The sequence below is a fragment of the Cavia porcellus genome, unplaced genomic scaffold, assembly GCF_034190915.1.
Source record: "Cavia porcellus strain 051 isolate PalLab524CR breed Dunkin Hartley unplaced genomic scaffold, mCavPor4.1 scaffold_17, whole genome shotgun sequence".
Lineage (NCBI taxonomy): Eukaryota > Metazoa > Chordata > Mammalia > Rodentia > Caviidae > Cavia > Cavia porcellus.
The window spans coordinates 4,415,025-4,696,387 of record NW_026947500.1 but is presented as its reverse complement, the minus strand read 5'-3'; the positions used below and the strand labels follow the sequence as shown (position 1 = coordinate 4,696,387).

General features: G+C 38.3%; 1 protein-coding gene and 1 non-coding gene across 13 annotated transcripts; one reads left to right on the top strand and one right to left on the bottom strand.

Annotated features, from left to right (window-relative positions):
• The first annotated feature begins 46,729 nt into the window (after positions 1-46,729).
• On the top strand, positions 46,730-279,886 carry Pld1 (phospholipase D1). Of its 12 annotated transcripts, XM_063227165.1 has the most exons (31): positions 46,730-46,867; positions 53,632-53,795; positions 78,433-78,484; positions 79,873-79,969; positions 82,522-82,647; positions 140,360-140,550; positions 140,785-140,912; positions 142,694-142,839; positions 143,159-143,267; positions 144,586-144,651; positions 151,251-151,309; positions 152,324-152,416; positions 161,590-161,742; positions 164,402-164,551; positions 165,231-165,314; positions 175,464-175,545; positions 182,884-182,994; positions 186,176-186,376; positions 187,368-187,581; positions 188,143-188,256; positions 201,298-201,426; positions 202,108-202,226; positions 203,819-203,932; positions 212,957-213,067; positions 218,370-218,458; positions 230,247-230,360; positions 233,072-233,121; positions 243,373-243,507; positions 250,233-250,386; positions 273,032-273,149; positions 276,602-279,886. In XM_063227165.1, the coding sequence occupies exons 6-31, from the start codon at positions 140,391-140,393 to the stop codon at positions 276,824-276,826; spliced, it is 3,228 nt and encodes a 1,075-aa protein (XP_063083235.1). In that variant the 5' UTR covers positions 46,730-46,867; positions 53,632-53,795; positions 78,433-78,484; positions 79,873-79,969; positions 82,522-82,647; positions 140,360-140,390; the 3' UTR covers positions 276,827-279,886. The 12 variants fall into 12 exon arrangements, with proteins under 12 accessions (XP_063083235.1, XP_063083233.1, XP_063083234.1 ...); XM_063227163.1 differs by lacking the exon at positions 78,433-78,484; XM_063227164.1 differs by lacking the exon at positions 82,522-82,647.
• On the bottom strand, positions 176,596-176,702 carry LOC111755135 (U6 spliceosomal RNA). Its single transcript, XR_002789716.1, has one exon. It is a non-coding gene; the product is annotated as a U6 spliceosomal RNA (small nuclear RNA).
• Positions 279,887-281,363: the final 1,477 nt, after the last annotated feature.

Genomic DNA, 281,363 nt, shown 5'->3' with positions numbered 1-281,363 from the left:
GTGGGATAATTGATGCAAGCAAGAATAATTAATGAATGCTAAAACCACTGGATGAACACTTATCACCTTAACCAAATGATCAAACTTTACAGAATTAAATAACAGGAGAAACTGTGTCACTGTCTCCTGTATGATACAATGAGAGTGCACATCACGTGTAAGTTTTTGCAATGATGTTTAATTTTTGCCATCTAACAAAAAAAGAAATAATCACACAAACTCAGATGATAGACATTTTGCAAAGCAAGTGTGACTTTTAAAATCATCCAACTCATGAAAGATAACCAAATAGTTACTGGGACTATTGGTAATTTTAAGTATGGAATTTACATTAGATAATACTAGTGTGTCAATGTTACATATTTGGGAGCTCAAATGACATTATATGCACCTAAGAAAACGTCCTATTGATGAAACTAGGTGATGTTAGTGTTCTTTATGCTTCTTTCTGTTTTAATTTTGTTTTTGTTTTAAAACTTTCTAATTAAAAATTAAGAGAAGAGGAGTGGTAGAGTACCTGCCTTTCATGTGTGAGCCCTGGGTTTGATTCCTTAGCACTATGAAGAAGAAAAAGAAGAAGTAGAAGAAGAAGAAGAAGAAGAAGAAGAAGAAGAAGAAGAAGAAGAAGAAGAAGAAGAAGGGGAAGGGGAAGAGGAAGGAGGAAGAGGAAGAAGAGGAGGAGGAGGAAAAGGGAAAGAAGACAAAGAATAAGAAGAAATATTTATATTTAGATTTATAACAGCATAAAATTAAAGACCTGTGTTTACTTAGGAACATGGCCATGCTGTTTAAGTAACCCTTGATGATACTGCTGAGTGTGCATCTTGTTGTGGAGTATGAAAAAGTTCATCTTCTTCAGCACCAGACAGAACCAATCTTCCGAGAAAGTGAAAGATGAAGCAGGTGTACCAGGGTATAAAGGAAGCTGTGCCACACAAAGACACAATGCCATATATATAGTGTGTGTGTGTGTGTGTGTGTGTGTGTGTGTGTGTGTGTATACTGTATATATTGCCTGTGTCTATATTACAGTATCTTTCCAAATAGTTCAGTTTCTTAACTGCATCAAAGCCTTTCAAATGCTTATTCATAACTCACACTTCCCCTACTAGCTCCTGGACTTCAACTTTGAGTGAGCTCTGTCTTCTCATAATGGCTTACGGCTTCAGGAGAGCAAAGTTCAATTTTTATCATCCCTATGTGGAAATTGTCAGAGTTAAATCCTTCCAATCTATAAAATGTTTGGACCAAAACAGAGACTTGTGCATCAACTTGTACTTCCTAATTCAGATCGTATCTGGCTTTTGAATAGCCGTCCCTCAAGTGTGTTTGGAAGTCATCTGGAATTTATCAGAATTTCCCCATGTTTCCGGCAAACTCGAGCAGCACTGTCCAGGCTGTCCAGGCTGTCCAGGCCGGGCAGCTGTAGGGACCGGCTCTCACTGGCAGACTCGTCCACACCAGGCAGCCTCCTGCAGGCTGCTGTGGGGACTGCCTGCTGTCGGGAAAGGCCACTCCTGCCTTGTTTTGTTGCAGAGACTGAAGAGCCACGGATAGAACAGTGGTTGTGACGGCAGCTGTGACTGACTGGGGCTTTGGCTACCAAGGAGCAGGGAAGAAACTAAGCAAACAGGAAGGAAGAAACAGTAGGGCTGTCTGGGGAACGATGTAGAGAGAAGACGGACAACAGGACAGGACTCAGAACCGAGGGGACAATGGTCCAGAGCCAAAAACAGCTTCCAGCATCTCTCACAGATCCGAAGCCTGGATCTGCAGAGCTGACTCTGAGACAGAGGAGTGACAGAAGTTGTGGGTCGTCCATATACAGTTCACAGATTTTTTTGTAGGAGGACAAATGGGAGATAAATAGAGGAAAAGGGGGAAAACTAGAATGAGAAAGATCGAAGTATCTGGAAATGTTCTCGGATTACACTTGTTCTCAGAATTGCTCTAAGGATAAATCTGTAATACTTTTAAACAAAAAATGTCTCTTCTCTAATTCTTCCTCTTGGTATTTTTGAAAAAGCAAGAAGCCACATCGCTCTGTGTGCACTTTGGCACGCTTCTGGATCCAGCCATATCCGGGTAACAGGCAAAAGAAAGGGAAGTGGGCTGGGGAAGATGCTGCCCAAACCCTCAACAGCTGCCATGATTATTCTCACTTTACAGACGATAAAACCAAGGTTCTGGCATGTTAAATAATGAAGGTGACACAGTGAATGGTGTCAAACTTTGGTTTTTTGATTCTACAAATTAAAATTTACATTTTTTCTCTATTGAATCAGTTTGTAGGTATGTGTCTTTTTAAAATATGTATATCTGAAAATTTGACCTTGAAGCACACCAAAGCTCTCAGATCTATACTTACTTGAAGTACAAAATAGGAAAAGAGACATCTACTTCCAGTTATTTAAAGAAAAAGAAGAAAGACTCCTCGCTATTTATTTTTTAAAAAAATTAGACCAAAAGACAGTGCTAAAAGCAAAGTTTTGCTTCTTGGGAACAAAATAAGTAAATAAAAATCTTGGAACTTCTACCTAGAGCCCCACTGTGCAGAGCGTGCATCTTCCTGGCCTGGATGTGGGACTTGCGGTATGCAGGGCTCTGAAGTAAGGTGAGGGGAAGTCTGATGCAAGAGGAAAAGGGGGTGAGGTGACCAAGGGTAAGTTAAGACCACTGCTTACCGTGGTGTCCTTCTCAGCACAGTGTGGAGGCTCCACTGTATTAAGACTTTTTTTTTTGTCTCTAAGTTTCCATGAAATCCCAAATGAGCAAAATGCCTCTGTGGCCAGATTGCCTACTCTTAAGAAGCCTTATATATTAGATATGGTCTCTTCGAGGGCTGAGATCACATTACCAATGTCCTCCTCTATCACAGATGAGTAAAGAACGTATTATAAGCACTGTGCACACTGATTTGGCCATTTGAATCCATCTCTGCACGTGTGTGTGTGCATGTGTGTGTGTGTGTGTGTGTGTGTGTGTGTTTGTGTGTGTGTGTGTGTGGTATTGGAGATTAACTCCACGATCTTTGCACTCTGCTACATTTCCAACTCTAAAGAATTTAAAAGCAACTTTTCTTTTTCAATTTTGACAGAGGATTTCCCTAAATTGCTAAGTTGCCCAGGCTGGGCTTGAATTCGTGAACCTCCTGCATCAGCCTTCTAGAGTGCTAAGAGTACACGTGTGTGTTATCATGCTTGGCTAGTCAGTAGAATTCTTGCTTGAGAGATCGCACCCAGACTTCCACTAGGGAGGAGAACATGAAGTGAGACATGAAGTGTTACCCTAGTGGGACATGAAGATGAGAACTGGCAGTCAGCAGCTACCAGTTAAATAATTAACAGCCTTGGAAAATTGGTGCTCCCAGCCCAGCTCCTGTTGTCTGTGCCATAAACTAATTAACACTTGTTTAACAAACACAGCAGACACCCAGATGGTCAATGGATGAAATATCTTAAAATGGAATCCCTCCTCTTTCCCAGCTTGAAAAGGGCTTAGAAGCTTAGGAAAGAACGTGAGGTTGGTAGATCTGAAATTCATGGTATAGATGGATGGAGAGACGGGAATTCAGCAGACCACAGAGGGCAGGCTGCCCACAGATACATCCCCATTCCAAGGGCGAGACTCAGTAGGACAGACCTCTAGAAACCAGTTCTGACTGACCAGTAAACAAAATCCTGGTTCTGTATCAAAAATAATAGGGACTTCAATTTTCTAAGTAATCAATACCAATGGGAAAGCAATGTGAACGCAGGGTGGTGCAAAGCAGGGGCTCATTCCCTCGATGCTTGCTCCCTTCACGACGTCCTCCATATCTCTGCTTCCTCCTGGCAGACCTTGCCTCACACGCTCTCCATCCCCTGCCCGGCTCCACTCTTCCTCATGGCCTTATGGTTTTATTCACAGAGCTCCTGACTTCCTGTGTTTATTCTGTCTTTTCCCAAATGGAATGAAAAGTGCCAAAAAGGTAAGGACTTGGTTTGATTTATTTTTTATTCACCACTGCATCCCACAGCCCAAATCAATGTCTGGCCTGTAGTACATGCTTAGGAAGATCACTGAATGAACGAACTAATGAGTGAGTGAAAACATGAATCAAGGCTGTGACTTACCCCAGTCACCAGAGTCTGCAGACACTTTGCTGTGAAAGTTGGCTCCTCAGGCTTTCCCTGAAAGTCATGGGTCCCCTTCTAGTCCTCTTCTCCCTAAAAATCCACACCAAAACCCATGCGAGTTCTTTCTGGTTGGCTCACATGGCTGTACAATTAATTGCACTGAAATATATGTGCAGGGTATGGAGACATAGAGAGAGGTGCCCTAAAGTGACCCGTGCCTGGGATTATCTTGGCCTGCTGTATTGGCACATGACATACTGCCACATGACTCTGTCAAATAGAGGAAGACACAAGGTCACAAACTAACCTCCTGGGAGTGCTGCAAGAACTTCCGTCTCTGGCAGAAAAATCTGACATGCAACATTTTAATCCACTGGTAACGCTGACTTTTAAATCAGTTTAGCTCATGATCATCTAACTTTATGGGTTTCACTTGGCCTGTGGGGTTATGTATCTCTACACATCCAAGGAATTTATCTGCTTCATCTGAGTGCTTCCCATAGATGATAAGTTTTTTTCCCCTAATCTGTAGAAAAAGGAAATAACAAAGATAATACAATTTTTATTTAGGGGAATTTGGCTATGGAAACTCATGCTTCTATTGTATTTCTATACACATATTGTGATCTTTTTAAAATAGAAAAATTGATAAACACATTGCATTCTAATGAAGGAAGGAACTGGGGAACATGCTTTCAGCATCGTGTAAAAATGATAGCGAATTTATGTGTATACACAGGTTCACACTTCTTTCTCTTTTCAACAACCCAGAAATCCTGCCCTTTTTTCTTTTTTTAGAGAGAAGCATGATAGGAGAAAACAACATTTCTGCAACTTATATGTCATACTGCTCCAGTACAAAAGCCTTTCCATTTCCATTTCATCCCTACGATCCACACAAAGCTAACTGACATACAAGATAAAAGCTGGGCTCAACCAAGGCCACTTTGTAATGTACAAGTTCACTTAAAAAAAAAGAGTTGTGGGAAAGTAACAATGAAAAGCGCATACTGATAACTCAGCTGAAGGATCACAGACAGACAGAGTCAGAAAAGCTATTAAACATCAGCCAGTCTGTCATTTCACAGAATAATTCCGTAGTTAAAACACCAAGAGAAAAAGCCATCCAATTGCCACGTTGTGACATCCAGTCGCCTATTGTGACCGATTATCCCTCTGCTATATCTGGGTTTAGCACTAGGTGTTGCTATACTGCTATTTATAGACCAGCTTTTCTTTGATATGCTGCAGGAGCTTAACCTCCTAATTTGAGTTTCATTTTGCAAAAGCTGAGTTTCTTCATTCCCTGCTACTGTATTGTATGACACATTGAACCAGATTCCTTTAAATGGTACAGATATGAGACACTTAAGCCACTGAAACAGCAACCCTGGAAAGAAATAATCAATACATACTAGGAAAGGCTACTCCAAAGTTAAAATTTTCAAATTGCTCTAATTCAAATATTTACTTAAACTCTGTTTTTACATTATGTGCAATTCAAGGGGAATGACATTGTTGGTTGTGTGTTTCCTGGAACTGACTGTCTTCTACAAGGCCACAGATAAAGTTTGTTTATAGAAAAACAAAATATGAAAAAAAAAAAGTACTGTTCTATGTGGGGTTTAATACTCCCACACGTACTGAGTAGGAGAAAAGGACAACCTTCTAGAACTTTCCCCCCTGGTAGCAGAGGACAGAAATGCTTTTACCCCATCTAGTGACAGATGAATCATGACCTAGATTAGCTCAGCTGCTCGAAGTCTGAGTGATAATAACAAGGAGGAGCAACAGGCCATGAGTTAAGAAATGCAGAGTTTAGTTTTCAATTTACCTTTAAGTTTCTTTCCTTTTCTTTCCTTTTTTTTTGATGCTGGTAATTGAACTCAGCACCTCACACTTGCATTACTACTTGAACCCTTAAACTTAAATAAGCTTAGATAAATCTGGTATAAACTCAGTGTCGATATTCAAGTTCTACAAGTTGTAGATGCTATACACATGCAAGGCTCAGTTTAAAATCATTCTGATATATTTAACAAAAGAATGCCAAGTGTGTTGTTACTATTCAAGTTCTTTTCCCCATTTTGGTTACCTATCAGCAGTTGTTTATAAGAGCGTTAACTGGGTCATGAAACTAACCACAGTCCTCGGTTTTGTTGCTGTTGTTTCATTTTTGGTGGTGCTGGGGATTGAACCCAGGGCCTTGACACGTGCTCAGCACACAAAGGACTATTGAGCTATGGTTTCAGCTTCCACACATTTTGGTAGAAAGAAAAGTGGAGCGCTTTGATTAAAAAGAGATTAGAGGAAAGGGAAAAGCAGTTGTTGGTGTAGAGTTATCCACTAGATCCACAATGAAAACTCTTAAAGAGACAACTGGCTTAGGTTTCTTCTAATTTTTATAATTTTGGTTTCTGGGTGATAGGTTCGGATACATGGCTGAAATTTGACTTTTAAAGAAAGAGGTTTCCTTTTCTCCAGCTCTTTCCCTAGCAAAACCCCAATACCCTTTTTCTGAAGATTTCCTTTATACCTTTCAGTCATAAAACTATGCTTTGTAGTTTTTATACTATATGCACTTAGGATATGTAAAAACCGTGTGAACCTTGTATTTTCCACCAATTCTGTTTTTGAAGATACTCACTTTTCTCCACCCCTCAGCTTAATGATGATGTAAAGTAGTGTACAGTTTTGAAAAAAACACTTCTTTTGTTATGCCTCATATCAAAGATAGGTAATTTTTGAAAAGTGGTAATAGTTCATCATCTTAATTTCTGTTTTTCTAAACTTAAGGTACAAGATATTCATGTGTGCAGTGAATGATCTATTTTCTATAAGTGCAGGATGGGAAGTTTTTGAAAATAAATGCTTAATGAATAGCAAGGCGAGAAACAGAGCCAGAGGCATTGAGGAAGTTTATGCCATCTGTGGTAAAGCCACTTCCACAAGTATAAGTCTACGGGCATATGCAAAGGGATAAGGAATAACAAGAATTAGGAAATAGTACAATTCACACACACCCTACACACATTGCCAAATCCTACTTTTGTTTTTTTGATGGTAAATTGATGAAAGTCATCAGAAAGAACACTGCATAGGGATTTCTAATGTCATCTGTTAATCTCTTTCATCCCTCTCCATCTCTCGAGCACATTCCATTTATGTAATTCCAAAGAGATGAATTTAAGTCCTGCTTGTGCTTCAAACTTACTTCAAGTCTAGTTTAACATTTCCTATTTTTCAGGTTTGTTCCAAAACTGAGATAAAATAATCTCTAACAAAAGCAAAGTAAAAGCCAAATTCCTACACATTTGCCTCATTTTGTGTTCCATTATTCAATGATTCCTAATAACACACTTTGAAATTATTGAAATGGAAATGTATGTTGTGTGGCAGAGGTAAGGTGCCTCAGAGACAAGGCTATGCACATTTTAACAGAAGTTGCAAGTTACAGAAGACATCCATTCCAGGTCACTTGTGATTTACCTTTTTTTATACTTCTTCTTTGATATAAGACAAAAAAATCCTAGCAAGCATATATTAAACTATGTGTATTTGGGAGCAGATGACAAGCCATGGCTTTATTTGTTTGTTTGTGTATTGCAGTACTGGCATTGTACCCAGGGCTTCATGCACGCTTGGCAAGTGTTCTACTACTGACCTGTCTCTCTGGCCAAACTGTGGAACTTATGATACCCACAGCAGAGTCAGAGTGAGCCTGACCTGAGGTCTGGGGATCGTGTACAGACATCCAAGTATTATATTCACAAACCACACAATCCAGTGATGACTGCAAACCACCCGATTGTAAGGTTCTGGTAAAAAGTTTATTAATATCTAGTATTTATTAATATCTAGTATAATTAAAGTAATAAAAATGTTTAATGATCAATTAAGCACACTGTAAAGAATTTATTTTAGTGCTTTTCTATAATAACAATAGAGACAACAAAATTTCTCAAAAAGATTTGCTTGTTTTCTTTGTTTCTCTTTGTTAGAGAAGAAAATAGATTTTCTTTGTTTGTTATAGTACTGAGGCCTCAACCACTGATCTCATGCTCACCAGGAAAATGTTCTACTCCTGAGCTACATCTCCAGCCTGTCTAGTTTTTAAAGAAAAGATGTATAAGTTTGTCAAGTGAAAGAAGTATTTACAGTGAAGTTTCAATTATATCTATGGAAAACACGACTATTTCAGACAGGCAAACCTCACACTCTATTTCCTTAGAAGTGAGATTTACAATAGTTCTTGTGTGCTTGAGTGCCCAAAACCTTCTTTTATTTTTATTTTTTTTTCAAAGTTTTCTTTTAAATATTCACATTAAAGTCACTTTGGAGTAAGGAATCAGTAGGTTCCCTGTAATCAAAGTGGTGTTTGTAGTCAGCCATACTCCCAAGACACAGAAAAAAATACTATCTTTTGTCACATTTCCTCATGAGGAATGACACTGGAATGTTCCCTCTGGAGATATGCTAGTGTTCTCTTATGTTTCTGTTTCCTTTTTTTTTTTTTTCCAAAATATTTCAAAACACATGAGAATGCTGGTTCTGTGGGTTACACCATTTTTCTCTGATTTCACCTTGCCTGTGCAACCGTGGGACTCTGTCCTAACTTTAAGTTCCAGGGAAATGTCCTGTCCCCCTCCAAGAATCTGTTTTTCCACAACACAGGCTCCCACTTTTTCCCCAGCTGTCTCTGCACCTCTTGTGCCCTCTGCCTTCCTCCAGCGGCTGGGTACCTCCCCTAGCGCTGCTGGGCCTTGGCAGATGGTCACAGTGTGGTCTGGCCCATTATCTTTGGATCAAGGCCCTGGCCTTGGCTGTCCTTCCTTGGGAGGTCTCTGCCCCCAGGGGTCTCCTCAGTTTCTTAGGGATACAGCTGGTCCTGGAACCTCTTTAGACTGTCTGAATTTGCAACAGTTTAGACTGGCTTGGGACCCCCCAGTGCATCAACATTGGGACTGTTAACTGTCAGTAACCACCAAGTGCTTGCACTATTTGACAATACTACAGAAAAATAAAGAGGAGGAAGAAAGACAGAAGGGGCGGGGGAGAGACAGAGACAGAGACAGAAAGAAAGGAGAAAAGAAGGTAAGGAGCAAATAAAAGGACCGAGAATAAAAATCCTAAAAAGTACAGGTTTCCCATCTGTCAGAACTTTATTACTTATTTCATTATAATTACTTATGACTCTTTAAATTTCATAATGAGTTGACTGAGCCAGAGAGCGTATCTAGAGGCCACCTTCAAGACTTTTGGCAAACAATCAACCAACAGCCATTAATTTGGTCAGCAAACCTGTTTTTGTTTCTGTTTTTTTTTTTAATAGGCAATGTCACTGTAAGAAACATTTTCTCTTCTGAGGACCAAATCCAAGTTTATGGTTTTAGCAAATGAAAGTAGGAAGCGTCTTCTATGCATCAATCTCAAATTCAGTTGTGTCTTCGACTTTAGAAAAAAAGCACCGCTCTTTTTAAAGGCCTTATGTAATTTTTTTCACTAATAAACACCCTCACAAAAGAGGAAGTCACAAGTTAAGAAGTTATAAGTTAGTACAAGGTTTCTACTATTCAGCAGATCTAAGGACATAAATTATGAATGGCAAGGGTCCTCTCAGCCATAGCTTTGCTCCGCTGGCAAAGACCTCCAGAATCCTCTGGAATGGGGCACTTCCTCCGCTCATCCTCTCTCCACGCTCGGTTCAGTGGCACTAATACAGTTTATCATCCAATCAGAGAAGGCAGAAGTATCAGCGGCATTGTTCCGTGCACTGCTGTCTTATCATCACTGCTAACATCACAGTAGATGTGGCAGGCTGCTCACGCTCCTGGATGTCACTGAGTCTGCAGTGAACTGAAGTTCTCAGGTCTTTCATTGTAGCAGGTCTTGTTAGCCAGCATTTCCCATGTCATTCATATCAGTATATGAGGAACTCCCTTGTCAAACTTTATTCATTTTCTAGTGTTTAGTTTCTTGCTATATTTAACCTTCTTTTCAGTTCCATTCGATCACTGTGGACCTCATTTCTGATATTACCCAGTAGTTGCTCTCTGAAAACATAACAGGCAAAATTTTTTATTTCTAAGTGATCAGGTAGAGTTCTGTGGAAATTCACTAAAGTCCATATTTTCACATTCCATGAATACTTTTTAAATTTGCTTACATAGTTGGTTTGGTTCCACTCAATAAGATCATGAGAAATATCATGTATGTGTATCGTCCTTATTTACCAGCCCAATAGTTTAAGCCATCTGGCATATACATAACTAACTCTGGGGAACTTTTGCTGGCTCTTGGTGATTCTCCTTCATACTAGAAATATCGGAACACTCATAAGTAGCTTTTTCTGTAAAAGTCATAAGCACTTCTGTATGTACTTTTTTGGGGGTGAATAGGGTCTTGCTATATTGCCTAGGCTAACCCTGACCTCCTGAGCTCAAGTGATCCTCCTGCCTCAGTGTTCTGAATAGTTAGGACTGCAGGTATGCACTAACATCCATGGCTTTGTAAATAAAATTTTAGAATGAAAGATAAACAGAAAGTAAAAGCCACACAGAATTTCGCCACCTGGTGCTGTTCGTTTCCTTTAGCTTGCTTCCTCCACTGCTCCCTCCTTCCTCCTGCTCACCCCTCTAGAAATTCCTCAACTGTTTACTCGGTGCTTTCATTTCTGCAAGCTCAAACTCTGAGAGGACATATGCACAACAAAACTAGGAAAACTAGAAGAGAAAATTTGGGGTCCTAAGGTGCAAAATTGATTGTGAAATGGAAATGTTCTGCCTAGATTCCTGAGGAGTAACTTCATGAAACCAGGTTAGAGGAAGTCAAGGTGGGCTGGAGTGTGGACAGGGTTATCACAGCCAGGGCAGCCAAGATCCAGAGACGTGGCCTCAGCCAGCGGCCGCAGCAGCCATCACGGGGGACACGTGGATGCATCCAGGAGCCACGTGACACCAAGTCCATGTTAAGCTGTTCTTGTAGGTGTACCATGGATGCCACCGGATCACCTTCTGTGGCTAAGGCTTTCCACTGTTTGACACAGGCCCTCTTTCCAATGGTCCCACATGCATCTTAAGATAGAGTGTTACACACACACACACACACACACACACACACACTGGGGGAGGGCAGAGTCTTTTATGACTCTGCCAGCACAGCTGCTTGGTTTCTATGAATGCAGTTGCTGCCACAAATTCCAGAGGCAAAAATTCATGGAAGCCTTATTTAGCCACCCTGTTGAGACTCTTCCCAAAAGCCCAATCTCTCCCACTGCTTTGGGTTTTGATGTCTCCTATGCTTCTGGTGTCTAGTAGTTCAGTGTCTAAGGCTATGCTACAGATCAGAATATAAATCATGAATTAAAAATTAAGATTTAAAATATAAAGCTTAAAAGCAGTTTGAACTGTGTTCTCCAGCCATATATCGCCACCTCTAACATCATGTCTTTGTTGTCCTCAGTTGTAGAAAGTAGTTGAGATAAAAATACTTAGATCCCTGGAATCACTTACATGCTTTCTAGAAGTGGCTCACCCCCAAAACTATGCATCAGAAGTTTTCTTTTTCCTTTGCAGTTATGGATAGAACCTAGGACTTCATGCATGCCAGGCAGGTCTTCAAGTCTGAGCTACATCTCCAGCTCAGAATCCATATTTTAGCAGGACCCACAGTTGACTTGTATGCATATCAAATTTGAGAAGCAACAGTGCAGACAGTAATTAGAAGAAAACTGTGTTTCTCAAATAGTCGTTAGAAGTAGTACAAACATCTGCCTCCACATTAGAGATAATGTGGTTTGTTGAGAATTTTGCATATTAAGAGATAATCTATTTTATTACCATTTACATTATTTCTCCTTTATTTTTGTTAGTATATTGGATGCATTTTTTAAATTATGAATTAATTTAATTTCAAGATAAGGGGAATATCACAATAAAAATGGCATGTTGCTCTGATAAGACTAGCATATACCATATAAGATACACTGTATAGGACAGATGTACTGAAGGAGAAAAATACACTACAACATAGATGTCTCTAATAAAACAATGTTTTATGTAAAAACTGTGTCAGTGGAACCACTGACTGAACAGCTGCTTCGGTGGGAACAGAACTTGTACTCTGTAATAAGAACAGTTAAAACATTTTAACTGTTTTTATTTAAAACAAGAAGCTCTTTCAACAAAGAAGTTGAAGCTAGAAATGTATAAAATTGCAACAAGATTTCACTGATACGTGGTGATGATTAATTTTACGTGTCAGTTTGCATCGGGTAACGGGATACCAAGGTAGCTGAGAAAATAGCTTTTCTGGCTATGCTTGGAAGAGTGTTTCTTGAAGAGATTTGCCTTTGAATCTGCACACTGAGTAAAGATTGCTTTGGTTGGACACCATACAGTTCATCCAGAGGCTGTAAGAAAAACACACGGCAGGAAAAACAAATTTGTTCTTTTTTTTCTGGGAAATTCGTCTTCTCCTGTCCCTGGACCTAAGCAATCCTTATTCTGAACCAACTGAGATTTGAATTGGCACTTACACCATTGCTCCCCTGAACCATCAACCTTCAGGCTTGGGCCAGAACCACTTCTTGGGACTCCAGCTTGCAGATATAAGAACCTGAGACTTCTCAGTCCCAGTACCTACAGTAACTGCCTACATTCTTATATCTACGTCTATATCTAAATCTACATTTGCATCTGCATCTGCATCTGCATCTGCATCTGCATCTGTATCTGTATCTGCATCTGCATCTGCATCTGCATCTGCATCTGCATCTGTATCTGTATCTGTATCTGTATCTGTATCTGTATCCGTATCTATGTCTACCTATGTCTATCTATCTCCTGTCAATTCTGTCTCCTTGTGTTTAGGGTCTGTCAGTGGAATTTCTGACAGCCAGGAATACCCTGAATTCACTTTCCTGGGTCTGATAGATGCTGTTTTCTCATCTGGGATATGAAGGGTGTGTTGACTGCCTTACAAACCCGCCTAAGGCATGAGTTTGAAAGAACAACTTTCATGCACCAGATTGTACAAGTGTGAAAAACAATACCACCACCAGTTCAGTGTGTGTCCATAGGATGACCTTTCTACTTAAAAATGAAAAACGATTCAGGGAGATGAAAATGTTTTGTGATCCCTTTGGCTATTAGCAAATGTTTGCCAAGAAAACACTTCCATAATTCTCTGGAGTCTTAAATGATTACAGAGCATACGGGCGGGAATCCAAGGGGCTCTTACCCTGGGAAGTTTTACTATTATTACTATCATTAAAAAAATCTTTGTAACAAGTATCTCTATTCTGTTTTAATTAAAAACATTTGCTGATATGAAAAACATCATTTTGTTAATCTAAACTACTTAGGGAGTATAAAACTAAGCAAATGTTTGTGGAGCATTTTACATAGAAATGCAGAGTGTGCTAACATGTGCCAGAGGCTGAGGTAAGATGATTCTGAGATTCGAGGTATCGTAACTGCTTTCAACCTGACAGTTCCTGCTGTCAGGAACTAACCAGCGCGATTTGTTGTGTGTTCAGGTGAAGGCTGAGACACAACTTGATGGGACAGGAAGTGTGTCTTTAATTTTGACACGGGAATCTGTGTGGTACATGACCTGGTAGAACTGAGTTCCGTGGGGTGAAATTGGAAAACTCCAAATTTATATTTTCGTGAGTTAATAAAGTATCGTTTAGCTGAAGTTTAAAGATGCAATTGTGATGTAACAAATTGGGCCCTGCTAGTGCAGGGCCCAGTCCATCACTTCAACTTCATATTGCCAGGGTCTAACTAATGTCTTTATGAATAAGGTTGCCTTTCATGAATATTCTCACCCCAAAACATGGGGAATCTGATCCCTTTAGCACCTTATTCTTGTCACTTGAGTCCGTCCTTGTTTGGACCGTTACTTGGGTTTCGTACTTTCACGATTGCCCTGTATATTCAATTCTCCATAGCGCAGAAAACATGGTCCTTATAAATTCTAAAACAAAAGTTGGATGTTGGAAGTCTTGCCTAACGCTTGCTGTGCTAATTCATTTCGGCTTTGCACTCCCTAGCCGTGGGCGCCAGCTCCTGTCACACAGCCGTGCTGTCCTACACTGCTGGCCTTACGCACCCTGTCCGTGCACCCTTCCCTCCACCCTCCCTCAGAACGCCTGTGTGCCCTTGCACGTCCTCCCCCCACTGACGTGAAATTCTTCCCAGAGCCTCTTTTCTTCTGCTTCACTGTTGCTTTATCAAAGAAGCCTCCTCTGCAATCCCACATCCCCACCTGGAAGTCCTGTCTTGTACTCTACCTTGCCTTCTATTTGTTTGTTTGTTTGTTTGAAGGAAAACTGGCAGCTGACCATCTTATGGCTTTCCCACTTCCTAAAAGCTGTCATCTATTTTTTTTCATGGAATATCCTCAGGTACTAAGACAGTACATGCTACACAGTGGACTTTCATGAATATGAAACATACTTTATGTTAATTCTTGAGTTAATTGGTCGACTTTGAAAAATCGCTTGATTTTTCTTTATTTTGGATTCAGAGCCCTTACTATTTTGAGCCCATTTTTTCCACATAATTTGTTGCCTGGGAGGGGGTGCTAATTACACTTGCTTTTATAGTCACTTTAATACAATTGTTACAATCAATTCGCACATGACTATATTATTGGAAAAATATTTCATTTTACATGTCCTTTTTTGTGTTTAATAATAAGTACATTAGTTTATATTAAATGTATAAATCCATTAAAAAGTGTCTGAATTAAAACATATGAAGATAAGGAACAAAATGTCTCGCAAAATTTCCAAATTTGTTTTAACTTTTTTATTTTAAAGAGATTAAAACAAAAGAGGGCATAACGAACCAGAACAGAACAGAATAATTTAAGTAACAGTATTTTAACACAAGACAACCCGATATAACAGTACCTACCATAATGTCTCTTTCTTTGAAATAGTTGAGCATACCTTCACATACAATAGTTATCAAACATAACAAAATAGTATACAATCATTCAAGAGAATGAAAGTATTACAGGGAATTCAAAACCAGTTAACAGAAAATAAACAATGTCTACTATATTATTTCATTGTGCATAAAAATTTGTTTATACTATCGTACATAATAAAATCCAATAACATACTACATAATAGAACCAGTGAAACAGAAGAACAAAAGCATGGTAGGATTTCAGAGTAAGATGATATTAAATCAGCACTGGCTATTATAATGTCTTGTTTTCTTCAAAGTAGCAGTTTATAGTATCACAGATAATAAAATCAAACAACCTAGGATAAAACCATTTCAATTAATGAACGAAAACATTATAAGGCTTCAAAACAGTGTAATGGGGAATCATGATTACCATAAACTTCTTACACGAGGGAGACACTGCGGTATTTACACATGTGAGCTTGACTTATTTCGCTTATGAGTATGGTCTCAAGTTGCCTCCATTTATTTATAAGTATCTAAGTATGATCACTCTTTATAGCTGAGTAGTACTCCACTGCATAAAAACACCACAACGTTTTTATCCATTGCTCAGTTGATGGACACTTAGGTTGTTTCCAAGATCTGGATATTACAAATTGTGTTGCTATAAACATAGGTGCACATATATCACTGTGGTATGATGCTTTCAGTTCTTCTGGGAATATACCTAGAAGTGGGATAGCTAGAACAAATGGGACTTCCAATCCCAGCTTTTTGAGAAATCTCCAGACTGACCTCCACAAAGGCTGCACCAGTCTACACTCCCACCAACAGTGTAGGAGAGTTCTTTTTCCCCACAGCCTCTCCAGCATTTGTTGTTGGTAGTTTTCTTGATCCTGGCCATTCTTTTTGGAGTGAGATGATATCACAGTGTTGTTTTAATTTGCATTTTTCTAATGACTAATGATGTTAAACATTTTTTCATGTATTTATTTGCCATTTTTATTTCTTCATCTGAGAACTGTGTATTTATCTCAGATGCCCATTTTTAGACTGGGTCTTTGAATTTTGGGGGTCTGATTTTTTAAAATTCTTTATATGTTCTAGACAGAAGTCCTTTGTCTGAGGGACAGTTCACTAAGATTTTTTCCAGTTAGTGGGTTTTCTTTTCACTATGCTGGAGATTTCTTTTGACATGCAGAAACTTTTTAATAAGACATGATCCAGGTTATTGATTTTGGAAAGTATTTCCCGTGCAGTTTGATTCCTGTTCATGAATTCTCTACCTACTCCTATGTCTTCAAGATTTTTACCTAATTTGTCTTCCAACAGATTTAGTATTTGTGTTTAGTATTCACATCTTTGCTCCATTTAGATTTTAGCTTAGTACATGTTCATAGGCTTGGGTCTAGTTTTAATTTTGGGCATATGAAGAGCCAGTTTTCCTAGCACCATTTATTAAAGAGACTGTCATTCTTCCAGTGAAACTGCTTGGCTCCTTTATCAAAGATAAGGTTGGTTGAGTGTGTTGGTAGTTGTGGTTGTATCTTCTAATCTGTTCCATTGATCTTCAGATCTGTTTTTATTCCAGTACCATGTTGATTTTATTACAGTACTTTTGTAGTATAACTTCAAGTCAGGGATTGTGATGTCTCTGCCTTGCCTTTACTGCTTAGAATTGCCTTTTGTATTCTAGGTATTTTCTGGCTCCAGATGAATTTTAGGAGTGATTTCTCTAGATCTATGAGGTATGTTGATGGTATTTTCATTGGGATTACATTGAATCTCTATAACAGTTTTGGGAGAATGGCCATTTTCACAATATTTATTCTTCCTATCCATGAACAACAGATGTCTTTCCATTTTCTGAGATCCTCTTTGGTTTCTTTTTTTCAGAGTATTATAATTTTCCCTGTATAGATATTTTACTTCTTTTGTGAGATTAATTCCTAAGTATTTCACTTTTTTGGATGCTAGTGTGAAGGGTGTGACTTCTCTTAGTTCTCTCTCAGTGATTTTGTTGTTAGTGTATAGAAATGCTATTGATTTTTGAGTATTGATTTTGTATCCAGCTACATTGCTGAATTTATTTATTATATCTAGGAGTCTTTCAATACAGTTTGGGGGGGTCTTCTATGTAGAATATCATGTCATCTGCAAATAACGATAATTTAACTTTCTCTTTTCCTATCTTTACCCTTTTTATTTCTCTCTCTTCTCTAATTGCTCTGGCTAGCTTTCCAGTACTATGTTGAATAGGAGCAGTGATAAGGAATATCCTTGTCTTGTGCCTGATTTTCAGGTAAAGGCCTTCGGTTTTGGGCGTTTTAATATGATGCTGAGTGTTGGTTTGTCACAGATGGCCTTTGTCATATTGAGGTAAAGACCATCTATTCCAATTTTCTATAAGGTTCCTATCATGAATGAGTGTTGGATCTTATCAGAAGCTTTTTCTGGGGGCTGGGGATTTAGCTCAGTGGCATAAGCACTTGCCTTGCAAGCAGGCAGTCGTGAGTTCGATCCCCGGTACTGATAAAAAGACAAAAAAAAAAAAAAAAAAAAAAAAGAAGCTTTTTCTGCATCTATAGAAATGATCATGTGACTCTTACTTTTGGCTCTATTGATATGGTGGATTACATTTATTGATTTAGATATGGTGAACCATCCCTGCATGCTTTGGATGAATCCCACTTGGTTGTGGCGTACAATCTTCTTGATGATTTGCAGCATCCTGTTTGCCAATATTTTATTGAGGATTTTTGTATCTGTGTTCATTAGGGAGATTGCCCTCTAGTGCTCTTTCTTAGTTGGGTGTTTCTCAGGTTTTGGTACTAGAACAATATTTGCTTCCAGGGATGACTTAGGACTAATTGCTTCCCTTTCGATTTCATTGAAGAGTTTGAGGAGTGTCAGCATTAAGTCTTCTTTGAATTTCTTGTAGAATTCTGCAGTGAATCTATCTGGACCTGAGCTTTTTTTTTTTTTTTTTTTTTTTTTTTTTGTAGGACTTAATTACATTTTCAATTTCATTAATAGAAATTGGGTTATTTGGTAGATTTACATCTTCTTGACCCAGCTTTGGTACTTCATATGTTTCTAGGAATCTGTCCACTTCTTCTGTGTTATCGAACCTATGAGAGTACAGGTTTTTGAAAAGGTGTTGATGAGCTTCTGTATTTCCACAGGTGTTGATGATATGTATTTCCACAGTAATTTTGCCTTTTTCATTCCTTATTGCATTAATTTGAGCTTTTTCTTCCCTTTTTAAAATAAGGTTTTCTAGAGGCTTATCAATTTTATTTATTCTTTCAAAGAACCAACTCGTTGATTCATTGATTCTTTGAATTATTTTCTTAGTCTCTATTGCATTAATTTCTGCTCTGATTTTTATAATGCCTCCCTTCTTTTGGCTTTGAGTTTGACTTGCTCTTCTTTTTCTAGATGTTTGAGGTGTAGCATCAGGTTGTTTATTTGTATTCGTTCTGGTTTCCTGATGTGGAAACTCATTGAAATAAATTTTCCTCTGAGGATCACTTTCATTGGATCCCACAGATTCCAGTAAAGTGTATTTGTATTGTTTGCTTGTAGGTATTGTTTAATTTCTTCTTTAATTTCCTCTGTGACCCACTGATTGCTCAAGAGTGTATTATTCAATTTCCATGTGTTCATTGGGTTTTTGCAGTTTCTTTTATCATTAATTTCTAGTTTCATGGTGCTATGATCTGATAAAATGCATATGATAATTTCAGTTCTTTTGCCTTTACTTAAATATGTTCTGTGGCCTAGTATATGGTCTATTTCAGAGAATGTCCCATGTACTGCTGAGAAGAATGTGTATTCTGATGTTGGATGGAACACTCTGTATATGTCTGTCAAGTCCATTTGTTCACAGGTGTGATTCAGTTCTGTTACTTCTTTGCTGATTTTCTGGCTGGTTGATCTGTCTCTTGGTGTCAACAGTGTTTTAAGGTCTCTTGTTATAATTATGTTATTGCTTATTTGATTTTTCATTTCTGTTAATACCTGCTTTGTATAAGTGGGTGTTCTGGAATTTGGTGCATATATACTTACGATTGTTATCACTTCTTCTTAAAGTTTTCCCCTAACTAGTATGTAGTGACCTCCTTTATCTCTTAGGATCATTCTTGGTTTGAAGTTCACATTGTCTGCAAACAGAATAGCTACCCCTGCTTTTTTGGGGGTTCCTGTTGCATGAAGTATTGTTTTCCATCCTTTGACTTTCAGTCTGTGAGTTTCTTTTTGGGTTAGATGGTTTTCTTGTAGGCAGCATATGGTTGGATGTTGTTTCTTGATCCATTCTGCAGTCTGTTTCTTTTAATTGCTGCATTGAGACCATTTCCATTAATGGTTATAACTGTTATATATTGTTTTATTGTTGACATGTTACCTTTGTGCTGTTGCATCTTTATCTTCCCGTTTTGTTTAATTGTCTATCTTGATTAGTTACTTCTTCCTATGTGTATCTAGACTGTCTTTCAGTATTCTTTGCAGGGTTGGCTTGGTGCTCATGAAGGTCTTCAACTGTTCTTTGTCGTAGAAGTATCTTATTTCTCCATCCATTTTGATGGACAGTTTTTCAGGGTACATCAGTCTAGGTTGGAAATTCTTTTCCTTTAGGATCTGAAATACTTCATGCCATGCTCTTCTTGACTTCACTGTTTGTGTTGAGAAGTCTGATGTGATTCTGATAGGTTTTCCTTTATAGGTGATCTGTGTTTTGTCTCTAACAGCTTTTAACGTTCTATTCTTACGTTGGATTTCTGGGATGGTGATTATTATATATCTGGGTGTAATTTTATTTTGTTTATGGCTATTTGGAGTTCTGTATGCTTCACTAATCCCAATGTCAGTTTCCATTCTCATGTTTCGGACATTTTCATCTATTAATTCTGTAAATAGCCTCTTGATCTTGATATCATTTGTGTTGTCCCCTTGTTTTTCATTTATCCTATCAATATTATGTGGTTTTTCTTTGCATCATCTTGCAGCTTTTGAATTGTTATTTCCTGAATCTTTGTTATTTTTAAAAGATCTTTGCTTTCCTATTCACTAGCTGCAATCTTGTCTTCGAGGTCTGAAATTCTATCTTCACTTTCGTTGAGGCAATTATTACAACTTTCAATGGAATTTTTGATTTCCTGTATATATCTTTGTTTTTTAAATTTTATTTAAAGAAAAACTAAACAAAACATAAAATAGGTAGAAATAATACATATGTTCAAAGAACAAAATAAACAGTAAAAAATCACTAGTTGATGTTTACATATTGTCATTTTACAAATAGTTGTTCAAGATACAAAAATGGAACATGTAATGTGGGAATTCAAACAGCAAGACCACAAACAGTTCTGTTTAACTTTCCAACAAAAACTTATTAACATGGTTGTCAATCCTATACACTTAAACATACATGTAGTTATACATAGCTTCATTTATGTTTAGATTAAACAAACTAAAGTAGGTTAAAATCATTCTGAACGAAGAACAATACTATTGCTGGGTTTCACATTATGACACTCCAGAATCAGCACTGGGTATTTTAGTGTCTCTTTTTCTTTAAAGTATTTGTTCATTTCATCATGTGTCATAAGATCAGTTCTCATAAGCTGTTTATAGATTCTACACATGCATGAGTATTAACATGTATTTCTATCCTTTCTATATTAGAGGGAGAAACAAAACAAAGCAAGGCAAAACAAAACATATTCCTATAAACACATGAAACTAAATAGACATATAAGACCTTTGTACAAATTGTTCTACCATAGTTCCTGTGTTGTCTCTTGTTATCTCCAATAGAATAGGCTATATATATCATCAGACATAGTATAATTGAATATGTCAGTACATAACAGTATTAATAAAAACACAACCTTGTATATAGTATAGAACTTCAAAAACCAACAATTATCAAACCAGAATGTGTATCATTGAGTCTTGTCATCTTCAGTGTAGTTGCCTATACTCTCAGACTTGATATTATCAAGCATATCAGTTTTGAATAAAATCTTCTCTGCCTCATTTCTGTTATGCTCTTTTTTTGCCATCAGTTGTCTGCTTATCTTCTTCATTTTGTTTTCTGCTCCATTCATTGAGGTCTCTCTGCCACTGTTCTTTGAGTTCTTGTACTTTTCTCTCTCTCTAGAATGCTCTGGAGTATTCTCTGTAGAGTTGGGTTGGTGACTGCAAGTTTTCCAAGTTCCTCTTTTTCTTGGAAGCATCTTGTTTCTCCATTAATTTCTAGAGACAGTTTAGCAGGGTATATCAATCTGGGATGGAGGTTATTTTCTTTCAGGTCTTAGAATATTTTGCTCCAGGCTCCTCTTGACTTGATGGTTTGTGTTGAGAAGTCTGCCATTATTCTGATGAGCCTTCCTCTGTAGGTTATCTGTTTCTTGTCTCTAACAGCTTTTAATATCCTGTTCTTACATTGAATTTCTGGGATCTTGATTATTATATGCCTGGGTGTAGTTCTGTTTTGGTTGTAGGTGGCTAGAGTTCTGTATGCCTCATATATCAGATTATTATTTCCTTTTCCTATGTTTGAGAAGTTTTCCTTAATTATTTCTGTGAATAACCTTTGTAGTTCCTTTGTTTGTTTCCCAGCTTCTTCACTTACATTCTTTATTCTCAAGTTATAGATCCTTTTGTCATCTTCTAGCCTTTGTATTGTTATTGCTTGTTTCCTTGTTATTTTTAAAAAGTTTTCTCTTTCATACTTCCACATTGCAAAATTGTCCTCCAGTTTGGATAATCTACCCTTAGTTCCTTTCAACCTGATTTGCCATCTTTAAATAGAGTTTTTAATTTCCTGGTGATCTCTTTGAATCTGCTTCATGTATTCTATAATTTTTTTATATTCTTCACCAAATAGTTCTCTCCTGTGTTTGAGTTCCTCCCTTCTTCTGTCTGTGTCTGCTTGAAGGGTGCTTAGTATCTCTTTTATTAATCTTCTTATATCTTGCTTTATTTGGCAAAATGTCTCACTTTTGAACTCATCTATGAGGCCCCGAATATATCCCTTTATGTCCACTGGCACTGTGTCTGATATTGCATGTTTGCTGTTCTCATTCTCTTTTGTATTTACCTGTCCTGGGTCAATGTTCTCAGGGTTGGGGCCTGGAGACTGTTTGTTGTTGCTTCCTCTTCCCATCTTTTTTGCTTCTTCCAGTAGGCCCCAGTTTCTTTCTTTGTTGGTTCTGAATTCTTCTAAAGACAATTCTTCTGAAGCACGCTGGCTAGATGACCCTTCCTACTGCAGTGTGTTAGTGAATTGTACACAGGGACAGGGTATGCTGACCCCTCCCCTCCAAATCAGTCAAGCTGCTGTGGCCTACTTTGCACCGCCTTCCTCCGGACCAGCCAAACCTCCAAGGCCCACCTGGGCCAGTGTAGTTAGTGTATGCCACTGCTGCAGGGACTTGATCTCTGATAACCTCTTGGGTCTCAGCCAGGTCACGTGACCCAGGCCTAGGTAGCTCCACCAATCCTGTTTGGGAAGGGAACTGGTGACTGAAGTCACTGCTGTCTCTTGGACTTGCCAGTTCTGCCTGATCCCAGAATGTCATCCGCCGGAGCCCCTCTATTTATGGAATGGCTCCACTCTCATCACTCACCACAGGTTGATGTAGGCTCCCCCCAGTTCAGCTCTCCATTTGGCTCGTGACCCCTGAACTCAATGTAACTGCGCCTTCAGTGAGTTGAAGCGGTGGGACCTCAGATGGCAGGACCCCAGCAAGTCACAGTGGGACCCTGGCAAGTCACAACGTCAGCCAGTTGCAGCAGGACCTCAGATGGCCAGAAAGTCACCTTAATTTCTTCTTGGGATGAGAGAATTCATCTCCCTCTGTTTCGGGCTCCCCACTCTGTATTACGTTGAATTTTAAGTTGACTATCTCAGTGAGCTTCTGTAGTCAATTGTTATCTATCCACCATCTTTGCTCCTCCTCCAGTACAGTGTCACCTGTATATATCTTCAAATCTGCTTCATGTATTCTGTTTGTTTCTTATATTGTTCATCCAAGGATTCTATGTTTTTGTTTTGCTCCTCTAATTTTTTACCTGTGTCTTCTTTAGATGTGTTCAGCATCTCTTTCATTACTTTTATCATTTCTTCTTTTACTTGGGAGATTATTTCTAATTTGAATTCCTTTAAAGCTTCCTCGAGTTGCTTCTTTATTTTAGTTGCTATTATTCCAGGCATTTCAGGTGCATGGTATATATTTTCTTCCATGTACATGGTTCCTAGGCTTTCTTGGGATAGGCTGGAGGTTTGAGATTCCATTTTCATCTTTGATTTAGTCATTTTCCTATATTTACATGTTTCAAGTGATTTTCCAAAGCTTCCCCTGGGCATGTTGGAAATCATCTCCTATGCCCTCGGCTCCTGGGACTGAATGAAATGAGCATGAAATGAGCATGGTCCAGTCAGGCCCACAGGACCTCCTGTGTCACCTCCAGTTTTCCAGAAAGCTGGGCGGGCACCTATCCAAAATGGATGATGGTTCAAAGCTCTCCCTTGGCAAGCACCAATGCACTGGAACCCACTCCACATGCCTTCAACTCCCCTGATTGAAAAAGTTGCTGAGTGTGGTCTAGTCCAGCCACAAACCTCACAAGCCTAGTCTAGTGTGGCTGGAAGCTGGCAGGTTCTTAACCACTAAGAGCGATGATCTTGAACTCTCTTGGGACCCAGCTGGTAAGCAGGAACTCACCTCTGGCAGTCCAGTTCCCCGAATTGAAAGAAAGTCTTGGGCATGGTCCAGGCAGGCCAGAAACCTGCAGGGCCCAGTCTAGTGTGGCTGGAAGCTGGGCTGGTCAGTAATCCCTGGGATGGATGATCTTAAACTTTCCCAGGGCAAAACTGGTGAGCAGGAACTCACTTTTGGCCACCCAGTTCCCAGGATCGAAAGATGGTCACTGGGTGTGGCCCAGGCTGTCCCTATACCTGCAGGGCCCAGATAGCATAGTGGGTCCTTAACTACTGGGAGCAATGATTGAACTCTCCCCGAGGTGGAGCTGGTAAGCAGAGTTTCCAGAGTTTATCCAAGAGACATTGAGGTGGAGGAAATAAAAGTCACACAGAGGAATTAATTTAAAAGGAAACAAAAGTGATAAAAAGATTGGTAATGTGCTTGGTGAGTTAGAAGAAGATGTAACTAAATATATAATGACTTAACAAAATAATTAGTGAGTTTATAGAAGACACAAATAAAAACATATCTGAGCCAAATGATAATGCAAAACACACATACACATGACATGTTGAAAGTGAACTAGAATGCATGTAAAGATACCAAATAGAAATCTGGGAGATTAAAAATTCTACTGAATGTATAGGTAACATAAATATGCATGTGAGGACAGAGGGTCAGAATTAGAAAAGAGCTGCTGTCTGAGACCAATTATTCAGTGATATATTAAAAACAACAAGAAAACATATAAATAGATGCAACAGTTTCTACGTGATGCAAAGATGACCAAGATTAATTATAATTAGTGAAAAATTAGAAGATTGAACAATGGCATAAGAAAACCTATCTATCACGTCAATTCATCAGTCAAAAGAAAGATTGGCAGAATGGATTAAGAAATAAATTCCAACAATATTCTGTATACAAGAAACACATCTAACTAAAAAAGAAACTGATAGACTAAAAGTCAAGGAATGGAAAAAATATTCCATGTGACAGGAACCCAGAAAAAAAGCAGTGGTAGCTATTCTGTTTGCAGGCAATGTGAACTTTAACACAATTGTAATAAAGGACCTTAACACCTCATTATCACAAAGAGATCAACTAGACAGAAAGCTGGCAAAGAAATAATAGAACTGAATGAAGCCTGTGAACAAATGGACTTAGTAGCCATGTACAGAGTGTTCCACCCAACATGAAAATACACATCCTTCTTAGCTGCACATGGGATATTCTGTAAAATAGACCATACATTAGCCCATAGAACATGCTTACTAAATGCAAAGGAAGTGAAATAATCCCATGCATATTATTTGACTATAATGCATGAAATTGGAAACTAATGGCAAAAGAAACTTCACAAAACTACATAAACACATGTAAAGCAAATAATACACCCCTGAAAAACCAGTGGGTCATAGATGAAATTAAAGAAAAAATTGACCAATATCTGCAATTATATGACAATGCAGATACAACTTACTGGAACCTGTGGGATACAATGAAAGTGGTCTTAAGATTGAAATATATAGCAACAAACTCTCATATCAGGAAAACAGAAAAAGCACAAATAAACAACTTAATGTTGCACCTCAAACTTCTAGCAAAAAGAGAGCAAGTCAAGACCAAACTTCATAAGAGAGAGGAAACTATAAAGATCAGAGCAGAGGTGAACATGATTCAGATTAAAAAACAAAGAACTAATGAATCAAAGAGTTTGTTCTTTGAAAGAATAAACAAAATTGATAAGGTTGATAACCCATAGTCAACCTTATCAAGAAAAGGAAAGAAAAAACTCAAAATTCATGCAATGAGGAATGAAAAGGGTAAAATTACTACAGATCATGCAAAACTTCAGATGATCATCAATACATATTTAGAAAATCTTAACTCACATAAACTGGAAAACACAGAAGAAATGGACAGATTGCTAGAAATATGTGAATTGCCAAAGCTGAATCAAGAAAATATAAACATTTTGAATAACCCAGTATCAGTTATTGAAATTGAAAATGTTTTTTTTTTTTTTTTTGTCTTTTTCATTTTTATCGGTACCAGGGATTGAACTCATGACCGCCTGCTTGCAAGGCAGGTGCTTATGCCGCTGAGCTAAATCCCCAGCCCCTGAAATTGAAAATGTAATTAAAAATTTACCAAACAGAAGCCCAGTTCCTAATGGAATCACAGTTGAATTCTACAAGAAATTTAAAGAGCACTTAATGTCATTACTCCTCAAACTCTTTAATGAAAAGGGAAGTAATTTTCCCTAACTCATGCTTGCAGGCAAGTATTGCTATGATACCTATATTAGAGAAAGACCCAACCAAAAAGGAGAACTACTGGGTAATCTCCCTAATGAACACTGAAGTAAATATTTTCAATAAAATATCAGCAAAAGAAATGCAGCAAATCATCATGAAGATGATACACCATGACCAAATGCAATTCATTCCAGGAATACAGGAATGATTCAACATGCACAAATCAATACATGTAATATACCACATCAACAAAGCCAAAGATAAAAATCACATGATCATCTCAATAGATTGAGAAAAAGCTTTTCATAAAGCCCAACACTCATTCATGATAACCTTACAGAAAATTAGAATAGATGGTCTCTACCTTAATATGATAAAAATCATCTATGACAAACAACACAATACCAACAGACAATATAATACCAAGTGGACGAAAAAATGAAAGCTTTTACTCTAAAATCAAGAAGAACACGAGGATGTCTGCTGTCACCATTCCTATTCAATAGAGTTTCAGAAACTTTCACCAGAGAAATTAGACAAGAGAGAGAAATAAAATGAATAAAAATAGAAAAGGAAGAAGTTCATTATCATTATTGCAGATGACATGATACTCTATATAGCAGACCTCCAAAACTCCACCAAAAGACTGCTAAATCTGATAAGTAAATTCAGCAGTGTAGCTGGATAAAGTCAACATTCAAAAATCAATACGCAAACAACAAACTCACTGAGAGAAATTATGGAAATAACACCTTTCAAAAAAGCATCAAAAAATGAAATACTTAAGAGTCAATCTAGAAAAGGAGGTTAAAGACATGTACTGAAAACTATAGTACTCTGAAAAAGGAGAGTAAAAAGGATATCAGGATATAGAAAGATATCAGTTGTTCTTGGATAGGACAAACCAACCTTGTGAAAATGGTCATACTCCCAAAACTGTTAAACAGATTTAATGCAATCCCAACCAAAATACTATTAGCATACCTCACAGATCTAGAGAAAACATTCCTAAAATGTATTTAGAAACAGAAGAGGCCTACAATAGAGAAAGAAATCCTGGGAAACTAAGGCAAGGCACGAGATATCTCAATGCCTGACTTAAAATAATACTACAAAGCTACTGTGGAAAAATCAGTGTACTGGCAAAAAACAGATCTGAAGATCTGAGAAACAGATTAGAAGATACAGACATAATTATAAAGACATTTATCCACCTTATCTTTCACAAAGGGGCCAAACAAGTTCACTGGAAGAAACTTAGCTTCTTTAACAAGTGGTACTGGAAAAAGTGACTTTCCACATGCCGAAGACTAAAGCTAGACCCATGTCAGTCATCATGCATTAAACTAAAGTCAAAATTGATCAAAGATCTAAATATTGGCCTGCCGTCCCACCTTAGAGCCTGGCAGACATCCACCTCAGAGAGTGACTTCTCCGGTGACTGCCCCCCCCACCTCCTGGCCCTAGTACTGCTGTGGATATTTGGTTGCCCCTCCTCCTCCCAGAAACTTGGACTGCAGTGGGTTAACCTTGCTGGATTGATGGGAAACTCAGTTACTCCTCATACAAACAGAGGGCCTTAGCAGGTTCCATCAGTGTGGTGAATTTGCCCCTAAAATAGAGGACTTAAGTGGATAAACAGGAGCAGTGACAAAGTCCCCTCCAGCTGTAGGACCATGGTGAGCCCGGCCAGAGTGTGAGTGAGTCCTTCCTCCATACGGAAAAAATAAAGTGGGTTGAGGAGTGTGCTGATAAGGCCTCCCCCAACCAAGAGGAAATTAAAAGGGCTTATAAGACACCCAGTGACAGTAGGTTCCCAGCTGAGACACACACTATAGACAGGTAGATTTGGTGATGTGGAACAACCTAAATACATAGTAACAGCAGATACTAAGGGTTGAGTTATGTCAATACACCTAGGCTAGTCAGCTTAGGAAAAATGCAGGATTTTCCCCAATAGGCCCTGCAGGAGGAATTCAGGTGACTGGTCCTCCTCTTCATTGAGGTACTCAGTAATTGGACAAACACCAATTATACACTAGGACTCTAATATATGCACTACTAACAGTTGAGACTAGTGGGATTGAAATACCAAATATTAGCCCAAAAGGTTAAAGTGACAAGATAAAAAAGCAAAATATAATTTCAAACATCTAGGAGCAAAATGCAATCTCAAACATTAGGAGCAAGTATGGAGACATTGAAATAGAGGACTTTACAAATCATACACCTGAAATTTCTGAAAAGATAGCAAGTGAAATAAAGAAACAAATCCAAGAGGCTATAGAGGAAATCAAATTAGAAATGATTTCTCATGTAAAGACAGAAAGGACAACCTTAATGAAGGAGTTGCTCAGCATAGTTGAAGACATAGATAAAAAAGTACAGGAGCATGGGAAACTGATTGAAACCTTCAATGAACAATATAGAAAAAAAAGTAGAATGCAAGAAACAAATTCAAAAAGATATCTAAGAAATAAAAAATTCTACTGAAAGCTGGTGAAACCATTTAAATGAAGTTGGGGATAGAATGTTGAACCTTGAGGAGAGGATCACAGCAAATGATCATGAAAGAATAGAACTTTTAAAAATAACAAGGCAGCATGAAATGACAATTCAACAGCTTCAAGATGATGCCAAGAGAAATAATATAAGAGTAATAGGCATCAGTGAAGATACAAGATTCAACACAAGATTCACAGAATGGCACAAAATTTCTCAAACATGGGAGAAGAATCCAATATAAAGATAAGCGATGCATATAGAATGCCAAACATTCATAACCAAAATAAATCTACACCCAGACATATAATAATTAAGATCCCAGACACACAGCATAAAAACAAGTACTAAAAGCTGTTAGGGAAAAGACACAACTCACCTATCAAGAAAAGCCCATAGAATCATGGCAGACTTTTCAGCACAGACCCTCAAGTTAGGATGAGGTTGGAGTGAAGTATTTCAAGCTCTGAAAGAGAACAACTTTCAACACAGATTGATGTACCCTCCAAGACTTTCTTTGAAAATTAATGGATAAATAAGATACTTCCACGACAAAGAACAACTGAAGAAATTCATGTCCCCCTAACCAACCCTAGAAAGAGTATTGAAAGACATACTAGGTAGAGATAAAAATGACTACAGTTTGCAGAACAGCAACAGAAAGAAACAACTAGACAGGGCAAGCAATTAATCAATGGGGAAAAGCAGAAAACCATCAGCAGGAAAACAACATGACAATGTTGAGCCAGTACATATCAGTTATATTCATTAATGTAAATGGCCTCAATTCACCTATTAAAAGAAATAGATTAACAGAATGGATCAAGGAACACGCTCCCACAATAGGCTGTATATAAGAGACACATCTGACTCAAAAGGAAACTCACAGATTAAAAGTCAAAGGATGGGAAACAATATTCCATATGACAGGAGCCCAGAAAAAAGCAGGGATAGTGTATATGCACAAAATACAGGGGCACCCAGCTATATAAGACAAATACTAATAAATATGAAAAACCAAATAAACAACAACACAATTTTAACATGGGACCTTAATACCCTATTGTCACAAAGGAATAGATCAACTAGACAAAAAAGTTGGCAAAGAACTAACAGAATTGAATCAAAACTGTGAACAAATAGACTTAGTAGATGTTTACAGAGTGTTCCACCCAACCACATCAGAATACACATTCTTCTCAGCTGCACAGGGGAAATTTTCCAAAAGAGACCAAATATTAGCCCATAAAACATTCTTAAGAAAATGTAAATGGATTGAACTTATCCTATGAATTTAATCTGACCATAGTGCACTGAAATTGGAAATTTCAAAACTTGCATAAATACATGGAAATTAAATAATAACATCCTGAACAATCAATGGGTTACAGGTGAAATTTAAAAAGAAAAGCAATACGTACAATTAAATGAAAATGCAGATAAAACATACCAAAACTGAAACTAGAACCATGTCTATTACCATGCACACAACTAAAGTTAAAATAGATCAACCTGTGGGACATAATGAAAGCAGTCCTAAGAGGGAAATATACAGCAATAAATTGTCATATCAAGAAAACAGAATAAACACAAATAAACAACCTAATGCTACATCTCAAACTTCTAGAAAGCAAAGAGTAAATCAAACCCAAAGCTCATAGAAGAGAGGAAATTATAAACTTTAGAGCAGAAATTAATGCAATTGAAACTAAAAAACCATACAAAGAATTAATGAATCAAAGAGCTGGCTTTTTGAGAAGATAAACAAAATTAATAAACATCTAGCCAACCTTATCATTAAAAAGAAAAGAAAAATTCAAATTTATGCAATAAGGACTGAAAAAAGAGAAATTACTATAGATCCCATGGTAATTCTAAAGATCATGAATACCTGCCTTGAAAATCTTTACTCACATAAGGTAGAAAACACAAAGGAAATGGATAGATTTCTAGAAATGTATGAATTAACAAAGCTCCATCAAGAAGATATAACAATTTTGAATAACCCAATATCAGCTATTGAATGTGATTAAGAACTTACCTACCAAAAAAAGCCCAGGTCCGGATGGGATTCATGGCTAAATTCTTCGAAAAATTTAGAAAAGATTTAATGCTAATTCTCAAACTCTTCAAAGAAATTGAAAGGTAAGTAATCCTCCCTAACTCATTCTTGGAGACAAGTATATTCTGACCAAAACCAGAGAAAGATCCAACCAAAAAGAACTGTAGGCCAGACTCACTAATGAACATTGATGCAAAGATTCTGAATAAAATATTGGCAAATAGAATACAGCAAATCATCAAGAAGATTATACATCATGATCAAGTGGGATTTATCCCAGGAATGCATAGATGGTTTAACATATGAAAATCAGCAAATGTAACACACCACATCAATAGGGTCAAAAACCAAAATCACATGATCATCTCAATAGATGTAGAAAAAGCTTTTGATAAAGTACAACACTTGTTCATAATAAAAACCCTACAGAAACTTGGAATTGGTGGTATCTACCTTAATCTGATAAAAGCCATCTATGGAAAACTAACAGCCAATATTATACTAAGTGGACAAAACCTGAAAGCTTTTCCTCTAAAATCAGGAACAAGACAAGGATGTCCACTACAGTTCTGGAAATATTAGCCAGAGCAATCAGACAAGAGAGACAAATAAAAGGAATAAAAGATAGGAAAGAAGGAAGTTAAATTATCACTGTTTCCAGATGACTTAATACTCTACACAGAAGACCCCAAAAACTCCATTAAAAGACTACTAGAGTTTAAAAACAAATTCAGTAGTGTAGTTGGATACAAAGTCAACACTCAAAAATCAATAGTGTGACTATACACAAGCAAAAAACTCACTGAGAGAGAAAGTATAGAAAAATTTTCTTTCATAATAGCATCTAAAAAATGAAATAGTTAGAAATCAGCCTAACCAAGAATGTAAAAGGTCTATATGCTGAAAACTATACTAATCTAAAAAAGGAGATTGAAGAAAATATTAGAAAATGGAAGGATATTTCTTGGTCTTGGTTAGGAAGAACCAACATTGTGAAAATGGCTATATTCCCAAAAATGTTATATAGATTTAATGCAATCCAATCAAAATAACATTAGCGACCTTACAGATCTAGACAAAACATTCCAAAAATTTATTTGGAAACAGAAGAAACCTAGAATAGCAAAGACAATTCTGGGCAACAAAGGCAAGATAGGAAGCATCACAATCCCTGACTTGAAATTATACTACAAAGCTACATTGATAAAATCAGCATGGTACTGGCTAAGAAGCAGACTTGAGGGTCAATGGAAGACATTAGAAGATATACACACACAACTAAAAAGACACTCAGCCACCTTATATTTGCCAAAGGTGCTAAACATGTTCACTGGAAGAATGATAGTCTCTTTAATAAGTGACATTAGGAAAATTTGCCTTCCATGTGCTGAAAACTGAAACTAGAACCATGTCTATTACCATGCACACAACTAAAGTTAAAATAGATCAAAGATCTAAATAGTAAAACATAAAAGCTAAATCTTCTGGAAGACAAGGTAGGTAGAAATCTTGGAGACATGGGGTAGGCAAAGAGTTCATGAACAAAATGCAAACTGCACAGGAACTTCAAAGGAACTGCACAGTACTTCAAAGAATTAACAACTGGGTTCTCAGTTTTTGCACATTGAAAGAAATTACCAACAGAACGAAAAGAAAAGCCACAGAATGGGAAAAAATTTTGGAAAATTTTCCCTGACTGATATATATAATATATAAAGAACTGAAGAACATTGGCCCCCTAAATTCAAAGACTCAATCCAAAAATGAGGATTGGAGATTAATGCACACTTCTCAGATGAAGAAATACAAATGGCAAAACAAAAATATGTAGAAATGTTCAACATCACTGGTCATTCAAGAGATACAAATTAACACAACACTGAGATTCCATATCACTCCAGAAAGAATGGCAATCACTAAGAAATCAATCAATGACAAATGCTGGCAGGGCTGTGGGGAAAAAGAAACACTTCTCTACTGTTGATGAGAGTGTAAACTGGAACAATCACTGTGAAAGTCAGTGCTAAGGTTCCTAAAAAACAAACTAGGATTGCATGTCCCATTTGATCCAGCTATTCCCCTTCTAGGTGTTTTCTTAGAATTGAAAACATCATACCACAGCAATATATGTGCACCCATGTTTGTAGCAGCACAATTTTAATAGCTAAATCTTGACAACAACTCAAATGCCCATCAACTATTGAATGGATAAAAAAGTGGTCTTTTTATACAATACTTAGCTACAGTGAAGGATAAACTTGAGGCTTTTATAAGTAAATGGATAAAACTAGAGACCATACTCATAAGTGAAATAAATCAGTCTTGCCTGTGTAAATATTGTATTGTCTCCCTAATGAAATTTTTAAAAATTATAAATAAGACCCAAAATGTACAATTCACTGAGTGCAAATGAAAGGGAAAGGAAGTGTTCAAAAGGAAAGAACAACTAGGATAGTGGAAAGGAGAAAAGAAGGGGAAAACTTTAATATATATAGTGTATACATATATGTGTGAATATAAATAAACATGATAGATAATGGTTCATAAAAATAGAAGTTTGAATTTTCATTGTCTATTTGATCATTTTTCATGCCTGAATCTTATAATCTGAACAACTACTTTCAAGATAACAATAGGCAATATATTAACTATTGTTAACTTCCTATTACTTTTGAAATTCTGTATTGTTTATATCCCTCTTCTGTTTGTTTTTAAAATAAAAAATCTATTTTTAATAGCCAAAATTTTTCCAAATATGGGGAACAAATTTAGCATACAAATAGATAAGTTAGGGGCTGGAGGTTTAGCTCAGAGGCATAAGCACCTGTTTGGCAAGAGAGAGATCATGAGTTATATCCAGTACCAAAATAAAATAAATAAGTTAGGCATATAGCACCCTCACTAGCCATGATCAGACAGTAATCTCTCCACAATGCATCACAGTCAAAATTCCTAAAGTTCAATGCATGAATTGAACAGTATAAAGTGTTAGAAAAAAAAGCAACAAATCATTTATAAAGGTAGAAATCATTAGAATTACAGCATACTTCTCAACCCAAACCTTAAAGCCCAGAAGACATTTGAGTGAAGTGTTTCAGTCCTTAAATGAAAATAACTTCAAACTGACTGATATGTCCTGCAAAACTATCCTCCAAAGTTGATTAAAAAATAAGATATTTCTGTGACAGAGATATTAGGAAATTAATGACCACCAAACAAACACTCAAAAACAATTCTTGACAATATCCTCAAAAGAGATAATGAAACTAACAATGCCAAAATGTCTGATAGAATAAATATATCAGGCAGTGTGACCTCTTAAGCAGAAGGGGAAAAAAAGAGGAAATCAGCAACAAAAAAATAATATAATGTCAGGAATAGTAATCACTACTAACTCTCAAAGTGAATGGTATTGATTCCTCAAACGAAAGATACAGAATGATACAATGGATCAAGAAACAAAACCCAATGGTATGCTGTATAAACATTTAACCACATTTAACCAAAACATTTAACCACAAATAAATTTGTGGACTAAAAAAAAAAAAAACAAAAAAAACAAAAAAAACAAAAAAAAAACAAAGGATAGAAAACAATATTCCATGCAACAAGAACCCCCCCAAAAAAGTAAGAGTAGCTATCCTATTTTCAGACAAAATGGACTTCAAGCCAAAATTGACCAGAAGAGGCAAAGAAGATCATGACATTAGTTAAGGTAAAGAATAGACAGAAAGCGATAACAATTATAAACATATATGCACCAAACATTTGTGTACTAGTCTTTATAAAACAAACTACTGGACATAAAGATCAGGTAAACAACAGGACTCCAAAACTTTATGGTCATAATCAGGCAGACAAACTAGGTAAGAAATCAACAACAAAATTCCATAGTTGAACTAAACTTTCTAACAAATGGATTCAATAGCTATCTATAGAGTGTTCTACACAACAACAGGATACATATTCTTTTCAGAACCATATGGAGTTTTATCCAAAATAGACCACATACTAGCCAATAAAGCATGCTTAAGTAAATACAAAAGAATTGAAATTATCTGGTGCATATTATCAGATCATAGTGCAATGAAACTAGAAATGAATGGCAAAAAAACTATAAAAATTATGCAAACATATGTAAATCAGACAATACACTCTTGAATAATTAATGAATCAAGAAGAAACTGAGAAACAAGTTAGATAGTACTTAAAAGTAAATAATAAGGCCTACACAACATACCAGAATTTATGGCATACAGTGAAAACAGTCCTAAGAGGGAAATTTCTGGCTGTGAAAAACCAAATCAGAAAAACAGAATGAGCCCACATATGTAACTTAATGATGTACCCAGTGAAATTTCGGTTCTTGCCTCAGTAGAAATTATGGCGGTGGTCTAATGAGGCAGAAGGCCAAAGTTGGAACACTGACCACTTTCTGCTTCTTCCCCAGCTCCTGTTTGCGTTCAAAGAAAACTCCAATTGGCTGGTTGTGTATCAGCAATGCCCGCCCTAAGCGCCACGCCAGTCAGAAATTATATGTATATTCATGCCCCACATTTCCAGCAGAGAAAGCCAGGCTCCACTGGTCATGCAGTTTTCTCCACGTCCTTAGAATAAAGGCTATTTTTTACTTTATTTTCTCCCTTTCATCACACCGAAAACTCTTACAATGGTGCCCCTGTGACTGGGATAGCAGAGTGAGTGGCTCCTGGGAATCCCTCCCAGTTTGAGTCCCCCTGCCTAACAACCACCTTTTTCTCCTCTGGGACTGTTTACTTGCTGCTGCTAATCTGCATGCAACAGCGACCTCGCTCACTGAACACAGGTGAGCTGCCGTCAGTCCAGGGTTTTCTGTTTCTGTTCCTTAGCAAGCTTGCGGCAGAAAATCCATCCTGCCTCCCAAGCAGGGATACCGGTTTTCACGCTCCCTAGGCCATACAGCTTGAGGCAAGACTAACATTTTTGTTCCCTGGCACCCAGCCCCGGCAGAGGAGAATGGGTGTGGGGACTTTCTGTGTCACACTTTCAAAATAGGTGACAATCTCTTTTGTTAAGTGTGACCCAGCACAGCTTCCACATTCTTTGGCAAAGAGCTAAAGCTCTTATGTCCCAAGGCAAAGTTGTTCTCTCAGATCACTTATAATTTAGTCATGGGGACTACTTCCTGTCCCCCAAAAAAACACCTCTGGGGAACCTGGGTCGTAACCTTGGTGCTCTTAGCCTCTAGAAGGCTATAAAAACCAAAAAGCTGATCTTTTATTTATACTTTTGTCAGAATGGTGACAAGTTGGCAGAAACCCTTCATCTTTAGGCCTTTTTCACTTAAAGGATGTGTGTTCCTCTCACTGTCTTGTCTTTCTTCTATGATGGTCCAAATACTTCTGGCTCACTGCCCCTCCAACATCTCCACTGGACCTTTTAAATAACACAGCTCCTGTCTCTACAGCTCACCATACTTGGTCTCGGGCGTTCCAGTCTTCTGGCGGGCCATATGGTTGCCAGCAGCCATGTTGCTACAGCTTGCGTGAAGGACAACCACCATCTTGTGACCCTGCGCCAAGTGGCAGGGCACTGCCATCTTGCAACAGGTCTCAGGGTCAATGGCTGCCCCCTTGTGGCCCCTTGTGTGATCAGCAGCAGCTCTTCAGCTGTGGAACACATGATGACCAGCCACCATCTTGCGCCCCTCATTGTGTTACTGGCAGCAGCTAGGTTGCTATGGTCACACAGTGACCCCGCAAGCAGCTTGTGTTTCCTTGTCACATGGTGACAAGTGGCCATTTTATAGCCAATCATCTGATAATTGCCCACACACGCCTGCTGGACAGTTGGCTACTCAGTGACTGCAGCCTTCTCAGCCTCAATCTCTGCTCCTGCTTCAAAAACAGGCTGGCGTTGTTCCTGAGACATTAGATAATATTTATGTTCCTTTTCTCCTTTCTGAGCTATCTTAGATTAGTCATAAATTAGGTTCCTTTTCTGGTATTCTTATTTCAAGAGATCTCTATTAATTGATCTACAAAAAGTTCACACTAGTCTATTTGTTATAGTTCAAATTGGCCAAATACATTTGAGTGCACTCTAATTTTATAAGATGATCATCAATCTATATATCTGTTGTCTGTCCATTTGCCTGCTCTGTCTGTAAATAGCTGTTTCTTTTTATTTGAGCTCAATAATCTTTCCTTCCTCTTTTACATTTTCAGATCATTTAATCAAGGTTTATTTGGGTTATAGATTTAAAAAAACATGCTTCCACCTCAGTTTCCAGTTGGTTAAAATGATGCTAAAATTGGTTAAACAAAATCCCTGGGGTGAGGAGACATTGGACAGGACTCCAATTGATAAACAAGAAAGTGGCCACCTGGTAACTTTGACCAGCTCTTGTTCATTAGTTGAAGGCCCCAATAATCTCCATAGCCTTACGGGAGACACTTCAACTAAAGTTTATACGACTAAGACAATTCATTGTTGCTGATCTGATGGTATATTCATGCCTTCAAATATAAAATTAGGATTGTTTATAATGACAAGTATTTTCTTTCAGATCCAGACATCTGCCTTTTTCTTTTTTAAAATTTTATTTAAAAGGAAAAAGAGAAAAAACAAAACAAAACAAAGCATGTAAGGGTACAAGTAATACAGAACCACACACACACACACACAAAAAAAAAAAAAAAAAAAAAAAAAACAGTAAGAAATCACCAGGTAATAGATTACATATTATCATCTTAGAGATAGTTGCTCAAATCACAGTATCAAAGCATACAAAGTGGACATTCAAACAGGGAGACTGCAAACAGTTGTGTTCAATGATCCAACCAAAAACATTAATATGATCAGCTATTTAACACCCCTAAACACACTTGCTGTTGTATCCTTTAGAGCTCTTTTTTACCCTCTCTTTTTTACAACAAAATTTACACATTTTGGGTTTTATTACTCCTTACTTCTTATTACTTTGGGGGGGGGAGAGAATAAAGTCAAATATGGCAAAACAAAGCTGTCAGTCAAAACCAAGGATAGACATAGCACATGATGTAGAACAGAGTACAAGGTTATCAACAATGGTTATCGACAATGTCTCTTGTTTCCTTAAAAAGAATTGTCTATCTCATTAGATATTATAAAGTTGAACAAAACAGTAGAGAACAAGACCAATAAAACTTAAGCATTGTAAACATTACAGGACTTCCAAAGGAGACAATAGTCAAACCAGAATGGGCATCTTAGTGAATCTTATTGCCTTCAAAGTAGTTGCCTATACCCTCAAACTTGATACTATCATACAGAATGGAACAGAGTCTAATCAGTCAAAACAAGATAGTGGGAATATTACAGGACTTCAAAACAAGTTAATAGGAAATCAAAAAAAGTTACTATTATATATCCTGCTAATTTTTAAAATTTTTCCCCTTAGTTAAAAAAAACATAAAAAATAACTAAATAATTTTTTTAATGAATAAGGGAGAGATTGAGATAAAACAGGACATAACAATATAACAATAGAGGTCAAAGCATGACTGTTTCAGCAACCTAGTGCTTCACCACCAAATAACCCGACTTAATAGTAGTTACCATAGTGTCTGTCTTTTTCCTTGAAATATTTGAATAAAACTTCATATATTATAGCTTCAAATATTTCCATATCAAGAAGCCCAGAATAAAGCCTTTCCAATTAATAAGTGAAAACTTTATAAGGCTTCAAGGCCACATAATGGGGAATCATGATTACCACATATTTTTATATATTTGAATCATTACTTACATTAGGGAAACTATTCGGTATTCACACATGCCAGATTGATTTATTTCACTTATGAGTATGGTCTCAAGCTGCGCCCATTTATTGATAAATATCTCAATGTGATCCTTCTTTATAGCTGAATAATACTTCATTGTATAGAAATACCACAACTTTTTTTATCCATTCCTCAGTTGATGGACACTGGGGTTGTTTCCAAGATCTGGCAGTTACAAATTGTGCTGCTATAAACATGGGTGCACATATATCACTGTGGTATGATGCTTTCGGTTCTTCTGGGAATATGCCTAGAAGTGGAATAGCTGGAATAAATGGGACTTCCAATCCCAGCTTATTGAGAAATCTCCAGACTGACCTCCACAAAGGCTGCACAAGTCTACACTCCCACCAACAGTGTAGGAGAGTTCCTTTTTCCCCACAGCCTCTTCAGCATTTGTTGTTGTTGGTTTTCTTGATCCTGGCCATTCTTTCAGGAGTGAGATGGTATCTCAGTGTGGTTTTAATTTGTATTTCTCTAATGACCAATGATGATGAACATTTTTTCATGTATTTATTTGCCATTTGCATTTCTTCATCTGAGAAGTGCGTATTCATCTCAGGACATCTGCCTTTTTCTTGTGCTCCAGCCAGGAGATTCAGGTCAGACCAACACGAGGTCACCATTCAAATGATAATTTTTAAATAAAAATTTATGTAATATATATTTTATACTTAGAGATGCTTAAATCATGAGCAGCCCAAACAATGTCACAAATTTCTTCAGTGCACAAATGTTAAAACACTCATGGTTAATAGAAAATAATAGTTCCATTTAATGTTCTATGTTAAGCTTACTGCCTCTACTGTACTACACTGTTATCAATTTTCTGGATGTTCAACAACTAAAATTAAGAGATAATTATAAATTCTTTTTGGATTCCTTTTGGTGGGATCCACCAGATCTTTTCCCAAAAAAAGATTATATGATGCAAGGGGCAACAGAAAATGAGGCTGGCACTGGGGCCGAGGCTGGGGCAGGGGCCAGGTCTGAGCCTTTTCCAGCCTTTCCACCAGCCCTGGTTCAACCCTCTGCCAACCAGTGGTTGCTGGGCATATTGGGGCCATAATTAACTATACTCAACTGGTATTAAATGACACAATCGCTGATCTCTCTCCTAAATAAAAAGGCTAAACTTGGCCCTCAAACCCCACAGGGAGACCTTCTTAATATGGCTTTTCATGTTTTCAACAACAGAGATAAAAATCAAAAGGAAAAATAACAATCTGACCTTTTAATAGTGACACTTGGAGCTCTGAGACAGGTAAACTGACACAGGGTGGAGCTGTGAGCCCCTCACTGAGCCCCTCCTGGACCATGCTTCAAATACAACAAAGAAGGACACTGGGCAAGAGAGTGCTCCAACGCTGGCGTTCTTCTGGGGCCTTGCCCCTATTACAATCTCAAGGCCATTGAAAGAGTGACTGTCCTAGCTGCCAGAGAGTGGGTAAGCCATTCTTTAACTCCTTGCCCTCATAAGCGATTTCATCACCACCGGATTCATCACTGACTGATCTACTCAGACTTGATGCTGAAGATTGATGGGGCTTGGGGTCCACAGCCCCCCATTAAGGTGTCCTCAGAGCCCCAATTCCCACTGGAGGTCTCAGGTAAGACATTCTCTATACTTGTGGACATAGAGGCCGTATATAGTGTTCTTCCTGAGTTTTCAGGCTGTTGTATTAAGTCCTCAGTCTCTATAGTGGGTGTTGATGGCCAACCTATGCAGCTTTTACAGACAGGGCCTATTCCATGCAGGTTTCAGACTCCCTTCTTCTCTCGTCAATAGTTTGAGATATCTCCAATCCCACCTGCACTACCCATGCCATGTCTATTTTAATTCGTCTCAGAGATCCTTTAAATTTTCCTTGTGTTCCCCAATACCCCATACCTCCCAAACATTTACAGGGACTTATACCTATAATTAAGTACCTTTTAAACAATGGTTTTCTTAAACCTACCCATTCACCCTATAATACTCCCAATTCTCAGGCTACTCAAGCCTGATGGGTCTTCTAATGCAAGACCTTGCGATAATCAATAATGCCATTACTCCAATCCACCCAGCAGTGCCAAACCCTTATACCACGTACTCTCATATCCCTTCCTCCACCACTCACTTTATCCAGTTTGGTTTCTAATTCCTTATATTCTGTCAATTAATTGTCCTTTTTACAGCAGGACTCTTAACAGTCTTTCCTAAAGACTCTCACATCATGCATAAGATCATCTTCATGTTGTTCTACATGACAACTGTCTTAGTTCTCTCCACCCTCAGCTGTTTAGTCAAACGTGAGAACCCTGTGGGCCTAGGCTCTTAAGTGCCTTATACTGACACAGCCACCACCCTCCCCACCTCCCTTATTCTTTCCAGCTGGACCAGAGACAAGCCCTACCTACCTACACTTTTAACCGTTACCCTTTCAGATGGGGAATAACCATCTCTCATAAATTCACTTCTCCTAACCTCACACTTGTTTTTCAGAATTCTACCTGACCTTGGTCCTGATGGAACAGCAAATTTAAATCAAAGACAACTTTCTTTCTACCTCCCCTGGGCCCTTAAATATGATAGTGGCCTTCCTCCTCATAGCACCTTGTCTCTTTGTTTTTTCAGTCTAAAATGTGGGCACTCACCAATGATGAAACTGTCCTGGCTGAAACACCTGGTACCAGCTTCTGAATGGGCATCAACCATCATCCCATCAACCTTCCTAAACCCCAGCACTCCCTTTCAGCAGGAAGTAGTAAGAGAGAGACCGCTCTTTTCCTAACAATACAAAGACGGGAATGAAAGATTCTTGCCTCAGTTGAAATTATGGCAGTGGTCTAATGAGGTGGAAGGCCAAAGCTGGAATGCCAACCATTTCCTGTTTCTTTCCCAGCTCCTGTTTGCGCACAAAGAAAATTCCAATCAGCTGCTCGAGCATCAGCAATGCCCGCCCTAAGCGCCCCCCAGTCAGAAATTATATGTATATCCCATACCCCACATTTCCAGCAGAGAAAGCCAGGTCCTGGTGGTCATGGAGTTCTCTCCACATCTTTAGAATAAAGGTGTTTTTCCTTTATATTCTACTACATTAGTTTGATCCTGGGTAATGGGTAGATTCTTAGATACATATGATTTACCAAAACTGAACTAAGATTTTCTAAAAACCCTAAATAATATAGTCACAGGCAATAATGAAATCAAGGCAATAATAAAAACTGAGGAAAAACCCCAGTTCCAAAGGATTGTTTAATCCTCAAAACTGTTTAATGAAATCAAAAGGGAAGGAGTATTCCCAAAGTCATTCCTGGAAGCTAGCACTACTCTGATTCCAAACCGAAACAAGGATGCAACCAAGCAAGAGAGTTACAGGCCAAGCTCTTCTTAAACATACACAGAAAAATCCTCAGTAAGATACTGGTAAACAGAATGCAACAAACCATGAAAAAATCATACATCATGACTAAGCAGGCTTCATTCTAGAGATTCAAAGATAGTTTAATGTATACATATCAATAAATATAATTTATCCCATAAATAGAAGCCAAGATAAAAATCACACGATCATCCCAAACATGCAGAAAAAGCCTTTGAGAAAAATCTAGCAATTTTTGATAAAAACCCTGAAGAAGATAGGTATAGAAAAAGCTTATGTCAGACTGATTAAAGCGAATTATGACAAATCTACTGCCAACATTACACTAAATGGGGGAGAAATCTGAAGTCTTTTCCTCTTATATCAGGAATAAGACCAGTATGTTCACTCTCACCAGTATGTTCGGTACTGTACTTGAAAACTTAGCTAGAGCAATCAGGCAATAGAAAGAAATCAAAAGCATATGTATCAGAAATAAAAAAGTCAAATAATCTTTCTTTGTAGGCAACATGATTCTCTACATGAAACACCCAAAAAAGACTTATAGGAGACCAAAAGACTTCTATAATTAATAATCAAATTTAGCAATGTAGTGAGATACAAAATCAACACACAAAAATTAATAGTGTTCCTGTATACCAATAATAAATTTATTGAGAAATAATTTTTAAACATTTCCATTTATACAAATGTAAAAAGTTAAATACTTAGATATTAATCTAACCAGGCCAGTGAAAGACTTCAACAATAAAAAGTACAGTACTCCAAAAAAGAAGAGTGCAAAGAACATCAGAAAATGTAAAAATATCTCCTGTTCCTGGATCAACAAAAAGGGTACAGTCAAAAGGAACACATTTCCAGAATGTATATACTAATTTAACGCAATCTCAGGCAAAATACAAGCATCATTTCTCACAAAACTAGGTAAAACAATCTTAAAATGGCAGCAGAAGAAATCTAAAACAGCAAAAACAATCCTGAATAATAAAAGCGATGTAGGAGATATCAAATTCCCAGTTTTGAAATTAATTTAAAAAGTTACTGGCATAAAACAGTCACATGGGATAGAATAGAAAATGCAGAAACAACCCAAGCACATTCAGCTTTCTGATCTTTCATAAAAGGGCCAAAAACATTCACTAGAAAATAGCCTCTCTAACAAATGGTGTTGGGAAAATCATGCTGAAAATTGAAAGTAGACCTACCATGTACTAAAGTAAAATCAAAATGATCAACGATTTAAATGTTAAAACAGAAACATTTAGACATAGGCACAGGCAAGGCATTTCTGAACAGATCCCTGATGGCATAAGAAATAACATTAAGAATCAACAAATGGAATCATATCAAATTAGAAAGCTTCTGCTCAGCACCATAAACAACCAACAGAGTGAAGAAACAACCCTTTCTTTCTCCTTGTCTTCCTTGTATTGCTCTATTCCAGTGTCTGGACACCAATTCTTGGAGAGGCTCTTTCTCTGCTGCTCACCACACTACTCACTATCTTACCAGAAGTTGCTCCAAAAATAAAAATTAAAAAAGTATGCATGCATTAAAATCATATTTTTAAAAAATCATATTTAAATTAGTCATTCTACTTTCAATTTTCAGCATGATTTTCCCAACACCATTTGTTAGGTATATGGAATTTGATTACTTTGGGACTGTTGGATATGAAAAGAGTTTCACAGGGACTTGTTATATACGTGATTAAGAAGGCTGCTTGGTGTTGCAGTTGAGGTGGTAGGCATCATGTGTCACATGGTAGATGATCCAAAAACTGACTGTTAATGGGACAAATTATGAATCCATGAATGAAATCCAACAAGCAAAAAGGAGGATGTGGAAACATGATACCTCTATATTCCTTGGCAATATGTGCTCATTCTATTCCTCATTCTGTCTTGAGATTTTTTTTCCTGTTTTCCACTGTAAATTTATTTTCAAAAAAATTTGATCCTAAATACATTGTACTCATCTTACATTCTGTCACTGAGGCTAAAGTGATTTATGTCACAGGAAGATTTAGGATAAAATATCTTGTGTCTCTCCACTAACATGTGTGCAGTGATCACTTAATTTTATATCAGCTAGTAAATGTTTATAAATGAATGAATGACATTAATGGTTGTTAATCTGGCAGACTGAAAGATTCAAGGGTGACAAAAACTGTGTAAGTGAAGGTTTCAACACAAGCAATGAATACAGATTTTCAGTATCTGAAGGAAAAGGACTACCGTTGGCCTTTAGAATAGACAGGAAGTGGTGAACAGCAGGACCCAAGCAGGTTACCCACTAGCTGAATAAAACCAACAAGCCAGAAACAGCCTCTGACTGGTCACTAAAGCTACTGCTAAGGTCACTACTGCCTCTACTCAGTGGAGCCCAACCTCAAACACCCTTAGCTCCCTCATTCTTTGAAGTGGATCCACCGTTTCCATTGGGTTGCTGCCAGAAGCTGCTCTCCTGCCAGGACAATTCCCATGAATGGAGAGATAATTCTTAATAAGAAAAGGGAACTACCACAAAAGAGGATAGATGGCAGCATCCCAAAATTGAGCTAGGTGACCTGAATGCAAGATATAAAAGATACCTGGACAAAAAATCTGGAGGAGTAACACGTGGCATATAAATTTTATAGACCATATATATAAATTTTAGAGTGCCATTCTTACTGAAGACATTGTTAGAAATGAAGGAGAAAGAGGAGTATTCACCACGGGAAAAAGTAGGCAATGGATATGTACAGATCATTCTCTGTAAATGAAGCACAGAATCATTAGAATGAAAAATAGTGATTAACATTACTAACTGTCAAAGAAATGAAGATTACAACAAAATATGACTTGGATGCAATCATCCTTTCAAGTTATAAAAAGACAATACTTAGTTACGGTTACGGCAAGTAAGTTTGCAGCAACACAGAATCTCAAAACTGTTTATAAATACTGACCCACTTTTAAGAATCTATCCGAAGAATTAAGAGATTTCAACAAAAATGATAAATCCAGTGTTTACTCTTACATGATTTATAAACTGCAAAAAAGTTGAAAATATTCCAAAAGCTATCAATCCCAATAGATCAACAAATAGAAATGGTAATACACTATTCTTCAACCATTAAAAATTGCATTTTAATACAATTAAAATATAATTACATGCAGATCGTTAATGACAATTAAAAATACTCAATTTATAGATATCCAGTGAGACCAAATTTTAAATAAATCTTAAGTATAGAAAAATAATTAAAAAGAAATATACCAAAATGTTAGCAATGTGTATGTGAGGATCATGGATAACTTTCATTAACAAAAGATTTTTGTAACATATACATGTAAAAATTATAACAAATGCATATTCTTATAATTAGAAGAAAAGATAAGGATTTAGAATAACACTTGTCTGACATAAATGTTATGCATACTGAAGTAGATATATAATAGAATTTTTCTTGACAACTCTGGAAAAGAAAAAAAAATCACAAAATCTCTCAGGAACGTAGAAATAATTACCTACACAATTGCACTATTTTGAAAATTTATATTTGGCAGACCACATAGTTTATGTTCATTTTGAAGCCCCATTTGGCATTTTTATATTTTATTCCTCTTCCGTAGTGAGGCAGAAATTCAGCTATTTTGAGGGCATTTTCTTACATTTTAATTAGAATTAATAGAAAGACCTATTGTCATTCGTTAATAGCAGATGTTTTAGTGATGACCCTTAAGAAATTAGGGTGCAATTTTACAGCCTGCTGCTTCTCACCCAAAAGCACTGTACTTTCTAAAGGCAGGCTTTTAACAGTGCAGTCACTTGTGTGCATAATACTTATCAAATCATCTGTGACTAATAAAGCTTGAGAAAGAGGGGCGCAGGAGGGTAGTTTGGCTTTCAGTAACATGCTTGTGGTAACCTTGCCAAACTCCTTTTAGGCAATACTCTCCTTGCGCAGAGGGCCATGTGTTTAATTGTAAAAACCCACTAGTATCATAGGATTTAAAAGACATCAATTACTTCTGTCAACATGGAAAGAGTGATGGCTGTGTGACTCTCCCATCATTAAGAAAAGATGTGCTCAAGAGAAAAAAATGCACTCCAGGGAACCCGAGAACTATAGGTTACAAAAAAACTGAATTCCAGACTATAATTTCACCCCTTCTCCGATTTGGGGTTGAAATATTACATTTTTCATTTTATGTAGTGCCATGTGTGCAGTAAGACGTTATGTAAGTCGGCCAGTCTCGGCTGTGTAATAGCCACTCAAAGCTTTAAAGTGCACCACATTAAAAGTTGGGCGTATGGAGAGGTCCTCATTCCCTTTAGCTTTGGTGGGATGCGACATTGCGCAATGAGGTTAGAAATGGCTTAAATCCAAAACCCCATTCCAAAGGGCTGGGTATTCAAGCCACGTGACAACTCGTTCTCTTTTCCTGAAGTTTCTGTCCAACTTGGGTTAAAAATGGTCAAACTGGACGAGTGGAATGGGAACTTTTCCCATGTTTCAGTCCCAATTTATAGTTTTATGCTACGATTCTTTTAAGAGACATCAAGGCACAAATTGTCATCTCCTGCCATCTTAAGTGGGTGACTTTGGGTTGGTTACTTCAGTTTTCCGGCCAGTTTCTTCGTCTGGAGATTGGCGATAACAGTGGCACGCAGATAACATCATGGAGGCACCTACTTCAATGCGCCACCCGGGGCCACATATTTCCCCCGCAGATTCACCGTGTGCTCGCTTATGAAGGCGGCCAGTAGCGGCAACCAGCCCTCAGCGCGGAGCGTGGGCACCTCCTAAGAATAACAGCGCTAGGGCGCATTCCCTGGGTTGCGACGCTGGAGTTAGGAAACTTGGAGAGAAGTGAGACAAAGCAGCCGGCGGCACAGAGGCGCAGCCGCGCGCAGTCCCCTGCCGGCCGCCACCAGCCGGACCCGGGCGCCGCCTCGCCCCACCCCTGCGCAGCCGGGCGGCCAGTTCCGGGCGGCAGCGCAGGGCGCTCGGTCCCGCGGGCTTGTTCCCCGACTCCAGCGCCTGCAGCCCGGCCCGCGGCGACCTAGACGCCCGAGAGTCCGCCTCGACCGACCGTGCGGGTGACTGCGCCCCCTCGCCGGCAGGTAGGAGCCGCGAGGCCGTGCGCTCCCGCGGGGGCGCATTTCCGCCATGCCGGCCTCCGTCCCTCCTCCTTCCAGCCCCGCGCACCGGCCGCTCCCAGCCTAACTCCGACCGGATCTGAGCAGCTGCGTGGGCGGCGAGCCCCGTGCCGCCCCAGGGTTTCCTGCGCCCGCCTACGGGCTCGATTCCCGAGGAGTCCACGCCGGCCACTTCGGCGCGCGCTTTGGCAGAAGGGGCGGCGACTGCCTGGAGCTCAGAGCTGTGCTGGCTCCTGGCGGATGTTGGGGCGTGCACTGGCCCCAGTGAGCCCGTCTGTCTCCCGGTTGTCTAGCGCGCCTTGGGCTCGCGCGCGCTGTGGTGTGACAGGGTCGGCGGTCGCGATGGCACCAGCATCCCCGACCAACCAGGAAGTGCTGCCTTCCAAGGTTTACAGCCAGCCGGCCCTACGCTCGGTCCTGGGTGTGTGGCCACACAGCTGCTCGCTGCAGGGTCCCAGATGTGATGTGATGACTCAGAGGTGGGGTGAGGGTGGCTTGGCGCAAGGCCAGGGGGCCGAGGGCCAGAGGAAGCAGGACGTGTGTTAGGGGGCTTGTTCTCCCGACTGTAGAATGGCAGATGGCAGAGTGCTGTCTTCCAAGCGGATAGGATTTGGGGATGCCCACCATATCTAGGTCATGCCTATGTTTGCTTCTTCTAAACTTGGATTATGGTTGTCTTTATTTTCTTCATGAAGCACTAAATGCAAGTGAAATCTTCAGGAGCACAGGAGATTCTGCCTGTGATCTCTAGTCTACCCCCAGAATAGGGAGCTCTCTTCACTTGTCAGCCAGGCCTGCCATTTTCAGTTGCTAACCCTTAGTTGGCCACCCAGGCCCTGGAGACTAGGTACTCACATGTATGTTAAATGTGTGTGTTTAATGTCAGTGCAGGGAAAACATAGGGAAAGTAGGGAATCTACAGTTTGTGTTAACAGACACTGCATTTACATGTTGCCTATTTGAATAGGGATCTCTTTCAGGAGTCAGTGTTGTAATGCCATCTGCAAGCACATTTGTACACTGCCTCTCAGGGTTGCTTGGGGGTCCTTTAACTGATTGTATACTCTCTCACCCTGGCTTTTAAAGATCCAACACAACATTCCATGTAAAAAGTGTGGGTAGTGAAGGCTGTGAGGAAAATGTATCTTTCCCATGTTTGCCTCTGGTGTCAGAATATTTATACAATAAGTGCCAAATATTTACACTTTCATTTAGGTTTAGTGCTGCATTTATGACTAGGTAGAGAATTCTGTTCTTTGGAAGTTGTCTATGTAGTGTGTTTCCTAATTTAAAATTATAGTTAAAAATTAATTTACTTGAATTTCTGCAAGGTTTTAAACAGTTTATTTTCTGTTAAAATACAACATGAAGTTTACAATGCTAAACATTTTGAAGTGCATGCTCAGTAGCATTAAAGTGTATTGTTATGCTGTCACCCCTACCATTCATCCACAAAAGTCTCTTCATCTTTCTTACAAGGTTTTAATATTTTAATAATAAGTGTATGGGAGGCTATACTTTTTCTCACTAAATAAGGCTTGAGTCTCTTCTTGCTTCAGAGAAATGTACTTTTAGAGAGAGTAAAAAAGCCACAGCCAGGTGGTGTTTAGTAAATTTTATCTCCTCTAGAAAAAGTCTAATATATTACTATTTGATGGCCGGTTTGGGAGCTACTTAAATTCATTTGTAAGGTCATTATGAGGTTTAGCTATCAAGAAGTGGGAATAGGGAAAGGAATTATTGCTGTGAATAGTTCCTCCACTGAATAGCTAACAGCAACAACACTAGTAACAAATACAAGTTTTGTCTCCTTTAGCAGTGTAGTAGGACCTATTTAAATTATGACTGAGGGCAATTTGTGATGTCTCTTTAGTAAGTAAAACAAATTTTGATCAAGCCAGCTGTTGGACTTCACAGTTTCCTGTCCACCCCAGGTGTTTACTAAAGTCTGTGCTGGAGGATCCAGCACATAAGATATGGCTCCTTACACATGCAGTTAGGGTGAGTCATAGTGGTAAAGAGAAAAGCTGTAGCTGTGCAAGACCTGGTCTTGTGTTTACAATCCCTTTTAAGTTTTAACACCACAAATAAAATGTATTTGCAAGGGTGTGGCTAAAAATGACTACACAGTTAAAATGAGATATGTATGACTTTAGCTTTCTAGAAGCCTGTGACATTTGTGATTAGAAAAGGAATCATACAAATCACATTGTAGGCTTCAGTGGGAATGAATTCTAGTACATCAATTTTCTACATTTACAGCGCAGTATAAAGTCTGGATCCCAGATGTTTTAGTTGGGTTATTAAACAATAGTAAATGTTATGTAACTGCTTCATACTATCACAGGTCTTTTTTAAAATCCTTCTTGCTTAGGTTTTAAAACTTGCTTAATTTTAAAAAATTTATTGAATAAACATAGTGATGCACATGGTGCTTACTTTGTGACAGGCACTATTTGAACATTTTATAAAGGTGCATGGTTCATGCTCAAAGAAACTCTGTAACTTAGGTAATCTTATTAAATCCATTTTACAGGCAGTGTAGTTTGAGATAGTGTGGCTAGGTCATGGCAGAGTTGGGGTTCCATTGCAGGCAGCCTCATCAAAGGACGTTTCTTTCCTCTTTAGCAAAAACAGCCTACAGCTGAGTATGTGGCCTGTAATCTGGGAGGTCACGGCAGAAGGATTGAAAGTTTGAACCCAGCCTCTACATTTAACAAAACTTTCTCAAAATTAAAACTAATGATGATGATGATGATGATAAAGTCAGGAGACATAGCTCAGTGTGACAGCCCTGGGTTCAATCCCTAGTTCAAAGAAGGACAAAGGAGGGCAAGGGGAGGGGAGGGCAGGGGAGGGAGAAGGGGGGGGAAGTAGCCTGCGTTGGCACCTTTCTTAATGTTTTTCAGTTTCTGTTCCCATTTTGTGCTTGTCCTTAGGGATAAAAGTTTGACTTAACTTTAGTCATAGTACAGATCGGCCAAGGAAGTCATATTAGTGCACGGTTATGTTCAGGGGTGGGAAGTTAATGTCCAGCACTGGGACAGGACAGACTGGAAGACTCTTCCGCTAGACCAGGGTGTTACACTTGATTGTAACGAGGTTGGGGCAGGGATCCTGGGAAGGTCTGAGGAGACCAAGGCACTATTTGCCAATTAGGAACAAAACTCTTCAATATTTTAACAATTGCTGTGACCACACTGGGTTGAGTATGTTAAATGAGGGCCCAGGTTACATCAGAGGTGGGCAGCGCGGAAGCTGGAAGCTGATTCTGAGCCTGTAAGGGCTCCTGAACCCCAAGTTTCTGCTGCTGCTGCTGGCTTGTAATCCTGGACTGTTCTCTGGATGAGTCAAATGTCTTCTTTTATAGTCAGTGTTTTTTTTTTTTGCATTTTGGATCGGGAGTTCAGCCCCTTTTGAAAACCTGTGATGCACAAAAGAAAATCAGCCAAAAGTTGGCTCTTTGTGGGGGTGGTGGAGGTGGGAGACTTCTAAGGTCATCAGCTTACAAACTCTGTGCTAAAACCAGGAACCTAAACATGTGATTTCAACAGTGCTCTTTTTTTTTTTTTTTTTTTTTTGAGATAGGCTTTTATAGACAGCATATTTGGAAGAAGGAGAACCGGAGTAAGTATGGAGAGAAGGAAAGTGGTAAGAAGAGAGGGGAGAATCAGATGCAGAGGGTCATAGAGAACATCTGTGTGAATTCTCTCTGAAGAGCCTGGGGCTGAGTGTTGTTACCAAAGGCAATGCTGTGAAATATCAAAAGCAGTTGGAAGTGATGTTTCCTCTAGTTTATCTTGGAGTTGATCTTAATACTGTTTAAACGGTTGCTAATCAACAAAGTTTGGGGGAATTAAGATATAAGGGAGCTATTAGTGCCTGCCTGGGATCTTCTTAACAATCTCGTCTGGTTTATACTGCTTTTATCTGGGTGGATTTTGTATGTGTTATGAAGCTAGAGTCATTGGACTTGCAATGGTTTTGTTTATTGTCTGTCTTTCTGAGAGAATGAGGTCCTTGAGTTCTCAGACTCTGTGGGCATTTTTGTGTATAATAGGCAGGAGCTGAATGAAAGGGTGCCCTTAGTGGATGTAGGAAGATGATGTGATTAATTTTATTCATGGGTTAGAAGACTTTTGTGGTTAGTGATTCACTTGTTTCATTTGTACTATTTAACTACTCATTCTTTAATATACACACACCACACACACACACACACACACACACACACACACACGCACACACAGTTGACCGTCTGGCATCCTGTATCAGCGGCTCTCTCATTTCATTGGCTGTTTTATGCAGTGTTTTTTACTCATGTTCTGATACAGATGTCCTTCAGATAAGAAAAACAAGTAGGCAGGTTGGGATTGGGGGGCTGTTATGTAGGGCAGGAAAATAGCTTCAGATGTACGGGGCTGTGATGTTATGCAGAAGCAAAGTCAAAAAGGAGAAATTTGGTCAAAGGTCTAATAGTAGAAAAAAACACATAGAAAGTGAGCTTTAAATCCTGTCTTTCAAATGTCACTTTTTATTCCCACTTTGAAGTAAAACTATATAAACTAATGTTAAGTGTGGGTACAAGATACAGGAATGAACTCTATTTTTGGTCCTAACATTACAGTGATTGTCAAAAATATTTTTTAAAAGTGCAAGGGAAGCATGTTGGAAATACAGCCAGAATCCTGTTATTCTGCGGGGAGGGAACTACCTGTTAGGCTGTTGTAGGCAGTAAGTACCTTAAAGCTCGGCCCATGAATGGAGTGAAGCCTCTAACTCTCATCTCAGTCCCAGATTTGCAGAGATGCTGCTGAATCTTTGTTGCAGGGAAGAAGAGCGTAAGAGCTGGGTGGTGGAAAGCCAGCCAATTGTTTGTTTTTGATTTTTTTTAAAACAAAGTATTATTTATTAATCTTTCAGGCCCAACAGATCTGAGTGAAAACAGGAAAAATTCTAATATTTTGTGGCAGAATAGAATTGTTATAATAATTTTGGAAGGAAACTTGGCAATATATTTAATATAGACAAATTTTGATTAAGGTAATTTGTCCTCTGAGAATAATCCAAAAGAAATAAAAATTTGTAAAACCACATGTCCACATGTCTTTTGAAGCTTTTACAACTGATGTGGTAGAACTGAGTCATGTTGAGTTGACTTTTAAGTTTTCAGGAATTATATGAAGTAATTAAAATTAAAATTCCTGGTTGAGATTTTAAACTTACATTAGACTATATTCAAAATAAAACCAATAAATTCCACACCCTGTAATTTACTAATTGCTGTATTACTTTTATTTCTGTCTTTGCTCTTGAAGTTATTTATGTCTCTGATTTTTGTATAATGAAAATACTGTAATTACTACATACATCTTTCCAAACTGCAGGTACTAGTAATGTCATATTGGGATCTCAAAATTCCCCATGGTGGGAATATTTACACTACAGAAATCGGCAAACACTCCAGTTAGGGCTCACCCTCCCCCTCTGCTGGGTGTTAGGCCTTTGTCATTACATCACGCTGCTCATGTGGGACCCGAGCTTTTTTATTTCTTCCTCTCATTGTGAACCATGAGATTTGCCTGATTCTATTCTTTCAGCTGTCATCGTGGTTCTGAATTTGGGGATGTGGTTGGGAGGAAGGGAATATACATAGTTACACAATGTCTCTCTTTTCTGTTATTTTGTACAGTTAGTACTTTTTAGTACTTGTGTGACTCAGGTGAGTCCTTGATTCTGTTTTTTCATGAGGATAGGATTCTTTTGATGCCTGTCTTCCTCAGAAGGTCTTTCTCTCCATTCTTCTCCATCACAGTAGTTCTAAAAGTGTGGCTAAACAAAATAATTCGGGAATTTAGTAGACTATAGAGCCCTAGTCTCATGACATACCTACTAACTTGAGAATCTTGGGGGATGAGGTTCAAAATGGGATTTTGAAAGTTTCCTTGGAGTTTTGTTGACCATGTGTCTGCACAATGCCTCCTGTGGGTTCTTTCTGCCCAGTCTAGACGCCTATGTTCCTTGATCAGCATCAGGTCTGTTAGGCTGTTGGTCCCAGGCCACGTTGCATGGTAGCCTTGATGTTTTTCGGATGCAAATTCTAACGTGAAACTTGGTAATCAGAGTCTGCTCTTTGCCTCATTATGTGTCATTCACAGGCCTGATTCCTTGTGCTCTGATCTTGGAGCCTACCTAGGGAACTAGCTCCATGTTGTCAAGTATGTTGGGTTTTATGTCTTCTTCAACCTTTATGTGACCTCATTTGAATTTGGTCTTCCTTTTACTGAACACACCTACTATGGTTCCATCCTTGGCCTTTGCGTTGTGGCTTTTGTGGCTTTCGCCTTACCTGGAGCACCCTTCCCCACCTGGTTGGCTTTTAGTCATTTGAAAATGGTCAGATGTCACCTCCTTGGAGAGGATTTCCCTGGCTATTGAAGGCTTCTCCTTCTCTCAGTCTACATGGCTCTGTCTACCACCCCATCCCATTCTAGTCTTTCACCTCAGGCTGTTTCCTTTCTAGCACTTCTACTATCTGAAATACTTCAATGCTTTGTTTATTGGGTTTTCGTACGAGCTCCATGAACGTAGTGATGTGCCTGATTCATAGTAGGGGCCATTAACTACTAGCTAAATAAATGTCTTACATATTTGATATTGGTGTGAACCCTAGGTTCCTAAGCATTTTGTCTGTTTTTCTAATTTATTGTTTTTCTCTGGTTTCACAGATGTGACATGCCAGTGACCCACTGCTGTGATACTATTGCAGTTGGAAACAAATGCAGCTCTCAACTGATGAGAAAGAAACTCTGTAGCTTCCTATGTGAAAATCACCTTTCATTTCAGGGAGCTTGTGAGGACTTGATTCAGTTGCACCATATTTGTCCTGTGGGTGAGTAATCTGTGATGGAATGGATCAACCCACATGAGGATAATGTAATCTAAATGTGATTAGTTTTGGGAAACTCTTGCTAATATCCTTTTTTGAATTCTACCAGAAGTAGTGGTTAGTGAGGTAGTAGGAACAAGATGGCATGTATCACTCTGCGAGACACATGGAGGCCAGAAATGCATGTCGAGATGTTTGTCCTGTCTCGTCTCACCAGAAGACATGGGATGGCTTTGACTAATGATGAAGTAATTTCTGCAGATCCATTGCCAAGGAAGGTTGCTAAGTTGGTGGTGAAAGCCTTCATTCTGTATTTGCAGTGGTCCTTTCTCATGCTAGTGTTGGAGAATCTATCAGCCACAGAGTTTTTGATGGCCACGGAATGCTCAGCATTGGCTAGAGAGCCCAAGATGTAGTTCCACATGCACGGAGCTTGGTGGTTTAAAGCAATCATTTAAAGCAACTCTGAATTAAGTATCAGAATCCTACCAGGCCACTTGAAGTGAGCTGGTATTTTATTTTATTTTATTTTATTTTGTACTGGGGATTGAACTCGCAACCTTACACTTGTCAGGCAGGTGCTTATACCACTGAACCAAATCCCCAGCCCAAGCTGGTATTTTATAATGATAGTATGGCCCAGTTTTTCTGGATTTTCAAACTGCTCTTTTTTTCAGCAGCATTACTATGGTCTCAATATTTATGTGAATTCATATGTGAGGTCCTCATCCCCAGACTGAAGGTGTTAGAAGAAAGGGCCTTTGAAAAGTGGTTAAGTTATGAGGGCTTTGCTCACATGAATGTGAGTTGTGCCCGTACAAAGGGGGCCCGACTGAGCAGGACAATTACAAGTTTGAGATTAGCCTGGGCAACTTAGTGATTTATTGTGACTGTGTCTCTCAGTGGAAGCATTCTGGGCTCAATCCCTAGTACTGGGAAATATATATATAGAGAGAGAGACAGAGAGAGGGAGAGAGTGAGAGTCTCTAAAGATCCCTCAGTCCTTCTGCCATATGAAGTTACAATGAAAAAATGGCCCTCCACAGACACTGAAGCTACTGACACCTTGATCCTGGACTTCCTGGCATCCAGACTTGTTAGACATAAACTTCTGTTGTTTATATGCTACTCAGTCTGAGGTGTTATTGTCATAGCAGCCTAAACTGACTGAGGCAGGCAGTCTGGAACCCAAGTAGCTAATAAGGTAAGGAAAGCAGAATTCTGGAGCTTCTTTGAATTTCATATTCAATCACAGCATCTCATTAAAAAATATACTTTTACATATTATCTTTTTAAGAAATCATCTGTTTATTTTACGTTTATAGAAAAGTTGCATGTAGAAAATTCCCAAGGGATACCTGGTTTCCTCTATTACTAACATCTTACCTTGGTGTATGGTACATTTTGTTACAGTTTGTAGCCCACATTGATGCACTATTATATAACGTTTATACTTCATTCAGATTTCCTTAATTCTTCCCTAACATGCCTTTTCTACCTAAGCTTCCTATCCAAGATACCATATTGCATTGAATAGTCATCTTCTTTGGGGTTCTGTTGAATCTTGTGATTTTTCAGGCTGCTCTTGTTTTTGATGACCTTGACGGTTTTGAGAAGTACTGGTTAGATCTTTTGCAGAATGTTCCTCAGTTGGGGTTTTACATGTTTCTTATAATTAGGCTGGGATTATAGACTTGGGGAGGAAAACCACAGAGGTAAAATACCTTTCTCATTAGCTGATATCAAGGATGACTGTGATCCGCATGACTTATTAGGGTTGACTTTGGCTTTGGTCATCTGGCTGAGTAGTTTTTATAATGTTTCTTTAATGTCAAGTTGTTTTCCCCTTGTATCAACACTGTACTCTTTTGGGAAGAAATCGCATTTTTGAGATGGGGATTTATGCTCCACTTCCTAGTGAGGAGAGTAGTTACAAAAGTTGTTTGGAATTCTTCTGTGTAACAGACAGATATATTCATTCCATTTATTTATTCAAGGTATTTATTTCATATCATACGAACTCATATATTTATCTTATACTTTGCATTATATTTATTTAAATTTTCAATGATTTAAATTTTGTGTTTAAAGATATTAGAAAACTATTGTTCTATATATTTATATTCCCTCCTTTTCTCTTTAAGTATCTTTATTTATTTATTGGGAATGATAAAAAGCAAATTACTACTTAGGTGTTAACTCTGTTTTTCCTTATTTTTTATAAAAGTTATTAAAATATAACTTTTTTTTGGTGTGGCATTTAATACTTTAATCCTGAGATAGCCACTTGAGAGATTTATTGCCATCTACTTCTGCAAAATCCCTTGGAAGTTTAATAACAGATAAGAAGTGAAGAATAATTTTTGACTTTTATTTTCCTTTGAACTTATTTTAATTTTGAAAAGAATAAAACCAAGTGAGAATAAAAATTAAAAACAAAACGAAACAAAATGTGATCATCAGAACAAAAGGATGGACATAGTACATGATTTAAAACCACAATAAAAAGTGATCTACACTGGTTACCATGATGTCTCCTGTTATCTTCAATAGAATTCCCCCTATCATCAGGTACAATAAAATTGAACATAACAGTACAGAACAAAATCAATAAAAACAAAACATTGGAGACATTGTAGGACTTCAAAAGAGGGTAATAGTCAAATAGACAATAAGACAATAGTCTTATTGTCTTCAGAGTAGTTGCCTATACTCTCAGATTTGATCGAACATAAAAGATTCGAATAAAATCAGTCAATCAAGATGGTGATAGAACAAGACAGATTCAAATAAAATCAGTCAAAACAAGGCAGTGAAAGCAATATAGGGTTTCAGATTAATTTAATAGGAAATTAAAAATGGTTACCGTAGTATATCCTGCTATCTTTGGGATAGCTGTCCGTGCCCTCAAATCTAGTACAAGTAGACAAACTGGAACACAATATAGCCAAACTAAAGAGAGCGATGAAAACAATATGGGTTTCAAATTGTGATGCAAGATTAACAGTGTCCTCTGCCTTCCCCACTTAGACAATTCCTCCCCTTGTCACTTTCCCAGGGTTCACTGTACATTTTGTATCCCTCTAACTCCTTTAGTTTTTAGATTAGGGAGGCAACCCGCTGTTTACCTAAGTGATTCTGAACCTTTTTACCTCTGAGTTTGGTCTCAAAGTTGTATCCATTTTCCTTTGAATTTCATTAAATGGGAAACTTGGAGAGTTGGGAGCATAAATCAGTGGTATAGTGCTAACCCAGTATGTGGGAAGCTTTGGGTTTGACCCTTAGCATTGAACACAAAAAGGCAGAAACTGAAAATACTGCCCAGAATACTCTGCTTATTCTTACTGCTGGAAGGATGGTAGACCGGTTACAAGAGCTCCCAAGTCAACCTCCTGTCTTCTGTACAAAATAATTAAGCTTGTAATTTTTTTTTCTAGTGAAGGAAACAAATTCTGTATAAACTTTTATTTCACCTCGTTTTAAAGCATCTAAAAGTAAAACAGATAGTAGTATTGACCTGGCTTAACAGAAGGAAAATATTTGAAAACTAAATCACTCCTTTTACTACTCTTATAGATTTTCTTTTATATTTTGTTCTAAATTCCAGTAGTATTAGGAGTTCTTGTTCCTGTGCTTGTTTACAGACACACAAGCACTGCAAGGAATGGCTTTAGTTATAGGCAAATCTTTTATGACTTGTGGGTGGACAGTTACCTTCCAAGATCAGATTACTTGGCCAGATAGGTCAGAAAGATGCTCCTGAATTAGGTGCTGGCTGGTGACTTAGTATGTGATGGGCTGCCCATGCAGCCTTCATGCTCTGGTTCCTAGCGAGGGCTCAGTCCTCCTGTGAAGACTGTGCGGTCCATCCCAGCATGTCTGGCCCCATGAATGGTCCATGTAGGCATGTGTATGGTTTAGTTCCCAGTAGGTCAAGTAATGCGCCCAGAGTTCAGCCTTAGGACCTGATGACAGGCCTGGAGAGTTTGTTTTTGCAGTCAGATAACAAAGGCTGGAATTTAGCCCAGCAGTAGAGATTGTGCTTTGCATGCTTGAGATCCCTACGCCAAAACAACCACCGAACCAAACCAAACCAAACCAAACCAAACCAAACCAAACCAAGCCACATGGTTAATCTGTTTCAAGATGTTAGAACTGTTGCATAGTAATTAAGCACAGGGTAAGCATGAAGGATAAACACTTCACACAGCATTATTTTAATACACCAAAGCAAAGCAAAACATTCAAAGCTTTTCTTTATCTTTCTTGTGCCAAACCTGTGTTCACACTGACACTTTCCCCCGATTACACCCAGAATTTATCTCTCCTTATTTGCTTGTTTACTAAGTCATAGGCCCTTAACATGATGACTTCTGAACAGCAGAAACTTGTAGCTTGATTTCTGGGGCCAAGAACTCAGAGGATCTGTGAAAATCGGCCAAATTTTAAAATGATCTTGTGTTCAATTAGTAGAAATGACTACAGCTTTACTGTCATGACTCATAAGCCAAGTGATCTGGAACAAGAAGAGATAAGACATTATCATCATTTGGCCTTGTGGGCCCTGTGGCCACAGACTCAGAGCTGGGTGGGGAACAAGGGAGACAGCACAGCCTTACAAAAAGCAACTCTGTCTTGCTGGGATCTTTAGGCATCTGGTCCCTGTCCTCCTTAGAGGACAGGGCTGGCAGAAATCATTTTCCAAACAGAAGCTTTGATTTCTTAAAAATGCAGACATGCTGCTTACTGTTACAACATTGGATTTAGAGTCATTCAGCAGAGGGTGCTTAAGTGGCTGCTGTTCCCTGGGTACTTCCTTGTCATTTGGCTTTCTGTCTTATGCGGAAGCATTTTAACCTGTCTGCCTGTCTCTTGTCTTCACTGTCCTGTCCTGCTAATTCACGGGAGCTCAATCTGAAGTATTCCTGATTGTGATCTGGATTCACTGGCTTGGAGACTTTTTCATCCCTTTAAAGTTTCTTTAGGTTTCATATTTTGAGGGTTAATGATACTATTATTTCACACATAAGTTCAGGAGAAATGGAAAGTGGATTTGAAACTTGTCCATAATGACTGCCGTCATGAAACTCATAAGGAGAATTGTAATGGGGGAGTTATAAGCCTCCAAAAGATCTAAAAGATTGAAGGAAAAATAATAAACCCTCAAAGATTGGAGCCTACTTCAGTCAGTTTTAAATAGGAGCCCCAAAGTAAGTGAGAAATCTAAAAATCAGTACATGCCAGATTTTGCCCCCAATATTGTACATTGTAAAAATGTAGGCTCAAAAGAAAGGTATTCATAACATCTTATGTTAAAAAAAGACGATCCTCCAGGGTTGCCTCTAAAACCATTCTAGGAACATAATTCTCTCTCTCTCTGTCTCTCTCTCTCTGTCTTCTTTTTTTTTGTACCAAGGATCAACTCTAGGGCCTTACATGTGCTAGATGAACGCTGTACCACTCACCTACACCCTCACCCCCAGTTTACGTTTAAAGAGTGAATGCTGTATGAAGTTTTAGAATCACAAATTCACCGTCTGATTATTCTTCAGAATGTCTTTTTTTAGACAAGGCCATCACATGGTGAGACTCCTTGGGCAACTAAATTTATCCTTTTGAGTTATTGATGGAAAATTATCTGATTTTACAGTTTTTTTTAAATCTAGGAATTTACCTTTTTTTCCTCCACATTCATGTTTATGCATATATTCAAACGCCCCACATTCACTATTAGAAACTGAGGACATACTGGAAGGCGTGCTAGTTTGGTAGTCACGGTAACCAGAGTTCTGATTTTGGGTCTGCCACACGGTGTGATCCTGCTGAATCAGTGTTGGGAAATTTACCAGCTTTCTGTGTTTTATGCTCTCCTCTAGCGCTAGAGAAAAATTAACCTTTGCCTTGGCCACTGCCCTCCTGAGTTTACAGTCGGGTGCAGAGGTTTTCTCAGTCCTCTGTGTCCCTGAGTCTCCCGTAGGGCTCCAGGACCCAGACTGCTAGGTCTCTCCCTGCCTGTCTGATCCAGCAAGTCTGGGCTGGGCAGGAAATTTGCATTTCTAACAACTTCTCAGATGATGCTGATGCTGCTAGTTTCCAGACTACAGTTTGAGAAGCTCTGACCTAATGGCTTAGCTGACACATCAGTAACTGCAATTCAAAGATTAAATGCTGTGAAATAAGTACAAGTAACATGCAGTGGGAAGCAGGGAATGGAGAAGTGGGGTGAAAGATGACTGAAGAACTGGATTGCTGAGAAGCTTGAATGGAAGAGAGGCTAGGCAGGATGGGAAGAGTAAACTCAGCCTTGGCAGGTAAGAATGTTTTGGGAGATGGCAGCCCCTTGCTGGGAGGCAGAGTGGGGAATGTCTATGGGAGGGGGGATAGTCCTTGTTCAGGTGGAGTGTGCAGTTGATGTGGGGGATGAACAGCCTGGAAAAGATGGATTGAAGAATGAGAGCTGGAAATTTGTTTTTATTATTTTAAAGAAAAAATATCAAGAAGCAAACAATCAAAAAACAACAGAAGCAAAAAGACAACAACAACAATAAAGAACAATAGTGATATAAGATTTCAAAACAGGATGATAGGAATTTAACAATGGTTGTTCTATTGCATATTGTTATCTTCAGAATAGTTGCTCAGGTTACCAGACACAGGCACCCAAGATTGATCAAACAATCTAACTTCCCTTTGAGCAGTTTCTTTCCCTTGTACTGTATCATTTTTAAATTTTGGATCTTATTTACTCTTTCTTACACTAGCGGGACAATATGGTGTTTACACATGTAAATCTGATTTATTTTGCTTACAAGTATGGTTTCTAGTTGCGTCCATTTATCTCTAAAACCCTGGAGTTTATTGTTCTTTGCTGCTGAGTAGTTCCATTGTATAAAAATGTCACGTTTTTTAAATCCAGTCCTCTGTTGGTGGGCATTTGGGTTGTTTCCAAGATCTGACTATAACAAATTGTCAAAGAGCTGGAAATTTAGAGAAATTCTTGGATTTTAGGCTTTGGCAGCCAAGGAATAGCAGGATCAGAAAAAAGGCAGCTCTGGCATTGTGATGAATGGCTTGGAAGAGAAGGTGACTTCAGGAGAGCAGTTAGAAAGTATTGGGACTGTCCAGTCCAGACGTGGGAATGGGCTCAAGAGTCGCACGGTGGTGAGGATGCAGTGGGGTGAGGTATCTGCAGCAGCAGCCATAGATTCGGCAGTTATTCGTTCCCTGGGAGAAGAGAGAAGGGTGAAGGGAAGGCAGCTGAAGACTCCAAGGCTGGCTTTTCAGGGAAAGAGAGATGGTGGCATCTGGATCCCTCAGGGCAAATAAGTTGGATAAGAAAATGAATGTTCGGGGCCTTGGCTTCTTCAAGAGGGGACTGGGCTAGGTGCACTTAAGGTGTCTTTTGTGTGATTATCATCAGTAGTTTAAGGTTGTTGATTGTCTGAAATGACGGTGAAATGTTATAATTGAACACAAAACAAATGGCTTTTATCTAAAAGATACTCATGTATTGGATTGACTGATCCATATAAACCATTAGCTCTAAAATATTTACATCTGGAAATAACCTTTTTGAGCTGGTCTTTATTTTGTTTGTAATTTTCTTAGTATGTACTTGCTTTTCCTCCCATTTTGTATCCTATAAATTTTACCATTTTTTGAAACTATTCTATAAATTTTTTTATAAAAGTATAGCAGACATTAACATCTCTTTGGATGTTTCTTACATCTTAATAATCATACTGTGCATTGATATATTTTATACAATTATTTCTTTTCCACCGAATTATAAATATCTTTGTTTGTTTGTTTTGCATCATTTTGATTTTGACCCAGGTGTGGGGACCAGGGTCTTGCACATGCTAAGCATGTGCTCTACTGCTGAGCCCCAGCACCAGCCCCTATATATAAACTCCTTTTGAGAAAGAAACATATCTCAACTCACACGGGGCATGTCTTCCTAATTGCATTCATTGTAAATACTTAAAAAAGTGGCCAGCAAATATTTGAGCAATTATATTGAATCTCTTCCTTCCTGGTCTCTTCCTTAGAAAGAGACAAAATGTCTCAGACAATAAAGAATCACAAGGAAAATGGAATTCTATGCATCTTGGCAGGTAGAAAAGGTTACATGTTTAGTCCAGTGGACTCTCAGGACTAGATTAGAGATATGCATGGACATTTCTGGGGCCAGAAGCAGAAGCTGAAATACTGTTCAATTCTGACCTAAAGTAGCCACTGGAACCATTGGGCCAGGTCTTTCTGCTCTGGATCCTCCTTTGTAATATTCAGGTTGTAAAAAATCACAGAATTTTATAATTTCCACACATGGTTTTGGGAAGAATTCCAAGAAGAGGGAATAGCATGAGCAAAGCTTGAGACACGAATGGGTAAGAGTGTGTGTGTGTTCTCCATGATATCATCAGGTGAGACGTAGTAGGAAGTGAAGCAGGAGACAGGGTGAGGGCCTTGGGTGGAGCGCTTTTTCTGCAAGAGAAGGAACTTGTTGCTGTAGGTCGCTGGCTGCTTCATTCCACACTGGCTACTTGATTCTTCGGGCTCTTCCTAGAAGCTTTATGAAATGTGTCTCAGCACAGTTTTCCTGGAAAGGAGTGATAGGGACTTAAAAGTGGCCCTGCTTCTGGGTTGCACGTATGCGACTACCAGTGGGGATTCCCTAGTGACACATGAAGCAGCCACAGGAGAATCTGGAGGAGAGGCGTCCTGCCGGATGCACTTGTGGGAAAATGGGGGGCCTGGCTGCCATGTCGATGGCAGGAATGAGAGGTAAATTCTAGAGGATTTAAAGTCACGCATAAAGCAGGCCACTGCAGGGTACCACTGAGAAATTTTAAATGCAGGAACATCTAATCCTTTACTTAAGAGCACACACTCAGCTCTCCAGAAAACTGTTTGTGTGTGCACAAACTTGCATATTAGAAATGGTACTGACATGAAGGATGTATTGCATATAATTTACAAATCATAATAAAACATATAATACTCCATTGCAAAATCTATGTAACTAATTGCTTCAGGTATTTGTTGGTTTTTCTGAACTCTTGCATCCAAAGCCAGTCTGTGGTTAACGACTGATAAAAGAAGGCAGCTTGTTTCCTTTTCACTGAGGTATACGATGAAAGTGCGTCCACTGGATCGTATCCCAGAACTTCTCTCCCTTGGGAAGCATTTTTTTATCATTCAGTCATGCTTTCTAGAAGACTGTCTTCTCGGTTTTTTTGTTTATTCACAATATAACTACTATCAGCACTGCACATTTTATTACCTTTTTATCCTTCACTTTCTTGTGCCTAGACAACCAACAAAAGAAAAATCGATCTGTGGCTTACACTGTTTGCTAATATGTGTGTGAAAATCCTCTATCATGGCCAGTCAAGCTATGGGGAATTGGGAATTAATGAGCAGTAGCACAACATTGTATAATATTCCCATGAAGATGAAATAGATGTATGTGATCTTAACAGCATAGATATTTATAGAATGTAGTACACTAAAAAGGAAGTGACAGTCTTTGAGAATTTATTACCTTTGGGTTTAATATAACTTATTTCATGTAATTGTTAATTGTTGCTAACAATTGGGTTGCAGGAGCTATGAGCTAACCAAGAACAACACTAGTGTTTTTGTTCGTTTTGCTTTGTTTTTTGAGACAGAGTCTCGTTATGCAGTTCACCCTGGCCTTGAACTCGCTGTGTAGCTCAGGCTGGCCTCAGACTCACAGAAGTCCTCCTGACTCAGCCTCCCGAGTGCTGGGATTACAGATGTGCACCCCCATGCCTGACTGGTGTTGTAGTTTTAAAAGATCACTTTGGTAACACTGTGTAGAAATGTTTTGAAGGGAAGTAGTTTGTAGGTAGGAAAAAAGTTCTTAAACTAGCGCTATCATAGGAGTAGGAAGTGGGGTATTTAAGAATATCCTCAGACCTATCCAGCCTGAGGATTCAAATGAAGTCAGGTTAGTGGAGAGCATGCAGATTTCACTGGTTCATGTCCCCATGTCATTATGCAGTACTTAATGAGGTCTTCTCCATCTGTTCTTGATGTTACTGGATATGCCGGAGATGGCCTGCCTATGGTTTCAGAGCTCTACCCCCATTTACTTGCTGGCTTTTGACCATGGATCAAGGGGCTTTGTGGGTGAGGCCTTCAGCTGGGATTCATGCTCCAGCAGTCAGGTGTCAGGACTTGCCTTTGGAAGTTTGTGAATCTGGGCAAGGGCTCTAGAAAAGGTGCTAGAACCTGAGATTTATTCTGCAGAAATGTCTTTGGCTCCCTTGTCACTAGGGACTTGAAGTTGTTGGGTTTGTTTTCTGTGACTCACACAGAGAAGCAGAAGGCTAGCCCTTCCCACTTCTTCCTGTAGCTGCTTACTGCTTGGCCTCTGCAGGCTGGGGCTGGTAGATGGGGTACCAGCCCCTCTTCCTGTTCTGTAAGCGTAGAGGCTCTTGGGCTGAGACCCCATCTCCCTTTGTTGATCTGCTTGGGCAGATGGATACACGAGGACCTGGATTCCGCTACCTGACCCCAAGCGGCCTGTCCACATTCCCAGAGTGCAAACATATTATTCTGGCTCGTACTGGGAATGGATTACGGGAGGGTGACCCAAGTGTGGCTAGGCTCTGCATTCAGGAAGGAGGATGCCAGAGATGCAAAGTAGAGAAATTTAATGATGTTCAGTTTGTATCTTTGTGAGGTTTGTTTGTTTGTTTTTTGAGACATGATCTTGCTATGTAGTTCAAACTGTCCTTGAACTCAGTAGCCCATGAACTCATAGCGATCCCCCTGTCTCAGCCTCCCAAATTCTGGGATTACTGGCTTGAGCCACCACACTTGTTTTTCATATTGTTTGGAAGTTGATAAAATAATGCCAGTGGGACAGACAATTCAGAGGGTCCTAGATGTTCTGGAAAGAGATAAAAAAAAAATGATGGTGTTAGGAAAAGGAAAGTTGTAGGAAAATTTTTTAGTCCCTACTAGACTCCCCCCATGGAGATGTAGAGTGAGAAGAGACTTATGCGACACATAGATTTAGAGCCCAAAGACACTAGTATTTGAGGGAAGGCGTGAGGAACAGGACCTCAGAACCCACTAGACAAGATCATTGGGGGAGCTGTAAAAGCAAGGTGCCTAATGCAAGGGCCATGGCTCCTCCTGGGGCCTGACAGACCCGTGGCGTTCATGTGGATTGTTTCCCAACTTTATCTCTTCAGAGTTATGATTGTGATACCCTCACCTCCTTTCTGGGAAGAGGAATTATATTCTCTGCAGTGTCACAACTGCCTCAGGGTCAGGAAGACATCTGACGTATCGGTACAGTGGCAATACTTTGATCCAGCCTTTAATAGTCAGTGTGAAAACAAATTTACAGCTGAAGGTGTGGGAAGTGTCAACATTTTCCTGTTTGATGTTTCTTCTGTGTTTTCCATATTAATCACTTCATTTTCCTGTTGGTCATGGGCCTGATACTTTTCCTCCCACAGTTGTCAGCTGCCTGGTGTGTCAGGCAATGTTTTTTACTGTGATTTAGCAACACAGTAGATCAGGCTGGCAAGGTTGCTGCCCAAAGTGAAATGTCTGTCTTGGTGGTTCTTTTCATAAGCATACAGAGAGCCCAACGAGACAACAGAAGGATGGGCTCTGAAATGACTGGGATGTCTGCATTCAGCAAAAAATGTACCCCAGGCAAGTTAAGGGTTGTCGGTCTGGTGGAAATTAGGTGGCCTCCAACATGAAAAGACAGAGCCTGTTGAAGGAGACAGCCAGGCTAGTTTTCTACAGCACAAATCTGTCGAGTAAGTGGATTTGGATGTAACCCATAGGCTTGCTACATGAAATTCTATTCCATGGGAATTAAAGTTTGTGGCTTTGTGAAGTCACTTAGTGTAGACTGTAAAAACTGTTCTCATCATTTTTTGCCAAAGCATAGGTGCACGGAGAAGTAAGGATGGGCATTTACTGTGGCTGTTTGTCTGCTCTAATCCTCTTAAAATACTTAATGTGTCACCATGTGCATAGCAGTGAAGTGAAACACAGCCAGTTCTTTATAATGTAGCAACCTAGGTGGAGAAGTCTGTTGCTAAGGAAGGCTAAAGAAAACGAGTTTTCTGTCCTGTCAGGTAGGAATTGTGTTTTGCTTCAAGGATGTGACACCCACAGGTAGTGTTTCACTTCTCATGCAAAGGCAGTCGGGAAGGTAGCAGAGAGTGGAAAACAGATGGGTTGATGGGGATGGGCAGATGGGTTCTGGGCGTCACTGCCCTCTGCATGTCTCCACTCCGATGTCTTCAGATGTGGCCCTTGTCCCTGATGGATGCCAGTGTGTGCAGCCTCATGTTTATGCTGTGGCAGAGCCCGGAGGGAGAGGGGAAGCGAGCATGCCACCTCCTTTTTCCCAATTTCAGCGCTCCCACTTCCAAATACTGGTCAGAGTGTAGTTGCAGAAATCGCCTCGGCAGCTGCAGGTGTTGTGCATCACGCACTCTCCATCTCTAAATTATTGTAGATCTCAGTTATTTGAAAAGTTAGTTAACTCACAATCTTGTCTTCTCCTGGCCATTACTGCAAGAAGTTGAAAGCGGGGAGCCCTTGCAAGAACAAGAGTGTTTGGTATTTTTCTGGATGATTCCAAGCCAGGACATCTTTTTCTGTCCTCTCACAGGGTATACCTGGCCGGCCAGGGTTTACCAGGGAGGCAGAATTAGTCAAGTATATGTACTGAGGGCTTTATTATTGGGAATTTGCTAATTCACACAAGGGTCTGGCTAAGTAAAGTTGAATTTTGTAGCTGGGCAGGGAGGCAGGAAGGAAGAACAGCAGCGGCAGCCCAAGTGTGACGTCTCTTGAGTTGAGGGAGGCTTATACCCTCATTTCAAGGACTTCCAACTGATCTCTTTAGTCCTGCTGAGGATAATTTTTTTCTGATGAATACTGGCTGAACAGAAGCCTTATACCAACCCTGCAAAACCTCTACGTGGCAGCAGTGGATTTGTGTTTGCCCGAATAACCAGGTAAAGGTGTGTGAAGCACAGAATGCCTGCTGCCCGTTTCTTTGCTCTACCTCTGGGGAAAAAGAATCCCTTGTAGCTGACCTGGAATGGATAGGTAAGAAAGGTGTTCTAGGGGGTGTGGCAGCCACGGTGGACCATTACTTACTAGTATCTAGCTATTGACTTGTAGAGAGAGATACAGGGTTAAAACAAATCATTATTTATTTATTTCTGGTGTTTGCAGAAGGTAGGTGGGTAGTTATTGACTAAGAGGAGAACTTATACTAATTGTACATTTCACTGTTTTTTCTACTTTGATCTCCCTTTTTGTTTATCATAGATGATTAAGAATTTATTTTTGATGTTTTCATTAGGTGAGTAAAGAGTTTTGAGGTTCATCAGCTAGTGGGAACTCATCAAAGTTAATGGCACTTAAAGTTGTTTAGAAACAAATGGAAAGACATTTGAATTTTTAGCAGCATGAATTTTTCTCATTTGTATCTTTTTTGTATTCTATATACAGAGATATTAATGGTGTATTTTACTTTATTTATTTCTTTTTTTGGTACTAATGATTGAACTCACGACCTCGTGCTTGCCAGGCAGGCAGTTGTGCTGCTAAGCTGAACACTCAGCTTAATGGTATATTTTAAAGAAATCAAAACAATGATAGCTTCTCAACTTAAACAAAAATCAGCATTGCAAAACTCTTTTACTGGTAAGATTTGCATGCACAATAATCTTTTATTGAAAAAAAATTCTTCCCTTATTTTCTTTCCTGAATAATGGCTCTATTTTCATATAATTCACATAACATAAAGTATATGAATTATATACTTGTTAAGAGTATATAGGTCAGTGTTGTTTAGTACACTGTGCATTGACCTCTATATTGTTTTGTACTAAATTCAGATTGAGAGTCTCTTATCTGAAATGCTTGGGGCCAGAAATATTTGGAAATTTTGGAGTATTTGTGTATACACAGTGAGGTATCTTGGAGACCAGGCCCGAGTCTAAAAACAAAATTCATTTATGTTTCTTATGTACCTTAAACACATGGACTAAAGATAATTTTATACACTAGCTTTAGTGTGTCTGTGTTTTGATGCATGTGAGTTTGGCTGTGGGGTTTCTTACTTGTGACATCATGTCAGTGTTTAAAAGTTTTGGACATCAGGACATTTCAGATTTTGCATTTTGCCGTTTGGGATGTTCATCCAGTTATAGATGTGGGTATTTAAAAAAAGGAGTTTGTAAAACTCAATCTTGTTGTCTCAGGTTTAAATTCACTTGAAAACAGAAATCCATACCTTTTTATAACATAGAGTGGCAAAATGTTTGCCTCGAGTTTGTGAGAGCACATGTAAGACCTTTACTGTGGGATTCCTATCACATTTGAGTAAATTCTTCCTTAATACACAGTTTACAAGCAAAGGTTTCATTCATTCATTCAGCAATTACTTCTTGAACCTTTTTTTTGGTTTAAACTCAGGGTTAAGCACTGGCAGTCCAAGTCAAACGAGATTTCTCAGAAGCCTTGTGGTTCAGTGGGTGAGGAGACTGATAAAGGTATTCTGGTGTTCATGATACAGTCTGACTGTATGTCAGGAGGCGTGAGGCTATGGCATGCTCTGTGGCGAGGATTTCATATTCATGATTTGCAGGAGACAAGTGACCACATGTATAAAAAAAGATGCTAAGAATGTGTCTGCATATTCCTTGGGAGAGCCAAATCTTCTTGGGGTTGGTTGTATAGCAGATAAGGGAAATTGCTAAGCTTTTCTATGAAGTGGGTAAAGATTCTGAGAAGCACGGTGAATTGTTCCTTCTAGCAAGCTATGACCTAAAGGGTTCCCACAGCGGTGGACTTGCATTCTCACTTGCTTCATGTCTCTACTTTAATATCACTCATCAGAGATGCCTTCCTTGATCACATATCTAAGGTAGAATCCTGCATGGCCCTATCATTTGACTTTGCACTCTGTTTTTTTCTGGCTTTGACATGTAAGAGGTATGCGTTTTGTCATTGCTGCTCGTCTCTTCCCCACTTGAACTGTGTTAAAATGAAAGCTCCCATGAAAGCAGATATTTTGTTTATTGTGCTCTTTTTTATTGTGTCTGGAAGGCAGTAAGTCTAATAAAGATTTGTTGCATGCATGAATGAAGAATTTAAAAAAAAATATGTGAGCAATAGAATTTTGTCCACAAGACTCACTTTTGCAGGCAGGATTTTTTTCTTAATAAATTCTCTAGATCTTTAGGTACATATTTATTTGTGGAGGATGTGGGTGATTTCTCTTTGCAAAACAACAGATTGGATTTGTACCCTTTTTACCTTTCTGTTCCTGGACCTCATTATGAAACTAATGATAGTGTAAATGCTGCTAATCAACTCAATTTAAAATGGCAATTAGAATTCAGGTTTCCTAGGAGCAAGACTTTTCTGTGTAGTTTTGTGTTCTCAGAACCAGAACAATTCACATGACTCCATAAGCAGCAAGTAAACTTCTGCTCCTCTCTCTGTGACTGGCCTTGCTTCTCTTTTCTGCAGAAAGCCAAAACAACAATAACAATAAACAAATCAAAAACAAAACCACACACACACACACACACACACACACACACACACACACACACCACAGAAATGAACTCCTTTAACTCCCAAACACTATTTGTCCTGGTCTCTTATCTGTCCTAGACTTCTTGGAAGTTTTTCTCTGTGTGTTTTTCTTTCACGGGGCTTTCTGTAGAATCCTTCCGCTTTCAGATATGAAACCATTTAACCGTTAAATCTTTCCTTGCAGTGCAGAGAATGCCCTGATGTAGCACAGAACCTCCTCTTGGCTCAGCTTCCCCCTCAGTTGTCTTCCCTGTTGTGTTCCGAGTGTTTGAAAGAGGCTCTGCAGGCCGAGGCTTCTAGCTGCTGTTAGAGTTCTCCCCACTTCTCTAGTCTCCTGCAGCTTCCCTGGAAGATCACCCATGGCCCCTGATGGCCCAGCACGGTCTCAGGATGCAGCTGCCCCACTGTTTGATCCCCCACCATTCCCTTGAAGGGAGCTGTATGTGTCACACAGGTCTCACGCACCTGGCCAGTACCTGCTTGCTTGGGAACTGAGATCCCTTCTGCCTCCCTGTCCTCTTACTCCTCACCTGGTTACTGAATCTTTCCCCAGGACCCTTTTCCCATTCCCATTATGGACTCTGTTCAGCTGGGGTTTTATCTCATGGAATACTGCTCATTCTCTGCCTGAAGCCTTCCACGATGACCTTGCTGAAACCCAGATTAGATGATGTTATCCTGCAGTTTAGACTCTTCTATGCTGGCAGCAGTGATGGCCATACGAGGCTGAGGCGAGAGTGCCACCAATATCAACCAACCAATCAATTAATCAGTCAATCAGTTCACACTTGCCACCACCAAAAACTGGACCTAAAGCTCACTATCATGGCAATGAAGACCTTTTTCAAGACCAGGCATGATGGTGTATTCCTCTAATTCCAGTATTCTGGAAGGCTGAGGCAGGAGGATCATAAGTTCAACCTTAGCCTGGGCAGCCATGTTTCAAAATAAAAAAATTGAAAGGGCTGGGTACATAGCAAGGTTTGACGGCCCTAGATTCGCTTACCCCCAAGAAAGACCCTTCACAATGGGCTGTCACATGCTTCTGTGCATTTTTTTTTTTTTTTTTTTTTTTTTTTTTTTGTCTTTTTCCTTTTTATTGGTACCGGGGATCGAACTCACGACTGCTGCTTGCAAGGCAGGCGCTTATGCCACTGAGCTAAATCCCCAGCCCCTGTCACATGCTTCTTTAACCTAATTTCCGGTTGCCTGGATGTACATATCCCCTCCACCGCATCCAGTGACAGAACATACCATATGTTCTTCTGCTTTGGTGTCTTTGAATAGAATGCCCTTCCTCCCTCCTTGCTGATAGATAGAAGCATCATATACATCACGGAGTCTGCCCTGACCCCCTATTTTCCCTGCATGCTGAAGCATTTCGGCTCCGCTCTGGGTTTGCACAGCTGTTTGTGCCCAGGATACTTTTGTTGGTGGGGCCATGTAGACTACCCCTCCGTGAGTGTGCCAGCTGAGGACAATGCCTTCAAGTCATTCTTGAATCCTCAGTGCCTAGTCCATTGCACATTAGGTGCTGGGAGGTATTCAGGAGGTAAATGTTGAAGTAAAGGAAAAGCCCTCAAATACGCTGTCGTATTGAGAGATGCAAACCAACACCTCTAGTGGTGGCAGGGAATTTAAACTCAGATATAGACAGAGTAATGGTAAGTGGTCTTGTTTGCCTTACCCTGTCTTTAACAGTGATGCATTTTGTAAGCGTGGAGAACCACAGGCAAACGTGTCAAAGCTCCTTTGTCTAGGAATAAACTGTGTTCCATCATCATCTTAATAGAAATGTTGCAGAAAAACCAATATCAATCTGAATGGAAGACTTTTTGCACTGAGGGGTTAGAAGGCTACTGTTTATTATGCTAGTGAACTTTTGGGAATCAGTTCCAAATCCCTAGCCATGAGTCAGCCTGGAGTTCAGTTTAAATACAGCTTTCAAGCAAGAAGTCCAAGGCTGATGGCAGGTTATTACATGATTCTTTACATGAATTAAGTCATGTGTTGTCAAGCAAGCTAGTTCTCAGTAGATTCCTGGGAATAAAAGGAGAGGTTTTGAATGGAGCAAGTAGCGTTAAATGTGACCTTGACTGGGCCAGTGTGTTTCAAACATGAAGTCTCTGAAGCAAGTTGGGAACCATATATATTTTTGTAACTAAAGAAAAACACAAGCTGGACACAGTCAGGCTGACCCAGTGTATTACTGAAGAGAAGCAGCTGGCTGCAGGCAGTCAAGGCTGGCTAAGTACATGACAAGTAGCAGGAGTGTAGTCACAGACCACTAGTGGATTTTTCACTTTGTTATCAAATATCTGTAAGTTTGCTATTCTGTAGTTTTGCCCTTATAGTACTTGTTCAGAAGGAATGGATTTTTTGGGGTTTCATGGGTTTTTTTTTTATTGGTTCATGTGTGCAGTACCTGTATTTTATAATCACCTTGGGGGACAGGTACACAAACACAATACAGCTAACTTCCTCATCCCTTCCTTCTCCTCTGATTTCCCTTTCCCCACTTACATTCTTATTGATATTATTACTTTTAACTCATGCTTTTGACATTAATGTTTACATTTTAAAGGAAAGGGACCAAGACAAAAGGTTTTAAAAACAATTCCTGTAATATATAATAGAGGTTTGTTACATTGTTTTACATGTTGTCATATTGCCTTTTGGTTTTGTTTTTATTTGGGAAGCTGATAGATGGGCTGTTGGAAAACCAGTGGCTGGATTTATTGACATCCTAACTGAATGAGTTCAGTTGTATGATGAACCCAGGAATTTTACTCATTAAAGAAAAATTCATCTCTGCATCTCTACATCTCTACCTCTGGCCTGGTTTGTCTAGCAGCTGGTAACTGGATAACCCTGTTTCTCTCCCTATCATCCATCTCATTTGTTAAAAGGTCCACAGACTGTCTGTTCAGTCCTCACAAAAAAGAAATGCAAATGCACTCAAAATACAAAAGATCATTTTGTTCTTGAGGCTAACAGTCACAATAGCTTTTAAATTTTTTTCTTTTTTTAAAATGTCAAATTAATTCTTATATTGTCTAAGTTTTGTTAACTCAGGAAAAATGTTCCTTTTTCACCAGTGATAATCCAGGGATAATGAACTTGCTGTGTGAAGGAGACACTGATGAACTGGCTGGCCTGAGCCCTTCTTGTTTATACTCTTGCCTCCCCGACCCGACACCTGCCTTACTGTGAATGTTAACACTGGAAAGGTGGCCTTGATTGTCTTTGCTGGGAAGGGTGATACCTAAATGAGTTGTAGCATATTCAGATATATTTTATAGTCCTTTCTAGGTGCACAAATCCACACCGTTTTCTCTTAACATTATGGCCGTGGGTTCCTTGGGTGCTATATTTTGTACAGGCTCTTGCAGTGTAAGAGAAACATTCACCACTTGGGGGGCACATCTTGGTATTTATTTAATGAAAAAATGGAGGTATTGTCAAGAGACGATGATTTGCTCTCAAGGAGGAAGAGGGGAAAAACCTCAGTGTGGATAGTTCAATCTACTATTCTAATATAGCAAAACCAGGAAGGAAGCTGATGTTGAAGACTGTTACGGTTTATGTTTAAAACGTCCTACAAAGCCTTTTGTGCTCCTAAGTGGTGCTTTTGAAAGGTGCTTGGATTATGGGGGTTATAGCTAACTTGCTATTGGAAGGTAAAACTTGGCTGGGGGAGGTGGGCGCTGGGGGCATGGCCTAGAAATCTCCTTCCTTTCACCCCTGATTGCTCTCTGCTTCCTGTTGCCATGCCATGAGCGGTTTCTTCTTTGCTGTTCCCTCTGTTATGCTGCCCTGCCTTCAGCCAGTGAATTATTGACTGAAACCTCTAGTTTATAATCTATAAGCTAAAATAAACCTTTCTTTCTTTAATTTGCAGGCATTGGGTATTGTGTCTTAGTGACATAAAAATAACTAAGACAGACTTTGGTACCAGGAGTGATACCAGGAAATTTGGTACCATTGCTGTAATTCTACATTTCATGTGATTCAAAAGCTTTTGGACCTGGCTATGGGAGGAGTGAGAAAAGGTTTGGAGATGCCATTTGGAGAGGCAGCCCTAGAATGCTGCCAGCTGAGTTTGGTGGGAGATATTGACTGAAGCTCAGAAGACTAGAATACTAGCAAAGACTAGGCACAGCAGGTTTCAGTTAGGAGCAAGGACTGCATCGGCAGCTGGGACCTAGGCCATGTGTGTTATGTGGTGGCAAAAACAAATTTGTCTGCATTTTGCTGATGTCCTAAGACTTCAAAGGAGTCTGAAGTTAAGAGATGCAGACTAATTCATTTGGCAGAGGAAATTTCAAGGCATCTGATGTGAGAGCTGTGGCATAGATAGGTACTATGGGTAGCTTTTAGCCAATCTACTTTGAGAATCAAGAGCTAAAGTTACAGCTAAATGATTTTAAAAGTTTTTAGTTTGGCAAAAAAAAAAGCTTTAATAACTTGAGATCTACAAAGATTAAGCAGACTAAAACTTGGCAGATTAATATTTAAAAAAGCCAAATACTTTACAAAGGGCATAGACATAGGCAAAGACTTTCTGAACATAGCATCAACTGCATAAGACATAATATTGAGAACCAATAAATAGGATCCTATCAAATTAAAAAAAAAACTTCTTCACAGCTAAGGAAATAACCAACAGAGTTAAGAGACAACCTACAAAATGAGAAAAAAGTTTTTCAGCTCTATCTTGAACAGAGGATTAACATCTAGCATATATAAAGAACTAAAACAAATACTCCTTAAAATAAAAGGCCCCATTACAAAAATGGGCAACCCAAATGAGTAGACACTTCTCAGAAGATGAAGCACAAGTGGCCAGTAAGTACATGAAAAAGTGCTCAACATTGCTGGCCACTAGAAAAATGCAAATTAAAACAGCCTCAAGATACCATCTTACTCCAGAAAGTATGCCTGTCATCAAGAAATCAAATAACAGATGTTCCCAAGGCTGCAGGAGAATGAGGAACTCTTCTACTTTGTTGATGGATATGTAAAATAGCATAAGCACTATGGAGATTCTTCAAAAAAACTAAAAATAGAATATTTGCTTCAGCTAGTATCCTTTTAGGTATCTTCCCCAAACAGTTAAAGACAGCATATTATTGGAATATATAAAAAGCCATGTTTTTAGCAGTATAATTTATAATAGCTAAATCTTGGAAGCAGCTTATATGTCCATCAGCAGAATATATGAGCTGTTATAAAGAAAGGTAAACTCGAGGCATTCATAGGCATACACCTTGAACTATAATGCTACGTAAAATAAATCCGACATGTAAGTTTAAACACCACATGGTTTTTCTTATATGAGAACTCAAATTATAAATAAAGAGCAGAATGAAAGATAAAAATAGGAAGCAGGAAAAACGTTTTCAAATGGGAAGGGGGACCAGAGATGAAGGGATGAGGGAGGAAAGGGAAGGAAAGGGGTGGGAGAAAAAGTACAATCGAAGAAAAAGTGGAAATAGAGCTTTTGCAGGTGGGAAGGGACCAGGAATTGAAAGGAGCCGGGAGAGATGGGCGGGTGGGATGAAAAGGAGTTAAGATGTGTTGTGTACAGTTACCAACTCCTCATAGTAAATTAATCATTACGTTCTGCAAACATATACTAATAAAATTTTTTAAAAAACAGTTTTAAAAAAGGAAGGTAATGGCTGGTCAGAGGAGGTGGGTCGCTGCAGGTGTGGCCCACAAGTTATGTTTCTCTCCCCCCATTTGTGGTGGCTGTCTGCTTCCTGCTGCCATGCCCTGAGCTGTTTATCCTCTGCCAGGCTGCCTGCCTTGTAGCCAGTTAGCCGTAGATTAAAGCTTCCGTAAACTATGAGCCAAAACAACCTCTCCTCTTTGAACTTGTGGAGATGGAAGGGCTGAAAAAATCTGCTTCTGCTTTTTGGTACCTCTGAGACTCCTGTTTCCAGAGTGGTGTCCATTGACCACGTGTGACTTTGGAACAATTGAAATGTGCTCTAAGCGTAAAATACACTCAGAATTTAAGCATTTGTATAAAAGAAAGTAACACAGTCCATTGATAATTTTTATATGGATCACATGATTAAATTACATACCATTTCAGATTAAATAGGTTAAATAAAAATATCATTAAGGTTATTTTCAGTTCTGTTGACTTTTTAATGTGATTGGTAGAAAATTGAAAATTACATATGTGGTTCGTATTTGTGACTGACAATGTATTCTATTGGACAGCAGTCTAATAGAGGTAAGCTGTGTGCATAAATTGCTAAGATCTATGCTTTCCTCCAGCCTTATGATGGCACTTAAATTGGGATAAATTTTTTAAAGGTAATTTGGCAACATCTCAAATAATAAAATATGCATCTGTATGCAAGTTACCTTAATGACAGAAGGAGAATGCCAAGGTTAACTTAGGCATACTTACATTTCCTTTTAGCTTTTCCCTTATTTAGTTGGGTCATGGTATGTGTGCAGAAGAATGGCAAGGACCCGTCTTTTAATGGCAGAAGGCCAGCTGAGGGAATCTGAACTCGTTTCTGAGTACTTACATGCCATTGGAAACATGGTACTTTAAGATGGTTTCTTAACCTAGTGCGGTGGCGGTAGATCTTTTAGGGATGAGCGCCCAAACTGCTACCCAACACCCACTTTTCTACAGCTAAGTGACAACACTGCAGTCAAACCCGAATACTGAGGTTTTAGTTTAGGAGAAAACAACTCATATCTTAGTAACTGTTGTCTTACAAGGAAAACAAATACTGTGTATGTCATCTGTTTGCTACCGCTGATCTAGTGTGATGGTTTATAGTTAGATGTCCCCACAAAACCTCCTGGGCTTATAAGTAGGGTTTTGGGGAATTGATTGGATCACTGGGCATGATACTTACTAGTGAGATAGACTACTGACCAAGGAGTTTGTAGCTAAATATGATTTGAGAGGTGAAGCCTGGTTGGAGGAGGTGAGTCACTGGGGGCGTGGCCTGGAAGGGTGGATCTCTGTCTTTTTTCCCTTGATCCCTGTCTTTGCTTCCTGCCTGTCAGGCCATGAGCTGTTTCTCCTTTGCCATGCTGCCCTGCCTTGAAGCCAGCCAGCAATGAACTGAAACCTCTGAAAACTGTGAGCCTTCCGCTATTATCTTTTTTTTTTTTTTTTATCGGTACCGGGGATCGAACTCACATCCGCCTGCTTGCAAGGCAGGTGCTTATGCCGCTGAGCTAAGTCTCCAGCGCCTTAGCCTTCCTCTTTTAAATTGTGGGTGTGGGGTAATGGATCTCAGCAATGAGGAAATAACTAAGACACCAAGTTAGCAGTCCTTCTAAAAAATCTCATTGTCTAAGAGTGCTGGTGTCTTTCCTTATCCCTTGAGAGTGACTAACATGCATATTTATTTTTTAAAAGAAATTCTTTTGAAATAATTGCTTTGAGTTTAGATGGTTTTTAGATCTTCCAAATCTAAATTAGTGCTTATTTTGTTCCAGGTAGCAACAGGTTCTTTATAGGAATAGGAAAGATAAGGCCCAGAGATGGGCTGATGAGACAAGAGGGTAAATTTTTCTCTTGTAGCCAATTTGTTGAAATGTGTAAAACACTGTAGTCTTCTTTTGTGTTTCATATTTCCCATACCATGAAAAAAATGCTGCTGTGGGCATGTCTTTTTAAGGACACGAGGCTAGATAATGCCCTTGGGCCTTGGAAAGATCAAATTGGTACACAGATATTTTAGAGGCTGACGCACAGAGGCCAGTCCTGAAAATGCTGGTGTGTGGTGCAGCTGGGAGGCAGGCTCAGACCACAGCTGCCTTCAATCCTAGTTCCACCAGCCGCCAGCTTTCCTTCTGCATTCCAGTATCTCAAGATTAATAATTTTACCTCTAATCTTTTGACTTTGCTACTTTTTGCTTTTCCTTTATGGTCAGGTAGGCTAACTTTTCCTCTACTCACTATGTTCATGCTCTGTTGCATGAACTTCTTTTTCCCTACCTCTATTCTTACTCTCCTGCAAAACCCAACCCTTTTAAAATTAAGGTTATGAGGTGTAGGTGTGCTTCCCCCCAGTAGATGAGCATGCATGCAGCACACACACAGCAATTTAATGGTGACGTTAAATTGATCATCCTGCCCTCCACCCCTAGTAAATTCATTTTCTAACTCTCCAGAGTGAGACCTTTCCCACCTTTATCTCTGTCCTTAGGTCTACGATTTTTTTCTGTCTGTCAGCTAATGATCTTACTGAATATATATATATATTCCATATATATATACGAAACTAAAAGCAATTGGAAAAGACTTACCAAATCCTCCAGCATCCACCTATCATTCTGTTTCCCTGTCCCCTGTTCTTTACTGTGGATAGATTCTTAGTCCTCCTGGCTAAGATCCATCTCACCCTCATGCATCTGACTATAACATTCTATAATATCTTTCTTTTAAAAAGATACTTATTTACATTATGTTAAGTGAGATAAGTCAGGCACAGAAAGATAAATATAAGCATGTTCTCACCCATGTGTGCAAGCTAACATGTTGAGCTCATAGAAGAGTAGCATAATGGCTTTCTGAGCCTGGGAAGGGTGTGGGGGAGGAAGGATGGAGGAAGGATGTTTAGTAGGCACAGGGGACAGTTGGATAGGAGCTCTAATGTTCTGTAGCACGGAGGGGTAATAACTATGGCTGACAGTGATTAGTAGTGTAGTGTTTCAAAATAGCTGGGAAAGTGGATGTTGAGTGCTCTCAGTACAGACTAATGACAAAGGTTTGAGAAGTTGGCTATTTCAGTTATCCTGATTTGATCATTACACATTGCACACATGTGTTGAAATGTCACACTGCACTGCATATTTATAATTGCTGTGTATTAATTAATGATAAAATACTTTTAAAAATAACTCCTTTTCTTCTCAGTTCCCCTCTACTTTACCTCATGTCTCTGTTCCATCTTTAAAACAAAACTCTTTGAATAAATTACCTCTTCTTACTGTCTCCAATTCCTTATCCCACTCTTTCCCCCAGAATATCTTATCATGGACATTTCAACTGCATGAGAAAGCTGACAGATTTTAAAGTGAGTATTCACAGCCACTACCTTGGTTCTACAATGAATGTTTTGCTTGATTACTCTGGCACTCATTTTGTCATCCATTCCTCTTCCCTCTATCTTTTCATCAACATACTTTATGTTTTAGACACATTTTAAACTATCAGGCATCGTTCTCTATACCCATTCCCTGTACTTCAGTGTACATATTACTAATTTATATTCGGTATTTGTTTATAGTTCTCTCCTTTGTAGTAAAGTTTGTATCCACAGAAACGTACAACTCTTAAGTGTATCATTTGTAGTTTTGATGAGTGCATGCACCACCCTGCAGTCCAAGCTCTCCTGAAGTAAAGAACGTAGCCGTTGTGACAGAGAGGTTCCTCTGGGTCCTTCTCAATCAGTCCTCATACCGCCCTCCTATGTCCTTCCAGAGGCAACCACTGTTTTCAGAACTCTTTGCCATACGTTATTTTTTGCCTTTTTGGAAGATTATAAATTTACAGGTTGTCACCTGTAATCTCAGGTGTGAGACCAATCAAGGATTCTAAATTCGAGCCCAGCGTGGGCAATTTAGCAACATAGTGAGACCATTTGAATGAACAAATGAATGAATGATAGTAACATAGTGAGACTATTTGAATGAACAAATGAATGATAAACAAGCACAAAATAATTAGAGATGTAACTCAATATGAAGGCCCTGAATTCAGTCCTTAATACAAGGGAACAATAACAACAACAACAACAAAATACAGTATGTCCCCTTTTGTGCTAAGCTTCCTTCATTCAGCATAGTGTTTTGGAAATTCATGTCATGTGCATTAATAATTCATCCCTTTCTGGAGCTAATTATCATTCCATTGTTTAGCTATACAACAGTTTGTTTACTCCCTTTTCTACTGATGAATAGCTGAATTGTTTCCCCCTTTTGGCTATCATGAATAAATTTGCCATGAATAAATATAACTCTGTGGATGTATGTTTTCTTTTCTCTTGGGTAAATACTTAGGAATGAAATCACTGAATTGTAAGGTAGGTTTATGTTAGTTTTATGAGAATCTGTGAGAACTTTTCTAACATACTTGTGATTTTACACTTTGACCAAGTGTTTGAGAGTCCTCTGCCACATTGCCTCTGGTGGTCTGTTAGTGCTAACCTATTCGGAGAGGGATTGGAGCAGTATCGCACTGTGTTTCTTACTTGAATTTCCTAACGAATGTTAACATTGACCACTTTTTCCTGTGCTTATTGACTACTAGTTTATCTTCCTTTGTAAACTGTCTGATCAAACATTTTGCCCTTTTTTATTGAATTATAGGCATTCATGACTCTACATAGCAGTCTTGTCAGGTCTACAGTTTGCCTGTGTTTTCCACAGGTTATGGCTTACTTTTCCATTTTCTTTTTGGCAGTGCTGGGGATCAAACCCAGGGGCTTGTGCATGCTAGGCAAGCCCTCTACCACTGAGCTACGTCTTCAGCCTTTTTCATTTTCTTGACGTGTCTTTTGGTAAGTAGAAATGCTTAATTTTGTTAAAGTTTAACCTCTTACGAATGTTGCCTTTTGTGTTATATTTAAATGCTGTATAGTTTTAGCTTACATATTTAGGTCTACAGTCCATTTCAAATTAATGTTTGTGTATGATATCAGGGTTGAGATTTATTTGTTTTTGCCATATAGATACTAAGTTATTTTGGCATCATTTGTTGAAGGCCTTTTCCTTTTTTATATTCTGTGTAACTTTTGTGAAAATCATGATTTTTAAGTATGGGTCTGTTTGTAAGTTATCTTGTGTATTAACCTATTTGTTGATTCTATCTCACTACTGCACTACCTTGATTACTGTAGACTTACTATGAGATCTTGAACAAAGTATACTTTTTAATGATTAGTTTAGCTATTTTAAGTACTGTATACGTATTATTATACAGATGTACATGTATAAATCAGTGTGATTTTACAGTAGTCCCTTAGTTCATGAGTGCTTTTGCTTATGAACAATTTGGTTCACAAACTGAACCGTTTGGCAGAATTTTGTTTTTGTTTGTACACTCTGCATCGGGTGATGAACATGGCCATGTCATCCTTTCCAGAACTGGAGCAAATTAAGTTTGTGAACTGAGGTACCACTGCATTTGAGGTCAGCTTGTGGAGACCAGACAGGTGAACAATGTTTAGCCTTTTAATTCATGGATGTAGCATATCGACTTTAATTTCTCTCCATGGTGTCTTACAGTCACAGACTCATTTGAACTCAGTCTTTAGAATTTATGCCTACAGTTTCCCCGGAGCCACGCCATTTAGGCTGTCAGTGACCTCGTACCCAGCATTCAGTTCTCCATCTTCCTCTTTCTCCATTTCCTCAGCAAGCATTGAATAGTCGGTGGCTCAATCTTGAAAACATTCAGTCACCTCCTCCTTGTGTCAGTGTTCTTCTAGTTTACTTCCGTCTCGCCAGAAGGCCATTGTTGGTGTGCTTTACTGGATTCTTTCTTGCTGATGTTTAAATGTTAGAGACTCCTGAGCTTCCGTCCTCAGACAACTTTCTGTGGTCCACCTTTAGTCACAGTCTCCTGGTGAAAATTTTATTTAAGCCAGCCATCCTGTTTAAAGCCATCTGACTCTCAATTTTATATCTCAGTCCCGAGTCCCAGAATTATGGGTTCATCTTCCTCCTGATATTTATTTGGACTTCTGAAAGAGCGCTCAAACTTAACCTGTGCAAAACCACACTCTTGATGTGTCCGTAAACACGACTGCTCCTCCTTATCCCCCAGTCATAGCATTTTATCCCTGTTGTTCATTTGCCTATCTTGGAGTCTCCTGCACATCTCTCTTTTACTCTCTACATCACAGAAGAAAATTTTGTGGGACCTTTTTCTTCAGGTTTCTTGCACTTGAATACTGTCTTCCTCTGTCACCTGGAATACTTCAGTATTCCCCTAAGTAGTGGGCTTTCTCTATTCATTGCCTTCATCAGTTTGAGTAGTTAAAAAAAAAAAAAAATCACAGTGTTCCATACCCTTTTTAAAACCTTTCAGAGTCTTTCCATCATATTTGGGAAAACAGAACTGCAAAGCTGTTCAGGGTGCTCAGACCTTCCTGCTCCTTCTCTGACTCGGACCCCTTCTCTGCCCTTCTGTCACAGCACCCTGGCCCACAGGGCCCTTTTGGTTGCTCTTGAACAAGCCGAGTTTGTTTAGGCTTCAGGGCCTTTGCTGTCTGCTTCTTCTGCCTGGAACCTTTCCCCAGATACACGTAACCACGGGGCTTGTTGCTTCCATCCTTCAGTCCTCTGGTGAAAGCTGTGGTCCCCTACAGGCCTTTCCCGACCGCCCTGTCTCAGGAATGCGCCTTGCGCCTCCCCCATCCTGCTTCAGTGCCTTCCTCTGCTTTGGTTTGCTTAACAGCACCTAGCGGTATCTACTTCTATCTTTATTTGTTTAAAATGTTTATAGTCTCTGATGCACAAACAGCTCCTTGAAGATAGGGGCCATCTGTTTTTTGTCCAACAAAGCCTGCCACGCAGCAGGTATCCAGTGAACCTGTGTAGAATGAATAATGTTGGGTAGCTAACCTTTTGGCCCAATTTTCTTCCTCTGAGAAATAGAAAAAAAAATGGTATCTATCACAGGGTAGGTGTGAATGACAAATAAGACATTGGGTGTAGTAGATTGTTGCTGTTATGGAAATTAAATTTCTTACAATAAGTCAGGGCTGGGGATTTAGCTCAGTGGCATAAGCGCCTGCCTTGAAGCATGCGGTCGTGAGTTTGATCCCTGATACTGATAAAAAAAAAGATTGCTCATTTTTTAAAAGGTATTCTCCTCTGATGTGATATTGTTGTCATATTAATAAAAAATAATAAATCAACATGAATCCATATGTCATAGAATTTCTTTGTAATTTACTTTTTTGTATCGGTCGATTTCAGATAGTTACTGATTTCTTAGAGGAAGTAAATATAAGCATATTATAGTCTCTGATTCAAGAGTTTGACTTAAAATTTTTTGATTTTATGATGGTGTGAAAGCTTACCCATTTTACCTTTTCATTGGCAGGACAGTAGTAAATAAATTGCAGGAGAGAGTGAATACTTCTTTTTATAAAATATGTCTTTTGTTGCGTGATTTCACCAAGCTGTGGACTAATTTTACATGACCTGAACACCTTCAATGTAGGCTAGGGTAAGTTATGATGTTCAGTAATGCGATGTATTAAATGCATTTTTGATTTTTGATATTTTAATTTCTGTATAACAGCATGTAAGCCCATGGTAGGTCCTGGAGTATCTGTTATATGGAAAGTTAAATGTGATGGCATATTTAAGTAGCCAATTCAGGCAGCAACAGAGAAAACAGCATAATTAGTTGTCTAATGAATTGCTGCTGCTTACTGTTGTAGATATGAAGTGATTTTTAAAAACCTGGGAGCTCTGAGAAGATTTTGGGAGCTCATGGGTCTGGGCTACCCCTTGATGGGCTAATGAGGAAGGGACAGGATGTCCCCAGGTGGGACAGTGGCACAAACCTAAAGGAAAGGGAGAACCAAGTGGGCTGAAAAATAGAATTAATTGGTTGTTGAGTGTGTGGAGGATGGTTTGTGAGAGAATCAGGGAGAGCAGTGCTAAGAAAACTGGACAGGACTGGAGCAAGCTGCTTCAGGCAGGGGACCTCCTGGGGCAACAGGAAATGTCTCCTTACAGTGGGTAAGGAGGAAGGAAGGCATGGCTTCTGGGGGATCAGTAAATAAGGCAAACTGTCCTGAGGTCACTGCTACTAGTTCAGTTCCCTCAGCCAGCCCTGGGTGACAAGCTTGCTTTGTACAGTGGCCACGTTGGTGCAGAGCAGCAGCAGCTGGAGGACCCGGCCCACCTGTTCCTGAAGCCTAAAAAGAAACCAATTTTGAACTTTCTTTGTACGAGTATTACTCCTGTAAGGCTGAGGAGATAGCTCAGCAGCATAGCACCTAGGCAAGCATGAGGTTGTGAGTTTGATCCCCAGAACAAAAAAAATTATTTTAGCTTTTTAGATGACTTTGACTAAAGTAAGTGATGTTTTCACGGTGTCTCTTTATTAAAGAGAAAAGAGTAGAGAAAAACTTAGAAGTTAAGTCAGTGAGTAAATGTAACAGCTTACACTTTAGCGCACATGTTAACATATTAGCAAAGACTCTTCTTTGCTTTTTAGGAGAGCATATTGTGTCAGGTAAGTTACAGAAAGCTAACTTCTCATTATTATGTAAAAGGGAATCATGCAATATATGGGAAGGGGGCAAAGCACTCTGACCAAATTATTTTAAAAAACGTTAATCTGGTCAGTTTTGTGAAAAAATTTGCTTGACATCCCACTGTTTGAAGTTACAATTATCTAAAGGGAGTCAGAACATGCTTAAATGTTTTGTGATTACTAAATTTCAAGATGTTGTTACGTTTTAGAGGATTGGATTTCAAGGCAATTTGTAATAATTAAGGAAATAACTGTGCAAAGAAGAGAAGTAAAATAAAATATATAGACACAGGCCATGGCAGATGTTGCAGAATAGGGAGTGGATGGGAAGACAATAAATGCCATTGTCATTAACACAGCCCTAGCAGCATGTGTCACAGATTAAATAATGAGTGATAGTTGTTGGACACAGCGAGGAGAGAACAGAGAGCTGTTGTGACACAACCTCATTTAATTTCAAACTATTTGCTTAAATAAAGGCTCTGTTTTAGTTATAGATGATGAAAAATTGAAAAGTTGATATATTGTAAATCTTTGAATTCACCCTGAATTACCAATGAAAACTTAATAAAAGAGCTTTGAGTGAAGAATCTTGTTCAGTTGTGAACCTTGTCTGCAAAGAGAAGCCAAAGCCAAGGATGGTTCGGTCCTTTGGCTCTGGTTGAATGGTGCCTTCCTCTATGGGTGAGGGTCTAGCTGGTGTGGTCCCAGGGGCCGGCTTTTCCTTGCTCGTGTTAGAGTGGGTGACAGATGTTCTCATGTGCTGAGGCTGGCCCAGTGCTGTACTCTTATCGAATGCGTGCTGAGGACCAAGGGAGATTGGGGTGCCTGGCTTCTCCCACTCTGGGTCACCATGTATACTAATGAGCAAGTGCAGGAGTAACATTCGTTACACAAAAGAAGGGCTTACTGTTTTTATTATTTTAGGGTGTGCAGTCAGGGGTAGGAAAGAACACAGGTCAGAAGTCCTGGGTTTGAATCCCAGATCTGAATGCTGGTTTCATCTGGTACTAGGCCCCCTTCTCTGAATGCCATTTTAAACAGTCTTTTTGTTGCTTTTCTCTCCTACCCTTAAATCAGATATTCTACATGTCTTTGTGTAGTATGGGATCTCTTTGACATTCTAAGGACACTAATGCATTCCTTAAAAGAATAATAATATTTACTACAAAAAATTGAATAAGATTAAAATGCACAGGATCACAAAGAACAGTTATACTGGCATACAGTCATAAATACACTAAGCAGTAAATATGTAATACTGGACTACACCTCCTTTGTTAAAAGGTGTTACAAACCATGATCTAGTGGCAGTTCTAATAGCTACTATAATTTTGAAGTAATACTGAATGGAAATGATATTGAGATATTTGCAACAACTGTAATGAGATAGGATAATATTTTTGACTTCTGTTAGTGACAAATCACAGAAATAACCAATTTTGTTGCATGTGGCTGCCTTCATTTGAATAGAAGAAAATACTTAATTTTGGTTAGAGTTTAGTAAAAATAAAAATAAGCATTTCCTCACCTACATCCTGAATTCTAAGATTGTCAAAAAAACCCACTGCCTGAAAACCTTAACCTTTCCTTCTGTGTTGTGCATTCTCCAGGGTGAAGTCTGTACCCCCTGACACTCAGCTGTGCTGCCCCTCCCGAGCCTGTACTTCTGGTGTCCACCTCCCACGTCCAGGTGCAGGACTTGAGGCCCGCTAGACCCTCCCTCACTAGTTCACTGGGCCTCCAACCCAGCCTCTCAAAGCCAGAAGCCACCTCCAGCACAACTCCTCTCTTTGTGATCCTTGCTCTGAGAGGACATTAACAAGCACTGGGTGGTGGGTGTCGCAGGCCCCAACCTGGCTCACGGCAGAGCTAGAACAAGCTGCTCCAGAGTTACTGCCCTGGCCTCTTTGGTGCAGTGTGTGAGACAGTACAGCGGGCATTGTAACATATCACTGTGCCTGTTTTTCCCTTTATCTAGGATGTCTTATGAATTTCTTCTTATCTAACAAGCCCTAGATTCTCCTCCTCATCTTTTCAGCATGCTCCTCTGGTACTCTCAGAGTTAGAAGTTCTTGGTGATTTCTCTTTGCCTTCTTGATGTGACATTCCAGCATTCCTGCCTTCCTCAGGGCAGGTTCTTCTGGGGGCTCCCTGGCCTCACCACCTCTCTAAAGGCCATCCCTCCAATGCACACCGCATTTCCCCGTTTGTATACTGAGCACACACTTTGCCTTGGAACAGTTGTGCCAAGTCTGGGTTCTATGGCTGCTTTTCTGGGGAGCCTTTGTGGGGTCTATTCATAGGACAGTCCTAGTCTACATATCTCCTCCTTCCTTGGCAGGGACCTGTTAGGGCTCAGGAGAACAAGGTACTGACATTGCTGGGTGTTCAGAGACATTGGTTCCAGAATCTACTCCAGCACCAAGAGCTGTGGATACCAGGATCCATGGATACCCAAGTCCCTTATATAAAATGTGTAATGAAGTGAGCCAGGCATGGTGGCATACAACTGCAATCCCAGCACTTGGGGGACTGAGGCAGGAGGATCATTATGAGTTCAAGGCCAGCTGAGACTACACAGTAAGTTCAAGGCTACCCTGAACTACCTAGTGGGACCCTGTCTCAAAAAAAAAAAAAAAAAAAAAAGGGTGTAATATTTGTCCATGACCTACATACCTCCTCCCAAATACTTTACGTTATCTCTAGATTACTTATAATTCCTATACAATGTAAATACTTATTACATAGCATTTTCATTTTCATTTACCTTATAACAACAATTGTACAGTGTAATAGCAGTTATACTGTTAAACAGTAATTATTTGGGAGTAATGACAAGAAAAATTCTGTACAGATTAAGAACTGACATTTTTTTCTTCTAGTGTTTTCCATTGGAGTTTGGTTGACGCCACAGATACTGTACAGCAAACCAAAAGTGCTTGGTTTGGAGGAATGACTTGGGCTGTGTGGTTAGCTGTGTGGTCTTGGCAAGGTACTTTCCCTTCCTTAGACAACTTAGTTTTTCCTGTGTAAACCTGGCGTAACAATAGGGTGGTGAGGTTTAGATGAATCAGTACTTACAAAGCGCTGTAGAACCATTCCTGCCTTATAACAAGAGTATAAATAATACCTGGCCTTATTCTTTTTAGTTTCATTCTAGTTAAGTGGCTTGGACTTACTTGAAAGTCACATACTATTACCTTTGTATTTGTGCTAGGATTTTATTAAAGAGTATAGTATGATTTGGAGTCCAGTGCTTAATTGCTGCTCATCTTCATTCGGGTTGATATTAGATCTTGACTTTAGTAAATTTAATCAATGTGAGAAAAAGGGATTAATTTTGACATAAAGATAGAAATCCAGGGAACAGAGACTTACTGATATAGACACAGTCCCACTAATCTCTAGCTAAGTAAGAGATTTATCTGTATTTCTTCAATTCCAAAGATTGTGCTGACCTCACAGGAATATTTCTTGTAGTTGTTTTGACAAAAAAGAGACTAATATTACTTATCAAAGGATTTCGTTGGAAATGCAAATCCTCATATATGTTAGTAAACCACATCCACATAACAGAGGTAGTTTTGAATTTAATTACTTCTCATTTTCATGAACATTTTCATATCCTCTAGAAATATTCTACTTTTGTATGACAAACATTTTTCATAAGTTTTAACCACATACTGCTTGTGAGAGCTTAGTGTGTTCTTGTAATTTATTCACCTCTGTTTTTTCTTACAACATCAAGTAGTTAATATTTCTCTTGAGTTTTGTGCCAGTGTTCCAGCCTTCCCTGAGTTTTACCAGCAGGTGGGGTACTGGCTCCTTTTTAAGTCAGCCCATGAGGCTACTTGTCTCCCTGCTGTGATTGTCACCGCCCACCTCTACTCCAAGCTGTCCCTCTACACCTTTTTCTAAAGTGACTCTTTGAGACACTGTTGAGCCCTGACCTAGAGTTGGTCAGGAGGTGGGCAGGGTGGGTGTTACATGGAGATAGTCTCTGGAATTTTCATGACTAACATTGAGGTAATTTGCTAATGGTTTATGTTTCATAGGTTTTGAATAGCTTAAATTTTACCAGAAATGTATGCAAATCTATTTGATAACAAGTGAATAAGTTTTTTTCTTGACATATTTGGTCCAATTTTATGAGTTAGAAGAAATATTGAAGAAAGGAAACCTGAACTATTATATTAAAATAGATCTTACTTTAATAAAACAGAAAACATGGAAATAAGTCATTGAATAAGTCTGTTCTTAGAGCAGAAAAATTAGGTAAAATTGTATCTAATGTGAGCATATTATGATAAAGAGCCAAGCATGGATTTTTACTCAAGCATGAATTCTTATTCTTTCATAAGCAATATTCTGGAACTTATTGATTATGCTTTAGGATTTAATTGCCTGAAGTTTTTTTAGAAAGAAAATTATATTTCAATTCCTTAAATTGCAACCATAGTGTATAATATTTTAGGATGATATTATTTTAGAAGATCCTTTTGTTTTTTTTTTTGTACGGGAAATCGAACTTATGACCTCACACTAGCCAGGCAGGCACTTAAGCCACTGAGCTAAATCCCTGGCTCCTAGAAGATCCATTTTAAAATATGTTTGTAAGAATATCTTAGAAATGTCTCTTTACTGTAAGTGATGGACCAGAATTACGATTTTAAAGATTTACAGACACAAGTCAGGATTAGAAGTTAGAAGTTTCTTTCATCAAATTGCCATTTGAATTTATGTTAATTTTTCAATTTTAGTGATTAATGAGGTTTTAAGGCTGTTTAAAAGCCTGAAAGTAGTGGTAGTATGTGAGTTTAATTCTCAGAAACAATAACTTCCTATGTCTGCCTTATGCAGCGTGAAATTACACTGCTGTATGTTCCATGACCCCCCACCTCACTTGGGCAGCAATGTAAAAGTCGTTTCATGGCTGTAATAGAGGGCCGACTGTATTCCCCTTGTTTAAAATGAATCAGTCAGTTTAATAGTGTCTGCAGAGAGGAGGGAGTGAGAGCTCTCTTTGTTGAAGTTTGTGTTATGGTTTTCTTGAGAATCAAGTTCAAAAATGAAGCCCGATCTTTAGCTCTTCTGTGTGTGGATTTTATTTCTCTCTGCAGTCTGTCTATTTAACAAACGGGGAGTGGTTTCAGGTTCATTACTGAAGCTTATAGGCTGACGTTTTCTGTGGGCTTGGCTGACTGAAGTTGCCTTTGGGGAGGAGGCCAAAACTGAGCTTGGGAACAGGCTGGCCTCCCCAGTTTATGTGGATTCTTAGAGTAATCAGTCCCCTCCCCTCCCACCTGGACATCAGCTGCTGGGGAGAAGTGTCTCCTAGTGAGGATTCTTTCATTACCTCAATATGAAGGCACTGCTTTCACAGGGGCACGAGGTTAGTAAGTAACACTGTGAACTTTCTCTTGCATTTGTCAGATTTTCTTTCTGTGCTTATGACAGGCAGGAGAATGGTTGCTGCTGCCGTGTTCCTTTAGAAGACAGTGTGAGTTTATGGATCCTGCAGAGATGAGGGTTTGTGGTTCTCTCTGTAACGTGGACATTGTTTGACAGTAATGCAAGTGGGAGCCAAAAGGGAAGACAGACTCGTTGCTGTTGAATTTATAGTTGCAGAAGTTTGTGTGTGTTTGTAAGCATTTTCAGTTCCTGTTTTTGGAATTCCTTCCTTCGTGTCCTTCCATTAAACTTTCTGGGTGTGAGAACGATTTTATACCGACTGGCTTTATTTTCTTGGACATTAGGCAGCAGCGTGCTGCGCCGTGGTTGGCCCTGTTCTGTCTCACCAGCTTGGCTTACCGTCTGATGTGCGGGTGTCTCTTGGGCCTACTCCTTGTCCTTACAATGAATCAGCGTATCAGTTTAATCTCCTGGAAACTCTGGCACTTTTCTTGAATGTCTCATAAAATACCTACATAACAGTCCATTTGGGCAGAGTGTACAGGTGGGTTCAGCAGAAAGATATCCATTCTTCAGTATCATTATTTTTGTTCACAAGAGACTCCTCAGAATAGAGTATCCTGGAAGAAAAAAAAGAATGTAAAAACAGAGTGTGGCTTATAAAACATGAAAGCAGTGTGAAGAGTAATAAAGAAACTCCGTCCATAAAATTAAGTATCAAGAGAACTATCTTCTTCAATCACATTAACTTAAAGATTTAGAGAGCAATTTTGCCTTTGTTAATTTACCAACAAGATAATCACATGAAATTGTTCTATAAGAGTGGTTCAGTTTGATGAAGCCTTAAAGTTTGCAGCACTTTATAAAGTACAGCTCATGATTTTATGTTATGGAAAGCATGCTTTGGTTCAAGGGAATGGACTTGAGTTTTAAGATATGCTAATATGCTTGTGCTTTTGCTATTTTATTTTTTCTCATTTTTTTCCCATTGGAAAATAATACAATGTATCAGGAAGGGTTTTGTTCTTTTGTGATGTCCTTTTGTGGGGTAAAAATATCTCTTAAATATCTCTTAAAGTTTATGCCAAACTTTAAGGATCCTACTTTCTATCTGTGCTGATGCTGAAGTTGTAAAGTTATGGCTGCATGGCATTTCAGGATTGTAGAATTATATTGTGTACCCCAAAGGGAGCTATACAGTTATATCATCACTCCTACCTCTGCGGATGTCTTCTTTAATAGCACGTATGTTAGGCTAGTTTAGTTTTCTAGGAAATGCAAATATTGCTATATCTTTGCTATGTTTTAAATGTAATCTATATGCTATTACTGCATATATATGTGCTGTTATGTGATTATTAATTATTATATGCTATTAATTTAAATTTTAAGGAGGATACTTGTTAACTTGGTTGTAGCTGCCTGGTGATTTTAAAGAAAAATATTAAGACGATTACCTACTGATTATTAGTTAGTGCTTAAAGGGTATGGGCAAAATTTCAAATAGCTCACACAAAACTCATTTGTCCAGTAACTCTCAGTTTCTGTGTTCCTAGGAAATTCTTAGCTTTTTCATCTAGAGGTCATAATGAAGCAAAATACTACTGATAAAATCAGTGTGGCAAAAGTAGAATAAGAGGGAAATTCCCTAAAAAAACAGATGTTAGGGGTTTTCCCAGAGATATACACATTAAAGTTTTCTCTGAACACGAGGAGAAAATAGAAGGCTGAACAGAAGCATGTTTAAGATTTGTAAACTTAAGATAAAATGTTCCAAGGAAAGCTAGATTATTCCCAGTTGTAGCTTTGCAACACACTCAGCGGTTCTTGGTATCATCTTGCTGGTTTGGCATCATTACATCTTTGTGTTTTGGCTCAAATGAAGCAGAAATAGACATTTGCTTATTCTGTGTACCACTGAATTTCAAGCAGAGCTTCGAGCTTATTAACTTTCATCGTACAAGCTTTCTCACTGGCATTCAAAATGCTCTGCATGTTGCACATAGCTCAGATGGTTTATGAACCTAGCTCATATCCTTGAGGCATATGATGCCAATTTTCTTTTAAAATGAATCTCAGTTTCAAAGTTGGAGACAGATCCTTAGGCAAACTATCTCAACTTGAACTGGTCCACCCCAGAACCACTGGTACAACTGAATGGCAGTGCAAGTTAAGGACGCTCAGAAAAGAAATGAGTAACTGGGAGCAGTTGGGATATTAGGGGCAGGTTTTCTGACTGCTGAACCATGAAAAATCTGATCAGTGAGTTTCAGCCAAACCTCAGATCACTCCCATATCCATTGTCTTGGCGTTGTTGTAAGTTGTAGGTAGTCTGGAGGCGTGGGCTCTTGGTGGTCTTGCCAGCTTCATTCAGTGACTACAACAAGCCTGCCTTTTCTGTGCCCGACCCCGTGATTCCTTTCTTTACTCCTGCTCACTCAAGGTCTTATGTATCAGAAAGTGAGGGATAATATGAGGTCATCCACCCCAGAAGTGTGCTGTTTTAGAATGGATGTAAATATTAACTTCCCAACAGAATTGCAGAGGCTGAGGTCCTATTACACTCTTGGAACTCAGCTGACTGCACCCCCTTGGGTTCCTTGTTTCATTCTAAAGAACCCAGTGTAAATATGATCAGGAAGGGCTGGGAGTGGAAATGGTGGTCCTAGAAGGAGCAGTAATGCAATGGTAATAACAAGCGCTCAAAAGGCATTTCTCGGTGCAGCCACTGTTTTAAGCTCTTTGTCTGTATGAGAACACTAAGCAGTTGATTGCCTTGATTTTCCCTCTTTGCGGTTGAGGAGCTGTCCCAGAAAGGTTAAGCTGATCTATGTGAGGGCAGCTAGTACATTACCTAGATGGGTGCTGTGGTAAGGGAAAACCCAGTTTTGTTTTTCAAAGAAAATGTAATCTGATCTCTATTATTAATGAGAAGCAACCCTGTGAATACTGACATCTGCATTCTTAGCAAAGGTCCTTCTGTTAACCCTCACTCATCCAGTGAGGCGTGTCCTTGTGTCCTTTCTGCACTGGGATGGGGGCAGTGAACTTGTGTTCTGCTTTTCTGCCTGTTCTGTTGGTGAATAAAATGGTGACCATAGAGACTGGCAATAGCCACTAGATAAAACTGACCAGGTCACATGGAGAATACACCCACTGCATCAAATCCTGACTTCTATTTACCAAAGTTAGTCTTGGAAATTTTGAGGTTTTATTTAAGGTTAAAATTAATAAAATCACTAAAGCTAGTAGCTTTTGATTATTTAGTTTTTATGTTCTTGCATTCTTGCCCAGTATGACTTCCTGTGATAATCAAAGCTCTGTTTTGTCAGTCCTAAGGAGTTTTTGAAGCTCAACAGAACATGAGAAATGTATCTTTTCTAAAAACGTTAATGTGCATTTAAAAACTGGTGGGCAGTAACTTAACACTAGATTTTCTAACACTGAGACACTTATGTGACAAGTAAGTTTAGAACTTTTAACAATATAATGTAGCTCAGGCATATTAAAGAGCTATAGTAAAGAAAATAAGTTAAACATAAAAATTGTGATGGACAGGAAAGCACTTCGTCTTGTCCAGATCAGTAGAGGAAATCATAATAGGAAAGGGTTAATAGATGTGAATTTTCTAGGTAAGAGTATATAACAGAAAAATGTTCATTGAAGCATTATATTATTAAAAATTTGAAGATACAAATACCAGATTGTAGAAGAAAATGCATGATGTACTATTATACAAAAGGTGAGCAAAATATATGGTGAATGTTTAAATTGAAAATTTACTGCTACAGAAGACTTACTGCCATTAGTCCCCCTCAAAGTACTCCCCCTCATTTCAAGCACACTAATCCCATCACTCTTGCCACTTTGTGAAGCAGTCCTGGAATGGCTCTTTCATGAATGCCTGTGTAAGAGGTAACCAAAACTGTGGTGAAGGTGCTGCCGACCGCATCCAGGGGAAAGGCAGGCGTTTCCTCATCCACTTTCTTCACTGAATCTGGCATCATGTGACTCTACCGTGAAGTCAAAAAGATCATCAAGGTAGTTTTGATTCAGTTCAGGACATTGAGGAAACTAAGGTTACACAACTGAAGACACAAAAGCAGGCTTCCAGAACCGCTCCAGAGAATGACAAGAACAGTGGTGTAATTGGGTTCAGAGTGAGTAGGAATATTTTGAGGGGATTAATGGAAATGTGTGTCTCTGACTGAGCTGAGGTGGTGATGCTAGGTACTGATTAACATTAGCATAGACCCCTTTATTACAATATAATAACAATAGAAATAAAGGGCACAGTAAATGTAATGCACTTGAATTGTCCCAATACCATCCCCTCTTCAGGTTTCCATTTCATGGAATAATTGGCTTGTGCAAAACTGATTTCTGGTGCCAGGAAGATTGAGGACCACTGCCTTAAAATAATCTGGGTCAGTGGTTTATTTTGAAGGTGAATTTTCTGGTGGTTTATGTTTTCTTTATTTTTAAAAATAATTGTATGTTAGCAAAAAGCAAAAGAAATAATTTTACAGAGAAAAAACATGAGAACAAATTATACCCCAAATTAATAGACTAATAAAGCTCATAATGTTTGAGATAGTAGATCTAAGAATGCTTTTTAGTTTTCTTGATTTTTAAAAATAAATTTAAGATTTCCTTAATAATAGCTTATTATTTTCATAATAAAAATTAGAATAGATTAGGACTGATTGGCTAGAGTTAAGGCACAGCCAGTCTTTATAAAGGACAGAATAATTTTACTTGGGATAAGAATTATTTTGCTGTACTTATCTGTTATATTAGGAAACTGTGTTTTAGAAACATGAGGCTTAACATTTAGCCACATGTTATAGCTGATAGTTGGAAGGTGGACATTTGATTTCATAAGAGATATGCAGAGTAGCTCACTTAAATACTTGGAATATCTATCCAAGGAAAGACACTTGGGTGGATTTTTAGTATTTCCAGAAGTCTTAATAACACTTCTTGTTGGGTCTAAAAGGGATTGATGTATAAAAAGAACAAGTGAGCATACTAAGCCTATCTATAGGAGAGATGATTTGACTGCAACAATCAAGGTAGTAGAAACTTAGAATAGTTGACCTCTTTCTCTGCCCTCCTAGTGATGCCCAGTGTGACTGAGTCACTATTACCACAGGTTCTAATAGATTTTAGTAGAACCTTTTTGGGGTCCTTGGATACTCCATTGCGGCTCTTTATAACATTCCATTCTGCCCATTTAGCACATCTTAGTAACAATAAGTGAAATTAGGTTTCCTTTTTAGCCTAGGTTGGTGAATATCATAAGATGACACTGTTCACCACTTACCTAATGGTATTTGAGAAAGGGGTGGGGGGCTGATGACTTCTTCCAAGGAAAACCTCCCATTTCACAGCCATGGTCCTTATTCTCGCTATTGTTTCAAGATTTTATCCTTGGGTGCTGGATCATCTAACATACATCTGGATTCCCTGTTTATTCTGGAAGACAGCAGCACACAGAGTGACTAGAGAGCACTTGATACTGAATCTTGGCGATTGTTTTTTAGCATCTTTATTGACACTGTACAATTTACAGTTTACAAAGTTAACCTCTTTAAAGTATGTGATTAAGTAGTGTTTAGTGTGTTTACAGAGTTGTATAATCATTACATAATCCATATTGTAAATGTTTTCATTACTCTAGAAAGACGATTCCTTCTCCTTTCTTTTTTTCCCCCTAACCCTAGGCAGCCATTATTCCATTATTTCTGTCTCTCTATATCTTTTCATTCTGAATGTTTCATATGACTGGAATCTGTAAGTGAGAATCCTGCATATTTAAATTTGATGGCCTGGTTACTATGTGGGACTCTTCTCAATAGCGTCCTGAAGGGCAACATTAAGACTAAATAAACCATATTGCCATCTATTTTGTTGGTTGTCTTACTTTTTCTTCTAGCATTTCTAACGTTTTACCTATTCAAAATGTTTAATAAATGTAACCTGAGATGATTATAGGTTATGTTGCAAAATTTTTTGGTAGACTCTTGCTTATTAGTTGTGATCTTGAGTGAATTGTTTGACTTTTCTAAGGACCAATTTCCTTACGAAGGTGATGGAGGTGATAATAGTAGTACTTATTTTAGAGGATTCTTGTCAGAATAAAATAATATTCTACTAATAAAATAATATACTACTGCAATGTCTGATGCATTGTAAATGCTAAATGAATGAACATTAGTTATTACTTATTGAAAAATAAATGTTAAATTTTATTTTATTTCATTTTTATGAGTTTCTGTTCCAAGCTTTTGAGGTGGCTTGCAAGAATATTAGTGTACTATTACACACACACACACACACACACACACACACACGCATGCCCACAAACAAAGAAGTAAAACATTAAAACCAGAGAGCAGAGTTGATAGTGTTCATAGAAATAGAATATCAGAGGAGATGGCTTATATAGGAGGTTTTCAATGAACATTATTTCAGGGTCTCTCCTTGTGAGTGGAGGTAATAAACTCAAATCAGGGAGAGAGATACAAGCAAATAAGTGTCACAGCCTTGAAACGACTTCTGCTGATTTCTAGTCTACTCTTGCATTGTGACTGGAACTTGAAGTGTGAAGGTGACATCAACATCTCTCAGTATGTACAGCTACTATTTACTTATATTTGAGTACTTTCCGTGAGCTAACTAAATAAGAATGTAAACTATATTCAAAAGTCTGCTATTAAGATGGAGCGTGGCCAACACAAGGCCAGTTTCTTTCTTGATAGTTGTTGATTTTTATGAATATTCTCACACATACTAAACTGAAATGTATGCCTGTGTAGGTGCCTTTGCTTCTTGATTCTTACAGTAATTTCTACATAGAGAAACACATGCCTGACCTGATAGTCCCAGATACTTAAATTACCATGGTCCTTACGCTCCTTAGTTTTTTTTTCTTAAACATGCAAAGTTATGTTTATTGTTCTTTAGATTATATATTCCAGCCCACCATACCTGCTCCATTTTACTGGAGTCAGCCTTCCCATTCCAGTGTGCCCAGTGAACTCCTGAGTGGTCATCATGGTTCCTTTCCAACATGCCCTTTTAGGGGCAACCTTTCCCAACCTCCAGATTGCATACTTCCATCCCTGTGTTCTGCCAAATCTCTGTTTATACTCAGTTCACTGTCACCTCCTGTGGGCTCTTTGTGTTCAAAACTTATCTCAGCACCTGACACATGAGAACTGCCAAATGTAGTGGAAGAGAGAATACCAATTACGTATTCAGATACCAAGCTATATCTGATTTTAGAGAGGCATCAGGTATGAGACATGTTCGTGGATACAGAATATCTAAGCAACACTTGATTAAATGAAGCTGGAAGCAGATAACCAATAAGTAACTAACTAACTTACTAAACTAATAACTAAAATCTGTGAATTTCTCAGCCCCCAAAGCAGCATCTTCTGGTAAAGGAGACTATAAGGTCTTGCATTTGGTTACTGTACCATTCATCATCACTTGATCAAAGTGTATTACTAATTTTGAAATAAGCAAGGTGCCTAGACAAGCAACAGTTGGGTGTGGTTAATAATACCTACCTCCTTTGCTCAGAGACATTTAGATAAAGTGATTAAAGGATTTTACAGTGTGGCTGAATAACAAAGTTCACAGTAGATTCTTTACCAGTGTTTGAGTAAATGCTGATAAAAAAAAAAACAGAGTCCAAAGTTATGCATGTGTTTTAATCTCAGGCTGTAGCACTTTTTCAAGAAGTATGGAGAGAGCCTTTTCTTTAAAGCATGGATATAGGATTAATTTAAGAAAAATTATGTCACTGGGACAATAAAGGAGTTTGTCTATATCTAAAGGAAAGAATGTAGAGCCCACCAGTGTATTTTGTGCTTCATAAAATCTACTCCACATTTTAAATGGCCCAATTAAGGGCTCAGCTAGGAATCTGTAGATGGAATGAACCCAAGGACTGGTGGTGTTGTCTGGGAGTCTCAGGACTCAGGATGTGCCTACTCTAATTTGTTTTGGTACACTGTATGCCCAGGCTGGCCGCAGACTTGTGGCAGTCCTCCTGCTTGGATTGTGCCTACTCTTGAGCACTAGGTTTAGTATATGTCTGCTCTGTGGATCCTAGGGAATGTCACCGCTTGGCTCCTTGCCATGTGAGTTTGAATTTGTCTTCTCCATACCACTTGAATCTTTGCTCTTCATGCAGCACCTCAATAAATTGATCTTCTCCTTCCCCTTTTGCTGCTTTTGTTGTGGGGTCCCCAGATAACTGTTCTGGGACTGAAGGTAAAAGAGTCAGATGCAGAATTCTACAGCTGAAGTGGATGCAAGGATGCATGTTCTGAGCCCAAGAGGAAAGCTCCTTCGGAGAGCACCCACATAGAGCAACGTGGGTACTGCTGGGCACCTCCTGGCTTGGGGAACACTCCACTTCCTAAGGCCTTTTCATTGTTGGATGACTGTGTTGGAAAGTTCTCCTTTATGTTAAAATGATAAGGGTCGCAGAAACACACTACTGTGTTCTTGTTTTATTCCCTGGAATCTCAGAGGAAATATTTCTTATATTTGTCAGTCTTAGGGTGTTTGGCAGGCCTCTCATTTTTGTTCAGCCTAAAAACCCCTGATTTTTTCAACCATTTCTCCTGATGTCATGGTTTTCAGACTCCTTACTATCCTGGCCTGTATTCTCTGACTGTCTATAGTTTGCCGAGATAGTTGCTGTTCTGTGGACCTCTCACTGGACCGTGCTACAAGTGCAGCCTGACCTAGCAGGCCGGCACTGTCAGCTGCTTTACTCAGGGACTGCTTTCGTGTAGCAAGGCTGGTGTTACTATTGTGTTCCCTTGATTCAAAGACACCATTAATGGCAAGATACACCACCAACTAAAGCTTAGTGTTTTGGGGCAAAGAAAGCGCTCATGACATTTAATGTAGATATAATACTATAAAATGTAATAGTCCTGCCAATATTAGAAAACTTAAAATCTGTGTGGCCTGAAGGAAGGGGAGCGGAAAATCTCTTACAATTAAAAATTATATATATTCCCTATTTTCTAGATGAGGAAACCAAGATTTAAAGAGTTCAAGGAAGTTGCCACAGTCTGTAGAAGGCAGGGCTGCATTCAGACCCACCCTATCTGTGCCCTGTGATTCTGTCATTCCCACTCCCTCCCCAGTAGCACAATGCCCCGGGATCTCTCTCAAGGTCAGCAGCCAACAGGCCAACGCCTGCCCTTACTTGTGTGTTGATGGAAATGAAGATGTTTGCATTTATTCATTTCAGTTTGTTTCTTTTATTTGGCAGTGAACTTTGTGTGTGGTCCTTTCTCCGTATTTGAAAGTGTGATCATTATGCCAAAAAATACTAATGTTTTCTCGGAGTGATCTGTCTGTTAACAATGCCACTAGCAATGAGATTGGCTTAGTACAACTGTTACCAGTTTTTAATACAATTCAACTGGTGATCTAATTTGCACTGAGAACTTGGGTCTGTTGACATGTATGTAATTCGCTCCCCCAAAAGAAAAATTTTTAATTCGCTCTCCCAAAAGAAAAATTTGGGGGCCTGTGGGTTGCTGGGTCAGCACACCTTCCTTAGTTAATTTGTGCTTCTCAGCTGCAGTGCCCTCTGGACTTGGCTTCCAGTCAGCCAAGTTGGGGCCAGATTTCCCAGAACTTTTCTCTGCCTTCCACTTTAAGCATCCTTACCTCATTCATGTACGTTTATTGTGAAACTCCAGTCTATAGATAATCTTTAAATCCAGAGGGTGATTTGTGACAGTAACCATAACAGATTAAGAATGTTGAGAAATGAAAGCAGTTCTTATAGATGCGTGATACTTGAGGGAAGGTCATCTTGCAAACTTCTTAGGAGATACCTATGTGATTAATTAACCAACCCAGTCTAATTATTCTAGTTCTTTTTAGGTGAACACAAGAAAAGGGACAGTAGCTTTAGGCATTAGTTGGGAGCTTTAAGGAAAAAAAAAAACCACCTAGTAGATTTCAAATGAAAAATAGAAGTATGATACTGAGAAAGACAAGAATTTCCACTAGTATGGTATGTTATTCTCTTAGCTGCAAAAAGTAGATCTGTAACTAAGAAGGAATATAGTTTTTATTTTATTGTTCAAAATAGGAATTAAAAAAATGTCAAGTATACTTCTTACCTTCCATTAACATCCCTTTTATTTATGTACATGAAATTTATGGTGGAATTTTCAGGGTTTATGACAGTGCTTAAATGGTGTAAGAAATATTGAGCAAAACAACCTGCATCAGTTGCTTCCATGGTTCAGTGTGACCCAGATTTTTATGAATAAATTTTATTGGTACATTTTGGACATACATAATGATTACATGGAAATTTGTACCTACACTTAATATATCTTAACTCTTTATTTTTTCCCATTGCCCTCTCTTGCTTTTAATTCTTGCTCCCCTCTACCTTCACAAAACTTTGTTTCTATTGTTTTCTTTTCTTTTTATTTGATTTTAAAGAGCAAAGCAAAACAAATGAAACAGAATGAAGCCAATCAAAACAAAACAGTGAAAGTATTATAGGACTTCAAAACAAGATAATAGGAAATCAACAGTGGGTACCCTGCTTCTTGTTATCTTCATAATAGCTGCTCATATCATCAGACATAATAAAATTAAACAAATGAAAACAGAATAAATCAATCAGAACAAAACCATGAAAGTGATACAGGACTTCAATACTAGATAATAGGAAATCAACAATGGCTTCCATAATATATCTTGTTATTTTCAAAACAGCTGCTCATGCCGTCAAACATAAATATAATCAATCAAAACAAAACAGAATAAAACTTAACAGAACAAAATAATACACAGGACTTTAAAACAAAGTAAGAGGGAATTAACAATGGCTACCACCTTCTCGTTTTAGACATTTCTTCACCTTTCATTTCACAATATCTATTGTACATTTTGGCTCTCACTAACTTCTTTAGGTTTTTATACAAGGGAGGAAACACAATGTTCACCCACCTGAGTTCAAATCATTTCACCCATGAGCATGATGTCAGTTTCCATCCATTCACTTACAAGAGCCTCAGGATTGTCCTTCTTTATAGCTGAGTAGCTTTCCATTGTATAAAAATGCCATATCTTCCTTGTCTGTTCTGTGGTTGATAGGCAAGCTACCTATGCTTTTTTCTGGCTTCCTGTCACATGGAGCATCGTTTTCTATCCTTGGACTTTTAGTCTTTGAATTTCCCTTCAAGGTAAATGTGTTTCTTATATTCAGCATATTGATGGGTCTTCTTTCTTGATCCTGTCTGTCTTTGTTTGTTTTTATTTGTGAACTGAGGCCATCTACCTTAATGGTTATGACCAACATGCACTGGTTTGTCTCTGCCAGCTATTTTCCTGCCATTGGCTCCCTATTTTTTCCCTCCGTTCAGCTGCCTGCCCCTCTCAGTGATCCCCCTCTGCTGCTGTTCCTGGAACTGTGGTCATCATTATCTTTCTCTAGAATGTCCTTCAGTACTTTGTAGTGTTGGTTTGGTGGTCATGAATTCCTTCAGTTCTTTGTCACATATCTTATTTTGCCATTAATTTTGAAAGATAGTTTTTCAGGGTACATCAATCTGGGTTGGAAGTTGTTTTCTTTCAGGATTTGAAACACTTCACTCCAAGATCTTCCTGATTTAATGGTTTGTGTTGAGAAGTCTGTCGTAATTCTGATGGGTTTTACTTTATAGGTGATCTGTTTCTTTTCTCTAATAGCTTTTAATATTCTGTTTCTTGTGCTGACTTTCTGGAATCTTGATTATTATATGTCTGGATGTAGATTTATTTTGCTTATGGCTAATTGAAGTTCTATATGCCTCACTTATCTGTATGTCAGATCCTTTTTCCATGCTTGGGAAGTTCTCTGCTGTTTCTTTTGTAAATAGTCTTTTTATGCCATTTGGTTTGACTCTTGCTTTTTCACTGACACCTATCATTCTTAAATTCTTTTTCTTTCTGTCATCTTGCGGCCATTGAATTGTTGTTTCCTGGTTTCTTGTTATTTTAAAGAGATCTTTCTTTTTACAATTACTAGCTGCCATCGTGTCTTCAAGATCTGAAAGTCTATCTTAAGTTTCTTTCAAGTGGTTTTGCCATCTTTCAGCGGAGTTTTTAATTTCCTAGATATCTCTTTGAATCTGTTCCATGCATTCCAATTCTCCCCTATATTTCTTGTTTATGGTTTCCTGCATTTTCCTATGCTCCTTTTTTCATCTGTGTTTTCTTTAGATATGCTTAGCATTTCTTGCATTATTTTTGTCATTTGTTCTTTTACTTGAGATTTTATATCTGATCTGATTACTTTTAACAGCCCCATGAAGTTGTTTCTTTAGTTCTGTTGCCATCATCCCAGAAATTTCAGACATGCAACTTCTGATTTCCTGGGTTCCTGCAGATGAGTTGGTTCCATGGTGTTCCCACATTGGCTACCTGTTTGCAGTGTAGGGGAATGGACCAGGCATCTGGGTTTCTCTAAGCCCAGGTTCCTGGGGAGTTGGTGGGGCACAGAGCTGGCTTCTCCCGAAACACGTGTCTACTCTGAGGAGGCTTCCCCAGTGGCCAGTGGGCATGTGAGGGTTGGGTGGCTGCTGCTTCTCCCAGCCCACTCTGGTTACCTGCAGGGAGCACCTTCAATGGCTGGCAGATGTGCAGGGGCGGGTCTATTGTTTTTTAAATCTCTTATTTCCTTCCTTCCCTTTCCCTCCCCCCTCTCTTATTCTGCTTCCCACGTGAACACTTTCTTCCCACTTCCAAATATTTATCCTCTATTGTGGTTCTTGTTTACTTTCTGAGTTTCTCACATAAGAGACACAATGTGATATTTAATGTGTGTCTGATTTGTTTCACTTAAAATTATGTTCTCAGTTTTTTTTTTTTATGCTAGGCAGACAATACGATATTTACACATGGAAGTCTGATTTAGCTCACTTTTGAGTATAGTCACAAGTTGCATCCATTTATCTATAATAGCCTCAAATTTGTCTTTGTTTATCACTGAATAATACTACATTGTGTAAGTAAGTAAAGTCCAAAATGTAAAATAGGTATTTTGAAAATAAAAGGAAAAGAATGTGCTCAGAAGGAAAGCGCAACCTGGATAGGAGAAAAAAAAAAAAAAAGAAATAAGGGAAAAGATTATATGCATATATGTATACATATATATTTGTTTATATACATACATACACACACACACACACAAGATAGATAACTATACAACTAACCTCTGTTAGTTCATCAAGAACAGTTTGTGTTTTTATTGTTTGATCATTTTTCATGCCTAAATTTTGTAATCTGAACAACTGCTTTTAGGATTACAGTATGCAATATATTAACTAGTGTTAATTTTCTATTTTTTTTGAAATTTTGTATTTTTTTTAAAAAATGCTTTTTTTTGTTTTGTTTTTAAAAAATGCTTCCATTTCAAGGTGTTTCCATTTACCTAAAAGTGTCTCAAGTTTGTTCTTTATGGCAGACTAGTATCTCCACTGTGTATAAAAACCACGTTTTATTTATCTGCTCATCTGTTGGTTGGCATATGGGCTGTTTCTAAGATTTAGCTATTACAAATTGTGATGCTATAAATATGAACATGCATATATTGCTATAGTATGATGCTTTTAATTCCTTTGAGAAGATACTTAAAAGGGGAATAACTGTCAAATGGAACCTCTAGTTTACTTTTTTTTAGAAATCACCTACTGCTTTCTTTAGTCATTGTACCATTTTACAATCCCACCAGCAGTGGAGAAGGGTTCCTTTTTTCCCACCCCCTCACCAGCATTTGTTATTGGTCAGTAGTCATTCTTTCTGGAATGAAATGGATTCTCAAAGCTGTTTTCATTTGCATTTCTTGTGTGATCAGTGATGTCAAACATTTTTTCATATACTTATTTGCTATTTGTACTTCTTCATCTGAGAAGAGTCTGTTAATTTGAGATGCTCATTTTTGGATTGGGTCTTTAAATTTGGGGGTTTTTTATTTTTATTTTTTTTTTTTTCTTCTCTGAGACAGGATCTCACTATATAGATCAGGCTGGCGTTGAAATCACTATCTAACTCGATTGGCCTCAAACTTGTGGCTATCCTCCTGCTTCAGCCTCCTGAATGCTGGGATTACAGGGGTACATTACCTTGCCTGGCTGTTTGAGTTCTTTGTTTATTCTAGATATTAGTCATTTGTTTGAGGAATAGCTGGTAAATATTTTTTTCTATTCTTTGCACTGTCTCTTCACTCTTTTTGTTTTTCCTGTGCAAAGGCTTTTAGTGTGATGTGATCACAGTTGTTGAGTGTTCATGGTAGTTCCTGTGGAATCAGGATTTGTTCATGAAGTCTTTGCCTACACCTAAGCCTTCCAACAGTTCTGCCTATTCTCTCTTCTAGCAGATTAAGTGTTTCTGTTTTAATATTTAGGTCTTTTGATACATTTCAAGTTTTGTTTAGTAAATGGTGAGAAACATGGGCCTAGATTTTATCTTTGGCATGTGGAAAGCTAGTTTTTCCAGCACCATTTATAAAGGGGCTATCTTTCTTTCTGTGAAGATATTTGACCCCTTCGTTAAAGACGAGGTAGTCGAGTGTGTTGGGAATTGTTTCTGTGAGATTTATTTTGTTCCATAGATCCTTGGGTCTGTCTTTTTCCCAGTACCATGCTGTTTCTTTTTAATCTTGGTAGCTTTGTAGTACAATTTCAAGTTGGAGATAAAGAGGATACAGAGAATGGAAAGATATTCCTTGTTCTTGGGCAGAACCAATATAGTGAAAATGAACAGACTACCAAAACTGTTACATACAGTTAATGCAATTGCTATCAAAATACCAATAGTATATTCCACAGAACTACAGAAAACAAATCTTAAATTCATATGGAATCTAAATAGACCTAGACTAGCAAAAACAATTCTAAGCAAAAGTGAGGCAGATAAGTTTAGAATTACATGTTTGCTTTCATTGATTGGTATTGGTTTATTTAGAGTTTTTTTATATTCTCTTGATTCAGCTTTGGAAATTCATATGTATCTAGGAATGTCCATTTTTCTGCATTTTTCATCTTATTAGAATACCAGTTTTCAAAGTAGGTATAGATGATCTGGATTTCTGCAGGTTCTATTGTGATTTCACCCTTTTCAATCCTAATTGCATGGATTTGAGTCTTTTCTTTACTTTGTTTTGATAGTTGGATAAGGATTTGTTCATTTTATTTAATCTTTCAGGGAACAAATTCTTTGATTCATTAATTGTTCTTTGTATTTTTTTTAGTCTCAAATGCATTAATTTCTGCTCTGATGTTTATAATTTCCTGCCTTGAATAAGCTTTGGTTTAGCATGCATTTCTTTTTCTACAAATTTGAGATTCACCATTAAGTTGTTTATTTGTGTTTGCTATGTTTTCCTGATGTATTTACTGCTATAAATTTCCCTATTACAATTGTTTTCATCGTGTCCCATGAGTTCCGTATGTTGTATTGTTATCATTCAACTGTGAAAACTGTCTCCTTTCTTCTTTAATTTTGTCTATGACCCATTGTTTGTTCAGGAGGGTCCTATTTAATTCCCATGTATTTATGAAGTTCTTGTGGTTTCTTTTTGTCATTGATTTCCAGTTTCATTGCACTATGGTCTTATAATGTACATGTAAAAATTTCAAATCCTTTGCATTTACTTAAGCATGTTCTAGGAGCTAGTGTGTGGCCTATTTTGGAGAACATAGCTGAGAAGGAAGTGCATTCTGATATTGTGGGGTAGACATCTACTAAGTCCATTTGTTCAAAAGTTGGTTTAGTTTTAATATTTTATTATTAATTTTTTTGTCTAGTTGATTTGTCTTTTTATGACAATGGGGCGTTAAGGTCCCCCAATACAATTGTATTAGTGCTTATTTGCTTTTTAATGCTCATTAATATTTGTTTTAAATAGTTGGATGCACTGGTATTTGTTGAATATATATTTCTGATTTTTATCTCTTCCTTTGGATTGTTCCCTTTATAAGCATATGTTGGCCTTCTTTATCTCTTAGTTTGTCCTGGCTTGAAATTCAGTTTGTCTGAAAATAGAATAGCTAACCCCACTTTTTTCTGGGTTCCTGTTGCATGGAGTGTTGTTTTCCATCCTTTAACTTTCAGTCTGTGAATTTCTTTTTGAATTAAATGTGTTTTCTTGTATGCAGTTTTTTGTTGAAGCTTGCTTCCTGATCCATTCTGCCAGTCTGTGTCATTTGATTGATCAATTGAGACCATTAGCATTGATGGCTAAAACTAATATGTATTGACTTATCCTTGTCATGTTACTTTCCTGTTATTGGCTCTTCCTCATTTTCCCCCCTACCTCTCATTAATTATTTGCCTTGACTGGCAGATTCTATCTGTTGTGGTTTACAGTGCTATTGTCATTGTTTTCTGTTTCTAGAATGCCCTTGAAAACATTTTGGAGCACTGATGTGTTGATGATAAAATTTCCTCAGATATTCTTTGTCATAAAATTGTATTATTTCTCTGTGATTTTTTTTTTCTTTTTGCACTGAGGATTGAACTCATGACCTTGTGCTTACCAGGCTGGCACTTAAGCTACTGAGCTAAACCCCTGGTTCTCCATCAGTTTTGAAAGATAGTTTTGCAGGTTACATCAGTGTTGGATGAAGGTTATTTTCCTTCAGAACTTGAAATACTTCTTTCTAGGCTGTCTTTGACTGGAGGATTTATAGTGAGAAGTTAGCTGTGATTCTTTGTAAATGATTTGGGTTTTTTTCCCAGCAACTTTTAATATTCTACTCTTGTGTTGAATTTCTGGAATCTTGACTATGATAAACCTGGCTCTCTATTTTTTTTTTTTATGATGGCTAATTGGAGTTCTATATGCCTCACTTATATATATGTCAGATTTTTTTCTCTACCAGGGAAGTTTTCTGCCATAATGTGTGTGAACAGGTTTTTTTGGTATATAATTTGTGCTATTTTTGGTTTTTCATTGGCTCTAATTAATCTTCTTTGCCTCATCTAGCACTTGCTGGATTGATTTCTCATGGTCCATAGCTATTTTTAAATATTTCTTTTCATAATCACTAACTGCAAGCCTGCCTTGTATATCTGAGATCCTGTCTTCACGTTGGCTTAATCTGCTGTGAATACTTTAATGGAATTTTTATTGTCCTGGATATCTGCTTCAATCTGCCTTATGCCTCTGTTTGTTTCCTATGCTGAGCATTCATGGCTTCCATAATTTTCTTAAGCTCGTCTATTTTTTTGTTTGTATCTGCTCTAGAGTCAGTAAGCATGGTCTTCATTGTGGAGACCATCTCTGCAGTTATTTGAGAGATTATTTTTCATTTGATTTTTTTCCAGAGCCTCATTCAATTACTTTGTTGTTACCACTTCAGAGAGGCCAGGTGGGAGGCTTTTGAAGTGTCCCACCTCGGTGCTACCTGGGTTTACCATTGGATATTTAGGGTTGTATCTTGTTTAAGTATCCTCACTTTTTTTTTTTAATTCCTGGGGTGATGCTTGTAAATTGCCTATGATGGGTTGCTTTATTGCTAATATTTGGAATCCTTAAGGTGATGACTACTTCTTTAGCTTCCATGTGTAACTGGTTTTTGGGTTTTCATTCTGTTGGAAGATCCTGCCTCTTTGAGTTGTAGATGAGAAATTGCTGTTTGTTTGGCCTAGTCCCCAGTTCTTTGGCACTGTGTTTTCTTTGCCCCTTAGTCTCTGTCATGGAATACCAGGAAGAATAACTATTTAGAACAATTATGTCACTTTTGACTATAGTGGTACCATTAGCATCAAACACAGCCCAGACAATAACAAACTAAGCTAACCATTAATTTGCCACTTTTAACTGTATGAACTAGATTTGTGCTTATATAACAAAATCTACAACAAACTAGAAAATTATGTGCAGTATACAGGTCCTTAATGTGTCCATTTTGCCCTTAGTGGTTACAATTTCAAATGGAGTAAGGAGAAAATAGAGAAGTGGGAAAAGAGAAATAAATTAAAAGTAAGATTGGAGAACAAAGGAGAATCACTAACTTTGGGAACAGGTGCAGAAGACTGGAGGGAAAGAGAGAAGAAATAAAGTGAACAGAACACAACAACAAACATAAAGAGGCTAGAAACCATGTTCACACTCATATAAAAATGAGATCAAACAATGTAGGAGAAAAAAACAAAAAGCAAAAGACAAAACCACCATCACCACAACCAAAAAAAAAGAAAAAAAAAAAAAAACCGAGAGAGAGAGAGAGAGAGAGAGAGAGAGAGAGAGAGAGAGAGAGAGAGAGCGCGCGCGCGAGAGGGAGAGCACGAAAGGAAAACGTCACTTCCTGGTTGTCCCTGCTGTCACTGACAGTGTGTGGACACAGAGTCCCCATCCATACCAGTCTATCCCAGCAAGCCACCAGTAACTTTCTGATGGAACAATGGATAATCCCAGCAAGCCTACTTTCTGGCCGAGACCAGACTCACTTGACCTGTACCTGTCAGTGCACCTTTGGCAGGTCTGATCCCAGCTCGGAGCCACTAGATGGAGCCAGCAGCAGTTCCAAGTTCTGAGCTCGGTTGTCCCCTTTCCCTACTGGCTCCCATCCAGTCAGACTCTCATGTAGGAGACAGCAACTCAGTACTCAACACCAGCTAATGCAGCATTTCACATCTGCTCTTCCCCTCCACTGCCGCGTGGCTCTGTGTTGACCTCTGTGATCTCCAGCCTTCACTGTGTGTCCACAGGTTTGAACTGCTTCTCTTTTGCAGTGAGCACTGACTCAGGTATTTCTACCATTAGTTCCTTCCTCTTTGTTGAAGTTTCGCTTTTCATTCTCTTTGTGGAGGTCAGTTCATGCATCAGATTTTTCCTGGAACCCCCTTCACTCTTTCTTATCTTCCTCACTTTGTTACATTCCAGTGTCTGGATGGCAACTCTTAGAGAGGCTCTTTCTGTGTTGCTTAACACTCCACCATCTTAGTGCTCCTCTGTGCCCTCCTCTTGCACAGGCTCAGGATGTTTACTAGTGAGAACTCTGACCCCTTGCTGAGTCACTTAAACTTCTAATCTTCCTAAGTTGACACAATGAATCAACCATCACAGCATCCTGGAGTGTAAGCAGCTGCCATAGGGCATGTCCCCTATACCTCAGGATGTAGAACTGCTAAGTTTCTTTAGTTAAGCTTGTAAACTTCTGAAGTTGACACAGTGTAGCAACCATTTCAGAGACTAATTTCTTCTTTAATTTTGCCTGGACCTATTGGTTATTCAAGAAATTACTGTTTAATTTACATATGTTATATAATTTTTGTGATTTCCTTTGCAATTTAGTTCTAATTTCATTGCATTATGATCTGGTTATATGCATTGATTATTTCTACTCCTTTGCATTTACTTAAGCAAATTTAATAAGCTAGTATGTGATATATTTTGGAGAAAGTTCCATGTGCTGCTAAGAATAATGTGTTCTGTTGTGTGGCACACTATGTAAATGCCTATTATATTTATTTGTTCATAGGTTTGATTCAGCTTTGCTATTTCTTTGCTTTTTTTGGCTAGTTGATCTGTATATTTGTGACAGTGGGGTGTTGGGATCCACCATTACAATTTTATTAGTGTTTATGTGGTTTTTAATATCCATTAGGGTTCATGGTATAGTGTTTGGTGCATATATGTTTATGACAGTCATGTCATATTTTGTAGTCATGAATTTTTTTCAGTGTTCTTTATCATGAAGTATCTTATTTCTCTATCAATTTGGAGAGATAATTGTGCAGGATACAATAATCTGGATTGGAGATTGTTTTCTTTTAGGTCTTAAAATATTTTGCTTCAAGCTCTTGTTGACTTAATGGCATATTGAGATACCTGCTGTGATTCTGATGGGTTTTCCTTTACAGGTAATTTGTTTCTTTTTTCTTAACAGCTTTTAATATTCTGTTCTGGTGTTGAATTCCTAGAATCTATTATATGTCCTTTTTTCTGATCATGGCTAGTTGGAATTCTATAAGCATCACTTGTCTGAACACCAAATTCTTTTCCTGTGCTTGGAAAATTTTTTTGTGTTACTTCTGTGAACAGCTTTTTTATGTCCTTTGTGTTATTCTCTGATTTTTCATCGATTCCAATTGATATTATACTGCTCTTCTTTGAGATGTCTAGTAGTGTTGGATTGATTTATCATACTTCATTGCCATTTTTGAAAAGTCTTTCATTTGATCATTACCAACCACAAACCTGTCTTCTCAGTTTGATATTCTGTCTTCACATTGATTGAATCTGCTCCATATGCTTTAATCGCCTGGATGTTTATTCACATCTGTTTTATGGCATCCAGTTCTTTTCTATGTCAATTATGCATACTTTCCCTAAGGTCCTCTGTTTTTTAAAATCTGTATTTACTTTAAACTGACTAAACATTTCCCTCTTTATGGTCATCATTTTTTTAGTTACCTGTGTGATTATTTCTGGTTTTGTCTAGGGACTTAATCATCTGATTTGTTACTTCTGCTGCTACCATTTCATAACATTCAGTTAGGAGTCCATTGATTTCTTCCACCTCAGTGTCCTCTGGGCTTGCTTTGTGTGAACTGGGTGTGTTACGGTGCATCTCAATTCTGTGTTCTCATTTTCTGTTTTTTTGAATTTGGTTTCCATGTTGAGGCTTGCAAGTTGCTTATGGTAGATGGTTTTATTGCTAGTATCAAGACATTTTTAGGTAATGACTGTTTTTCAGAGTTGTCTTCTAGGAAAACCTGGCCTTTGGTCTTGAGTTCCCCAAGGATCATACCTCTTCTCTTTATTATGGATCAAACATTTCAGCCAGTTGGGCCTAGCATTTATTTCTTTGGGCAATAGTATTGTTTATAGCCCCCAGAAAATGAAACCGTTGCCATACAAGGGGGCTCAGTTGATCTCCACAGCATTGTCACCTTGGCTAATTTAGTACAATCAGTAAAAACTATAATATCAAAGACAAGCTGGAAAATGATCACCTGTACTAATACTTTGTCACTTTTAATGCCAAGTACAAGATTTATAATTATATAACAAGATCTAAGACATCATAAAATTATATCCCCTCAATAGAACAATTTACCTTATTCATCTATTGTAAAATATAGTTAGTTACCTGTGAATTCATATGGATAGGTAGTATGCTTGTGGGGATATGAAGCAAAAAGATCAAAAGATACAGATAATGAATAAAGCAACAGTAGATATGATGAATGTAGTAAGACTGATATAGAAGGTCCCACAAAGGAGTAAAGGAACATGGGAGGTATTAGATAACAGTGACAGAGATGACCAGCTAGGAGAAGGATGGAGAGTGGAAATTCACGTAGCTAACTTGTTTTTCCAATAGAGAATAAAAAACTTGCATCTTATTTCTTTCTAACAGTCATGCGGCACATACATGGGTGCCTTTCAGGAGTTGGCTATTTCTACTTTTCATCTACCTTTTATGCTTTTCTTTGGAAACTCTTATAGGGGAAATGATCCCTGACCCAGACTTTTTAAAAAAAAATCTGATTATGTTTTCGTTATTGAAACCCACATGCTTTTTCTAAATTTCACAATAATTCTCTTTGTGTTACATACTTTTGTAAAACTTTTGAAAGATACTGGCTTGGGGTGTAATTCACACATCATAAAAGGGCACTTAAAAAGTACAATTGAACAGCTTTTAATATATTGACGGTGTGACGTCTGCATATTTTTGCAAGCCCTTTTTTCACTTCTGTGATTGCTGTGAATGTGTTAAGTCCCCTGGTTACTCTGTGGCATTTGTTGACTTGGTATCAGTGCTACTTTAATGGTGAATCAGTAGTCTGTCATCTGTGTCCATGTTATTAAGCCTGTAATTTTAAAAATTACTCTTCCAATTCTATTCTTTCTTTCCCTGAAACCTCACAGTCTATACATACCACTTTAGCTTGTTTACATTAAATATTGCATTGTCTTTCAAATGTGACCAAACTAAACTCTGATTAAGGCATTACTTTACACAGCTGAAACTCACCTGGACATCATTGTTCTATGTATAATAACTTTGTAAGAAGAAAGAGCTGCTTTTTTTATTTAGCAGATAATCTTTTTATTTGTGTGAATGAACACCATTGTTCAGCTAAGTAATAAAAAAATAATCAATGGAAAGTGATGTTAGTTGTCCTACGTTTTAGGCAGCTCAAACTTATTTTTACTCAAAACATTTTAACTCTAGATTCCCAGCATCAAGAGTACCCTGAGGAGAAAAGCTATTAAGGGTGAAGTCTAAGTCCCTTAATACCACTTTCCTGTACCCTATACTCAGAAACACTACATTTTTTCCATTTCCTAAAACTTGCTGTGGTTATAGAGATATACTCTAGTGGTCACATAGAAGAGATATTTAGAATTTGGCAGGATTTACTAATTGATTGGAGACAGTTAGGGAAAGACTGTTACTAAGGACAAACCCAAAGATTATTTTTCTAATTTGAGAAGAAAACGTAGGAAGAGGAAATGTTTTACATTTAGAAGATGATGAAATGTCTTTTGAGCATATTGAGATCATCTATGGGATCACTCATTGGAAAAGTTCACAGGCAGTTGAGCATATGGGTCTGAAGCTCAGGGAAGAAAACAGAGTTGGAAACAGTGAAAGCCCAGTAGATACTACTAGGTAGCAGTGGGCCAGGGATTTAGCTCAGCGGCATAAACGCCTGCCTGGCAAGCTCAAGACCATGCGTTCAATCCCTGGTACCAAAAAAAAAAAAAAAAAAAAAAGAAAGTAGGTAGCAGTATATCAATGACTTCTGTTTCCAGGAAGCACCTAGTTTTCTAGGGGATACAGAGTTCAAGTGGAAAGAAATGTATTCAATATCTGAATCACCTGGGAACCATAATGCAGCAAGTAAGGAAACATTTTCACATGTTTCAGCCATACAGTAGAAGGGGTAACCCTGAGGAGTGCATAGAGTGAGAAGTGGTCCCAAGATCTGGAAGAATATTAGTATGTAAGTATTAAGACATGAATAATAGCTTCAAAGAAGACTCCATTTCTGTCCCCGGAGAAGGATGAGGAGTAGCCAAGGGAAGAGACTCTAAGAAGGGTAGAGCCAGAGCTTGTGCAGCAGAAGCTGACGCGAGAGAAGAACGAGGAGGAGATCTGTAGATGACTTTGCAGTACATGGGTGGATGTGGGTTTGGAGGGCAGGGATGCAGGCCAGTTATAAAGGGTTGAAGAATGAGATAGAAGTGATAAAGTAGAAAGATCAAATAGATATGTTTCATAGAAAGCTGACCTTACAAGGAATGAAAGAAACAAGCTGAAAGGTTCATGGATACCACATAGGGAACGCGCTTTTCCTCCAGCCACATGTAGAAGACTTGAGTAGGGACCAAGAAGGCAGCTCGTTAGACTGGGCCGGGCTGAATTTTTCTAGATGATTGCAGCAGAAAAAGAATGCAAATGGAGGTTTTGGGCAAGAGAGGAGTTAGAGTGTTAGACGGCATACTCTCAGCTGGGCGAACAGGGGTGTGAGGCCTGGGGGAGGCTGACAGGGAGTTAACAGCTTGTTAGAAATACAGCTGTTGCTGGGTATCAGCGTGCAGAATGTTCTAAAAATGTTGCCAGCACAGTTGCCCCACCAAATAGAACTGTGATTTTCAGGTTTTAATGAGTGAGCAATGGGGTAGACCTGTGGCCATTTGGTCGTAAGAACTGCACTTGAGATGTTTTTCAGGCCTGGGGAAGATACCACCTCACTAATATTCATGCTCATCCAGCACACCAGAGGAAGATGAAGCCAACACCTCTTGTTCTGACTGTAGTTTGTTCTTTTCTACTTTTTCTTCTTTGGTTAAAACTAACCAGTATGATTTATGCTCATTCTAATATATAGTTTTGTTAGACACCAGGCAAGAAGATTGGTTTCCAGATACTGGGTTTTGATGAAGAGGATTTATAGGTAATTGTACATAGAGGAGAACAGTTTACAGAGAATACAGAAGGCAGCACACACAAGAGGTTGCAATGGAAGGCGCAAGTCTGGTTAGTTACAGAGTTTCACCTTAGTCATTATTAGTCATTACTTCTTCAGATGAAAAGAGAGTTAAAATATATTGTTTGCTCTGTAGGGTTAGGAAACCTAAATTAGATGTATATGTAAAATGTGTTTTGTAATCTAGAAAGTGCTATGCTTAGGTTCTTTGCTGTGCCCAAATTGTCTGCTCCTCTATGTGTTATTAATATCTACTTATTCCTTGCTCTGGACACAGTGACTTATGGTCTTTCTAACCCTTGAAGTTGTCATGGGAGAGAGATGTGCCAAGAATATCCCAGAGCTCTAGGACCAGGTATAGGGGCACTGCTTCTTGAGCAAAGACAAAACTAGATCTTGACCAGAAAGCCGTCTTTCCACACCCTCTGATCTGGAGTCTGGCAGCAGCTTGGATCAAAGTGGTTTATCCTGCCCATCTGGTTGTTTTTCTAACACATTGTGGATGTGACTCAAAACTGCATTATAGGGAAAGAATCTGTCACGAAACAGACATGCATGGGCAAGCAGAATAGAGTGAGTCCTGAGCTCTAGATTTGTCTCTGCTTTCTCTGTGTGACTGTAGGCACCTGTCTTCACCATAAATTGAACAATTAGAATGAGTGACCAGGTCACCATGTCTGCTGGGTGCTACTACTGGCCAAAGGCGAGTCCACTGGTTATCTCAGTGTAAAGACTGTATTCTTAGTTCTTACCTGTGTCTATCACCAAGTGTGTGTGCCAGCACCCACTGATTGTATGATTCTCTTTCCTCATTTAATTCATTTCTTCTCAACAAAGGCAATAGACAGTAGGCAGACCAGACTTGGTTCCTTTCAGAGACAAAGAGCTTGAAGCCTGTGCAGTGTAGGTTGATAAGACCTGAGAGATTTGTCCAGGCTTAGAGAAGAAAACAAGCTGTGACCACCTGGCAACATCTGCATGGGGACATAACTAGGAAGTCTGGACACAAGTTCCACGCATTGTCATTCTGAGTTCCCAAGAAGCTCGCACCTCAGTAAGGCTGAAAAAGCTATGAATGAGCAATGTCAATTTAACAAAAAATGTTGGGTTGGTGTGAGATGTGCTGAGTTACTTTCCACTGCATGTTTGTCATTGAGTAAGCATATCCACCATCAAGGTGCTTTTTGTTTTTTGGTTTTTTTTGGCCTTTTTGAGACAGGGTCTCCTATGCAGTTCAGGCTGGCCTTGAGCTTGCTCTGTAGCCCAGGCTGGTCTCGAACTCATAATGAGCTTCCTGTCTCAGCCTCCTGAGTGCTGGGATTACAGACATGCGCCACAATGCTGGGCCCCACCAAGTGTTACTTTTTACTTTACTATTAAGGCTTGAGCACTGACATCTATTTCCCACTATTGTTACTAACAATTGACAGTGGCAATGCTGACTCTATGTTGAGATCTGACTTTGTGGCTAGTACTGAGTTAAGTAATTTATGTGTGATATTCCACCATCCTATGGGGTAGGATTATCCTAGATGAAATAATAGCCTCAGAGACATTAACTAATAGAAATAAAGCAAAAGGTTACTGTTTGCAAGACTAGTAAGTGGTAGATTCAAGTTCTTAACCCCAGTGAGCACCAGTGAGGCCAAGCTCTTAACCCCAGTGAGCACACCAAGTCTACGCTTTTTGCATATAAACTTAGGGAATGGAGTAAAGACCGAAACAAGGGATTTTGTGATAAATTCAGTGCGCTCAAAGTTCTTACCAAAGTTTTAATTGACTAGTATTTTGTTTTTATTTGACAAAGAGTGCTTACAACATATATCTGTTGGAATGATCCAGCTTCCTCTCCCAAAGAGTTTATGGGGGAGACGAGGCAAGCCCCACATTCCCAGATAAGACACAAATGCCAGGAAAAACTTACAAACCAAGTGAGGTGACTATTAGGAAAAGGTTACCTCTAGATATTTGCGGAATGAATGGAAGAACCGGAAAAGTTTTGGTAAGAGGTTTAGAAAGTGTCATCAGTCAGAAAAATGGAAGTGAAGGGGTAAAGTGACAGAGAAGGTACCTAGGTTGGGGCAAGATTAGGGACCACATGGATGGTTTAATGAATAGTTATAAGTCAAACAGTTAGGTCATCACCCTTCAGGTCAAGAAACAACTGTATAAGCCAGACCAGGAACCCACCCATCCCTCACACTCCACTTTCTGTGGGTTTCTTTATTATTGTCACCTGAGTGTGAATCTTGACAACCAGTTCAATCTTGCCTGTTTTACTATTATTTTTATGTGATACTTTTTTTTTGGTTCTGAGGATTGATCCTTGGCCATGTGATATGTATTTTGAGCCATTTTTAATCAACAAGATCCTTTGTATTGTTTTTCTTGTTGTTGTTATTATTATTTGTTTTATTTTATTTATTATTTTTTGAGGCAGGATCTTGCTTTGTAGTGCAGGCTGGCTTTGAAGTCACTGCTGTAGCCCAGGCTGGCTTTGAACTCACAACAGTTTTGTTGCCTCACCCTCCCAACTGCTGGGATTGCTGGCGTGTGCCACCATGCTTGGCATGTTTATTATTTTTGTTGTTGACTTCAGGAGGTGCTTAGTCTACCATTTGCTGATAGCATTGTCATGACACAGTTTGATGTATCATTCTGTCCTCTGTACTTCCTGAACATTGGCAGCTAGGTTCACACAGACGTAGCCTTCATCCTCAGAACCAGTTTGTCCTGACACTGGAGAATGACCAGGACTTCAGTAGGAGGCTGAGCTATAGAGACGTATGAAGGCCAGGTCAGAAGTTACCTCAAATGCCTTACTAGCAATATTGGGCAATGGTTTAGCTGTGTGTGTGTGTGTGTGTGTGTGTGTGTGTGTGTGTATAAGATGGGGGGAGGCAACTTTGTAGATTTTTGAGTCAAGGAACAGCATTTTCAGGCTGGCTTTTCAGCTTCATGGTGGAGTGATATTGCTCGTAATTCTAAGGCTTTTAACTAATGAGTGTAAACTCTTAAAATAATATGTGGGTGATTGCTGTCCTAGTTACTTTTTCTCATTGCTGAGACAAAATACCCAGTACCCACAGTTAAAGGAGGGAAGGTTTGTTTAACTCAGTCTGTAGAGCCTTCAGTTCCTAGTTCCTGGCTCCAAGGCAGGGAGGGAGGTGTGGCAGACAGGCGTCACAGAGGAGAAACAGTTCATGGCCAGCAGAAAGCAGCAGAGTAGTGAATAATCAAAGTAGTGAGGAGCAAGGAACAAACAGTAAACAACAACAACAGTGCTCTTTTTATCCCTTGTATTTTGGGTGGGCAGCACTCATGTCCTTAATCCTAGCATTGCGCCACGAAGCAGTCCCAGCATCCCATCTCTGATCCCAGAGTCACAGTCTAGATCCAGCCACCTCTGAAAAGCCCCACCTATGACCACATGAGGTTTTGGGGGACATCTAGTTATAAGCCATAGCAGTTGCGTTTCATTTCCTATAGCATTACAATAATATAAGACTTGTGAGAATTTCTTATACATGCTTTGTAAGAAAAACTATGTAAGAGTAAGTTCATAATAGAAATGTTTTGTGAACAGCATTTTAAATCTTTTAAGTCTAAGGGGAAACTTAAAGGTTTTTAATTGAAATATGTAACAGGAACAAATCCAAGAAAATAGTCCACTTAAAGAGAGGATGATTTGTACCTATGTCATTTAAGGAAATAAAAAAATGCTTATTGTTTCTCTAAATGGTTGGTTGAAAAACTGTGGCCACCATTAGGATTCAAGTGACTTCGTTAATATTATTTTTGAGAGTAGCAAGGAATTTCTTGGCTTCATTATACAGTGTTTTACTTTGGACCAGATATTACATTTAGCATTTTTTTTTTTGTTAACATAATCATAACAGTGCAGTAAGGTATGCAGTGTTACCTTCTCCTTCTTTACAGATATGGGAACCCAGACACAGAGAGGTTAAGTTGTTGAGGTGTATGCAACTGCAAGAAATGGAATGAGATTCAATTCTGGGTGACCGTGTCTCTCTCTACTGTATTCCTCAGTTAGAAGACGTTGGCAGCTGGGGCCAGTGGCACAAGTGTGTCCCTAAGAGGCAGGCTAGGGAGCTGTAAATATCAATCTGCATATGCATGGGCTTCTTTATTCACATTGTTTCCTTCTGTTTGTCTTATTTCACGGGACTCCTGTTGAGCCCTGGGTTCGCTGCCGTACTGTAACCAAATGACCTGGCACAGGGCCTTTCCTCCTCCTCAAGGCTCTGCTTACTCACTTTTGTCTCAGGGGTAACAGGAAAGCTTCCTTTATGTGGTGTTCTGGAACTGAAATTGATCAAGTACATGACGCTGTAATGAAAAAAGTAAAACGGCAAGTGTTGGTTATAATGCTAATCCTAATTACTATTTTTTGCACTTACATATTTTGAGGCAACTTGTAAAGTAAGCTTTTTACATTTGAAATATTTGGAGTCTTAGAAAAAGAGACAACTGGATCTGAATTGTTAGGTTATCAGGTAAAAAAGAGAGGAAACATTTTGAACGAGTATGTTAAGGCTGTCTTGCTTTAAAAGCTTTCTTAAAGCAATTTAGTAGTTCTTGCGAGAAAAGAAAAGCAGATATGGCTTCAGTTTGGATGGCTGTTTTCTCCTTATCTGGGGGTCACTACCATTAGTAGTGGGTACTCTGATACATGAGAACCGCACAGCATTAAAGCCCTACTCAAGAGGTTGATTTAGTTATCTCACACTGGGCTAAGTTTGCTGTCAGTCTCTGTGTGAGGTCAATTAATCTCATCTTGTAAAAAATGAGTGCATATTATAGAGTTTAATGCATTTATTTTGGGAGATGAGTGCATGCGTGTGACATGCTTTGATGTTCCCCCTTGTTTGCATATATTTTGATCATTTGCCTCTCTCTTCTCCCTCCTGTTCCCTTCTTTTTCTCTAATAGTCCTTCCTTTCCCCTCTCCTCTCCTCTCCTCCCTTCCCCTCCCTTCCCCTCCCTTCCCCTCCTTTTGCCTCCTGGCCCACTCTGCTCTGCTCAGCTCTCCTCTCCTCTTCTCTCCCGTCCCTTCCTTTCTCTTCCTCTTTTCTTCCTCTCCCTTCTCTTCCCCTCTCCTCCCAATGCCCTCTCTCTGGGTTACTTTATTATTTTATTACTTGAGCGTGTGTCTCTAGACTGCTAGTTTAATCCTGCCTGTTTCATTATTATTTGACCGAAAACATGATTTTTCTGTGTCTAGCTTATTTCACTTAATAAAATGATCTCTACCTGCATCCATTTTTGCACACATGACACAATTTTGTTTTTCTTTATGGTTGCATAATACTCCATTGAACATATATATCATATTTCCTTTATCTGCTCGTCTGTTGATGGGAACTGAGGCCAGTTCCTTAACTGTGGTGAACGGGGCTGCAGGGAACATGTAGCCTTGTCTCTGTGCTGGCGTTGAACAAATTCCCAACCATAAACAACATCTGAATGTGCTAATTGCCGATTGTGAAGGGAATCCAGCTTCAATCTACCGAAAAATATTTTTGTATTTCAACTGTCTAGTTTCCTTTTTTTGAATAATGCTTCAGTGCCTATTTGAATGTGCATCTTGTTATACTCCTCTGGGGTAGATTTTTGTGAAAACACTTAAGGGAAGAACTGCTGGGTAGTAGCTTCTGCCATCTTTAAGTTTACTAGACGTCCCTGAATCGTTGTAAGCACTGAATTGTTTCTTAGTAGGTTGTGTCAACTCACGTTCCTTCTAACTGTGCAGGAGGCTCCATTTACTTACTTATTTGTAACTTTGACTTGCGAAAAGTTGCCCAGTCCACTGAGTGCAAAAGGACATCTCACTGTCCTTTCAGTATAGATTCCCTGATTAATTGAAAGGTTGAACATATTTCTGGTTTTTCCTTGTCCCATTTTTCTGTCTGCCGTGTGTTTATGGGACTCAAATTAAATTTATGTTACATTTTATGATCTGTCTATCTATATCTGTTGCTTGATTCAAATCCAGGGCTTCACATATGCTAGGCAAGTACTCTACCACTGAACTATATCCCTAGTCACCCCCTCTTCATTTTTTTTAGAAAGTTTTCCCTTCTGTGTATCCTTAAGTTGCACACTTTCTATTGGTCTGTCTTCAAGAATCTGACTTTTTGTTGTTGCCATTGGGCTTTTAGGGCCATCCAAATTAAATTTTAATTTCTTTCCAGTGAGATCATTTATTTATTCATTCACAAAAAATATTTTTATATCCTGGAGCGTTATTATAATAGTTTCTTTAAAATCTTAGGTAATTTGAATGTCTTGTGATTGGCTTTCAATGATAGCCTCTATCTTCAAAATGAGTTACCTTTTTCTTTCTTTTATGTCTTAACAATTTTAGACAGAGGCACTGTAACTGGTATATTGTAGAGATCCTGGGTTCAGTTATGTTTCCTTCAAGTCATTTGCTTGCCTGGAATCACTCTTCACATTCTGTCGCTCCTAAATAGAAATATTGGCTAAGTCATCTGAGAACCAGTTGAGGTATGTGTCTGTATGTTTCAAGAGTCAGCCTATGTGGAATCAGAGGCTCCTCTCCGTGACTGTTTTTTCTGTTTCTTACTTCATTGTTTACCTAATCTGATTGCTGTGAAATTTGTTCTTTGGTTCTTCAAGATACTAAGTACGAATTTTTTGTTTAGGTTTTTAGTCATTCAACATGATCCAAAGCCAGTCTGTATAAAACAGAAAAATATAATTTCTTTCAAATGGAAAGTCCTGTCTAGTTACTGATTGATTTATGTTGTTCTTCAGGCAGTTATATTTTAGCTTTTGTCTAGAGTTTATATTTATTATCTGTGGTATGGTTGATCTAGGAGCTAAGTGTGAGATCCAAAAGCCAGAAGTTGTGTTCCTGGATAGGTCTTATGTAAACACTTTTCTTTAGTAGTTACTGTAATTTTCTGTAGTTTCTTCCCGGGGCTGCTATGTTTCTTATAGTCTATTTTAAAAACACAGTGTAGCTCCCTGAGGCTCTAGATTTTTTTCCTGAGATTTTGCTTGTATGCCTCTGCCTCCAATATAGTTTTAAGATTGCATCTTCTAACAGTCATATGAGGAACAACTATAATACTAAACCAAAACTTGTATGGACCCCTCCTGCATCAGTTCTAGTGTAACCATCTGACTTACTTTGGTTCTTAATTCTTAGACTCTAGATAGTTTCCTTCATTATTGTTGTTTGTAACTGACACAACTGCTGTATTCTTTAGCTACAAGTTTCCTAAAAATAACTATCATTATTCAGCACTTTTGTGTGTGTAGAGGAAAAGCGGTATGATTAGCTCAATCCATTTTGCTTCCAAAGTCTCACAGCAGTGTTTTCTGTAGTGGGCAACATGGAGTAGCATCCAACCCCCATTGCTAGTTCCTGTGCTGAGGGGCAGTTGATTTTGGAGTGGATACATGGACTTTGGGCAGTGGGCTTAATAACTTCTAGAATAGCTGGGGTCACAGGAGCAACTAAGTAAACATATTTTAGCATCTAGTGTAGCTTGAGCTCAATTTTACACACTATGAAACTGAAACTTGGAATGGTGTCAGTCTTAAAGAGAGAAAGATTTCAAGTTGTTTGCCTCAGATATTACGTACATCCCATGTAATACACTGCTAATTGGCCCTTGAGTATGTCTGGAGGAGATTACATTGCTATGTTCCCCAGCGTCCTTCTTCTCATAGGTGAAATTCCTGAGTTACTGCAGACACTCCCTGGGCTGCCTACACTGACACTAACAAAGATTGTTTGCTTATTCCTTTGGAAGAAAGTGAAAGAATCATAGATTTTAGATACCAGGGAAGAATTTGAATGATAAAGAGAGCCTGTATGAGAGAAGAGAAGCTTTTCTAGCTAAAAAGGGCAAACATCATAAGAAGCAAAACCAGTGTTAAGACAAACAAAAAGTGATAGTAAAGATGATGAAAACTCTTGAATGTTTTATAGTTCCTTGATCATGTGTGTTCTTACCAAAAGTCATATAAATTTTTATTTAATATTTTGAACCACTAAGAGGATATTTTTCTTGCATTAATTTTTGATATGAATGAGCCCTATTTGAGAGAAAATTTCTTGTCTCACTCACTGAATCATTGGAGTCTCGGTTTACCCTAGGGAGAACAATATTTATTTTGCTCAGCAGAATTTGTGATTCAGAATAATACACGTTCTTATGTAAGTTTGTCCACAGTTAATATCCTTTCCTGAGTCACAGTGTGTAGATATTCTATTCTTGGTTATAAAAATTGAATATTCATTAACATCAAAGGATATAATTTTGAAGCCTGATCATAGTGTTTCCTTCTCAATTTTTTTTCATAAAGAATTTTCGTTTTGGAATTCTTATCAGTTGATCTCAGCTGAAACAGGAGTTTTTCTTATAGTGAAGTATTTATTGTCATGTCAGATCTCTCTCTCTGCCCTTAGTTTCTTTGCCTGTAAAAAGGAGATAAAATCAGAGACCATTGTGTAAGTTTGTTATCAGGAGAGACTGAGGGATCCCTGTCTGGGTCATCATAAGCTTGCTGCAAATTTCCTTTGTGTTGCTGCTGTAGCTCCAACATAACATGAATTTCTGTAGGAAGCAGATGGTTCAGTAGGAAAAAACCCATAGGCTTTGGAATCCTGGTGCCAACTCTGTGCCAGCCCATTTTTTTTGTGTACAGTCTGAGCTAAGGTTGTGTGGTAGGCTTTAACACTGAAAGAAGCAGGTAACAGAGACAGGGAAGGTGATATCCCAATACCCCATAATATCCCAAGAAAAGCAGCCAGTTGCTCAGCCACTGAAGACTCCTTCAGATGGGCTGGTGTGACAGTAGTGTCAGCGGTCAGTGCAAGGAGGAGACAGGAAAGGCACACATCTGCCCACAGCTTAACTTGCCCCAGCCTCATAGGTTTTGTGGCCTGGTTTCCTCTGTTTCCCCTCCTAGCTCTGAAGTCCTGAAAAGGTGAGTCTGCGGCCCTGGTGAAGCCCTTCCTCCAAATCCAGAATCCTTAGGATGGCCAGAGCCTCTGAGGGGCTGGTCAAAAATCAGGGAAGTGCAGGTGCTGTTACCTGCTGTGGAAGCTATACTAAAACCCTGACCTCACCTGGAGAGCCTGAGAGGGCCGGTTGCATTAGGAGAAAAAGTGAACGCAGCAGTGACAGGCATCTCCAGGAGCAGAGGCCAGGACTGAGTGCGTCAGAGGCCCCAGGCACAGGGACCAGTCCCGCCTTCCAACTGTGCTGTCCTGGTGTCCTGCGGTGGTTCGTATCCTCATTTGGAAGTGAAATTGCTATGAGGATCAGAAGTGATACGTACAGTATGCATATGTGTCTGTCAGTGGTTGGCTCAGAGTAGACACTCAATGAATGACAGGTAATATATGCCTAGACACCAGTATTTGACATAGGTATACATTTCCTTTAACACTTGTGTATGACTCTGGAAACAAAATCCAGAGATCAGAGACTAGAGGCAGATGATAACTGATGTAAAAAGGGCAGTGTTCAAAACTAGGACATATCAAAGGAAATGGCTAAGAAAGCTCATTCCAGATATGTATAAATATTATTATAAATAAAAATATTCTGGGATATTTTTAAAAGACCATCCAAGGAGGTCAAAGGATTTAGGAGAAATCATAAGAGTCAAGAGAGGATGTTCCTCCTAAGAATATGTGAGCTAAATCCTAATTCAGCACTAGGTGATGACACAGCTTTCTCAAGGTTGTCTCGTCAAAAGCAATGACATCTCAAAGGACTTATTTCTCATAAAGTTGCTTCTTGGGTTAGCACTAAAAATGATTATGACGGATTTTTATCAGAAGTATGCTCTTAATATGCTGGATTAGTAGAGATTCACCAATGGTAGGGATTATGGGAATTTTAAGAAGTATGTGAACACCTTTATGCTACTTTTGTTTTAGGAAGGGGAAAGTGCTCTGTGGCACTGTGAATCTGAATTATTTCCACCAGCATCTTCAATCTTAACACCTCAGGGAGGGAAGCACTGTCATTGTTAGGTCAAATAGAGGGTTTGCTAGGAAAGCAAAAGAGAAACACAAGTCATTGGGGGGTTTCTGGGTTCTGGGGTCCTGTGATCAGAGTAGATGTGGCTCTCAGAAGGCAGCACTGTTAGGGAGTCAGACTTCTGCCCTGAGAACCACCGATGCAATAGTAAGCAGGGCTCGCAGGAGATGGGCAGGAGAGATTTTATGTGATTCTGCATCACAGCCTCTCCTTTTCCTGGCACAAGTGCAGGTAGAAGTCAGGTAGTACCGCCTCATGACGTTTTCATCAGGAGTACCTGGGATGGTGCATGAAGCCCCTCTGTAACAGCCTGGCTTGCTCATCTCTGACAGCAGTTCAGTGTTTCAGCTGCAAATGCTTCTACAGCTGATCTGTTTCTTTCATCTCTTGTCAGAGCTTTTGTCAACCATTTGAGATTACCTGTGTCATATGAAGGAACAATATGGCATCCACTGAGTAGCCTGCAGCTGACAGGTTTCTCTGGGCCCAGCTAACTGATTAATCACTTAATAAATATTTGCTGAGCAGGGCTCATTCACTTGTCAGTGTAAATGATCATAGCGCTAACCTTCTGTTTTCATTTAAATGTGAAATGTCCCTTAAAGAGTTATGTATTAAGAGCTTGGCCCCCAATGCAGAAATCTTCAGAAGTGAGGCCTAGAGTGGTGATTGGATGTGGAGGGTGCTAGCAGCAAAATGGGTTATTCAGAAGTGGGGTCGTGTGGGCAGGCAAATACGGGCTTTGGAATCATGGTGCTAACACTATGCTAGCCCAGTATCTGGTTAGAGCCTGAGCTAAGCTTTTATGGTAGGTTTTACAATTCCAGAGCATGCCTTTTAAAGGTAGATATATTTTATCTCTAGCTCCTTCCTCTTTCCCTGGTTTTCATTTCAACTTTCCAACTGCCACGAGGTGAGCAGTTTTGCACCCTTCCCCTATGATGTTCAGCCTCACGTCAGGTGCAGAACAATGGAACCAACTGACCATGGACTGAAAGCTCTGAAACTGTGAGCCAGAATAAATCTTTCTTCCATTAAGCTGACTTTCTGCATATTTTGTCACAATGACAAAAAGCTGATAAACATACCTTCCTTTCCCAGGAGTGTGTTCATCTCATGGGAGAACAGATGTGCACATCAGAACATGACTGAAGCATGTGGACGGGAATTCTTAACCTAAAGTCATGAGAGAACACCCACAGATCTATAAAAATATATGCAATGCATACATATGAACACATGTTGATTTTTTTTCTGGGGTGATGGGTTTGGTCAAAGTAAAGGAAGGGACTGGACTCTAAAAGCAGCAGGAGACACTACAGTGGAAAAAGTGGACACTGGTATATAAATACGAAGAAGAATTTTGCAACCAAAGGGTAGAAGAAAGGGGAGAGAGAAGAGAGGTGTGCAATGAAAAGGAAGAGCACGTGAGTCTGCCTACTTAATGCTGTACATGGTTGGGTTCACACAGAAAGACTTACTACATTAAGTGTAGAATAGTTCAGAAATTGCAAGATGGGGTGAATAGGAGAATTGCATCCTTACAGTAGTCCAAAAAAAAAAAAAAAAAACAGCTGTTAGTCTTGGGAGTCAAGGATAAAAAGCAGAATAGAGTCAACCCTGAAAAATACTGAAATGAAAGATTATTTTTTTCAGGGATCACCTTTTAATTGAATTAAAGGTGAAACTGGCAACCAGATTGCTTTTGTTTATACCTGTGTAATGATGATCTCATCTGTTCCTTATGGGTTCCCAAGACAGGAGATCTGACTAGCACTATTTCTTGTTGTGGAAGAGACACTGACCCTCTGGAGCAGGTAGCTTGGGGATTACAACAGCTGCAAGATGATGGAAACAAAAAAACCATAACATTGATAGGAATAAATGAAAAAGAAGGAGACAGTACAAATGATATCCAGAAGCTATTTACAGAAAGAATACCTGAAAATTTTGAAACGTGAGAATGGAAACTGACATATGGATTAGTAAAGCATATAGAACTCCAAATAGCCATAATCAAAATAAAACTACACCCAGACATATAATAATCACCATCCCAGAAGTCCAATATTAATAGCTGTTTGAGAGAAAAAACAGATCACTTATAAAGGAAAACCTATCAGAATTACAGCAGACTTATAAACACAAACAATGAAGTCAAGAAGAGCATGGATCAAAGTATTTCAGATCCTAAAGGAAAATGACTTCCAACCTAGACTGATGTACCCTGAAAAACTGTCCTTCAAAATGGATGGAGAAATAAGATACTTCCATGACAAAGAACAGCTGAAGAACTTCATGATCAACAAGCCCACCCTCAAAGATTTATGAAAGACATTCTAGATACACATAGGAAAAAAACACTAAGCAAGGAAGACAATTAAACAGAGTAGAAAGAAAAAGTAACATGTCAACAATAAACCAATATATAACAATTATAATCATTAATGTAAATGGTCTCAATGCACCAATTAAAAGAAACAGACTGGCAGAATGGATCAAGAAACAACATCCAACCATATGCTGTCTACAATATACCCATCTAACTCAAAAGGAAACTCATAGACTGAAAGTCAAAGGATGGAGAACAATCCTTCATGCAACAGGAACCCAAACAAAAGCGGGGATATCTATTCTGTTTGCAGATATTGTGAACTACAAACCAAGAATGATCCAAAGAGAAAAAGAAGGTCACTACATACTAGTTAGGGGAAAACTTTAAGAGGAAGAGATAACAATCTTAAATATATATGCACTTAATTCCAGAGCAACCAGCTATATAAATCAAGTATTAACAGAAATGCAAAATCAAATAAGCAGTAACACAATTATAATAGGAGACCTTAACACACTGTTGACACAAAGGGACAGATCAACCAGACAGAAAATCAGCAAAGAAATAACAGAACTGAATCATACCTGTGAACAAACAGATTTGATAGACATATTCAGAGTGGTCCATCCAACAACATTAGAATATACATTCTTCTCAGCAGTACATATTACATTCTCTAAAACAGATCATGTACTAGGCCACAGAACATATTTAAGTAAATGCAAAGGAATAGAAATTATCCCATGCATGTTATCGGATCATAGCACCATGAAACTAGAAGTTAATGATAAAAAAGACTGCAAAAACCACACAAACATATGGAAATTGAATAATACACTCTTGAGCAATCAGTGAGTCTAGAGAAAATTAAAGAAGGAATTAAACAATACCTACAATCAAGCGAAAATACAAATACAGCTTACCGGAATGTGTGGGATGCAATGAAGGCTGTTCTCAGAGGAAAATTTATTGCACTCAGTTCCCACATCAGGAAAACAGAATGAACACAAATAACCTAATGCTACATCTCAAACATCTAGAAAAAGAAGAACAAGTCAAGCCCAAAGCCAAAAGAAGGGAGGAAATTATAAAAGACAAAGTAGAAATTAATGCAATAGAGACTAAGAAAACAATCCAAAGAATCGATGAATTAAAGAGTTGGTTCTTTGAAAGAATAAATAAAATTGATAAGCCCCTAGACAACTTTATTTTAAAAAAAAGGGAAAGAAAAAACTCAAATGCATGCAGTAAGGAATGAAAAAGGTAAAATCAGTACAGACTCTGTGGTAATACAGAAGATCATCAAAACCTGTACTCTCATAGATTTGATAACAGAGAAGAAATGGACAGATTCCTAGAAACATATAAAGTACCAAAGCTGGGTCAAGAAGATGTAAAACTACTGAATAACCCAATTTCTATTAATGAAATTGAAAATTAATTAAGTCCTTACCTACAAAGAGGAGCCTAGGCCCAAACGGATTCACTGCTGAACTCTACAAAAAACACAAGACTTAATGTTGACGTTCCTCAAACTCTTCAGTGAAATCAAAAGGGAAGCATTTAGTCCTAAGTCATTTCTGGAAGCAAATATTACTCTAGCACCAAAACCTGAGAAAGACCCAACTAAAAGAGAGAACTAGAGGCCAGTTTCCCTAATGAACACAGATGCAAAAATCCTCAATAAAATATTGGCAAATAGGATGCAGCAAATCATCAAGAAGATTATACACCATGAAAAAGTGGGATTCATCCCAGACGTGCAGGGATGGTTCACCATACCTAAATCAATAAATGTAATCCACCATATCAATAGAACCAAAAGTAAGAATCACATGATCATTTCTATAGATACAGAAAAAGCTTTTGATAAGATCCAACACTCATTCATGATAGGAACCTTACAGAAAATTGGAATAAATGGCCTTTACCTCAATATGATAAAGGCTATCTATGTCAAACCAACAGCCAGCATCATATTAAATGGCCAAACACTGAAAGCCTTTACCCTAAAATCAAGAAAAATATAAGGACATCCCTTCTTACTGCTCCTATTCAATATAGTATTAGAAATAATAGCCAGAGCAATTAGACAAGAGAGAGAAATAAAAGGGGTAAGGATAGGAAAAGAGAAAGTTAAATTATCATTATTTATGGATGACATGATACTCTACATAGAAGATCCCCCAAACGTTGAAAGACTTCTAGATATAATAAATAAATTCAGCAGTGTAGCTGGATACAAAATCAATTCTCAGAAATCAATAGCATTCCTGTACACTAACAACAAAATCACAGAAGGAGAAATAAGAGAAGCCAATCCTTCACACTAGCATCCAAAAGATGAAATACTTAGGAATTAATCTCATGAAAAAAGTAAAATATCTATATAGTGAAAATTATAATACTCTGAAAAAAGAAATCGAAGAGAATCTTAGAAAATGGAAAGACATCCCTTGCTCATGGATAGGAAGAATAAATAATGTGAAAATGGCCATTGTCCCAAAACTGTTACACAGTTTCAGTGCAATCCCAATGAGAATATGACTAACATACTCATAGAATTAGATAAATCACACCTAAATTCATCTGGAACTAGAAGAGACCTAGAATAGCAAAGGCAACTCCAAGCAGTAAAGACAAGGCAGGAGGCATTAAAATCCCTGACTTGAAGTTATACTACAAAAGTACTGTAATAAAATGAACATGGTACTGGAATAAAAACAGATCTGAAGATCAATGGAATAGATTAGAAGATACAACCACAACTAACAACACACTCAACCACCTTATCTCTAAACAAACATGTTCACTGGAAGAACAATAGTCTCTTTAATAAATGGTGCTTGGAAAACTGGCTCTCCATATGCCAAAAACTAAAACTATACCCATGCCTATCACCATGTGCTAAACTAAAATCTAAATGAATCAAAGATCTGAATATTAAAACAGAAACACTAAATCTGTTGGAAGACAAATTATGTAAAAATCTTGAAGATATAGAGGTAGGTAAAGAGTTCATGAACAGGAATCAAACTGCACAGGAAATACTTCCCAGAATCAATAACTTGGATCACGTCTCATTCAAAAGTTTCTGCATGTCAAAAGAAATCTCCAGCAAGTGAAAAGAAAACCCGCAAACTGGGAAAAAATCTTAGTGAACTATCCCTCAGACAAAGGACTTGTGTCTAGAACATATAAAGAATTTTTAAAAATCAGACCCCCGAAATTCAAAGACCCAGTCCAATAATGGGCATCTGAGATGAATACACAGTTCTCAGATGAAGAAATACAAATGGCAAATAAATACATGAAAAATGTTTCTTGGAGTCCGCGTGCCATCCCGATCCCTGGGGAGATTGTAAGATCATCTCTTCCAGAGCTCAGGGACCTGCCCAGAGCCCAGCCACACCGGGCTTCGCTTGGCAGGTTTCAGGCCTGCCCAGGACATGCCCAGTGACCTCCCAAATCAGGAAACTCAGCTGACGACTGCAGTGAGTCTGTGTGCCATCCGGAGCCTTGGAGAGACTTTAAGAATCTCTCTTCTGGAGCTCAAGGACCTGCTCAGAGCCCAGCCACACTAGGCTGCGCTCCACAGATTTCAAGCCTGCCAGGACACGCCCAGTGACCTTCTACCAAACCGGGAAACTCAGCAGATGGCTGGGATAAATTTGTGCGCCACCCTGAGCCCCGGGGTGGGGTATGGGGAGGTGCTTTAAGATCATCTCTTCCAGAGCTCAAGGACCGATCCAGAGCCCAAGCACACTAGACTAGCCCTGGGAGGTTTTGTGGACCAACTATATTACGCTCAGTGACTTTTTTCAATTACGGGACTTGAGAGTAGGTGAAGTGAGTTCCAGGGCATTGGTCTTTGCCTGGGGAGAGCTTTAACCCATCATCCACAGTGGTGAGGTGCCTGCCCAGCCACCTAGAACATTGATGGTGGCATGGGAGGGCCTGAGGGCCTAACTGGACTAGGCTCAGCAACTTCCATTCAGTCCCAGGAGCCTAGGGCATGGGAGAAAACTTCCAACACATCCAGGGGAAGCCTTGGAACAACACTCGAAGTACAGAAATACAGGAAAATGACAAGGCGAAAGACTAAAATGCAATCTCAAACTTCCAGCCCATCCCAAGAAACCTTAGGAGCTATGTACATAGAAGAAAATATATACCATACACCTGAAATAGCTGAAATAATAGCAGCTGAAATAAAGAAGCAACGCTGGGAAGCTTTAAAGGAATTCTTGCTAGAAATATTCTACTAGCTAAAAAAAGAAATGATAAAAGAAATAAAAGAGATGCTGAACATATTTAAAGAAGACACAGTTAAAAAATTGGAGGAGCTAAACAAAAAGGTAGAATCCCTGGATGAACAATATAAGAAGCAAACAATACATAAAGGAGATGCAAAGAGATATACAGGAAATAAAAAATTCCATTGAAAGTTGTAAACATCCCCTCAATGAAACTGAAGATAGAATTTCAGACCTTGAAGACAAGATTGCAGCTAGAGAACAGGAAAGGAAAGATCTTTTAAAAATAACAAGGAATCAAGAAATAACAATTCAACAGCTGCAAGGTGATGAAAAGGGATAAATGAAAAAGAAGGGGACAACATAAAGGATGTCAAGAGGATATTTAGAGAAATAAGAGTGAAAATTTCCCAAACATGAGAAGAGAAACTGACATCAGGATCAGTGAAGCATATAGAACTCCAAATAGTCATAACCAAAATGAAACTATACCCAGACATATAATAATCACTATCCTAGAAATCCAACATAAGAATGGAATATTAAAAGCTGTCAGAGAGAAAAGACAGATCACCTATAAAGGAAAACTTATCACAATCACAGCAGCCTTCTCAGCACAAACAATAAAGTCAAGAAGAGCATGGAGTGAAGTATTCCAGATCCTAACGGACAATGATTTCCAACCTAGACTGATGTACTCTGAAAAGCTGTCCTGCAAAATCGATGGAGAAATAAGATACTTCCATGACAAAGAACAGCTGAAGAACTCCCTGATCACCAAGCCAACCCTCAAAGAATACTGAAAGACAGATTAGATACACTTAGGAAAAAAACCACTAAGCAAAGCAAACAATTGAACAGAATGGAAAGATAAAAGATTCAACAGCAGAAAGATAACATGTCAACAGTAAACCAAAATATAGTTATAACCATTAATGTAAATGGCCTCAGTGCACCAATTAAAAGAAACCAACTGGCAGAATGGATCAAGAAATGACATCCAACCATATGCTGTCTACAAGAAACCCATCTAACCCAAAAGGATACTCACAGACTGAAATTCAAAGGATGGAAAACAATACTTCATGCAACAGGAACCCCCCCAAAAAGCAGAGGTAGCTATTCTGTTTGCCGACAATGTGAACTTCAAACCAATAATGAGAAAAGATAAATGAGGTCATTCCATACTGGTTAGGGGAAAACTTCAAGAAGAAGAGATAACAATCTTAAATATATATGCACCAAATTCCAGAGCACCCAGTTATACAAAGCAAGTATTAACAGAAATGCAAAATCAAATAAGCAGTAACACAATTATAACAGGAGGCCTTAAAACACCGGTGACACCAAGGGACAGATCACCAGATAGAAAGTCAGCAAAGAAATAACAGAACTGAATCACACATGTGAACAAATGGACTTGATAGATATATACCGAGTGTTCCTCCCAACAACATCAGAATACACATTATTCTCAGCAGTACATGGGACATTCTATAAAATAGAGCATATATTAGCCCTAGAACATATTTAAATAAATGCAAAACAGTTGAAATTATCCCATGCATGTTATTGGATTATAGCATCATGAAAATAGAAATTAATGATAAAAGATACAACAAAAATCCCAGGAACACATGGAAACTGAGTAACACACTCTTTTAGTAATCAGTGGGTCACAGGGGAAATTAAAGAAAAAAATTAAGCAATACCTACAAGCAAACCAAAATACAAATACAACTTACCGGAATCTGTGGGATGCAATGAAAGTGGTCCTCATAGGAAAATTTATTGCAGGAAAATTTATTTGAGTTCCCATATCAGGAAAACAAATGAATACAAATAAATAACCTGATGCTACACCTCAAACATCCAGAAAAAGAAGAGCAAGACAAACCCAAAGCCAAAAGAAGGGAGGAAATTATAAAAATCAGAGCAGAAATTAATGTAATAGAGACCAAGAAAAACAATCCAAAGAATCAATGAATCAAAGAGTTGGTTCTTTGAAAGAATAAATAAAATTGATAAGCCCCCTAGCCAACCTTTTTTTTAAAAAAAGGGAATAAAAAGCTGAAATTCATGCAATAAAGAATGAAAAAAACGAAATCACTACAGACTCTGTACACTCTCAGATCATCAGCACCTATTTTGAAAACCTCTGCTGTCATAGGCTTGATTACACAGAAGAAATAGATTCCTAGAAACATATGAAGTACCAAAGCTAGGTCAAGAAGATGTAAAACTGCTGAATAACCCAATTTCTATTAATGAAGTTGATAATGTAGTTAAGTCCTTACCTACAAAGAAGAACCCAGGCCCACATAGGTTCACTGCAGAATTCTACAAGAAATACAAAAAAGACTTAATGCCGACAGTCCTGAAACTCTTCAGTGAAATCGAGGCAATCCTTCCTAAGTCATTCATGGAAGCAAATATTACTCTAGTACCAAAACCAGAGAAAGACCCAACTGAAAAACAGAACTACAGGCCAATCTCCCTAATGAACACAGATGCAAAAATCCTCAGTAAAATATTGGCAAATAAGATGCAGCAAATCATCAAGAAGATTATGCACCATGATCAAGTGGGATTCATCCCAGGCATGCAGGGATGGTTCAGCATACCTAAAAATCAATAATTGTAATCCATCATATCAATAGAGCCAAACGTAAGAATCACATGATTATTTCTATAGATGCAGAAAAAGCTTTTGATAAGGTCCAACACTCATTCATGATAGGAACCTTACAGAAAATTGGAATAGATGTTCTTTCTGTCAATATAATAAAGGTTATCTATGACAAATCAACAGCCAGTATCATACTAAATGGCCAAAAACTGAAGGCCTTTACCTTAAAATCAGGCACAAGACAAGTATGTCCCTTATCACCTCTCCTATTTAATATAGCACTGGAAATGCTAGCCAGAACAATTAGACACGAGAGAGAAACAAAATGGGTAAAGATATGAAGAGAAGAACTTAAATTATCATTATTTGCAATGACATGATAGTGTACATAGAAGACCCTAAAACTCCATTGAAAGATTGGGGATAATAAATAAATTCAGCAGTGTAGCTGGATACAAAATCAATACTCAAAAATCAATGGTATTTTTACATACCGACAACAAAATCACAGAGAGAGAAGTAAGAGAAGCCATACCCTTCACATTAGCAACCAAAAAAAAAAAATGAAATATTTAGAAATTATTCTCATGAAAGAAGTGAAAGACCTATATAGGGAAAATTATAATACACTGAAAAAAGAAATTGAAGAGGATCTCAGAAAATGGAAAGACATCCCGTGCTCATGGATAGGAAGAATAAATATTGTAAAAATGGCCATTCTCCCAAAACTGCTATACATATTCAATGCAATCCCAATAAAAATACCATGAACATACCTCATGGATCTAGAGAAATCACTCCTAAAATTCATCTGGAACCAGAAGAGACCTAGAATAGCAAAGGCAATTCTAAGCAGCAAAGGCAAGGCAGGAGGCATCACAATCCCTGACTTGAAGTCATACTACAAAAAAACTGTAGTAAAATCAACATGGTACTGAAATAAAATGAGATCTGAAGATCAATGGAATATATTAGAAGATACAACCACAACCTCAAACACACTCAACCACCTTATCTTTGATAAAGGGGCCAAACATGTTCACTGGAAGAATGATAGTCTCTTTAATAAATGCTGTTGGAAAATCTGGCTCTCCACATGTTGAAAACTAAAACTAGATGCATGCTTATCACCATATACTAAACTAAAATCTAAATGGATCAAAGATCTGAATATTAAAACAGAAACACTAAATCTGTTGTAAGACAAATTGGGTAAAAATCTTGAAGACATAGGGGTAGGTAGAGAATTCACAGAATAGAAATCAAACCGCATGGGAAATACTTCTGAGAACCAATAACTGGGATCGCCTGTTATTAAAAAGTTTCTGCATGTCAAAAGAAATCTCCAGCACATGAAAAGAAAACCCACCAACTGGGAAAAAATCTTAGTGAATTGTCCCTCAGTCAAAGGACTTCTGTCTAAAATATATAAAGAATTAAAAACAACAAGACCCCCAAAATTGAAAGATCCAATCCAAAAATGGGTATCCGAGATGAATACACAATTCTCCGATGAAGAAATACAAATGGCAAATAAATACATGAAAAAATGTTCATTGTCATTACTCATTAGAGAAATGCAATTTAAAACCACAGTGAGATTCCATCTCACTCCTGGAAGAATGGCCGAGACCAAAAATACTGCCAACAATAAATGCTGGAGAGGCTGTGGGGAAAAAAGAACTCTCCTGCACTGTTGGTAGGAGTCTAGACTGGTGCAACCACTGTGGAGGTCAGTCTGGAGATTTGGAATTGGAAGCTGGAATTGGAAGTCCCATTTGTTCCAGCTATTCCACTTCTAGGCATATTCCCAGAAGAACTAAAAACATCATACCACAGTGATATATGTGCACCTATGTTTATAGCAGCACAATTTGTAATAGCCAGATCTTGGAAATAACATAAGTGTCCATCAACTGAGCAATGGATAAAAAAGTTGTGGTATTTTTATACAATGGAGTACTACTCAGCTGTAAAGAATGATCACATTGAGATATTTATAAATAAATGGGCGCAGTTTGAGACCATACTCATTAGTGAAATAATTCAAACTCATATGTATAAATACCAGTTTCCCTAGTGTGTATAAAATAGTAAGAATACATAAAAGTATGTGGTAATCATGATTCCCCATTATATTGCTTTGAAGCCTTATAATATTTTCATTCATTAATTGGAATGGTTTATTCTGGATTGTTTTATTTTATTGTCTGTGATAGTATCAACAGTTATTTTGAAGACAACAAGACAATGTAATTAGTGCTGATTTAATATCATCTTGTTTTGAAGTCCCATGAAGCTTTTGTTCTTTTGTCTCTATTGGCTTATCATGCTGTATCTTATTGAATTTTATTATATGTGATAGTATAAACAAAATTTTTTATAGACAAGGAGATAATATAGAAACCATTGTTCGTTTTCCGTGAGCTGGTTCTAAATTCCCTGTAATACTTTCATGCTCTTGAATGGTTTCACACTGTCTTGATAAGACATTATGGCAGCCATTTCTGATTTAATATCATCTTTCTTTGAAGTCCTACCAGGCCTTTGTTCTTCTATTTCCCTTGCTTCTATCATGTTGTGTCTTATTGCATGTTAATATGTGTGATAGTATAAATAAATTTTCTATGGAAATGAGATAATATAGTAGCCATTGTTCATTTTCTGTTATTTGGTTCTGAATGCCCTGTAATACTTTCATTCTCTTGAATGGTTTTATACTATTTTTTTATGTTTGATACTATTGTATATGAACATATGCTCAACTATTTCAAAGAAAAAGACATTATGGTGGCTACTGTCAATATCCGTTGTCTTGTAAGTGCCGTGCTGTTTATATTGTTCTGTTCTTATCTGCTTTGTTCTGTCGTCTTTTGTCTTAATCTCTTTAAAGTAAAAAAAGAAAATATGTGTTTTCTCAAAATATATTGCCTGGAAACTAAAATACAGCAATACCATTTACTTTATTTAGTCAACTAAAGTAGAAAATATTCATCCAATATTTCTGTCTATATCGTTAGAGATCAAACCTAGTATGTGAATGCATAGGTGATTTTTGTACTTTAGGGAGTATAAAGTTTGTTCCAAATAAATAATTTTTGGTATAATTTGTGTTTTAGAAGGGTTACATGGTATGATTCTTGTAATCAACTTTGTATAATGGAAAATGAGAAAACAAGAAATATCCATTAATTATTTTGGCTTAATTGAATTAATTTTTTGGTGCTGGGGATTGAGCTCATAGCCTTAGTGCATGTGAGGCAGGTTCTTTACAACTGAGCTGTGTTCTGGGTTTGATGTTAAATGATATAATCATAATTAATGACACATTCTACATTATAATGTGATTTTTGGCTTAAAATCTGATTGTATTTCATTCTGTGTTAGCACAAATATCATATAAGGCAAAACATGGGAGAACGTGCGTATTTTTTAGAAAGAGAAGCAAGAAGTAAGTCACAGTTATCTTCAAAGAATGAATGTTCAGCTTTTGGTGTTGTTACTGTACCTTAGTTTTAAGAATATAAAACATAAAGAGTAAATGTCTCCCAGTAGCTACCTGTCCTGGCATTCTTGCTGCCAGTTCTCTACAGAAGCTTTGGTATTGTATTGGTCGAGGAAGTCTGGTCCAGGATCCTCCCATCCCAGCTCGGTGTCCCAGAGCAAGTTGCTTACCTTGTCTAAGCTTCTCTGTAAAGTGTGGCTAACAGTAAGGCTTAGCTTCTAAGATTGTCACAAGAATTGAATGAAGTCATTGTTTTATCTCTTTGAATAATGCCTGGCAGCTAACACATGTTCAGCAAATATTTACTAGAGTTAATATTTACATTAATATCAATTATATTTGATAACATTGTTAGTGTTATTTTTTGCTAAGGGAAAGTTTATGTATTTATTATCTGAAAAGGAAAATAATTTCTTCTGTTGGACTTTCTATTTCCTAATCTTATTGAGAATGGACCAGAAGGTGCTAGATTTTAAAAATTTCTTCGTAAAAAACCAAAAGTCATTAAATAGTCCCTGCAAAGACTTTAATCCTAAAATTCCAACCAGGAAAAGAACTCAACCCTCATTTACTAATGTAAACAGAGTAAAACGTAGCTGCTCTCATCTTTCCATGGATATGGTCTCTTCTTGGTACTGAAAGAGATAATGATCTTGCAGTATTATTTTATAAGGAGGTAACAAAATGAATTCTATTATCTCAGGTGTAAACATTAGGGTCTTATCCCACTGCTGTGTAGCACAGGCTGTAGCTGGGCTCACCCCTCAACGTCCTGGGTGGATTATGTTAGGTGAAAGAGAACATTGACTAATAAGTAAAGGTTTGACAACATAGGAGTCTACAGCTTGGTAGTCAAGATTGATACCAGCAATGCAATTGTTGAGTATTCAGCACAAAACATTATGAAGCACTCAGGTAAAGGTAGTGATGGATAGATCACTTATTTATTTTCCATGGTTAAGTGGTGAAGTCCTCAGAAATATGTGCACAAATCTGCTGATCCTTTGTGTCCACATAACTACCATGTGATCTTTATTCATAAAAATTCAGAAAGCTGTCAGGGTATGTTGGGTCCATCATGCTAATGACTGTGGATTTAGAATGATCCTTTCTACGTGTGGTGACTAAAGCAGACCGCTTGTCACAAAACATTAGTAAACTTTATGTTAAAGATTAAATTGATAGGGCTGAAGATTTAGCTCAATGCATAGTGCCTGCCTGGTAAGTGTGAGGTCCTGAGTTTAATTTCCAATACCCAAAAAATTAAATTGATAGATATTCCAGACCATAAAATAAAATTAATAATTATGAACCTCTATAATCAAGTTCTTAAGATTTTTAGAGCCAGTCAGATTGGCTTTATTTTATTTTATTTTGATACTAGGAATTGAACTCACGACCTTGCGCTTGTCAGGCAGATGCTATGCTACCAAGGTATGTCCCTGGCTCCAAATCTGCTTTAAAAGGTCAACCCAAGGTGGAGTATAACTCAGCTGTGGAGCTTAGCATGTTTGAGACTTGCTTAACATGCTTGAGACTGTAGGTTCAAACCCTAGCACTCTTCTACCTCAAATCAGTCTAGACACAAGTTCAGTGATCTTGGGCAGATTATTTTAACTAAGTCTTGCAGAATAATCATATCCACTAGGTAAGGTCTATTTTGAGTATTAAGCAAAATAATTGTGTTAAAATTATAATTATTCTGTAATAAATGCTTAATGATATGCAATAAGATGCTTTTATCATCAAGGCTTTTATCATTTTGTTTCTTTTCTACTTTTCCACAGGTTTCTCACAAGTTACAATGCTTTTTTTCTCTCTATCTGCAATAAGTATTTATTTTAGCTTCATCTAGTGACTCTGTACTGTTTATCCCAGTTACATTACAATGTGTAGGATTAGTCTTTGTGTACCTTGAAATTAAACATGCATTTTTAACATTAGTACTTTTTTCAAAAAGAAGGTCATTTGGAATAACTTTTCTTCACTATGCTGAGAAGATGGCAAAATTAAACATTAAATCTGTTTTATCAATAAAAAATACCTAAAATCTTTTTAAAATATTAACAAGTGCCAAAAACGATATGATGTAATTTTGACTTGCTTTTCCTTGTTTCCTTCCCTCTGACCTTTACATTACCTTTTATTTTAAATAAAGCCAAATGCTCATGGTTGGCATCTACTAAGTATTCTTTGTTGAATTAAGAGAAAAGGAAATACGTGTTTTATTTGTGATCAGAGATAGCAGTTCCTTAATGGAGGCCGAATAGACCTTAATTAAAATATCCACGTTAGAAAATATTCTGCTTTCCTGTTATTCAAATGCAGAACTACTTGTATTCATTTCTTGGACTAGAAGAAAGATTAAATAATTAAATTATAAAGGATGCTGAACAATTTTGTGGTGCTTTTTTTATCTATAATTAGCATTGTACTATGAGACCCTAGAAGTGAAATAGCTGAGTTTCTTTAATTGAGAGATGAGGAAACCAAGCTCCTGAGAGTTGAAATGGCTTTATCCTAGAGAGGCTGGGCTGCAGGAGAAACTTAGTTTTCCAGTTCTTTTCAGGAGCGTTAGCTCTTAAAGGGACTTGCTCGAGCATACTAACATGTCTCTGTAATCAAAGGACATGTGCAGGTCTCCAAAAATAGACATCAAGATAATGACTGTGGCTGAGAATAGTGGCTTTTGAGTCTAGGGAGCCTGGACTGAAATCTGTGCTCAACCACTTACTAGTTGTATGTCTTTGGGCAGATTGTCTGAAGTCTTGGTCAACTTATCTAATGTCTCTGTGCCTTAGTTTTCTTATCTGTGAAGATTGAAAGAGAAGCTCTTGTTATCTTCAAAATGGAAATAGCAAACCTTCATAGATTTGTTATTATCAGTGTAATGTACATAAATCATTGTCACCAACCAGATCCATACAGCAAACAGTATCCACTAACTAGTATTATAATGTAAATTAGAAATGGGAAGGAGGTTGAAGAGAAGAGATATGAGCAAAGGTAGTACCATATTTTATTAATAGCGTGCTATAAATTTGGCCTCAAACTTCTTTACAGTGAACATGGAAAAAGGAACACAGTAGATTACACGGCTTGCAGGTAGCTTAGATACATGCACTGTACCTGCGTGTGCGGCCAAAGCAGAACCGCTGTCCTTCACCTTCATCTTTGAATTTCCAAGCAAAGTCTTTCTACACAGCAGTTTATATGTTTTAGAGACTTGTAGGGCTGTAATAAAAACTGTCTGAGTCTTAGTACTCCCATGTGAGCATCCACATTCTTGATGGTACCTGTAGGAAAGAGCCTCACTTAGATGTGTTCCTCTCAGTCCACTTTCAGGAAGCCTAAGACTTGAATGAGGTGAAGGATGAACTCGCAATTCTCCGGCTTTTTCTCTCACACGTGTCAGAAACTCCTTAATTACAGGGACAACCTTTCTTCATCTTCACATTTTCATTCATTGCATCTCACACATGGATACCTAGTTAATACTTTTGATTTGCAGTAGTAAATGAACATATGCACAAGAGTTACTGGTATGAGAAACTTCATTTTGAACCTAGTCATACCGGAGAGATTACTTCTGCATCAAGCAGTGTAGACTTTTTATCCAGCTCAGGTGACAGTCCCTAAGGATTAAATCTAGTATTTTAAATGAAAAATGAAATCTATGTGAACTCTTCTTCCTTGGGTACTGGTGTGCAACGACTTGTGTTATTAAATGTCAGAATGAAATAGAACTGGTTTCCTTTCAAAAAAGGAGAAAAGTATAATTCTAATACCTTAAGTATCTTTTGGAACAGGTATATTAATCAAAGTCATGGCCAAAACCTCATATCTCAAAGACGTAAATGTCCTCTTTGCTACCGAGAAAATGTGATTTGCTATCATAAGAATGTTCCTAAATCTACCTTTGTAAATAAGTGAAATAGCTTAATTTTTCTTTAAGAAATAGTGAAAGTTGCTTATTTTATATAATGTTCTGTCTTTCCATCTATTTATTACAGTAAACAAGCAATTTCTTTTCTCTGAATTGGCATTCCCAACTCAGTCTCCCTTAAATCTATCCTAATTTATCTAAGTTCATAGAATTTGGTTCATAAAAATGTTGACATTTCTTCAGTGGGATGTTTCTTTTTCTTTCTTGTTTACAGCTAAATGTTTTAATTCAGGGCTGGGGATTTAGCTCAGTGGCATAAATGCCTGCTTTGCAAGTGCATGGTCGTGAGTTCGATCACCAGTACTGATTAAAAAAAAATGAAAAAAAAAATTACTTCATTTTAATTTATAAATTAAGGACTCTTTAAATGTTATGCAGGAAAATCAAATAAAATGTTGGGAATAAATGAGGCTCGCACGCAGCTGGGTGACTTGTTTTTAGATGTTATGTCTAAACTTAGATTCACATTGTGTGATAGGTTTACTTGATCAAATTATACACCCGTGTGTATTTCTTTTCTTTTTCTTCAGCCCCTCTGTTTTCACTACGTCCGAAGGTAACATGTCACTGAAAAACGAGTCAAGACTAAATACCTCTGCTCTGCAGAAGATCGCAGCCGACATGAGCAACTTGATAGAAAATCTGGACACACGGGAGCTCCATTTTGAAGGAGAGGAGGTGGACTATGACGTGTCCCCCAGTGACCCCAAGGCTCAAGAAGGTGAAGGCTGGTGAGAGGAGGGAGGAAGAACTTTTCACACTTGGTTGGCAGAGCACAATTTGAAAAACTAGCAAATGATTTGTGCTCCTCGCTGATACTGTAGCCCTGGGTTGAGATAGTGCTCAAGAAGCTTATTTGTTCTAACAATGATGACTTTTAAAAGGATGCCTGTAAAAGGCAAGGCATACGACTGCCACACATTGGAATAACCTTATTTACTTATTTACTTTTTAGTGTGTATCCCTTTCTCTGCTATATATAATACTCAAGGATTTAAGGAACCTAACATACAGACGTATCTCTCCGGATGTCCGATAAAAGCACAAGTTTTGGAAGTGGAGCGTTTCACGTCTACATCAAGGGTCAGAGCACTTATGGACTTGCCTTTTTTTTTGGTCAATATATATGAATTATTATCGTGGCTTCCATTTTCCTGCCTCCTGGTCAGAATCATGTTTGTAGACTTTGGTTTTTCTTGGTCACTCCCAAGTCCTCATCCTCTCTCAGGGTTTGCTTCCTTCTGGTTCAGTCTCTCTCTGTATACTCTTCTTTCCCCCTTGCTGGACAATGCTTTCTACATGACAGTTACGGCAACTTAATAATTCAGTATTTTGTCAGATGCCTCTGCTAGCTTTTCTCTCAAAATTTTGCACTCAGATGAATTTTTGAGGATTATCTGTTCTTATGAGAATGCTGAGTCAAAATCAGTGCTTGTTTAGCAAGAAAAAATGATGGTGCTATTTGGCTCTTAAAAGAAAAAAAATGCCAAGATATGGGACTGGCCAGTGCTATTACCCAAGAGCCCAACTGAGAATTTTCTGGGCGAGCTCTGCCTCTCTGATCATTTCCTGGGAACCCTTTAGTCCCCATGCACATAGACTTTCACTGAGCATGGGAAAGGCTCAGAGTAAATTTCTTCAACAGACAAAGCCCAGCCATTTGAAAGTGAACACTAGAGGTGGCTAGCTTGTGTTTGATCTGTGACTTACTGGGTTTTACAGCAAGTCTGGCAGGCAGGGAAAGGTGTCAGTGAGTGGTGGTCCTTGTCTGTCAGGTTAAGTGTAAGCAAAGGCAGGGGAAGGCTGCCTCTGGCTCCTGTTTCAGAGCAGGGAAAGCATCCTGTTCCTCTCTCCTTGTGCCCTGGAAGGTGACAGTGCTGGTTCTGCCTAGTGCTCTGTCCTAGCACCTGTGACGACTCTCACTTTATACTCACCTTGGTATCCAGCTTTTGCTTTATGCTTTTCCTAGGATCGGGACCTATGTCTGTCTGATAAACTACAGAGCATCTCTAAGATGACCTTTGCCTCTTATTTTGCTTGGCAGCTTTTAGGTTGAAAGGGAGTTGTAAGTGGGAGTTAAATGTATGCACTCTAGAGCTGGACTACATGTTTTAATTCCTGTGTTAGCTTTGTGAGCTGGAGCAAGCTACTTAAACTCTTCTCATTTTGCTCATCCAGGCAATGAGCATCATAGTGCTTGCCTTACATGCTTGTTATGAAGATATAGTAATAATAGGACATACATTACACAAGTGTATTCTGACTATTCAGCAGTGCAGCACCTTTCTTCATACACCTTTCCTGGGCACTGGCGTGGCCTCAGGGCAGTGGTGTGGTGTAGACCAGCCTAAGCCTTGGAACTTGTTCTAGAAGGATCAGAGAACGCATTCATGCCATTTGTGGAAGGCAAAAAGGGCTAACATTGTGCTTCTGGCTTCCATTTCCTCCTGCTTCTCTCCCATCTCTGTCAACTGCCTGTTCACTGCTTACACATGCAGGCTAGACTGCCCAATGCTAATTAGGGTCTTTGTTCATTGTCTGGGTTGCCTGGTTTCTGGTTTCCAGGGTTTGTGGATGTATGCATGTGAATACATGTACATGCATTGAAAGGGCACACATGTTGAAAGGGCAAGACCTATAAGAGTTTTGTCTTGTGTAATATATCAGATGAATAAGAGAATATAGCATTTGAGAGAATATTATTTTTGCAATCAGTTTTTGAAAAATATTTGCTTTAGTACTTACATGGAATATGTAGACTAAACTTAAATATATTTTCATGTTACTTATTAATTAGCTATAGTTCATTGAAATCTTTTGGATTGTTTATCCAAGATATTAACAGTTTTTATTTGTCACTATAGGTATCAAGTATCAATCTGTACACTATTGAATTAACACATGGGGAATTTAAATGGCAAGTTAAGAGGAAATTCAAGCACTTTCAAGAATTTCACAGAGAACTGCTGAAGTACAAAGCCTTTATCCGCATTCCCATTCCCACCAAAAGGTAACCTTTTTAGAATGAATGTAAAATTATTACAGTATTCAAGTTGGATGGAAAGTGAATTTTGTTCACTTTGTAGAATATCTAGTCAATTATTGCTATATATTTCAATTAAATAAGCTCTTTAAAACAATCAGCTATCTCTAAAAAGAAAGAAACTCTGGTAAATACTTGTAACCACTCCCCAGGATGATTGAAAACTGCATGAATTGCAAACATGTAGTAATAACATATAAAAAAAAAGTCATCTATTGTAAGATACAAGAGTTACAGTCAAAGAATAATCTAATGAGTGTTTGCATATTGTGTTTGTGTGTTTTAGACACACATTTAGAAGACAAAATGTCAAAGGAGAAGAGCCTCGAGAAATGCCCAGTTTGCCCAGTTCAAATGAAAACACAATTCAAGAAGAACAGTTCTTTGGAAGAAGAGTAAGTCTTTTCCACATTGTTGCTTTGAACATAGTTTGTAGCACTGTGGAAATATGCATCTAATGGCGTCTAATGGTGGGGAAAGGAGGGTATGACTCAGGTTCCATCACCACTGATTAGTGGTCCTGGCTGGTTAGATACGGCCTTCTTCCCCAGTCACTTCTCCGAACCATGAGGAGGGTGCGTGGTCCCAGGAGAGGAGGAGTGTTCATAGGAGTCATGTTACCCAGAGGCTGGTCTTTCAGCTTGATGCTCCTTGGGATGCTTTTGGTCAAAGGCTGAGCATACTGCGCGTGTGAAATCCATGCTCTTAAAAAGCCTTGTATTTCCAGGTATTTGCAGAATTTGTAGTAGCTTGTTTAAAATATAAGTAAAATCACAATCCTGTGCTACACTTAAGGTCTAAGAAGAGTTCTTGGATAGGAAACTCAAGACAAAAAGGAATACTTCTGCCTGCTCTGCCTCAGAGTGGTAGATGTGGAGTTTTTTTTAATTACGATGTTCATAAGCAATTCATTCATGTATATCACTGCTGTTTGATAATCTGAAATTTTATGTTCCAGAAGGAATATTTGATTTCTCTTTTGCAGTTTTTACTTTGTTTAAAATCATTATAGAGATCTGGACTAAATATTTTCCAAGACCCTGGATGTCTGAAATGACCAGTTTTGGCTTACATATGCATATATCTGAGTCCAACTAAAGACAATTGTGGCTGTTAACCTGTAGTGCTTCAGCAGAAAGATGCTGAATTTTATGGCATGGTCGATATGCTTGAAGTGTATTGTTCTACTGCCCAAGCCTTTATTCCCACTTCCCTGTCCAAAATAAACCCTTCTAACATACTTAGCGTCAGGGTAAATCTTACTAGGTAGTCTTCTTTTAACATCCTCCCTCCCTTTTTTTCCTTGAAGACTGTTTAAAAATTGTGATACGTATTGTAGTAAATTAAATATTAGAACTGAAAAAAATCAGGTTTTTGGTGAAATCTATAAATGCATTAAATTATCAACTATATACAAGTCTTGTTCTAATAGGTATCAACGATTAAAAACATATATAACGTAGGTATTCTCAGCAATGTGTAAAAGCCTAAGCATGTGGAAAGTGAAATAGCAAGAAGAAAGTGAAGTACTAATTCAGGAGAACAATAGAAATAATACCTTCATGCTATTTAGGATTCTCTTCCACTGATAATATTAGCAAACAATTGCAAAACTTGTCAAAGTTAAGATGAAATAATCTCATTATTGTCACTGTTTAAAATTTTCTGAAATATGACCATATTAACTCTTACCTAAAATTATTTGCATTATAGAAACAACTGGAAGATTACCTGACAAAGATACTAAAAATGCCTATGTATAGAAACTATCATGCCACAGTAAGTACTATCCAGTGATTTAAATTTTGAATTAATTTATAAAGTGGTGACTTGTGAGTTAAATTTCAGAATATTTTAACTTAAGGGATCCATGTATACCTTAATCCTTGGGTTAAAAAAGATTAATGAATGCAAAATTGATTGGATAGCAAGGATTCAATTTATGGTGATATTCTTTTAAAAAACATTGAATCTAAATTAATATCCCTGTAACAACAGATTTAAATCAACTTTAAATGCTACGATGAGCCAGATTATCTAGAAATCAACCCTTTTCTACCATCAGGCTTCTCTAATAATGTGAAAAAGCCTTTCTAGCTTTACAGAAAAAAACTTGGAGTAGCTAGTGATGAAAGCAGTTAAGCAGACTTGAATACCTCTAGATTGCACAGAGTAGACTGTCTGTCCTCTCATGTGAAAATGAGAAGCATGGGAAAAGCTAGGCAAAGGAAAAGACTCTTAAATCTAAGCAAACAGAGAAAGGTGTGGCTTAGGAAGGGTCCCAGATTTAGCTGCCTCCTACGGGAGGCAGGCGGCTGGCGAGCAGGAGGAAGAGGGCTTCCCAGTTTCAGTGCACAAGGAGCCTCATAGAGGCCCTTGCAGTGTGTGCGCATGTGTGCAAGTGTGTGTGTGTGTGTGTGTGTGTGTGTGTGTGTGTGTGTGTGTTAGGGCAGTGATTCAGAAGACTGGCTTTCAGGCTGGATACTTGAGACTGTCTGGATTATTGGATTCATTAACTTCATACGTATAAACTTGCTGTGGAATTGTACATATATATCTGATGCTGATGCAAAATTGAAGAACAGGTGCAAGGTGACTTGGCCATTAGTTTAGAGAACAAGAAAGCAGGCAGTGCCCCAGCTCCCACAGCTGCTTGCACTGTGGTGTTGTGCGTAGCTCTATGGCGCCATCATCCTAGAGAAGCATTTTCTCAGGAAAGCCAGCAATTTGGGTTCCACCAGTGAATCTCAAGAGAAGCAAGATGGAAGGAATCTTGTCTTTTTCCAGGACTCAGAAACATGTGCTGTTGAACATGAGTAAAGACTGCTTTTTGTGTTCTCTGACATCAGACAAGCTGCTCTCTTTAATGGAGAATTGTTTAAATGGGCATTAATAACCACATTTTATAATCTCTCATTTCTTTTGTTTTTCTGCCTGCCTGTGACATTTTGTACTATTTCTTCAAGCTTTAGGACAATATTTGGTGAGTTCAGTCTTCTCTTTCCATGTACATCATTACCCTTTAGCTTCTTCTATAAAGAATGTTTACATTTTTAAACATTCATTTTAATTACTTTTCCAGCCATAAAAATATATTCAGCATTAAAGCCATATCGTGTTTAGAAATCCCACGGTACCTTATAATCATTTCTCTTGGAGGAGAAAACTTAGTTAGCAACTTAGTGAATATATTAATCCCCCCCCACACACACACACACCTTGTCTGGTGGTTACTGAAACCATCCTTTCAACATTTGAATTCTCTAAAACAATTCAAGCATATGATGCAACTTGGTGCACATTCATTCTCATGCTGTTTTCCTTTTACATCAAATTTTATGTGGCTACAGGCTTCAACATCTTGTTTGCTGAAATTTAGTTTGCACCCACTGTATTTCCTTCAATAATTGTGAGGAATTTAAAAAAACCCAGCTGCAAAAAGCATAGTAACATTTAGTTTTACATACATGCATATTATAAGTTTCTATGTTAGGAGCAGAACACAAACTTATTGGAAGTTAACTCAGATCCTTTAACTGGTGAAGTCATGGGTTAGTGGGGAACATATCCTTAGTTTTATGATGGTCAGGGTCTGTATTTGTTGGTAAATGGTTCAGGTGATTTTTATCATCAGGAGATTTTGAGAACTAAATTAAAATGCTATAATCAGAAGCAAGATAGAACATGTGTAGATACAGATTTCCTAGGATGAATGTTATCATTATGTATGTCTAAAATATACCAATAAAAAAAGGCCATGGTTAGCCTAGAAACATCTTGGTGAAGTTGGGCTACTTCAAAAAGTAGAGAAAGATTTATTATTATGTAATAGGAATTACCCAGAAGAATTCTATCTGTGCTTCCAAGCACTGGCTCTTTTGTTTTCTTTCTTTTTTAAAATTAACTTTATTGGTACATTTTAGATACACGTATTAATAACATTCATGGTAGGAGATTTGTACCTGTACATGATATATCTTGATTCTTCTTGTCTTCCCAATCCCCTCCCCTCCTTTCAATCTCTTTTTGCTACCTTATTTGTAAGAGCTGTATTTCCAATTTTTTATTCTCTTTTTTCCCTTTGTTTTCCTAAATACCTTTTGAAATTAGTCCTAGACAGTCCTATCTTCTTTTATATAGTGGATGATTGGGTTTGCATTCAGACAAGTATCCTTTCTTCCAGGATTATGAAAACTGGCTTTGTGTTATTTCCTTTTTTCTTCCTTGTACTTCTAACAAGCACTCCAGTTATTAATTGAGTCAGTATCAGACAGTTCCCTTACAAATTACTGATAATTTATTAACTTTTCTTGCTTACTTGTAAAATGGGCATACATATATTTCACTTTTTCTCTAGGGATAAATACGTTTTTAAAATGTGTTGTCTAACTGAGTTGCACAATAAAAAACATAGTTTCTCCAACAGCAATTCCTTCTGTGTTCTGAAATTATATGAGTACTAGTTGTACTACAGAACCTACTAAGCCTTTCAACTAGTAACTGGAAAATGCTTATCTTCCAGGAAATTAAAAGCAAGAGGAACAAAGAACATAAATGTACTTTTTTAAGATTAAAATCTAGACATTGAACAAAATACACAATATCGAGACAAAGCCCTAAAATAACAATACCACATCTTAATTCTAACTTGAATCAAATCATTTAAATCCTATCTCCAAGACAGCAATTAACCTGAAATTTTGGATGAAACATCCCACTGGTCAATAACATTGAGCTCACCCTTCCTTCATTTTGTGAGATGAGTAACTTTAATCTGAGAGAAAGAGTAGGTACAAAATAAAGCTGCACGTAGACTTTCCATTTCCATTCCAACAGAGCAGGCTGTGTGAGTTGAACAGCTGCATTTGTGAGTTAAGGAACATGTTGTCTTTCTCATTATTGAGATGCAGAGTTTGGAGGGACCGTAGGCCTTGGTCCGACCTGCCATTTCCTCTGTACTTAGATGTCTTTTCTGTCCCCTGCAGCCTTGATAACTGCTGTACCTGGAAGGCAGCCCTTCCCCCAGGGCCCCACTCTTGGCTTCCCTGTGTGCCGTAGTTTCCCACTTGGTCTCTCCCTTGAATTTTTGCTACCTGAATGAAAGGGGTTTCGGAAACCACTTTTCTCTTATAATACAACGATGAGTTGAAAGGACCCTGCAGATACACTTGCCGAATAATTTCTAGGGCTTGTCATTAACCCTAGAATTTGGTGCTTGTCTCTTCCCATAGGAACTCTTTATTTGCTTCCCTGTTTTCCTAACTTTCTTGTGTATCCAGTTAATTCACACTGGAGATTTCTACCTGAGCCCACTTTCCATCTAGTGACAAAAATATCATTTAAGTGCATTTTTCACACCTTCCTTTATCAAAATAAAAAGATACTTGATTAGTACTTTATTCCACCGTATGTAATATTGTTAGATTAAATTGATCTTTAAATTTCTATTTCTGAAAATCACTTGCTCAGGAGAATGAAATTCTCATCACTGAAGATGCCCTGAGAAGATTAGACACTATAATCTCAATAAAGTTTACATTTTGCTAATTAAGTTTGCTCTCAGTTGACCTTGACACATTTGGTTTGAATTTTATAAATCTATGTTAGTATGTTTATTGCCAGAGTTTCTCCCCACCTCTATAATAGTGCTGGTTCCTCTTTTAAATCTCTCTTTAGTCAAACTTTACTAAGCCATTAAAATGAATTTTATATTAATATGTAAAATAATTTTGTACATTACTAATACAAACGTTTTATTTACATGGAATTCTTTACACAATTACATTATATTCTAAAGTTATAATTACTGAATTATTTCAGGGAACATTTGTATGTGCATGTCAATTATTTGACATGAACTATATGAATAAAGTAGGTTTTAGCTGTTTTTTCTTGATTTTTGTTTTCAGTTCTTATTCTTCCCTACAATGGTTTGGACTGAATAAATTAGATCTCTTTAGTACTTTTCTTCTATTGTAAAGCAAGACTGACATTATCTGTCTGCTTTCTAAAAATAAAATGAGAACTACGGCTTAGGTTTTAAAACATTTAGATTCTGTGGTTGACAACCTGAATGTCACTTCTAATAACCTATGGTTATTACATTTCCAATTAGAAAGTACTTCCACAAATCAGATAACAAAAATGCATGCTGTTGTATCACAATGTTTTTATATAAGAAATGAGATTTAAAGGCCTGACTTTTAAAATCTCTATTTTAAAAAGTGCTGTGGGGAGAACATTTAAGTTGGGATTTTAAAAAGTTATTTAAATCCTTTTGAATGTTAAATGCTTGCTTTCTGCAAATGACCCCAAGAAAAGAAAGAAATGCAGACATTAAATTGAACTTCACAAGAATTGACAGCTGTTGAAATTCTTACTTTTTTCTTAGAAGGTTAATATTATGTATTTTGAATCACACACAGAATTTTCAAGGAAAACTGTTTTATTTTGTTAATCCCACTCAGGAGTAGATCAAGTGCCTCTTGATCACACCAGCCAGCGCTGTGGGCCCCTCCCCTCCTCTGTAACTTTATAACTACTTCCCGGGTACCTGGTACAGGTCTTCCCACGGGACTTTGTACTGTGCCTAAATTCCCTTCTGTCTGCTTCCGGATGTGGGGAGGTTATCTTTTATCTTTCTGTTTTTTTTCTGTTGAGACAATTATTGGTGTGTTCTAAGGCCCACTGACAGATTTACTGTTGGCTTCTTAAAAAAAAAAAAAAACAACAGTAGATAAGGAACATTTTTAAGTCTAATTCTAGTTCTTTCAAGAAATACAGGAGGCAAACCCCCTGTATATTAAGCATCACTTAGTATTTAAATTTTTTAGTGTATCTGCAATACTCAATGAATGTATTCATTGTGCAGTATTGGTGTGTACACATATTGCATCTTGATCCTTTTTCATTTCCCTTCCTCTCCTTTCCCCCACACCCACCTCCTCAGATTTCCAGTTTATCACCCTTTTTCCTGCCACCTTTCATTTTTCAATTTGCATTATATAGACTTCGGCTTTCTCATATAAGAATTCTTACACAATATTTAACCTTCTGTGTAATTTCTTTCACTTATCATTATGGACTCGATTCATCTATTTTCCGATGTGTGTCATATTTTCTTTATTCATTCATTTGTGATGGGCATGTAGGGTGCTCATCCTCGATAAGTTTTTTACTCTGTACCTCCACATTTTCATCTAATCCCTATCCCAATAGGATATGTAAGGAACTCAATTTGAGTAAGAGGAATGTTGATAATATTTGTGTTTTGCTGCTTAAATGTACAGATACTGACTTCGATCTGACTTGATACCAGTTTTATGCCTTGCTAATTATGAAGTCTTGGAAATTTTAACTTCTTTAAACTAGGGGTCGGCTAGTAATAGCCCATGGAACAAATCAAACTCATTGCCTATTTTTATATGTTCTGTAAGCTAAGAATAATTTGTATATTTTTAATTGTTTAAAAAAATTGAGAATATTTTGTTACACATGAGAATTATATTTATAAAAAAGTTTTTCCCCCAGCCGCACATATTCGTTTATGTGTTATCTATAGCTGCTTCCATACTACAGTGGCGAAGTTAAGGGTTTACAGCAGAGATTGTGGCTCACTAAGCACAAAATATTTACTTTGGCTCTTTGCAAAAGAAACAAATTTGCAAATCCCTGCTATAAACCTCAGTTTTTTCTTCTGTAGCTACTGCAAACAGATTTAACATAATGTATGAAGATGCTTAACACGGAACCAAACGTCATAAACCCTTAGTAAATGTTAGCCATGGTAGTTTTTATTGTAGTTGTTATAATTTTTAATCGCCTTGTACTTTCTTCAGTGAGGTGGGCCTCAAACTCTCTTCCTTTTCAACCAATTAAAACACTTTTCCTGTGAGTGCCTGGCGTTCCCCAATCCCTTTGTAACCTGCCGGGCCGTACGGTTTTCCCTTCCCTTTCTTTGTCTGATTTCCTACAGCCCGACCTTACCTCTGTCGCCTTCTGAAGCAGTCTGCTCTTCCCTGTCCCCTTGTCTCCCATTTCCACATGCTTAAGGCCACTCTGTCTTCTAGAACTTGGCACCAATATCACTCTCTCACGCATCTTTTTATTATTTTGTGTAGCCTGTGCCATACAACCCTCTTCTCCAGCAGTAGAAAAGAACACAAAGCAATGTTGGAGTAAACTCACCATCCATGACCTGCTTAGTATTTCGTGTCTACATCCCAGTACATAGTACTTTCCTGATTGTGTTTTAATTGTATACTTCTAATCAGTACAGTCTCAGTGCAGTATGATTTTTGATCTGTATATAGTGCACAAATTTATTTTTCTTTTTATCTTCTTTCTGTCTAAAATTTTTCTTGTTTACTTCTTTTCAGACAGAGTTCCTTGATATAAGCCAGTTATCTTTCATCCGTGATTTGGGACCAAAGGGCCTGTAAGTTCCAGTGTTGGATCTTTGTAGAGAGATGTAAAAGGTTGATGAGCGTTAACATTGATGTAGCAGTATGCCGTGGTAACGGAGCACCCCTGGCTTCACCGCTAGCTTTTCTTTCCACTTTACTAGAGGTGATCTGCCGACAAAGCAAAGCCTCTCCTGCAGTGAACAGTGGTAGCAGCTATTCTGCTGTCTTTCTCCTGTCCTGACAGCACAGATTTCTTCTACCCCGTCGGTGGGCGTGTTCAATACTCACAGCAAGTGTTTTATGGGAAAATGCACAAAAATTTAAATATTTAAAACCTTTTCTTCTAATCACTTGTGAAAATGAGCCATTTATCACTCATTTGGCTGTTTTAAAATACTGTGTAAGAGAAATGTATAAGTAGATGAAAATTTATTCAGTGATTAGATTCCTTCACAGTATTGCTTTAGTGCTTGATTAAATAAAAGGCTTAACCTTTTAATTTTAGTTCTTTAGGAGCATTGTTTCTAAAGTGCTTTGTTTTAGATGTTGATATTGTTCTTTTTTGATGGATCTTTCAGAGTCAAGGGATGCACTGTCAAACAGAGTAGCTTTGTTTTTCTGCTTTTGATGTGGCTCGGTTGCCAGAGCTGTGCATGGAGGGATATAGAAGTGTGCTGGATCTCATGGAGCTCCTCTCTCCAGTCTCAGCAGCAGCTGGGCCACCAAAATGCATGGGATTGTCATAGTTACTGGCTGGAGGGAACACTTAGCATTTAGAGCCAAGAACACTTAGCATTTAGAGCCTACATTGGGCACAATTCGTTTACACAACCTCTTACCTTAAAAGGGCTGTATGTGAGCTACAGGCCTCTGAGCTGCTAGAGTGCCCAGGATAACAAGTAGGACATTAAGCAGTTCATGGTGGAGGAGAAAAAGTGGAGATGAAGGTCACGTGAGAAGGAGGTGGTTTATTTGTTCCATGTGGTAAGATTGAACAAGCTAAGTGTGAATTTGAACATGATGAGTTAATTTGGTGTCTCTTTCAGAGAAGGTATGATTATGAAAAGATCCGGAGGACACAGAATACCAGGTCTGAATTGCTGTGGTCAGGGAAGAGCCTGCTACAGGTGGTCAAAAAGGTAGGATTTAGGAATTTTGTGTGTTTTAATAAAGTAAGTGTGTGGGAAAATATTTACATAGTTGCTTCAAATAATTCTTTGAAAGCCATGGGAGAACATATTTTCAAACCCAAGTCCAGCATTGATTTAACTATACTATTCAAAACTGGACTGGGTGGCAGAGTATATAGATTATGCATGTGAAAGCCCAGTGCAAGGGGCAGGAATGTGGCTCCGTGGTGGAGCAGGTGCACAGCATATGCAATGTGCTGCACTCAATACTCAACACCAAAACCAAAACCAAACCCACAACGTCATTACATAAAACTCAGAAGTTGACTGGCCAAACAGGTACAAATGGCTAATAAGCCTATGAAAGTGTTTATTATCACTAGTCACTAGGAAAATATGAATCAAACCCATAATAAAATCATTTCACACCCTCCAGAATGGCTGTAAGAAAAAGACAGAGAATAACAAAAATTGGCAAAAATGTAGAGAAAGTAGAGCCTTTATACATTGCTGATGGACATGTAAATGTTACAGCCACTTTGCAAACAAAATCCTTACAGTGATAAACATGGGGTTGTCATATGCCCCAGCAATTTGACTCCTAGGTATTCACCTAAAGATGAAAAAAAAAAAGACTCCAAAACTTGTCCATAGCAGTATTATGCTCTTTTCTTTATTTAAGAGAAAAAAGGCACAAAAAGAAATACAAAAAGCAAAAGAGACAGACAACAACAAACCCAATACAATAACAATAACAACACAATAACAATATAGGTTTACAAAATAAGATGATAGAAATTTAACAATGGTTGTAATATTGCATGTTACCTTCAAAAGGATTGCTTAAAATAACCGATATAGACATGTAAAATTGATTTAATCGTATGAATACTAACTGTTCTTGTTCAATAGCTAATACAGTTGGTAGTATAGTCATTTTAGCTGTCTTTTACATGCACATAACACACACAAATTTATGTCTTTTTCTTTTCCCTTCCTTCCTTCCTCTTTTTCCCTCTCTCAGTTACTTTTCCTCTTTGAGCAGTTTCTTACTCTTACAGTATTTATTATAGATTTTGGACAGTATATATTTTTTCAGTTTCTTAACACTAGGGAGAAAATACAGTATTTACACATGTGAGTTTGATTTATTTCACTTAGGAATATGTTCTCAAGTCACACCCATTTACTTATAAGTCCCAATGCAGTCTTCCTTTATAGCTGAGTAGAACTCCATTGTATAAAAATACCACATCTTTTTTTATCCATTCCTTGATTGATGGGTACTTGGGTTGTTTCCATGATCTGGCTATTACAAATTGTCCTGATATAAACATAGATGCACATATATCACTGTGTGGTATGATGTTTTCACTTCTTCGAGGAAGATTCCCAGAAGTGGGATTTCATGAGACTGAGGTAAAGCCCATCTATTCTGATTTTCTGTGGGGTTTTTATCATGAATGAATGTTGGATTTTGTTGGAAGCTTTTTCTGCATCTATTGAGACAATTATATGATTCTTGTCCTTGGCTCTGTTGATGTGGTGTATTACATTTATTGATTTGCATATGCTGAACCACAGCTGGATTTCTGAGATGACTCCCACTTGATCATGGTGTATAATCTTCTTAATAACTTGTTGGATTCTATTTGCTAGTATTTTGTTGAGGATTTTTGCATCTGAGTTCATTAGAGAGATTGGCCTGAAGTTCTGTTTTTTGGTGGAGTCTTTCTCTGGTTTTGGTATTAGAGTAATACTTGCTTCCAGGAATGAGTTAGAGAGACTTGCTTCTCTTTCTATTTCATTGAAGAGTTTGAGGAGTGTTGGCACTAAGTCTTACCCAAATTTCTTGTAGAATTCAGCAGTGAATCTGTCAGGACCTGGGCTTTTCTTTGTTGGTAAGATTCTAATTACATTTTCAATTTCATTAACTGAAATTGGGTTATTCAACCATTTTACATCTTCTTGATTCAGCTTTCATAATTCATACGTTTCTAGAAATCTGTCCATTTCTTCTGCGTTATTGAACCTATGAGAGTAAAGGTTTTCAAAGTAGATATTGATGATCTGTATTTCCACAGGGTCTGTAGTGATTTCACCCTTTTCATTTCTTATTGCATGAATTTGAATTTTTTTTTCTTCTTTTTGATAATGTTGGCTAGGGGTTTTTCAGTTTATTCTTTCAAAGAACTAACTCTTTGATTCATTAATTCTTGTATTGTTTTCTTGGTTTTAATTGCATTTGTTTCTGCTCTGCTCTTTATAATTTTCTCCTTTCTTTTGGCTTTGGACTTGACTTGCTCTTCTTTTTCTAGATGTTTGAGGTGCAGCATTAGGTTGTTTATTTGTGTTCATTATATTTTCCTCATGTGGGAGTTCAGTGCTATAAATTTCCCTCTCAGGACCGCTTTTATTGTGTCCCACAGGTTCTAGTAATTTGTATTTGCATTTTTGTTTGATTGTAGATACTGTTTAATTTCTTCCTTAATTTCTTCGGGGACCTATTGATTGTTTAGGAGAGTGTTATTTAATTACTTTATGTTTTTATGGTTCTTCTGGGGTTTTTGGTCTTTAATTTCCAATTTTATTGCACTGTGATCAGATAATATGCATGGAATTATTTCAGTTCCTTTGCATTTACTTAAGTATGTCTTGTGGGCTCAAATATGATCTATTTTAGAGAATGACCCATGTGAAGCTGAGAAGAATGTTTTTGGGTGGAACACTCAGTACACATCTACTAGGTCCATTTTGTTCACAAATTTGATTCAGTTCTATTATTTCTTTGCTGATTTTTTGTTTGGTTGATCTGTCTCTTTTGTGACAGTGGGGTGTTAAGGTCCCCTGTTACAAATCTATTATTGTTTACTTGATTTTTCATGTTTATTAATATTTGTCTTATATAGTTGGATGTGGAAGAATCATATTTCTCCATCAATTTTCAAATTTAGTTTTGCAGGGTAGATCAATCTGGGTTGAAAGTTTTTTTCTTTCAGGACCTAAAATACTTCACTCCAAGCTCTTCTTGACTTGAAGGTTTGAGAAGTCTACTGTGATTCTGCTAGGCTTTCCTTCGTAGGTGATCTGTTTCTTTTCTGTGACAGCTGTTACTATTCTGTTCTGGTGCTGAATTTCTGATATCCTAATTATTATATGTCTGAGTGAAGATTTATTTTGATAATGGTTAATTGAGATTTTGTATGCCTCAGCAGTCCATATGTCAGACTTTCTTCCCATGTTTGGAAAAATTTTCTGCTATTATTTCTGTAAATAGTCTTCATATGTCTTTTGTGTTGACCTTGCTTTTTCATTTACACCTATCAATCTTACATTGTTTCTCTCTGTATCATCTTGCAGCTGTTGAATTGTTGTTTCCTGGTTCCTTGTTATTTTTAAGAGATCTTTTCTTTTGTGATTGTAAGCTTCCATCCTGTCTTTAAGGTCTGACAGTTGATCTTCAGCTTCATTCAGGCAATTTTGCCAGCTTTCAATGGAATTTTTAATTTCCTGAATATCCCATTGAATCTGTTTCATGCATTCTAAGTCTGTCTTGTTCAGTCAAGGTTTCCATCATTTTCTTATGTTCCTCTATTTTTTTATGTATATCTTTAGATACACACATCATTTCTTTCAATGTTTGTCATTTCATTTTTCACCTGATCTGATTTCCTCTGTACCCTCCTGGAGTTGTTTCTTTACTTCAGCTGCTATTTCAGAAAGTTCAGTTGTGTGTTTTCCAGTGTCTTTCATATCAGCATCTCTTGGTTTTGCTCTTGGTGGGCTGGAGGACTGAGACTGCATCTTGCTCTTTTGTTTTGTCATTTTCTTTTAGGACCCATGTGGCTGGTCAGGCACCATCTCGATGAATTGTACTGGAATGCTGCTCTGGGCAAAGGTTCAGTCCTCTGAAATCCCCGTGGCTAGCCAGGGCACACTCCTGACCTATGGTGCTGGAGACTTTTGCTCTGTGGCCTGTGTGCTGGCTGGGTGTTTCTCTGATATACTGCACTGGGTTGTTCTGGGTGCTGCTGTTATAACGTGGATGGCAACACATCCTTGAGGGTTTCCTACTGGTGCGTCCTGGCACCACCACCCTAGCAAGCTTCTTTCTAAGCTGCGTTATACACTTATACCCTGGTTTTAGAACTAATACCTGTGGTGTCCCCGCCTAAGGTGGTTACTTAAGGGATAGAATCCTTGGTTTGTTTCCTTCAGTCATTTATGAACTGTCATCCACCAGCCTGTGTTCTGCTAGCCTCTGTGAAAAGTCCCTGCTCTCAGGAAGCACTGTATGAGAGAAATGAAAGTAGTAACAAGTGACCAGGTAGCGGTAGTGATTTAAGTTCAGCTAGTGAAAAGCTGTGGTACAGTGTGTAGTGAAAGGGAATGGTACAGTGAGAGATTTGGGCCCTGAGACAAGAGACTGTAGCTGGAGGAGTCTTGGAAAGATCCCTGAGGGCTGGGGATTTAGCTCAGCGGCATAAGCGCCTGCCTTGCAAGCAGGCAGTCATGAGTTCGATCCCTGGTACTGACAAAAAAAAAAAAAGAAAAGCTCCCTGAAAAACTGGCTTTTGAGATGTGACCTCCACAGAAGCGAAGCCAGGAAAGATGGGGACAGAGTTTGTTACATAACCAAAAAGCACCCCGCCTTTAAACTTTGGATTAATTCATGTTTCAACCAGGATATCTAAAAAGGTATTCCCTGGAATGAAATGTGTCCTTTTAAATTGTGCAAATCTTACTGTGAAGATTAAAGTCTGTTGCCATGTTAATATTTTCTGAGTCAAACCGAGTGACTTATTAAGTATCAGACATCATATACAGCTGATCAAATAAGGCTGACAAAATTCATATGCAGTTTCTCACAGTAGAAATCTATTGATTGGTGTGTGAGTGGGAGTCACTTTTAAGATAACATTCATTTACAACTCTTTTTCTTAGGTTACCATAAAAAGCATTCTGTTTTCTTTCTTGTTTATCCTGTATTGACAAGTTGATATAAGGCATACAGGACAGTTAAATTTTAAATCATGTCTCTTACTGACCTTATTGTAGGGGCAAGTAAAAAGAACAGAACAGAAAAGAAAGGACAACACAGGAAGCATTTCTTTCAAAATGTAAAGCATCTGCTTACGGAGCACATTTATTGAGCAAAATCTGGTAGTAAGACTATATGTTAAGTTTCTCGTCTCAAATAATGTCTTAAGAGAAAGAGCTGTGGAGATGCTATGGAGTAAATTTACCACTTACCTTGCTGGACTTGGCTCTATTCCAAGAATTGAGATTTGTAGACAGTAAAAGTATTTAAATGGTTTCATTCATGTTCTGGAGATGCCTTCATATAAGAAGCAGTTAGATAGTTGCTTTGCGTGAATACTTGCCCTGGGCTGCTGGAAGATTATTCCAGGCTCTGGGCAGACAGGGTGGGTGTTCTCAGAGTCCTTGTTCTCAAGTATCTTACTTCCTGAGAGACAGATCAGTAGGCAAAAATGAATACTTCCGGGTGCGTTGCCCATAGGGGGTTCTGGAAACAACATTTTCTGGACAGAAGAAGAGCATCTGTATAGAAGCTCAAAAACGAAAACGAACATAGCAAGACTCCCCTCATATTTGTCATGCGTGACGCACAGTTAGTCCAGAACGGTGAGAAAGACCGGTGGGAGATGAGGCTGAGAAGGAGAAGAAGAACTAGAGCTCAGATAGGCTAATCCGAGGGCGGGTGCTTCATCTTTTTCCTCATGCATATCCTCCTGTTGAAGAAAAGCAAATCTATTGATAGGGTGGGGATGAGGAATCAGGAATTTTAAGGAATGGTACTATTAAGAAGAGATTTTAGTAGAGGTATTTTCTCCTGATAGCTAATGACTATTATGAATTCTCCATCATCAGCAAACAAAAACCATTCAGTTTTGCATCATTTCCAAACTCCAGATGATGGTGCTAGGCAGTTCTGTATTTTTGGACTGTCACACCGTGAAGGAGCAAGTGGGGAACTATTCACCTAGGATACCATGTGAACAGCCTGTGTAGAGTTGAACGATGACCTGGTCCTGTAACATGCAGAGATACCTCGTTATTGTTGAACAAGACTGCAGTCTGCAAGAGTCTCTGAGGTTCAGACAAAAGTGCCCCATTCCTGTAGCAGGGTACAGTCTTCTCCAGAGCTTCTTGAGCAAGACTCTTGTGCAGGACATACCTGCTCAATGATGCATAGTGGCTTCTAGATAAAGACATGAGCAGCCCTTGGCCCTGGTAATTATGCCATAAATGTGTGTGCTCTTTGGAGAGTTTCTCAGGTTTATTTTCTATTGCAGTGATAAGGGGTTGGTACATCTAGAAAAGACACATTCCATTTTCATCCCACGCTGCTTATCTCTTTGGTGTGGAGCTCTAGCCAGGGCTGACTCTGATGTCATTCATATATCCTTGATATACAGGCAGGCAAAGTCACGAGTCCAGGACATTCGGCATTTCAGATTGTCAGCTTTGCCAGCTGTGGTTTTCAAAGCCTGTTGTCCCTGCCTGATCATCACATTAGCACATTAGTGCCTGATAACTGGACCATTGCCATGCTGTTTGTTCTCTAGAACAACACAAAACCACAGGAAAGAAGAAACTTTGACAGATATGTGATCTACCTGTTATCTTTTAACCTTAACCCAAGTTTTTCTCAACAGGCAGGTATGTGTCTGAGTTAATAACTAACTCAGTCTCATCAGAATCATAAGTTACTCTTTGATACTGTGGCCTTGATATTTACAGAGTGTTATCAGATTTCTTACAAAATGTATAATATCTGAATTCACTAAAAATCATTACTGAGATTATGATTCATTATATTTTTTAGTTGCTTTATATTAGGTCTCCAAGAAGAAACTTGCTTTGGAATTGGCTTTTGGCGAGACCTCTTTGTTTCTTTTATTTATTAATTTGAGAAGAAAAACCAGGAAGCTCAGGCCCACTTTGGTGTGTCATCTCTCTAATTACATTAACCTTTGTGGTTACTTACTGTGCTCTGTGCCCTTGATGTCTTTTCGTCTATTAACCGTATCACATGTGTTTTCTTTTCTGTGAATTATCTACCACACCTCTTACTGTTGGGCAGGATCCAGCTTATCCTTTAAAAGACAGATGAGTGAAACAGAACTGTGGAGAAATCAATGTAGATTTATCCACATTGGCTCCAGATTGTAAAGCCACTAACGCATAATGTGGTTAGCATTTCAGTAAGTATTTTTCACAGATTTCTTTTAAATGCTGAGATCCCATGCTACACGCACACATTACTTAGTTCATACACAGGCTGAGCTTATCAGTGCTACTTAGGTGGGATAACCTGTGTGCTTTGTTTGAAATGTGATGTTATCCTCATTATTACTTTATTGAGTTTTTGACTGATTCATCTGGTCATCATATAGTTACAGAAAAATGTGTATACATGGTACTCAGCAGTGTAGTGGTTGTATTTATATGAGGTGTAATAAAAATATAGTGTGTGTTTAAATTTAAGATTTTTATTACAATGAAAGCTACATTGCCATTGGTGCTGCTCAAAATACATGTTATATTGCAGCATAATTGTTATATTTGTTGTTGTAGCTTCTTTAAATGGAGTCTATCTCGTCTCTCCTGTTCTTCCATTGTGGGTCATCTAAATCCTTCCTACTCAGAATGGGGTCTAGCATGACAATCACCTATGAGTCTGCTAAAAATGTACACTAAAGTTCTTCCCCACTGAATGGGAATTTGCATTTTATCAGGATCTTTGGGGAGCTGTATATGCACATTAATCTGTAAAAAGATCTCATCTGTATTGCAGATAATATCTGTATTGTCTGTGTTGCTAACCTTCTACACTTAGCACTTTTTCTGTTTGTAATTTTTTTCTAAAACATAGGTCCAAGCATTTTACTATCCTGTTGCCTTGTTGGTCATCGTGTTGTCCTCCTGTAATTGCAGCACTAGGGCAGCTGAGGCAGAAGGATTGTTGTGAGTTCAAGGATTGGGGCAGCCTGAGCTACATAGTGATATTCTGTCTCAAAACACAATAACCTTGATGTTTTTGTTAAAAAACACACTCATAGGCCTTTGGAATGAATCTCAGATGAGGCCCAGGGATTTGTTTTGTTTTGTTTTTAGCCAGTATTGCCAGAGATTTTCTGCTCCTTGGGCAAATTTAGGAAACACTGGTTCCATGATGCAGAATCAGCCTCCCTTGGCTTCAAAGCCACATCAGTGTGGCTTTTCCCACTTTTCCAATTCCTTCCCCTCAGCATCCTCCCTGTGGCTCAGCGCTCTAAACAGTTCTCCCCACACCGGCAGCATTTCCACACCTGGCACCTTTGCTGTCTTTTCCTCGCTGTTGGAAGTGCATCTGGTCCTCCCATATTCTGGGCTCTCCATGTGGGGACCCATCCTGGCCTCCTGGCGACACCACATCTTCAGGACAGCTCCACGGCCTCATGCTCTAAGCTAGGACTAAGGACTTTCTCTTCTTTGTACTTTTTAATTTTTGCTTCTCTTTTAGTACTTTCCCCATTTAGCCTCGAATTATCTTTGTTTGTACCCTTGTTAGTCCGGCAGGCTACTCTGATAGCATGCTTCCATGTCTGATTTATCTTTGCTATTTCTTCCTGTACCCTAACTCTCAGGTTGTTACTGTAATTTTCCATGATGAAGCTCTTAAATATACTTTGCATTGAATGGAAATAATTTTAAGATATATTCCTGTCCCACTGAGCATCATTTATTAAAGGTCTGTAGACTACAGATCATTTGAAATACGTAACAGAATATGTGGAACATTGGATTTTTAAAGGGCAATTTTGCCTGCTGATAGACTCATTTGCCTGTTTCATTATAGTTTGTGTTAGCAAACATCAGTTTATTCTGTCACTCCAACAGCTGGATGCCCTTTCTATATCCTTCAGTGCCACTTGACAACATCAAGGACATTCTTCTAGGTTTTGCCTTTCAATGTTTAAAAAGCCATTGAATTAATTTCTTGGTGCTAATAATTAGAAAACATAATAGAGTTTGTGTTCTTTTCTGTTTTGTTTTGGTTGAAAAAAATTCCATGAAAAATATAAATGTGTCTACAGTCTGCTACAATGTTTACTTAATATTTGTCATAATAACCTATTCTTTGGATTTCAAAAGTTCTTATTACCTTTTTACAGGTGGTTAATAGTGAAAGATTCCTTTTTATTATACATGAAACCAGACAGCGGTGCTATTGCCTTCGTTCTGCTGGTGGATAAAGAATTTAAAATTAAGGTGGGGAAAAAAGAGACAGAAACGAAATATGGACTTCGAATTGATAATCTTTCAAGGTAAATATAATCTTTCAAGTTGCAAATATTTAAAAAATATTTCTACCAAAATCTCTTAAAACTCAGATTTTTCTCTCAACTCTAAGTGACAAAGAAGTAAAATTATTTAAATATTAGAAAATTGTTATTTGGAGTTTATCTTCTGAAGTCATTACTTTCTGTTGTATAAATTTCTAAGAAGAGTATCCTTTATATAACAGAATAAGAACAAATGATCCAAAGTGTGGATGTATGCCTATTTTAATAGCATTTTATTACTCAGTTTACTGTTAGAGCGATATTTTACATCTAAAAAATATAAATCTTTATAAATCAATCTCCTTAATAAAAGACCTAAAATGTGATTTGATTTATAAAAATTCTCTTATTTATATATAAAAATTTAAAGAAAGATATTGTGAAGAAATACTCAAATGTACATTTGTTATAGATTTTATTAGTGAGTATATGTGTTGATATGTATGTTTCTCGAGAATTATAATTATACTGTGTGTATATATGTATATATAAACACATGTGTGTATATATCCATACACATTTATCCCTGCATAGTTCACCCATGTGACAGTGTAAACAGGTGTTGAGCTTCCTGTTGTTGTCAGAAAACGAAATGCTCAAGGTTGTTGGAAATGCCACCACACTGCCATTCAACCTTCTTGCTAGCACTGTTTTCCGTAGCGTCAGAGACGCCAGGCCACAGATCTCCCGGTCCCTGTAACAGTGACTGTATCAGCCTCCCTGTGTCCCTAGGAGCCCTCATGTGCTGTGCACCACTGCCAAATAAATCCATTCAAATGCAGGTTTCACTAAAGCCTCTTTCCTGGCATACGTGCTGCTCGCCATCAAGAAGCCCACATGCTCCATCTGTAATTGAAGGACCCTTTTCTCTTTGCCTTGTGCCCCATGAGCAGTGAAGACTGTTCTCTTTACTCTCCCTTCTCACACATCTTGTCCCAGCTCTTCGTCTTTGTGCTTCCTATGTTGAATGACTCCTACCGCACAGGCATGCAGTCTGACAAGGCCCATGCGTGTCACTTATATCTCCTGCTGACACTGCCTGGCCTCTTTATGTCTATCACTTATCTCCCCACAGATCTTCTCCTACCTGTTTTCCAGAGGCATTTAAGCTTAGATTCAGGAGTATTTTTTTCTTTCTTTTGGTACCAGGAATCGAACTCAGAACCTCGTGTTTGCCAAGTGGGTACTGTATTGCCGAGCTATATTCTTGGCCCAGATTCAGTAGTTTTGCATAACAAGTGAAACCCAAACATTCTGTGCCCTTTTGCTGTTGGCCCGAGAAGCTCGTCTCGTTTGCCACACCCAGAAGATCCTTGTCTTCTCCCGTTCCTCTCCCGCTGTGTCTCACCTCATGTCTCTACACCTGAGCAGCATCAACATCTCGAGTTCAGCACCTATCTTCAATGCATAGAGGCAGAAGTTTGGGCTTCCCTAATCTTTAGAAATAATTGTTTCAGAGTCTGTGACCACCGCCCCTTTCTTGCTTCTCATGAGGATTGTTCCATAGCCTCCCAAACAGAACTGTCCTCCTCACTCACTTGAGTTGATGTGGGGATACATTTTGGCCTAAATGCTGGTTCCAACACCTTGTTCTCCTTTCAATCTCAGAATACCTCTTCGTGGTAATCACCAGTTAGGAGACTTGAGATATATATATATATATATATATATATATATATATATATTTTTTTTTTTTTTTTTTTTTCTGTACTCTGTCCTGAATTTTTTCTAGCATTTAGAAATCTCTAACAATTTAAGGTAGTGTAGTCAAAGAGACAGAAAGGTTGAGTGCAAACTGGGTTATACCAGAATTAACCAACTATTGGAGCCTAGTTGTGAGGCTCAAACTCTATCATGAAGACACATTTCCTGCCTTTTCTTAGTTCTGTCATCTATGGATCTGCTCCATCTGTCGACTGGTCTCAGAGTTTCTAGTTGGCAGCCTCTCACCTTTCAAATTCAGGAGAAGGAATCTCTTCCTGGTACTTCTGAGTTCAGTCCTCAAATTTGCTCTCGGGGTAGAATTGGCTCACACACTCATGCAAGAATCAACTGCTGGACCTGTGAGTTAGCTCAGCGGCACAAACACCTACCTGCTGGTAAGCACGAGGTCATGAGTTTGATCTCTAGTACCAGCAAAATAAAACAAAACATCAACTGCTGGGATCAGGGGAATGAAATATTCCACTTTTCTTGCCTTTGGTAGACTGAGAAAAGCAGAGGGATGACTCTCCTAACATAGTCAAGACAATATATTTGCAGAAGCCAAGGGAGTTTGCAGCAGGAAGCACCAAGGGAAACTTCCTCTCAGGGACTCAACAGCTCTGTGACACTTAGGTCTTCCACCTCTTTCAGGAGCTTCCTCCTAGCATAGCACAATTCTGAGAGCATAGTAAGTACTTTTATATGTGTTTGCATGAGTAAAAGAGTGGAAAAGTAGCCTAAAGATTTCTTTTTTATATATTGAATTTTCAGAAATTCTACCAAAATTTTTAGCAGCCTATATTTATGTTCTTTACCTAAAATTTTCAATATATGTTTGTTATAGCAATAAATGAAATACAGAATACTTGATTAGTAAATTTGTTCCAAGAGAAAGGATACAGAATGAGTGGTTTTTCCTTTTGCTTTTTTTTGAAAGGACACTTATTTTAAAATGCAACAGCTACAGACATGCTCGGTGGTGGGGAGGAGCTATAGAAGAATTCATCCAGAAACATGGCACCAACTTCCTCAAGGATCATCGATTTGGGTCATATGCTGCTATCCAGGACAATACTTTAGCTAAATGGTAAGATGTTTTTGCTCAAGGTATTCACAGCATTTAATATTGTAATGCTCTCAGTTCACCTGGGATCAACTTTCAAAGCTGTAAAAAGAGAATATGCATCATATTGAGCACAGTTCTGCCTTTCGAAGGCCCCTGCTGGATTACCTGATTAGTGGATTAGTTTTCCAACATGGTTTTTCACAATGAGCTTAGCTGCCTTTGGACCTGCAAGTTTAATTTTTTCAGGCTAACTACATACATTTCCTTAGTGATTCTAATCACTAGCCCTAATTTACAAAAAAACATGGATTTGGTAGAATTTATTTTAAATAAAAGTTATGTGTTCTTCTTCCCATAATTGGAATTTGGTCTGATTTTCGGCTCAGGTGAAAAACCATGTGTGAGTTTAACATGACAGGAGATATGGCCTCGAGTGATGATACAGGTCAGTGAATTGATTGTACTCTAGGCAGAGAAGAATCAGGTCATTTGGATCTGTCTACTTCCTACCCTTTCTAGGTGGAAGGTTATATTTTAATCTTTGTTTTCCATTTATGCAGAGTTAAACTAGTGGTGGGATACAGACTTTGGGCAGGGCCGTGCATATTTTGCTTTACTATAGGATAGATTTATTTATTGTTCTCTTATTTTATGAAACAAAAGCAAAGCAAAAAAGAGAACAAAATACTTTGTCTTTCAGGTATGTTAATGCCAAAGGATATTTTGAAGATGTGGCAAATGCAATGGAAGAGGCAAAAGAAGAGATTTTTATTACCGATTGGTGGTTAGTATTTATCCGTGAGACTGTAGTCCAGAGGTCTCTGTGTTTATGAATGTACAACGGTGTAATACTGTGCAGAAACTGGCTGTTTGAAACCCAGCAATACCCAGGGATGATCTGGCCAGTGTATCAACCAATTAACTATTGCTCACTAACAAAAACTTAGCCTCCAAATATATTCTGTTTTTTAGTTTATATAAATGTATTGCCACAATTTAGGTGTACATAATGATCAAATTCATTGTAGGGAATTTGTATCTGTACATGATATATCTTGATTCCTCTTTTTTTTCCATTCCTGTTCCCTTCTTTCAAACCCCCTTCCTTTCCTTGTTCACAAAGCTGTTTTCATTTTATCCTTCTTTTCTCATTTTTTCCCCTTCCCTTCCTTCCTTTCCCTGTCCCCCCCTTCCCTTGATCTCTTTTCCTTTTGGGCAGTTTCTTTCTGTGTCATAATACCTATTGTATGTTTCTGTTCTTATTTATGTTTTCAGTTTCTTACACCAGAGAGAGAATGTGATATTTATATATGTGTATCTTATTTATTTCACTTATGATTATGGTCACAAGGTCCATCCATTTAGCTATCACTGTCTCAATTTTATCATTCTTTATAGCTGAGTAATGCTCCATTTTATTTATTAAAAAAACCTCACACGTCTTTTTTATCCATTCATCGATTGAAGGCCATTTGAGTTGCTTCCAAAATTTAGCGATTACAGACTGTGCCACTGTATACATGAGTGTCCATATGTTACTGTGGTAGGTAATTCTTACAGTCAGATATCCAGAAGAGAAATAGGTAGGTACCTCTAGATCTAGTTTTTGAGGAATCTCTGCACTGATTTCCAGTGTTTGCACCAGCTTACATTCTTCCCTGCAGTGAAGAAGGGTTCTTTTTTCCTCATAGCCCCATCAGCATTTGTTATTGGTTGTTTTCTTTCTTTCTTTCTTTCTTTTTTTTTTTTTTTTTTGATCTTTTTCCTTTTTATCGGTTCCAGGGATCGAACCCACCACTGCCTGCTTGCAAGGCAGGTGCTTATGCCGCTGAGCTAAATCCCCAGCCCCATTGGTTGTTTTCTTGATAATGGCTATTCTTTGTGTAGTGAGATGGAATCCTATGTTTTGATTTACATTTCTTTTCATATATTTATTTGCCATTTTGCTTTTTTCATCTGAGAAGTGTCTGTACATCTCATGCTTATTTTTGGATTGGGTCTTTGAATTTGAAGGGTTTGATTTTTTTTCTTCATATGTTCTAGATATTTATCCTTTGTCTAAAGAACAGCTGGCATAAATCTTTCCCCACTCTGTGGGTATCTTCTCGCTTTGTTGATTTCTTTTGCTGTGGAAAAGTTTTTCTTAATAAGATGAGATCCCTGTTGTTGATTCTTTATGATAATTCCTGTTAACTGAGGTTTTGTTTGTGAAATCTTTGTCTAGACCTGTGTCTTCCAGAGTTCTTCCTATTTGATCTTCCAGCAGATTTAGTGTTTCTGTTTTAATATTTAGATTTTTGATCTATTTTGATTTTAGCTTAATTCATCATAATAGACATGAGTCTAGTTTTAGTCTTTGGGATGTGGAAAGTCAGTTTCTCCGGCACCATTTATTAAAAGGGCTGTCCTTCTAGCAAAAGTGTTTGGCCCCTTTGTCTAAGATCAGGAGGCTGAGTACATTTGGAGGTGTTTCTGCATCTCATCTGTTCCATTGATCATCAAGTCTGTTTTTTGCCAGTACCATGCTATTGTTATCACAATAGTTCTATAGTGTAATTTCAAATCAAGGATTATGGTGCCCCTGATTTGCCTTAGTTGCCCAGAATTGCTTTTGCTACTCTGGGTCTCTTTTGGTTCCAAATGAATTTTAGGAATGTTTTCTTTAGTTCTGTGAGGTATGCCAATGTTATTTTGAATGAGATTGCATTAAGTCTGTATAGCAATTTTGGGAGTGTGGCCATTTTCAGTATATTGTTTCTTCTTACCCAGCAGCAAGGACAGGTCTTGATGGATACACAGGTACGTTCTACAAGAAAATTAGAGAGGATCAAATGCCATTATTCCTCAAACTCTTTAATGAAATGGAAAGGGAAGTAGTACTTCCAAAATGATTCCTGGAAGAAAGTATTACCCTGATATCCCACCTAGTGAAGGGTCCAAATAAAAAACAGAACTATAGGCCAATCTCCCTAATAAACATAGCTATAAAAATCCTCAAAAAGATATTGGCAAACACCATGCAGCAAATCATGAAGAATCTCCATGTATTTTTTTTGTTTCCTTTTCTTTAAATAAAAAAAAAAGAAAAAGAAAATTATACACAGTGACCAACTAGAATTCATCCCAGGTGTACAGGGATGGTTTTGACATACACAAATTGATTAATGTGATACACTATCAACAGAGCCAAAGACAAAAGTCATATGATCATCTCAATATATGCAGAAAAAACATTTGACAAAATCCAACACCCATTTGTGATAAAAAAAAACCCTAAAGAAAATCAGAATAGACTGTCTTTATTTCAATCTAATAAAAGCCATCAGTCAGACCAACAAACCAACAGCCAGAATTACACTAAATGGTCAAAAACTGAAAGCTTTAATTGTAAAATCAGGAACAAGACAAGGAGGTCCACTGTCACTACGCCTATTCAATATAGTTCTGGAAACATTAGTCAGAGCAATCAGACATGAGAAAGAAATACAAACGATAGAGATAGAAAAAGAAGTAAAATCATCATTATTTGTAGATGACATAATATTCTCAAAAGTTCCATGAAAAGAGTTCTAGATTTAATAACCAGTTTCAATAATGTAGCTGGATACAGCATAAACACTGAAAAACCAATAGCATTCCTGTACACAAATAAAAAACTCACCAAGAAAGAAATTAGGGAAACAACACCCTTCACAATGCCATAAAAAAAAAAAAAAAAAAAGGAATATTTAGGAATCTGTCTAACAAAGAAAGTAGAAAGGTCTCTTATGTTGAAAGCTAAAACAGTCTCCAAAAAGATTGAGAAGAGAACAGAAAATGGAAAGAAATATATCTTAATATATTTAGCATGATAATTAGGTTTTTGCCTTTCCATTTGGTAGTAAACACTCAAGTATTAATTTTGGTGAAGACTGTGCCCTAGTGTGATTGTAGAGGTAATGGCCCCTTGAATATCTTTCCTTAACTTGGCATGGCTGTCAGTAAGTCCAGTAAACATGCCTTTTCTGAATTGTCTCTTTGCTGTTGAATTAGGTTCATTTGCTTGTTACTATTAAAATGTCCTCTGGCCTGGCCAGCTCTTCTGGAAACATATATCAGTTTTCAGCTTTCTGACCATCTTACAAAATGTCCGTGAGAGTAATAATGCTTATGAAGGCCATTGGAAATCTCATATCTAAAATTCATGAACTCTCAGGTAATTTTACTCCTGGATTAGGTATAGGCTTTGTAATCTGACTCCAGCCTGTCTATCCATGCTATTAAAAATCATTACAGATGCCAGCATTTGCTATGGTGGAAATGAAAATGTTTGAAATATGTTTCCCTCCTAGGAACCTAGTTTACCAAAATGAGCTTTTCAAAAAATTTTCTGCTTTGTTTCCTTTTACATGTTACCTTGCATAGGAAGTGTAAAACTATCTTCACAATTTATTTCCATTTTAGTCTAGATTTTTGGGAGCAGTGGAGGACAATAGGAGTGTGAACCCATCTTCTACTGTTTTTTGTGGCAATTTGTACTTCTATATTCTGCCCTCCTAATATTGGCGTTATTCATATTTTGGGTCAGCTAATTTTTTGTTGCAAATGGCTGTCCTGCATGCTGTAGGAATTTGACCAGTTTCCTGCTTCTGCCCCCTAAATCCCAGTAGCAAGCTCTCAGTTATAGCAACCAAAATGTCCTTAGACATTGCCAAATATCTCTTAGGTCAGCGAAAGAGCCGGAGGGACTGTGTGTGTGTGTGTGCGCGCGTGTGCGTGTGCCTGTGCGCATGTGCGTGTGCCTGTGCGTGTGTGTGTGTGTGTGTGTGTGTGTGTGGGTGGGGGGATCTCTCTTTTGATAGAGAATCATCCATCTAATCAACAGATACAGCATGCAGTAGTCATTATGCTCGTGTTTGCAGCAGGCTGAATCCTGGTCTACATCCTTGTTTTGTATTTTAAATAAGTTGCCAAAAAGGAAAAGTATCTCACATTTAGAAGTCTTCCTTTAGTTGAGTATTAGGAGAATGAATTCAAGTTTAATATAGCACTTTAGTTAAAAATATTTCTGAAAGTTTGGCAAACACATAAGAGAGAAGAAATAGTTTTTCCACTGAGTGCGTATTTTCCTTTTTTCCTCTTCTCCTCCCTACTCTTCTCCCTCGTTTCTCTCCTTCTGCCCTTTCTTCATGCTGGGATCTAACCTCAGACCTATTAACAAACACCCTACCACTGAGCTGTATGCCAAGCCCTCACAGTCTCATGCTTTGTGCATGAAAACAGTATCTTGTCTGAATACTAAACTATAGACTCTTAGTGAAACAGCTGAAGAGATGGAACACCGAGTCTTTTCTGCTTTGAGCAAGAGAACGAATTAGGGCGGTGTTTCTTTGACACAGCTGAACTAAGATAACATCTTATTACAACATGCACTTTGAGTAAAACCTACACAGTAACTTCCTTCATGAAAAGTGAAGGAAGTTCTTGTTATTTTCCGTCATTATTCCAAAAAGTATGCAGTCGTATTTCATTGTGGTTTTCATTTTTATCAGCAACTTCTCATTGTGATGAGCAGATTTTCAATGTGCTTTTTGGACATTTAAAAACTTTTTTTGAAAATATGTGTTCAAATTTTTTTTCCTTTTTTATGATCCTGTACATTGAACCTATAATTTCTCTCTCTCTCTCTCTCTTTTTGAATTGGGTTGTTTATCTTCTTAGTTGTAGAAGATCTTTATAAACTCTTGTTAAAATAGTTATTCAGTTTCATTCTGACCTCTGTGGCTTCTAGGAGAAATGTTCAGTCACTTGAATCATTTTTCTTTCCTAAGTAATATATTTTCTTCTGAGTGCTTTTAATAGTCTTCTTTTGTCTTTAGTTTTTAGTAGTTTGGTTTTGATATTTAAGTTTTCCTGTTTGGAGTACTCTGGGATAGAATCTACAGTTTTACATGTGTTACGAAATTTGAGAAATTTACCTTTAATTTTTTGTAATTCCTTTTTTTTTTTTTTTTTTTTTTTTTTTGGTAACTTCCTCTTCTAAACTTTTAATGCCACAGTATCTTTTTGATATTGTTTCACAATCTTTGAAGCTCTTTTTATTTTTGTAAATTATTTTTTCTCTGTTGTTCAGATTATATAAAACTCTTCAGGTTTACTGCTTTGTTCCTCTGTAATTTCCATTCTAGTTGAGAGTTTATCTGGTGATTTGGGGGGAGGGTATATTTTCATTGTAATTTTGATTTTCATCTTGAGTATTTTCATTTGGTTCTCTTCGTAGCTTCCATTTCTTTGGTGAGGCTTTCCTGTTTCTATTTCTTTCAAGAGTGTCGCCCTGTTTTTCCAATATCTATCAAAGAATTAAGCATATTATTCCAGTATCCATGCCCTCTTGCTGTTGCCCTCTGTTGGTTTTGTTTTCCAGGAAGTTCAGATTTTCCTGGTTCTTCATGTGCCTAGTACTTTTTTTCACTATATTCTAGAAAAATTTTATAAGACTCTTGAGTCTTGCTTAAATCTTATGGAAAGTATTGTGCTTTTTGTTTGAACTGGAATTGACTTATTTGGATTTAGCCGGAAAGTTCCATCCAGTATTCCTGGGTGTGGTTTTAATGTCAGTTTTGTTTACAAAGTTTTTGTAGTGCCATTCAGATTTGTGCCATATGTGTGCCACCTGGTGGCCAGTCTGGAACTTGGGTGGTGGTTTGTCCGTAGTTCCATTTTCAAATGCTTTAGTATACTGTTTAGGATCAAATCCACGCACATGGACACTGATCAAAGAACCAGGAGGTTATAGGACACCTCCATGGATGGCTTTCTTAAGCTCCTCCCCTTCCGTGAGCTCCCAATTACTTTCCAGTCCCCTGAAGATTCTCCTTTATAGTAGCTGGACAGCTTTTCCAGCTGGAGAGAATCCCCCAACACACAAACACGTAAGGTGTTTTGTGCCTGTGGGCTCTCTGCTACACCACCTCTCACTGCAGAGAATGCCTTTGCTTTTTATCAGTCTTGACCTAGGAGACTTCTGGAGCTCTCTCTGTGCTAATCTCACCTTTAAGCTTTTCTCTCCAGACTGAGAAAAAAATAGGAAATTTACCACTGCTCACATAGTACTTAAAATTCTGTTTTTGCTCTTCAGTATTAAGTCCCTGAATTGAAGAGCATTATTTATTTATTCTTCCAGCACTGTTTTTATACTTTTCTATGTGGAGGTCTCATACAAATTTGTTAAATTTGTCACCAAGACTTCATGTTTTTGATGTACATGGTATTTTAGAATTCATTTTCTAATCATTCACTGAAAGCAAGCAAAAAGAACTAGAAATACAATTGATATTTATGTATTGCTCTTATATCTTGTGAGCAGACTAAGTTCACTTCTTAATGAGAGCAGATTATGTAGATTTTTTTAGGATTTTTATCCATATATAATCACGTGGTCCACAAATAAAGATGATCTAACTTCTTCCTTTCAAATTGATACGCCTTGTGTTTTATTCTCTTGCCCTTTTCCACTGGCCAGTATCATCAGTACCATGCTGAACAGAAGAAATACTCTTCAGTCCTCACTCCCATTGCATACATATAACTGTGCGTGATATTAGGGTAATGTTTTTATAGGTGCCTTTACTGGATAAGTTTGCATCTATTTATAATGTAAGAGTTTTTATTGTGAATAGGTCTTGGAATTTGTAAATTTTTCTGCCTTTTAGGAATAGATGCTTCTTCTTTTGAAATCTCTTCTGTCTTCTCCCTCCTCCTCTCTTTACATCTTTTTCTTTTATTTTCTTCTATCCTGTTAATTTGTGACTTACATATTGATTTTTGACTTTTAAACCAACTTTGCATCCCCCAAATAACCCAAGGATAAACTGGTGGGTTTTTATAGGAACTTTCACTTTTATGATCGTAGAGGTATTGTTTTGTGGTTATCTTTTCTTATACTGCCGTTTGCTTGTTATTAGGACAATGCTGGTTTCAGTAAATACTCTTTCTTCTTTTGTTTCTGAAACAGTTTGAGTAGGACTGATATTTTTTCCCTTAAATATTTGATAAAATTCAACTGTAAGTCAGTCTTTGTAGTTTTCATTATGAAAAGGTTTAAATTATGAGCTCAATTTTTTCATCAGTATAAAGTTAGAATTTTTATTTCTTTTTGTTTCCATTTTAGGAATTCATTTTTCAGTAAAGTTGTGTATTTTATCTACAGTATCATAAATATCAGCATGAAGTTTTTGTGTGTTCTCTTATCATTTAATATTATTTTAATTTTGGTATACCTTCTAGTGATTTAATTTTTTTGTACTAAGTTGTGCTTTTTGTCTTTTTTAAAAAATCTTGCTAAAAGTTTGCCAATTTTATTGATATTTCAAAAGGCCAACTTTTTATTTAATTTTTTATTGTTTTTCAGTTTTTTATTTTATTGAATTCTACCTTTATCACTTTGTTTTGTTTCTTCTCACTTTGAGTAGTTTTTGATCTTTTTGTTTCTTCTTAAGTTGGGAACTCTGACCATTGATTTTAAACTTTTTCTTATGTAAATATTCAAGACCATAACATGCCTAAAAGTATTTTAAGTGTACATTTACTGTCTCTGAAATCAGAAGGCATCCTATATTCAATAACATGTTATAATTTTTATTAGTAAAAATTACATACAGTAGGGATGTATCTTATGATCAGTGGTATCTAATGAAATTGCATACTATACTATTCTTTTGAACCTTGGTTGTCTACTAATTACTGAATAAGGGTTCTTATATAAAGATACCTGAGGAGTCATAACTACTTTCTACCTGTGTATGGCCATTACTTAAACTTTTTATAATTTGAGTATCTGTACTTTATCACTTTGTCTTATCCTCGAAATTGAGGGCTCTGTGAGAGCTATTTTAAGATTCTTCAAAGTATTTATGTGGTGTAATAAAAATATGGTGCATATTTAAAATTTTAAAATTTATTACAATAAAAATCACATCACCATTGATCCCCCTCATGGTAATAGCCATAACCCTAACCCTCGCCCTAAGCCTGGCTCCCTGTCACCTATGCCATCATTTTTACCACTGTCATGTGCAGTCCTGAAGTTGCATTATCATTGCTACCTGCGTGTCCTGAATCGATTCAAAACATTTATGCTTCACAATCATTCTGACTTTACAGAAGAGCCAGGAGTTTCCTAGTGCCAGGTCTAGTGGGTAAGGTGGGTGAGGACGCACGGTGGCGTTCCTGTGAGCCTCTTTTGCTGTTGGGTGGCACGCGGCAGCTGCACCTTTGATCACACCTCATAGAGATGTAATCGACACTTCCAGAACTGCTGCAGAAGGCGGCAAGAATGGTGCCACAAGCTAGGGGACGTATCTGAAGGGAGATTAATGATAATATGTCTCTTACTGCCATAAACAAATAAATATTTACTGTGGATTTTCATCACTCCTCATAGTTGAATGCTCTGCACGCAGGTTACACAATGTTTGTGGATTAAATAAATAAAAAAAGAGATTGATCATGGAGTTATAGGAGCCCCCAAAGCAAAGGTCACTTAGGGGTTTTTGACTGTGTAGTGTGTCAGAAGAAGTTGTCAGTATGACTATGCTGTTGGACAGTTTTCTCCGTCAGTGAGCTATCAGGGTACAACACTGTGCTTTTCCGCTTAAAACAATCCTCTTTGTCATTCTCCTATGATCTTTTCCTATGAATTGCTGTGTGTTGTTTGTTTACTTGGACATATATCATCTTTAGGTGTATTTCTCACTATAAATTAAATATCTAAATGCTTATTCTGTATGTGCTCTTCAAGTTCCTTTTGGGTCTTACCTGATGAATGTTTCCTTTAGAACTCTATCTTTGGATTTGCTAACTGAATGAATTAGGTCATAAAATGATTTCTTCTTGTGTCTTTTGCCCTTCCAAATGCCATTGTTTTCATTTGCTTAGCAGACTCCCTGGCAGGGTGTTCTACTGCAGAATTCTGTGGGGCTTCAATCCTTACACAATCTCTCCAGCCTTAGCAATACAGATAAGGGTTTGGTTTTGTTTTTTACTATTTGTTTGACTTCCTTGTGATAGGGAGGTTACACTGAATATGTATTTAACATAGACCCTGACCTCAAAGCCATTCCAAGGGAAAGTGACTGCTGAATTCTGAGCTTCCTTGTAACACTGCTCAAGGAGAGGAAGCTATCCGCTACCTTAAAGTGGGAGAAGTTCACTGTACCTTCCCTGCCCTGCTCAGAAAGCCCCAGGCTCCTGTGGGCATTGTTGCTGGTGCAAGAAATCAGTGTGCAAGTGTGTCCTTTAAAATGCCTCTGGCTCGTAGTAAAGGAACGCTCAGATGAGGAAGCTTAAACACTGAAGGCTAACTCATTTTAATGAGAAATTTGAAGTTGAACAAGATTCAACTCAGGTTGGTGAGGTGATCTAGTGATTTTAGGGTTTTGTCAATATTACAAGGCCTCCCTAAACATCCTGCTCCCGTGGAACATTCAGCCTAGAGGGGGAACAGGACTTTCTCGTGTGTGTGTGTGTGTGTGTGTGTGTGTGTGTGTGTGTGTGTGTGGTGTTCCATCAAAGTGGAACAACTTTCTTAATAATCCCATGTACCACCTCAGGTATTTCATTGTCCAGGAAAGCTGACACTTTGAATACTGAAGTGCTATCCTGAGCGGCAGGCTCTTACAGTAAGGAAGGGTTAGGATGAGGATGAAGAATAGGTGTTGGATAAGCAGTCAGCAATATTTACATGGATATATGTATGCATTTTAACATAAAAGAGACAGAAGAGTTAAGACTTTTTAAAAATACTGATGAAGTTTCTTTTTCCTGTGTAAAGTGGTATATGGTCTCATAGCAAAACTCTGGATAAACAGCTACAGTGCAGCATGATGATAGCATTTGAACTAAAATTGCCTCTGTTCCCTGTGATTTTCTTGAAATCTTGGTTTTATGATTTCAGGTTGAGTCCAGAAATCTTCCTTAAACGCCCAGTAGTTGAAGGAAATCGTTGGAGGTTGGACTGCATTCTTAAACGAAAAGCAGTATGTATTTTCTCAACAAATGTTACACATTTTCAAACGTGCATTGCCTCTGAAATGCCTTTTCTTTGCCAAAGCCTTTCATATATACTAACAACTTTTCATTTTAGAGTTTGACCCAAAACAGGGTAATTACGGTTTTTCACTCATTGAATTCTTTTTTCCCTTCTCCTTTTGAGTACATATGTATATTTGAGCGTAATTCACAGCACAATTTTTTTTATTTTGAAAAGGCAAAACAGAAAAAAAGGATAGAAACAATACAGAATTTCAAAAAAACAGTACAAAATTAACACTAATTAATGTATTTCATAATGTTATCTTAGAAATAGTTCAGGTTATAACATTTAGGCACAAAAAAATGATCAAACACTCAATGAAAGTACAAACTGTTCTTTTGGATGAACCAACAGGGATAGTATAGTTGTCTATCTTGTATATGTGTACATACACACATATATACCTACATACATATCATCTTTTCCCTTCTTGCTTCTCTCCTTTCCCCTATCCCAGTTGTTACTTCCTTTTGAACACTTTCTTCCCCTTTATCACAATATCTATTATACATTTTGGATCTTATTACTCTTTCAGTTTTTTTATACTAGGGAGAAAATACAGTATTTACAGACGTTTGAGTTTGATTTATTTCACTTACGAGTATGGTCTCAAGTTGCACCCATTTACCTTTAAAAGCTTCGAGTTTATCCTTATTTATAGCTGAGTAATATTCCCTTGTATAAAAATGCCATATCTTTTTTATCCATTCTGTGGTTGATGGGCATTTGGGTTGTTTCCAAGATTTAGCTATTATAAATTGTGCTACTATAAACATGAGCGCATCTATATTGCTATAGCATGTTGTTTGCAGTTTTTCTAAGAAAATTTCCAGAAGGGGAATAGCTGGATTGAATGAGACTTCCAATCCTAGTTCTTTGAGCAATCTCCACACTGATTTCCACTGTGGCTGTACCAGTCTAACTCCTACCAACAGCGGAGAAGGGTTCCTTTTCCTCCATTGCCCCACATTTGTTATCAGATGATTTCTTGATGTAAATTATGAAATGCTTCATGAATTTGCCTGTCATTCTTGTGCAGGGGCCATGCTAATCTTCTGTGTATCATTCCAATTTTAATATATGTGCTGCTGAAGCGAGCACCACAGCATGGATTATATTATATTTTTGTTAGTTATGGCCAGTTAATTTTATAGGCAATAAAATTATAATAACATTTCATCACTGAATAATAAAAGGTGAAATGAAACATGGTCTCAGTCAGATGTGCCCAACCTGATGTAGACTATCAGAGAGGGAGGCCTAGAAGAACTGGTGGTGTTTGATTCGAATTTTGGTATCATGCATAGTAATAACGTGAAGCATTTCCTGTACAGCTGGCCCTGTGGATTCTGGGTTGGCCTTGCATATGTGCTTTTTTGTTGTAAAACATAAATAATTGAAGCAGTATAGGGGAACTAATAATCTGTTCATAATGCTAATTAATTCTATATATGTAATGCATCTTCAACCAAATTAAGTTAAATTGGATTTTTTCATTAATGATGTCCAAATTAGGGAGTGATGACATTTTTGCTTGTTTGAAACCATCTTAATCTTTTAAAAATTTTTAAAAGTTTAAATATTTTACCTACCACATGTATAGATCCTGGGTAATTGTAGGTTTGCATTTCCATCTCTCGCATTCACTCATTTCTTTTCTCCATCCTATATAACCTGTTAGCTCTTTTCCACTTTCTTTCTTTCTTTGTTTCTTTTAGTGTTTTTTCCCCATGCCTTTGTTTTAGGATTTCAACCAGTATCCATAGTCAAATCCTTCTGCTCATACTGAGAGCAAAAGAAGTTGATAGTCTTTATTTCACACCCATGTTCTCATTTTGATGGATAATGCAATTTATCCCATTTACAAAATTGAAAATTTTAATCTTGAAAAGTATGCTCTACATAATCCTTAAACAATTTGGTATATACTTCCTGCGTATGTCCTGTGAGGTAAATGCTGCATGAAGCACCAGGGATGCCACAGTAAATGGGAGTCCGGTCTGCTCCTGGAGGGTTTACTGAAAGACTCATGTGCTGGGCTCTAACATACCCTTACCAATTTCCTTTCTAACAATTGAATGGGCTGTGCTTTTCATCATGTTTTTCTCTGTGAAAAGGTACCTTTTCCATTCCTCCTCAAGATTCCATCTTAGTAAGTTTTTCCAATCTGGTCTAGCTGTCTTCCCTCATACTATGAAACCTGTATCTCATAGTATTTTTAATATGTCACTGTTTTAATTTTCAGTCAACATTTCTTGAATGCCTACTGCCATATGTGTAGAAGCTTGGCTAATTATGTGAGTTGATGCATAAATAAAAACTATAATGCCTGAGCTGATGGTGCTTAAAAATCTATCAGCAATACGGAGTGAGCGATCGGATTCCAAGATAGAAGGAGGAGAACTGAACAGGTCTGGTCAGAAGCCCTTTGCGCACAAGACATGGAAGGCTTTTAGGGTATGCAAACGTTTTTACAAGGAAAGGAAAGAATTTCTAGGTGTAGTAACTGCTGAGGGAGCTGGAATGAGGCTCTGTCAGTCACTGTGGTGACAAGATTTGCTGCACCTGAGTGTTAGCCGGGACTCAGGCTGGGGAAGTTGGTTCAGGAGGGAGCCAAGCAAGCGAGTGGCACTTGACGTAGTAATGCACAGTAGTAAACATTTTGTGGAAGTGTGCAGGGGAGGGTTGTGCTCTGATTACAGTGGTGTGTTGAGAAGGTGAATACGGTAGTGATGAGGAGAACTCAGTTTCAGAAAGTGACATTCTGGATCCCTTGCGTGTGAGGTGTCTGTACGACACCTACAGAAGTTCAATGCCCAAACAGACTCAGGGGCCTGGCCCTGTTAACAGATAGGTGTTTGTCTGCGCCCTCAGGTCCCTGTGTGGGCTCCTTTTGTGTCACCAGCGTGGCTTCTCTTCGCTTTTGTTGCCCATGGCGAATATCAGGGATGAGCAAACATTGCTTAATAACGTTGCTTCTTTTCCAGTTCATCCATTTTCTGAAGATTGGAATTTTTAACTTGTATGTAGTGCTGTTTTAAAAAATTTCTTAAGGAAATAGTAATGCCATTAAAAATTAATGTCTCAGTTGTACATTTAGTGAAATGTTCTCCCTTAATCTCAATGTACCGTGTTCTTACTTTGGCCATAAATTTTTAACACTTAGATAGTTCCAATTTGACATTTCATGTGCACATTAACACTGCTTCACATGAATAATTTAGTTTTTGAAAGCTTCATATCAGCTTCACAAAGTATGAGGTTGAAACATAATATTTATTTTTATATTAATGGGTCCAGAGGTCCACAAGGTTGATTAAAATGAATGTGGTTTTTTTTTTTTTCTGCCATCTTTTTGTGCAGATTTCTTGAGAGGAATTTAGAAAGTATCTTTACTGTATGACTAACATGCAGGCAAATATCTTTTGTGATGGCTACTTCTTAGGAAAGAATATAATATTTTGGTCTTTGGTAATAACCACATTGATGCTTTCCTGTTTCTTTGGCTTCCTGACATGCAGTATGTACCACCAGTTAAAATAGCATATGACAGTATTGAGAGGCATTTGCTTACAATCCAAAGAAATCAGCATTCTGGGAGTTTCCATAGCTCTACATTTGCAATACTAAAAGATGATGACATAAATTGCGTACTTGCTGGTAACTGTACCCCCACACCCTAATTGTACATTTCAACTTTAGAAGTATGTGGCATCTCTTATGAGACTTACAGTAAAAGCATGTCTAGAGGCAAGAACCTGGAGACTTACAGAGAAGGATTATTGTTTTTCGGGCTGAATTTGACTTCAGGTTGGTGTCTTTTTCTCTTGTACCACGAGGCACACGCAGAACTGCAGCAGTGATCATTTATGTTTGAAAAACTAGATAGTCACATATCTGTATAGAAAACCAGTGGAATCTTATCAAAGCACTAGGTTAGGATGCTTTCGGGAAGGAAAAGATATCTTTAACCTTTAAGATTTTGCTTTAAATAAAATTAGTTTTAAAAAAAGGAAATGTGAACATTTGTGCTGTTATATCTCAATACCTTTTGCCTTTAATTGATGATATCATATCTTTTTATACTTTACTTTTCACTTTCTAAATATACCGGGAAATAATGTGGAAATGATAAAATTAGTGATTACCCTGGGGTGGGAGTATGTAAGTGATCTTAAAGCAGTGAGCAGATTTGGCTGTATTCAGAAAATATTTAAACTATACCTCCTTGCATAATCAAATAACAAGCTAGATAAGAAACAATCTCCTTGGTTTCCACTCTAATTTTTGAAAACTTTTTAATTGCCTTCACATCCATTCTGTACATATAACTAAGGATCCTACATATTCCTACTGTTTAGCATGTTGTGTCTAATCTATTTGATAAGAACCCAGTTAGAAAAAAGAAACTTCCTCTTTTAAAACTCATGATTCATGGAGTTTGTTCCTGGAGTCTTTGGACTGACTGGGTTCAGCAGAAATAGAAAATACAGCATTGCAGTCATCTCCAGAACTTCTAACCTTTTTCTTTCCCTGTTAAAATACTTCTTCACCTTTGCCAAGCAAAATATCATTTCTCTAGACTCACCTAAAGGCATTAGTAAAATATGGAATGCTTCAAAAGGTATTTTTAAAATTATAGAATTAATATCAATCCCCTTTTGGGCGAAATGTGGCTTTGATTTACACAGATATTTCCTATTTAAAAAAGATAAGATTATACTTTCACAACAAAGCAAATGTCTATGCTTGCAAGGAATAAGTTTTCTTTATCCTTTATAGAGTTTATGATAGTTTTCTTGTACTATGACCCAAAGAAGAGGAAATTACTGTTTAATTTTTACAGAAATGTTATCATTAGTTAATTATTTATTTTGGCTATAGGTATAAATCAATAATTGTAAACCATATTGAAATAACTTTCATTATTTATTTCCTTATTGGTCATTTGCATTTAAGATATAAAAGAATTAATTGTAACTTATTTCCTTTAGACTTAATATTTACATGAGAAAAGACAGTGTAGAAGAAAATGTCAAGTAGTAATAAATGGAGCATAATAATGTAACCTGTTAGTGCTAACATCTCTATTATTTCAAAAGCCCACTAGTTATGCAGATAAATGAAAAACTGCAGAATTCAGGCCAAGTTCTTACTTTGCAACTAATGTCGTAAATCTAAGAAGCAGAATTTCATTCATTTAAAGCAAATGAACTATGGTGAAAGATGTCAAGTGTAATGTTCTGTAATTTAAGCTGAAATTTGGGCTTAAACTTTGTGTTGTATTTTATGAGAGGCTTTGAGGGTCCATTATTCAGGTCTGAATCCTCAACCACTCAAATAGCAAAATAGATCTACACATACAGCGAAGAAAATAAGATAATCGTCAAGTGTTTTTTTTTAAGAGTCCCCATTCAATGGCTCCTTCTAGAGCACTCACTGGGCCAGACCATCAGGCATGAATCTGTATACTTTTAGTCTCTACTTCACTTCCTTCTTTACTCAGAGTTGCTTCTACAGACTTAATTATAGCAGTGGTTGCATAACTGTAATGAGTTCCCAAAGCTCAGCTGTTATCTAAAAAACATAGAATGACATTTATCTTCTTTTTGATGCTGTTTTTCTTTTCAGAGCAAGAATGAGTCTTTTAGTACTCAAATCTTTATGTACACCAGAATATAAATCTAGCATCCCTCAAAAAATGTATACACTTTTAGATTACTGACATCAGATGGTAAGATAGGAGTATTTTAAAGTGATATGAATTTCAGGGCCAAAACATACTTCTTAGTTTGGACAAAATAATATTAGGGAACTATATGTTTGTTCCAAGATTTTATAAACTGTGAACCACTACTTAAAAATATTAACTCCTGTTTTATTTCACATTGCATAGCATTGCAAAAGTAATCAGTTCTTATGCATGAGTTCAAGCCAGTTGTAAGACTTCTTTAAGTTTTAATTTAAATTTCCATTATGAATAATGTCTAATTGCCATGAATTATTAATTTAAACTGTAACTACATGATCTTTGTTATTATAGTTTATTAGATATAGCTCCATCTGTAATACTCTAGAAAGTATTATGGAAATATTCTTGCTTTTAATCATTAGGATATTAAATGACCAGATGTAATTTAGATACATACTCTGGTATGTTTCTAAATATGTTTCTAAATATGTTTCCAAATGCTTTTAGAGGTTCTAGGCAAAGAGAATGCAAACTTAAGTGTGGCTAACTATGAATCACTACTGAAGGTACAAGTCAAGAAGTGAAATTGTGAACCACAAAACAGGGGTAAATAAATGAGGGATCTTTGGAGGAAACGAGTTCTGTATTATATATTAGGGGTTAGGGAGTTCCTATGAGTGTGCAGGGAGGAGAGGAGTGTTCACATGGGCAATTAGCGTAGACCGAAAACCTGTCGTCAATCAGAACTAGAGTAGAAAATACCAGAGTTTTTTCTATTACCCGTTGTTGGATACCTTTTTGGTGATTAATATTAATAATATTATTTTATAGCATGTGCCAAGCATTTTTCACTTAATTTGATACAGTTCAGTGAATCAAAACAGCCTTGTATATTTTATAATTTTAGATCCTGAGCCAAAAGTTGGATCATTGTTAATTTATGTTTCCATTTTATACTAAGCTTCTGCTAAAACTCAGATTTTGAATGTTAGAGAACCTTACTTTACAGAAGTCCCTTTGCCAGGGAATAGATCTTAGTCATCCAATTTTGGGTTAAGAGGATAAACTGGCATTCATCTTTGAAAATTAAGAAATGTTTTTTTCCACCTAAATAATTTTTTTCCTAAAGAAAAATTCTATGAACAATGTCCGTGATATATTTGCAAAATAGTTAGTGTAAGTTATTGCATAAAAGTTTCTCATCACTGTTATTTCAGCTAATCAAGGTATACTATCTGTCAATAAAGAACTCTGATGCTATCTCTTGACCCAGGTGAAACTTACTGACAAATGTTTTGAAATGTTAGACTTTGTAAAACAACTGAACACTTTCAACAGTGAATGTTACCGTTTCAACATTCGAGATCTATGTAACCAAATATTGATAACACAAGACATAAGAATGGAAGGGAGATAAATTTTTGTTTCCTTGTGTTTGAATAGTCACTTCTTTGTATTGCTTTCTTATTAAGTATTTTGTTTTACTCATGTGTAGAGGAAAGAAAACACACCACAGAGGAAGGAGGAGGAAAGGAAAGCCATAGCCCTTGCAGACGCTCTCATTTCTCCATGTGTTTTTTCTGTTGACAGCAACAAGGGGTGCAGATCTTCATAATGCTCTACAAAGAGGTGGAGCTCGCTCTGGGCATTAATAGTGAATACAGCAAGAGGACGTTGGTGCGGCTACACCCCAACATCAAGGTATCCATGTCCGTGCTGGTGACCAGTGATTCGTGATTCTGTAGCAGTCTCTCAAATGTTGCTTTGGGTAGTCATAATTTATGGACATGCCTAATGTATATTTTAATTAAACACCACTGAGCCCTCAGTAATAAAACAAAGTCCTGTTTTCTTACACTGCTTACCTTGGTGAAGACCAGTGATCTCATTTTCTTTCCTGGTCCTAAGTGAAAGTGATAGTTTACCTAAGAAAATGTTCTTTACAGTTGTTTTAGTATTTAGGAGCCTTGTCAAGTTCTCAGACTTATTATTAAAGTTATCCTGGAACCAGTTAGATATGATATCCCTATGAAAGCCCCTGACCAAAGCGGTAAGAGATTTCCTATAGGATTCAAAATGCTCTTATGGTTTTTTTATTGATAATACTTACTATAAAGTACTAAGTATTTTATGCTGGTGAACACCTGTAATTTCAGCTCTCTGTGACACTGAGGCAGGAGAACTACAAGTTTGAGTCCAGTTTAGGCAACTAAGCAAGCCTCTGTCTCAAAAACAAAAGCAAAAACATTGGAGACAACTTAAAAACAATTTTTGAAATTTCACCTAAAACCTGAAACCTGTCAATCAGTATCAGCCAGCTATTGTGATGTATCACAATTTAATGAATTAATAAATCTCCTGCAGGCTTAAAGTATATAATTATGTATTTAATTTGGTTGAAAATACTCCCAGAGGATGAGTCGAGTTGCATTGTTGCTAAACATTATTCGCTCACCAGGTTATTATCCAGTACTGACTGAAGTTGTGATACTGTGATGATTGAAAGCTACAAGAGCAGAGCTGCTACAGAGGCAGAGTTTCTGTATGTTGCCGGAGTTAATGCAGTGTTAATTCAGATTCCTAAATTAGGATGTTAATGTGAGAAAGTAACTACAGAATATTCACAAAAGAAAATGAGATTAGAATTTAAACATTTCACTACAAAAAAACAAAAATCAACCAAACACAAAGTAGACCTAGTGCAAGAAATGAGGGACCAAAAAAAAAAGAGTCATAATACATCTAGAAAACAAGTGCCTAAATGACAGAAGCCCCATTTTATCAACAAATATTTTGAAATGTTAATGGAGTGAATGAACTGCCCAAACAATAGACAAAGGTTAGCAGGCTGAAATAAAAAGCACACACACCCACGCACACACCCACACACAGCCACACTTGTACAGTCCAGCTATGTGGTGTGTGTAAGAGACTCACTCTGGATGCAAAGACCCAAGTAGTTTGAAAGTGAAAGAATGAAAAGGTTCTGCAAAGAATATGCAAAGGATAACCAAACAGAGCCAAAGCAGCTAAGCTAATGTCAGACAAAACAGACACCTGCCATGATTAAAAAAAGGCTGTGAGTCACTTGACATTACATGTTAATAAAATTTCAATACCACAGGAAGATAGAAAATTTATAATCATCTGTAAATAAGAAACCAAGTAAAACAAAATTGAAGGGACAGAAAGCAGTTCTACAGTAATATGAAGGTATCAACTCTCTCCATAATGGATAGAGCAGCCAGAAGGAAGATAATAGGTAATAGAGGACATAACACCATTGGCTGACTAGATGTAATGGACAGAGGCAGAACTCTCTGCCCAACAACAACAGTATGATCATTCTTCTCACATGACAAATGGGTCACTTTAGGACACAGGACATTTTCTAGGAGATATCATTTGCTGAACCATGAGTGAAGTCTTAATGGATTTTAATTGGCAGGTGCCATATAAGCGTTTTCTGATCTTATCAGACTGAAGTTAGAGATCAATAACAGAAGAAAAACTGGAAAATTCACAAAATATGTAAAATTTAAACATGATATTAAACAAGTAGGAAATCACAGTTTACTCTGAAACACAAATGAGAATTTAAAAAAAAAGTCTTTATGAAATGCAGCAAAAGTAACATACAGATGGGTTTATAATTATAAATGCCCTAATAAAAGCAGAAGAAAGATATTAAAAGTAAATACAACTTAGAGAACTAGAAAAAGAAGCTAAACCTAAAGCTCGTATGAAGAAAGAAAAAAACATAAGAGCAGAGATAAGTAAGATAGAGAACATAAAAATAATACAGAAAATCAACTAAACCAAAAGTTTGTTCTTGGACAGTTAACAAAAGTGACAACTCTTTAGCTAAATGCATAAGAAAAAAAGGGAGAAAGACTTGAATTATTGAATTCAGAAATGAAAATAGAGATGTTACTCCCAATGCTCCAGAAATAAAGAGGAATTTTAAAAGATTACTATGAATAGTTGTACACTTGGATAACATAGATGAAATGGACAAAACCCTAGAAACAAACTTACCGAAAGTGAAACATGAAGAAATATAAAATCTAAACAGATCTATAAACAGTAAGGAGATTGATCAGCAATCAGAAATCTCCCAAAAGAGAAATGCTCTGGATCCAATGACTTTACTGAGGAAGTCTATCAAAATTTTAAGGAAAATCAAATACCAGTTCTAAAAATTTCCCAAAAATTGAAGAAGAGTTCCCAACTTATTGCTCTGATACCACCAAACTCTATAGTTAAAATGATCGTGGTGGTAAGTTTTATGCTGCGTATATTTTACCACAATAAAAACTGTATTTGTCAAAGTTTTTGGACTCTTTCTACTCAGACGAGGGTCTTAGGAAATTTTGTTTCAAAGTACACAGGGCCAATTCCGCTAAATACCTTTCAAAGAAAGAGCTATTAAAATATCCGTATATCTAGAACCAGGTGTTTCAACCCCAAGGCTGCCCAAGCATAAGTATAATTGATTAAAATTGTTTCCATATATGGATGTGGTTAAATATTTTTAGAGTTACTTCCAAAATACCAAATAAAACATGATCCTTTTAGGTGGAAAGGAAAACAACTAGCATGAAGTTGAGTCTTTATCTAATGTGTAACCAAATTTCAAGCTACATAAGGGCTGCTCCAATATGTGATATTTGACTTGGGGGCTTAAGAAGAAGATAGGAGTTATCTTCTTCTAACTGTGATATAAAATTAAATCAGAGGTTCGAGGGGGTTTCTTTATATGTAGCAAAGTTTGTGTTTTCTTTGTACAAAAAAAAAGAGGTTTTCAAGGAGCAAGCAGACCTATTTTAGTATGATGTAAAGACATCTGAAAAAGTATATGTGGGTTTTCTTTCCTCTCAAGGTGATGAGGCACCCAGATCATGTGTCGTCCAGCGTTTATTTATGGGCTCATCATGAGAAACTTGTCATCATCGATCAGTCAGTGGCCTTTGTAGGTGGGATTGACCTGGCCTATGGAAGGTGGGATGACAATGAACACAGACTCACCGATGTGGGGAGTGTGAAGCGGGTCGTTTCAGGACCATCCTTGGGTTCTCTCACAGTAAGTCAGTTCTGCTTTTACGGATTGCTTAAAATGTACATGGTTTGAGTAAATGTGTGTTAATAGTGTGACTGAATGACAGATAGCGTCTCCTTTGAAGGGACAGAACACTGACTCAAACATCATCCCTTGTTTTACCCCAGCCACGCCATCTAGCTAGCATGTAACTTAGCATCTTTCAGTCTCAGTTTCTTCTCGCATAAGAAGAAAGCAGATTCAGTAGAGTTTGCTGTCTCAGACTCAGCGACTTGATTTTCCATTTGAATTAAAGATTTATTTCCTACTTGGGAACAAAGTTCATAAAAATATGTGACAATCAAAATTCAGATTAAAAAACAATGAAAAGTCTTATTGAAATAGCTGCTGGAGAGAGGGATGTACCTCAGTGATACGGCATGTCGTAGGTAAGACTTAGAATTTTCTAAAGACACACAAAAACAGAGCCAACCCACTCTGGGATCACTTAGAGGGAATTCCATTTCAGCAGAGTTAAAAACTTGTAAAGTACGTGTCAAATGAAAAGATCCTAAAATATTTGTATGTCTATATCCATTTTCTTGTTATTTCAGCTCTCTGGCCACCAAAATATCAGTACACGTCTTAAAATTTTTGATGGACTATATATTATTGCTGAATTTTGTTTGAAAACATCAAGATAGTGAATAGATAATGGAAAATGATTAACAAAAGAATTTTAATGTTTATCCACAAAAGTAGTCTGGTCGCACAACAGTAACTTAAGTATTTGAGGTAAAAGGATAATTAGAGTGGAATTGCAGCAATTTGGCCTGCTGAAGGGGAGCCTCTGCGAAATAGCCTCCATCAGGGGTGGCTTCCTGGAATTCACCACCACCCCGTGCTGACCTCAGACTTGCCGGATGTGTGCTCTGAGGCCGCACCATCAGCAGACTGCTCATCTCTCTACTTGAATTACAAGACCCAATCGAAGCATATCATAAGCAGTGTTTGTTTTGTTTTGTTTTGTTTTCAGACTGCAGGCACAGAATCTATGGAATCCTTAAGCCTCAAAGATAGCAATGCATCTAATAAAAACATTCCCGTGATGAGGAGTCCTGATGAGACAGACCCAAAGCTGAAAGGCATAGGAAAACCGCGAAAGTTGTCCAAACTTAACCTCTACCGGCAGCTCCACTGGCACCATCTGCACAGCGCGGACAGCGTCAGCAGCCTGGACAGTGCCTCCAGTGAGTCACCGCTGTGGCAGGGACCTCTGGATGCCCTGGGTCCCTCTCTAGCCAGCCACAGAGTGCCTGTTTCAAAATCGGTCTTTCTGTGAGTCAGATAAGCAAGGCGGCAAGGTTGTTGTACGGTCCCTGTCAGCATCCTGCCACTTCGTGGCTTCCTCGGCTCCTCTTTATCACATACATTGCTTCAAGCACATAAAGTAGTCCCAATAACCAGTCTGTATTTCTGATTGTAGCAAAATGGCTACAAGTTTCTAGAACATGCTAAGCTAGGAAGGCAAAAGAAAGGTACTTAGATGTACTTTACTTTCTTAGAACAAAAGTCTTGTCTTTCCAGCCAGAAGTATGTCAAGCTTATATCATCAACCATCTGACGTTATATATCTCATAAATTTATTATTCTGGGAAAATCTGCCCTAAAGTCTTGCGGTTTTCTATTCTCTAAGAGTTTATGACTGACTTTTAATCTGGCTAGTTTGCAAAATGATTAAAATTTCCAGTTTAAAAAGCTTGCTATATATATATTTCTTTGTAAAAAGAAGAACTCTCGACTTTCTCCAGGTTATGTTAATCATTATAGAAGCCATCAGAATTTAATCCATGGTTTAAAACCCCACTTGAAACTCTTTCGCCTTTCCACTGAGTCTGAGCAGGGACTCACTAGATCCAGCATTGGTAAGTGACCTGTGAGTGGCAGAAACCCTCAGGCTTCAGCTTTTTTGCAATGTCTGCTGTATGGGTACAATGAATATGTTTCCAGACTGGCTTTCTGTTCTCCACATGTATTATGGAGAGATCGCTCTGTGCAAAGCGCAAGATCCCTATGCCTTGAGGACCTAGAACTTACCTAATAATTGACGCATGGCGTGCACACTGCTCCTGTGTTGTGCAAGGTGTGTTGAAGGTAGAATGTTTCCCCATGTGATGACCCAGAGAGACTTTGAGTAGGCCAACTTGTAAGTGAGATCTGAAAGTCAATTAATTAGTGGGGATAGAATGATATTGGAGGTAAAGGAAATGAGTCAAGCAACAATGCAGGAATGGGAAAAGACATAATAGCTGTTAGTAGAAAATACGGGATTTAATTAAGACTGTTTTTGCTGTAAAACTAGGGTAGTGGAAACATTTGGAGTTTCAAACAGGGTTGGGAAGTGGGAACTTCAGTTGGTTAAAAATGTTGAAGACTAGCTAGACATAGGGGTGAATGCATACCATCCTGGCACTCTGGGAGGCTGATACAGGAGAATCCATTTGAGACCCCAGCCGGCGCAACTTAGTGACTTAGTGAGACACTTTCTCAAAATTAATAATGGACCAGGGATGTAGCTCAGTGTGAAAGCCCTGCATTGAATCCTCAGCACCAAGAAAAGTTGAAATCCTTTGAAATGGAGGTATTATGCTATACACATGTGTGCTTAGAAATTGTAATCTGATAGCCTTTTGTAAGAAGAATCCGATGCTTGAGGATTAATGAATTAATCAGGGCCTACCTTATGATGGTGAGAGTGAACAAGGACTTAGCAAAATAAGGATAAGCAATAACCAAAATAAATACAATAGTAAAATCAGCAGCTAATCCTTATTCTGCACGACTGCCACTGCCTTGAGTGCATGCAGTGCTTAATAGTTATTGCTATCTCCTTTTTACAGATGAGGAAACTCAGAGATAATAAGCAGCTTGCCCGAAAATGTCCCTGTTCACTAGGCTCTCTGCTCAGGATTCAGATTTATGTTTAGAAGAGATGTGATTTGTTACATCGTGACCTTTTGGCCAGAATGCCAAGAGCAGAGTTATCTGTACTCTTCAGGAGATGAGGATGTTAGAGCCCAGATAATGTCCCTCTGTCTGAGTCACCTGTGGATGCCAACTGCTAAGATAGCTGGACTTCGAGCATTCTTTAGTTTTGGTTCCCAGCATTTAAAAAAAAAAAAAAAAAAGCATTGGTTAACTATGTATAATGAACCAAAGCTCCATTATAACTTTTAAATAAATTTATATTTGTTAAGTCATAACAACATTGTTAAACATTTTTAAGTAGAAAACATATACAGGGAGATGTTCTATTTCTATATTAGAGTATAGCTAGTAGTCGATAGGTTTGAGCACCACTCCCAGTAATTCCTGTACTTACCAAAGCTTCAAAATCCTGAAAACCAGAAGGCTCCTGCACAGTCCAGAGGGCCAAGCTGGGCACACAGTTGCAAATACTAAAGGAAAATAGTTGGGAGTGGGTCCAAGGAATGCCTTGCAACCTTGGTGTGTGGCTTTGGTGGTTTGAAACTTGACGTTAAAGATGAGATAGGTGAATGAGACTGCGAGCTCTGAATTATGACCCAGTGTTAGCGCTGCTGACATGGCATTGGGCGTGAATGGAGGAGATGTGAGGCAGGTGCTGAATGCATGAAGTAACTCAGATCATTATCTCTGTAGTGGTGGTCTGAGGCCACGGATGTGTTCAGGTTCTGTGCTTGATGGAAGGTAGTTTGGCATCAATTCGTAATCCCTTCACCAATAAACCATGTGTGAAGCATTTTTATTTAAAGAAAAAGAGGAAGAACCTAAATGTCAAAGTAGGGAAGTGGGGAAGAACATAGTGAGTGGTGTATCCCTTTGATGAAATTGTGCAAATCATTGGAACTTTAACTGGGGATACTAAAATAAGTGTCCAAGACTTATTTGTTTAATAAGTATGTATTGAGCACAACTATAATATGTCAAGCACTGTTCTAGGTACCAAGGATGCAGTGCATAACAGGTCAACTACAGCTAACTAGCTGAGGAATAAACGTGGGAGTTGTATATACAAATATATTGGCAGCCACACTATATTAGTGGTGATAATTATCATAGAGCACAATGGGGTATAAAGGGACTGGTGGAGGGTAGAGCTACTGTGTTTTATAGGGGAGTCACAGAGTGCCGTCCTAATGATGTGACCTTTCAGCAGTGTTCAAAAGCAAGTGAAGAATGAAGGTAAGAACCTGTTTAGCGGAGGTGTCCCAGAGGGAAGGCATAGAAAGTGCGAAGAGTCCAATGTGGGAGGGTTGGTGTGTTTCAGGAACATCTGTGGTGAGATGGGCTGTGGGAGGAGGTTAGGAAAAGACAGAGAGGTTCCGTAAGCACTGAGGCTCCCACAAAAGTCTCTAGATGTGTCGATGTCCGCTCCCGGCCGGCAGGAAGGACACACGACAAAGTCTGGTAGTGGACAACCTTTTCTTTTTATTTTCCTTCTCCGTACAGCCTGCCCTGGGTTCTCCCAGCTGAAGCCTCCTCTGGTCCGCTCCCCGCGGCTCCTTTTGTGCTTCAGTCTGCCCCAAAGCCTCTACCGGTCCGCTCTCCGCGGCTCCTTTTGGGCTTTTACTTCTGGGCTTCTACCTGGCTTCTTCTTCCGCCCAGGGGTGGCACCGGTATATATACGGGTACAGTGTCCAATCATGTTAAAGTAAGCAAGGCAAGCTGATTGGCTAACATCATCAGTTGCCAGGCAGACTATATTGTTGAGCGGGTTGTTTACGCGGTAAGCAGGAAACTAACATATTCGATGGGAGGGGTAATCTACCTCAGGCTTTGCTCTTTACCATAGGCCGCACGTCCACCGCGCAAGGCGAGCTATCACAGACGCGGCTCCCAACATCTCCCCCTATTTTATTTTTTTATGAATGTGCGCATCGTAGCCCTTCCTGGACTGGGTGCAGAGGCTTATGCCCTATGTGTAGGTCCACCGTAGGTCCTTGGCTTAGACCCTGGTTGGCCATGCCATGGTCTGCCAAGGCCCTGAGGCCCTCGTCCTTTTTCTAGGGCCAGGCACAAACTGGACGGAACCTGGATGCACACAAGCTTGCACTCATTTCCTCTCCGTAAAGAAATCCCCTCGGAGAGAAATTTAGACCTGGGCAGCATCTAACAGTCCAGCGGCTTACGTGCAGGATGGGGTAGGGCCTGGCTTAGGTCGAGTCGTGCTGGGGAGGCACGCTCTTACCCGTCATTGACTCACCTACCCTGCTGTGTATTGTCACCTTATGGAGGAGAATGAGGGATGCCCGCCATATCTAGACTCGGTCGTGGGCCAATTGAGCAAGCCATGCATATGCCTGAGGATCTTCTTGTCCATTTCGGGCTACCGCTATTTCTATTTATCTTATTGGTTGGTCTGTGATGGATCTCCAGTAGGGCAGGTCTGATCTTCAGTCGAGGGCTTTGTTGCCCGTGTCAGTCTCTCCGGTATCCACAGTGGTTCCGGTCCCGGTTCCTGTGGGAAAACACAAACCGCGCCTCGGTTCCAGCTGACCACTGGATCCGGGCCCATCCATTGTCCTGTCAGGACATCTTTCCACTTCACCCACCCTTTATGGTTGGGGGAAGGGTTGCAGTGCTCCACAGCTGGGGAGCGATTATCATTATTTAAATTTAAAAAATTGTGTGTGAATAGTGCCATGGATAATCGTGCCTTTGGGGCCAGGCCTTGGCCTACTCCCCCTTTTTGTTTTTGTAAAATTTCTTTGAGGCTTCTATGAGCCCTCTCAATGATTCCTTGACCTTGGGGATTGTATGGGATACCATGTTTTAATTGAACCTCTATCATTTTGCAGAACTCATTGAAGGCTTTGCCTATATAGGCTGGTCCATTATCAGTTTTTAATATTTTTGGTTTGCCCCATGCGGCCCAAGCTGCCAGGCAATGATTGATCACATTAGACACTTTTTCACCTGTTTCTGCTGTTGCGAATATGACGTGAGAACAGGTGTCTGTGGAAACATGAACATATTTAAGAGTCCCAAACTCCTGTATATGTGTGATGTCCATCTGCCAAACATCACCAGGGATCAAACCTCGAGGGTTTACTCCCATCGGTATGGCAGGTTTGTATGTGGCACAGGAGTCACATAGTCGCACGATATCTCGTGCATCTGCTCTAGAAACATGGAAATGGTTTGCTAGTGTCCTGGCATTAACATGAAATTTATCATGGAAGGCACGGGCTCGCTCGATTGGTGTTAGTAAGGTAAAAATCCATAACGGGCGAGTGGCAGTGTCAGCAGCCGCATTCCCCTGTGCCATGGGCCCCGGCAGGGATGTATGTGCTCTTATGTGGGTGGTGAAGACCTTATGGTGTCTGTTCTGAAGCAATGTCTGGATAGACAGGAACAGTCCAGCCACTGTGGAAGTGGATCTAATTAAACTGGCAGTCTCAAGCACTTGCATAGCATTGACCACATACCTAGAATCGGAGACAATGTTAATGGCTTCTGAGAACCGTTCAAGAATCATTTTAACGATCTGCAGTTCTACCACCTGAGGCTGATCTGGTTTAAATTGTATGGTAACCGGGGGCTTGCCTAGGATCACATAGGCGCCTATCCCCGTCTTGGAGCCATCTGTGTATATTGTAGTTGCTAGGACTAATGGCTCAGAGGCAGTAACCTTTGGAAAAATTATAGGGTGCTGAGTGACAAATGACAAGATAGGGTCTTTAGGGTATTGATTGTTTATATCCCCATGGAAAACACATCTCAGAATGGCCCAGGTATCTATGCAGGCAGCCAGGGTCTTGATCTGGCTGGCGGTATAGGGTACTCGGATGGCTTGTGGTCCTGAGCCAAAATGTTGGACAGCTCTATCATGCGCTTCAAGGGCCAATGAAGCGACTGCCTCCGGGTAATGCTCTATGACTTTTGCAGGTGAGACCTTAGGGTGTATCCACAGTAGTGGTCCTTTCTGCCAAATCACCGCTGTAGGCTGTAGACTAGTCTGTAGCAAACAGACATCAAAGGGTCGCCCTGGTTCAATTCTGTGTAAGGTAGCCCCACCTAAGGCTTTTTCCACTCTCTGTAAGGCAGCTCTTGCCTCAGGAGTGAGCCTCCTGTGGGAGGCTATATCTGGGTCTCCCTTCAGAAGGTCGAACAGGGGTTTGAGATCTGAATTTGGTATATGTAAATATGGCCTAATCCAATTAATGTCTCCCAATAGCTTTTGCATGTCATTTAGGGTCCTAACGCCATCCATCCTAATGGTGACCTTCTGCGGAGAGACTAGCATAGGGGAGATTCTCGCGCCTAAGTAGGTCACCATTTCTCCTCCCTGAATCTTGTCGGGGGCAACATGCAGATTAGCTTGTCTCAGGGCCTCGACCAACTGGCTGAGCATATTATTTAGCATGTCTGGGTCCCTGCCGCTGAGCAAAAGGTCGTCCATGTAATGCATACATCTTATCTTGGGAAAGGATTTTCGTAGGGGGGCCAGTAGGGAATCAAGGTAAATCTGACACATAGTGGGACTGTTGGCCATACCTTGGGGCAACGTTACCCACTCGTATCTGAGATCAGGGCTTTCTTGGTTAATGGTGGGCAAAGTAAAGGCGAACCTATGAGTGTCCTCTGGGTGCAGGGGAATTGAGAAGAAACAGTCTCTAAGGTCTATAACATAAACTGGCCAGGACTGAGGGATGGCTGAGAGAGCTGGCAGCCCCCTCTGGACCGCCCCCAGGGGCTGCATCTGCGCGTTGACCGCCCTTAGATCATGGAGCAGCCTCCACTTGCCAGACTTTTTCTTAATTATAAAAATGGGGGTGTTCCATGGGGAGGTTGACGGCTTAATATGTCCTAATCTAAGTTGTGTACTGACTATTTCTGACAAGGCTAATAGCTTCTCCTTAGGCAGGGGCCACTGAGGTACCCAAACCGGATCATTTGATTTCCAGGTGATTTTGATCGAAGTGGGTAGGAGAGCTTCTTCAGCGGCCCCTAAGAAAAACCCAATCCTTGCCTACCTTTTTTGTTTTCTACTGGTATTGGGGATGTCCGACCCTGCAGGGCATTGCCCAAGCCTTTGCCGGGGGTATATCCCTGGTTCCTGAGTATATCCTTAGCCTGGGGGGAACAGTTTGACGTAAGCGTGACATCCATCTGAGTGAGGATGTCCCTTCCCCATAGAGACACTGGCAACTGTAACACAAACGGTTGGAAATGGCCCTGATGACCCTCCTCATCGCACCAGAGCAGGGTTGAAGCACTAACCTGAGGAGCTGACACCATCCCCAGGCCCTGCAGCGTGTTATCTGCAGTGTTGGTGGGCCAGTTGGAAGGCCAATCCTTTCTGGAGATAATGGAACGGTCAGCTCCTGTGTCTAGGAGCCCTGTTATATTCTTGCCATTGACCTTAAGTGAGAGCATGGGCCTTTTACCAAGTGTCATATGGAGTCCCTCAAAGACTTCCCCTGAGGAACCGAAACCTTGACTTTCTCTAATTTTCTGCTTTGAGGGAAATCTCTTGTGGAGACTGGGGAGCAGCAAGAGCTGCGCTATCTTGTCTCCTTTATTGATTACCATAGTACCCACAAGAGATTGAACCATAATTTTAATATGTCCTGTGTAGTCTGAGTCTATGACCCCTGGGACTACTGTGAGACCCCGAAGGGCCGTGGAGGATCTCCCGATCACCAGACCCACGGAATTTTTGGGTAACGGTCCCTTAAAGGTGGTTTCAACCACTTGAACACCCATATCAGGCACTAATATAAGTCCTGAGGCGACACTGAGGTCCACACCTGCTGACCCAGGGGTGGCCCTTGTTGAAGGCTGCCACCCTGAGCTGTCCTGTCTCTGGGGCGGGGGCCCGCCTGTGAAGGGGGCCCCCTCTGGCCGTTTTTTGGCTCTCTAGCATCTTGTCCACAAATACGGTTGCCCTGAGCATCAAAGACCGACCTACACTCCTCAGCTTTGTGTGATCCCTTTTTGCATCGCCCACAAACATATGGTTCTTCATTCCTAGGGCGAGGCCTAGCATCTGCATTGTTTGGGCAATGACGTTTAATGTGTCCTGGCTCCCCGCAGGCAAAACACCCTTTAGCCTTACATTCCCCTTCTAACCCGCGAGGTCCCCTCTGCTGTACAGCCGCGGCCAGGAGAGCAGCCACTCCCGAGTTGGAGAGCGGCCCCCCTATCTCTCTGCATATCCTAATCCAGGCGTTGAGGTCCTTGTTCTTATGAGGAGCTATCGCTGCCTTGCACTCCTTTGTACATTGCTCAAAAATCAGCTGTCTTACCAGCGGTTGAGCCACTCCCGGATCAGGAAATATCTTATCGGCAGCATCTTGCATTCGGGCCACAAAGTCAACAAATGGCTCTGTGGTACCCTGAATTATTTTTGAAAGACACAAGGAGGCTGTTCCGGCACCACTTACCTGTTTCCAGGCGCGGAGCCCTATGGCATTGATTTGTTCATAGACAGCGCCGGGGAACTGGGTCTGGTCATCAGCGTGCCGACCTTCTCCCATAAGCATTTCCTTGTTCCACCCCCGGTTTCCCCGATTGGCGTTTCTCTCAGCCTGCTCTGCAGAGAACTCTGCGTACCAGGCTCGCCAATCCAGGTAACTGCCCGAGGGCAGACACGCCTTTGCCAGCTGAATCCAGTCCGCGGGGGTGAGGGGCCCAGAAGACAGATTCTCCAGCATGGCAATGGTGTAAGGCGCAGTCGGCCCAAAGGTTGTAACTGCATTTTTAAGTTCTCTAATCTGCTTTATCTCAAAAGGCTCCCATACATTGCGTCCCTGGCCCATAGCTACTTGTACAGGAAATATCCCGTAGGGGCCACTATCTATCCCAGGTGGATGTACCTCATGAGACAAGCGTCCCCCCTGCCAAAGCCGCCTGTAAAAATACCGACCCGCCGGCGGCGGAGCATAAGACAGCGGCCGTGATTGGGCGGAAAATGGGGGCCCGTGCATCACTTCCTGTTCTGGCGAAAGGGGAGAGAGCTCCCAGGCGGCCGCCTCGTGGCGAGGAATCGCCTCCGGAAACGGCCCCCAAGGTGGGGCGGAAGGCTTCGCCTCCCTCTCGCGCCGGGGAGCGCTCAGGAGCTCTCTACTCCTCCGCAGACCAGGTTGAGCAGAGCGCAATTCGCGGGGCAACGCTGGAAAAGAACCCTGCGACTCCTTATTGAGCGATTTAGGCTCCTGACAGCTGGTCTCTTTGGCCTCCTTGCCATTCAACTTTCCCTCGTCCTCGGAGTCAGACGACTCCGAGGCTAGAGCCCTGTCCTCCTCCTTAGCATCCTTGTTCCCCTTGACGGACCCCTCTCGGGAGCTCCCTGACTGGGCCTGCTCAGATACCCTGCGTACTTTTGTAAGCTCTTGAGAGCTTTCTCCACAACCACCCTCGCTCTTAGTGTTGCTACCTAACATGTTTCCCATCTTTTAATATGTTACTCACCGCGTGAGGCCCAAGGAATCCGCCACTTACGCGTGAGCCTGAGGGGAGTCTAAAAGCCCTGTAGGTGCGCGCCACCCAGAGCCCAGGCTTATCCCCAACTCACCTGTCTCGCAGCTCTGTACTGGAGCGTTGTCCACTTCCACGTCTCGGGGGTGATCAGTCCCCGGGCGGGCCTCCAAATGTCGATGTCCGCTCCCGGCCGGCAGGAAGGACACACGACAAAGTCTGGTAGTGGACAACCTTTTCTTTTTATTTTCCTTCTCCGTACAGCCTGCCCTGGGTTCTCCCAGCTGAAGCCTCCTCTGGTCCGCTCCCCGCGGCTCCTTTTGTGCTTCAGTCTGCCCCAAAGCCTCTACCGGTCCGCTCTCCGCGGCTCCTTTTGGGCTTTTACTTCTGGGCTTCTACCTGGCTTCTTCTTCCGCCCAGGGGTGGCACCGGTATATATACGGGTACAGTGTCCAATCATGTTAAAGTAAGCAAGGCAAGCTGATTGGCTAACATCATCAGTTGCCAGGCAGACTATATTGTTGAGCGGGTTGTTTACGCGGTAAGCAGGAAACTAACATATTCGATGGGAGGGGTAATCTACCTCAGGCTTTGCTCTTTACCATAGGCCGCACGTCCGCCGCGCAAGGCGAGCTATCACAGACGCGGCTCCCAACATCGATGTTTTTGAGCAAAGATAGAAATGCTGCAACCTGGGCTTTTCTAGGATCATTCTTCAGTGCTAACAAGGTGGCAGATAGTGACCGGGAGGGTAGTTACGGCATTTGGCAGAGCCCCAGTGGGGGGTGGGAGAGGTGGGTCTGTGTCCAGGTCTTAGCCCCCCTGGGAAAGTGGGGTTTCCGCGAGCTGAACTAGAAGGCTGTGTGATGAGCCCAGGAAGATGCCGAGTGTGGGGTGCTACTGCTGTATCCCTCATGGACCTGGCAGAGGTGCGCTGGAGACATTACTGGCTTGTTAGGAAATGGGGACGCTGGTGGTTTTTCTCTTTTCCTGCTTGCAGTGTCTCTTAATATGTGTAATCATTTACTGAAAAAGAGAAGCCAAAGAGTAGTCAAGTCCTCCCAGAGCAGTGTTTCCCAAACTCCATTCCCTGGACCTGGAGTGTCTATAAGGCTCTGCAGGGGGCACTATGTAGATGTTACCTGTCGTCCCCTCTTTTAAAGTTTAAAAATTGGTATCTTGATAATTCTTCAAGGGTCAATACCCCTTCTGAAGGAGGCATTTGTGAAATCTCTTCTACAGGTATAAGCCCTTCCAAGATTCCAAAATCCAAAACTTTAAAAATCAAAAGATTTTTTAAAATATGTAACTCATTGAGGACCTATACTAGATCCAAGTATTTAAGCTGGTGAATACTGAAATCTGTAATATTTTATATACTTCAGAAACCAGAAGGCTCTAGCTTTTAGAAATTTAATACTTATACCCTTTTTTGTATTATGCTTCCTGCAGGATCCAGGAAATAGCTAGACTGTGAGCAAACTGTGTATACCCATGCAATACCAAGTGCAATCAATAAAAATAATTTCTTATCCTTTCAATTCAGATTTTGCTAACAAATGGGCTATGAAAAAAATTTGGATTTTCAGAATTTTGGAAGTTTGAAATTGTGGTTGAGGGTTAAATAATTTGTGTAGATTCGGCTGGTAGAGTATATCAATACTAATTTATGAAGGGACTTGCAAATCAGGCTGAGACATTGCCCCAGTCCACTAAATGTTGGAGAATCCCCAGGATGGGAGGTTAAAGTGAGGTTTTTATGAAGGATACATAGTGACAAAGGGAGGCTAACTAGGTTCTGCCAGTTGGGCTCAAGATTGAAATGAACAAGAGAAAATCAGCAGAACTTCAGTATGATGTGGGAAGTGATGGTTGGAAGGGAGTGAAGTCAGAGAGTCAGAGAAGAGCAAAAGTGATTGAGAGGCTGGAGCCTGAGTAATCATGGACGGAAAGCAGAAACTTCAAGGGAGGACCTCATTCGTAGTGATGCTCTTAGTTTCAATGTTCAGAGTGATTTAAAGTTCTCGTGCAACAACCAGGGAAATCATGTTCATTGGGGCGTCGAAAGTGATTGTAGGTCTGGTAGTCAAAAGAGAAGCCAGGTCTGAAGGTACATGTTTTGGGAATCCTATAGAAAAAAGACAGAAGAAACTCAAGGCAGACAGCCTTAGTGAGCAAGAGGCAGGCTGGAAAGGAGGAGGGTGGGCAGAGAAGTGGTACAGGAGTGAAGCTTTGAGAAAGAGATGAGGAATGAGGAGGAGGAAGACATGGCAAGGCGCAGAGACCCAGGGCAGGAACAGAAAGACAGCAGCAGGGTCCGGGCTGCTGACAGAGAAGGATGACCAACTCCAGGCAGGGTAGATGCTGTGACGAGGTGTTTTGGGAGCCAGTAAGGCCTGATGAGCACAGCCTTAGGTCTGTGCTGATGCTGGAAGCCCTGAGAGCTGCTACAGATGCCTGTGCAGCCTGAGCAGCTGGTGCACCGAACATTTGATTCTGATGCCTTCCTCATCCATTGGTTCTGAGGAGAACCACCATTTATCTAGAATAATTTGTCTTGGCTAGAAACAAAAACAAATCTGAACTAGGAGCTGTTAAATTCCGTGGGTACCAAGACGGTTTTTGGAGATGTAGAATTTGCTTTTTTTTTGTTTTGTTTTTACCCCTTATTATAAAGTATTGTTAAGTTTAAAAAAAAAGTTTTAAACAAGTGTGTTTTTAAAAAGCCTATTTTATTAATCAATTAAAGCAAATTATATTTTTTTAAAGTTGGAATTTTTAATCTCAATTTTTTGTCCCCTTCCCTCTTTTTTTCTTTTGATAATGTACTTCTCTCACTGTAAAGAGCCTAATGGTGAAAAAAAAAAAAAAAAAAAAGAGACCTACCAGTGCTTTTGCCTCTCAATCTTGTAGTGCAGGAAAATAAATCACTGGAAGAAGTCAAAAGAAGTCTGTTTTTAACATTAGTTATGTTAACCTCAGCAACTTAAGTCTTTTTTAATGAAAATTTCCATAATCTTCAGCAGATTAATTGTTCAGTTCTAAATATAGTAGTTCCATGTAGTGATCACATAAAATTTTGTTCTGCACGTATTTACTAGTTGCCTCCTGGGTATCAGTAGCACACAGGAGTGAAGGGTGCCTTCCCCACTCCAGAGCAGATACACTTGGGGGCAGGAGGGGCGTCTCTACAGGGGCCTTAGGGGTGCGGTTCCTGCTGGGCTGGCAGCAGGGCTAGTGACCCTCCCCACAGAGATGGTCACTTGAAGGATATTCAGGAAATCAGGGAGGAAAGAACATTCCAGGCAAAGGGAATAATGCACAGACTGCACATAGGCAAAGCAGACCAGAGCTTCCCACATACAGTGAAAAATGTGGTAACCCGGGGCCTGGGCCGCAGTGGGAGGAAGACAAAGACCGCAAAGGTTGGCCCTAGACCTGGAACAGCTTTCTGTGTACTCCGAGACTTCAGGACCTGAACTTCCTGTAGACTGTCAGTGACCCCAGAAGGCTTCTAAGCAACAATTTTGCATTCTATAAAGACAGTTTCGGGAGAGTGTGGCAGTGGTGACAGTGGAGCAGCAAGTCCTGATCTCTTAGGCCACTTTAAGCAGTACTGTTTACTCATCCAGCAGTATTTTCGCACTCTTTGTCTGTTTGCTCCGTGCCTCTTTTGTGCAAGTGCTGCATTTGTGATTTGTAGTTATCCGCTTCATTGTCTTGATGGTGAATGTGTCCCCTAAACTTATGCACTATTTAACTGGAAGTATTTACCTGTACGTAAAATGGTCTCATGGAGGTCTTTGTGAAATGCTACCGTAGATTGCTGCTTTTGTGCTTCAACCATAAGCTTCTGTCTGTTATATTTTTTTTTTCATGAGTGTCCTCTGTGATTTTAGGAATGCAGAACATTAGGAGACCAAAAGATCCTAGTTGTCTGATAGGCCAAATTTTTTCTTTTACACAGTACCTTTTTCTGACCCCAAAAGGTAAAGGTCTGTGCCATTTAGTTAGTTAATTCTAGAATCAAGAAGGCCTGTACATATGAGGTTCATTTAAGGTGCAGAAGGCAGGAATTACGTATTGGCTGGGCACCTCATTTGTGAGGAAGGAGAGGAGGCCTGAATTTGAAGTTGCCTAGTGTCTTATGTTTCTCTACTCTCACCTTGCCTTGTTTCTCATAGTCCTGCCGCTAGAGTTCTTTATTCCTGTACCCCTGTGGTAGGCAGGTAGTGAGAACAAGCTGTTTAGCTCCCTGAGAATGTTACATTTCGTTGGCAAATGATGAACCAGGGTATAGCCCAGCTAGTCCCTAAAAACAAACCTGTGAGAAGTATGCAGCCTTGACATCTCATACTCTCTAATCGAATGGACACAGGCCACCCTAGTTATGGCATAAGAAAAGTCAGGACATGTTTAGGTGTTCCTTAAGTGCAAGGTGAGCCTCTGACGCAGGGACCATCCGGCCCACGGTCTCTGAGTGAGTCTTGCCGCATCCACAGATACCGGCTCCATCCGCAGCTTACAGACTGGCGTGGGAGAGCTCCATGGGGAGACCAGATTCTGGCATGGGAAGGACTACTGCAACTTTGTCTTCAAAGACTGGGTTCAACTGGATAAACCTTTTGCTGGTAAGTATCATGGGAAGGATAGTTCATCTTTTACCTTTGAGCAAGTCAATAATACGCATGTGCATGATCTAAATGCCTTTTGTTTTGCTTTGAATATGTGGTAAAACTTTAGAAACATGATCTATATACGTACATATATGTACACACACATACATATACTTACAAAAAAAGAATACAAAATGGAGCCAACCTATTGGAATCCCCTACGTGTCATATAGGCCTCTTTGGGGTAATAATCTGTAGTGGCAGCCTTCCTTTGATCATCTTCTTTTATGCATTATCTCTTTATATTCCAGCATTAGAATGGCATATTTTTAGATTATTGCTGTGCTTATTTGTCTAGGAAGAAGTAAAGAGGGCCTTGCATATATAGTCTGCTATCGAGCAGAATGAAAAAGACAAATACATAAATCACACAGCTTTAGATAATTTGTAACAACTCATATCTTGCCTTGCCTGGTGATGAGCAGAGTATAAAGGGAACATACTGCAGGAAGTACATGAGGACCATGTTCCTGAGCATGAGGCCTGTGTTTCCCGATTATAACAGTGTTCTACCCAGAAATACGCACGTTTACCAGGCTTGATTAACTGGTTTCCTTTATATCATAGTTGGGGTTCGGAGTGCCTCTGTCCCCAGCATGGAAAAGTGATGGATCCTTGTCTGGTGCCCCTGGGCAGATTTCATTGACAGGTACTCTATGCCCCGGATGCCCTGGCATGACATTGCCTCCGCAGTCCATGGGAAGGCAGCCCGTGATGTGGCACGTCACTTCATCCAGCGATGGAACTTCACCAAGGTACTGCATGTTGTTGTGACTCAGTCCACATGAGAAGAGGCAGGTCTAGCCCAAAGAGAAGCCTAGAGAGTTTGCCAGAAGGGGCGGCTGTGGCCGCATCTGTGGCACCATCTACTGTTGAGTGCTTCTTGGCATTAAAAATAAAAAGGAGAAAATGTTTCTGAGCTTTCATACCACAGACAGTTCAAGTGTGGAGGGAACAGATTCTTCTGGCAGAATCCATGGTTTTGATTCAACATCTTGGGTTCTTAGTACTGAGGAAGTATTTACCGGGCTAGCTCAGCAGCCATGTGGAGGGCTACCGTAGTGGACAGGAGTCTCAATTAGATGACAGGGCTCCCACGGTAGGCCCTTGCAATCCTGGAATTGTGCTGGGTTCATTCAATCAGGTAGAGGAATCTGAAAGTTGGCTTTGAGCAGGGTGAACAGTATTGTTCCATGTTTCTTCTCTTAAATCAGTGTCCTCAGTGGGGGCTTCATTGCTGTAAGAACTCGTGCAAGCATTCACAAGTTCATTACATAGCATCCAATGTGGTGAAGGGTCCACTTATTTGTAACATGAGGCATACTTACTCCTCCTGCTAATTTGGGCAGGAAATCAATTCTACCTACAATTTACAGTCTCTCTTTACTTATCATTCACATCAATACAAAACTTAGCAGAAGCTCTAATGGAAATATTTTAAACAAAAATTTAGAGAGGATGAATGAATAAACAAAATAATAGTATTTTTAACCTACTGTATATACTGTCAAAGATTAAAAACACTGCATGTATCTACAGTTGGACTTTTTTTTTCCTACTGGGAATTGAGCCCAGGACCTCTGCACTGAGCCCATTAAAAGAAAGTTTTATTTTAAAATTCAGTCCCACAAAGTTGCTAGGTTACCAGGGTCCAAACTTGTAATCCCCCTACCTCGGCCTACCAGAGTACAGGAACTGCAGACGTGTGCCACCACACCTGTCTTGATTTGAGTGTTTCTAATACTCCTGTGCCCTACCCTGGAAAGGGAGAATGGTAAAACACCAATCAGTTTTCTCTGCAATTTTTAATCTGAAAATATTTTCAGGTATTGAAGCTAAAGAAATAATCTAATAAAGTGATTTATTTTGACATTGCTTCTAATAATTCAAGTAGAATTAGGTATGAATAAAATACTGATAATTTGCTGAACAAATTATGAATATGCATTCTATTTTATTATGAATTTATTAAAAATGATATAGTGATGTATTGATGTGGCGAAATGTTCACAGCAAACAGCCAGGCACAGTGGCACACACTTACATACTTGGCTACTCAGGAAACTGAGGCAGGAAGATCACAAGTTGGAGGCCAGCCTTAGCAACTTAGCGAGACCTTGTCTAGAAGTGAATTTTTTTTTAAAGGCTGAGGAATAACTCAGTGCTATCTGGGCTCAATCCCTATAACATGCTTGCTATAAAAGTTAAAGAAGGTAATATGGAAATTAGAAAAAAAATAAATAATACACTGCTTTTCACTTAGAAATGTCTAAGTGACATTTCTTTATAATGTCTAATTATAAAGGAGGGAAGAATCTTTTCATCTGCTTTTTTTTTTAAATTTTAGATTGTGAAACCAAAATATCGGTCCCTTTCGTATCCTTTTCTGCTTCCGAAGTCTCAAACCACAGCTCATGAGCTGAGATACCAAGTGCCTGGGGCTGTCCGTGCTAGGGTACAGGTAAGCCTGGCTTTTCTTGTTCGCTAAGTGCTACTGGGTAATGTTCCTTTTACTGGACTCAGTGTCTTAGAGTGGCTTCCGGATTTCCATAAGGACTTTTCCAAAGCAAGCCTGAGTGGATCTTTTTGGAATTTAGTATTATATTTCCTCTGTAAGGTTAAATTCACCCTCTTTCTAAAGTTTATTTATACACGTACTATGTACTGATATACGTAATATATATGCATGTAATATATATATATATATATATATATGTATATATGAAGGGACAAGGAAAAGGGGAAATGAAAGGAAGGGCCAGACAGAAGATATTTTTAGGAAAGACACAGGAGCACGATGACTAGAACATGACTGAAAATTAGGGACAAAGGAAGAGTGAATGCTAATTAGTTCAGTGTCACTGACTGAGTCTTCAGAGCAGTGTCATGACTGATGGCCAGTACACTAACTGAGGTCACAAAGGACTCTGGCAGCCCCTGTGGTGGAGTCTCTTATAGGGGATACAAACTTTGCAGCTTGACAGCAGGTATAATAAAGTACCTAAAAAAGTACCTGTTGCTGGGCAGTGCTTCTGGAAAAGTGTTCAGTTAAACATAATAAAATGTATCTAAAACAGCAGCAGGTGGCCTCAGCAATTAATTTCCACTCTTTGATCCTCCTTTTTTTTTTATCTGAAAGCTATATAATTGGTGTGAGTCATATCTATAGTCCCTTCAGATAGCTAAAGGGAAGTTTTTCATTCAGCGTCTTAGCAGCTGTGGTATCATTATAAGTATTAATTACTTTCTCTGTAGTCCTGCTGATATAGTTTTACGGCCCCTAATAAAATGAAACACACTTCAGTTACGCCCCTTAATTTTTGAAGTAATTATATTTATTACTATATAGAAATAGAAACCACTGGTTAGAACGTGTACCTGGATAATGAAACTTTTTTCCTGTGGACCTTTGTGGGAAAACATAATGAACTAAATCAAAACATCATGCATATGGTTTAGCTCCATGTCAGTAATAAGATAAATATTACGAGAAATGGTAAATAAGAAAATAAGACACCACTGGTGAATTCTTACATTCTAAGATTATAATGTCTTTTTATCCCTCTGGTCTGATATTTCCACAGTTAATGTTTCATCATTAAGTCCCTACAGTGAAGTTTACCTACAGACTATCTGGAGCAAAGGCCGTGGGATAAGGAATGAGCTGCTCACTTTCAGAAGCTGCACTCAGTACCAGCCTCTGGGCTGCATAGGGTTGGAACTCCTTACCTCCCCAGGCCACTCTTAAAACACATATCTAATTTTTTTATTTATAATTTGTATTCTTTTCTTAGGGAACTCTATCCCCAGTAAAAAGTGTTAGACCTGGCAAAATCTGGAACCCTGCTAGTTTTCAAAGTTTTGAAATAATTTCAACTGTGAAAATGGATGCAGCCAGAAAATGCATCTTTCTGGCGATCAGGAAGTCTGAGAGGGCCAGAACCATTAAAAAACAAAAACAAAAACAAAAAACTGTACCCTGCTGTGTTTTTCCTTTTTTGGAAACATCTGACCAGAGTGTTGCTTTGCTTTCTTCATTGTTGAATGCCTTTCAACATTTATCTTATCACGGACATTGGAATGTATAGCACCTAGAGTCTAAGCCAACCTCTAGTTTTCCAAAGAATCCAGAAGGGTCAAGGAGATAGAGCCATAGCTCTGTGTAGGCTACTTAATTTTTTAAAGGATTTATCATCATATTTTCAAACCTTTCACTTTCTTAGCTATCTTAAGACAACCACTCAGTTGAAAATTTTAATCAAATTAATCTTTCAATGCATTGTTTTTAAATATGATTGTTTCATAGCAGAATTTAGAGGCCACAGGCTTGAATGTAAAGAAGCAATATGGTGTATGAATTAAGAAGCAGATTCTGTAGTCTGTTAAAATTCCAGCTGTCCTACATATTAGCTCCCAGTGTAACCTTGGGAAAATGACGTCACGTGTGTGTATGTTTGTCACCTATAAAGCAAGGGTAGTTTAGGTGTCTGCGCCCTGGGCTGGAATAATGGGTAGTGATGAGACTTAGCAGAGTATAGCAGTATGTGTTATAACAGTACTGGCTCTTTTAAGCTTTCCCTAGTGTTTCAGAATTTTTCAGCAAAGAAGATGATATTTCTCTGGAAGGGTTACCAAGGCAAATTCTGGATAAAAATCCTTATGTCCTATGTTTATTGAAATGAGTGAAAAGAACATTGACATGATAAAATAAATAGTAGATAAAATTCACCTGCAGAAGGGACCCAGTCATTTACCCTCTGACTATGAAAACATTGGCTGCACCCTTCCACAGTAGAGGGGCACAGCCAGGCGGGAGGGGGGCTGTGGGCAGAGTGAGTGCTTGTCACCACCAACAGAGATCACCTCTTCTGAAAAGGTCATCCAGGCCTGAGGGCTGACTTCGGCAGCTTTCACCCACACTTTTAGGACAATCTGCAGTTCCTCTTAGTGCTGGGTTCTCAGAGGCCTGCCAAGAGCACACAGAGAAGACGGAAGAGGAACAGGCCTGGCTAGAGGAGGAAGTGAGAAAAGTGCTTCTGAGACTGCTAATACGGGGGTTTATAAAGAATGTGTTTTTCTGTCTAGTAAGAATAAACTAGGTTCCCGAATGCTTTCATTGCCATTTCGGATGCTTTACTGAGCATTTGACTCATCTTCAACCCTTCCCGGGTCATAATGGACCTGAGATACATTAACACTTCATATAATATTGTCAGCGGGAACCTCTCTGCAGGGTTAGGAGAAAGAAAATGGCTAATGCCTTGTTAGCATCAGTGAGGAATCAATACATAGGAACAATGCTTTTTATTAAATTGGATGGCTTGTGATAGAATCATTCCTAAAATAGTTGTGCCAAGAACGCCAACTTATTTTGAGAAAAATAATTTCATTGGCATCATCTCCCACATGCTGTTTACATGAAAGAGAGAGAGTGCAGGAGGAAAGAAGGTAGAAAGGGAGGAAAGAAAAGAAAAAAGAAAATAAACTTTACAAGCAAGTAAATGACATCCAAATTATACTACTGGAAAATTCTGTTCCTACCCTTGGAAAACATCCAAATGACACTCCAAAGGGTCTGTTTGAAAGGACCTGTGTGTTTTACAGTGCAGATGGACGAGAGAGTAAGGTAGGTAGGTGGGTGAAAGGGAACCAATGCTCTCGTTTCCTTAGAAATTCTTGCTGTGAGGACTTTTTCCTTGTATGAACCAGGTCTCCCGTGGTGACAGACTTGTGAGTGTTACCCTGGGTCTTGGCTGGCAGAAGCTGATGTTAGACAGGGAGCGCTTATTGTGTGTCTAGCACTGTGCTAAGCTTTTTGTGGTTTTTCTGATTTACTTTTATCAGTTAATAAGCCGTGCTTCTAACCATCTCCACACTGATCTTTACAGACAAGGAAACTAAAGCTTTGCATTGCTAACCTAAGTAAGTGGTACGATGCGACCCCATTCTAAGCAGTGTGGTTGTAGCACCTGGTGTATCTCTTCCAGGTGGAAGTTGTTTCCAGTAAGACCTAGCATTGTTGTAACCACCAAGGTTCCAGAAGGGCAAAGTTGCAAATCAGCTTTGCTTTCTGAGAGGCCCTGTTGCCCACCTCCCTGTGCATCTTCTCTGCTTCCTGAAGCCCCCAACTATATCTTTTTTCTTAGGTCTTGAAATCTTCTTAGGCCTTGAAATCTCATTTTCCAAAAACTATCTTTACTTTCTTTCCCTCAGCCACAAGATTAACTTGTGCTCTTGACTTAAAGAATTACCGTAAGTGAATAATTGCACATTGTGACACAAATGGCTGACACTGAATTAAAAAAAAGAAGTGATGGTTGAGAGAAGGTTGAAAGCTTGTTGGATAGGCTATGTTCTGTGGACCAGCTTCTCAACCTTATTTTCTGCTCCTTTCTTCTGTAATGCAGAAAAAATGAGGCCTGACAAACTAGCACTTGTCTGTTTCCTCAACTCATGCTGCTTGGAAGGTTTTACACAGATGCCAGCCTGTTTGAGGGACAGAGAGAAAGTGTTTTTGTGATCTACAGCCTTTGTTCATATGGATTTGGAAGCTTAGGAAAACAAAAAATATTAAGATATTTGCTGAATTTATAGGGAATTGTAAGAGAAAAAAAAGTGGGATGAGAGATAAAAAAAACTGGGGACAAAATCTAAGAAAATGATAAAAGTTTTCCTTCAAAAAAAAAAAACTGTGAATTAGCATAGATATTTGCCTTGGGTCCATCCAGTGTAAGAGGATTAGTACTTATGGTTAGAACAAGGCTGTATTTTAAGTTTAAAACTTGGACAGAGGACAAAGGAAAATGATTGGTCCTGGTTAAATACTGAGACTACACCATAAAACCAGAAACATGCCATATTCATATACTTTAAAACTATATTTTCAGACCTGAGGTTTAAAAAGTGTGGGTTGTATTTGAGTTTCAGTATGTGTAGAACAGTAAACTAAGCCACATGCATTCGTGTAGAGGAGGATCTGAGGCTTATCTCAGTTACACTGGTTTAAAATAGAAATATGAGATGAGTTGGTCAGGTCAGTAAAGAAAAAAGAAAAGAGTGAATCTTAAATTGAAAAAAGAAACGATGAAGTCAGTCCAAATATGCTTGACTTATTGGAATATTGGTAAAGATTTCCTAGATCTCACAATGAAGTTATTTTTTACATAACTTCAGAGTTTCAGGGTCAAGAGTGCAAACAGACCAAAAAGGAATGCCATTATTTGCAGTTTATCTTGGGATGACAGGCAGATTTTAACTGGTTAGAAGAATAATAAATGGCTAATTGTCCCAAGTGACTTTTTTTCTTGTGTTGTTAAAAGGTATCTTTCAAGTTTGACCACAAATGATGAGTTTTTCCAATTAAGTGCATTTTCCTTGTGAGTAAAAGATATGAGTCTGCTCTTGGGCAATAGGATAGATAACATTGAGCACCTCAGGATACAGAGGTGCCCACCCCCATGCCCAATGCTGTAGCGTATTCAGCTCATTCCATGCATCAGGGAGCCAGTCCTCTCTTCTCCAGTTTTGCTTATGTGCTCTCACAAATTCATACACAGTATGGTCTTTTGAGATGGACAGCTTTGTTTATTTTAAACATGCAATGTCTCTAGAAAGGAAAGTTTTCACTGTTACTCTTTGCTGGAAAAGTGGCAAGTATGTGACTTTCAGCCTCCGTGTTTATAGCAGCAGTTGGTAATTAACCTCAGACTTCTTTCCCAGCATGCCCTGTTCTAAGAATTCCTTCTTTAACATAACTGTCCAAGAAACCACTCTAAACTGACTGAATCAACATGCAAGTCGACACCTAGTTAACAGTCCTATTTTGAGTTTTTGAATCCAAACAAATTTGGAGAAAGAAAAAGGAAGAGAATTTAAGGTTTCTGGATTTGAGGAGACTAAGATGCTACTATCATGATAATTTATAAACTTTGCACACAACTTTTTATAAGATAGATATCCTCACATATACAATATCCACTACCAACTGCCATCTACCATTAGTAGCACATTTGTGTTATGCAATGATCCGGCCTGCAGATCAACAAGTTTAGAACTCCTGGAGGGGAAACGGGGATTAAATAAAAGACATAGGGGAGACAAAGAGAGATAGAAGCAAGACGAAATAATCTGATCAAGCTTCCGGTTTATTCAGAAAATAATCACACCTTTTATAGGCTAAGGGCGGGATCTGGGACAGGAAGAGGTTAAACAGATGAATACAACAGGGTTACCATCACATCCGGATATGTGACATAAGCAGAAGAGGATTATGGTTAATGTAGGCAGACGCAGTGCCCATAGGAGAGAGAGAGAGAGACATCGAGGCAGCAATGCCTGTCACTCGGCTCCCTACAATGCAATATTTTCTTTATAGTGACTTTGGGAGAGAGGGAGAGAAGGGAAAGAAAAAGAGAGGTTTGAGTTGTACAGTGAAGGAAGCTGAGCCTCCATGATGCTTTTCACTTATTAACTCATTCACATTGGACAAGTTAATAAGTGAAAAGCTATGACACACATCTTGAATCTCTTTCTTACTAGTATACATTGTAGTTTTATACAGCTCCCAGATTTATATGAAATAGATCGGGGTTTATACCATAAGAATCTTTTCAGTATAACCTGTATTTTTCGGTCCCATTCCCGTTAGCTACAAAATTGAATATTTAACATTAATGTGAATAGATAGAAATTGATGCTACTATTTAAACTTTGTTATTTCTAACTGATGAACAATAATTCAGTTCTTTGAATATGATGTAAAAATCAAGATACTTTTTCACTTCCATTTTTTACTGAAGTTTTCCTTACGAGCTTTCTTCCATGGTATTTGACTATTCATGTCCAAGAGTAAATTTTCCAGTTTCATTGTATGCATAACATTATCTAAATAACATTAATTAAAATGATTAGAAAGGAGATATTTGGTAGTAATTAAAACCTACAGAGTAAATAAACCTTATAAAGGTCGACATGATCAGTGATTTTGAATCACATGCTACTTACTTTTCTCATTGCTGAGACAAAACACCCAATACCCAAAGTAAAGGAAGAAAAGCTTATTTTGGATCACAGCTTGTAGAGGTTTTAGCCCACAGTCAGCTGACTCCAAGGCAGAGTAACTTGGCAGAGGTGTGGCATGTCCGAGGAAAGACAGTCCATAGCAAAGCAGGGTGGGCAGGAGGCATCGAGCTGCAAGCAGCAGCAGCAGCAGCCTGCCTGTCCTGTTCATCCTTCCCGGCTGCCCTCCTTATGGGTGGTTCCTTCCTAAATTTTAGCATCGCACACTTAACCAGCATCATATCCCAGTATTATTCATCCTACACCCAGGCACGTCTGAAAAGCCCCACTTACAACTAGATGAGGCCTTGGGGGACATCCAAATACAAGCCATAACAAACCCGTTCTGAAATACTGTTTGTAGAACTACTGAAATGGAGTCAGTTTTGCATTTCAGTATCCTTGTAGATGCTCGCTCTTCCTTCCTTTCTTTCTTTTGTTCTTTCTTTTTTCCTTTCTTTCTTTCTTTCTTTCTTTCTTCCTTTCTTTCTTTCCTTTCTTTCCTTTCTTCCTCCCTCCCTCCCTCCCTCTTTCTTTCTTTTCTTTCTTTGTTTTGTGTTTTTCAGACCAAGGTCTCATTGTGCAGTTTAGGCTAGCCTTGAACTCACTTTATAACACAGGCTAGTCTCAAACTTGCAACAATTCTCTGCCTTGGCCTCCCCAGTGCTGGGATTACAGGTGTGCACCATCATGCCCAGGTGCAATTTCTAAAAGTATTAATTAGAGTAACAATTTGATAAGACCCTTTATACATAATAGACATAAAATTGATTATGCATTGAGTCACTCTGAATGTTCTTAATCAGCATGGGACTATTCCTTTTGCCTTTAACTTCAGTTGATCTCATGAATTTCAGCATTCATTTCAAATTAGAAATACCAAGTTTATTATGATAGGAATCTGCTGTTGTTTAAGAAATATCAGAAAGTACTTACTGAAGACTTACCATATGCTAATATCATACAGCAACGCTAAAGAATGCTGAGAAAAAAAGCAGCTAGTGGTCGCTTAGTGTTGGGAAGTATTGTGTCCACCCTGCTGTGCACAGCCACAGTCTGCTCTGCCACATCTCAGATGTGACATGCCACTGCTTAAATACATCCTCTAATGCTCTTGCTAATAATACTCATGTACTACTTACCAGCTGCTAGGTCTCTGACTATACTTAACAGTAATTCAGTTAATCTTCTCTAGAATATCAAGTGGATACTTCATTTTATAGAAAAGAAATATTCAAATAACATTAAGAAATGTGTTCAAGATGAACAGTAAGTAATTAAAGTAGGCTTTGAATCTTGGCAGTCCTGCTCAGGAGTAGTGTATTTAGACTATATTCAGGTATCTGAGCCAGAAGCTCTTGCTGTCCAGGTGGGAGCAGGTGAGTCTTGGAATAGAGAGATGCCATATGAGTGATAAGAAAGGTTCGAGTGTGATAAATGATTCAAAGAATAAATAGAGCCAAATGTCTGATTTGATGTGGTCACTGAAGAAGGCTAAAGAGCCCTCTAAGAAAATGATATGCCTCTGGGCAACAGGATTTTTGAGTTGGGAAAGCATTTAGGGGGAAGGGGTTATGAGCACCACTTTGATCTGTTTTAGGTGAGGAAGGTGAGAAAGTCGAGTCCAAATTAATTGGTATGACACACAAATATTGTAAAATGGTAAAAAAGAGACAGTGTGGTAGTCAAAGATAGGTAGCAATGGTAAGAGGCAAACTCAAGGTCCTGTGATAATATGTGAGTTACTTCACTAACCTGAGCCTCCGCTTTCTTACTGTTCTTGGGTTTCTATTGTAATCACCCTGAGAAAATGTAGAGTTAATGCAACATGCCTGTGATCAGACAATTAATTAAAGGCAGAATACAGATTTTATAGCTAAATATACTATCTTTTAGAATTTATTAATTTGATTACATTTAAATCTGGGGAAAAGGAATAATCAATTATTAAATGAGAGCTTGGACAACCTCACCACATGGCCCGAACCAGGATACTTTTGAGAGTGACAGTGGATACTGTTAATAAATACACCAAAATAACAGGTCCTTGTGTGCGATTTTGAGACTGTCGTAAGAAGAGTGCGAATGATTACATGACTTGTAGCCAGCAGAAGCGGTACTTGAAATACTCTTTTTAGAAACACAAGTTGTGGTTTCCTGTTTTGACTGAGAATAACCCTGAGCAGAAGGCATTTTTAGGATGTTGCTTTCCAGCTGGGCACCTTCCTTATAGGCCATCCACAAGGACCTGTTTCCATCCAACCTCCTCTCCACTAGCAATGCCCACTCACTAACTCCTGGTTAGTCAATAAATAATTAAACTGCTGTAATCATTCAGTTGCTTAAAAGAAAGAAACAGCGACTTCACTGCCTAAGTGTATCGAGTGTTGTCTGTGATGTTTGCTCATTCCTGATTGCTGCCTTGCAGTTGCTCCGCTCGGCTGCTGACTGGTCTGCTGGTATCAAGTACCACGAGGAGTCTATCCACAACGCTTATGTCCATGTGATAGAGAACAGCAAGCACTATATCTACATTGAAGTAAGTCCTGCTCATGTAAATTTTACTTCCCTAAATATCACATAGAAACTGCAGCGTCTCCGATTCAAGACTTGCCGTATCTTTAAGTGTGTAATGAACACGTGTGTGTTGAAGCAATGAGAATTGCTGACCCATTTCACCTGAATTTTTACCTCTACAGTATGCCCAGAATTCACTTTGCATTCTCATTACCTCAAAACTCTAATGGGAGTCTTCTAGATCTTTGCTATTAAAATGTATCCACTCACTATAACATTATTCACTATTCATTATTCAGAAATACAGCAACATGGATGTATAAGTTGATGTGGCTGGGTGACGGGGTGGTTTAAGTGTGAAGTGTGCTATTTCAGGACAGGGTACAGACAGGAGTAAATTGCCAGAGGCCACTGGATGTCACTGGTTTGAGGATAGCTGGAGTAGGGAAGGTGCATGGAAAATTTTGTGTTAAACACACGTTGTTGTGGGTATATAAACATTTATTTTTTAGAATGTTTCTATTACTAAATCTTTAATTTTAATTTTATAAAATTTATTATATTAAACAGTGAGTACAATGAACTATAATAAAAATATCAATACGACTCTACAACAAAAATAATCTTTACTTCAATTATCACATCTAAGGCAGTCTTCACACATAATAACTCTGCATTTTATATACACCTGTTGCTCACACTGACAGCACAGGTGTTTCACTTTCCAGGCCTTTGTATAGAACATACTTGATATCTTGTTGGTCTTGATATTTTGTAAGGAGATTCTTATTGTATTGTATAATGTGTAATTAACAGGAACATAAAATGTCAATAAAATAAGGTATTAAATTCTCAATAGGTATTGTGCTTTTAGCAAATAACATCAACACTTTCACATCAGCTCTTTAATTGCTTGTAAAACCAAAAAGATAACATCAGAAATAAATTCTTATATGAACTACAATGAAAAACCAACATAGCTTTTGCTTTAATTGTCATATCCTAGTCAGTCTTCACACATAACAACCACATGTTCCATGCGTACGTCTCACTTATGCTGAAACACATGTACTTAGCTTTCCTTTCCTGGGTGCCAGGCCATTCTTGACCCCATCTTTTGTCTTCTTCTTTTGTCTTAAACTCCTTACTGTATTATACAATGTACAGCTAACAGGAAAATAATATATTAATAAAATATTAAATATGTAATAAATGCTTAGCATAGACATTTTAATATCTGCTGTTTACTTACATATGAAACTTAAAAGCATCAGAAATAAAAACTCATGTGAACTAGAGTGTAAATGCAAACAAGTCTACCACAGAAATAATCTTTGCTTCAATTGTCATACTCAAGGTAGTCTTCACACATGACAACTGCATGTTCCATGCATAAGTTTTGCTTACACTGATAGCACATATCTTTGTTTTCATGTCCTTTTTTTGTAAGGCACAGTGGACAAGTTTTTGGTTTTTCCTCTTGTCATAGTAGGTCTTTGTGTTGTTACACTTGCTTGTTTACCTGTCAGCTCATCAGTGTGCTCCACAATTTTTTACAAAGTTCCCTGGGTTGAAACATTTTGTGCTTTCTTCACAGTAACTGATCTTTTATGAGGTTCAGTTCCAGTCCTCTAAGAAAAATTCTCTGTGATTTCATGCACTTTTTTATTTCTTGATTTTTTTGAGACAAGGTCTTGCTATGTAGTTCAGGCTGGTCTGAACTTTTTGTAGCCCTGGCTGGCCTTGAACTCACGATAGTCCTCCTGTCTCAGCCTCCCAAGTGCCGGGGTTACAGGCATGCAGTACCATGCCCAGCCCTGCCCTTGTGATTTTCTTGGTAAACTATCAAACTACTTATGCCATACATGTTTAGGATCAAGTAAAACACAACCATTGACCAATGCTTTGTGTTTTGAGTGACATCATAGTTGCTGCATATCTCATCGACAACACCTACTCTTCCTTTGTTTTATTGTAAAAAGTTACTATCTCGGGGTTCAGTTTTGTCAACATTTTAGTGCAATATGAACAAAGGAGCTGAGTCACTCCCTTCCTTTCACTTGATTGTACTGTAAATGCCACACCACCCAAGTGTACTACCTAAAGCTACAGTGACACAAAGTGCTGCAAGGTGTTCATCAGTAGTCATGTATTCAGATGATGTGTAAATTGCTTGACCTTTTGAAACAAAACTTGCAAACAAGAAGCAGAGAGTAGCCAGATTATCAGTTCTTTTTCTTTCTTGGTAGATGGTTTTGTCAACAAATCTCAGGCAATTCTGAAGGAAATCAACTTTCCTCAGTGTTGTTATTATTCTACAAAGCTCAAGCCCACACCCATAAATCTTTTACATCATAAGTCTTTTATATTCCTGCAATTACCGTGGAAAAGCCCTGCTAAATATGACAGCACTATGAATGCTTACAGTTCAGCTAGTGAGGTGCCTAATAAATACATTTTTAGTAGTGGTGCATATGGAATATTTTATTTCCATTTCATCATTTGTGTATTTCACATCTTGTGGTATTCCCTCTGTTACAATTTCCAACATTGAATGGCAGTTCTGGTATTCTGATAGGTTTCATCCCTGCCAACGTCCTCACTATATTTTCAAATATATTTCTAACTTTGGATCATTCCATTTGGTTGTGTGATCATTTTGTACCATTAGTAATACAAAGTTAAATATGTACTATAATTGTCACTTCTTCATCATCTCAATCAGGGAAGTTTTCCTTCTCTGTGTCTTTATATGTGGATTATTTCAGTGCCACAAGAACTTTGACCCACGTGGTCAGTGTCATCATCTGTGCAGGAGTCACCTGGTGATTCACCTTCAACTTCCTCCAAAACCTGCAAATCTGGTTTTTCATGTGCTGTTGTAACTGAACTGGGTTGCTACTATCAAAATAATCAAAAGAAAACTTAAAAAAAAAAAAAACAAATCTTAAGTACATACATGTTGCTGCTTTGGAGCGCCTATCCACACACCTTGGTGTTTGTCTGCCAAACTGGTGAATGCACAGATGGGTTCCTGTTGTCCCCAAGCCCAGATACTGTGAGCCACGCCAACATTCCATTATGTAAACTACGTGATTACATAACAGAATGGTGTGGGTATATTTCTCCTCACTTACACCCCATGGCACTCAGTTAAACATAAGCAAAAACTGTCAGAGGAAGCATTATGTGAGTGAAAGTCTCAGTTTGACACTTTGCGCAGGTACACATACCTTGACTTTTGTCCTTCAGACTAAGTGGGTAAACAGAAAGATAGCTTCCTGTCTTCCCAAGTGCAGTTACTGAGATGTACATCTGGCTATTGTTACACTAAAGTACAAATTTACAGTAGAAAATGATGGGATTGGTTTTTGTAACCCAATGTTATGCCCTATAGGTGAGTCACCTTCTGCAATTCTGTGTGGGCTACCTTTTGTTACAAACTGAGTTTTCAGTTTGCTTTGTTTTGTTTTGTTTTGTTTCCCAGACTCTAGAGGCTGTGTGAAGAATATTTGAGAAAATCTGAGAACATTTTTTAAAGTTTAGTTTGGAAGCTTTAATTGCACTTCAAAATGGATATAAAAATAGCTCAGAATACTCGGAAAATCCTGAGAAAATACAAAAGTTAAAGTAGTGGAAAAAATAAATCATAAATATTTCCCTTTTTTCTAGCTCTTCTTCCCCATCCAATAAAACAAATGTTTCAGGGGAACTGGATTAGCTGGGAAAAACCATCCTAGCCATTATCTCCTTCACTTGGAATCTTGTCTCTCCCTGCAACCTCCAATGCAGTGACGGTTCAAAACTAAAGGCAGACAGCAAAGAATTGAAGCTTTATTTCTTAGGCCTGAAAAAAAAGAAAGCTAAGTAAAAATATTAGCAGCCTAAATACAATGTGATATCCTGGATGGGAGCTTGCAGTATATACAGGACATTAAAGGAAAAATTAGTAAATTCTGTATAAAAATCTAGTAAGTTTATTAGCATTATTAACTTTGTCAGTTATGACATAATAAAGTAAAATTTTAAGGCTGACTCATCTATTATCTAAAATCATTTTGCTTTATCTGTTTTTACCAGTACTAATATCAATTTTCTTCATTAAATAAGGTCAAGGATGGCGAGTACATATATCTGGCTGTAGACATAGACCTAACAGATATTCCTCTGGCCAGGTTATGTGATTAGCATATGATCTACTCCTCCAAACAGGAAGTAAAGGACTGCTGAAGAATATAAAGCTTCTTCATAATATGAATTCGGGGTAGAGGGAAAATTATGCTTTGGCTGCCACTGATACTTCAGTTTTTTGATGCCTTACAGCAAACCACAATCTTAAAAGAGTTTCTGTATGATATCTTCTATAAATCTGTGTTCTGGAGCTATTTTGCAGATTTGTGTACTTAAGTGAAAAAGCCTGTATAGTAATCAAAATGATAATCCTGTAAAAGGGTGATACTCATATTTTGAGTTATTGCTTCTATATCTTTGCACCTCAAAATGATTAGCAAACACTACTTTGAAGTAATTATTAGAAATTACAGAAAATTCTAACGGTCTGCGATTCCGAGCACATGGTATTCATAATATTTTTCTCTAATTTTTAACATTCTTTTATGTAGTAAAACATTCTTATACCATTATGATAATGTCAGAGCTGGTTTTCTAATACGTTTTAAAAATGTTTTATAGATACACAAATAGCAGAAATACTTAGGGAAATATATTTCTTTTTTCCCCATTTTGTTAGTTTACTTATGTATGCACCATACTTACAAAAGGGTGCACCATACTTACTTAAGATAGAAGTTCAAAGATAATCTGACACCCAAACCAAAGAGTCAAGATAAAAGCAGATATAAAGATATAGTGGAAAAGGATGGAAAGAAATAGACCAAGTCTCTGCCACCTACTTTGCTAAAAAGTAAACTTAGCATGGGATATATGCCAATAATATAATAGTAATAGAAGTTTTTAATTGTAAGCATTTACACAATGTGTGAATTTCAAAAAACCTAATTTTAAAATGTTCTTAGCAATCTAAGGATATAACCTATATGCTCTCATGGTAAAATAATAATGTGGCTTTCTACTTGACTAGGATGCTGTAAGTGACCAATGATTTAGATATGCATGAGACTCAAGTCAGGTGAGGGACTTTATTGTATCATTTACTTTCCTGGTGTGGTTTCAGTGGTCAGAGCATACCGCATGAATATTTAAAAAAAAGTCAGTGCAACCTTCATTCCTTACCGCATTTTCCTTATACCAAGAAGAGTTTATGTTCTGCTAAGAATAATTGTCCTATTTTTTTTTTCTCATAGAACCAATTTTTTATAAGCTGTGCTGATGACAAAGTTGTGTTCAACAGAGTGGGTGATGCCATTGCTCAGAGGATCCTGAAAGCTCACAGGTAAAATTTCTGGCATTTGAGAAAGTAAAATACTGGGCAAAGTTGTGATTCCCAATATTCTTGTATTTACTACTCAATTGGATTTTAGATGCTCATGTTTAAAGTGCTGTTATTTCCTCACAGACTTTAATGTGCACAAGCCAGCAGTATGTTATTGATTCCTTTCATTTGAGTCAATTTCTAAGAACTTTTGAGTCCATTTTGGTGGGAATGAAATATATATAATGGTTTTGTGTTGGTGGGAATCTGAATTCTTTCAGACCGCAATCAGTTTTTCCCGTCTAGTCTCTTTCCACACAGGAAGTGTGTGGTTTGATTTATTTAATGTTAGACAGTGAGTTCATTTATAAGCAAAGCAAAATAGATATAACCGTTTTTCAGGGATTATATTTAAATTCTTATTTCTGTCTTGTTTCTTTAGCTCATAAGATTATTTTTACCAGGTTTATTGAGATAGAACCCTCATACTATATAATTCATCCACTTAAATGATACAATGCAGTGATTTTTAGTATATTTATAATTGCACAATCATTACCAAATTAATTTTAGAACATTTTTATCACCCCAGAAAGAAATCTTATACCCATTAATAGTCATTATCCATTCCTTCTTTTTTTGTCTTTTTTTCATTTTTATCGGTACCGGGGATCGAACTCACGACTGCCTGCTTGCAAGGCAGGTACTTATGCCGCTGAGCTAAATCCCCAGCCCCTATCCATACCTTCTTAGTCCCTGATAAAATTAGTCTATTTTTCCTGTGGACTTTTTTAGTCTGAGCATTTCATAAAGTGGAATAATTTAATATGTGGCATTTTATGACTGATTTCTTTCATTTAGAATGCTGTTTTCAGGATTTATCTATGTTACAGCATGTGTCAGCATTTTATTTCTTTTTATTGAATGTGCGTATACCACATTTTATTTCATCACCATTCATCAAGAACTGGTAGGTAGTTGGGTTTATTTCACTTTTTGGCTATTCTGAATTACATTACTATAAACATTTTGTACTAGTTTTGTTGTTGTTTTGTTTTGTTTTTTTGTATTGAACCGTACATTTTGGGAAAAGGCTGTACCACTCAGCTCTATCCTCAACCCTCTGTACTGATTTTTATGCTGATATATTTTAATTTATCTAAAGGTGAAATTGCTGGGTCTTATATTAACTCTATTTGACATTTTAAGGACTTTCAGACTATCCTCTAAGGCAGTTATGCTATAGCATACCTTCTCCCAGGGTCTGAGAGCTCTAAGTTCTCTATATCATTGTCAATATTTATTGTTAGCTCTCTTTTTTTTACATTACAGTCACCCTAATAGGATTATTTCAATTAGTATCTCATTGTGGTTTGAACTAGAATTTCTCTATTGGCCATTCATTGCTTGCTTATTGACCACTTAAATCTCATCTAGGGAGAAATGTCTATTCAGATCTCTTGCCCGTTTTATCATTGAGTTATTTGTGTTTTGACTACTGAGTTGAAGAGGTTTTTTTGGAGATGTTCTGAATCCAAGTCCCATATCAGATACATGATTTGTAAACAGTTTTTCTTATCCAGTAGGGCTTTTTTTTGACGATGTCCTCTGAAACATAAAAAGTTTTTAATATTGATAAAGTTCAATTTATTGATATTTTTCTTTTATCACTTGTGTATTTGGTGTCATAAGTAAGAAACTACCACTCGGTCCAGGATCATGAAGATTTCTGCCAGTTTTCTTCTAAGATTTTTTTTTTCTTCTGAGAATGTAATGATTTTTGCTCCTATGAGTTTGATTCATTTTGATTTGTTTTTGTTTATGATGTGTGTTAGGGATCAGCTTAATTCCTTAGCACTGTAAGAGTTGTCCTAGCACTATTTGTTGATATTTTTTAGGTGAATTGTTCTGGCACCCGAGACAATTTATTTTTATGGTTGATTTTAGCTCTATATAGAAGTTGCACATTGAGCAAACAAAACCATCATATTTTATTACTTTAAGTCACTGAATGCATGAAGTGTAAAATGCCAAGTATATACACATTTGAGGACTAAAGCATTTTTTACCCATAAGTGTCTTTAATATCTTTCTTTCACATAATATGTGATAAATTTTAGACTTAAAAGACATGAGTATCAAATATTTTATGTGATTCACAATATTTTATGTGGTTCAGATTATCTTATTGATTCCTTATAACTACTCAGGAAAGTAGGTCACCTAGTAGTAATTATTATATTGTTATGATCTCTATTTTTGGCACTGAAAACTTATTACTGTATGACTTTTTAGACCACTAGCCACTATAGGCAAAAACAGCTTTGAGCCTCAGCCTTTGGACTTTTGACCCAATCTCCCCCATCTCCAATAACTCCATTTCACAGAAGGAAGGGATTAAAGATAATTTGGGGTTTTCTAAGGCTGAGGCAAGTGAGTTCTACCTTTGCTGTCCCCTCTTTCTCTTTGACCAAGTCTTGGGTATCAGCTTCTACTAGCTCGTAATGACGACCTTGAGTGAGGGAGGTCCCTTTGGGCTATGTAGAACAAAACCTAGAAAATCTCTTGATTGTGGCTAACCCTCCCAGAAGCTGAGGGAGTGAGTGCCTGTCTACATTTTAGAGGATGTGTGGTAGATCTGACTTTTGATTGCACATCAGTCACCATGAGAACTTTGCAAAATTGCAAATACATTGATTCAACTCCCAGGTAATAGAGCATAATTTCTTGACATGGGGCCCAGGTACCTGATTATTTTTATGCTACAAAGGTGACTCCAAAACACAGGTAATTTGGTTTAGGACTAGTTTGGAATAGCATATATGACCATGTAGAATAATGGTGGTCTGTGCTTTTACAGGTTAACCTTCATTCTTTGCTTTTATAGAAACTTTAGAAAGTCATCATAGGATCTATTCCCAAATGACTTTAAAACAGCCTGTTTACAGTTAAACATATATGTATACCCGGAAATTCCTTACATCCTTGCCAATCTCCTGACTCTATGGGGGTAATTTAAATTTAGTTTATAAAATTGCATTATCTTTCTGTCAACTCTTATGTTTCATTTATGCAAGTGTGCCCACTTTATCTATGAAAACATTTGACAAAAAAGAAAAGTACGTGTGTGTGTGTGTGTGTGTGTGTGTGTGTGTGAAATTGAAGTAAGTCACAGGAATACATTGACAGATTAGTTCAATAGACTGAGCAGTGACTCAAATTTTAGAACTATGATCAGCTAATAAATAGGATAGAATAAACTTGAACTTCACTCATCTCCTCTAGTATATAGCTTAACAAGCTGTAAGATTTATTTATAAGTGTATGAGAGCCTGAAAGGATGTTTTTCTTTGCCATACTAATTTGCCTTTAAACTGGACTTATAAAATCATGAAATCCTAGCATTTCAGGACTCTAATGAACTTTGAGATATTTTCTGATTGAATATTTCTCAGTGATCCTATGGGCTGCTTCTGAAAGTAAAAAGATATGTGATAAGATACTAACAGTTGCAAACTGTATCTCACACTTGGAGATTTATAGGACACCTTCTAGACTGGCAGTTTCAAGCTTACTTTGCAGAAAATGGAAAATGAGCCCATCAAATTTCAAGTTAGCTGTGTCACTGAGCACTGATATCTCAATAATTTTGCTTTCTTTGATAGTCACATGTATATCATGCATTTAGACTTTCAGCAGATAAACACCTGCATCCTGTAAATATATTTTCTGTTTTGTCATTCTCTGCATTGCCGTATTGTTCTCTCTGTCTTGTGTTAATTGCAACTGTAATTTTTTTTTTCGCTTAATAACTTGAAGTCTGTGAGCTTATATTCTGAGATAAAGTCAAGAAAGAATTAGAAAGCCATCTTTTAGGCTCCCAGTAATAGAGCACCGCCTTTTCACAACTTAGGGGCCATGATGAGCCATCCTTTTCTTTTTTCATTGGCTTCTTTGTTTTGTACTCTTTTGAAACTCAGAAATTCCCTGCCAAAGTCACATTCTTACCAACATGTATAATTTTGGGTGTTGTAAAAAGAATAGACTTCAGTATAAAGCAGTTGGAGGGAAATGACAGTATGCAGTTGGCCAGGCCTGACCAGGGAATGCAGGCCCTCTTCCAGGTCCCTCCTATTCCAGAGAGATCTGAGTCCTTAAATTCCCAATTCCCTCAACTGGGCAACATCTTTATTTTTCTGCCAGTGCTGAAATCTAATTCACAAGAGTCCCCTAAGCAATTTTCTCTGTTCTCTTCAGTTCCCCCTCCTTCTTTCTTAACAGCCATAATTCTTTACCAAAACAAGTTTTTGCAAAGATTTAGTGTTCTGATTCCTGACCCGGAACCTCAGACTCATGTTTATCCTGTACTGAACTAAGAACTGCTGGATGAATCACTGCAGAAAACAGCATATCTCTTCTGATAGGTAAAAGTGTCTTGGAGTCGAGGCCAGCTCCCAACCCACAGCCTGTCCTTAATGAGTCAAATGTGACCAGAGGTCAGGAAGAAAAATCATAATACAATGTCTATGTCTACAGATGAGTGTTCCTTACTATGTCTGAATAAACCACAGGGCAGGATAGGACCACCTGATTTGGGTAAGAACGTATTAAAACTCTTGTGATATAAGCACGTGGTTAATGAGGATTGTCTCAGGTCTTTGCTAATAATGGAAACAACATGTATGGTTTGGTGTTGGTAGAAAGTTGGGAAGTGAGCTAGTCCATTTCACACTGTTACTACCAAAATGTTGACGTGTGTCATGAAAACAGGCTGTTGACTTAGAATATATGCAGCTTTAGAAATTATTCTAACTTGTCATAGTTCCTGTAACTGTGGAAGAGTTACCATCTGCCTGTATTTGGGTTAAATGGGAAATACACACTGGAAAATCTGAAATTATTGTGAGAACAGATATGTGGAGAGAGCCTGGTATGCAACCTTTTGAGTGTATCAGTCTCCTTTTCTAACACCATTTCTTCATTAACAAAAAGAATAATAATAAATATCTGAATATATATGAAGGCGGTTATACATCATCCAGTTAGTGTAAGAAATTATTATAGCATTTCCAAGATACTCGTCACTTGGAATTATGTGTTACACACCATAGATACAAGTACAGATGAAAAAAACCCTTGACATTAAAATCAGAATTCATAGGCATGCCAGAAACAGAGCAGTTTTAATTAAAGAGCTGTTTAAGCATTCTTTATTTTAAAACTCCTGGATGGTTGCTGCAGAATAAGAACAATTTGCTTCCATTCCTTCCCCCGACTCTCATAGAAGATGCTGGCACAGGACTGGTACATTCTGTTTATAGAGGCCATACTACATTTTGAGATTCTTCATTATTGATAGGCTAAGACGCTTTCCAAAACAATAAAGTAAAAAATATCTTGCAGTGTAAATGTGAATTCGGTGCAGTTTTGTTTTGTTTTAGACTCTGTATACTTTATTTTTCTTGAAATGCATATAAGCTTTTTAACTGAAAGCTCTGGTTGTTGAATGAATACAAATGCTACCAAATACTTCTTTGAGTCTTTCCTTAAAGTAGATGCGTTTTCATTCTTCATTCAGTCTTGAAGTTAACCTTATGGGGTTGAATGCATAGTTTTTTCAATTCTAGAGATGATGCAGACCAAAGTGAGGTTCAGTAACATACTCAAATCACATATCCATTAATGGGAGAGAACTAGAACTCAAACCATGTTTTCAGGGTGCAGGTTGTGCTCCTCACCACTAAGGTACAAAGCTTTCCTCATTTCTAAGGAGGTAGAACTTTTCTAATGTTAAGCTTCCCAGAAATCAGTGGGAGATGTCTTACCTTAAAATTTAAAAATGAGATAAATGCTTTAATTTTAAAGCAATTAACAGATAAGCATTCCTTAGATTTAAAGAATATCTGTATCCTCTAATTTCAGACCTAGCTGAAAAGGTATATTGGGCATGTTAGAGAAAGAAATTTTAAACTAAAGACAATAAAAAGAAAAAAAAAAAAAAGACTTTATGCCAGTTGCACATTTTTTTTCTAGTGGAGAATCTTCCAAATCCTGTAAAATTCCTAGAGAAGAGGTTACACTGGGGCACAGATGACAACAGATCATGGCCAGAGTTTTCATTTAGCTCATTTAATAGCTTTTATTCTGTTCCAGAATGGTCATTTCAGAAGATTTAAGATGTGAAAATTAGCAGAGCAAGGGCCAGCCATCATTTTAAGCCTGAACAAGTGCCCTGGCAGAGAAAGGAGAGAGAGGGAGAGAGAAAAAGAATGGAAACAGCTAGGTCAAACTGGGAAAGGTTTAATAAGGGTTTTGTAGAGTCTTATTTGAGACACCGAAGGGATGTGCCTGCCAAAGGTTATCAACTCCTAGTCAAGGTCAAACTGGGCTAACCCAGCATTCCTTACATTCTTGCATTTAAAAGCATGGCAAGTTTGCAAAAGATAAACAATGAGAAGAACTCTATGTGTTTGTTCACAATATGTAAATATCATCAGCACACATATAATAGATCATGAGTATTAGATAGGGCCAACATTTCTAGTGAGCCAGCAAATATTTTAGCCAATTCCCTTAGGTACAGATGAGAAATCTGAAGCCCAGAAAGATTTATTGCATTTTAAAAGATTTTCCAAAAACACAAAATAAAAGGAGTATGTCCCAAACCACCCAGACACTACAGATCCAAGTCCATGTAACTGATACCATGCTGGCATAATATTTTTTCCACAAAACCCCCACTAAAAGCCAACCACAATTATTCTTATTTCTGACAGTTTTCATTGCTGTACAATCTACAACGTTGAAAGGATTTATAGACACTTTTGAAGTTTATGGTAATGAAATATGACCTGTAATTCTCAAAAAACAAAGTATCTTAACACTCGAGAAAATGTTGAGGCTTCTTGGGACTTTCTTATAGATCCTGCCTCATTATGAGTAGACCACCCCCTCTCACAGGAAGGTCAAGGTTGGGGAGAAGGAGGGCTCTGCAGGAGAAAAAAGCAAGAGGATGCTGAGGCCTATCAAAATAGGAACCTATCTACCCAAGGAATTGTTCTCTGCATTTAAAGATGCAGGCAGCATCTCAGCAATCACAAATTGCAAAACTATTCATTGTAAAAAGCTACACTCTAACCACCCTAAAGTCACTTGTGTGGTAGACAACTTCAGTGACTCCCTTTGAATCCAAAATAATTGCTGTGACTTTGACTACTTGGAGACTCATTTCCTTATACTGATATGTAAAGGCTGGCTAGGGTATTGCCTCCTGTTTCATTGGCTCTGAGTATTGCAAATAAGGCTCGCCCAGGTGCTAATGTGCAAAATCTATAGCCATCACACAGTTCTGTTTCCTTGCTTGGTACTCTCCACAATACAGGATTGAGCTGGCTAGATGTTAGCTCCAGGAATGTCAACTGGGTACAGCCTCAAGATAAGAGGCTGTGACTCCCCAGGGCACAAGAGTTTGCATGTCAGAAACCAAAGCCTTAGCCCCCCAAAACAATTCTACTGTTACCTTAATTGGGCTATGTAAATTGATTCTTCTGCATATCTTTATCTCTGCAAATTATAGAGCTGCCATTCTTGCACCTGGCCAGCCAGCTCAAGTTACTCAGTAATCCCTGACATCCTCACTATCCCTCATCCCTGAGCGACCCCTCCCTTTCTTCACAAGATTAAAAATGCTGGGAGAGGCCTATGTCCGCACTCCTCATGAAGATTGGATTTAGGACCCCTTGGCTGCCCTTAACTTGGAATATGCCTTTGTGTCTTTACTCTTGCCATGGATTGCACTGGTGATGGTAGATTGGAGTTGACCAGCTGGGATTCCAATAACGTCTCAATAGGATTATAAAATACATCTTTGGATTGTGAGGAAGATTAGAAAGAGGATTATAATACTTGGATGACTGAACTCGATATTTGGGTTTACAATAACTTGCAATTTCCCTTTTTATTCATGCATATTTCTACTTTCTATTGGATTGTTACTCCACCCACCGTAACTCCAATGAACTTCTAGTTCAAGTCCAATAGAAGACACTATAGTTTAGGTATTTCCTGATAAATGTGGCCCAATTCCGTGGTTTCTCATTCTTTCAGTTGTATCTTCTGTCAGTCAAGTGCTTCATCTCCAGCCCTGATAACCGATGATCTGGGGCCGTGAGTCTTGAGGGGCTTATAGATCTTAGCACTGTGGCTTGTGTGGATTCCAGCCTGTGCTTTCAGTGTTGCCTTTCTGCACTTTCTCCTGGTGCCTCCCCAGCGTGTGGGTGACTGGACCGACTTTCCACATACTGTGGAGTCTGCCTAGAAACGAGACCCAGCTCATCACGTCTCTCATAGCTTAGCATTCAAAGGGAGTGAGATCTGTCCTGATTTTTTTCTGGAGCTCTGTTTACGTAAAAAAAAAAATCCCTACATCATCGCGTGCTTTATTATCCTCCTGCCTCAGCAGGAGGATCTCACTCTGATTTCTTTCTTTCTTTTTTTATTCTAGTTTCTTAACTCTGAAAGGTTGACATCTTTGGTGAGGTTCCACCCCAGCAGCAATAGGGTATCAAACACAGAATGTGGTATCAAGCACAGGATGGTGGATATTAATATATTTGAAGGAAAAATGCTTTCATATTTATTAACATCAGTTGCCACCCTTGTCTTGTTGTTTAATGACATCTCTGCATTGTGCCCCCTTTTTATTGGCGTCAGAAGCATTTTGCTGCCGAGTTGTCACACTAGCCATTTTTAGTGAGTGCAAAGTGGTTACTCCATTGGGGGGCTATAATGTAATTTAGTTAATCATTCTTCCTTTATTGGATATTTATTTCAGATTTTTAGCTTTCAAACATAGCATTGCCATAAGAGTTAATGAATTTTCAAAGAAAACTTAATAAGAAACTTGAGAATGCAGTTTTATAAAGTTGTTCTGAACACAAGTGGATAATGTCATTGCCTGTCTGTTGGGCAGTTACTGGTGACTTATTGCCTGCCACCTCATGTTGCTTTTAATACCATGAATAATTTTGCACAGTAGGAGTTCAGGCCCTTCCCACAATCTCATTGCTGCCATTTGCATAACCCCAGTGCTGTGAGATCTCGTGCTAAGGAGGCCACAAGAACCTGTGCAGCTGAGCGTGTGTGGCTTGAATCAAGGAGTTGATTGGATGTGTCTGACACAGTCTTCTTTGGCTCTTAAATTTTATACTATGAGCATATGTTACCTCTTGTAAAGTGTAATTTATTTGGTGGATCCTCAAGACACTAAACAAAGAATGACCCAACAATCCCATTGTTGAATATATATATAAAAGAACTGAGAACTGGGACTCAGACTGTAAGCCAAGAACAGTAATGTTATTCACAATGGCCAGAAGAGGAAATGACCCAAGCAGCCATCAACAAATAAATGTAGTATCTATGTAGCGTGGAGTATCATTCAGCATTAGAGAGGAAAAGAATTTTGAGACATACTACCACGTGAATGAACCTTGAGAATGTTATGCTAAGTAAAATAAGCCATACACAACAGGAAAATTTGTGATGCAAATTCTTAAAGACAGAAAATAGAGATTTGCATTGCTTCAGGGAAGGGAAATGAGATAATTATTATTTAATAGTTACAGAATTCCTGTTTGGGCTGATGGGAAACTTTTGGAAATAATCTTGGTGGATGCACAACTTTGTGAATGCATTTGGTGGTCCTGAACTATATACTTGAAAATGGATTAAGTGGCAAGTTTTTGTTTGTTTTGTTTTGTTGTGGTTTGGTTTGTTGTTGTTTTGTTGTAACTGTTGTTTTATGAGACAGGATCTCACTAAGTTGCCCTGGCAGCCCCAAACTTGCTGTCCTTCTGTCTCAGCCCTCTGAAGACTGGGACTACATGCATGACTCCTATACCCCAATACTGGATATCATTTAAATCTTTTTCCTGCAACAAAAATTCAAACAAAATGTAATTTAAGAAAAAATTTCCATGGAGCCTACCCTCTTCTTAACAGAGGCTTCCCCACAAACAGACATTGTCATCACCCAGCCCTGTCCTCCCAAAGTGAGCAATCCCGAATGTACATTGTCCACCAAGAGTTCTCAGCTTAGCACTGCTCAAAATAGAAAGCTATGCGGACAGCCTCCCAACATTTCAGAGGGCTTATCCCATAGCTGGCCACAGATGTGGGTATCACTGTCACATAGAGTGCAGAGGGTGCCGGATACACTTCCTGGTATGTACTGTGTGTGCAGTGCATGGGCTGGAAAGACCCAAAACTGACTGAAGATTCAGGTGGCTGAAGGGAAGGGGTAAGAGTGGGGTGTGCTCAGGCTGACAGCTGGTGGACTGTAGCTCTTTAATAGGTAGGTGCCTCTGAGCAAAAGGCCTTCATCCTCCATGGCTAGTGTGGGGATATGGAGGATCATATCAGATGGAAAAAGATTCTGGAAAGGCAGATGAAGCCAAGTGGTGACCATTCCTAAATGTCCAGTTTAACCCATTTGGCCTTTAAACTGGCTGAGGGGAAATCGCTTAGTATTCTTTCTGTTCTCTTTCACCCTCCCGTTTACCATTTAGTGATTGGGCCTTTTATCTTATCTAACAGCCAATTTGGGCATTTGCTTTTTGTTTGTTTCTAACTCAAACTGTGTTTGCCATCTAGTGGTTAATCCGTGCCATTGCAACAAGCTACTTAAAATCTCTCCTTTCTCTGGCTCGCAACCTCCAGACCCCATGCTGAGGACAGCCACTTCTGCCCTTGATGTCACATTCTGCACACCCTGATACACACATGGATGGCCCAGGTCATCAGGAATGAAATCTGAATCCTCCAAGTAGTCATAGCAGTCACATGAAAGAAACAATGTGGGTCTGGGGAATGTGGGGCAGAGTCAGACTTGAAAATGAAGCAGTAAGTGAATAGAGAGCTCTCAGGCATCCTGGTGAGATTTGTTGAGTGCCGAGGGCACCATGTTCATTTTTGAACTTTCTCTTCCTGTGTGTCTTATAAATGGAGAAAGGGACTTCAACAGTTCAGGGCTTTAATTCAGGTGTACTAATTAAAGCACAAGTATTCACATTTCTGAGTCTCTGAGTGCATGTCAAAATAGAGGCTATATTTTCTTCTGTTATTGTATCATTAAGTAGAGTCCTTTTCCTTCAATAGGTGTCACTAGTCAGTTGGGAGAATGGGCCAAAAAATACTGTGTTACATTTGTAGGGGATTTAAAACTAACAATTAGTGACTCTGAATTCTTGAAGAGCCTCAGGAAACGTTTTGCTGCTGAAACCTCAGAATTCTTAAAGACTAAAAACACTGGAATATTGGAAAAGACTTAAGTGACTACTTTTTGCCCGGAGATCTGGGCTGTGGGAATCTATTTATCCAGTAGCTAGACATTGAAGGCCTGCTATTTGCCAGGCTCTCAGCTAGGTACTACGGATATAACATTACATATCTAGCTAATAAGGTGGCATTGTTTTCAAAACTGTTATAACCCACTCCCAGGGCCCCACTTTCTAGAGAGCTAAGGAAGGCTTTCTTACACTGAATTTTATTTTACAAAGGCTATGCTGAAGAGAGAAAGTTAGTGCTGCCAAGTTGAGCACATTGTTCAGGCTGTGAATTGATAGCCTGGATGCAGCTCCTGGCCTTCAGCCCAATAGCACCCCCAAGCACCAAAGAAGGGGAGAGTATTTTGTACAGAGCCATTCACTGTGTCTTTAAAGCCATGTGAACTTCTTGGCAGTCATTTTAAGTGTTGCTTTATCATTTTTTGTTTTGTTCTGATGAATTTCTGTGCATCTGACTTTCACAGGGCAGGCCAGAGGTACCGGGTGTATGTTGTGATACCCCTGCTGCCGGGATTTGAAGGAGACATTTCAACCGGAGGAGGAAATGCTCTGCAGGCCATTATGCACTTCAACTACAGGTGCCAAAATGCAAAACAGTCTTTTCTGAGCTTTCACTCAAGCTGGGGAAGAGAACGGCGTGTCTACGCATCCGTTCAGTGGAGCATTGCACAAAGGAACATTTCTGTTTAGTTTACTCTCAACTCTTGTCCTGTTTACTAATTGATAAAGTTCAAATGGAGCTTACAGTCATAAGCAGTGGGCTTAAGATACATGGCAAGTATAAAAGAATCAAAATATTTGCATTGTATGTTTGCTTTTTGTCATATGTATATCAGTTAAAATTTGTCTTTAAATCACTAAGTAGTAGCTGAACTTTCCATGTTCTATGATAAAATTAAATACCTAAAATATTTAATTTTATCAATTATTGGTCCTGAAAGTATGTAAACAATTATTTATTTACACCAATTATTTATTTACACACGATATGAGTGTATTTTATTACAATTCTTTTTTTAAATTTGATTTTAAAGAGAATAAAACCAAACAAAATGAAACAACAAAACCAGTAAAAATAAAACAATGAAAGTGGTACAGGAATTCACAACAAGGTAGAAAATCAGCAATGGCTACCATAATGCCTCATGTTATCTTTAAAATAGCTGTCCATACCATCAAACATAATAAACTCAAACAATACGGAACAGAATAAAACCAGTTGAAACAAAACAATGAAAGTGATACAGGATTTTAGACCAAGAGAACAGAGAATCAACAATGGCTACCACAATGCATTTTTTATCTTCAAAACCGCAGCGCTTTATTACGATTCTTTAGATAGCACTCTTTACCAAGGTTGGCAATATTAACCTTAGTTAGAAAATGAAATTTTCTTTAATTTCTCTGCTACATCTTTGTTAAAATTCTGGAAAAAGTGGTGAGCCCTATACTTGGGATTTGAAAAACTCAAGTTACATATTCTCTCACCAAGCCACACTTGGGTCTCCCTGAGTTTCAAGTCACATGGCAAAAAGGTGGGAGGTGCCCCCAGGTGGGCAGTATAGAAGGTGACAGAAAGGCACCCTGGACTTCTCCTTGCAGTAGGGAGGGGAGTGGTGAGGCCCAGACCAAGTCCACTCCTGTTTTCAAGCTCTGCCTCGAGACAGAAGAGCTAAGTCAGAGCAGAGCCCAGACCAAAAGACTTGCTTTCACTAGCTCTTGTTTTCTTAAACCACCTGTGATTTCTTATTTTGCTACTCAAACCTTTTTGAGAGGTGAAAGGGGAATATAGGATCTTACATAGTGCTCGCATTTATGAATCAGAGAAGGGCTCAGGGGCTTGGTCCAATTGGACCGGGGCTCGGAGTCCTGCTTGCACTGCTCCCCAGCAGTAGCCCCAGAGAGTCTGAAGGTACAGTCTGAGTCAACATGGGGGTGGAAGTTTTCTTTTCAGCACTGAATATTGAACCCAGGGCCTTCACACTAAGCCACAGTTCTAGGCCTTTTTATTTATTATTGGAATATAGGGTCTCACTAAGTCACCAAGTCACCCAAGCTGGGCTCAAATGTGCAACCCTCCTACCTCTGCTTTTCAGAGTGCTGGGGTTATAGGCATGCACCGCCATGCCTGATTCCGGAAATTTTTAAAAAATCTTTTTGCTTCTGAATGACTTTTCAAGTTTGTACCTGTCTTTCTCCCAGAGTTTCAACTAATCATTTTCCTTGTTTGTTTCTCCTAGGGTATGACAGAACTTTTATTGTGCTTTGATCTATAGACTCGGATTGAAGATTTGCCCATTTCTAGTTATCTAATTTATAACTTGACACATACACCTTTTCAAGTATTTAAGTCCATTGACATAATGTTTTAACTGGTTTTTACCTGCTTCATTTGCCATTCTAATATTATTCTTGGAATATTGTCAGTTATAATTATTTCCTATGACTGTTTTCTTGATCTCGAACCAGTTGAATGAAGTACATGCTTGGCTTTTGTTCAGCAACACAAACTATAACCTTTTATTATGCAAAAAACATCTCTTGCTGCCATCATCTTTAATAACATCAGCGTTTGCCAGACATAACTATATTTTTAATTACTTTCATAGAGCAAACAGATGGAGCATAGACTTTTTGTTTTTTTAGTCTTTAGAATTCATCAAATATTATCAAGAGTCTTGAGAAACAAATCATTAGCAGAGTCACTTGACCCTATACTTTTAAAGGGGTTCGCTGACTATAGAGACAACCCAATATAATAGTCTCCTCTATTCCTAAGTTACTCTGTTAAGGGTTTGCCTTTTTCATCTCAGAAAGAAACACGATTCTAGAAGTATTCTTATCTCTTGAGGCATTCTAAAGTTATCTTTGCTATCACCAAATTTTGTTAGAAGAAAAGCTCATTCATAACCCATCTTTTAAAAATTAGTTTCTTGGGGGCTGGAGATTTAGCTCAGCGGCATAAGCGCCTGCCTTGCAAGCAGGCAGTCGTGAGTTCGATCCCTGGTACCGATAAAAAGGAAAAAGACAAAAAAAAAAATTAGTTTCTTGTTCCAGAGTCTACCATCAATTTCATAACTTGTCCCTCTACTCACTTCAAAACAGCTACTTTGTTGTGCTAGTTGTATAAGTGATACTCATTTTTCTTTTTAGATTTTTAAAATGTGCATATCATCTTCTTGTAGAAGCACTTGCCCTGTGTTTACCTAGGCTAGAATTTTATTCACCACAGATATTGCGGTTGGAACTGTTTTGAAACCTGCATAATTATTTGTTTACATACTTTCAGGACCATGTGCAGGGGAGAAAATTCCATCCTTGGACAGTTAAAAGCAGAGCGTAAGTAACTGTCTTACTTTTCTTCCATGTTGTTTTTTTTTTTTTATTATGAAAATGAGACACCGGTAATCCTTAATATTTTCACATCATGATTATAGAACTATTCACAGAAGATTCCCCACAAAAGTGCTCTACTGAGATAAATTGATAATACTCTTTAAATTACCCAAACTAATGTTCAAATGAAGACACAATGACTTAGGATACATAGGTAATAAAAATGAGTGACTCCATAATTGTTATCTATTTGTTTACATAGTTGCTTTGATAATAACAACTAATACTTGTAAGGCAATTCACAAAGACTGTACTTGCGTATTCTCTGCATATTCTCCTCCACTGCCCTAGAGAGCAGGCTTGAGTCACTCCTGCTTTAAAGATGTCACTGATTATTGTCCTCCTTTGTATGCAGAAACTTGGAGTCTTTATGATACTTTTTGTGTTTGGTGGAGAAACCTATTACAGAACCATTTAGCACCACTAACATTCAGCTCACCTTTGAGAATATTTTCCTAAAAGTAGATAAATAAAGTGTGGGGAACCCATAGTAATATGTTTCCTCTCTAACTTTCTTCATCTTTTCAAAATTGCGTTCTCAAATGTCTCCATGATCCTCCTCCATAGCTCTTGATCCAATGTGCTATAACTTCAGTTTTAGTCACCTATACCTCTCGGGATTATCTCTAAGTCTGGCACAGGGTAGTTGCTCCGTGATGTTCCAGAAACCTGCGCCATTAAGTACAAAGTGTTCCACACTGGAGTCAGAACCAGCTTGTTTGACTTCCAGGTTAGGCTGGGTCCAGATTATAAAAACAGCCACATGAAAATGACTAGTTTTTTACCCAGGAGACGCAAGATGGTGGAAGTCCCCAAAAGGGCATTTATCGAAGGTTTGCTTCTGTTGGTAAACAGGGTAGAGAAGGACTAGTGGCACCCCAGGGGTAGGGAGTGCTGGTTTTGGACAAGGAGGGCTGTGGAGGAAAGCTCGAGTCCTCGGGAGCAGGAGAATAAAGGAGCACTGCATAATTCTAAGAGCTTCAGTCCCACTGACCTGGGAGAGTAGTGCTCCCATGAGGTCTGGAGAGCCTGGAGAGCCATTAAACCCTGTGATGCCACGTATATGACCTTCAGGTATATAAATACCCCACTTGGCTCTGGAGAGAGGCATTATACTGGCATCCTTCTAAAGTGGGGTGCACTGGATGATGTTTCAGAAGGTGGGAAAGAAATATTAGACTTTCTTAGGTATGCATAGTTTTAAGGAGTTTGGATATCAAGAACAGCAGAGCAAAAATCTCCCCAAAATATACTCCTGTGTAAAATAGCAACAAAAACATTGACAAAAATGGTCAAAATCAACTTTTCAATCCTGGAAAGTAATAAAAGGCTTATAACAATCCAAAAACTGTTTAGTTAAGACAAACAACTGAATTTTGGCAAAAGCAGCAAACTTATGGCATTTTTTCTCACCACATATTCATTACCCTCTTCAATGCCACGGTGGTCTTCAAACCCCACAGCTCCGCAGTCACAGTGTGAACCAGCGCACAGTTACATCGGAGGAGGAAGGTGGAGGTGCCCACTGGCCCACCGCATCCCTAACAGTGCTCAGAGTACTGGCATTATTCGACTGCTCTGGCAGTTACGTTTACATCTCCATTCAAGGGACCTGCATTAATTTCACCTGGTTGGCCTTGCCCACTACAAGCTATTTACCTACATGTGTAGAAGTCAATTAGCAAAAAGTACTTAACATCACAGCTGCCTAAGGTAGTTGAGCAAATAAGAAGTTGAGCAATTCACTTAAAAGGAAAACCTGAGGAGGTAGAATCCATCCCATAGTTGGCATTGAAAACTCGAGCATATTTCTATGACTCAGAAGGGTTACAGGTTTGTAAAGGGCTATATGACTGCCCAAAGCTATGCTCACACTCAGGAAAGGTAAAGCAACGTATTTCCAAGTAACCAGATGATCAAAGAAGATGCTGCAAAGGATAGTAGAAAATGTTTTGAGATGAATGAAGATGAAATAGAGTATCAGAACTTGTGGGACATAGTTAAAGTGGTGCTTCAAGGGAAATTTATAACTATGCAAATTTATATTGAAAAGAAGAAAAATCTCAAATTAGTAACCTAACCCTACATTTTAAAGAAATAGAAAAAGGAGAGCAAACTAAACCCAAACCAAAGAAAATGAAAGAAACAATGGAAATCGAAGGGAAAAATAATTAAGAAAATTAAAAAAAAAAACAATAAGGAAAGTCAGTGAAACCAAAAATTGGTTTTTGAAAAAAGAAATCAATGAAATTAACTTATCTTTAGCTAGTCTCAATAAAATGTTTTCCTAAGTAAAAAATAGAGACAACTCAAAAATCAGGAAATAAAAACCAGTAAATCTTTCAAAAACAAAAGGATAAGAGAATATTATGAACAGTTGTATGTTGAACAAAATAAATGGAAAAATTCTGATAAAGACAATTTTGTAAGAGTTCTCCAGAGAAACATAATAAGAGTAAAAAGAGGAAGAGTGGGAAAGGAAGGGAGAGAGGGGAAAGGAAGGGGGGAGAGAAAGAAAGAATAAAGAAGAAGGAGGAGGAGGAGGAAGGAAGGATTATTTTATTATAAGCAGTGGGTTCACATGATTACAGAGGTTAAGAAATCCTGCAGTCCTACGATCTTTGGCCTTTGAGCTGCGGTGATATTATCCAGGGGTGTAATTTGGGTCCAAGTCTGAATGCCTGAGAAACAAGGGAGCCAGTGGAATAATAAATTCCAGTTAAAGGACAGCAGGACAGTATCTCAGCCAAAGCAGGAGGCAGGAAGCAAAAGGTGCGAGTTCCTCCTTTTTTCTATTTCGGACCACACGGGGTTGGATGATGCCAGTTTACTTTGGGAAGGACCATTTGGTTTACAGAGTCCTGTAACTCAAACCTTAACTTCATCTGGAAATCTGCTTACAGACTCACCAAGAAATAATGTTTAATTTGGGCATTCCTTGGCCCAATCAAATTGATAAATAGAATTAATCACCACAGAAACAAAATGCTAACACTGATCCTAGAAAAAATGGAATCTCTGACGTGACCTATAACAAGTAAAGATATTTACAGTACTTCTGTAAGGAAAATTCCAGGCCCAAATGGCTTTGTTGGTTACTTTTACCATTCACAAAGGAATCACCAACAAGTATGCTTGGCCTTTTCCCCAAAAAATAAGGAGGAAGAATTACTTCCAAGCTCATTTTATAAGGGCCAGTAGTATCCTGATACACAAGGAAAATCATTTAAGAAAAGAAAGGTCACACCAATATTACGTATAAAATGAACAAAATTACTCAGTAAAATTCTGCCAAACTGAATCAAACAATATAAAAAGATTATGAATCCTGACCAAATGGAACTTACCCTAGGAATACGTACTTGATTTAACATCTGGCAGTCAATCAGTGTAGTTTACCATGTTAATACAATAAAAGGCAAATACCACACATAATCACTTCATTAAACACAGAAACAACAATTGGCAAAAACTAAAATCTTTCATGAGGAAAAATAAACAAAAACATTCTACAAACTAGAAATAACTGTGAACTTCTCTGGCCTCATAAAGGGCATCTGTAGATACTGTCCACTGGCATCATGCTTAATAGTAGAAGACAAAAGGTTTTCCCTCTATGAAGAGTAATAGGGTGAGAATAGTCATCTCAAGAAACATTATAATGGAGCTTTAATTTCTTTTTAAAATTTTATTTACTTACTAGTACATCTTTGTAGTACATAATGTTTATGTTTCCTATGTGTGGTTGGTACACATACATAACACATCTAAAATCCCTTCTTCGTCTCTCTTCCCGCCTTTCTCACCCTCCTCCCTCCAGCATTTGATTCCCTTCCCCTTTGGAAAAATCTGTCTCCCTACTTTCCCTTATCTAGCTTTTAAAAGGTGATGAAAGGGAGGAGTAAAACTCTTTTCAGGAATCACAGAATCTTGTGAACAGAAAATCCCAAAGAATTCACACATAGATGCACTCACAAACGTGATTGAAGATAAGAGTCAAGATAAAAGATATAAGCTGTGTTTCAAGATACAAAATCAATAAACAAAAAATCATTTCTATATTCACTGGTGAGTAAGCTAAAAATGAAATTAAGAAAGCAGTTCCATTTACAATCACATCAAAAGAACAAAATAGGAATAGATTTAACAAAAGAAATGGAAGGTTTGTACACAGAAAATTATAAAAATTTTATTGAAAGAAATTAAGATTCAAATAGAGGAAAGTTTTGTGTTGGTAAACTTGATGATTCAAGATTACATTATTCTTCAAATTAATTTATATACTTCAGCACCATCCTTGTCAAAAATCTCCACTATTTTTTTTTTGCAGAAATTGACGTGATAATCCTAAAATTCATGTGGAATTTCAAGACATTTAATATTGACAAACCATCTTGTATAAGAAGCACAAATTAAAATAATCACACCTCTGGTTTAAAATCTTATTTCAAACCTGGGAAGTAATAAAAACTGTGCTAGTGATAGAAGGTCAGATACATAAATAGGATGCAATCACTAATTCAGAAATAAACCCTTTTGATTATGTCAATTGAATTTCAATAGAGATACAATTCAGTGGCAAAAGGGTAACCCTTACAGTGGTGCTGAACAAGTGGGAATCCATATGCAAGGGAAAAAGGTTGAACCTCTACCTCATACCATACAGAAAAATTAATTCAAAATGGATCAAATGTGAAAGCTAAAACTTCAGATTTTTTAAAGGAAAACAGGCATGAGTCATTGTGACATTAGTTAAGCAATGATTTGTTAAATTTTATATCAAAACTATAATAAAGCATGTAAAAATACAATAGGTAAGTAGAATTTCACTAACCAGAAACTTTTTGTGCTCTGAAGAATGCAATCAGGAAAACAAAATATTTCACAGAATGAGAGAAAATATTTGCAAATCATTCATATATATATATATATATATATATATATATGGTTTGGGATAGTATCCAAAACATATAAAGAATGCTTATAATTCAATAATGAAGGGAAAATTAATCTAGTTTAATGATGGAAAAGAGATCTAACTAGATATTTTTTTCCAAAAACATAGACAAGTGTCCAGTAAGCACATGAAGAGATAGTCAATACCATAGTCATTACTGAAATTCAATCAAAATCACACTGAGCTTCGTCTTTCCCACCCTCTAAAACAGTTAAAATAGTAAGTATTGACAAATGTGGAGGAGCAGAAACTTCATACATCATTGTTGGAATGAAAAACAATACAGCATCTTTGGAAAGTTTTGGCAGTTCCTCAAAAGTTAAACATAGAGTTACCATATAACTCAGCAATTCACCTTAGTAATATATTTGAGTATTGAAAACATATGTTCACACAAAATTTGGACATGAATGTTTATAGCAGTATTATTCAAATGTGGAAACAGTCCAATGTTCACTAACTGATAAATGTATAAACAAAATGTAGTATATCTAATCATAATAATGCTAGTGTTTTTTATGCATAAAATGGAATGTACCAGCACCTTCTATAATGAGGATGAATCTTGAAAATATGCCAGATGAAAAGGCTACATATTATATGATCCCATTTTTATGAAATATTTCAATGGTAAATTCATGAAAATAGACTAATGATTGCCAGCGCCTGAGAGAAGAATAGAATAGTCATGACTGTTAATAAGATCGGATTACGGAGGTGAGGAGTGATCAAAATGTGTTAAATTAGGTAGTGGGGCTGGATGAAACACCTTATGAACATGCTTTTTAAAAAAGTCTACTGAAAAAAATCTACTGTTTATTGCTGTGTAGGAGTTGAAACCTAGGCAAGTGCTGTACTACTGAGCTGCCTCCCCAACCCTGAGTTGTACACTTTAAAAGGGTGAAATTTATTACTTTAAAATTTTTGGTAAAATATACAAATATTATAAATTTTTAGATGTTCTGGAAGCTTTAAAAATAATGACTTACACTTTGACTACATCTATGTGATGCATCTGTCTATCTATATATATATATACACACACACACACATATATACACATATTGTGTTATATGTTCAGTAATTTTTCACTGATGGTCTGCTTAACTTATAACTCTTTTTACATCACCAGTATAACAAACACTTCCATATGTTGTATCTCTTTGTATCCGGACAGAATATTTACTAGAGCAGAATCTCAGTCTCTATTTTCTAATGACTTATAAGTACAATGACAGTGGATGGCCCAATCCATAAAAAATACACTGATGAAACAAAGTTGAGAAAGCCATTCAGTGCTGGCTGGCACTGGCTTGTAAAAATGCAAAGGTGGGGTTATAGAAGAATAAAAAATCAAAGCAAGCTTATTATTTCGTTTCTCACCTGTAAAAATGTCCTGGGCTTATTATAAAGCATTTTCTTTCTTTCTTTCTCTGGTCACTTTTGCTGCCTTTGCCATTCAGGGAAAATAAATTGGTTTTTAACACAAGAAGCAATTTTCATGGTAAGCCTGCTTGTGAAAAGATTTCCAAGTATCCTGGGAACAATTCAAAATAAAGTGTCTAAGTGAGGAACATGTTTGCATTCTAAGCATAGAGAGAAAAAGGTTGGTTATATAATGCTCCTTTTCTGAAGTACAAGGTTATATTGTTGGCTCTGTTTCTGTTACTATGTAGTGGGTTTTAAAGATATCAATTACTAGCCTCTAATTGGATAGAGAAATTAATTCTTTACTGTTTTAATTATTTAGAGTAACGAAACTGCTGCTGTGAGTTTTAAAATTCCTGAAAAGCAATCCAGCAGCTATTAAGGAATAATTATCTGATACTTCAACCTTTAGAAACTGGAAGTCTAGTTGAAACCATTTCTATAACATGTTTATAATTTTTATGAATTGAAGTACTTTACCAGTCAAATTAGTATAATCTAATAATATAAGGGGCAGAGGTATTCAGTTAGGGTTAAAAATGTGCGTTTGCCAAGTCCTACAAGTTTTTTTAAGTAACAAAAGCCTATACTAACTCTTGATATTCTTTCACAAAATTTCCCTGTGAATGTCAAGAGTTTATTGTACTGAAATTCTCTTCTTTTGAGGTACACATGTATTAGTGTTAATAACGGATACATCCTGTAGCCTGTAGAAGTCTGTAGATTCTCAGTCACCTCTATGACATAATTTGGAAACTTCCCTGATATTTATCTATCTCTAAATTCATATTAATAATTATATGTCGCCCTGGATTGCTTTATTTTTTAAAGGCACTTATTTTTCCAGGTTTGTATATCCTCAAAACCTAAGTTAATACCATCAATTTTATGTGTATAGATATAGAACCTGTTTTCATTATTGAGTATAGTTCTGGTCAAAATGTATTCTTAATTCACATGTACTCTTTCCAGATACAGTGCAGGTGGGTTCATTCCCATCATGATTGGACTCATCCATGGCATTTAGTAGCCACACTGTGTCACTTAAAATGTCTACTTTCAGACTCTGAACTATTTTTACCTTTTTTTAGAGCCAGTTAATCGGCACTGTTAGCTTCCTTCTGAAAGCCATTTTTCACAAAGAAATAATGTTCTTACCACTGTATGAAGCTTCTCATGGGCAAGGATAAGTGGGAAATGGTTGTGGGCGTCAGCCAGTCATTATTGCTGATCTTTAAAAAAAAACTTCAATTTTGAAATCATTTCAGACTTACACAGCAGATTCCAGGATGGAGAAACCGTTGTGATTTATCAAAAGATGTCTTTCTTTTGTGTATGCTTATGTCTTGATTATGTTGCAAATTTTTCTTTATAAACTTTTAGACATATTGTTAAGTTTAAATAGTTTATCTTACTAGCCAGTATAAATGGAGTTCTTTCTGTGATTCTGTAAATGGTTACCATTTGTATATATGAAAGCTATTAATTCATATATGTGAATTTATGTTATTGTACTTAATTCTTTTCTTATTTGAGATAATTGAAGTAAACGCATAATTGTGTCAAAAGTTTTTCAGCATTCATTGAGACAAAGGATTTTCCTCCTAAATTGGTCAATAAGATGTCTTACATTAATGCATTTCCTCATATTTGCATATCTGGAAACCATTTTACTTAATTGTGATGTATTGTTGTCCCATGAGGCACTCGCTGAATAGTTTCTACTAAATCAGAATTCTGGGAATTCTGGGGATTCTGTGACAGAATGTCACAGGAATTTGCTTTAAACAAGTCTTACAGAAATGGTCCTTCTGCATGTCAAGAATCACTGGCTTACCAATTACTCAAGGTGGGTGGGAAATTGTTACAAAGATATTTCTTTCAGTGATGACTTTGCTCCATGTTTTCTTCAAAATGCTAATTTGAGTTTTAAAATTTTAAATTCTAGGTGACAAACTGGATATAGATTTTACAAAAAAATTAAAGACTGAAGCCTTATCTGCCATTTGATATTCAGCCATTGATACGTTCATGTATTCTGCTTTTTAAGCACTGTGTAAGAATGAAGATACTAAAATATAAAAGACCAGTTCTTATACTGTTGCAGGAGAAATGGAAGATTATATAAATATTTGTAAAAATTAGGTATTGAAGTAGAAAAATTTTCCAGGAATTTTATAGAAATGAGGGGCTTCAAAGAAAAAAATGTCCCCCTTTTCTAACCTTAGAAGACTTTAAAGGGACAGTGATGCTTCGAGCAAATCATTTTCTCAATGATTTGCAAAAATATCATTTACGTGGAATTTTTTAGAAATTCCTCTCAGATACGATGCACTAGTATATCAACATATCAATTCAGTAAACACAGCTATTTAAGATTACTACAAAAAGTAAAGTTGATCTGTAAATGGAATTGTTAAACTAAGAATGAATTCTAAAATGTTCAAACTTATTAGAAACAATGATATCAATCATAAAATACTGAAATGAAAATTTCAGTAAATGGAGCATAAATTACTACTGGTTCTGTTACTATGCTTCATATTCTCTTAAAGAAAAAAAATAGGCTTATGCCCTCAATTAGAATTTGTGATGGTTTGGTTCCAGTCCATGTATTCTTAGTATTAGACTATGCTTATCCAGGACAATTGCTATGTGGAAGAGAGACCATAAAATCGTACATTAACATCCATGCTGGGGTAGTAATTGTGAGTTGGCTTGGTATAGAATGTATTTGTTATCACATAAATGATGCTCATGTAGAATGAGAGGGCAGCATTTTAAAATACAGCACTTGGGGCTGGAGATTTAGCTCAGTGATGTAAGCACCCGCCTGGCAAGTATGAAGTCGTGCTTTTGATCCCCAGTACCAAAAATAAACATTATTTGAAGTCCAATAGTGCTTTTATTCTTCATTTTGATTGGTTTTAGTCTGTCTTCAATTATTTGATTTCAGGATGTATAAAGGTATGGGCAGCTATTTTGAAGAAAACACGACATGATGGTAGCCTTTATTGATTTCCTAGTGTCTGGTTTTGAAAGCCCTTAAGGCTCTTGTTCTTTTGTTTCGATTGCTTTCATGCTATTTTGGATTGTATTAACTTAATCATGTGTGAAGGTATGGACAGCTATTTCGAAGAAAACAAGAGACATTATGGTAGCTACTGTTGATCTCCTGCTGTCTTTTTCTGAAATCCTGTATTATTTGCATTGCTTTACTCTGCTCTGCTTTGTTGTATTTTGTTTTGCTTTGCTTTGTTTTGTTTTATTCTCTTTAAAATAAAAAATAAACTGATTAATGAAAAAGTAATGAAGTGCAATACTGGTAACCCGTGCTCTGACGAAATTTTCCTAAATCAAGTAGAGTAAGGATTATTTCATTTACTAATTTTAATGCGTGTTGGGGGAGTTTTAAAACTACTAAGATGTATATTTATCTAAAGCCCATATAACTGGTCCTTGGTTTTGAATGTGCTACAGATTACGTACTCTTCTGAGCCTGCACTTTGTTAACTGAGACGGAAGCAGATGTCACACTGGACTAATATGTTACTTTTCTACTTTAACCCACTTTAGCCATTACCCTCCAGTAGTTACTTACCAAATAATTTTTTAAGTTGTATATTTGAATACAGGTTTGGATTGCCTCACCAATGGAAAGAAAGCAAGCACTTCAGCATGATTTATGAAAAATTCACAGGCATCCAGATTAGTATGAAGACAATTAAAACAGTTCCTGGGTGAAAAATATCTAATGCCTGTTTGGAGCATGACCATATTAATTTTAGTAATTTCTTTTTGATTTACAGTTGGTAATCAGTGGATAAATTACATTTCATTCTGTGGTCTTAGGACACATGCAGAGCTTGAAGGAAACCTAGTCACTGAGCTTATCTATGTCCACAGCAAGTTGTTAATCGCTGATGATAATACTGTTATTATTGGTAAGTCTATAGTCTGCTATTGTGTTCCTTGCCAGTTGACTTATCCCATGCCCAAATCTTTCTTTCTTATTCTGCCCATGCTTTCTTTGTAGCTGAGAGAAAGAGTTAATGTAATATCTAAAACATTTCGGAAGCAGTCATTTTCTGTTGCATCCCTTTAAATCTGTTTTTAATCTATAAAAAAATCAAAGATGCAGAGCAGAAAAATTGACTTGTTGCAGATTACAATATTAAGAGGCAGTTCAACCTAGCAGTCGAACAATCTGCTTGTTCTCATTCATTCTTTATTGATAAATAGAATAAATGATAGTGTTTGTTAGTCTAATTTTGACTCCTAGTCCTTGCATTTCTGAAATTGGAAGGAGGAAAATAAGGAAGGAAAGTGTCATAAAAGACTATGTTCTGTTAGTTTGTGTATGTTCACAACACAGCCTCCCAGTCATGACCTGAAGCTATTTAAAAAGCAAAGTCCTTTTATTGATGTATTGTTGCCTGTATGTTTACCATTATTGTTCCTCATGCCTGTGTTTTGAGTGTTGTTCACCAAGCTACAAAGCAGACCAGGTTTGATGGTATGTACAGGGGTGTGGAGTAGATTGTATATTAATGATGGGATGAACCCTACATTAAAGGTCACAGTTTTTTCTTATTAAGGATACAGTGGGTTTTTCCAAACACCTCTCCACACTGATAGATTCAGAATTTACTGGTTTTACATTCTACCAATATTAGATCTGTTTGACCAGAAATGGATTTTCATCTGCATTCTCATACACAGCAAAAGTTTAAATTTATCATTGAGTTGTTTGACCTTTTAATATTATGTTACATGAACATGGGAAAGTAAGCATGAGAAACAAAATGTTAATAACCAGCCAGATAAATGAATTGATGAGGGTGGATACATGTTACTCTGAGATAATGTCCAACTTTTAAAGATTCTGCTCATCTGTTTTAAATAAATGTAGTTTCTTAGCTACAATAAGAAAATTACCTAGTCTTTAAGAAATTAAATGTGATGCAATGTTTTGATATTTTTTGGCAGCTGCTATGCCTTTTCCATCTCTATCCTCCATGGAGCAAAGAAAAATTTAATATAGGAATAATTAGACTATCTTATCTGGAATATGATTTGAGAAGTAGTTCTGAAACCAGAGACCATATATACCACAGTGTGTGCATGTGTGTGTGTGTGTGTGTGTGTGTGTGTGTGTGTGTGTGTGTTGGGGGGGGTGAATGAAAGGATTTTTTCACTATTTGTACAGGTCATTTAAGAAAAGCATCTTGTTCTTCCATCTCTTGCTCTATCGAGATTGAAGTTCATTAGTACTCCTCCTCCTCCCTCAATACTCAAGGTTTTTCTGATCCCCCACCCCAGTTATTCTTGGGCCTTGTTCTTCAAAAGCCAACTTCAAAACATTTTATATTAAATTTGGCAATAACAGCAGGAAGGGGAAATACTGATGTTTGCTGAAATGGAAATATAAAGCCAAGTAAAGTTCAGTTGATCTCTTCAGGAAGATGTCAGAACTCTTGATGTAAAAATTGATAGATACAAATATTTTCCTTTGAAGTCACTTTGACTTTCAGCCTTCTTTCCATAGAGTATAAATGTAAATTAGTACTCCTAACAGATCTAACAGTTAAATAGGTTTTGGGGGTTTTTTAATTGACTTATTTTCTAGAATGGCCTTTGAGTCTTTGAAGGTTACAGTTTATTTAGCTGGAAATAATTGGTCAATTTTCTTAGAATTTTTATCCACTCTCTTGAAATTGAAGATGTGGCTGTGGGACTGCAAAGAGGTCTTGCTTGCTGACCTCAGAGGCTGGGTTTCTTTTTTTCTTTCCTAAGAGCATTATGTCATAAAGAATAGATTTCTCCTCTGGAAAAATCCAAAGGTTCTTTTATTCATTTTATCTCAGTGGAAGCTTCCCACTTGTTGTTTCTATAACACATCAGCCTGTTTAAATTCATACTACAGAGTGATATTTAAAATTCTCAAAGAAAAGCTTAAGAAGTTAGGTTGAGCATATTTTATAGATTTTAAACAAGTATTTAAAAATATAAAGGAAGTTAAAGTAACTCATAATTGATTTTTTCCTAAAATGGTAAACTTATACCAGAATTATTGAATAACTAACATAAGAAAAATCACTAATCTTATTTCTCTTATTTTTTTTCTGCAATGAAGATTTCTTTGGCATATATTTTTGATTATCTAGAGACATGAGTAGTCCTGCTGGTCATGAGATCTTAGACCATACCCACTTTACTCATCCGCTTTTATTTTGGCACATAAACTAACATTTATACGCTCTCCTAACCAAAACAACACTCTCTCTTATGTAGAATTTAAGGCTATTTCATTGATGAAATGAGATGATTATTTTTTAGTTTTCACTAATTGAGTACAAAGCACAGATGGAAAAAACACAAATAATACAGCAAAGCCCTTGCAGTGCTCAGAGCTAGAGGAAAAGCAGTCATATCTTCTCCCCAGCATCTGAAGTATTGGGATGGTTCTCGTAGAGCTGTAGCTGGAAGGTCCAGAGATACTCGCAAATTTTGGGCAGGAGGGATTCTATGCATAGATCATGAGTATCCATTTTTGAAGGGCAGGTTAGAAGTAGCATGTGAGGACCTGTAGTTGAAGATCTAGTCCTGTCGGTTTTCTCCCTGCTATGTTAGAATCACTTGGGGTACTTCAAAATGTTTGCAGTGCTCTTTAAAATGGATCAAAACCCAAAGCAAATCAAATGGGTGGATTGATAATAGACACAGGAACACAGCAATACACCAGTGGGTTCCAGGCTCAGGCATGGTGGGCAGGGGAGCTGTTTTAGTTTTTGGCTCAGTATTTCTTTTTGAAGTCCTGGGTGCATGTCTGTCGGTATTCAGAGCTGAGAATTCCTGATGTGAAGGCACTGGGAATATGAGTGAGTGGAGACTACTGTTCGGGTTCAACAGAGAAAGCAGTTTTCCTTGAAACAGAGCAGAGCTGATATGTTACTTTTCAAGTACTGCCATAACAAATGGCCAAAAGCTTAGAGGCTTAAAAGAACACTAATTTATGATGTGACATGTCTGTAGATTAGAAGTCAAACATGAGTCTCAAATCAGGTGTCAACAGGATTGTTGCATTTTTTCCCGGGGGTTACAGAAGACAGTGTTTCCTAGTCCTTTCTAGCTTCTAGATATTGCCCACACTCCTTGTCTGCTGGGCTGTCTGCCATCTTTGGAGCTGGCAGTGTTGCATCTTTGGGAATTCTCAGAAGTCTCAGTCCATCTGTTCATAAGCACATCTTCCTATGACTTTCCTTAATGTCTTTTTTCCCTCTTAATTTTAAAAAGCTATATTGAGCCCACCTGGACAATCCAGGTGGCTCACCCCTGGATCATCACCCTATTATAAGATCATCTCGTTAGCAATCTTACTTCCAACATGCAGCCTTAATTTCCCTTAGTCATGTAACCTAACATAGTCACATGTTTCAAGAATTAAAAACTGGGCATCTTTGGGGCGACTATAAAGGAATATTCTGTCTACTACAAAGGGACTCACAATTTCTTAAACAAGACACAAGAAGAAGCAACACACCACAAAGGAAAAGATGAGTCAATCCAACTCCATTAAAATTTAGAACTTTATTCATTAAAAATGTTATAAAGCAAATGAAAAGATAAACCACGAAGTGAAAGAAAGCATGTATTTACAACATATTTAATATTCAAAACTGATGAAGAACCCTTAAGGCAATAAGAAAGGACAAACATCCAAAAAATATATGAAAGAGCAAAGGAATTTTATAGAAACTACGCCAAAGAGAAAATAACTAAGGGTCATAAATATATGGAAATGTGTTCATAATCATTAATATAATAACTACATGTTTAGACTATTTTTAGACTTAACAGAGTAGAAAAAAAAAGTTAGGCAATCTAAGTGTTGACAAGGTGGTGGAGCAAAAGCGGCTCCCCTTCGATGCTGGAGAGAATGTAAGTTGGAGACCGCTTGGGTCTGACCTACTGAGGTCGTCACACACCCTGCAGGCTGCAGCCCACCCCTGCATGCAGAGCCGAGGTGAACCCTCACATGTGTGTACCAAGGAATGGTAACCAACCACGTGGTGCAGAATTGTGCACCGCTGCAGAGCTCTGGAAGTAAGCCAAACACTCATCAATAACAGTTGAATAAATAAATCCCTGGTGTGCTCATGCAAGAAATATAAACGCATTACAATTTTTCACAGAAAATCCCGAAGACATAACATTGAAACAAAGAAGCAAATTGCAAAAGCTTATCTGTTGTATGGTTCCATTTCTGTAAATTAAAAACAAGTCGGAAATAAAGTACTGTTTGTTTAGGAAAACATGGAGAGTATACTGAACACAAAGTTAAACATCAGGTCTCCCTTTCAGGAGGCTTCTGGGATGTGATGATGTTCTCAGCCTGGTGATGAATTCAGTGATACTTATGTTACTATTGTTCATTGCACATGTTATGTTTTCATATACTCTCTTATATTTTGCTTTTTAAAACATTTAAAGTTTTCTAATGGAGGACTCAGAACATTTTCTGAAAAGTAAGTGATTTTAAAATAGCAACATCCTAATACAAACAAGGCATTATAGTTGCCATAAAAATAATATTTCATATTACATTATCACTGTCACATTGATTAAGCTCCTCTAAAATTTCCCCCTTTTAATTCATTCGTCTATCATATAGTTGAGAGCAGTGCTCTGAGTAATTCCAGGTCAACTCAAGTGCAAGAACCAAACCTTATCTCACAAGGTCAGGAATGTATTCCTACCCCTGGGGGTGTGGGCTGCATTGTGTTGGAAGAGGCTTGGAGATGAGTCTGTGTGTGTGTGTGTGTGTGTGTACACGCGTGCGTGCCTGTGTGTGTGTGCACATGCACACAGAAGCACGTGTGTTTTTCATGCTCAGTCACACCCGTTTCCAGACAGTGAATAGAGCAGCAATGTCCCATTCCAGCAAAATATTATCCTTCCTGGAACAGGAGGATAGTAAAGTCCTCAAGTAGCACAATGCATACTTTGTTTCTGCTGTCCTTATAATTTGCACACCTGCTTGAGGTGGGAGGGGAGTGGTTAAACAAAGGGCAAAGGAGGCTTTGGTGAGCAAATTCTCTGTTCCTGTGGCTTTGAGCTCTGGTGCAGCTCATCTAGGTATCTGATAATAATAATTAAAAGTTGCACAGCAGCTCTTACGTCAGTGCTTTCTACCCCTATAAGGTCCATATCATCATCTAGGTTTAGGAAAGCTCAAATAAAAGCTGAGAAAGATGAAATGAATTGCCCAGTTACTGCTGGTCGGCTGCCAAGGTTAAAGCCGTGGCTGCAAATTTTAAAACAATGCAAATATAAGTCTATGAATAAAGGATGATTTGCTACTGTTTTAAAGGTGGCCGCCTTATAATACCTAAATAGCATCTGCAAATTTCAACAGGGCACTCAGTACTGAGTTACTCAGGGCTACCATTCACACCCAAAGTCATCAACTCCATGCCAATACTGTGGTAGATGGCAGCTAAGTCTCTTGAGGGCAGGGCCGCTTTCTCCCATGTACAAAATACACCTACTGGGCTCAGGGAAGGGCTGACGTCACCGTACTGCTCTGGCTGTCCCCAGCACGGGCCTGGAGTGTGAAGCTGACCCTTCTGCTCCACATTTGCAGAGCAGCAGAGTATGGCAGCTAGGGCAAGAGCAATGAGAAGAAAAAAGTCAGCTGAGCCCCTTGTGTAATTTGTAGGACATCTCAAGGGTTTAAAAGCATGGATCTGCCGCGATTAATGCAGAAAGTGTTCTGGGGTTCTGAACTTACAGCAGAGGACTGCAGAAAGCTCAGGTTGACCTAATATGACAAAATTTGCCCTTCACGTGTGAAAGTCAGCATTCTCAGCTCGTTTGAATTTAAAAATAGCATGGAGAGGAGCTGATAGAGAAGCTGTTGGCATGCCATGTGAGTGTGGCAAGACTATAGCGCTGGGGATGCAGCCTGCATTTCAGATTAGACTCCAGGTGACTGCGAAGGCACACTTGGGTTTTTACATTCATAATTATAGGACTGTGAGTTAAAGGCTATGGAGGATCTGATTCTTATCTCCAAAAGCAAAGCCGTCCTCTGTATTGAACTGGTCAGCATGTCTTTCTTCCTGGAGTACTTCCTGGTTGTGTCAGTTGGAGTCCTTTGAGCCACATACAGAAAGCTCAACAGTAGAGAAAGTATATTACTTCATATAACAAAATTGTAAGTTTGGGTCTTTTTTCTTCCTGTTCCCCAGCTTCAACTTGTCTGTTTGACCCCTTGTGTTTGCAAAATGGCTGCAACCACACCCAGAATTTTGTCCTCTTCCAGCCTTTCAACTCAAAAATCAGAGGCTGAGTAAGACAGCATATGTGTCTTCTATTGTTTTATATGGGAAAGTAAAACTTTCTCAGAAACCCCCAAAGGCTTTTCTTCATGTCCCATTGAGTAGAACTACACCGAGTGCCATTTCCTAAGCCATTTGGTGATAGAAATAATGAAATTGCGGTGGCTGGCTTAGACTGCTCAAGATTCACCCAGGGTTATGTAGGGCTTCCCTAGATCTTGAACAGAATTCACGTTTTATCAGCAAGGGAGCACGGACTGTGGAGGGCGGCCAACAGTGTCTGCCACGGCAGCAAGGTTGTTCAGTTTCATTGTTTCTCCTTACAGGCTCTGCCAACATAAATGACCGAAGCATGCTGGGGAAGCGAGACAGTGAGATGGCTGTCATTGTACAGGACACAGAGACGATCCCATCAGTGATGGACGGACAGGAGTACCAAGCTGGCCGGTTTGCCCAAGGACTGCGGCTGCAGTGCTTCAGGTTGGCCTCCAAAGCTACTCTTACGCTCTCCCTGGGGCCCAGGTTGACCTCTTGCCAACCTCTTGGCACGTATGCCATGCCAGATTCTTCTTTGTCTAAAATAGTGTCTCCCAGGACAGAGGGTGTGTACACTAGTGTGTGAAGTGCCTTTACAGAGTACACAATTTTTCTTTTACTTTAATAGTCTCTTTATTAATAACAGGACAAACTAGCCTTTGAAATAGATTAGCTGATTTAGAGCCAGGCCTAGTCAAAACATAGGGCCTATTTATTTATTTTGTTTGTTTGTTTGGCACTGGAAATTGAACTCAAGACCTTGTGCTTGCCAGGCAGATGCTGTACTGCTGAGCTATATGCCTGGCCCTTACTTAAGTTTTAAAATCTGTTCAGCTTTAAAAATTCACATAGTTCAGTAATATTAAGATATAAAATATTGATAAAAGTGTATTGTGATGATTACCACTGTCATATTTAAGCATGAAATTTTCAGTACTGAGGTTTAGAATGGCACTGATATGAGGTTTGAACACATCTATGGTCAGATTGCGGCGTTAAAAACTAAAGTTGCAGGGGCCGGGGATTTAGCTCAGTGGCATAAGCGCCTGCCTTGCAAGCAGGCAGTCATGAGTTCAATCCCTGGTACTGATAAAAAGGAAAAAGACAAAAAAAAAAAAAAAAAAAAGTTGCAGCACGATGGTTAAATTTCAGTGCATGGGGAAGGCTTGGGACTTTGCTCCCAGGCAGTAAGACCATGCCCTGCATCTGAAATCACCCTAAGACCCACAGGAGGTACCCGAGGGCCTAACCAGGCCCCGTCCAGCCACCTCCAAGCAGCAAGCAGGGCCCAGAATCCAGTCCCCCAGCACCTTCCTCGGCATGTGGGTTGAATTCCAGTGCACAGGAGGCTTAGAACTTTGCTTCCCGGCAGTAAGACCACACCCTGTGTCTGAAATCTGAGGACACACAGAGGCCCTCCCTCAACTGACCCACACCCAGCAAGCTCCAAGTGACAAGCAATTGCCAGCAGTCTGTCCCGGGAGCCAAATGTGGGCCAGATGGTTTCGGGTGCACCCAGGAATAGGCACGACTCCAGCAGGCACTGAGGAATGCCACACCACCCTGGGACCTTGGCCCAGAACTCCGTGAGTTTCCTGCGCGACTCCCGCCAACCCTGGGGAACGCATACTCGGATCTTGGCCTACACAACCGCCTGCTTGATTGCACAGGCAGTTGAATGATTTCAGTCAGCACTGAGGAACGTCTTGCTGCCCTGGGGCCTTGGTCCACTCCCGGCGGATGACTGGACCCAGGGCATCTGCTGGCCCCTCGGGGACATACCCTACCTCCTGGACCTAATTCTGTTGATCTTCAGCTTCCACACTTTCTGCCAGAACCTTGGACTACAGCAGATTAATTATGCTAGCTTGAAAGGAGATTCAGTAACTGTCTCACCCAAACAGAAGATCTCAGCAGGCAAAAATCAGTGTGGTGAGTATGCCTCTAAAATAGAGGTGCACAGTAGGTAAATAGGGCCAGTAGTAAAGCTCCTTCCAACTAACTGAAAGACCTTGGTGAGTCTGGCAAGAGTGTGGGTGACCCCTTCCTGCACACAGAAAACATCAGGCAGGGTGAGGGGTGTGCCAATAAGGACTCCTCCAATGTAGAGAAAATCAAAAGTGCTTATGAGACACACAGGCACACAATAGGGACACAGTATGTCATCAGCTGACACAAACACTATAGACAGATTTCGTGACCTAAAAAACCTAAAAATAAAGTAATAGCAGAAACTAAAAGTTGACCTACATCAATACTACAAGGCTTGTTGGCCCAGGAAAAATATGGGACTCACTCAACAGGCCCTGCAAGGGGAAGTCATGTGACTGGCCCACCTCTTCATTGAGGGACCCAGCAATTAGACAAACATTAACTTTACAGTAGGACGCCAAGATACACACTACCAACAGTTGACACTAGTGGGATTGAAGGACTAAATATTAACTCAAAAGGAGAAAATGACAAGACAAAGAAACAAAATGCAATCTCAAACATGTAGTCCACCAGGAGCAAGTACAGGAGACACTGAAATAGAGGACTTCAAAAGTAACACACCAGAAATCTCTGAAAAGATAGTGAGTAAAATTTAAAAAAAAACCAACAACAACTCCATGAGGCTATAGAGGAAATCAAATTAGAAGTACTCTCCTATGTAAAGATAGAAATAACTACCTTAGTAGAGGAGTTGCTGAGTACAGCAAAGAAGAAACAGAGGAAAAAGTACAGGAGCAAGGGAAACTGAAACCTTGAATGAACAATATAGAAAACAAGCAGAATTCATGAAACAAAGAGACATCTAAGAAATAAAAAAATTCTTTTCAGAGCTGGCAAAACTGTTTAAATGAAGCTGAGGATAGGATTTCACACCTTGAGGACAGGATCGCAATTAGCTATCATGAAAGGATAGAACTTTTAAAACTAACAAAGCAGCATGAAATGAAAATCCAGCAGCTTCAAGATGATGCCAAGAGCAACAATATAAGATTAATAGGCATCAGTGAAGATGCAGGAGTCAATGCAAATGACATACCTAAAATATTCACAGAAATAATAGCAGAAAATTTCTGAAACATGGAGAAAAAATCTGATATACAGATAAGTGAGCCATATAGAATGCCAAACAGTCACAACCAACATAAATCTACACCCAGACATGTAATAATTAAGATCTCAGACATACAGCATAAAAACAGAATACTAAAAGCTGTTAGAGAAAAGACACAATTCACTTGTCAAGGAAAGCCCATTAGAATCACAGCAGACTTTTCAGTACAAACCCTCAAGTCAAGACGAGATTGGAGTGAAGTATTTCAAGCCCTGAAAGAAAACAAATTTCAACCCAGACTGATGTACCCAGCAAAGCTTTCATTCAAATTTAATGGAAAAATAAGATACTTCTATGACAAAGAACAACTAAAGCAATTCACATCCACCAAACCAACCCTAGAAAGAGTATTGACAGACATAGTAGATAGAGATAAAAATGACCACAGTCCTCAGAACAACATCAGAAAGAAACCACCAGATAGGACAAGCAACTAAACAAGGGGGAAAGCAGAAAGCAAACAACTGGAACATAACATGGCAAAGTTGAGCCAGTTCATATCAGTGATATCCATAAATGTAAATGGCCTCAATTCACCTATCAAAAAAAATAGATTGACAGAATGGATCAAGAAACACATATGACACAAAAGGAAACTCATAGATTAAAAGCCAAAGGATGGAAAACAGTATTCCATGCAACAGGAACCCAGAAAAAAGCAAGGGTAACTATTCTATTTGCAGACAATAAGAAATTCAAACTTAAAATGATTAAAAGAGATAAAGAAGGTCACTACATACTCATTAGTGGAACAATTCAAAAGGAAGAACTAACAATTATAAATACATATGCACCAAATACCGGAGCACCCAACTATACAAGACAGATACAAATGGACATAAAAAACCAAATACACAAGAATACAATTATAACAGGGAACCTTAACACCCCATTGTCACAGAGATAGATCAACTAGACAAAAAGTCAGCAAAGAATAATAGAACTGAATCATACCTGTGAGCAATTGGGCTTGGTAGATGTTTACAGAGTGTTCTACCCAACCACATCAGAATATACATCCTTTTCAGCTACACATGGGACATATATCATCCCATAAAACATTCTGAAGTAACTGCAAAGGTATTGAAATTATCCTATGCATAATGTCTGACCATAGCACACTGAAATTGGAAATTAATGACAAAAGAAATTGCAAAATCTGCATAAGTACATGGAAATTAAATAGCAACCTTTTGAACAACCAGTGGGCTACAGGTGAAATTAAAGAAGAAATAAAGCAATACCTACAGTTCTATGAAAATGCAACATACTGCAATCTGTGGGATGCAAAGCAAGTGGTCTTAAGGGGATGTCATGGTTCATGTCAGTGGCCCCCAAGCCTCATGCTTTTGCATTATGCATTTGTGATTGGTTCATTTTCTGGCACATGGATTGGGGGTGTGAGTGCTACACGGGAGTAGGGGTGGAGCAAGATGTGATGTAATGGCAGGAAGAAGGCGTGTCTCTCGCTCTTGCTGGTTTCTGCCTTGCTGTTTGCAGCTGCCAGGAACTGTGGCGCCACCGTGTCACCCTGTCTTGGGGCCAACTGAGTATGAACTGAAACCTCCAAAACCCGTAAGAAATAAACCTTTCCTTTCCCAACTTTGGGAAATCAGTTAATTTGTCTCAGCGACCAGTAAAAAGTAACTAAGACAGAGGGAACTATATAGCAATAAATTTTTATATCAAGAAAACAGAATAAGCACAAATAAACAATCTAATGCTTCATCTCAAGGTTCTAGAAAAAGACAAGCAAGATAAACCCAAAACTCATAGAAGAGAGGAAATTGTAAAGATTAGAGCAGAAATCAATGCAATTGAAACTAAAAAAATAATACAAAGACTTAGTGAATCAAAAAGCTGGTTTTTTGAGAGAATAACCAAAATTGACAAACCTCTAGCTAATCTTATAAAGAAAAAGAAAAAAATTCATGCAATAAGGACTGAAAATGAAGAAATTAAGTCAATCCCATGGAAATTCAAATGATCATAAATACCTACTTTGAAAATATATACTCACATAGAGTGGAAAACACAGAAGAAATGGACAGATTTCTAGAAACATATGAACTACCAAAGCTTAACCAAGAAGATATAACAGTTTTGAGTTACCTAATATAATATCAGCTATTGAAATTGAAAATGTAATTAAAAACTTACCAACAAAGAAAAGCCCAGGTCTTGATGGATTCACAGCTGAATTCTACAAGAAATTTAGAGTAGATCTGATGCCAGTACTCCTTAAATTCTTCAATGAAATTGAAAAGGAAGCAATCCTCCCTAAATCATTCCTGGAAGCATGTATTACTCTCATACCAAAACAAGAGAAAGACCCAACCAAAAAGGAGAACTATAGGTGCTAGGGATTTAGCTCAGTGGCATAAGCACCTGCTTTGCCAGTGGACAGTTGTGAGTTCCATCCCCGGTACCGATAAAAGGGAAAAAGACAAAAAAAAAAAAAAAAAAAAAAAAAAAGGAGAACTATAGACTAATCTCACTAATGAACATTGATGAAAGATTCTCAATAAAATACTGACAAATAGAATGCAGCAAATCATCAAGAAGATTATACATCATGACCAAGTGGGATTCATCCCAGGAATGCAGGGATGGTTTAACATATGCAAATCAAGAAGTGTAATGTAACACATCAACAGAGAGAAAAACAAAAACCACGTGGTCATCTCAATAGATGCAGGAAAAGCTTTCATAAAGTCCAACACATGTTCATGACAAAAACTCTTTAGAAACTCAGAATACATAGTGTCTACCTCAATCTTTTAAAAGCTATCTATGACAAACCAATAGCTAACATTATACTAAATGGACAAAAACAGAAAGCTTTCACTTTAAAAGCAGGAGCAAGACAAGGATGTCCACTATGACCACTCCTATTCAATTCAGTTTTGGAAACACTAGCCAAAGCAATCAGATGAGAGAGAGAAATAAAAGAAATAAAGATAGGAAAGGAAGAAGTTAAATTATCACTATTTGCAGATGACCTGAAACTCTACATAGAAGATCCAAAAAACTCCACTAAAAGACTACTAGAAGTAATAAACAAATTCAGCAGCATAGCTGGATACAAAGTCAGTGCTCAAAAATCAATAGCATTCCTGTACAAATAAAAGACCCACCAAGAGAGAAATTATGGAAATATCGCCCTTCACAATAGCATCTAAAAAAAAGAAATACTTAGCAATCAACCTAATTAAGTATGTAAAAGACCTATATGCTGAAAACTATGCTATGCTAGAAAAGGAGATTGAAGAGAATATCAGAAAATGGAAGGATATTCCTTGCTCTTGGTGAGGAAGAACCAACATTGTGAAAATGGCCATACTCCCAAAACTGTTATACAGATTTAACACAATCCCAATCAAAATACCATTAACATACCTCACAGATCTAGAGAAAACACTCCTAAAATTCATTTGGAAACAGAAGTAACCTAGAATAGCAAAGGCAATTCTGGGAAACTAAGGCAAGGCTGGAGGCATCTCAATTCCTGACTTGAAACTATACTACAAAGTCACAGTGATAAAATCAACATGGTTCTGGCAAAGAAATAGACCTGAGGATCAATGGAACAGATTAGAAGATGCAAGCATAGCTACAAAGACACTCAGCCTATTTGCCAAAGGGGCTAAACATGTTCACTGGAAGAAGGTTAGCCTCTTTAATAAATGGTATTAGAAAAATTGGCTTTCCACATGCCAGAGACTGAAACTAGATCCATGCCTATCACCATGGACAAAACTAAAGTCTAAATGGATCTGTTTTAAATATTAAAACAGAAACACTAAATCTACTGGAAAAAAAGGTAAGCAGAAGTCTTGGAGACATAGGGGTAGGCAGAGAATTCATAAACAAAATGCAAACTGCACAGGAAATACTTCAAAGAATCAACAACTGAGATCTCATATTATTGAAAAGTTTCTGCACTTCAAAAAAAATCACCAACAGAATGAAAAGAAAACCCACAGAATGGGAAAGAATTACAGCCTCGGACAAAGGACTTATGTCCAGAACATACAAAGAATTGAAAAACCTCAAGCCGCCCAGATTCAAAGACCCTCTCCAAAAAAGGTCATCTGAGATGAACACAAAGTTGTCAGATAAAGATATACAAATGGCAAATAAATATATGAAGAAATATTCACCATCACTGGTCATTCGAGAAATGCAAATTAAAACAGCATTGAGATTTCATCTCACTCCAGAAAGAATGGCTGCCATCAAGAAATCAACTGATAACAAATGTTGGCAAGGCTGCAGGGAAAAAGGAACATTGCTCCACTGTTGGTGGGAGTGCAGACTGGTGTAACCACTATGGGAATGGGATGGAGAATTCTCAGAAGACTGGGATTGGAAGTTCTATTCAACTCAGCTATTCCCCTCCTAGTATTTTCCCAGAAAAACTGGAAAGGTCATATCACAGTGATATACGTGCACCCATGTTATAGCAGCACAATTTGTAATAGCCAGATCTTGGAAACAACCTAAGTGTCCATCAACTGAGGAATGGATAAAAAAGATGTGGTATTTTTATATAATGGAATGTTACTCAGCTATAAAACGTCTGATCTTGAGGCCTTCATAGGCAAATGGAGACAACTTGAGGCTACACTCATTAGTGAAGTAAATAATCATATTTATAAATATCACATTGTGTCTCTAGTGTAAAAAGTAATAAGAAATGTAGGAGTAATAAAACTCAAAATGTGTAATTGCTAGTATAAAAAAGAGGAAAAGGCTGTGGATTGATAACCATATTACTAAGGTTTTGCTGGCTAGTTGGACAGAACTGTTTGCAATCTTGCTTTTGGAATGTCCACTTTGTATGCTTCACTTTTGTAACTTGAACAACTATCTAAGAGAACAATATGTAATTATCAACTAGTGATTTCTTTTTAAAAAATTATGTATTATTTCTACCCTTTTTGTTTTTCTTTCTTTAAATAAAAAAAAACTAAAGCTGCGTGCCCTACATGAGTCCTTCATTTGATTAAGCACTACTGAGAACACTGCAAGGTGAGGCTCTCACTGATCTCAACTCCAGCAGAATGATTCTTCTGGAACCTTCCAGATCATGTCACACCTCTGCTACTGTCCAGTGCCTTCTCATTTCACAAGTAAACGAGCAAGTAAGATCCTTGGAAACCCGCTGAGCTCCTAACCCCTCTCTCACCCCGAGGCCTTTGCACAAACGTCACCATTTTAAGGTTCTTGTTCTGGAGTCCCATGATGCTGCTTCCTTATGGCTCTCCAGTGGGACGCAGCGAGTGTCCCTGCCAACGTTTAGGGTTATGCTTCCTTCCACTTGGGGAAGGGCCCTGCACTGCAGCACTGCTGCTTTAATCCTTCCTGGTTAACGGTCCTTCCTGAGGTGCATTCTGGGCACCTCCCTCCCTGCCAATGTGGCAGCCCTTACCCGTGTTCCTGGCAGTCCAAACCCTGGCTTCTCAGACCAAGATGAGCTCTGAGTCCAGAGATATTCCCCATATTCTGTGCTCCAGTAATTCAAACCATTGTCTAAACCCTTCAATAACTTCTAACAACCTCTATTGCTCTATTCGTTACATTCCTTTGTTACTAATTATTTTACTACTGAGATTTTCTTTCAAACCATTGATATTACAGTAAAGTGCTAATGTTAATCTGTTTTGTATTGCAAGGAGACTTTAAAATTTGTACCCTGCTCATTAACCCACTGATTGCCAGCTGCAGCATAGAAAAGGAAGTAAATATTTCCTTTTGTAAACTGAAAATATGCCATACCTTTTCAGTTTGGTAAGAAGAACTTAAAGAGGTGGGCTTCTTTATAACGTTTTAAATGTATAGAAATTACAGAGGGAAGGGGTTCAATAGTTTTTTTGTCTGCTTCTGCAGTGCTAAGGATTGAACACAAAGGTTTGGGCTTGCTAGGCAACACTTTGAGCTCACTCCCAGTCCTTTCTGATTTTTATTTTAAGACAGGATTTTGCTAAATCGCCCAATCGGTCTCACTCTTGTAATCCTTCTGTCTCAGCCTTCTGAATAGCTGGCATTACAGGTATGCTGTACTACACTTGTCTACAACAGTTATAGAAATTTGGCAAATACAGAAAACCAGTAAGAAAATTAAAGTCATATGTCATATCACCATCCAGTCCTAGCATATTTTAAAAATTTGTTTGCATCTAAAAATCACTCATATTTCTGGGTACCATACCATGTATGTATTCATTGTGTAATGTTGAAATGAGATTAAGTGCTCCATTTCCTTGTGGTGGAAGTTCAAGCAAAAAGTTCTTTATTCTGCTTGTTGAAATATATAGTGGCTTTTATTACCTGTACTCACCCTACTACGCGATGGCACAGCAGCACTTAGTTCTCCTGTTGAGCTGTGCATTATGGTAGTATCCACTGACCTATTCCTTCCTCCTTCTCCCCTGAGCCTTAGTCTTCCCTGCCTCTGGTGACCCCATTCTTCTCACGGCTTCTATGAGGTCAGCTCATCTATATTCCAATATGAGTGAGATCATGTAGTACTTCTCTCTGTGCCTGTTATTTCACTTACTGTGTGACCTATGACCTACAGTTCCATCCATGTTGTCACAAATAACAATATTTCATCCTTTTGTGGGACAGGAATCAAAATCAGGACCTGTGCTTGCCAGGCAGACACTGTGCTGCTGAGCTGTATCTCCAGCTCTTCCATCCTTTTTATGACCGAATAAGGTTCCATTATGTATATGTGCCACATTTTGTTTATCCATTCATTCATCAGTTGATGATGCTTACGTGTTTCTATTTATTGGATAGTGTGAATAGTGCTGAAGTACATATGAGAGTACACATGTCTCTTTGGCATAATTGCTAGATCAAATGATAGTGCTACTTTTAATTGTTTAAAGAACTTTCACATTATTGTCCATAATGATTGTACTAATTTATTCTTACCAATGAAGGTTCTCTGTACTCCATATCTGTGCCATGTATCATTCCACTTTTTTCTGTACATACGTAGTAATATACTGCATTTGTTTTCCTGACATAACACTAGAATCTTGTGTATTTACATTATTTAAATAGTGTTGCATACATTTTTCCATACCAGTATATTTCTATAACATTTTAATAACTACATCATAGTTCACTCTATGTGTGTGCCATAATCTCTTTAACAATACCGTATGTTTCGTGCATTTTTTTGCTGCTATAAAAATGAGTATACTTGTGTATGTGGCCTTAATCACCTTCTGATTGTCTCCTCAGACTAAAGAATCTTCTTTTGCTGTCTAACTTCTTGTTATATACCAGCAATATTTTAGAGAGCTTATTATTTCTCTTTTTATAAAGTTCTATCATTTTAAATGTGCATGTTTAGGTTTCTGAGGAATGTGTTTATTTGTTATTGTTTTTACAAATTACTTAGCCTGTTCATGTCCTTTGCTCAGTATGTTACTAGCATCTTTAACTTTCACTTATGACTTACAAGTACTTTAAGTCCTATATTTAGATTGCTATATATGTTTATATATAAATATGGTATCTAGATGTCCCCCCAAAGTCTCATATGGTTAAGGGGTGAGGGTGGGCCTTTCAAAGGGGCTGAGTCTGGCATTTGTGATTGGTTCGTTGTCTAATGCTAGGACTGGCAGTGTGAATGCCGTACCTGCCCAGCAGTGGATAGCCAGCATACAATGTAAGGGAAGGAAGGAGGCTTGCTTTTTCCTTTGGCCCTTTCATCCTTGTTGCTTGTGGCCACCATTCATGGTTGCCCCTTAGCCATGCCACACCCTGTCTGGGAACCTGCTGAGTATGGACTGAAACCTCCAAAAACTGCAAGCTAAATAAAACTTTCCTTCCTTCATTTTGGGCGTAAAGTATTTTGTCTCAACAACCAGAGAAAAGTAACTAGGACACTCAGTATGCAGGAATGTTTACGTTTCAGTTAATGACTTACAACTACTTTAAATACTGTATTTAGGATGTTATATATATTTATATTAAATATGGTTGATAAATATCCATTTAATCCTATTTAATAGAGTATTAGGTGAAATTTTTCAAGTCTTACTAATCAAATCTATCAGTTTTTGCTCCCCACTTTTTTCTGTATACTTAGTATAGCTTCTCCAGCCAAAGATCAAACATTTAATTATATTCTTGTCTAGTATAGTACCTGGCTGATTTTACCATAGCATTAACACGTGTACATTATTTTAATATGGGAAATGAGTTAGGGGCTTTGATTTTTCTCTAACCAACTGGTGCTATATCAACTATAGTAATCTTTACCTGTCTATTCCGCCATGCTTCTTTTTGATACATGGAATGGCCATGTGCTCATTTACCTCCAGTCTCTCTGTTATACTGAAAGTTTGCTTACTTGTATGCCAATGTGGTAGCACTTTTATTATTGTGGCTGAACATGTCAATGCTACTTTTGCCATGCCACTTCCTCAAATTAGTACCTTTTTCAGAACAATCTTGGATATTTTTAAATATTCATTCTTCCATATGAACTTTAGAATTACTTGCGTTCTCTGAAATCATTAGTGGCTGTTTTTAAAGTTAGGATTATAGCTGATATATAGTTCAATATAAAAGTACTTAACACCTTTATAATGTTGAGTCACCCTACTGAAGAAGGTATGAGCTTTGATTGATTAGATTTTTTGTTCTTCAGTAAAGCTTCAAGGTTTCCGTGATATGGGGCTGTCCTTCAGTAAGCCACTCAGTTTCATTTCTTTTATGTTGGTCCTTTATTTTCATGAGTCGTTAATTTGTAGGTGCTTTATTTTCCTGGTGATTTTCACACTGTCTCAAAGAAGCAGTTGTTTTTGAACAATTATTTTCCTTTTATCCCTGATGCAAACACAGAAAATACATTAAAAAGCACCACAGAAAACCTCATGTCAATTTTAGCTTCTCTTTATTGCAGAATGTTCCCAAAGATAAATATCGTGGCCTGGAGCACAAGTATTTTTTTCTTTCTTAAAAAATGCATCTCAAGCCCATTTTCCATCTGGGCTATTTTGAATAGAAATCAAGAGACACATTTTGATGTGAAATCAATTCTAAACAGAGATAGGATCAACCATCAGGGTACTACGTTGTCACAAACTGAGCTGAATAGTTCTAGAAAATTATCTAAACTTTTCAGATGTAGCCATCATGCAACAAAAACCATTACCCATGAAAGTAGAGCTCAGAGTGATTTAAACTGATAGACATGAGGAATGAAAAGGCTAGAGATAGTTTTGTGCAGTTTTTCTACCTTCTCACTTTGTGGGATGCATAAATAATTAAATACTAAAAAAGTATCATTATGCACATCAATATATAATCAAAGTAGTTTTCCCTCAAACCTTAGTCCTCAAAAGAATATCATATGACTTAGTAATATCTTTAGTGTGCATTTTAATATTTTGTGATTAAAAAACTGACAGGGAAAAATAATCTGCTGCTCAATGTTGCCTGTTATTGACGTATGAAAATTACTTTCCTATGAAAACTCCCTAACCGATAACTTGGTGGAAACATCACTTCATCTTTTTTTCTAATTTGAAAGTCAAATCAGAGAAATGCTCTTGCTCAGTTTTCAGCCACTTAGACCTGACTCAAGTCAAAGTTGTTATTATAATTATCCTCATAACCTACACTGTCCTTTGAATCTGGTGCAATAAAATTTTGCTTTGAGTCTTCCTTAGCAGACAGCATCTGTTTGCAAACATTATCCCTTAAATTCTTTCTTTCTATTTCATTTTGAAAAGAAAAAACACCCAAAATTTAAAAACCAGTCAAGCAAACAGACAAACAAAAAACAACACAGGCCAAACAATAACAACAACAACAAAAAAAGTGATACAAGATTTGAAAATAGAACGATAGGAATTTAACAATGATTGTTATATTGCATATTGTTATATTCAAAATAGTTGTTCAGGTTTCCAGACAGGCATGCAAAGTTGATGAAACAATATGATCACCCTTTGAGCAGTTTCTTCCCCTTTCACTATATCTATTGTGATGTTTAGATCTTACTTACTTTCTGCAAGACAATACTGTGTTTACACATGCAAGTCGGATTTATTTCACTTAAGAGTATCCTATCTAATTGCATTAATTTACCTATAAAGTCCTCAAGTTTTTCCTTTTTTATATCTGGATAGTACTCCATTGTATAAAAATACCACATTGATTTTATCCATTCCTCAGTTGATAGGCATTTGGGTTGTTTCCAAGATACAGTCATTACAAATTGTGCAGCTATGAACTTGGGTATACATATATTGCTGTGGTATGATGTTTTCACTTCTTTTGGGAAAATACCCAAAAGGGGAATAGCTAGGTCAAATGGGACCTCTAATCCTAGTTCAAATATCCACGCTGACCTCCACAGTGTTTTTTCAGTCTATCTCCCATAAACAGTGTAGAAGGGTTCCCTTTTCCCACAGCCCCTCCAGCATTTGTTATTCATTGATTTCTTGTTGGTAGCCATTCTTTCTGGAGTGAGACAGTATCTTAGTGTTGTTTTAATTTGTATTTCTTGAATGACCAGTTATATTGAACATTTTTTCATTTATTTATTTGCCATTTGTATTTCTTCATCTGAGAAGTGTATAATGCATCTCAGATGCCCAATTTTGGATTAGGCCTGATTTTTTTCAGTTCTTTATACATCCTAGATAGAAGTCCTTTGAGAGTAACATTTGGCAAAAATCTTTTCCCAATCTGTGGGGTTTCTTTGCATGCTGTTGGTGATTTCTTTGCATTTGTAAAAACTTCTCAGTAAGATGAGATCCCATTTGTTGATTCTTTGAAGTACTTCCTGTGCAGTTTGGTTTTTGTTCCTGAAATCTCTACCTGCCTCTTTAGTCCTCAAGATTTCTACCGACTGTGTCTTCCAGTACATTTAGGGTTTCTGTTTTCATAGTTAGATCTTTGATCCATGTTGACTTTAGTTTAGTGCATAGTGATAAGGCATGGATTTAGTTTAAGTCTTTGGCATGTGGAAAGCCAATTTTTCCAGCACCACATATTAAAGAGGCTGTCTTTCTTCCATTGAACTTATTTGGCCCCTTTGTCAAAGATAAGGAAACTGAGTGTGTTTGTAGTTGTGTCTATATCTTCTGCTCTGTTCCATTGATCCTCAGGTCTGTTTATTTGTCAATACCATGCTGATTTTATTATAGCAGCTTTGTACTATAATTTCAGTTCAGGGATTGTGATGTCTCCTGCTTTGCCTTTGTTGCCCAGAATTGCCTTAACTTTTCTAGGTTTCTTCTGGTTCCGTATGAATTTTTGGAATGTTTTTCCTAGATCTGTGAGGTTTACTAATGGTATTTTTACTGGGATTGCATTTAATCTGTATAACAGATTGTATGGAGTATGGCTGTTTTCACTGTGTTGCTTCTTCCTATCCATGATCAAGGGATATCTTTCCATTTTGTGACTTCTTTGATTTCTTTTTCAGAATACTGTAATTTTCAATGTATAAATCTTTTACTTTGTTAGATTGATTCCTAAGTGTTTCATTTTTTTAATGTTATTGTAAAGGCTGTGGTTTCCCTAAATTCTCTCTCAGTGAGTTTGTGGGTTGTGTATAGTAATGCTATTGACATTTGAGTGCTAATTTGTATCCAGCTACACTGTTTAATTTGCTTATTAATTCTAGAAGCCTGTTAGTGAAGTTTTTGAGGTCTTCTATGTAAAGAATCCTATCATCTCAAATAATGATAATTTAACTTGTTCCTTTACTATCCTTATTCACAGTATTTCTCTCTCTTGTCTAATTGCTCTGGCTAATGTTTCCAACACTATAGTGATAGGAGTGGTGACAGTAGACGTCTTTGTCTTGTTCCTGGTTTTACAGTGAAAGCTTTCAGTTTTTGTGCATTTAGTATGATGTTGGCTGTTGGTTTGTCATAGATACCTTTTATCAGGTTGAGGTAAAGAGCATTTCCAGTTTTCTCTTGAGTTTTTACATGAATGAGTAGTGACTTCAATAAAAGCTTTTTCTGCCTCTATTGTGATGATCATGTAAATTTTGTCTTTGGCTCTGTTAATGTTTATTAATTTGTGTATGTTGAAACATCCTGCATTCCTTTTAACCTTTTAATTTTTAATTTTTATTTTAAAGAGGATAATACAGAATAAATCCAATCAAAACAAAAGAATATAAGAGATAAAGGGCTTCAAAACATTACAAAATCAACAATAGTTACCATAATGCCTTTTGATGTTTTCACACTAGCTGCAGATAACTTCAGACATAGTAAAAATCAAACAGAACAGAATAGAATAGAAACAATAAAAACAAAACAATATATGCAATTTGGTCATGGTGAAATATTGATGATTTGCTGCCTTCTGTTTGCTAGCATTTTATTGAGGATTTTTGCATCTATGTTCATTAGGGAAATTGACCCATAGTTCTCTTTTTTGGATGGGTGTTTCTCTGATTTTGGTATCAGGGTAATACTTACCTCAAAGAATGAGTTATAGAGAACTGCTTCCCTTTCAATTTCATTAAAGAGTTTGAGGAGTATTGCTGTTAAATCTTCTTAAAATTTCTTGTAAAATTCAGCTGTGAATTCATTAGGACCTGGACTTTTTTTGTTAGTAAATTTTTAATCACATTTTCAATTTCATTAACTGATATTGGGTTATTCAGGATTTTTATATCTTCTCGATCTAGTGTTGGTTACTTCTGAGAAGTATGTAGTGACCTTCTTTCTTTCTTTTGATCATGCTTGGTTTGAAGCTCACGTTAATAGAATAGCTACCCCTGCTTTTTTCTGGATTCCTGTATGGATTGTTTTCCATCCTTTGACTTTTGAGTCTATCAATTTCCTTTTATTTGTTGCATACAGCATAATGTTGGATTTTGTTTCTTAATCTACTGTGCACTCTGTTTCTTTTGATTTGTAAATTGAGACCATTTACATTGGTGGTTGTAACTGACATATAGTGACTTACCTTTGTCATATTATCTTCCTGTTGTTGGTTCTCTTCTTTTTCTCTCTGTTTAAGTGCTTGCCCTACTTGGTGATCTCTTTCTGTTGTTGTTCTTGGAATTGTAGTCATCTTTATCTCTTTCTAGAGTACCTTTCAGTACTCTGTGTAGTGTTGGTTTGGTGGTCATAAATTTCTTCAGTTGTTCTTTGTCATGGAACTATCTTATTTCTCCAATAATTTTGAAAGATAGCTTTTCAGGCTACATCAATCTGGGTTGGAAGATTTTTTCTTTCAGGACTTGAAATACTTCACTCCAAACTCTTCTTGACTTGATGGTTTGTGTTGAGAAGTTAGCCGTGATTCTGATGGACCTTCCTTGATAGGTTATCTGTTTCTTTTTTCTGACAGCTTTTAGTATTTTGTTCTTGTGTTGAATTTCTGAGATCTTAATTATTATATGTCTGGGTGTAGATTTATTTTGGTTATGGGTAATTGGAGTTCTCTATGCCTTACTTATCTGAATGTGAGATTCTTTTCCCATGGTTGGAAAATTTTATGCTATCTTTTTATGTCATTTGTGTTGACCACTGCTTTTTCATTTATACCTATCAATCCTATGTAATTTTTCTTTGCATCATCTTGCAGCTGTTGAATTGTCATTTTCTGGTTCCCTGTTATTTATAAGAGATCTTTTTAAAATGATTATTAGCTTCCATCCTGTCTTCAAGGTCTGAGGGTTTATCTTCAGCTTTATTTAAGAGGCTTTGACAGCTTTCAATGGAATTTAATTTCCTGTATATCTTTTTGAATCTGTTTCATGCATTCTAAGTCTTTCCTTTGTTGTTCATTTCATCATTTTATGAACCTCTATTTTTTATCTACATTTTCTTTAGATATTCACAACATTGCTTTCATAATGTTTGTCATTTCTTTTCTTTTCTTTTTTTTTTTTTTTTGAGTGATTATTTCTGATCTAATTTCCTCTATAGTTCCATGGAGTTGTTTTTTCACTTTAGTTGCTATCATTTCAGAAATTTCACTTGTGCAGTTTCCAGTATATTCTTGGTTAATACCTTCTGGGCTTGTTCTCAGTGAGTGGAGGTATGAAACTGGATTTTGGTCTTTTGTCATTCTCCTAGGTTCCTCCAGATGAGCTGAGTAAGTCCAAGGTGCTTGTGATGCTAACTGTCCTGCAATGTAACGGAGTAGGCCAGGCACCTGGGTTCCTATGAGCCGAGTTTCCCGGGGTGCTGGGGAAATGTTATATGGGCTGCTGCCTTGCCTCAGCTCTCTGGGGCTCTCCCCAATGGCACAGCGTCTCTGAAGGGGTCTTTTCCAGACTGTAGTATCTCTGGGGCACTCCACACATGGCACGTGGGTGCTGCACTGGATTGGGCAGAGTTCTGCTTCTCCAACTCCTATGAGATTCACCAGGGCACTCCCCCAATGTGTGGCACCAGAGCATTGCATTATTTTAGGCAGAGCTCAGAACCACCAGGATCCATGCAGCTAACTGAGACATACCCCTGAAGTATGGCACTGGGGCCTTGTGCTGGAGTGTGTGGAGCTCAGAACTTTTGGGACCCACACAGCTGGCTGGAGTGCACCCCCAAGCATGATGCCTGGGCCTTGCACTGGGCTGGGCAGAATTTGGCTCCTCTGGAATTAGTGTGGCTGGCCAGGGCACACCCCCAGAGTAGATGCCGGTGCCTTGCACTGGGCTGAACAGAGTTTGAAACCTCAGGGAACTGTGCAACTAGCTGGATTGCTGCTCTAGTCAACGGCTTTGGGCTCAGTACCTCTGGCCAGGCTCTCCCTTGATGGATTGCACTGGGATGCTACATTGAGCAGAGCTGGGATCCTCTAGGACCCATGCACCTTACTGGGATACACTCCAATGTCTCCCCTAAATTCTTAAAATTTTTAAATTTATCCTCCTATGACAGAAGGAAGTTAGGGATACAATTTTCAGGGGTTATAAAAATCAAGAATCATAATGCACCCATGGTGCTAGCCCCACTAAAAAATTTTATATAGCAGAAAATGTGTAAATTAAAACTAAAATGTACTGCCTTTTATCCCTATAAAGTTGGCTGAGATTTTTTTGTGAATTGATAGTGTTAAAGGCAAATGGGGGAAAATGCCTGGTGGAGCACTTAAGGCTTAGTACATCCCTTTTGGAATAAATTTGCATATTCTTTGACCCAGGAATTTTAATTTTAGGATTTCTTGTAATGAAATAATCATAGCAATTCACAAAACATTATAAATTATGCTCATTATTGCACTGTGCATAGTAAAGAAAAATCAGAAACTATACAATATTGGTAATGAAATAATTGGTTATCTAAATTTCACATGCTGGGAAATTTTGCTGCCATTAAAAACAATGATGTAACTCTACATATATTTAAGTATACTGTATTCTATGTTTATTAAGTTATTAATTTAAGTATACTGTTAATCTACATTTAAGTATACTGTTATTCTCTTTATACTTCAGTAAATGTAGATTTACCTCATTTTTAATGGCTGCAAAATTTCCCAGTATGTGAAATTTGGTATACTGATATCCATAGTATTAAATCTGATGGTTAATTTTTATCTGAATTCAACACTTCCCCTTGCCACACTTCTCTATGTGGTCTCAGAATGCTACATCCTCTGTCTCAGTAAGGGCTGCTCTTCCCCACTACTGTTGGGGGATACTGGGTCCTTTTCTTTTTATACTCTCTCCTCTTGTGGACCCAGTAAAGAACATATGGTTTTATGAGCATATATTGCCAACCAGGCCTTCTCTCCCAAACTCTGGATCCATTTGACCAGCTGCCTACTGAGCACAGCCACTTGAATGTTAAATAGATGTTTCAGTATGCTCAAAATTGAATTCCTGGTCTTGCCCCACAAACTGGCCACACCCACAGTCTTTCCTGGCCTAGCCAATGACCGCTACACTCTCCCAATGCTCTAAATAGAAACTTGTCAATCATCCTTGACACCTTTTTTCTCCATCCTTGACACCTTTTTTCTCCATCCTTGCTCATCTCTGTTAGTTGAACTTTGGATCTGACTTCACCTTCATTGCTACCAGGCCAGAACTGTCATCAGATGTCATCTAAGTCACCAGAGTGGCTCCCAACTAGTCTCCTTGTTGTTAACCATGTCCTCACGTTTGTTCTCAGTATATCAGTTACATTTTAATATGTTAGTTAGATCCTGTTCTCCTCTGTCCAGTGTCTGTGGTGGATCTACATTTCATTCACTGTAAAAACCAAACTCTTTATAAAGCTTGTTTTCCCCACTCTCTTTTCAGGTAGCACAGGCCCTTTTGATACTCTTTGAGCCTATAAGACATGTGAGAAGCATGCTTATATGCCGTTTGCATTTTAACTTAATTATTAATATGTCTCTAGACTTTAAAGACAAAATGAAAACCATCTTTCTTTCCTTCCTGCCTTCCAGGATAAAGATGGTAGTGCTTTTGAATCCTATAGCCTTCCATAAAACTGAAAGTATTTTTTAAATGTGACCTCTAAAACTTGTCTTGCTTTGTCTAATGATTTCTTGTTATTTCTAGCCTTCTGTTTAGATTTGATTAGTTCAAATAATATCCTATATGTGACCTCTTTTGTGTAGGCACCCCAGGGATTTGAGAGTAGCTAAATCAAGGTCTCATAAAGAATTTGCATTCTAGAAGTGGGAGATGGGCCTGTTAAAAACAAGACTGCCTAAAAACTGCAAATTCTCTAACAAAACTGAAACATACAGAAAGCATGTGAAGAAATGTAATTGCCTAATACTGACTGGTAGATAGGAGAAGTGGAAATATAAAAGTTTTATAGAGCTGATGTTGCACTGAATCGTAGAAAATGGTAGGTGGAGTTAGGCAAACATGCAGAAGAGGGAAAATGTTCCCTGACAATATCCAATTTATGTTCTGAAAGTATATCCTGTATTTAATGGAAACTGTGATTAATTTCTTGGAGGAATGATTATTTCTTCATTTTTGGTCTCACTTTAACTACCCAAAGATACTACATATTTTTCAAGAGTTCACACAGTGCTTGGTTTAAGAGAAGAAAGGGCAATAGGGAAGGAAGGAATAGAAGGAAAAAAAAGAGGGATGGAGGGACAGAAGGAAGGATCAAGAGCACAATTATTTGACCCTAGTTGTGGACCAAGCTCTAACACTTACCAATTGTATGAACTCAAACAAGGTCTTTCACCTCTCTGTGCTTCACTTCCTTTATCTGTAAATTGAAGGTGTTGTTTTTTCAGAGGTGACTAGATAGGTTTTGAAAAGAGCAAAAGGGCATATTTTCTGGCACATTTTAGAGTGCTAATTTGACTAGGCCAAATTATAAGGTTGCTCTTAAAAGAAAATTAAGGCGTTGTTTTGTACGTTAAAACACCAAAGAAAAAGGTTTTAATTTTCATTTTGTTTTGCTATGTAAAAGGTTAGATGAATAGATAGAAAAATAATAGAAAGAAAGTTAAATAGAACAAACAGAACATTGATTTATGAACTCAATTTGTTCACAAGACCCAGTTGTAACTCAAGTTGGTTATAAGTCAAGATTTTTTCCCATAAGAAATAATAGAAATACCCATAAGCTATTGCAAACCTCTCAAAGCACCTCTTAACTAATCTTTTCATAATAAAAGGGGCTATAAAATGTGCATAATTTACCAGAAACACAAATAATTTTGCTGGTGTAATCACCAAAACGTTATGCCTCGTTATAAAATGTGGAGAAACCTCGTTATAAAATGTGCAGAAACAACAATTTCCGTACTGTGCTCACCCTTCAGATTGACAGCTTTGGCTTGCAGGAAGGGAGGCTGAAATGGAAGGTGGTTATGGTTTGAAAAAGGAGTCCTCTTTCATAAGAACATCAGGAATCTGGCTCACTTTTGTCCGTTCTCTCCTTGGGAGGGTCTGTAGCCCACTAGGACCTGCTTCTGGCTTACTAGGTCTCAACTTTCAGAACTAAAAATTTTTCTAAGATTCTTTGTCTGTCTTTTCTTTAGCACTCTTCTCAGTACAGTATGGCATTGTCATTAAGCAAGTGAGTGCAGTGATTGGACTTTCTCTGTCTTGGTGAGTCATCTCTACAAACATTTGTAGCTCTGTCCATTTTTTTCCGGGATCTCCTTTACTTTAAAAGAACTTTGCTGCACTGATTGTTATTACCACCACCACCACCCCGCCCTTCAGAAAGCTCCTCAGCTGCCATTCTTTGTTACTCAGCCACAAGTTGCTGAAGTTCCTCTGTAGACAGCTCCTCTGTGTGTTCCTTAACCTCACCACTTTCTATCTGCAAGCCTGTGGACTCTGATACAGTGACAGTGTCATCAGCCATGGGATAAATTGAAAACTCAGGCTCCTCCACACAACTTTCAAAGTCTCTCTCCTGTATAATTTTAAGCCACTCTTTCTTCCAGGCAGATTTCGGGGCCCTCAGACACTGGCCCAGGATTTCTCAATTAACTTCTACACAAGAATGTTGTAATATTCCTTCAAGAATTCTTTAAGGGTTAAATCTTGGATCATCTGGAAGTACTTCAGGAACAGTTCCTTGATTATGGCTTCTTAAAATTACCTGTAGTCTGCTGGTCCATAGACTGCTGTAGTGGAGTTGTATTAGGTATGAGGAACTAGACTGAGAGCCAGAGGAGCATTGTCTATGATGAGGAGAGCCTTGAGTAGTAAACCTTTGTCTCTAGATACTTCTTAACAATAGGACAGAAAGCCTCTGTGATCCACTCAAGAAAAAATACTCATGTCACCCAGTCTTTTGTGTTAAATCTCCATATGATCCCTTGCCTGATCTTCATGGCTTCGTGTTTTCTGAACCCTCTAGGGGTCTCAGAGTGATAAACAGAGGCTTTACCTTGAGGTCACCACTCACATTGATACATAGATTACGACTTGCAGCCTGGCATTTCCTTTCCTCCTGAGTAATGTATCTTCTCTATTCTTTGTTTTTTGTTTTTTTTTTTTTTTCAAAAATAGTGGGTTCATCACACATGAAAACTTAATAAGAGCAAAAGCCGTGTATCTGTGTTGTTTTGAAGTGGTATGTGTAATTTTAGCAGCCCTTTTATCAGCACTGGCGGTTTCACCATACCTAGTTATGCTATAAACCCCAGTTTTTGCTTTAAAATTATAAAACTACCCCTTCCTGGCACAAAGTGTTTCAGCTTTGTCACTCACTGAGGATTATGCTTTACAAGGTCTGCATTTATATCCCTAGTTCTTTCACAAATTATGGACTCAGACAGGCTATAACCTGCCATCTGCCTTTCACTAGTAATAGCCTTCCTAACTTGTCTAACACTGTTCATTGTGACTTACTAATTTGAATATCATCTTTAGCAACACTAGCTTCATTATACAAATCTATTTTCTGTAAGATTGTCAAGATGGTGGATTTCAATATGCTGTACATATTAGCGAGATTGGGCACATGAACACCACTTTCATGTTTTTCCAAAGTGTACAAATTCTTTTCTGTTGTAGTTGCATTCTGTACCATCTCATCCTCGATTAGCTGTTCTAGCTTTTGGGTGGCCATTTTGATAGCAGTAATCATAGTGATTATATAAAGCACTAACCAAAATCACATCCACAAATGTACACATCTTGGCCTAGATTGACAATTACATATGCATTTCTGGCATCACAGTCTTTATTTACAACTGCACAAGTGGGCAGCGTTTGAGTCATAACTCAAGACTTTGGTCGTAAATTAAACTAAAATTCCAGTCGTAACCAAGTTATTCATTATCTGAGGCCAGTAGTAACTTGAGGATCCACTGTAGATAGATAGGGTACACAGATGCATAGATAGATAGATAGATAGATAGATAGATAGATAGATAGATAGACAATGTAATTAGTTTCAGTGGTTTTCTTTGATTTTCAAAAACTGTGTCTATGGGTGAATTTTGAATTACTGTTACCATAAGAAACAAAACAAATGGCAAACTTCTTTCAGCTACTCAAATTGGAGGTACTTTATATTTCAGGGTTGTCCTTGGTTATCTTTCTGACCCAAGTGAGGACATTCAGGATCCAGTGAGTGACAAATTCTTCAAGGAGGTGTGGGTTTCAACGGCAGCTCGAAATGCTACAATTTATGATAAGGTGAGATTTGCTTATTTCTAATTGCACTCCTTTTTAAAAAATTGAATCTCTGCATAAGAAACATATCATTATTTCTGTATTTGATTGATATATGATTATCTGGTACTCATATATTCTTAATGAGTATAAAAGAAATAATGTGCTCCCATTGTTTCTTTGCAAGCATTAAACAGCAAAGATCAAAAGGCATCCTGGATTACAGTATAGAAGAGGTTTTTGTGATATCCTGTCTTTTCATGTGTCATGGAATCTCATCATGAGCACCCTGAGCACCTGGTTACCAGCCTTTGAACATGCTTAGTGACAAAGCCAGGTGGGATCAAAAATTAGTCACACCTGGGTTCAACCCAGCTCTCTAATTACCTGATGTTATAATTTTATGTATAGTGACTTAACCTCCTGAATCCTCTTTCCCTCACTGTAAACTGGGAGTGATATTCACCAGAGTGAGAATGAGGATACAGATAATCTCTTAAATGTGTTTAGCACACAGTGCATATTATTGCAGTAGTATTCATCCTAATGAAGACTTTTTAAAATAATAAGGCCTATCCTTTTTTTGGATGGCATTAATTTTATAAAGTTATTTTAAGCCCAGAACCTGTGCATAGCAAAAGCATCTCCTGGTAAATTTTATCCATTGGTTATGATAAACAATGTGCAAGAGCTAAGCATGAGTTAAGCATTATGTCATAGTGAAACAGGTTACTTTAGGAAGTAGCCAGCTTCCTAGCATGGAAAATATTCAGGCTGAGATTAGCTGATCATCTCTGAGAAGTTAGGATAAGAGTCTGTTCTTCATGACCTACAGAGTCCCTTCCATCACGGAGACTAACCTTTCTTGGTGAAACATGACTTTTATTTACATTGCTTTACCTCATACTGGGGGCTCAAGGCCATGACCAAATAGGTCATGTGTATAAAATCTTTTAAAATATAATTTTACAGATGCACTACATAGCCTGATTTGGAGTTTAAATATAGGTGGTGATAAATGCCCTTTTGAAAAGAACAGGATGACCCTGAACATAAATCCTATTTTTAAAAAATGTCATAAGGTATGAGTATGGTATTTTGAGTATATAGGCACATATCTTTATTCTTAAGAAATATGTGCTGAAATAAACAGAGATAAAGTTTTACATCCCAAACTCATTTTCAATCAGTAAAGTGTTACGTTAGGAATTATAGCACTAAGTTACCAATTGTGACACTGAGTACGGGAGATTCAAACGTCTTTCAACATAAAAAGTTAGAGAAAATATAATAATGTTGATTTTCTCTTAGATCAAAACCTCCAGTGAAATTCAGCAATGATTATTATCCAAAAATGTACCTTAATGTAGGGTAATACCACTGTAATTCCATGCCACTCACTTGACTTTATTCTGTAGCTAATGAACTTTATAGGTAAGATGTAAGGATATATCTGTGACTTTTTCAATGGAAGCAAATCTAGCAGTCATTTCATGGCAAATAAGAGCAGTAATTCTTTTTTTTTATTTTAAAGAGGATAAAATTCAACACAACAAAACAGAACGTAAGAAAGCAATGTAAGAGATATAAATTTCAAAGCAAGACAATCAGAGATCTTTACTATCTATCGTATTGTCTCTTGCTTTCTTCTAAATAGTTGTCCATATCTTCACATACAGAGAACTCACATGAAACAACATAGTATAGAACTGATGTGAACAAGGTGACAAAAGCATTTTAGGTCTTCAAGATCAGATAATAGTGAAGTCAACAATGACTGTCATAGTGTCTCTCATTCTCTTCAAAATAGCTATCCATACATTCATGCTTGTTGAAATTAAACAAAACCAAACGGGCTAAAATCACTGTGAACATAGAATAATAGTACTGCTGAATTTCACATCATGACACTACAGAATCAGCACTGGGAACTGTAGTGTCTCTTTTTTTAAAAAGTAGTTTTCATTTCATCATGCATTATATGATCGGTTCTCATAAACTGTTTATAGGATCTACACATGCATGAGTCTCTACATGTATTTTTATCTTTTCTGTATTTGAGGGAAAAAAACAAAGCAAGACAAAACAAAACAAATTCCTATAAAAATATGCAATGAAAAAGTCATATAAAAGCACAGTACAAGGTATTCTACAGTGGTTACTGTGTTGTCTTTTGTTATTTTCAATAGAATTGTCTATGTCATCAGGCATACATAGTATAATTGAAAATAGCAGTACAAAACAATATTAATAAAAACAAAAGATTGTAGACAGTGTAAAGTTTCAGAAGCAGGTAATACCCAGAATGGGTATTGTAGTGAATCTTGTCATCTTCAGTGTAGTTGCCTATAGTCTCAGACTTGATACTATTAATCATAACAGATTTGAATAAAATCTGTCAATACAAAACAGCAATCTAACAAACCAAATTCAACTAAGATCAGTCATGATTAAACAGTAAGTTATACAGGGCTTCAGATTAAGCTAATAGGAAATTAAGGAGGATTACCATACTGTATCCTGTATTTTCGGGACAGCTGTCAATGCCCTCAAATCTAGTGCAAGTAGACAAACTGGAGCGGAATATAATCCATCTAAACAGAGCAGTGTGAGCAATGTGGTTTGTAAGCCCTGATACACCATTAACAATATCCTCTGCCTTCTGTTTTTAGATTGTTCCTCCCCTTTCACTCCCATAAGGTGCACTGCGCATTTTGGGTCTCACCAACTCCCTCAGTTTTTAGATTGTAGGGGGGCAACCTGCTGTTTACCTAAGTGCTTCTGAACCTTCTCACTCCTGGACTTGATCTCAAGTGGTATTCCTTTACCTACAAAAGCCTCAGGTTTTTCTTTGTTATAGCTAAGTAGTTCTCTATTGCATACAAGTATCTTGTCTTTCCAACCTATCTGCAGGTGCTGGTCGAGTTGCCCCTATTTCTCTCTGGTTTACTGTCAACTCGCGCATTGTTTTTCTCACATTTGATTTTTGGTCCATAAACCCTTTTTCAGGTTAATTCCTATACAGAGGATCTCGTGGACCCTACTTACCTTCCTCTGCGCATGTTTCTTTCTTTTTTTTTTTTCTTTTTTTTTTTAGTGTATCAAGGCCATCTATGTTAGAGATGATAGCCAACCTTCTCTGCCTCATTTCTGCTATGCTATTTTTCCTGCCATTGGTTGTCTACTTTTCTCCTTCATTCCACTGTCTGCTCCATTCATTGAGCCCTCTCTGCCACTGTTCCTGATATCCTGTTATTTTTTTTCTCTCTTTAGAATGTCCTTCAGTATTCTTTGTAGGGTTGGATTGGTGGTCGCGGATTCCCCCAGTTCAAGAGGAGTAATTCACAAGTCTCTGCTTTAACATAAAACTAATGTATTTCTTAAAACAAAACTGCCTGCTGGAATGAATTTTTTTACAAAGGGCACGTACTGTCCCTCAAACTAATCACTCAAATTCCAATTTGTGTCTTAATCAGGTGTTCCGGTGCCTTCCCAATGATGAAGTACACAATTTAATGCAGCTAAGAGACTTTATAAACAAGCCAATATTAGCAAAGGAAGATCCCATTAGAGCCGAGGAAGAACTGAAGAAGATCCGTGGATTCTTAGTGCAATTCCCCTTTTATTTCTTGTCTGAAGAAAGCCTGCTGCCTTCTGTTGGAACCAAAGAAGCCATTGTGCCTATGGAAGTTTGGACTTAAGACAGATACTTGTCTGCAGCATAGAGACTTCTCCCCTGAAGCCCGCAACGCATGCATTGACTTCTTCAGCACCTCATAGCCAAAACCAGGCCAATGCACTCTCAGGTCCAGCAAGTGGACCTGTTGGATAACTGCAGAAGGCCGTGGTCATACTGATGTCAGGACACTGAGCATCAGCAAGGCTTTGTAATTCCTTCTACCTGTCCTTGTAAAAGGGGCTGCATTCTTGTTGGTAGCGTTTACTCGACATCTTAAAATATAATCAAGTCCCATGATGTATGCCAAAATCCACTTTTCCAGTAAGAATTTATGTGTAACTGTGATCCAGGTTGCCTGAGCTTCCCGCCTCTTTTCTGACCTCCGTGTGTGCAGCCACTGCCTGCTGGACTTGCCCTCGTCATGTGGTGCATGCAGCACTGCTTGAGATCCCCTTTCTTGCTAGAAGATATTATAGAGCTATATGAAGTTTCCCCCAGGTTCCAGGGCCGCTCCTGCCGTCTGGTCCTGTAGCAGTAGCATTCACCCATGGTGGATGTGGTAATTGTTTCTTTTCAGTCACTGTAAGGACAGGAAGACCAGTGCTTCTAGGAGCCTGTGCTTCTGACAGCATTAATACTGTCTCTTGACACCACAGAGTAACAGGAAGAAATTAAGTTCCAGTTCTGAAGCAGAGATTTTACTTTGTTCTGCAAAGCACTGCCAAGATATGTCCTTCTGGTGCAGCCCAATTGATCAAAATTTGAAAACATGTATAAGATATTGGTTCTTTGAATCCACAGCACATAGATAAAACTTAGATGGAGCACACATCCTTCAGAAACCTCCAGTGTCAGTGTAGGAATCTGATCGTGATAAGATTCTTTATAATTCTGTAAAATTTTTGTCATATTTGATTGACTTGAACTTGAATTTCTTCATTTCATAATCAAATGAGTGCAATTTGCCTTGCAAGAGAATCAGAGGTTTCATAATCCCTACAAGTTAATGAATCTAACCTTATTTGACATTCACTGTTACCATGTTTCAGAAAAAATGATTATAAAATATATGCTGTTTCACTTGTACTATTAAATATACATTAATATTCCACTTGGGCTTTCAAAGAAGTTAGGATAGTCTTACAGCCTGAGGAGCTAAAGGGGTTCCCAAGAGGCCTGTGAGCAACAAATGGGATACAGGTAGAGGGACTGGATGGATCTCTGGGACAGAATCTCCTGGGGGTTCTTCAAAGCAAGTACCCAGTCTATGTTCATGAGCTAATATTCAGGTCAGAGAGATTTAAGAGGACCACACAGTGGTGATACATACTAATAGAAGAGATAGTGTCGCCCCGAGAGGATTTCACAGCTAGTGAAATGCGAAATTTTGTAATCAGCTCTGGAAATGAGTATTTATGAGTAAACATTTATTTTTCATATGGCTGGAGATGGTAAAATGACTTAATTACTTGGGTTTTATAAAAGAGACATTTTATATTGATGAAGGTTTAGATTGGCCTTTGAAGTACTGAGTATGTGTGGAATACCTAAGGATTCTTGAATTTTATTTTAAAATATTTTGTAAACCTTAGACTGATGAACAAACCAGTCCTTGGTTTTGTGCAAATTGTTCTTATAAAAGTGAAAAATTAAAAGGATTTCACACACACACACACACACACACACACACACACACACACCTTTTTTTGAGATAGGATTTCACTGGGTAGTTCAAGCTGGCCTTGAGTTCACTATATAGCTCAGGCTGCTCTCCATCTCATAGTGATCCTTCTGCCTCAGCCTCCTGAGTGCTGGGATTACAGGCATGCACCACCATGTCAGGCAACTCTTCTTAGTAAATCATTTATTTAACCCAGCCCCTCCCCATTTTATAGATGAAGTAACTGAGGCTCAGATTGGGTTTAAACCCACAATATATAAATGGCATAGCAGGGACTAGCAAAATTGCTGCAGTCTAATGTCCTCTCCACGTCACCATTGCCCAAAAATGAGGATATGCAGGGAATTGCAGACTGGCTATCTGTAAGGTGTTCTGAAACCTACCGGCCTCTACCTACCAGGTGGGGAGTGCCACAAGGCAGGGATATTGTTCCTAGTGTCTCCACAGCCTGGCTCATAGGAGAGGTCAGTAAATGTCTATGGAATGAATACCAGAGGACGAGAGAGCTAATGAAAAGAAAACTTACTAATTCTCAGGCCAGAAATCTTACCGTTGGTTTGTCTTGCAAGTTTTTCTACTCGGAGGCGAGATTCTTATCTGAGGAAAAAAAACTACAAAAAAACCAAAGTGTAATTGGAGAAATCTTAAGCAAAATTAAGTGCAATAATTGTTTCTTATTCAGTAGCAGTTTACAAAGTGCAACATTCTGTAAGAATTGCATGGAATGTGAGCAAGGGATGTACTATATAACTTAATTACCTATCATTTTTGGACACAGTTAATTCCCACTGGAAGTTCAAATGATGTATCTTAATATCGAAATCTCTGATACCTTTAAGTCATGTAAAACCTTGAAAAGCTGTTATGAATTGTTCAATGTTTCAAGCTGACTATAATCTTTTGAAATGCCTGTAAATACTATACCTGACATCCTGCAAATATCTATAATAACTTTTGTTTCCCAGAAGGAAAAATTCTATTAATATAATAAATGAAGGGTAGGAAGTGGTCATGGCCTGGTAGAGTTATTCCTTGGAGGAGATCTAAGGAATGGCAATTCTAGCACAATTGTGCATCGAACCAGGGGTCAGGCCATGACTCATCCTTCTGTGGAAAGGCCTTAACTCGCCACATCACAGAGGGATGTGGAGAGCTGACTGTTAGAAAATCCTGTGGCATATTGTGAAACAAAGTACTCATTTTCAAAGTAGCTTTGGAAAGAAATTTTGTCTGTAGATACTCAAAATATGGACAGCTAATTTCTTATGTGAGAATTTGGGAAATTGTGTCATGACTGAAGAGTCTTTTAATGGCAGCATCAAGCCGAGGAATCATTTTGCAGATGTGAGAATAAAGAGAACACATTTTCATGTATATACATAAAGAACCTGTACTTCTTTCTGCAACGGCTCATTTTGTTTTCTTTCCACTTCTACTTCCAGTCAAAAAAACTCCTTATTTTGGAAAAACATTAGAGAATGAGAAAAAATTTTCCTGAGGGGAAAAAAAAAAAAGCCAATTAGGACTCATATTAGCCTGCGTAGTGCCATTCAAGATACTCTAGACTGAAAGACTTAAATGACAAAATTTATTTTCCTAATCATGGAGGTAGGAAGTCTGAGATTCAGGGTGCCCGCAAAGTCCATTTCTACCATACTGTTTGCTGTTTCTTCATGTAAAGCCACCAATTCATTATGAGGGTCTCACCCTCATTATATAGAACTAGGGTCATACATTCCTTTGTGGTAGGGTTTTTGGAAATTAAAATTGGCCTCTACTTTTTTGCAAATAAAGTTTCATTAGAACAGCCATATCCATTCGTAACCATATATCCCACGTATCTTAAGATATTTACTATCATAAAGAGGAAACTTGCTGATCCTTCTAGAGAATATTTAGACAGGACACTATGAAAAGATTTGGGGGCGTTTTAACTTCCTCCAAAGTAGGGTTTTCAAGTCTCTGTAGCCCATGGCCCCAAATTCTACACTCTATTTAACCCAAGACTATATTCGGGTCCTTTCGGGAATGAAAATCACATGGCTTTTGGTTCGGGAAAGATGTGACCGGCTTCTCCAGCCAAACAATCATTAACACAGATGGTTGGAAATGTCTGTAACTACAATGTTACGTAAATGAGGATGGAGAGGCCAGAGTGTTTACATCCAGAATGAGAACTGTAAAGTGTTGGCAATGATACACATATTTTTTCTTTACTTCACAATCACTACTTTCTACACCTTGTCCTTTAGCTGTTTTTAAGATATAAACATTCACTAACTAAGCAATTAAAATTGCAAAGTCTCCCTGGTTGAAAATGATCTGGCTTTGCACATGGGGGGCTTTTGTAACCACAGTGCTGAGATGGAGACAGCACTGTATACATCGTCAGGAATCTCCTCTGCACAAATCAATGTTCTCTGCCTCGCTGGGCTCCTCCCACAATGATAGAGTGAGTAAGCAAATATCTTCTAAAAGGTGGAAATAACTTTCAGCAAGCCCGTGTTGAGCAGGGCCCTGTTGGAGTGCTGAAGGTGCATCAGTGGACATGTCAACCCAAGCTCCCCATCTTCGTGGTGCTCACATTTTAGCAAATGAGCAGGTTCCCATTCACAAAACTACCTGAAATAAGAGGAATCTGGATGCAAGTGTGAGAATATTCCCAAGATGGGAAGAGTGGCAAATCTTGAAGTATGATAAACACTGTTTTCCAAGGATACCAGGATAGAAACCAAGAAAGATCACTACCACCATCAGTAACAATGATAATAACTACTCTTTAATGGCTTTGTTGGGCACATTCTTTTCTAACAACTTTCATTTGAGCTCTTTAGTTCTACAGCTGGTTCTCTGCAGCTCAGAAAACTACACAGGCTCT

What these genes read in the sequence shown, in the direction of transcription:
- Pld1 (XM_023562262.2), top strand. Translation starts at nt 140,391, where the DNA reads ATGTCACTGAAAAACGAGTCAAGACTAAATACCTCTGCTCTGCAGAAG. An exon ending in CAGCCTGGACAGTGCCTCCA is followed by an intron (nt 187,582 to 188,142) that starts GTGAGTCACCGC and finishes GACTTTCTCCAG; the next exon opens with GTTATGTTAATCATTATAGA. An exon ending in ACTCACTAGATCCAGCATTG is followed by an intron (nt 188,257 to 201,297) that starts GTAAGTGACCTG and finishes CCGCATCCACAG; the next exon opens with ATACCGGCTCCATCCGCAGC.